Source organism: Scyliorhinus torazame, chromosome 4, assembly GCF_047496885.1.
Source record: "Scyliorhinus torazame isolate Kashiwa2021f chromosome 4, sScyTor2.1, whole genome shotgun sequence".
NCBI classification, from domain to species: domain Eukaryota; kingdom Metazoa; phylum Chordata; class Chondrichthyes; order Carcharhiniformes; family Scyliorhinidae; genus Scyliorhinus; species Scyliorhinus torazame.
This window is the reverse complement of record NC_092710.1, coordinates 241,771,691-242,060,048: the sequence shown is the minus strand read 5'-3', so window position 1 is coordinate 242,060,048 and position 288,358 is coordinate 241,771,691. Positions and strand designations below refer to the sequence as shown.

The 288,358-nt window shown below is 47.0% G+C and overlaps 6 protein-coding genes across 8 annotated transcripts; all 6 read left to right on the top strand.

Moving 5' to 3' along the window:
• Positions 1–48,266: 48,266 nt before the first annotated feature.
• LOC140410853 (4-galactosyl-N-acetylglucosaminide 3-alpha-L-fucosyltransferase 9-like) lies at positions 48,267–172,261 on the top strand. Its single transcript, XM_072499559.1, has 3 exons — positions 48,267–48,327; positions 119,244–119,318; positions 163,287–172,261. Exon 3 carries the CDS (start codon positions 163,295–163,297, stop codon positions 164,363–164,365), a length of 1,071 nt encoding a protein of 356 aa, XP_072355660.1. The 5' UTR covers positions 48,267–48,327; positions 119,244–119,318; positions 163,287–163,294; the 3' UTR covers positions 164,366–172,261.
• LOC140410852 (4-galactosyl-N-acetylglucosaminide 3-alpha-L-fucosyltransferase 9-like) lies at positions 48,271–282,571 on the top strand. Of its 3 annotated transcripts, none has more exons than XM_072499556.1 (3): positions 48,271–48,327; positions 119,244–119,318; positions 278,796–282,571. In XM_072499556.1, the coding sequence occupies exon 3, from the start codon at positions 278,804–278,806 to the stop codon at positions 279,881–279,883; it is 1,080 nt and encodes a 359-aa protein (XP_072355657.1). In that variant the 5' UTR covers positions 48,271–48,327; positions 119,244–119,318; positions 278,796–278,803; the 3' UTR covers positions 279,884–282,571. The 3 variants fall into 3 exon arrangements, with proteins under 3 accessions (XP_072355657.1, XP_072355658.1, XP_072355659.1); XM_072499557.1 differs by lacking the exon at positions 48,271–48,327 and adding an exon at positions 270,875–271,082; XM_072499558.1 differs by lacking the exons at positions 48,271–48,327; positions 119,244–119,318 and adding an exon at positions 218,951–219,017.
• Positions 172,535–187,645, top strand: LOC140410851 (4-galactosyl-N-acetylglucosaminide 3-alpha-L-fucosyltransferase 9-like). The gene is made up of 2 exons (XM_072499554.1): positions 172,535–172,857; positions 178,862–187,645. The coding sequence occupies exon 2, from the start codon at positions 178,870–178,872 to the stop codon at positions 179,938–179,940; it is 1,071 nt and encodes a 356-aa protein (XP_072355655.1). The 5' UTR covers positions 172,535–172,857; positions 178,862–178,869; the 3' UTR covers positions 179,941–187,645.
• Positions 194,058–203,220, top strand: LOC140410850 (4-galactosyl-N-acetylglucosaminide 3-alpha-L-fucosyltransferase 9-like). Its single transcript, XM_072499553.1, has one exon. The coding sequence runs from the start codon at positions 194,259–194,261 to the stop codon at positions 195,327–195,329; it is 1,071 nt and encodes a 356-aa protein (XP_072355654.1). The 5' UTR covers positions 194,058–194,258; the 3' UTR covers positions 195,330–203,220.
• On the top strand, positions 203,494–218,604 carry LOC140410854 (4-galactosyl-N-acetylglucosaminide 3-alpha-L-fucosyltransferase 9-like). The gene is made up of 2 exons (XM_072499560.1): positions 203,494–203,816; positions 209,821–218,604. Exon 2 carries the CDS (start codon positions 209,829–209,831, stop codon positions 210,897–210,899), a length of 1,071 nt encoding a protein of 356 aa, XP_072355661.1. The 5' UTR covers positions 203,494–203,816; positions 209,821–209,828; the 3' UTR covers positions 210,900–218,604.
• Positions 225,010–234,178, top strand: LOC140410849 (4-galactosyl-N-acetylglucosaminide 3-alpha-L-fucosyltransferase 9-like). Its single transcript, XM_072499552.1, has one exon. It carries the CDS (start codon positions 225,218–225,220, stop codon positions 226,286–226,288), a length of 1,071 nt encoding a protein of 356 aa, XP_072355653.1. The 5' UTR covers positions 225,010–225,217; the 3' UTR covers positions 226,289–234,178.
• Positions 282,572–288,358: the final 5,787 nt, after the last annotated feature.

Genomic DNA, 288,358 nt, shown 5'->3' with positions numbered 1-288,358 from the left:
AGCTGGTGGGGCACCAAAGGCCTTTCCCGCCAGCTGGCCGGGCTAAAATCAGTCCAGCGCGGGCCTAGCCCCTCAAGGTGAGGGCTCGGCCCCTCAAGATGAGAAGAATTCCGCACCTTTGTGGTGGCGTGATGCCAGACTGATTCACGCCGTTTTTGGCGCCGGTCGGCGGACATCGTGCCGATTGCGGAGAATCCCGCCCCTGGTTTCTTGCTGCCTGCTCGTGGCTGTAGTGACCTGGGAATAAAGGGTCCTGTGTGCTGTTTTGCTGTAATGATCTGGCACTCATGTGGGGTCCCTACGTATTGTAAATTGTCTACTAAAAAAGTGGGGTGCTTGGTGCATTTTGCAGAGATGTCCCTACCTTGCTGTAGTAGTGTCCAGCGTGCTGCTCTAACCTGGCTAACCGAACCATCTTTAAGTTTGCCGTCGAACAGAAGCTGAGTCGGGATGTGCTCAGTGAGGATTGTGACCGGGTTGAGTCCCGTAATGTATGCAAAGTATTGAACTGCCCAAAAGACTGCAAGCAGGTGTCGTTCACAACCAGAAAGTCCTTGTTCTACGAGGTCTAAAACTCTGGAAGCATATGCTACGGGTCTAATCTGTCACTGCGTTCTTGTAGGAGTACAGCTAAAAGGGTTTGATCAGTAGCTGCTACCTCTATGGCATACGGCAAGTCAGGGTCAGGAACTTGTAAAGCAGGGGCTGTCGCTAAGGTGTGCTTTAAATCGTTTACTGCGGCTGTGAAAACCAATTCCAGAGGGCCCTATTTTTCAGGAGCTCTGAGAGCGGGGTGGCTTTAGTGGCAAATCCATCAATGTGATTCCTGCAGCATCCTACCAACCATAAGAATGAACAGAGTGCACTTACATTATGGGGCAGGGGTTAATTTTACAATGGTGTCAATGCGCCATCCATCCAAGTTTACTGCTGACCTTGGAACGTAAAAGCAAATTTATATTGGCAAGTTCGGCCTAAAGGAATGGACCAGAAACCATTGGTAATATGTAGCATGGTGAAACATTTTGCTTGCATCCCCTGTTTAAGCATGGTCACGGGACCTGTGTCAACGGTGGGAGCTGTTAAAGGGGTTACTTTATTTAATTTGTGATAATCGATTGTGAGTCGCCATGAGGCATCTGGTTTCTTAACTGGCCAAATCGGAGCATTGTTGGTGGACGCTATGGGTTGAATGACACCTTGCTTTAATAAACTGATGACCGTCTTTGCAATTTCGCGCTCAGCCTGCTGGGGAAAGCCGTATTGTTTCTGTGGTTTAGGGTCTGTCCTGGTATCTGCCCACAATCATGCTTATGCATAGCAAAGACCTCTTTGTGTTTGGTTAGCACCTCCCTGATGGCCAGGTCAGTGCTTATCACTAAAGGATTAAACCAGTATTCTCCCACTGAACAAATCCGATTAACATAATTCCCACTGATAGTGTGATAGGAGCTCTGATTATGGTGGACATCTGCCATACACATCTATTTACGGGGTCAAATGAGAGGTTATTGGAGTTCATGAAATCCATTCCTAAAATGTGCTCTGCAGTGGGGGGTAGTTCGACCAAAACAACAGGATGATTAGTGGCTCTGGTTCCTACATGGACAGGTATTGGGGCTGTAATGTCGCTTGCTTCTTCCTCCGCTAAGTGTGATGGCGTCCGTGATCAGCCATGGGGTTTCGAGGTGCAGGGTGGATGAATTTAAAGTGGTCCAAGAGCACCCTGTGTCCCAAAGAAAACCAACAGAATGAGCCCGGACTTTGCCTGTGACTACCAGCCCCCTGACATTATCCTAGCGTGTATCACAGACTCACGTTGGAGAGGTCGGGCACCATCAATCGAGGGAGGTATATTCAAGATCATCTACGTGGGCCTTTACAGTATGTATGGGGCGAGCATTGCCTTCTAGCTGGCATGGTTGGCGGTCGTGATCAGGCCTATTGTTTCTTGGCGGGGGATTGGAGTGTCCCTGTGGTCTTTGGTATCGGTTATAAGGTGTCGGATTTTGTCTACATTCGCGGGCGAAGTGTCCCGTTTGTCCACAGCTATAACATGACCCTCAGGGCATGTGAGGTGGACCCGGCGGTCTGGTGTATTGCTCTCTGGAGTATTGTTCCCTTGGATATTGTTCCCTTGGATATTGTACCTCTCCTCTACCCTCATTAATCCATGCGGGTCCCTGATTAGTCTTAATGGGTGCATGGCACCTTCCAGGCCGTTCTGTTGTATTTGTTCCTGCAGTGACTGTTCCCAACCTCCAGATAAACTCCAGATAAATCTGAGTACCCATGCTTCATTATGTACTTGCTCTTCAGGGTCAAAGCCTTTCTACCTGCTTCTGTGGCATGGGAAACTAAAGTGCGGGCCCATTTGGTAGTGTCTTCATCATCTAAGTTAGCGCGATGTAAATCTCCAAATACTGCCTTGAAATGTATCCAGAGGCGACCGGCAAAGGCAGTCGGATGTTCCCCTTTCTTCTGTCTGCATTTATTCAAACTATCTTCAGGATCCCCTTTATTATAGTCGATGGCAGTAAAAATGTCTTCCTTCATGTAGTCTAGGATTCCCCCCTCCTTCATTTTGGGGTGCAGGTAGAGCTGATCGTATGGATTGGCCAACGCTCATAACTATTCATTTTACCTCTTCCCGTCATCTAAACCATACATAATTTTCTATTGGCGAACCTCTTCAAAGAAGCAATGCGGGTCCGCAGTAGGCTCAAATGTTGTGATTTTGTTACACGCGTCCCATAACTGGGTTACCGAGAGTGGGGTGGTGTAGGTAATAGGAGGACCTGCAGTATTCCCTATCCTTCTTTCCATAGTGACCGGGACAGTTTCACTACTCACTGGGATTGGTGTGATCTGTGCCACCGGGTCTGCTGGTGCAGCTGGTGCATTTATTACTGGGGTTGGTGGTGGTTGCTTTCGACTTTCAGTTCTTATTACATACATCTGAGCGCTTTCCTGGAACTCCTCCCAATCAGCCATCTCTTCTTCCTCTGTCCCTACTGCCCCGAAGGTACACTTAAATCCTCCTTAAACTGAAAGCAATGAATGGAGTCTCTCGATTTCTCACTGGCATTTGATATGGTCAGTGGTAGTTTGCCTTTGCTCCTTAGTGGACTGATGGAGCGCTCTGAAAGCTGCCTGTAAATTGGCACATTTATTCTCTAACTGGGTGACCTTCTGTTCGGCCTCTACTCTTGCCAAGACAGCATGTTGTGTGTCCTGGAGGCCTTGTCGTACTGGGTTTGGAATCTGCTGGACTGGTAGGCACGTTCAATATCCGCGATTTCCCTGTCCTTAGCGGCTAACTTCTCCAGGTGTCCCTCATCTTTTTTCCTCCTCCTTCTCTATTAACTGACCGCAGAGCATCTTCAAGACCTCCTCGTTGGCTTTTGGTCATTGGTTTTTATAACTTTGTTACATTCTTCTTGTAAATCTTGCATATATCATCCCACCAAGTTTGTCCTATCTTCCCTGGACCTGACTCGGTATTCGCACAGACATTTGCCCATAGGGGCCATCCTTTCCCCTTTAAGTATTTCCTCAGTACATCCTCCCATATGGGACACTTCTCAGACATGTCGACTACCTCTACTTAAGTTTGCTTTGGATTCATCCTCTTTTCTAACAGTTGCGCTGCCATTTCCTCACTATTTACTTTGGAACAAGGGAATAGGGAGCCGATCGAACAACAGTAAAGCTTATGGCTATGTTCCGGTTCAAAGTCCCTCTGAATTTGGGTGCAAATTTGCAGAGTTTACCCTATCCTTCCCTGTTAGTTTCGCAAGCGGTTAGTACACATTTCCGAAATCCGGTTATTTGGCCAATACGGAACTCGCACTTGTGGTTTGTTTTTCCTATTTACCAATTTAATCAAAGTTGTGGGATCTTTCAGAGTTACAAAGTCACTTCTAGTCGAAGTCCCACCAGAGTCGCCAATTTGTTGACTTCTATCTTTATTACTATTGATAACCACAATATGCGAGTGCGTTCCGTGTATTGGACAAATTACGACACAACCATTATTTTAGTATAATTATAGTTCATTATCAAACATAGGATTGGTTCTGTACTTAATAAATTACACGCTACTACACATTAGACTATATCTAGCAGTTTAAATGACCTTTATTTAACTTCCAAGTGACCAGCACTGTGTAGAAAGGCCTCTATCTGGTTCCCCACGCGCCACGCGTGGGGAAGTCGTCTGGTGGGTCTAAGCTGAGTGTCATCTTTCAAGTGGAGATCACGGATCCTTGAGCTTGGCTGGTTGATTTGCTGCAGTTGGTACACAGAAGCCGGCCCCAAAAGAAGCAGAATGTTGGTCGCGCAGTTCATCTTATCCTCCGATCTTTTGCGCTCTTTTAGGCGGTACCAGGGAGGGATCCAATGGATCGATAGGATTTCAATCACTCTGATCGATTCTGGCCCATTAGGGGCGGATAACTTGATAGCTGAGCAGGTACTAGTTGTTATTGTCCAAAGAACAAGAACAAAGAACAAAGAAATGTACAGCACAGGAACAAGCCCTTCGGCCCTCCAAGCCCCTGCCGACCATGCTGCCCGACTAAACTACAATCTTCTACACTTCCTGGGTCCGTATCCCTCTATTCCCATCCTATTCATGTATTTGTCAAGATGCCCCTTAAATGTCACTATCGTCCCTGCTTCCACCACCTCCTCCGGTAGCGAGTTCCAGGCACCCACTACCCTCTGCGTAAAAAACTTGCCTCGTACATCTACTCTAAACCTTACCCCTCTCACCTTAAACCTATGCCCCCTAGTAATTGACCCCTCTACCCTGGGGAAAAGCCGCTGACTATCCACTCTGTCTATGCCCCTCATAATTTTGTAGACCTCTATCAGGTCTCCCCTCAACCTCCTTCGTTCCAGTGAGAACAAACCGAGTTTATTCAACTGCTCCTCATAGCTAATGCCCTCCATACCAGGCAACATTCTGGTAAATCTCTTCTGCACCCTCTCTAAAGCCTCCACATCCTTCTGGTAGTGTGGCGACCAGAATTGAACACTATACTCCAAGTGTGGCCTAACTAAGGTTCTATACAGCTGCAACATGACTTGCCAATTCTTATACTCAATGCCCCGGCGAATGAAGGCAAGCATGCCATATGCCTTCTTGACTACCTTCTCCACCTGTGTTGCCCCTTTCAATGACCTGTGGACCTGTACTCCTAGATCTCTTTGACTTTCAATACTCTTGAGGGTTCTACCATTCACTGTATATTCCCTACCTGCATTAGACCTTCCAAAATGCATTACCTCACATTTGTCCGGATTAAACTCCATCTGCCATCTCTCCGCCCAAGTCTCCAAACAGTCTGAATCCTGCTGTATCCTCTGACAGTCCTCATCGCTATCCGCAATTCCACCAACCTTTGTGTCGTCTACAAACTTACTAATCAGACCAGTTACATTTTCCTCCAAATCATTTATGTATACTACAAAGAGCAAAGGTCCCAGCACTGATCCCTGTGGAACACCACTGGTCACAGCCCTCCAATTAGAAAAGCATCCTTCCATTGCTACTCTCTGCCTTCTATGACCTAGCCAGTTCTGTATCCACCTTGCCAGCTCACCCCTGATCCCGTGTGACTTCACCTTTTGTACTAGTCTACCATGAGGGACCTTGTCAAAGGCCTTACTGAAGTCCATATAGACAACATCCACTGCCCTACCTGCATCAATCATCTTAGTGACCTCCTCGAAAAACTCTATCAAGTTAGTGAGACATGACCTCCCCTTCACAAAACCATGCTGCCTCTCACTAATACGTCCATTTGCTTCCAAATGGGAGTAGATCCTGTCTCCAAGGCACGTAGGCACTCACAAATAAGGCAAATAGGCGTCCCATAGTCTGTTACTAATGTTAAGTTTCAATCTAAAACCCATTGTCCTGGGGAGACCTGTGAGTGGCCTCCAGTAGATGCAAGTTTCTGCATAAATCTGAGTTGTTGTTTGCAATCCACACAGGCTGTGCACTGTCTGTGTCCAAACCTGACCACAATTCCCACCATCCTTTGCAGGTGGCCATTTTAGATGGTCACAGTAGCGTAGACTGATAGGGTGGTAATTGGCTGGTTTGGATTTGTCCTGTTCCTTGTGTACAGGACATACCTGCCGCAACCTTCCACCTTGCCGGATAGGTGCCAATGTTGTAGCTGTACTGGAACAGATTGGCTCGGGGTGTGGCAAGTTCTGGACCACAAGTCTGCAGTAGTATTACCGGGCCATTGACCGGGCCAATAGCGTTTTCTTGATATCACGTGGAGTGAATCGTATTGGCTGAAGACTGACATCTGTGATGCTGGAGACCTCCGGAGGGGACCGAAATGTCTCATCCACTCAGTACGTCTGGCTGAAGATGGTTGCAAATGCCTCAGACTTGTCTTTCGCACATATGTGCTGAGCTCTTCCATCATTGAAGTTGGGGATATTTGTGGAGCCTCCTCCTCCAGTGAGTTGTTTAATTGTCCACCACCATTCATGGTTGGATGTGACAGGACTGCAGAATTTAGATCTGATGTGTTTGTTGTAGAATTGCTGAGCTCTGTCTATTACTTGCTGCTTATGCAGTTTGACGCACAAGTAGTGCTGTGTTGTAGCTTCAGCACGTTGACACCTTATTTTTAGCTATGCCTGATGTTACTACTGGCATGATCTCCTGCACTCTTCATTAAACCAGGGTTGATCCCCTGACTTAGTGGTAATGGTTGAATGGGGCATATGCCTGGCCATGGGGTTGCAGATTGTGGTTGAATAACATCTGCTACTGTTGATGGCCCACTAGATGCCCAGTCTTGAGTTGCTAGATCTGTTCGAAGTCTCTCCTGTTTGGCACCGTCGTGGTGACACACAACATGATGGTGGGTATCCTCTATATGAAGGCGGACCTTTGTTTCTACAAAGACTGTGCGGTAGCCACTTCTTTCGATTCTGTCTTGGACAGATGCATCTGCACCAGGCAGGTTGGTGAAGATGAGGTCACATATATTTTTCCCTCTTGTGCGTTCCCTCACCACCTGCTGCTGTCTCAGTCTAGCAGCTATGTCCTTTAGGATCCAGGCAGCTCAGTCTGTGGTGGTACGTCTGAACCACTCTTGGTGTTGGACATTGATGTCCCCCACCCAGAGTATATTCTGTACCCTTGCCACCCTCAGTGCTTCCTCCAGAGTGGTGTTCAACATGGAGGAGAACTGATTCATCAGCTAATGGTGGATGCTACGTGGTAATCAGCAAGGGCTTTCCTTGTACATGTTTTACCTGAAGCCGTGAGGCTTTCTGGGGTCCGGTCTCCCAGGGCAACTCCCTCGCGACTGTATACCATTGCGCCATCACCTCTGCTGGGTCTGTCCTGCCGGTGAGACAGAACATAGCCAGGAATAGTAATAGTGGTCACTATTATGACCACTATCACTATCATTGTCCATAACGTGTGATTCTGTGAGTATCACTAGGTCACGCTGTTACTTGACTAGTCTGGGAGACAGCTCTCCCAACTTTGACACAAGATCCCAAATGTTCGTGAGGAGGATTTGTAGGGTCGACAGGGCGGGATTTGTCGTTGTCGTTTCTGGTGCCTGGCTGGATGCTTGATGGTCTGCCCAGTTAAATTCCTTTTTCAAGTTTTTGTAGCGGTTGAATATGACTGAGTGGCCTGTTATGCCATTTCAGAGACCACATAAGAGTCAACCAGATTTCTGTGGGTCTAGATTCTATTCCCTTTGTCACCCATGCATATGATGACAGCCAAGGAGATATATTTGTTGCTCCCTGCTCTGTAGCGAAAAGACAATGTAGTCATTAGCTCTGGAAAAAAGATCATCAATGGCTTGATGGTTGCTCCCAATTATCATCCACTGGCTAATTAAGGGAATAGGTCCATATGTCATGTGGGTGTCCCTTTAAGAAAGAGTTTTGGCTTATTGCATGGATTCAGCGATGTCATTTTGTGGGTGGAGCTGAGCTGTGGCTGTGAGTTTTTCTTAGTTTCACTTAGTGGGCGGAGCTACAGAGTCGAGCGGTGAGTATTGAAACTAGCTGCTTCGTGGATTCGAGTCTTTTTGGCGGGAATTCAGCTGTTGGCGTGGGCGGAGCTACAGAGTCGAGCGGTGAGTATTTAAACTAGCTGCTTTGCGGATTCGAGTCTTTTCAGCGGGAATTCAGCTGTTGGCGTGGGCGGAGCTACAGAGTCGAGCGGTGAGTATTGAAACTAGCTGCTTCGTGGATTTGAGTCTTTTTGGCAGGAATTCAGCTGTTGGAGTGGGCGGAGCTACAGAGTCGAGCGGTGAGTATTTAAACTAGCTGCTTCGCTGCTTAAACAGCGGCCATAAGGTCTTTGGGGATAAATTTGAAGAGTGACATCACAGCAAAGTAATGACCTGATTGGCGGGTAAGGAAAGTGCTCCAATTAGCAGTAGCTGGGAGAAATTGGTGCATATAGGCACCAACGATATAGGTAAAAAACGGGATGAGATCCTACAATCAGAATTTAGGGAGTTAGGAGATAAGTTAAAAAGTAGGATCTCAAAGGTGGTAATCTCAGGATTGCTACCAGTGCCACGAGACAGTCAGAGTAGAAATTCAAGAATAGTCAGAATGAATACGTGGCTTGAGAGACGGTGCAGGAGGGAGGGGTTCAGATTTTTGGGACATTGGAACCGGTTCTGGGGTCAGTGGCACCATTACAAATCGGATGGTCTATACCTGGGCAGGACTGGAACCAATGTCCTAGGGCGTGCTTTTGCTAACACTGTTGGGGAGGTTTTAAACTAATGTGGCAGAGGGATGGGAACCAGATTAGGAAGTTAGAGGTCAGTAAAGAGGCCGCAAGTAAAGCCAGTAAGGTACTAGATAATAAACTCATTGTGACTAAGGGGAAGAGTAGACAGGGAAGAGATGATGAACGCAAAGTGACAGGCGGTCAGAGGTGCATTTGTTTCAATGCGAGAAGTGTAGCAGGTAAGGCAGATCAACTTAGGCCTTGGATTAGTACCTGGGAATATGATGTTATTGGTATTACTGAGACTTGGTTGAGGGAAGGGCAAGACTGGCAACTAAATATCCCAGGGTATAGATGCATCAGGAGGGATAGAGAGGGAGGTAAAAGGGGTGGAGGAGTTACATTACTGGTCAGAGATGATATCACAGCTTTGATTAAGGAGGGAACTATGGAGGATTCGAGCACTGAGGCAATATGGGTAGAGCTAAGAGACAGGAAGGGTGCAGAAACATTGTTGGGACTTTACTACAGGCCTCCCAAAAGCGAACGTGAAGTAGAGGTACAAATATGTAGACAGATTATAGAAAAATGTAGGAGCAATAGGGTGGTCGTGATGGGAGATTTTAACTTCCCCAACATTGAATGGGACTCATGTAGTGTTGGAGGCGTCGATGGAGCAGAATTTGTAAGGAGCATCCAGGAGAGTTTTTTATAGCAGTATGTAAATAGTCCAATTCGGGAAGGGGACATACTGGATCTGGTATTGGGGAATGATCCCGGCCAGGTGGTTGAAGTTTCAGTCGGTGATTACTTTGGGAATAGCGATCACAATTCCGATGGACAAAGACGAGAGTGGTCCTAAAGGAAGAGTGCTAAATTGGGGAAAGGCCAAGTATAACAAAATTTGGCAGGAGCTAGGGAATGTGGATTGGGAGCAGCTGTTTAAGGGTAAATCCCATTTGAAATGTGGGAGTCTTTTAAGGGAAAGTTGATTAGAGTGCAGGACAGACATGTCCCTGTGAAAATGAGGGATAGAAACGGCAAGATCAGGGAACCATGGATGACGGGTGGAATTATGAGACTAGCTAAGATGAAAAAGGAAGCATACATTAGGTCTAGGTGACTTAAATCTGATGAAGCTTTGGAGGAATATCGGGAAAGTAGGACAAATCTCAAACGCGCAACAAAGAGGGCTAAAAGGGGTCATGAAATATCTTTGGCTAACAGGGTTAAGGAAAATCCCAAAGCCTTTTATTCGTATATAAGGAGCAAGAGGGTAACTAGAGAAAGGATTGGCCCACTCAAAGACAAAAGAGGGAATTTATGCGTGGAGTCAAAGGAAATGGGTGAGATTCTTAATGAGTACTTTGCATCGGTATTCACCAAGGAGAGGGACATGACGGATGTTGAGGCTAGGGATGGATGTTTAAATACTCTTGGTCAAGTCGGCATAAGGAAGGGGGAAGTTTTGGGTATTCTAAAAGGCATTAAGGTAGACACGTCCCCAGGTCCGGATGGGATCTGTCCCAGGTTACTGAGGGAAGCGAGGGACGAAATAGTTGGGGCCTTAGCAGATATATTTGCAGCATCCTTGAGCACGGGTGAGGTCCCGGAGGACTGGAGAATTTCTAATGTTGTCCCTTTGTTGAAGAAGGGTAGCAACGATAATCCAGGGAATTATAGACATGTGAGCTTGATGTCAGTGGTGGGCAAACTGTTGGAGAAGATACTGAGGGATAGGATCTATTCGCATTTGGAAGAAAATAGACTTATCAGTGATAGGCAGCATGTTTTTTGCAGGGAAGGTCATGTCTTACAAACCTAATAGAATTCTTTGAGGAAGTGACAATGTTAATTGATGATGGAAGGGCTGTAGATGTCATATACATGGACTTCAGTAAGACGTTTGATAAGTTTCCCATGGCAGGTTGATAGAAAAAGTGAAGTCGCATGGGGTTCAGGTGTACTAGCTAGATGGATAAAGAAGTGGCTGGGCAACAGGAGACAGAGAGTAGTGGTGGGAGGGAGTGTCTCAAAATGGAGAAAGGTGACTAGTGTTGTTCCACAGGTATCCATGCTCGGACCACTGTTGTTTGGGATATACATAAATGATCCGGACGAAGGTATAGGTGGCCTGATTAGCAAGTTTCCAGATGATACTAAGATTGGTGGAGTTGCAGATCAGGAGGGGGACTGTCAGAGAATACAGCAAAATATAGATAGATAGGAGAGTTGGACAGCGAAATGGCAGATGGAGTTCAATCCAGGCAAATGCGAGTTGATGCATTTTGGAAGATCCAATTCAAGAGCGGTCTATACAGTCAATGGAAGAGTCCTGGGGAAAATTGATGTACAGAGAGATCTGGGAGTTCAGGTCCATTGTACCCTGAAGGTGGCAATGCAGGTCGATAGAGTGGTCAAGAAGGCATACAGCATGCTTGCCTTCATCTGACACGGGGTATTGAGTACAAGAGTCGGCAAGTCATGTTACAGTTGCATAGGACTTTGGTATGGCCACATTTGGAATACTGCGTGCAGTCCTGGTCGCCACATTACCAGAAGGATGTGGATGCTTTAGAGAGGGTGCAGAGGAGGTTCACCAGGATGTTGCCTGGTATGGGGGGTGCTAGCTATGAAGAAAGGTTGTGTAGATTAGGATTATTTTCGTTGGAAAGACGGAGGTTGAGGGGGGACATGATTGAGGTCTACAAAATTATGAGAGGTATGGACAAGGTGGATAGCAACACGCTTTTTCCAAGAGTGGGGGTGTCAATTACAAGGGGTCACGATTTCAAGGTGAAAGGGGAAAAGTTTAAGGGCGATGTGCGGGGAAAGTTTTTTACACAGAGGGTGGTGGGTGCCTGGAACGCTTTGCCAGCGGAGGGGTAGAGGCGGGCACGATAGCATCATTTAAGATGCGTCTGGACAGATATATGAACGGACGGGGAACAGAGGGAAGTAGATCCTTGGAAAATTGGCGATACGTTTAGATAAAGGATCTGGATCGGCGCAGGCTGGGATGGCCGAAGGGCCTGTTCCTGTGCTGTAATTTTCTTTGTTCTTTGTTTGTTCTTTGCTCAGATTTGACCACTTGGGGACAGGAGAAAGAAGTGTTTCAGTATTTTCTCCGATTTCCTTTGTTTTTATTTTTAAAAGCTGTTCCAGTAGAAGCACCTTGGTTGTGGGCAAGTGAGAATACAGTGTGCCTTTGAAAAAGGTTTTTTTGGTGTAGTGGATTTGTTTTGAATTGGAACAGTTAAGGAGGAATTCATTAAGTGTTATACATAGCTTACTGTAGCTGTGGCGTATGTTTGTCATTGATAAAAACATCTTGCTGTTTGTTAATATATAAATGTTAACTAAGTTCTTAGAACAAAGGTTATTTTGATTCAAGTGTCTAGGAAGACAACTGAATCACACCTCAAGTGAAAGCTCTTGTGCTCAACCTAGCCAGTTTCAACAAAACGTTATAGGTCAGGTGAACTCCATAATACATTTTGGAGTTTTTAAACCCTGGCCCATAACACACAGAACCGACGGACATTTCCAGTCCATGATAACCTTGGAGCGATTTGAAGGATTGTATTGCAAGAATCTGTCTGTGCAACTCAGGGGTAAAGCCTTTTCTTTGTTATGCCAGTAGCTCACTGCTTCAGTATGTCGAAAACTCATCTGTCACTACTGATAATTACAGGGAGAGTCATGAGCCATAGGGCCGTGTGGTGCAGGAAATCACCTAGTGAGAGTCTGCTGCATGCTCTGTTGTTTCAGAGAGACATGGCTCACTTCTGCCTCACCAGAATAATCTATACAACCTGACAGCTTCTCAATACAGATGGACCGTAATACATCCACGGGCAAGGTAAAGGGTGAGGGGTTTGCTTCCTCGTCAACTCCTCCTCATGTCAGACGTGGCGACCCTGAAGAACTACTGCTCCCCAGTCCTGGAATACCTGACTGTTAAGTACTGCCCATACTGCCTTCCATGGGAGTTCACTTCTGACATCATCACAGCGGTGTACATCCCACCCCAGGCAGAAGTAAAGAAGGCTCTTAATGAATTGTACACCACTATAAACAACAGTGGAACAGAATACCAAAGGCCTTGTCCATCGTGGCCAGGGAGTTCAACCAGGCCAACCTCAAGAGTGTACTGCCAAAATTCCACAGCTCCTGCACCACCAGGAGCCCCAACATCCTTGCTCACTGCTACACAAACATCAAATGCACCTACCGATCTATCCCTCGACCACATTACGGAAAATCAGACCACAAGATAGTGCTCCTTCTCCTGCCATATGGTGGGGCTGCACGGTGGCACAAAGGTTAGCACTGTTGCCTCACAGTACTAGGGTTCTGTGGTGTTCTTTGTGATACTTATTATCAGGATGGATGTCGTAGTGTTCATAAAGACCACAGAAGCTAAGTTCAATAACAAAGCTAACATTTATTACACTACTTATTAAAGTTCAACCACTTACTCCTATAGCAAGTGATAATCCAGTAATTTACAATCTCCACTCTACTAACACTAGGCTCTACACTCTGTCTATAACTGTACTCTGCACTCTCTAGACCTCTCCTCTGCACTTCCTCCAGCCCTCTCCCATAAGTCTGAGAGTCAGTGCTTTATATAGTTCGGCATCTAGCTCCATCTAGTGGCCAATTATGATATTACATGAACCCATTATATTCTAGACATTCTACATAATGACACTTCCCCATTTCTTTGAAAAAGAATGTTTGAAATACTTTCAAACATTTCATGCATCCATAAATGAGAATGCGATTATACATAACCTGCACAACGTCATATCAAAGATCATAATTACAATTACAGAGTGGCAGGTATCATTGTTTACAAGTTCAGATGATTAGGTTGTTTCTTTGTCTTTTTGGGCCTTCTTAATAAACTCGAATTGTCATTAGAATTGTCCCTTTTCTGTTCATTAGTTCTATTTGACAACAAAGCTGTCGGAAAGTCAATATTGCAAAGCATAGTGTCCGGTTGTGTTATAGTTGGTTCTGGAACCTGCACTGGATTCTTGACTTTTAAGAAAGCTCGTCGATTCCTCCGAAACATAACTCCAGATGCAATTTATACCACATACGAGCGTGGTGCAACCTCATTCAACAACCTTTGCATTTTCCGACCATCCACCATTTCAATTTCATATCCTTATGACATCTCTTTCTCAGGCGACAAACCTGACACCAAAGGAGTAGCTCTGTGGTTTAACAGTGCTAATGAAAAATCCTTTTGATCATCAAACGCCTTTTTGAACAGTTGTTTTACTATTCCGACTCTTTCCTCAGCTTTCCCATTCGATTGGGAGTATATCAGACTGGATCTGACGTGTTGGCAGCTGTATCCTTCTGAAAATGACAACCATTCCCAACTACTGAAACAGGGTCTATTATCCGTCATGACTTTTAGGGGTGTGACATGTTGAGCAAATGCAGACTTTGCAGATCTTATGACTGAGTGAGCAGTCAAATCTTCCAACGTTATGACTTCAGGATAATTGGAATAGTAATCTATGATCTATGGCATCAGACATTAAAGACAATGTTGAGGACTTCCGGTTGCGGCTATGCCTAAGTAGGTCGCACGTTCGGCTGCTCCCGCCGAGAACGGACTTTTGGGCTCTCTAGAGGGGCCCCAACGGCAATTGTTCGACGGCTTCCAGTGTGGGAAGGTGACAGCAAGGTCCCCCCCGGCAGTATATGGATTGGACCAGGAGTGCAGCAGTGAAAAAAGTGATCTTCGAGCAGCAAAAAGTGAGAGGGAGGAAAAACAAGATGGCGGCGGGTGGAGACCAAGCAGCATGGGCGCAGTGGTCACAGGTGCAGCAGGGGTTTCTTAGACGCTGCTTTGAGGAGCTGAAGACCAAAATGCTGGCGCCAATGAAGGCGGTGATTGAGAAGTTAGTGGAGACCCAGAAGGCCCAAGGGGCGGCGATTCGAGAGGTGCGGCTAAAAGCCTCGGAGAACGAGGACGAGATTTGGGGCCTGGCAGTGAAGGTGGAGGCGCACGAGGCGCTGCACAAGAGGTGGGCGGAAAAATCGAGGACCTGGAGAATAGGTCGAGGAGGAAGAATCTTCGGATTCTGGGTCTCCCTGAAGGAGTGGAGGGGCCCGATGCCGGGGCATATATGAGCAAGATGCTCAATTCGCTGATGGGCGCGGGAGCCTTCCCGAGGCCTCTGGAGCTAGATGGGGCTCACCGGGTCTTAGCAAGGAGACCTAAGGCCAACGAGCCGCCAAGGGCTGTAGTGGTGAGGTTTCACTGCTTTATGGACAGAGAGTGTGTCCTGAGATGGGCCAAGAAAGAGCGGAGCAGTCGGTGGGAGAATACGGAGTTCCGAATCTCCCAGGACTGGAGTGCAGAGGTGGCTAAGAAAAGAGCTGGTTTTAATCGGGCCAAGGCGGTGCTCCATCGAAAGGGGGTGAAGTTTGGTATGCTGCAGCCAGCGCGATTGTGGGTCACGTTCCAGGATCGACACCACTATTTCGAAACGCCTGATGAGACATGGGGCTTCATACGGACTGAAAAGTTGGACTCAGACTGAGGGTTTGTTGTGGGGGGCTGTTTGCTGTGTTTGCTACGTTTGGGGAATGTTCTTTTTGTTAGGGTGCTGGGTGGGGATGGGTGAAGGGACTTGATGGGGAGACTGTGGGAGAGTGTGTGCGTCGGTGCTGGAGGGGCAGACCCCCACGAGGGCAGAGGGGAGTGGAGGCCCGGGGAGGGGAATTGGGGAAAGGCCGCAAAAGGAGCTGCGCCAGAGGGGGCGGGGCCGGCTCAGGAAAGCGCGGGCTTTTTCCCGCGCTAGGGAAGGCCGGGGGGGGATGGGTGGTGCTGGAGGGGGGCGCACACTGACTGCCAGGGAGGGGGAGGGGGGATTCTCACACTGGAGGGGGTCGATGGAATGGCGGGAGAGGCCGAGGTCAGCAGACTTACGGGAGTGTTATGGGGGGAGTAAAAGGGCTAGATGTGGATCTAGCGGGGGGAGGAGAGGGGGGGTAAAGGGGGGGGGGAATAGGGTTGCTGCTGCATTGGCCAAAGGGGAGCTGGAAGTAGGAGAGGTGGTCGGTCGGGGTGGGTGTCCGCCGTCTGGGGGACTGGAGGGTGCGGGAGGCGCGGGCACGTGACTGGCCTAGAAAAGGAAATGGCTAGTCGGGGGGCGAGGGGGGGGGGGGGGGAGCGAGCAGCCCCCCAATCCGGCTGATAACTTGGAATGTGAGGGGCCTGAATGGGCCGGTCATGATGGCCCGGGTGTTCGCGCACTTAAAGGGACTGAAGGCAGACGTGGTTATGCTTCAGGAGATGAAGGTGGCAGATCAGGTTAGGCTGAGAAAGGGATGGGTAGGACAGGAGTTCCATTCGGGGCTGGATGCAAAGAACAGAGGGGTTGCAATACTAGTGGGGAAGCGGGTGTCATTTGAGGCAATGAATATTGTAGTGGATATTGGAGGTCGATATGTGATGGCGAGCGGTAGGCTGCAGGGGGTGCGGGTGGTACTGGTAAATGTATATGCTCCGAATTGGGATGATGCCGGATTTATGAAGCGCATGCTGGGTCGGATTCCGGACCTGGAGGTAGGAAGCTTGATAATGGGGGGGGGGGGGGATTTCAACACGGTGCTGGACCCAGCATTCGATCGCTCTAGGTCCAGGACGGGTAAGAGGCCGGCTGCGGCCAAGGTGCTCAGTGGATTTATGGACCAGATGGGAGGAGTGGACCCATGGAGGTTTGTCAGTCCCCAGGCCAGGGAATTTTCATTCTTTTCCCACGTCCATAGAGCCTACTCTCGGATAGATTTATTTGTTCTGAGCAGGGCGCAAATCCCAAAAGTGGAGGGAACGGAGTACTCGGTCATAGCCATCTCAGACCACGCCCCGCACTGGGTGGAGCTGGAGTTGGGGGAGGAGAGGGACCAGCGCCTGTTGTGGTGCCTGGATGTGGGACTGTTGGCGGATGAGGAGGTGTGTGGGCGGGTGCGGGGGTGCATTGAAAGGTATCTGGAGGCCAACGACAACGGGGAGGTGCAGGTGGGGGTAGTCTGGGAGGCGCTGAAGGCGGTGGTTAGGGGAGAGCTAATCTCCATTAGGGCCCATAGGGAGAAGAGGTAGGGGAGGGAGAGGGAGAGGTTGGTGGAGGAGGTTTTAAGGGTGGATAGGAGATATGCAGAGGCCCCCGAGGAGGGGCTACTCAGGGAGCGACGGAATCTCCAGGCGGAGTTCGACCTGTTGACCACAGTGAAAGCAGAGGCACACTGGAGGAAAGCGCAGGGGGCGATGTATGAGTATGGGGAGAAGGCGAGCCAGATGCTGGCACACCAGCTTCGTAAGAGGAAGGCAGCGAGGGAGATAGGCGGAATTAAGGATAGAGGGGGGAATACGGTGTGGAGTGCGGTGAGAATAAATTAGGTATTTAGGGACTTTTATGGGGATTTGTACAGATCTGAGCCCCCAGCGGGGGAGGAGGGGATGCGACGATTCTTGGATCAGCTGAGGTTCCCGAGGGTGGAGGAGGAGCAGGTGGCTGGTTCAGGGGCGCCAATAGGGTTGGAGGAGCTGGTTAAAGGATTGGGGAGCATGCAGGCGGGGAAGGCCCCGGGGCCGGATGGGTTCCCGGTCGAGTTTTATAGGAAGTACGCGGATCTGCTAGGCCCGTTGCGAGTGAGGACTTTCAATAAGGCTAGGGAGGGGGGGGACCTTGCCCCCGACAATATCCGGGGCGCTGATCTCTCTGATCCTGAAGCGGGACAAGGATCCACTGCAGTGTGGGTCGTATAGACCGATTTCGCTCCTTAATGTGGATGCTAAGTTGCTGGCAAAAGTGCTGGCTACGGGAATTGAGGACTGTGTCCCGGGGGTAATTCATGAGGACCAGACGGGGTTCGTCAAGGGAAGGCAGCTAAATACTAACGTGCAGAGTCTCCTCAATGTGATTATGATGCCCTCGGTGGCGGGAGAAGCGGAGGTAGTGGCAGCTATGGACCTGGCTTTCGACCGGGTGGAGTGGAAGTATCTTTGGGAAGTGTTGCGGAGGTTTGGGTTTGGGGGGGGGGGGGTTTATCGGCTGGGTCAGATTGTTATATAGAGCCCCGGTGGCAAGCGTGGCTATGAATCGGCGGAGGTCGGAGTACTTTCGGCTGTACCGAGGGACGAGGCAGGGGTGCCCCCTGTCCCCCTTGTTGTTTGCATTGGCAATTGAGCCCTTGTCCATGGCACTAAGGGAGTCCAGGAAATGGAGGGGACTGGTCCGTGGGGGAGAGGAACATCGGGCGTCGCTATATGCGGACGACCTGTTGCTGTATGTGGCAGACCCAGTGGAGGGGATGGTGGAGGTCATGCAGATCCTAAGGGAGTTTGGGGACTTCTCGGGGTATAAGTTGAATGTCGGGAAAAGTGAGCTCTTTGTGGTGCATCCAGGGGACCAGAGAAGGGGGATAGACGACCTGCCGCAGAAAATGGCGGAAAGGAGCTTTTGTTACTTAGGGATCCAGGTGGTTGGGAGTTGGGGGGCCCTGCACAAACTTGATTTGACGCGGTTGGTGGAGCAGATGGAGGAAGATTTCAAAAGATGGGATGTGCTGCCACTCCTCCTGGCGGGCAGGGTGCAGTCGGTTAAAATGGTGCTCCTCCCGAGGTTTCTATTTGTGTTCCAGTGCCTTCCCATTATGATTCCCATTAGATTTTCAAATGGGTAAGCAGGAGCATCATGGGTTTTGTGTGGGCAAATAAGACCCCGAGAGTAAAGAGCGTGTTTCTGGAGCGGGGTAGGGACAGGGAGGGGCTGGCTCTGCCGAATTTGTGCGGATACTATTGGGAAGCCAATGTGGCGATGATCCGTAAGTGGGTAATGGAGGGAGAGGGGGCGGCGTGGAAGAGGTTGGAGATGGCGTCCTGTGTGGGCACGAGCCTGAGGGCGCTGGTGGTGGCACCGCTGCCACTCTCGCCGACAAGGTACACCACGCGTCCGGTGGTGGCGACAACGCTGAAGATCTGGGAGCAGTGGTGGCGACACAGGGGCGAGGTGGGAGCCTCGGTTGGGTCCCTGATTCGGGAGAATCATCGGTTCGTCCCGGGAAGGCTGGATGGGGGATTTCGGAGCAGGCATCGGGCACGGATTAGGAGAATAGGGGACCTGTTCATAGATGGGACGTTTGTGAGCCTAGGGGCGCTGGAGGAGAAGTTTGGGTTACCCCCGGGGAATGCTTTTAGGCATATGCAAGTGAGGGCGTTTGTGAGATGGCAAGTGAGGGAATTCCCACTGCTCTCGGCACAGGGGACCCAGGACAGGGTGATTTCGGGTGTATGGGTTGGAGAGGGCAGGGTCTCAGCGATCTACCAGGAGCTGTAGGAAGAGGAGAGTCTGTGGGCTGATGCCCTGAGTGGGGTTAATTCTTCCTCCTCTTGCGCCAGGCTCAGCCTAATACAATTCAAGGTTGCTCACAGAGCGCATATGGCAGGGACGAGGATGAGTAGGTTCTTTGGGGTGGAGGACAGGTGTGGGAGGTGCTCGGGGAGTCCGGCAAATCACGTCCACATGTTCTGGTCGTGCCCGGCACTGGAGGGGTTTTGGAGGGGTCTTGCGAGGACTATGTCCAAGGTGGTGAAAGTCCAGGTCAAGCCGAGTTGGGGGTTGGCATTATTTGGTGTAATGGACGAGCTGGGAGTGCAGGAGGCGAAAGAGGCCGGTATCCTGGCCTTTGCGTCCCTAGTAGCCCGGCGGAGGATCTTGTTATTATGGAAGGACGCAAAGCCCCCCAGTGTGGAAGCATGGATAAATAACATGGCAGAGTTCATTAAGCTGGAGAGGATAAAGTTTGCCTTACGAGGGTCTGTGCAGGGGTTCTTCAGGCGGTGGCAACCGTTCCTAGACTATCTCGCGGAGCGTTAGGAGGAGGTCAGCAGCAGCAGCAACAGCAACCCTAGGGGTGGGGGGAGGGTTCTGTTGGGGGGGGAATGGGGGTGGGCGGGGGGGGGGAGGGGCTTCCCTACGAGTACCTTTAAATGCCATCTGGGGGGGGGCTATTGTACATGGGGAAACTAAAATGTAAATGTTTTGTACAATGTACAATGTTTAATTGTTGTGTTTGCGTTTCTTTTATCTTCTGTTATTGTGGGGGGGGGGGGGTGTTGTCAAACATTTTGTTGGAAAACTTGAATAAACATATTTAAAAAAAAAAAGACAATGTTGAGGGCGTATTGGCAAGATTATCCCGAGGATTGGGATAAAGGAATTCCATTCGTATTGTTTGCAATTAGGGATGCACCTAAAGAGTCTACCAAATTTAGTCCTTTTGAACTAATTTTTGGTCATGAGGTAAGAGGACCACTTAAATTGATTAAGGAAAAATTGGTGGGTGAGAAATTGGAAATTGCACTATTGGATTACCTGTCAAATTTTAGGGAACGATTAAATAGAGCAGGTGAATTGGCTAGACAACATTTGAAAGTTGCACAAAATGTGATGAAACGGGTAGCGGACAAGAAATCCAAAGTTCGTAGTTTTGCCATTGGGGATAAAGTTTTAGTATTGTTGCCAGTGGTAGGTGAGCCCTTAAACGCTAGGTTTTGTGGACCGTATCAGATTGAAAGGAAATTAAGTGAAGTGAATTATGTGGAAAAAACACCAGATAGAAGGAAGACTCACCGAGTGTGTCCTGTGAATATGCTTAAAAGGTACTTTGAAAGGGAAGGAGAGAAAAAGGAGGTTTTAATGATTCTAACACAAAATGATGAACCAAATCCAGATGACTGTGAATTTGACATACCTCAAATTAAGTTGTGAAATGAGGATGTTCTTAAAAATTGGGATGAATTGTTAAGTTACCTTCCAGAGGAAAAACGAACTGACCTGAAAGAGTTATTGATATCACATGGGCAAGTTTGTAAGAGATAAATTGGGAAGTACTAAAATGGCTATACATGATGTAGATGTGGGAAATGCTGTTCCTATCAAACAACATCCATATAGACTTAATCCTTTAAAATTGGCACAGGTTAACAGAGAGATTGAGAGTATGCTTAAAAATGGCATAATTGAAGTGGGTTGCAGCCAATGGAGCTCACCCATTGTGATGGTACCTAAACCAGACGGTACCCAACGGTTGTGTGTGGACTATAGAAAGGTGAATGCAGTTACAAGAACGGACTCTTATCCTATCCCACGTTTGAAGGATTGCATTGAGAAAGTGGGACAATCTGCTTTTATTGTCTACTTCCAGACATGGAAAGAACATTTTAAACATCGTATGGAGTTCTTCGATCGACTTCAGGAGGCGGGTTTGGTGATGAACCTAGCCGAAAGTGAATGTGGAGAAGCCCGAATCACTTTCCTTGCGGAGTTTCCAATACCCTCAAGACGAAGGGAAATAATGCGATTTCTTAGCATGAGTGGATTTGATCGAACATTTGTGCAAAGGTTTTGTGGCGTGATTACTCCACTGATGGACTTGCTAATGAAACGTCAAAAACTTCAATGGACAGCGGACTTTCAACAGCATTTGACTGCCTGAAAGCTGTGATCACCATTGTTCCTGTATTGGAGAATTGCAAGGGGCTTTGTAGTCAGATTGAACTAAAGTATCTGATTCTAAAGAGAATTGCCGAGGAGTAGAGGAATGGATGGATCGTGCAGAGACTTTTTTCAAAGAGACTGTCAATCGAGAAGGATTTTGGTTGGAGGAAGAGGAACAAAGACAAATGGACTATATTATTATACCTGTTTGCGTGTGTTGTTTTTTTAAAAACGAAAAGGTATATTTACTGTGTACATTTCTTCGTGGATGGTGCAAAAGTGAAAAATGAAACCATCTTGAAGTTGATGGTTTATTTTTTTTTCTTGGGGGGAGGTGTCATGTGAGAGTACCTTTAAGACATGGATGTTTAAGCAATGTACCTTTAAGAAAACAGTGATGTCAGAGAGTGGGTGGAGCTGGGCTTTAGATCAGCCATTTTGAAGTTTCAGTTTGAAAAAGCAGCTTGTGTGTGTCTGTGTGTTTCCAGAGAGCTGCAGTTTGGAGGCAAAGAGCTTAGGAGTGTCTGTGTTTGCAGTGAGCTGGATCTCTGCCATGAAAGTCTGTCTCTGGATCATTTGGGTGATTTAAACTCGTAATAGTAAAGCCTTTAACCTGATGTGATTCTGTTTAAAGGTATTAAGTCTCTTGGAAGTTTGAAGGAACATTTTGAGGAATTATTTACTGTTGCAATATTTTCGGAGTTATCTTTGAAGTAAGGGGTGTTAAGAGATCCAATGTTTATTTAAGATGTTAAGTTGAGTTCATGGAATAAACATTGTTTTGTGTTTAAAAACCCACGTGTCCATAATTGTAATCCCACTCCTAGGGAACAAGCCGTGTGCTAGGAAAAGCAACAAATATATGAAAGGGGGAGGTTGGTTGAACTCCATGATACATTTTGGGGTTCTGAAACTGCCTCGCCCATAACAGAGTTCACCTGACCCACAACCTTGAATCGATTTTGGTTATGGAGAGCACAAGGGCCCACTTTACAGGTGTGCTGGAACAGAGAAATACCAGTATTTTGAAACAAAAACAATGTTTATTCTATGAATCCAGTTAACATTTTATAAATACACAGTAAACAGTTTATCAACCACCAACCCTGATAACCCCAAAAGATACAGTACTCTATAGATAACCCTTAATAACGTTCCAAACATCCATAAGTCAAAAAACTCTTTTAACAAAGACAGTAGGCTTGCATTCCTTACAGAAACAGGTATTACTTTGAAATCATCAAGTGATCTGGAGATTCTTTAGATTGCAGAGAGAGAGATCAATACACACATCAGCTTGGTTTGAATGCAGCTCTCCAACTGAAAGCAAAGTGCGAGGTCTTGCACTTTGGAAAAAAGAATCGAGGCATGGACAATTTTCTAAACGGTGACAAAATTCATAATGCTGAAGTGCAAAGGGACTTGGGAGTCCGAGTCCAGGATTCTCTAAAGGTAAACTTGCAGGTTGAGTCCGTAATTAAGAAGGCAAATGCAATGTTGTCATTTATCTCAAGAGGCTTGGAATACAAAAGCAGGGATGTACTTCTGAAGCTTTATAAAACACTAGATAGGCCCCATTTAGACTACTGTGAGCAATTTTGGGCCCCATGCCTCAGGAAGGACATACTGGCACTGGAGCAGATCCAGCGGAGATTCACACGAATGATCCCAGGAATGGTAGGCCTAACATATTATGAACGTCGGAGGATCCTGGGATTATATTCATTGGAGTTTAGGAGGTTGAGGGGAAATCTAATAGAAACTTACAAGATAATGAATGGCTTAGATAGGGTGGACATAGGGAAGTTGTTTCCATTAGCAGGGGAGACTAGGACCCGGGGGCACAACCTTAGAATAAAAGGGAGTCACTTTAGAACAGGGATGAGGAGAAATTTCTTCAGCCAGAGAGTGGTGGGTCTGTGGAATTCATTGCCACAGAGGGCGGTGGAGGCCGGGATGTTGAGTGTCTTTAAGACAGAAGTTGATAAATTCTTGATTTCTCGAGGAATTAAGGGCTATGGAGAGAGAGCGGGTAAATGGAGTTGAAATCAGCCATGATTGAATGGTGGAGTGGACTTGATGGGCCGAATGGCCTTACTTCCGCTCCTATGTTTTATGGTCTTATGGTCTTAAAACTAAACACAGAACCAAAACAGCTTTCAGCACAAAACGAAAGTAAAAAACAAAGCAGAGCCCAGCTCCACCCACACAATGCCATCACTGCAGCTATTTGATAAAGCACACTTTTCTTAAAGGGACATTCACATGACAGTTGGCAGTCTGATTTCTTTGCACCAAATTTAATTGAATGCTTGCATCTACACCATTTAATGATGATTTTGTAGCATCAACAATTTAAAATTCTAATGGTTTGCAGATGTCACAGTTCTGTACTGTGAGGCAGCAGGAACCTTTTGCAATTGCAATCCCGTTGTGCTCCGTCAGATGACATTTGGATTTTTTAAATTCTTGGAAGCTTGTTTACTTGTTTCAGATCTGCCTCTGTAATCAGGTTTGCATGTGCCCCTGTATCGAGCTTGACTTGAACATCAGGTCCATTAACATTAAGTGTGACAATCCAATCTTTCATTAGATCTGAAGTTTTGTCTTTTCATCAGTGTCCAGTTTGTTAACTCTTGTATTCGCTTCTACATGAAGGTATCTTGCAGAGTATACTTAGAGGAATCGGAATTGGAAGTAAAACTAATTCCTTAATTTTTTACACTCTGTACATTTTTTATATCTATGGTGTGAGTCTTTTGCCAGTATCGCTGATGTAAAACGGCATCGGGGGGCAAAGTGATTGAGTTTACCGCATCATGAGCATTTTTTTCCTTATGCAGGACAATTTTTTCTACAATGGACCTGGCCACACCTTGTGCACGTCATCACGCTGCTTGCGTCACTTTCAAAATGGCCACCATCAGTGGCATGCTGTCTTCTACACTGCGTCACTGAATTAATGGCGTCAGGTACATTTTCCGAATTCACTAGCCTTACAGAGATTTATAGCCTCTTCAAACGGCAAAATCGGTCTTCTAAGGAAACGCTCTCGCAACCGCTCATCATATATACCAAACACGATCTGATCCTGAATTAATGAATCCACTATGGAGGAAAAGTTACAAGACTGAGCTCTGAGCGTTAGGTTAATTCTTCAATCAATTCTCTTTTTAGCTGCAGCCTTTTTTTAAACATGTAGCACTCATCTGTTTCATTCACTTGCGCTTTACAATGAACATCGAATTTGCTTATGACCCGCTCAGATTTATACTTATCCTCACTGTCTTCAACCTCAAAAAAATGATATAATTATATAAATGCCTGTGGTCCATATAAATTTCTGAGGAGCATGATTTTGTGATGATCAGGAGCTGATTCTAACGAGGTGGCTAGATAGAAAAATTACAAATTGCTGCTTGAAATTTTTCCAGTTTAGACTTAGTTTACTGGTCGTCCTGAAGTATTCTGGCATTTTCAGACTTTCCATCTTACAAAACTTGGTGCTGACTTCGAGATTCTGTTCAGTAGCGTGATTGTTCTTCTTTTATTCTTTGAAGCTAATCTGAGTTTCTAAACTTACTGCTATACATTTAGGATCACACTTCTGGTACCATGTGGTGTTTTTAAAAAATTCTTATTATCAGGATGGATGTCGTTGTGTTTACAAGGACCAGAGAAGCCAAGCTCAATAATAAAGCTAACCTTTATTACACTATTTATTAAAACTCGACCACTTGGGTGGAATGCTAGCTCAGTGGGTAGCACGGTTACTTCACAGCTCCAGGGACCCAGTTTCGATTCCTGGCTTGGGTCACTGACTGTGTGGAGTCTGAACGTTCACCCTGTGTCTGCGTGGGTTTCCTTCGGGTGGTCCGGTTTGTCCCACAAGTCCCGAAAGACGTGCTGTTAGGTGAATTGGATATTCTGAATTCTCCTTCTGTGTACCCGAACAGGCGCCGGAATGTGGTGACTCGGGGCTTTTCACAGCAACTTCATCGCAGTGTTAACGTAAGCCTACTTAGAACATCGAACATAGAATTTACAGTGCAGAAGGAGGCCATTCGGCCCATCGAGTCTGCACCAGCTCTTGGAAAGAGTACCCTACTTAAGCCCATTCCTCCACCCTATCCCCGTAACCCAGTAACCCCACCTAACCTTTTGGACACTAAGGGCAATTTACCATGGCCAATTCACCTAACCTACATATCTTTGGACTGTGGGGGGAAACCGGAGCACCCAGAGGATAACCACACAAACAGGGGGAGAATGTGCAAATTCCGCACAGACAGTGACTCAAGCCGGGAACGAACCTGGGACCCTTGAGCTGTGAAGCAACTGTGCTAACCACTGTGCTCCAGTTCTGCCCAGACAATAAAGATTGCTATTATTCCTTTAGCAAGCAATAATCGCAATAATCTAGCAATCTACAATCTACACTTTACTAACACTAGTCTCTGCACTTTATCTATAACTGTACTCTGCACTCTCTAGACTTCTCCTCTGCAGTCTCTCTAACCCTCTCCCTGTTCCCTGAGAGTCAGTGCTTTATATAGTTCTGCATCTAGCTCCATCTAGTAGCCAATTGTGATATTACATTAACCCTTTACATTCTAGACATTCTACATAATGACACTTCCCCATTTCTTTGAAAAAGAATGTTTGAAATACTTTCAAACATTTGATACATCCATATGAGAATGCGTCTATACCGGCCTCGGGTGATGGAGTGGAGTTTGCACTTTCTTCTTATGTCTGTGTGGGTTTCCTCCGGATGCTTCGGTTAATCCCACTGTCCAATTATATGCAGGTTAGGTGGATTAGTCATGCTAAATTGCCCCTTAGTGTCCAAAAGGTTAAGTGGTATTACTGGGTTACGGGGATAGGGTAGAGGCATGGGTTTAAGTAGGGTGCTCTTTCCATGGGTTCGATGGGCTGAATGGCCTCCTTCTGCACTGTAAATTCGATGATTCTATGATATAAGCAGAAATCTAAGCGCGAGAATCAATTAAGAAGGTCGTGCAATGCTGGTTCGATGTAACGGAAGAGCTCCTACACGACCTCTTGGAGTCAATGAACTGGTCCATATTCAAGAACTCAGAGCCACCTAAAAGAGTATGCCACCACCATCACAAACTTCATCAGTAAGTGTGTCGCCAAAGAAGGTAGTTTGTGTATTCACCACCCTAAATTATGGTTTAGCCGGGAGATTTACTCCCTACTGAAGGCCAGGTCTGAGGTGTCGAAGACAGGTGACCCTGACCTATACAGGAAATCTAGGTACGACCTCCAGAAAGCCATCAGGGATGCCAAGAGACAATACCACATTAAGCTAGAGACCCAGATAACGACAGACTTTTGTCGCCGTGACAAAACTGAAACAACATAGCGGGCTATAAAGCAAAGCTGAGTATAATCTCTGGCTACAGAGCACCCCTCCCCGATGAACTCAATACATTCTATGCTCGTTTTGTAAAAGAAGAGAACAAACCCTTGTCAACTGCCCCAACAGTCGAGCACACAACCAAATCTACTGTCACAGACTCAAAAGTCAGGTTGACCTTCTTAAAAGTGAACCCAGAGAAGGCAACGGGTCCTGATGGAGTCCCTGGTCGTGCACTCAGATCCTGCGCAGACCACCTGAGATCTTCAAGCTCTCCCTACTCCGTTCTGAGGTTCCCACCGGCTTCAAGATATCGCTATCATACTGGTGCCAAAGGTGAACCAGACAAAGTCCCTCAATGACAATCATCCAGTGGCCCTTACATCTATCATTATGAAGTTTGGTAATTTGGTGCAGTTAGGTAATTCGGTGAAGAGTGGGAGAAGCTGCTTTTTCCCGTCTGTTTTGTTCTCTCTCTTTCTTCGGGCCTAATTTCGGGAGCCGTTCGGAGGGGGAGGAGCAGTCTCTGTGAGTATAAAAACCTAACGGTAACTTCCTGTTTTCCAGTTTTTCCCCCCCAAAGTGACGTCAGAGAGCAGCTGTGATCTGATTGGTTGATCGCAAATCTGCCCCAAATTTTTTTAAAAACACAGCTAAACTCGTAAACTTCAATTAAACTAATTAATTAATTAGTGCTGGCTGGTCAGGTGATGTGCTTGAGCTGCTTGATGTGGGAGCTGGCAGATCCCATTGCGAGCTGCAGCAACCACATCTGCAGTAAGTGTTGGCTGCTCGAAGAGCTCCGGCTCAGAGTTGATGAGCTGGAGTCTGAGCTTCAAACACTGAGGCACATCCGGGAGGGGGAGACTTACCTGGACACTATGTTTCAGGAGGCAGTCACACCTGTCAGAGTAAGTAGTTTAAATCCTGCCAGTGGCCAGGGACAGCAGGCCATTCAAGGGGAGGCACGTTGTAGTTGTAGGGGATTCTATTATCAGGGGGATAGATAGTATCCTTCGTGAGCAGGATAAAGAGTCCCGCATGGTATGTTGCCTGCCCGGTGCTAGGGAGCGGGACATCTCTGACCGGCTTGAAAGGATACTGGAGAGGCAGGGGGAGGATCCAGTTGTTGTGGTCCATGTCGGTACCAACAACATAGGCAAGTCTAGAAAAGAGGACCTGTTTAGAGATGATAAAGAGCTAGGATTCAAATTGAAAAGCAGGTTCTCAAGGGTCATAATCTCCGGATTAATGCCCGAGCCACGTGCAAATTGGCATAGGGAGGCAAGAATAAGGGAAGTTAACACGTGGCTGAAAGAGTGGTGTGGGAAAGAGGGGTTCCTTTTCATGGGACACTGGCATCAGTTTTGGGACAGGGGGGACCTATACCGTTGGGATGGTCTGCACCTGAACCGAGCTGGGACCAGTGTTCTGGCGAAAAGAGTAAATAGGGTGGTCAATAGGACTTTAAACTAGAGATTGGGGGGGAAGGGAAATTCAGGGAACCAAGAGGTGAAGTAATCAGTGGGAAGCGTAGCTGCTTAGGAATACAAAAAAGCACGAAAAGACAGAACTCAGGAGAGGTTACGATACTCCCCATCCCACAAAATATGACACAGTGTATGGAAAGGCTCAGTAAACCAAGGTCCACCACACTAAGAAAACAAAAAGGGACGGTCAATGGAGAATTAAAGGTGCTATATTTAAATGCGCGCAGTGTACGGAACAAGGTAGATGAGCTTGTGGCCCAGATTGTGATTGGCAGGTATGATGTGGTAGGCATCACAGAGACGTGGTTGCAGGGGGTTCAGGACTGGCATTTAAACATCCAGGGATTCACAACCTACCGAAAAGACAGAGAGGTGGGCAGAGGGGGTTAGGAATAAAATTAAATCAATAGCACTAAACGACATAGGGTCAGATGATGTGGAATCTGTGTGGGTAGAGTTAAGGAACCACAAAGGCAAAAAAACCATAATGGGAGTGATGTACAGGCCTCCTAACAGTGGTCAGGACCAGGGGCACAAAATGCACCAGGAAATAGAAAGTGCATGTCAGAAAGGCAAGGTCACAGTGATCATGGGGGACTTCAATATGCAGGTGGACTGGGTAAATAATGCTGCCAGTGGACCCAAGGAAAGGGAATTCATTGAATGTTTACAGGAGGTTTTTTTGGAACAGCTTGTGATGGAGCCCACAAGGGAACAGGCCATTGTGGACTTAGTGTTATGTAATGAGCCAGACTTGATTAAAGATCTTAAAGTAAGGGAACACTTAGGAGGCAGTGATCATAATATGGTAGAATTCAATCTCCGATTTGAAAGAAAGAAGGTAGAATCAGATGTAAAGGTGTTACAGTTAAATAAAGGTAACTACAGGGGCATGAGGGAGGAACTGAAGAAAATCGACTGGGAGCAGAGCCTAGTGGGAAAGACAGTAGAACAGCAATGGCAGGAGTTTCTGGGAGTAATTGAGGACACAGTACAGAGGTTCATCCCAAAGAAAAGAAAGGTTATCAGAGGGGGGATTAGGCAGCCATGGCTGACACAGGAAGTTAGGGAATGCATCAAAGCAAAAGAGAAAGCCTATAATGTGGCAAAGGGTAGTGGGAAGTCAGAAGATTGGGAAGGCTACAAAAACAAACAGAGGATAACAAAGAGAGAAATAAGGAAAGAGAGGATCAAATATGAAGGTAGGCTAGCCAGTAACATTAGGAACGATAGTAAAAGTTTCTTTAAATACATTAAAAACAAACGGGAGGCAAAAGTAGACATTGGGCCGCTCCAAAATGACGCAGGTAATCTAGTGATGGGAGACAAGGAAATAGCTGAGGAACTAAATAAGTACTTTGAATTAGCATGGAATAAAAGCATTGCGCAAGCTGTACAAACCTTGTGCCAATAGTGACACGATATCTGCACAATGATCAAAAGGTCTCTTTATGATGAATGTAAACATCGTTCTATCTCTTAGAGAAATTAGAGCATCATGACTACTATTTTTAAAATTCACTTACGGAATGTGAGTGTTGCTGGTTAGGCAAGCATTGATTGCCCATCCCTAATTGTCCATCCGAAGGTGGTTAGATGCCTTCTTGAACCGTTGCAGTCCCTGAGGTATAGATACACCCACAGTGCTGTTAGTGAGCAAGTTCCTGGATGTTGACCCAGTGACAGTGAAGGAATGGCAATATATTTCCATGTTGGAGTGGTAAGTAGCTTAGAGCGGAACCTCCAGGTGGCGGGGTTCCCAGGTATCTGCTGCTCTTGTCCTTCTAGATGGTAGTGGTCGTGGATTTGAAAGGTGCTGCCTAAGGAACCTTAGTGAGTTCTTGCAGTGCATCTTGTAGATGGTAGACAAAGCTGCCACTGTTCATCGATGGTGGAGGGTGTTGTGTTCGATGGCTTCCCTGATCATGAAGGTACACCTAGAACATAAGATATTATTGCTACAAGTATTTGTTCTTGGCACACTGGATGGTAACCATGCAGTTCTATGTACAAAGAATTCTGCCTACGTTTCTGTGAAACTAAGGAGGGAGATGACTGTCCCCTGATTCATCCTACTACCAAGTGCCTGCGTCTCAACCATCTCCTGGTGTATATATGGGTGTCTAGTTCCAGCTGCTGGCGGGAGGCATAATTGTCCCTACGTGTATTGGTCAGTGGCTATGTAAACTGGTGCTGTTATATAAAAATATATATATTGGTACAACTATGTACAGTTGTACACAGGTTTGCCTTTGCGCATATCACCACAGAGGGATTGAATGTTTGTAGATGGGGTAGCGATCAAGCGGGCTGCTTTGTCCTGGATGGTGTCGAGCTTCTTGAGTGTTGTTGGAGTTGAACTCATCCAGGCAAGTGGAGAGTATTCCCTTGTACTCCTGACTTCTGCCTTGTAGATGGCGGACAAGCTTTGGGAGGTCAGGAGGTGAATTACCCTCCGTAGAATTTCTAGCTGGGGGAATGATTGACCCAGCCAGTCAAAATGACACTCCGATCTGTGAGGAACCTTTCAGCCCCCCAGCGGGAATTCCCTCTAAGTTCACCCTTGGCGGAGAGAATGCCCCGAGGCTAAAAAAATCCATAAAGTACTGTTGAATAGCAAGGTATTTCTAAGCACTATAGAATGGGCAATGCGATGGCAGCTGAAACATAATGTGGATTTGAAGTATAAGTGTGTGATTATTCAGTTTGGTTGTAAGAATAGAAAAGCAGAATATTTTTTGCAACATATGGGGCTGGATTCTCTGTCCCGTTGCACCAGTTTTCTAGTGCGGCATGCTCCAGGCGGCGGCGGGATTCCCGTCTCGCCAGCCGGCCAGTGGGGTGTCTCACTCTGGGCATCCCCACGCGATTGGGAAATCCACGGGCGTGGGTGCGCTGCTGGTGCACCGGGGAAACCCGCCAGTGGAGAATCCAGCTCATGAAACTTGGAAGTGTCGACTGTAGTGATCTCTCTGTATCAATATACATGATCAATATATGTAATGCTAGTACAGGCAATTGAACACTAGTGTCTCACTGTCAGCAACGATATTGACAGCTTTCCCGCTCTTTCTGAAGGAGTGTGTATCAGGAGTGCAGAGAGAACAGACATAGGAAAGCTAGAGAGGAGAAGTTATTAGTCATCAAAGCGATGTATTGTATAATTTAATTACTTATCTCTACACTTGTTTCTTTGTTTTACTAGTTGAGCATTAAGTAAAAATAACTCACAATATTTATTAATATTACTCAACAAATTAGTTTATCTTTACAAGAAGACTACGGTTCATTTCAACAACTCGGCTGGTTCAAAAGAATAATATATGTATAACACAAAGTGATTATTTCATGGTACCAGGAAAAATTAGGCTTTTAAGAAAGACTAGTAAAGAAAATTTAATCAAAAAAGAAGAAAAATCGAAATCAACTATTCGACTGGTGAAGTATTCGCAACTTCGGAATTAGCGACAAAAACAGAGTATCGATGGACCAAGTGCAAGCTCCCAGACATCTAAAGACCACTGGTAATCTGAATTTAAATTGGAAGTTGTTTAAACAACAATTCCAGCTCTATCTGAAAGCCAGTGGTTTAAAGGCCCCTAGCAGGGCAGCAAGCAATTGAAATATATAATTTGTTTAATTTTGCTGCTGATGTAGATAAGTCAAAGTTTGAACAAATTATCATGAAATTCAAATATAAATTATCACAAATTATCACTACCATTGCAAAATGCAAACTAATAAAATTTTAGAAATATTCAGGTTTGATAAGCGAGTCCAAAAAGTTGTGAACCAGTGAATAACTTCAATAGAGATCTCAAACTCTTAGCTCAAACCTGTAACTATGCTGATCTTCATGATTCTCTAGTAAGAGATCAATTTGTTTTTGGAATAATTGATGATACTGTATGAGAAGCTTTAATTTGGCAAAATGATTTAACGTTGAAAATTGCGACAGAGAAATGCATCTCCAGTGGACAGACCAAAAGTCAGTAATTAGAATTCTATCCCAAGGAAAAAGGTGCGAAAGTCTACCACGAGGAATAGAAAATAAAAATGGTGTCGCAGGCAGCACAGAAGACTGTTCGGAACAGCAGCTACCCAGCGCTCGCATTTTCCAGCTCAGGACATGCGCACTTCGCACAGAATTGCGTGACGTCGCAAAAGAGGTCTGCGCATGCGCGAACGTCACAAATACGTCATGGCGACAACGTGATGATGTGTCATAGATGTGGCAACGCCCACTTAAAGGGACACTGTCCTGCTTTTGGAAAAGGCTGTCTGAGATATTCAAAGCTAAATCATTATGCTTCTCGGTGTCAATCACTCGCAAGTTATCCTCCTCCTGCACAGAAAAATAACTACAATATGAGAGCTGTTGGCAAAGATGAACAAATCAACACTCAACAAGATTTCACACAAGATGATGAAATTTACTTGTTCGAAAACACTTTCTTTGTTGGAGTGGTTGACTCATCCACGAAGACTGCCTGCAAGCAAGCAAGAAGGATCTTCAATCAACACAAAGAGCGCTTCACGAAAATAAAATGGATCTTCAAGCAATCAAAGATCAAGAAGTCAACGTCGTCAGCAACGAATGGATGACTACTGTCCGTATTAATAATGTTCCAATCTCATTCAAATTAGGCACAGGTGCTTCAGTGAATCTTCTCAATTTCAAAGATTTGTCAATGATTAAAAATCACCATTGACATAATTCCTCCAGAGTGTTCTTTGAAAGATTATGATGGCAATCCAATTTTCTCACGTGGGTCGTGTTATTTGAGTGCCACCAATAGGGACATTCACAAACAAATCAGACTCGATATAGTGGATGACAAATGTTCTTCACTATTGGGTGCTCAAATTTGTCAGGATTTGCAGCTCATTCAAAGAATATTCCTCAATACTTGTGAATCAGCTACACTTAAAGAAGACATCCAGCAACTTTTACATGAATACCCTGATATATTTCAAGGCATGGAAATAATACCATATCAGCACAAGATACTTTTGAAAGAAGATGCCAAGCCTGTGATACATCTATCAAGACGTGTACCTGCTCCTCTCAGAGACAGATTGAAGGCTGAACTAACAAGATTGCAATCGCAAGGAATAATATCAAAGGTAACACAACCGACTGACTGGGTTAGCTCCCTAGTCTGTGTCAAAAAACCCAATGGGTGACATTAGAATCTGTATGGATCCTAAAGATCTCAATCATAATATTAGAAGAGAAAACCACCCAATACCAAAGAGAGAGGAAATCACATCACAAATGGCCAATGCCAGAATTTTTACCAAACTCGATGCCTCGCAAGGTTTTTGGCAGATGCAGCTTGATGACTCCAGCAAGCTCCTCTGTACCTTCAACACACCTTTCGGGAGGTATTGTTTCAACAGAATGCCCTTCGGAATTATTTCTGCATCAGAAATGTTTCATCGTACAATGGAACAAATGACAGAAAACATTGAAGGTGAAAATTAAAATCGCTTATTGTCACAAGTAGGCTTCAATGAAGTTACTGTGAAAAGCCCCTAGTCGCCACATTCCGTGCCTGTTCAGGGAGGTGTTCTTATTTGTGTAGATGACATAATCATCTGGTCTACATCACCAGAAGAACACATAAGTCATCTTAGAGAAGTGTTCAAGAGAATACACGACTACTGTTTAAAGCTGAACCAAGCTAAATGTATGTTGCCGCCTCTTCTTTGAAATTCCAGGAGAACAACTGCATTACGTCAGCTGATCAGGAAGAATGCTGATTTCAACTGGACACAGAGTCATACTAAAGAATGGACAGATCTGAAACAACAGTTGATCCAAGCTCCCAGCTTGTCCTTCTTTGGCCCACCAAAATTTCAACTGATGCTAGTCAGAATGGCAGAGGTGCAGTTCTACTTCAACAAGACCATTTCAATGAATGGGTTCCCATAACCTATGCATCCATGAGGTGAGGCGACGTTACTGTGAAAAGCCCCTAGTTGCACATTCCGGCGCCTGTTCGGCTATACAGAGGGAGAATTCAGAATGTCCAATTCACCTACCTTTCTTTCGGCATTTGTGGAAGGAAACGGGAGCCCCCGGAGGGAATTCACGCAGACACGGGAAGAACGTGCAGAAAGTGACCCAAGCTGGGAATCAAACCTGGAACCCTGGCGCTGTGAAGCAACTGTGCTAACACAATGCTACCGTGCTGCCTTGTATATAATAATGTACAAGACCTCCGACCATCAGGTGGCAGTGTAAACCTACCATGTGACTCTGTGCCTGGGGGAGTTGGGAGTAAGTTGTGTTGGTCAATACTTGTATTTTGCAGTAGCTCAGGAATCATTAGTATTAGTAGTTTGTCATATATTTTATTCCACTTATCTTTACCACGCATTTGTTTTATAATAAATTATATTAACTAGTCAAGAACTAGATGTTCTGTAGTGCATCATTCCTACCGGCCAGTGCACAACAACATTACATCTAGGATTGGCAGCGCCAGGTGGTGGGGATGCCTCCACTCGCATCCCTGTCCCATGGAGTAACCCGGGGGCCAACGGGCACCCCGAGGGAGGAGGTGATGGGGCCCATGCTGGTGACTCCCGCAGACGAGGTGCCGGGACACCGCAGCACCTCAGACAGCCCCTTCCCGTCCATGGCACATCTGGTGGGCAGCAGGCAGAACACTGCGGCGCCCGGTTGCCCCGAAGAGCCGCCAAAGGGGATCCAGGTCACAGGGCGGGAATCGCAGCAGGCTGCCTCCATTCCTGATGCACCACCTGGGGAACCACCTAGGCATTACGTTCGAGCCTGTGAGGCCAGAAAGTTAGACACCATTTAAGTTGGCATGGGTTCAGGGCACAGTATAGTAATAGGGGCTAGGATACGTATATGTACGTATATATTTGTTTACATCAAACACCTGTTCACACTGCTACGTCCGGCTTTGGTGCTCTGTCAGATGTGTGTGAGTGGTGGGCTGTTCTGGGCTGGACAGAGAGGGAGAGTGGGAGGGAGGGGGGATGGGCAGACATTGTGGGTGGGCTGGGCTCCCCACCGGCCCCCATCCAACCCACCACCACCACCCCAGTGATTCGATGGCACCGTGTGATGGAATGGACAGCTCGCATGCACGGTTCACCCAGGTGGACGGTGGGAAGTGCTACCGTGGGCAGGAGTCATATTTTGTCAAACGATGCAGAGCGGGTTGTCATCATCATCCACCTCATGGGCCAGACCCACTGTAATTGCCAACCCAGGGCCCACACCCCAGTAGTGCGGTAGGTATGTATCACAGAGGGACCTGAAGGTGGGGGGGGGGAGGGGGGCAGGTGGTATGGGGGTGAAATGAGGTGTCTGTGCTCCTGGCCAGTGCCTCCAACCACATAGTTGGTGGACCTGGAGACGTTCAGAGCGTCCCATGCGCGTTGGTCCTGGCGCACACATTGTGCGGCCTCCCATGCCTGCCTGGGCCCCATGTCTTGGCAATCCTCACCCGCCCCCACATCCTCCTTGCTGGAGGAGGCTTGGCGTCCATCTCCTCCAGCACATCGCCCATCTGCTGTGCGATGTTGTGATGGATGCAGCAAGCCACCACGATGTGGGCGACCCTCTCAGCGTCATACTGAAGGGCCCCTCCAGAGTGGTACAGGCACCTGAACCATATCTTCAGGATGCCGAAGCACTGCTCGATCACACCCTTGGTCGCTGCATGGGTGTCGCTGTAGCCGGTCTCCGCGTCGGTCTGTGGTTTTTCGGATAGGCGTCATCAGCCATGTCCGCAGCGGATAACCCCTGTCGCCCAGCAGCCAACTCCCCAGAAAGGGGATATCTCAAAGAGGCCAGGAATCATCGAGTGTGCCAGGATGAAGGCGTTGTGCACAATGCCTGGGTATCGGATGCAGATGTGCATGATGCACAGCTGATGGTCACACACCAGCTGCACGCTCATCGAGTGGAAGCCCTTTCACTTTGTGTAGACCAGCCTGTCATGTGCAGGTGCTCGTAGCGTGACATGCATCCCATTGATCACCCTCTGGACCCGGGGCATGTGGATGATGGTGGCGGACCCCACTGCCCGGGCATCCTGGTGGGCAGCACGGTAGCACAAGTGGCTAGCACTGTGGCTTCACAGCACCAGGGTCCCAGGTTCGATTCCCCGCTGGGTCACTGTCTGTGCGGAGTCTGCACGTTCTCCACGTGTCTGTGTGGGTTTCCTCAGGGGGCTCCGGTTTCCTCCACAGTCCAAAGACATGCAGGTTAGGTGGATTGGCCATGATAAATTGCCCTTTGTGTCTAACAAAAAAGTTAGGAGGGTTATTGGATTACGGGGATAGAGTTGTAGTGAGGCCTTAAGTGGGTCGGTGCAGACCTGCTGGGCCGAATGGCCTCCTTCTGCACTGTACGTTCTATGTTCTATAATAATGTTGGGTTGTGGGGGTGAAACCCACGCAGACACGAGGAGAATGTGCAAATTCCACACGGACATTGATCCAGGGCTGGGATTCGAACCCGGATCTTCAGCACTGGAGGCTGCAGTGCTAACCACTGTACCATGTGCCGCCCTTTTTGTAAGTTTTAGTGAGATCCTCCCTCATCCTTCTGAACGCCGTCAAGTACAGACCCAGAGTCCCCAATCGCTACTCATATGACAAGCCCTTCATTCCGGAGATCATTCTTGTGAACCTCCTCTGGACACCTTCCAAGGCCAGCACAGCCTTCCTGAGATACGGGGCCCAAAACTGCTCACAATATTCCAAATGGGGTCTGACCAGAATCTTGTACAGTCTCAGCAGTACTCTTGTATTCTAATCCTCTCCACTTTAAAAAGTTTCACTTCTCTTTTTAACTCTCAGATTGTGGCTCTGGAAATACTTCAGGGTAGCCTCCAAATTCTCCAAGTGTTCCTGTTTATTCTAACCAGTGATGAGCATGTCATCTAAATAACATCGCACTTCATTCAATCCACTTAGAAGTGGTTATTTTCAAAGGAAGCCTTCTGTAATAGACATTTGTGCTTCCCAATGGTAAGTAGTGGCTGTGATATTACAGTCACATTCACCTGTGGATATACCTATAAAAGATCAATTTTACTTAATGTCTGCGCTCCAGCAAACAAGTCTTCTATCAGTGACAGTGGATAATGATCTGCGCACAATGCTGGGTTAATAGTAGTTTTAAAATCTCCTCTAATCCTCATTGAGCTACCATGTTTCAATTCAGGAAATATGTGTGTTGTCCAGTCACTTGTAGAATTGGTTCAATGACTCCTGTTTTGACTCACCTTTCCAGTTTCCAGCTTTTGACCGTGTATGTTCACGTTCTAAATTGGAGGTATTTGGGTATGCTTGATTTTTAGGTGTATCTCAACTTTTAACAGAGATTAAGGAATCTTCAAACACCTTCTCATACTTCATCAGAAGTTGCAAGTTTCTATTGGAATCCATTAGTTGATTTATTCCTCCCCAGTTAAGCCCAATCTTTGCCAAGCATGGTGGAATAGTGGCACAGTGGTTCGCACTGCTACCACAGCGCCAGAGACCCATGTTCGATTCTGACCTTGGGTGACTGCCTGTGAGACGTTTGTACCTTCTTCCCGTGTCTGCATGGGTTTCCTCTGGGTGCTACGGTTTCCTCCCACAGTCCAAAGATGTGTAGGTTTGGTGGATTGGCCATGTTAAAGTTCCCCTAAGCGTCCAAAAGGATAGGTGGGGTTACGGGGATAGAGTGGGGATTGGGTTTAGGAAGGGTGGTCTTTTGCAGGGTTGGTGCAGACCCAACAGGCTGAATAGCTTCCTTATGCACTGTAGGGATTCTCTGACCATTCTCTGCAAAATTGAACTAGAAAATTTCCACAGTGAACATGAAGAGGCAACCTTGCCATCTGTCCATTTTCTTCTACTTTCACCATAATTAACCCTTCTAGTATCCATTCTTAGGATCACATTTGATGGTCAGATACTTCGGCTTTGTATAATAAATTGTCTCAGGTATTAACGATACTGCAGCGTGCACTTCCACTTCCATTTTCATTTCATGACCTTCAAGTGTTGGATATGCCCAGAAACATTCTTGATCTCCCTGCATTGACAAGACAGCCAGCTTCAGCTCTTGCAGTAGCTCGGTTACATTGTCTTTTGAGTTTCATCTACCTTGATAGATATGACGAGTCTGTTTAGATCAGTTTCTTTTCTTGCACATTCTTGGTGTAGGAGAAGTTTTCTTAACACAATGTGCCTTGGTGATATGACTGTTCTTGCCACAGTTCTTGCATGCATTTGTTTTACTCCAGCATTTACCCACTAAGTGTTCAACCTGTGTATATCGGTGACATGGTTGCACCTTTGCAAACTTGCTCCCATGGTGTCAATTTTGTGGATCTTCGGTCCAGCCTCTATCTGTGAAACTTCTTTTGTTGTTAGTTCCTTTGTTGTGACCACTTCCACGGCATATTTTAGCGTTAAATCACTTACAGTCAGCAGCTTCCTCTGAATAGATTCACTGCGGAATCCACCAACCAGCCTGTCACATAGAGTGTCATCAAATTCTCAATATTTCGCTAACTTTCTTAAAGTCACTATAAATGTAAAATGCTTTCCCTTCTTCCTGACTATGGTGGCGGAAACAAAACCTGTCTGTAATCAATAACGGTCTGGGAGAGAAATGTCCCTCTAAAGTTTTCATTAATTCAATTTAGGATTTATCTCCTGGTTTGCTGGGTGAAATAAATTTTGTAGAAGCATAAACATTTTACACACTACTGAGCATTTAGGCTCTCCTGTGTCTGATTCTCTATGAGATATAATTGGAATCTTTTCTCATATGAGTTTCAAGTCTCACAGTCTTCACCAAATGCATCCATGGCACGCATTTTTCTTGCCATTATGGATCCCAGGTCCTAGGATCTATCTTCAGCCAACTCCCTCCTTTCCAATTTTTTTCTGGAAAGTATGCATAAATTATCCCCTTTATTTTCGAGCAACTAGAATATTTTTTTCCATCTTGCTTGACTGTAGTCTGACTTTACCCCCGAGTAGTGGCCCGTGCAGAGTTGGCAAACTTTGAAATCCCCGTTCCATACAGCCTGTTTAGCTACGTCACGTGTGCTGGCCCTACAGCTCAGACCCTACTCATTTTGACGGCAAGCAAGTTTTCCCTGACTGTCGACCTTCTTACTTACAGTTGTAGTTTTTTTAAAATCTTCAACATCCTAGAAGCAACTATGAACCAGTAAATAGAAGGGAGGGAGGAACTCAGGAAAATTACAGTCACCAGAGAAGTGCTATTGAGTAAATTGTAGGAGCACAGGAACTAACCTGTGTGGTGTATAAAGGGGATCAGTGGATGTACTGTGTTTAAACATAGAACATACAGTGCAGAAGGAGGCCATTTAGCACATCGAGTCTGCACTGACCCACATTAAGCCCTCACTTCCACCCTATCCCCGCAACCCAATAACCCCTTCCTAACCTTTTTGGACACTAAGGGCAATTTAGCATGGCCAATCCACCTAATCCCACCTTTGGACTGTGGGAGGAAACCGGAGCACCCGGAGGCAACCCACGCAGACATGGGGAGAACGTGCAAACTTCGCACAGACACAGCGGGGAATCGAACCTGGGACCCTGGCGCTGTGAAGCCACAGTGCTATCCACTTGTGCTACCGTGCTGCCCTAAAGGCACCTGATAAGATGCCACATCTAAGGTTCTTGCAGAATCTGAACGCTCATGCTATAGGATGTAACATATTGACATGGATAGAAGATTGGCTGGCTAATAGGAAGGAGGTAATAGGCATAAATGGATCTTTTTCAGGTTGGCAATGAATGATCTGTCACAGGAATCAGTGCTGGGCCCCAATTGTTTACAATTTATATAAGTGACTGAATGTAGGGATTGAAGGAATGGTTGCTAAATTTACACAAAGATAGATCATAGAATTTATAGTGCTGAAGGAGGCAGTTCAGCCCATCGAGTCTGCGCAGGCCCTTGGTAAGAGCACCCTACTTAAGGTTTCTACCCTATCCCCGTAACCGAGCAACCCAACCTACTCTTTTGGACCCTAAGGGCAATCCCCGTAACCGAGCAACCCAACCTACTCTTTTGGACCCTAAAGGCAATTTAGCATGATCAATCCACCTACCTGCACATCTTTGGACTGTGGGAGAAAACTGGAGCACCCAGAGGAAACCAACAGACACGGGTAGAACATGCAAACTTCACACAGTCACCTGAGGCCGGAATTGAACTTGGGTCCCTGGAGCTAACCACTGTGCCTCCGTACCGCACCGTATCCATAGGGAGGAAAGTAATTTGCGAAGCGAACATAAGGAGGCTGCAAAATGATATAGATAGAATAAGTGAATGGGCAAAGATCTGGCAAATGGAGTATAGCACGGTAGCATAGTGGTTATCACTATGGCTTCACAGCACCAGGGTCCCAGGTTCGATTCCCAGCTTGGGTCACTGTCTGTGCGGAGATTGCACGTTCTCCTCGTGTCTGCGTGGGTTTCCTCCGGGTGCTCCGGTTTCCTCCCACAAGTCCCGAAAGACAGGCTGTTATGTCATTTGGACATTCTGAATTCTCCCTCGGTTTACCCAAACAGGCACCAGAATGTGGTGACTAGGAGCTTTTCACAGTAACTTAATTGCAGTGTTAATGTGAGCCTACTTGTGACAATAAAAATGATTAAGTGTGAGAATGTAAAATTGTCCATTTTAGCAGGAAGAATGAAAAAGTAGCATATTATCTAAATAGTGAGAAATTGGAGAGTTTTGGGGTGCAGACGGGTCTGGGTTTCTGAGTACATGAATCACAAAAGGCTATCATGCAGGTACAGCAAGTAGTTAGGAAAGCTAATCGAATGTTGTAATTTATTGCAAGGGAGGACAACACAGTAGTTAGCACTGCTGGCTCACTGCAGGTTTGATCCGGGCCTGGTTCACCATTCGTGTGGAGTTTGCACATTCTCCCGTGTCTGCATGGGTCTCACCTCACAACTCAAAGCTGTGCAGGGTAGGTGGATTGGTCACGCTAAATTACACTTTAATTAGAAAAAAAATGAATTGGGTACTTGAAATTTAAAAAAAAAGTAAAACATTTATTGCAAGGGGAAATGTACACAAAAGTAGGAAAATTGGATTGGATTGGATTTGTTTATTGTCACATGTACGAGGTACAGTGAAAAGTATTTTTCTGCAAGCAGCTCAACAGATCATTAAGTACATGGGAAGAAAAGGGAATAAAAGAAAATACATAATAGGGCAGAAAATACATAATAGGGCATAATTATAATTAAATAAATAATAGGGCATAAATACATAATTATACTTCAGTTGCACAAGGTACTAGTAAGATCACATTTGGAGCTCTGGAGGAAAGATGTAAATGTACTAGAAGCAGTTCAGAGTGGGTTTACTAACTAGATTAATACTTGGAATGGGTGAGTTGTCTTGAGGAAAGGTTGGACTGTCTAGGCTTGTATCTGCTGGAGTTTAGAAGAGTAAGAGGCAAGATGATTGAAACCTTAAGATCTTGAATGGTTTTGACAGGGTTGATGTGGAGAGGATGTTTCCTTTTCTGGGAGAATCTAGAACTAGGTCTCACAAATTATAAATAAGGGATCACCCATTTAAGTCAGCGATGGGGTAAAATCTTTTCACAGAGAGGGTCGTGAATCTTTGGAGCTGTCTTCCTGAAAAGGTTGGGGAAGCAGAATCTTTGAATATTTTTAAGGCAGAGGCAGGGGGTGATATATTATTGGGGGTAAGAGGGATGCAAACTTGAGGTTACTGTCTTATCAGACATGATCTTATTAAATGGTGGAGCAGACTCAAAGGGTTGCATAGCCTATTCCAGCTCCTTGTCATATTTCCTTCAATATCCATCACTGAACCTCTATTGACCTATCCCTTATCTAATGTGATGGTTCACTTTAGCTAGTTCTTTCAAATTACTGGCCAATACCTTATGATGCAGTTGTTCTGTGACTCATCCAGCACAAAGTGACACAACTGTCTGACAGACTCTTAGTTCTATCTGAGGATAATCGTATACATCTCCAAGAGATTTAAGTCCAAATAGCAATATGTAGTACAGGTACGAGGCACATGTATACAACATGCAATATGCTGAAGAGATTTGACAGGTTAGGCACTCAGAAATCATTTCCCTGCTGGAGAATATAGAACACAAGTGTACAGCTTCATAATAAGGGAATGATAATTTCCGACTGAGGTGAAATGAAATGAAATGAAAATCGCTTGTCACAAGTAGGCTTCAAATGAAGTTACTGTGAAAAGCCCCTAGTCGCCACATTCCGGCACCTGTTCGGGGAGGCTGGTACGGGAATTGAACCGTGCTGCTGGCCTGCCTTGGTCTGCTTTAAAAGCCAGCTATTTAGCCCAGTGTGCTAAACCAGCCCCTAGGTAAGGAGACGTTACTGTGAAAAGCCCCTAGTTGCCACATTCCGGTGTCTGTTCGGGTACTCAGAGAGAGAATTCAGAATGTCCAACTCAGCTAACTTTCTTTCGGGATTTGTGGGAGGAAACGGGAGCCCCCAGAGGAAATTCACGCAGACCCGGGAAGAACGTACAGACTCCACACAGACAGTGACCTAAGCCGGGAATCGAACCTGGGACCCTGGGAAGCAACTGTACAAATTTACAGTGCAGAAGGAGGCCATTAGGCCTATCGAGTCTGCACCGGCCCTTGGAAAGAGCACCCTATTTAGGTACGCACCACCACCCTTTCCCTATAACCCAGTAACCCCACCTAACCTCTGTTGGACATTAAGGGCAATTTAGCGTGTCCAATCCACCTAAACTGCACCTCTTTGGGCTGTGGGAGGAAACCAGAGCACCTGAAGGAAACCCAAGCTGGGAATCGAACCTGGGACCCTGGAGCTGAAGCAACAGTGCTAACTACTGTGCTACTGTGCCGCCCCATACAGGGTCTTTTTTTGAAACTGAGCTATAGGTATCACTATTTTGGTGGATATAAATTAGAATGGTTGGTAAGAATGGTGGTTAGCAGAGATACACAGCTGAAGAGCTAAAATTCAATAAGACACAAGAGTATTCCGGATTCAAAATCTGGCAATTGTATTTCTAAGTATTGACTGCACACTGATGTACCATCAATTACCACGAGACGAGAGTGATTGAAACAATTGAGGCTTTATTGCATAAGATGTTGTGCGTCCTGCAGCTGGAACCAGAATGGCAGCAGCGCAGGAGAGCATACACTTTTATACACTGTCTGCTGGGAGGAGCCAGCAGGCTGGGATTTACTGTTGTACCTGTAATATAGTAGCAGTACCGTAATACATGCAATGTGTTACTAGTGGTGTTTACCACATTCCCCCCTGTTTAAAAAAGAGTCCAGCGGGGTGAAGAAAAACATTACAGATTGAGTCTGTCGGGGGCTCTGACCCTCCTCCGCGATCGCCTCAGACCTGGTGGTGATGTGGGTGCCGGCTTGGTCACCTGCGACTCTGGGAGAGTTTTGTCCTCTTCTTCATCACCCCTTAGTGGATCCAGTGAGGGGACGGATCCTGCTGGGGTGGGGGCTGCGGTGAGGTTCGCTGGAGGGAGGGTGGGTGGCGCAGGGGTGAATGAGGCAACCGGGGGGGGGGGGGGAACGCTATCAGGTCGGGGATTGTGGGTAGGGACCCAGCGGGTGCCAGGTTCTGGAGGGAGACTGTGCCCTGTCTCCCGTCGGGGTGTGCCACGTAGGCGTACTGCGGGTTTGCATGGAGGAGGTGGACTTTCTCAACCAAGGGAGCTGATTCATGGCTCCACACATGCTTCCGGAGAAGGACGGGTCCAGGACGGGTCAGCCATGTTGGGAGCGAGACCCCGGAGGTGGACTTCCTAGGGAAGACAAACACAAACTTGTGAGGGGTCTCATAAGTAGCGGTGCACAGGAGTGACAGGATGGTGTTGGGCACGTTGGGGAGGACCTCCTGCCAGCGGGACATGGGAGATTTCTAGACCGAAGGGCCAGCAGGACGGCCTCCCAGACCGTCCCGTTCCCCGGGGGTTGTAGTTGGTCGTCCTGCTCGAGGCGATGTCCTTGCTGAGCAGGAACTGACGCAGCTCATCACTCATGAAGGAGGATCCCCGATCACTGTGGATGTAGGTGGGGAAACCGAACAGGGTGAAGATGCTATGCAGGGCTTTGATGACTGTGGCAGAAGTCATGTCGGGACATGGGATGGCGAAAGGGAACCGGGAGTACTAATCAATTACGTTGAGGAAGTACACGTTGCGGTCGGTGGAGGGGAGGGGCCCTTTGAAGTCCTTGCTGAGGCGCTCAAAGGGGCGGGAGGCCTTCACCAGGTGCGCTCCATCTGGCCGGTAGAAGTGCGGCTTGCACTCTGCGCAGACTTGGCATTCTCTGATTACGGTCCTGACCTCCTCAATGGAGTAAGGCAGGTTGCGGGCCTTGACAAATTGGAAGAACTGGATGACCCCCAAGTGGCAGAGGTCATAGTGGAGAGCCCAGAGTCGGTCCACTTGTGCGCTGGCACATGTACCGTGGGATAGGGCATCAGGGGGCTCATTGAGTTTCCCCGGGCAATACAAGATCTCATAGTTATAGGTGGAGAGCTCGATTCTCCACCTCAAGATCTTGTCATTTTTGATCTTGTCCTGCTGCGTATTGTTAAACATGAAGGCATCGACCGTTGGTCAGTGAGGAGAGTGAATCTCCTGTCGGCCAGGTAATTCCTCCAATCGCACAGCTTCCACAATGGCTTGGGCCTCCTTTTCGACAGAGGAGTGCCGAATTTCAGAGGCATGGAGGGTGTGGGAAAAGAAAGCCACGGGCCTGCCCGCCTGGTTGAGGGTGGCGGCCAGAGCTACGTCTGATGCATCGCTCTCCACCTGAAAGGGGAGGGTCTCATCGACTGCGTGCATCGTGGCCTTGGCGATGTCCACCTTGATGTGATTAAAGGCCTGGCGGGCCTCAGCCATCAGGGGGAAAACTGTGGACTTGTCCACATAGTTCGGGACCCACTGGGCGTAATACGAGAAAAACCCCAGGCATCGTTTCTGGGCCTTGGGGCAGTGGGGGAGAGTGAGCTCAGGGAGGGGGCGCATGCGGTCGGGGTCGGGCCCTAGGACTCCATTTTCCACTACGTAGCCAAGGATGGCAAGGCGATTGGTGGGGAACACGCATTTCTCCTTATTGTAGGTGAGGTTAAGGAGATTGGCGGTATGGAAGAATTTCTGGAGGTTTGCGTCGTGGTCCTGCTGATCGTGGCCGCAGATGGTGACATTATCTAGGTATGGGAAGGTGGCTCACAGCCCGAACTGATCAACCATTCAGTCCATCTCTCGCTGGAAGACCGAGACCCCATTGGTGACGCCGAAGGGAACTCTAAGGAAGTGATAGAGGCGGCCATCTGCTTCAAACGCAGTGTATTGGCAGTCCTCTGGGTGGATGGGGAGCTGGTGGTAGGCGGACTTCAAGTCAACTGCGGAGAAGACTCGATATTGCGCAATCTGATTGACCATGTCAGATATGTGTGGGAGGGGGTACGCGTCGAGCTGCGTGTACTGGTTGATGGTCTGGCTGTAGTCAATGACCATCCTGTGCTTCTCCCCAGTCTTCACTACCACCACTTGAGCTCTCCAGGGGCTGTTGCTGGCCTCAATGATCCTCTCCCGCAGAAGCCGTTGGACCTCCGACCTGATGAAGGTCCTGTCCTGGGCACTGTACCATCTGCTCCTAGTGGCAACGGGGTGAGGGTCGCAAACAGTGAAGGTGGATCGATCTTAAGGATCGTGAGGCCGCAGACGGTGAGGGGGAGCAGGGGTCCGCCGAATTTCAAAGTAAGGCTTTTGAGGTAGCATTGAAAATCAAGACCTAGTAACAGTGCAGCGCAGAGATGGGGGAGAACGTAGAGCCTGTAGTTGCTAAACTCTATGCCCTGAATGGTGAGGGTCACGACACAGTACCCCCGGATTTCCACGGAATGAGATCCAGAGGCCAGAGAGATTTTGTGGGTGACGGGGAGTACCGGGAAGGAGCAGCGCCTTAATGTAGCAGGGTGGATGAAACTCTATGTGCTCCCGGAGTCAAAGAGGCAGGTCGTCTTGTGCCTGTTGATCTTTACCGTCGTCGTAGCGGTCGAGAGATTGCGGGGTCGAGCCTGATTTAGGGTGATGGAGGCGAGCTGCGGAAGATGTTGGGAGTTGCTGGGTTGATCAGCGGTGGCGGAGGTATCAGCGGGCAGCGAACGGCCCGACGAGCAGGGGTCCTGAGGCGTGGTCCAAAATGGCGCTGAAGATGGCGGCGCCCACATGGCAGGCGGTGTCAAAGATGGCGGCGCCCACGGGCCGCACGTGGCTTGCGGAGGGGAAGATGGCAACGCCCCTGGATCACATGTGGGGGGTGTAGCAATGCCGGGCCTGGAAACAGCGGTGACCGACCGGGCCTGGCAAACGGAAATAAAGTGGCTCTTCTTCCCGCACCCATTGCAGGTCGCGTGCCGTGCCGGGCAGCGCTGCCTGGGATGTTTGCTCTGGCTGCAAAAATAATATTTGGGCCCTCCGGAGTTGGCTAGCTGCCCGCGGCGCAGGCTTGCGGTGTACTCGAGTCGGCAGCTGGTGGGGCCCACGATGGTGCCACGCGGTCGGAGGAGTAGGCCTCCAGATTACGGGAGGCCACTTCCAGGGAATTGGCAAGCTGCACAGTCTCTGCAAGATCGAGCTTACCCTTTTCCAGTAGCCGCTGACGAAAGTACGAAGACTTAATGCCTATGACATAAGCGCCTCTGATTAGTAGTTCGGTGTGTTGGGCTGCCAAAACTGCCTGGCAGTCACAGTTCCTACCGAGAATCTGTAGAACCCGCAAGAAATCGTCCAGAGTTTTGCCCGGGAGTTGCCGTCTCATCATCAGGAGGTGCCTGGCGTACACTTGGTTCACCGACTTACTGTACTGTCCCTTTAGTAGCGTCATCGCTTCTGTGTAGGTGGGCGCATCCCGGATGAGGGAAAAAATTTGATGGCTCACCCGTGAGTAGAAAACTTGGAGCTTCTGTGTGTCCGAGAGTTCTTCAGTGGCTGTTCTGAGGCAGCCTTCAAAGCAGGCTAGCCAGTGCTCGAAGGCGGATGTGGCGCTGGTTGCATGAGGGCTCAGTTCCAGGTGATCAGGCTTGAGCAGGAAGTCCATCTTTTAAAATCTAGTGCAATAAATTGATGTACCGTCAATTACCACGAGACGAGAATGGTGAAACAATGAGGCTTTATTGCACAAGATGTTGTGCCTCCTGCAGCTGGAACCAGAAATGGGAGCAGCCCAGGAGAGATACACTTTTATACGCCACCTGCTGGGAGGAACCAGCAGGCTGGGATTTACCTGTAATACAGTAGCAGTACCGTAATACATGCAATGTGTTACTAGTGGTGTAATTCAATAAGGCGCAAGAGTATTCCGGATTCAAAATCTCGCAATTGTATTTCTAAGTATTGACTGCACACCTATTATTGCACTTGACTGAAACATAGATTGCAGACAAACCGATAGAGGCAAGGTGAGAAAATGCTGACGGACTGTCATAATACCTGTTTGAACCTCTTCCTGATTAGCTGCAGAATCATTCGACCCCCACCTAACCCGCTCGCGCGTGCCAGCCGCGGCAGCAAATGCTGCAGCTTGAGATCAATGCAGTGCCAGCAGTGGTTGCCTTGACCATAATAGAAATGAAGCACCTTCGGCCGATTGAGGGAGATCGGCCGAGTCCAGGGCTGTGTGAATGTCAACAATTTCTCTCACCCGAATTAAATTGCAGCACAACTGCCGATGGCATTGCATGTTGCTGCTGTCCGTCAGTACGAGATAGACAATCGGTTGAATTGGAAACGGGGGTGTTGATAGTATAAAGTGGGTGAATGCAGGGTGAATAGAGCAGCAGAACCATGCATCCGCGATCTCAGCGCCACTTCGCCCAAACTGACGGGAAGACGCCACTTCCTGTCGGTCAGAAATATTACGGTGAGGAATAAAGAGTGCCCGACAAATATCTGCAGCACATCGCAGCGCCGCAGCATTCAGAGCACCCAGGGTGGCAGATGAAAGGACACGTTTGTCCTGTTCTTAGAAGGAGTCCCCTCTGAAAGATCTGCTAGATTCATTTTTCCACAATTGATGTGGATCCTATTCTGAGACAGTGAGTATCTGAGAATGTGATTTATTATCAAAACATCGTTATTTCCCCAATTGCACCTGGAGGTGATCCCCCCCCCCCCATCGCTGGGGCTGCAGCGTTTGTACGGGATTGGGGGGGGGGCAGAATATTGAGTGAGAAGAATGTGGTGGATGGACCGATAATGCATTATTTTTTATCCCTCAATGCGGTCTCAACACAATTGCCTTTTTCTCAAATAGCTTCGTTGTAAAGGTTTGCAGCAACAGAAATAATAATAAGTGAAGTGCCATCCGTGGAATTCAAAATAACCTGCGTGCAATTTTGCACAGCGATGGATTTATTCATCAAAACCAAAATCAGAGCAAAATCAGAATCGAAAAGTCAGCATTTCTGGCAACCTGACCAGGGGATGAGGAAGTGAGAGGCTGTTTTACCTTCAAACGCTCATCGACTATTTATGAGGTGTTTACATTTGTTAGACGGAGCCATGTACATCCAAGGAAAAGTTGTTGAAGAATATGGCTGTTTGATTATTAAAATACTCCGTTCTATTGAGGTGATGTGTTGTGAACTCGTGTGAACAGGCAAAAGATTAAGAGGCGGATCAATGTACAATTCGTCTTTCAAAACGGTCTATAACCCGCGTCAACTCCCGCATATCCTCTGGTCAAAATATTTATCTTAAAGCATCACATTAATTCTAACACAAATGTTCCCAATAAATAGATGCGGCCATGGTGTATTCTGGATTTCTGAGCCGAATTCTAACCAGTTGGCGTGCGTGTGTTTTAGTTTGTGAAAAAGGAGAGTTTATATGATAATTGCGGAACCCAGTTCAGCGATGATTGTGTGCAGTGCCACATTTGCAACAACACATCAAAGATGAAAAATCGTCCTCCAAAGCACCCCACTTTGACCAAAACATACTCCAGACTTTGTATTGAACCATTAGCACAGTTCTCTATGAGTTCGACTCTCCTGCTAATTTTGTTATAGTAACTCAGTCTAACTAACCAGTCTGCTCTAAGCCACGTGGTGGGTGTGATGCTTCTGATCTGCCCCTGTCCTTCACTCTAAGTGTCGCCTGTGGAAAGAGAAAGAGCATGTGTGCCCTGTCCTTTTATATATGGGTTTTGAAATGCCCCCTTGTGGTAGTGTCACCTCTAGGTGACTTGACTGCCCTTTGGTCGTGTCCTATTCTATGTATTCATTAGCTGTATGTCTGCATGTCATGACATCTCTGGCGCTCCCGCTAGTGTTTACTTAGTTGTAGTGTATTTACATTAATCCCTTGTGTATTTACAGTGATGCATATCACCACAATTCCAAATCTCTCATGCACAAGGGTGGCGAGCAAAGAAACAATGTAAACAAAATAATAGAGTATTTGCCAGCTATCCTCCAATTAGCAGTGAGCTCTATATACTTTTTTAAATTAAGTTTTTAAATATTAAGTACAAATACAAACAATATAAAGTATAACAATAAGTTGCATTCCATCCCTTTTTAATCGCAGACAACAAATCCCTCCCACCCGCCCCGTTCCCATTATTTTCCTTTGAGAAGTTTTACAGCACCAGGTTAAAGTTTCTGGAACCCACCTCTTCATTCACCTGAGGAAGGAGCAGTGATCCAAAAGCTAGTGATTCGAAACAAACTTGTTGGACTTTAACCTGGTTTTGTAAGACTTCTTACTGTGCTCACCCAGTCCAACGCCGACATCTCCACATCATTATTTTCCTTTAAAAGGTCACGGTGATCACGTACAAAATAAAAGGTTGTCATCTATGGCAAAATTGTCAATTGAACCCATTCTGGAATATTTAAATATAAAGGTTCCATAAGATCTCCAAGCCATAGTGAGGCAATAGGTAGAGAAGGTGATTTACATTCTGTTAAAATTCGCCTTTGAGCAATTAGCATCAGCTCTTGTCTTTGTCTGCAATCCTGGTTTTTCTGAATCCCCAGATATGGCTATTAAAGGACACAAATTTAGATTAATTTGTAGAGTGGCCGAAATGGTGCTGAAGAAGGAGACCTAAAATCCCCAAAGTTCAGGTCATGCCCAGAACATATGTAAATGATTAGCACTATTACATCTTTTACATTTATCTTCCACTTTTGTAGACATTTGACTCATTTTCAATTTAGTTAAATAGGCTCTTTGTACAATCTTTAATTGTATCAATCCTAATCTAGCACATGATGATGTGGAACTTATTCTTTGTAAAATCTCACACCAAAGGCTAGGTGGATTGGCCATGCTAAAAACGTTGCCCCAGATTGACCAAAGTTTGGGTGGGGTTACCAAAGCATCGGTGCAGACATGATGGGCGGAATGGCCTCCTTCTGCACTGTAGGGATTCTAAATCCGATATTCTAGTTCGGATCCGAGTTCTTCTTCCCATTTGGTTTTGATTCTAAGTAAGGATGTAATTTTTTCTGCAATAAGTCTTCTATAAATCCCATGTGTATTTCATGTTTCCTAATAACAATAGAATTCTTTCTAATAGCAAAGTAAGTGATATTACTGGAAAAGATGAAAACTTTTTAATGCAAATTCATGTATCTGTAAGTATTCAGATTTGTCTCTTTTGTGAGAGTCCAAATTTCATTACGAATTCTTCAAAATGTGTCAATCTGTTCTCCACAAACAAATCTTTCATTACAATAATACCTCTCCTTTCCTCCCAGTTTTGGAATTTATTGTTAGGTTTTATCAGTTTGAACATATGATTTGGATATATTGGCGTAAGATTTGATACCTCACCTCATTAAAAATGTTGGCAAAACTTCCTCCAAAACATCAATGAGGATATTACTACTGGATTTTTAGAATATTTATGAGGAGAAAAAGGTATGGCAATGGTGAACAATGCCCATAGTCCTGACCTTTTATAGGTGCCTGACTCCACCTGTACTTATATCTCCTTTGAATCTTCATATTATTTTAACACCTGTTCAGTGTTTGATGCACAATAATAATATTTTAAAAATTGCTAATGCTATGCCTCTTGACTGTCAACCTTTTAAGAGGTCAGGGGCGTCATTCTCTGACCCCCCAGCGGGTCGGAGAATGGCCGTTGGCCGCCGTGAATCGCGCCCCCCGCCGCCCGCCGAAGTCTCCGAAGGGAGAAAAGTCGGCGGGGCGTTAATGGTGCCGCAGACGTCGGAGAATGGCACGGGTGGGCGCAAGGCAGCCGATTTTGGGCCTGCCGATATTCTCCCGTCCGGATGGGCCAAAGTCCCGTCGACGTGATGACGGGTCATGTCGACGTAAATCAAACCTCCTTTTAATCGGCGTCAACCTGTGCTCCAGCATGGGGGGTTGGCCGCTGGGCAGGCGATGGCGTGGCCACAGTCTGAATGTGTGGGGAGAGGTGTGTGTAGGGTTGTGTGTGTGTGTGTGTGCGGCGGGGTGGGGGGGTGGTTAGAGTGGGCTGGGCTCCGGGGGAGTGCCGGAAGGGGGGGTCAGTGACGGGGAGGGGGATGGGGGTCCGTGCCGGGGAGGGCCGGGGAGGAGGATGGGGGGTCCGTGCCGGGGGGGAGGATGGGGGGTCCGTGCCGGGGAGGAGGATGGGGGGTCCATGCCGGGGAGGGCCGGGAAGGAGGATAGGGGGTCCGTGCCGGGGAGGAGGATGGGGGTCCGTGCCGGGGAGGAGGATGGGGTCCGTGCCGAGGAGGGGGATGGGGGGGTCCGTGTCGGGGAGGGGGGGTGCGAGGGCAAGTGAGTTGGTCCACCTGGCCAGGTGCCAGCCTCCAACAGTTTGACCCATGCAGTCCATGCCACCTGGCTGGGGGGAAGAGGGGGTATGGGCAATGATGACATGTCGTCGTTCCCCCCCCCCCCCCACCAGGCCGTCATGTTTTCCGATCAGCCAGCGATGTTGGCCGCCGTGGCGGCAGCCGCTAATGTCTATGTAGCCCTGGATGAGGAGGAGGAGGAGGAGCGTGCCAGAGAGGCGGTGCAGGCTGCCGCAGAGGGGCAGGCGGCAGCCGCCCAGGCTGGAGGGACACCTGACCGACAGGACGAGGAGGGGGAGGAGGACGTCGCGGCCCCATGGCAACGGAGGCACCCGAGGGCGCCCCGTGTGTACCGGCCCCGGCAGTCATACCAGGACCTCACGGACCGGGAATGCAGGAGGAGACTCCGGATGAGGCGGGAAACCGTGGGACACATCTGCCACCTGCTGGCACACCTGTCACCGCATGGCACTGGCGGGGGACACCCGCTCCCCGTGTCCATCAAGGTTACGGTGGCCCTGAACTTTTATGCAACGGGGTCATTCCAGGCACCGAGTGGGGACCTGTCCGGCATATCGCAGACATCGGTGCACCGGTGCATCCAGGCAGTGACAGACGCCCTATATGCCATGGCGCACCGCTACATCCGCTTCCCTGTGGACCGTGGCAGCCAAGATGCCCGGGCCATGGGCTTCTCTGCCGTGGCCGGGTTCCCCATGGTCCAGGGCGCAAATGATGGGATGCACGTCGCCGTGCGGCCACCTGCAGATAACAGGGCCGTGTTCACCAATAGGAAGGGGACCTATTCGATGAACATACAGGTGGTCTGCGACCACCGCATGATGATCCTGCACGTCTGCGCCCATTACCCGGGCAGTGTACACGATTCATACGTGTTGTAGCGGTCATCCATCACCGGCATGTACGAGGGACGCCATCCCCAGCTGAGGGGCTGGTTGCTGGGCGACAGGGGCTACCCATTGCGATCGTGGCTGATGACGCCTGTACGGAGGCCACGCAATGAGGCGGAGAACCGCTACAATGATGCCCATGTAGCGACAAGGGGAGTGATAGAGAGGTGCTTTGGCGTGCTGAAGATGCGTTTCAGGTGCCTGGACCTCTCTGGGGGCGCCCTCCAGTATCGGTCAGATAGGGTCGGCCGCATCATTGTGGTGTGCTGCGTGCTGCACAATATAGCCCAGCAGAGGGGCGATGTGCCGCAGGCAGAGGAGGGCGGAGTGGAGGAGCAGCAGGAAGAGGCGCCGTCCTCCCCAGATGAGGGGGATGGGGGCAATGGTCAGGGCAGACGGGCTAGACACAGGCGGGTGGCTGTCCACCGTTACCGGCTGGCCCAGCGGGCACGGGACAGGCTGATAGACGCCCGCTTCACTGACTAGATGGGAATCGGGTAGTATGGCCACAGACCGCACACCATGGCAACAGCCGACCACCCACACCCCCCACCCATCCACCCACCCAGCACCCTCACCCACCTCCCCAACCCCACCCACCCGACCCGCATGCACACCACCCCCCCCCATTGCCGATCCACCTGCGGCACAACGGCCGGGCTCACACAGTAGCCGGTGGACGCGTGTCTATCGCAAGCCATGGAGAATGCTGGCAACCCGCCCTGCGATGAGCTCCTGGCTCCACATCGTTGGACTATGTCTGACCCATGGCCACAGTACCACCATCCACCCGGACCATCCCTGCATGCGGCTGTGACACTGCAGCGCACGGTCCCGTCCTCTGCCCGGGGGGATGTTGATGGCGGCCCAGGGGGAAGGGGGCAGACTCACCTGGGGCTGAGGTAAGACCACCCCTCACACACACACACTTGCGCTCAACGTACATGACACCCCCGCACGCTTTGGACAGAGCACAAAGGCAGCTTCTGTAGGTGTAACATTGACTTTAATAACCAAAGGAGTTCATGCACGTGCCCTAGCCCCTAAAACTCATCTGTGCCCGGCACCCGTGCCAACTTACTCAGTGTCTAATTGTTTGGCCTTACGGGCCCTTTGACTACGTCTACGTGGTTCCCCAGGCGGTACAGCAGAACTGGAGGTGGACTCCTGTGATTCCTGCCCTCTGACACGGGATCCCTTTGGCGGCCGTTTCCTGGGGCGTCCTGGCCTAGATGGGCCAGGCTGCGGCCCGGGCGACTGGGATGGCAAGCTGCCAGCCTGTCCTGCCCGTTGCCCACCCGATGCACCTGGGACGGAAGGTGGGGAGTCCGAGGTGTCGCGGTGTTCCGGGACCTCCCCTACAGGGGGACCCGGGACGGACCACAGCACCTCCTCCACCCTCGGGGTGCCCGATGGCCCCCAGGCCTCGACATAGGTGGGGATGCGAACGGACTGGCCATCCGATGCCCCCCCGACATCTGGCGCTGCCAGTCCTGGAGGCCCGTGCTGGTATCGACAGGGGTCTGCAGGTTTGCAGCCATGGAGCTCAGGGGATTGGCAAACCCTGTCTGTGACTGTGCAACGCCGGCTCGCACGTGGCCAATGGCGCCGATGCCCTCAGCGATGACCTGCAGAGACTGGGCCATGGCCTGCTGAGACTGGGCCATGGCCTGCAGAGACTGGGCTATGGACTGCTGAGACTGGGCTATGGCGTTGAGCGCCTCTGCCATCTGGCGCTGGCACTGGCTCATGGCCTCCTGTGAGAGGGCAGCCATGTCCTTGGCCACAGATGCCGCCTGCACGGAAAGCCCCAGGCCTCGCAAACCGTTCCCCATGTCTGACACCGTCGCACCCATTGCCTCCACCGCAGACGCCACCCGTGCGGTGTCGGCCTGGGTAGCACGCATGACCGGCACCACTCCCAGCTCCTGGACGCGGGTGGACTCCTCCACCTGCGACTGCAGCCGCCGCAAGCCGGCCGTCACCCTCTTCGCTCGTCTCCGGTTTGGTGGTTGCATCGGATCTATGGGTGGGTGTGGTAACTCCAGGAACCCGGGATCCATCTGGGCGGCAGATGTTCGCTTGGGCTGGGCTGCCCTCCGACTGCCCGGCCCCTCTGCTGCTCCTACCTCCACCTGCTGTACCGGGACGGCTGTGTTGTGCGCACCAGTGAGTGTACCAGACGCCTCATCACTAAAGTGCCCAACCGAGGTGAGTGTTTCTGCGATGGTGGAGGGTGTTGGTGACAGCAGTGGCGTTGTGTCATGCTCTTCGTCCCACTCTGAGTCCATGGCACTTTGGGGTGGGGGTTCGTCTCCACCCATCCACTCTGTGTCACTGTCCGGTATTTCGTTTTCCTGGGTAGTGCTGTCCCGGGTAGAGGTGTCCTGGGTAGTGGTGTCCTGGGTAGTGGTGTCCTGGGTAGTGGTGTCCTGGCTCGGCTGTGACGGGGGCCTATGGCTGCCCCTCTCGTCGCTGGGTGGCACACGCCTGCGTCGTCGCACCCACAGGAGACGGGGCGTCGTCTCCCTGTTGCTCCAGGTCTCTCCGTCTCCCGTGGTCTCCAAGGGACATCCTGCGGGCGTTGCATGCCGGAGGGTCCGGGTCTCTCCGTCTCCCGTGGTGTGCGAGGGGCATCCTGCGGGCGTCGCATGCCGGAGGGTCCGGGTCTCTCCGTCTCCCGTGGCCTCCGAGGGGCATCCTGCGGGTGGTCTGCATCTGCGGGGATGGGTACCTTGACGTTTGCTCCTGCGATACACAATGACGCATGCATGGTTAGACACGCAGGCAGTGATGAGGTGATATGGGGGAGGGGGATATAGGGGAAGGGGGATATGGGGACGGGCTGTCGGTGGCTCACTTGGTAGTACGCTCCCGACCTCAGCATCAGCAACCTCCCGGTCCTCAGGTCCGCCCATCAACGGGGCCGCCTCCAGTCCTCACATGCTCCCTATTGTTTGTGTGTGAGCTTCTCCTGTGGGGGGTGGTGGCAGGGGTAAAAGGCAACAGTGTTGGACAGGTATATGAATGCACGCCATCGGTTGCGCGTGTATTGCAGAGGTTAAGGTTAGGGCTGGATTCACTTGGGGATATGGGGGAGGGGGGATATGGGGGAGGGGGGGATATGGGGGATATGGGGGAGGGGGGATATGGGGGAGGGGGGATATGGGGGAGGGGGGATATAGGGGAGGAGGATATGGGGGAGGGGGGATATGGGGGAGGGGGGATATGGGGGAGGGGGTGATATGGGGATATGGGGAGGGGGTATATGGGGGAGGGGGGATATGGGGGATATGGGGAGGGGGATATGGGGGATATGGGGAGGGGGGATATGGGGAGGGGGGCTATGGGGGAGGGGGGATATGGGGGAGGGGGATATGGGGGAGGGGGGATATGGGGGAGGAGGATATGGGGAGGGGGGATATGGGGGAGGGGGATATGGGGGAGGGGGATATGGGGGAGGGGGGATATGGGGGATATGTGGGAGGGGGGATATGGGGGAGGGGGATATGGGGGCTATGGATATCGGGCGGGGGGGGAGGCTCACCCTGGCTGCTCTGACGAGGTCGTTCACCTTGTGGCACTGGGTGCCTGTCCGTGGTGTCAGGGCCACAGCGGTGACGGCCTCTGCCACGTCCCTCCACAGACGCCGGCTGTGGCGTGGGGCAACTCTGCGGCCGTGCCCAGGATACAGGGCCTCCCTCCTCTGCTCCACTGCGTCCAGGAGCGCCTCCACATCCCGTGACTGGAACCTCGGGGCTGAGCGGCGGCCGGCCATCCGGTCGGGTGTTCCGGTCGGGTGTTCCGGTTGGGTGGGGGGGAGCAGCGCGTCCTTATGAGCCGTCACGCCGTGCGGCGTGTATGACGCTGCACGGCGTGAACCACGTGAACAAGCGTGGATCCCGTTACGTCGCTGCTAGCCCATTTCGGGCCGGAGACTTCGCGACGTTTTTGGCGGCGTGATGCAGGTCGGATTTGCGCCGTTTTTTGCGCCGATCGGCGGACTTTGCGGCGATAACAGAGAATTTCGCCCCTGTTGTTTGTACTTGATGCACGACCAATGACCACCAAATCGAGGTTGTAGTCCAACTGAAGGCTTTAATAAGATAGATGTTTGCCCTAGAAGCTCAGGTACAGAATGAAGGCTGCTGGGGCGGCATGGGCTCTAATACCCCACCCAGCAGGGCGGAGCTACCATACATCGTAACCAATAGAAAGCATACAGTTTCCACCAATGGTGCCGTAATACCTCTAATACCACATTCACCTCCTGTTAAAAGAAAGTCCGGCAGGGGTGGTGGCCTGGTACTACAAACATGGCAAAGTGGTAGAATTAGTTATAGAGGTACCGTAATACCTCCGACAGCATTTCATAACTATTTACAATTCTGATAGCTATTTACAATTGGTGATTTAAATTCACAGTTTACAGTTTAAAATGAAGCAACCAGTCGATCGGGAACCCTGGTCGTCCTCTGTGATCGTCGGAGCTGCGGTGGTGACTCCGGTGGAGGCTCGGGTGTCTGTGACTCCGGGACCGTGGCTTCGATCTCCATGGCAGCTTCGGCACCCCTAGACGGCGCTGGTGGGGAAAACGGTTGACTTGGGGATGGAGCGTCTGCGGGGTGCATCGGTGGGTGGGGGGCTTAGATGGGGCCGGCGGGAGGACCGATCCTCCTGTAAGGTGCACTGGTGGGAGGGAGGGTGGGACTAGTGGTTCGGTTGTGCGTGAGGCTCCGGCGGGCGCCAGGTCTCATAGGGAGACCGTATCTTGTCGGCCGTCGGGGTACGCCAGGCATACTTGGGGTTAGCATGGAGCAGATGGACCCTCTCGACCAACGGGTCCGACTTGTGCGCCCGCACGTGTTTTTGGAGCAGGATGGGTCCGGGTGCTGCCAGCTAGGTCGGGAGCGAGGTCCCAGAGGAGTACTTCCTGGGAAAGACAAGGAGACGTTCGTGAGGTATCTGGTTGGTGGTGGTACACAGCAGTGACCGGATGGAGTGGAGGGCATCCAGGAGGACTTCCTGCCAGCGGGAGACTGGGAGGTTCCTGGACCGTAGGGCCAGTAGGACGGTCTTCCAGACCGTTCCGTTCTCCCTCTCTACCTGTCCGTTACCCCGGGGGTTGTAACTGGTCGTCCTGCTCGAGGTGATGCCCTTGCTGAGCAGGAATTGACACAGTTCGTCACTCATAAAGGAGGACCCCCCTATCATTATGTATGTAAGCGGGGAACCCGAACAGTGCAAAGATGCTATGGAGGGCCTTGATGACAGTGGTTGCAGTCATGTCGGAGCAGGGGATGGCGAATGGGAACCGGGAGTACTCATCAATCACGTTCAGGAAGTACGTGTTGCGGTCGGTGGAGGGGAGGGGGCCTTCGAAGTCCATGCTGAGGCATTCAAAGGGACGGGAAGCCTTTATCAGGTGCGCTTTCTCTGGCCGGTAGCCAAAAACTAGCTTATTAAATTGATGCACGGTCAATGACCACTAAAGCGAGGTTGTCGTCCAACTGAAGGCTTTAATAAGCTAGATGTTTCCCCCAGCAGCACAGGTACAGAATGAAGGCTGCTGGGGCGGCACGGGCTCTTATACCCCGCCCAGCAGGGCGGAGCTACCATACACCCTAACCAATAGAAAGCCTACAGTTTCCACCAATGGTGCTCCAGCCTATCAGGTACCATAATACCTCTAATACCACTCTTGCTATTTTTCCAGCCTAAATGAATGTTGAAATGAGACCATCTGTTCCCAGAGAAAAGAATTTAGGTTATAATATTGGTAAGCACTGAAATGGAAAATGAGGGAGGACATTTATTTTTATCAATTGGATTCGGCCAGCTATAGATAGAGGGAGATAGTTCCATCTTTGTGAATTAACTCTAACCTTATTTCCCAAACTTGTGAAATTTGGTTTTCGAAGCTGATCACAATCACGTGCTATCTGAATCTTTTAGTATTGAAAGTGCAAAATTGTCAGACAAAAAGGTAACACATCTAAGTTGACTCCTATCTTTGATTGATTGATAGGGAAACATTCACTTTTTTCAAAATTTATTTTCTATCCTGAGGAAGTCCCAAATCGTTTCAGAAGGGTCTGGCTGGATATTATTTATTGTGAGAATAGGATCTGTTACATATAAAAGAAGATCATTAGCAGAGAGGGATAATTTATGTTCTATTCCTCCTCTGACTATTCCTTTCCATCCACTCAGTGAGCTCAAGGCAATGGCTAATGGTCCAATTGTTAATGCAAATAAAAGGGGGAAGAGGACATCCTTGTATGATTCCCCTTTGTAATTGAAACTATTTTGAGTTAATATTGTTAGTGAGAATGCTAGCTTTAGGTGCTTTATATAGTAATTGAATACTTTCGGAGTGGTAGCACAGTGGGGATGGCACGGTAGCACAGCGGTTAGCACTGTTGCTTCACAGCTCCAGGGTACCAAGTTAAATTCCTGGCTTGGGTCACTGTCTGTGTGGAGTCTGCCCGTTCTCCTCATGGCTGCGTGGGTTTCCTCCGGGTGCTCCGGTTTTCTCCCACAGCCCAAAAATGTGCAGGTTAGGTGGATTGGCCATGCTAAATTGCCCTTAGTGTGCAAAAAAGGTTAGGAGGGGTTGCTGGGTTACGGGGATGAAGTGGAGGTGTGGACTTGGATGGGGTGCTCTTTCCAAGGGCCAGTGCAGACTTGATGGGCCAATTAGCCTCCTTCTGCACTGTAAATTCTATGATTCTATGATGACAAATTTAGGTCTTATTCCAAACTGTTGCAATACTGTCCATTCTACTCTGTCTTAGGCATTTTCAGCATCTAGTGATACAGTAATCTTTTGTTCTTTTCCTTCTGTAAAGAATATTATATTTAATCATTAGATGATAAATTTCTACATTTTACAAAACCCATTCGTCTTCATTAATGATCAGTGGGAGATATATTTCTAATCTAAGTGTAAGAATCTTTGCCAAGATCTTGGCATCTACATTTCCCTTTCCCACATATCCCCCATCCCCCATATCCCCCTTCTCCCGTATCCCCCATATCCACCCTTCCGCCATATCCCCCATATCCCCTTCCCCATATCACCCCTTCCCCCATATCCCCATTCCCTCATATCCCCCTTCCCCATATCCTCCCTTCCCCCACATCCCGATTTGACCAATGAAAGACCTGGGGGCAGCCTGTCTGATGACAACAGCTGGGGCTGACCAGCTTCCCTCAGGCAACTGGACGCGAACAACATCTTCTGGAGCCAGTGCAGGCTGATCCGTAGCATGAGCATCATACGTGATCTTCTGCTGGTCCCTGGATTGCTGCACTTTCTGCAGCACCGTGAGGTGGTCAAGGTCTGGAACATGGATGGCTGGAACAGTCGTCCTCAGGTTGTGGTTCATGAGCAGGTGCGCCGGAGACAAACCAGTCGACAGAGGGGTTGCCCTGTATGCCAAGAACGCCAGGTTGAAATACGAGGCTGAATCTGCATCCTTGCACAGCAACCGCTTGACAATATGGACCCCTTTTTTAGCCTTCCCGTTTGATTGCGGGTAATGGGGACTGGATGTGATATGCCTGAAGTGGTAGGACCGTGCAAAGTCGGACCACTTGGCTGTAGAAACATGGACCGTTGTCACTCATTACTGTGAGTGGTATCCCGTGCCTGGCAAACGTCTCTTTGCAGGCTTTGATGACTGACTTGGATGTGAGCTCCGACAGTTTCACCACTTACGGGTAGCTGGAGAAGTAGTCGACCAAGAGCACATAATCACGCCCATTTGAAAGAGGTCTATCCCCACCTTGGACCACGGAGATGTCATGATCTCGTGCTGTTGCAGTGTTTCCTTGGGCTGAGCTGGTTGAAACTTCTGACATGTTGTGCAGTTGAGGACCGTGTTGGCAATGTCAGTAAACTGCCTGCCGAGCTCTGCGTTGACATTTCTCGACCCCAAGGTGACCCTCATGGTCTGAGCACCATGGTTTGCATGCTTTGGGGAATGACGATTCTATCTAGTTTAAGAAGGATCCCCTCAACAACCGTTAACTCGTCCTCAACGTTGAAGAACTGGGGGCACTGCCCCTTTTGCCAGCCATGGGTGAGGTGTGGCATCACGCGCTGCAGTAGAGGATTTTTGGCAGTTTCTTCTTATATTTGGACAACTCGTTCATCAGTGGCTGGGAGGTTGCTGGCACACAACTGCACCTGTGCCTCGATGTGGCGAATGAAGTCACACGGCGTGGTGATGGATTGGGATAGGGCATCCGCGATGATCAGCTCCTTACCAGGTATGTAGACGAGTTCGAAGTCATATCGGCGGAGACGAAGAACAATTGGCTGCAGCCGAGGTGTCATGTCATTTAAATCCTTCTGGATTATGTGGACTAAAGGCCTGTGGTCTGTTTCCACTGTGAACTTCGGCAGACCGTATACGTAGTCATGAAACTTGACTATTCCTGTCAGGAGACCCAAGCACTCCATTTCGATCTGGGCATACCGTTGTTCGGTCGGAGTCATGGCCCTGGATGCATATGCCACTGGAGCCCAGGACGAGGAGTCGTCTCGCTGGAGGAGCACTGTCCCAGTGCCGTCCTGGCTTGCGTCTGTGGATATCTTGGTATCCTTGGTTGGGTCAAAGAACGCCAGTACTAGGGCTGTGGTGAGCTTCGCCTTCAGCTCAAGCCACTCCGCTTGATGTGTGGGAAGCCACTGGAACACTGTCGACTTTTTAACGAGATGCCGGAGGGCCGTGGGATGCAATGTTGGGAATGAATTTTCCGAGAAAATTTACCATCCCAAGGAAACGGAGGACCGCCTTTTTGTCCTCTGGTGTCTTCACGGCATTGATTGCCAGCACCTTGTCAGCGTCAGGTTGCACACCCTGCTGGGAAATATGGTCACCCAGAAACTTGATAGTGGACCGACCAAATGAGCATTTGGCCCTGTTGAGCTGGAGGCCATGTTCATGAATCCTCTGGAAAACCTGTTTGAGGCGAGCGATGTGATCCTCGGGCGCTGTGGGCCAGATGACTACATCGTACACATAGACTTGCACCCCCTCGATGCCCTCCATCATTTGCTCCATTATGCGATGAAATACTTCGGAAGCTGAGAGAATACCAAAAGGCAGGCGGTTGTAGCAATACCTGCCGAACGGAGTATTAAACGTGTACAGCTTCCGACTGGACTCGTCCAGCTGAATCTGCCAGAAACCGCGGGAGGCGTCCTGTTTGGTATAGAATTTGGCATGAGCCATCTCGCAGGTTAATTCTTCACGCTTCGGGATTGGGTAGTGCTCTCGCATTATGTTGCGATTCAGCTCTTTGGGATCAAAGCAAATGTGGAGTTTACCAGAGGGTTTCTTGACGCTGACCATGGAGCTGACCCAGTCTGTTTGTTCCGTGACCTTTGAGATGATGCCCTGGTCTTGGAGCTCTCGTAGCTGCATTTTCAGACGATCCTTGAGGGGAGCCGGCACCCGGCGTGGTGCATGGATGACTGGGGTGGCATTCGGCTTGAGCAATATCTTGTAGTGATATGGGAGCGTGCCCATCCCATCAAACACATTGTGGTATTGCGTGAGAATGTCGTCTATCTCAGCCTGGAGATCCGCATTGGGCGAGGCAGTGGCCGGTGTCGAGGACATGGCATGGACTCGCTGAACCAGATTTAGGAGTTTGCATGCGCGAGCACCGAGCAGGGATGCCTTGTCAGGCCGGACGATCTCGAATCTTAACGTCGCCTTGATTGCCTTGTGAGATACACCTAGCTGACACGACCCACTGGCAGTCTGGTGGAAGAATGCTAGGTTGGTCTCGGATGCTGTCGAGGTCCGACTGTGATATGAGGTTTGCAGACGCGCCAGTGTCCAATTTAAATCGGATGCGAGACTGGCTGACCGTGATGACGGCACACCACTTGTCGTCAGGATCCACACTCAGGATTGAAAGGCGGTTTGCAGGCGCGGTGGAGACCAGCTCGCGTGTGGTGATGATGCCCACCCGATATGGAGACGCGAGGCAGTCAGCATCGGGGGTCCGTTGGGCTGTCTGGATCAGTATCCTGCATGCCTTGTTATACGCAGCGGACACGTCTGCGCTGCAGCTGGGATCGCTGGCTGTTGCTCAGTGGAGCGGACCTGCAGAGGGCCGCATAATGCCCAGGCTTTCCACACTGTAGACATCGCCTTCCTTTGGCTGGACATTGCCGCTTTAAATGGGCGGAGCCACAATTTGAACACGTCATGACGTTGACGTCAGCGTGTTCTGTGCGCCATCACGCGTGAGCAGTGCGGTCGGCCGACGTTCGCACATATGCATTAGGGTCTTCGGCCTCATCGTCCACCCGGTCGTGGCGTGCATGCGCAGGGATCCGGGAAAAGCTCGCAAAACAGCCACTCTCCGCGATGCTCAGGCCTTGCATTTTGGCGACGGCCTGCACCCTTTCTGCCTCGTGGGAGGCCAGTTTTGCAGTTTCTGCCGTCCTGATGAGGGAGTAACGATTTCTGGCATGCTCATGGACACCGCTCGTTTCGATGGTGACGGAGAGGGTCAATTGTTTGATTTTGTGTAGCTGCTCCCGCAGGGAGTCGGACTGGACCCCGAAAACGATCTGATCCCGGATCATGGAATCAGCCGTCGAGTTATAATTACATGATGCGGAGATGGGTCAAGAAGGACTCAAAAGGTTCATCCTTACCCTGAAGCCTCTGTTGGAAGATGTACCGTTCAAAGCTCTCATTCACCTCAATTTTGCAATGGCTGTCGGATTTCAGCAGAACTGTCTTGAACTTTGCCATCGGCAAACGGAAGCGAGTTATAGATGTGGATGGCTTGATCCCCCGCAGTCGACAGGAACCAGTGCAATCTTTCTGGCATCCGATGCTGCCTCGAGGTCGGAGGCCTCGATATACAGGAGAAACTTCTGTTTGAAGACTTTCCAGTTGGCGCCGAGGTTGCCGGAGATCCGGAGTTGCGAAGGAGGCTGGATGTTTTCCATGCCGCTCGATGGCTACTTGCTGGTCGTTGCAGATTCCCTCGAGGTAGGTTCGTTAGAATTAATAGCTCCCTGGTACCATGATGTCTTAAGTGAGTTGGTTCAATATTGACTGCAACTGGATGCAGTGAAACTAGAAACAGGGTTCCGACACAGGAGATGGTCCAACACTGTTTTATTGAACTTGCTGATTGCTGTACATAATCTGCTGTGGGTTGACACTATTAATCTAACTGATAACCTCCTACTGGTTTGACCAGACTAGCTCTCTACCACATGGAGATTGTGCTCACTGACTTGTGCACTCGAACTATCTCAGTAGCTGTGTCCTGTGAGAGAGAGTCTTAATGCCCTGTGGGCTTTATCGTGGTGGTGCCCTGTCTGGTGATTGGTTGTTCTGTGTCGTGCGTGTTCATTGGTTATCCTGTGTGTCAATCACTGCCTGTCTGCATCTCATTATATACATGAGTGGATATTATGACAGGAAGAAGGCAGGAGAATGGGGTTGAGAAAAATATCGCCTACTGCGCTAATATTGTTGGCGTATTCACCTATTGTGAGCGTTGCAGGGGCTCTTGCAGATTTTGCCATTTTCCAGACACATTGGTTTACCAAATCAAATGAAAGGTGGTGGGAGTTCATGAAGTCTATGCCCAAAATGTGTTCTGCTGTGTGGGGTAGATTGACTAAAACTATGGGGTGCTTGGTGGTGATGTTGCCGATTTGAATGGGTACAGGGGCTGTGATGTGTCCCTGCTGTGAGTGGCCTGTAAAGCCACTGAGGGTGATAGTGGCTGTAGTGGGCCACGTGTCCTTTTGAAACATGGTGGAGGAATTTATTGTGGTGCGGGACCCTCCTGTGTCCCAAAGAAACTCGATGGGCTGTCCCCGTATTTTCGCTGCAACTACCGGTCGTCCGGACCTATCCCAAAGGGTGTCGCAGACCCAACTGGGGGAGCCCGAACACCGTCAGTCCGTTCCGGTCAAGTCCGTCTGATCTGAACTGGTGCTCACACAAGTATGTGCTCTGTCTTATTCTTACTCAGGGTGCCTGCTTACTGGGCTCTCTGTGGCTTTTGTAGGGCATTGCACTCTCTTGCAAAGTGTCTCAAATGGCCACAGTTGTAACACTCCTGTGACTTTTGCGGGGGGCTGTTCTTGCCTTCATTTACTCATGCGGGATTCTGGTGTGCTTTAACTGCTTGTATGCCTGCTTCTGCCTGCTTTTCTTCGGGATTTTTAACTGCGGGTTTGTTTTGTACAGACTGCTCCCAGGCGCAGTCTGGGTCTTTTTATGACCCATTTCTCATTATGAGCCTCCTCTGAGGGATCATAATTCACGCAAGCTTTTTGTCCTGTTTCTGTGGCATGGGAGATAAGGGTGCGGGTCCATTTGGCCATGTTGTCTGGGGACAAATGGGCGCGGTCTAAGTCTCCAAAAACTGCTGCAAAGTGGATCCACAGGCGTCCAGCAAACGCTGTGGGGTGCTCGCTTTTCTTTTGCCTGCACTTATTGAGGCCATCTACGAGGTCACCCCGGTTATACCCGATCGCCTCTAGGATCGCGGTATGCATTTCTGCAAGGGTGCCTCCTCCTACATTCTATGGGTCGGGAAGGGCTGCTACGACCGAAGGGTCTAAACTCAAAACTGTGAGCTTTACGTGCTCACGCTCGTCCAGGCCGTACATGGTCGCCTGCTGCTTTACTCTGGCAAAGAAGTGGTGGGGGTCTGAGGTGGGGAGGAATGGTTTGATTTTCTCGCACGCGTCCCGTAATTGGGTCACTGTTAAGGGGGTGGTGTACAGAAATTCCGTGTCGTCCGATGTGGCTGTGCGGTGGGTGGTGACTGGGTTCATTGGAGCCTGAACTATCTGCTCTGTGGGGGGTTGGGGCGCTTTTCTCTTTTGGGGCTTTCCCTGCGCACATATTCCCTGAACATGCTGTCTCATTTAATTCTTCCCAATCAGGGCCGTCTTCCTCATCTAACTTTGATCCAAAGGTTTCCTGGAATCCTTTTTGAACTGAAAGCAGAGATTGCAGCTCTGCAATCTGCTTCTGGTACTTTGCGTGGTCGAGTGAGCTTTGTCTTTGCTCCGTGGTGGCAGCATGGAGTGCTCTTAACGCTGCCTTCAGGTCACTACACTGCTTCTGCAATGCTTCTACCTGCTTCTCGGTTTCTCCTCGTACGAGGACTGCACGTTGCGTGTCCTGATAGGCCTTTTCATACTGGGACTGGAAGCTGCTTAAGTGCGCCAGACAAGACTGGTGTGCCCACTTGGCATCATCCACCTCTCCGTCCTTTGCTGCCAACTTCTTCCTTAACTCTAAGTTCTCTCTTTCTACCTCACTTACATCGACCTTGCTCATTCGATGTATGCCTTCTACCTCTTTCCGGAGAGTCCTAACGACCTCCTCTGTGCCTCGCAATTGTGCCAAGCAGGACACGATTACCATCGGCTTGCGAGCTTTCCCTAAGCTCTTCTTGTGAATCTCGCTCAGGTTCTCCCACCAAGTATGTCCTATACTCCCAGGACCTGTTTCCTCATTGTTACAGAATTTGCTTCAAAGGGGCCATCCTTTCCCTTTGAGCTACTTCCTGATTTCTTCTTCCCATACAGGACAGTGTCCTACTCTACTGCTGCTGGTCGCTGCGACTGCAAATTCTTCTGGGTTCATGAGGCGTTGCATTGCCTGCATTGCCATCTTTCTTATCTGAATGCTTTTTTAAAATTTGGAACAGGGGTACTAAGGCGGTGCTGTAATTACGGGTACGGCTTTCGCTAATTTCCGAAATACAAACTCCCAACAGTTTTGTCGCAACAAAAAGATCTAGCAATATTACCTGATAGCTCTGTTAGTTACGCATGCATTTAACACACTTCCGAATTATGAGGATTGATCAGAACTGCTTGAACACTTGTGGTTTTCTGTTCCCAATTGGATCTCTAATTCAAATTTTTGGGTTCTCCCGGAGTGGTGAAGCCACTTCTCGTTCGGGTCCCATCAGATGTCGACAGTAATATGTTGCTAACTTTTGGTTGGTTCAATTGGCTCTGTTTTATAACCTTTGCTCGCGAGTCGCCAGGTATCTTTATAATACTGCCACGAGGTTCAAGTTCAAGCAATGATCAATGACTCAATACACCAATTAGTAAGATTCAAATCAAAGCACATTTATTATACACAGCAAATCGCTACCCATGCATAAATTCTACTTCTGAGCTACTTCTACAACTAACAGGCCTATACTTAGCTTCGGACTGGCCCACCAGGTCAGCGGAACAAATGGCCTTTCGTTCGGGTTCTGAGTCTGCGGGATTCGAAGTTGGTACGGACTGGTAGCTAGGAGCACCTATCTCGTAGCGAGCGTTGACTTAAGACTTACAGTCTTTTCGCGGTAGCTGAACCGGTCACTGTCAAGGGTTGGTTCGCGTTGCTGAGTGACCCGGTCAAATAGAACGATTTGAACTTGGGGGCTTAACTTTATAGTCCCCAGGGGCTTCCCGCCTTTCGGGGCGAACCCTGTACCTGGTTCCAAGTGATTGGACTTCGTTCCAATTGCTTGGTTCGATTTCTCCAATACTGAAGCGGTTCCCGGATCGATGGGCGGTCTTGAGGTGTCTGTTAACCTCTTTTGTGTTGGCTCCTGCTGGCGCCGGGAGTCTGGCTTGGCTTTGTTTATCCCAAATGTTTTGATTGTACCTGGGGATCGCTCATTAGTATGTACATTATTATGCAGATGGCTGCTTGTATCGATGCTGTCTGGGCTTTTGCAGAGTTTAATACACAGTAAACTTGCACCTGCTAGTTTCTGCCTGTGTTGGCTGAATTTCCCTGCAGCCTTTGCTGTTCTCCATTTTACGTCGGGAGTTGGCCAACCCAGGTGGCTACAACACTACGACTTCTAGTTGCTCCCCTTCCCCCTTAAGAATCCTGTAGACTCGATCCGTGACATCCCTGGCCCTGGCATCCGGGAGGCAACATACCTTCCAGGAGTCTCATTCGCGAGCACAGAATCTCCTATCCATTCCCCTAACCATTGAGTCTCCTGTCACTATTGCTTTTCTATTCTTCCCCCTTCCCCTCTGAGCCACAGAGCCAGGCTCAGTGCCAGAGACCTGGCCGCTAGGGTGTTCCCACGGTAGGTCATCCCCCAACAGCATCCAAAACGGTATACATGTTTTGAAGGGGAACGGTCATGAGGGATCACTGCACTGTCTGCCCCTTTGCTTTACTTCCCCTGACTGTAACTCAGCTACTCTTTCCCTATACCTTGGGTGTGTCTACCTCCCTGTAACTCTTCTTTATCACCCCCCCTGCCTCCCGGATGATCCAAAGTTCATCCAGCTCCAGCTCCAGTTCCCTACCGCGGTCTCTGAGGAGCTGGAGTTGGGTGCACTTCCCATAGGTGTAGTCAGTGGAGACAGCGGTGGTATCCCTCACCACCCACATCCTACAGGAGGAGCATACAACTGCCCTAGCCTCCATCCCCTCTGATCTTACAGAATGTAGCTGCGCTGTGAACCAACTGGAACTCCACCCTCCGACTCTGCTCCCAGTCAGCTGCACTCTCTTTAAACCCCTGGATCCCTTCATGCTCTTTGAGGAAGTGTAGGAAACTAAATGAAAGGTGCATCTTGCTTCCTCTTCATCGAACTCCCTCAGTCACTAAACTCTCACTATAGCACTCAAATTCAGCACTCCCTCAGTCACCAAACTCTCACTAGAGCACTCAAATGCACCCAAATTCAGCACTCAGTGCAAACAAAGTCTGCACTGTAAGATGGCTCACTTTTATACTGTGACTCTAGCCTCTGAAAACTGGCCTAATCCAATTAACTAATTAACTAATTAACAAGCTGTAGCTGCTTTGTTTAAAGCTGATTGAAAATTCACCTTCTTCTAAACCAAAGAGCAACTTTTAAGTTAATTAAGTTAATTAACTAAATAAAAGAAAGACTAGACTTTAGATAAAAACGAACCCTTAATATCTCTCAGTCACCAAACCCTCACTATAGCACTCAAATGCACCCAAATTCAGCACTCAGTGCAAACAATATAGAGGGATATGAGCCAAATGCGGGCGAGTGGGACTAGCTTAGTAAAGAAACTGGGCAGCAGGGACAAGCTGGGCTGAAGTGCCTGTTTCCATGCTGTAAACATCTATGACATCTATGATACATTGCTGTGAGTCTGAAGTCATATTAGGCCAGACCAGGTAACAACTGGAGATTTCCTTCTCTATAGAACATTAGTGAACCAGATCGCTTTTTACGACAATCGATAATGGTTTCATGGTCACCATTAGACTTTTAATTCCAGATTTCTATTGAATTCAAATTTCACCATCTGCTATGGCAGGATTCAAACCTGGGTCCTGACAGCATTATGGTGGGTGTCTGGATTACAAATCCAGTGACAATAGCATTTTGCCACCCGCCTCCCCAATTCAGCGAATTTGGCGATCTAGAACTCTGATACTTGTGACCTCAGAAGTCGCCTCATTACGTTTTTGTCGATGTTAGTTCTGGAGTACTTATTTAAGTATCTGTCACTATAGGCATTGAAAGTTCTCAAAAACAGAATCTGAACTCATCAGTGTCTCTGGTCTCTGTTCCGTAGTATAGCTCTCCAAATCTTCTGAAGGTAGAACCTCTTGAGATGTTTCTGTAAACTCACTTTGTACAGCAAGTAACTGATCAACATAACGTCACCAAACCCTTTCATCATCCTTTTGCATGGGGTATGATATTGGACTTGTCTTTGCTAGGATGAGAACTTCTACACATTTCTCATTGGAGGTGTAAATTCACCAGCACTCTCTCTCCCTGGTTAAATACTCATCTTTTGGAGATTTTCCCCCTCTTAACAATTTGTGCTTGTTGTTGTTTGACAATCTCTGAAGTATCAGGTGGAGTTAAATTAAACAGTGTTTGTAGTTTCCTCTTAAACAACAGCATTACCAGTGAACTCTGCATTGTAGCTTGTACAGTGTGTAAAGTTCTTGTCGGATGGCCTGATTTATAGTACAAGAAATTTTGCAGTTAAAGTGATAAACAACTTAACGATTTATTAACATTAACCGTGGGTCAAATATACACAAAACAATAGAGGAATAACAGTATGAACATGCACAGTCACTATATCTCGCCCAGCTCCCGAGTCAGTCGGAGGTCACCTGATTCTAACATTCACTTATGTACTAATGAGACTCCTAGTGGTCAGTCAGTGAATTACAACACACCCATGATATCACTACATCCCCTTTTCTTTGAAGGAATAATTTAATACATTATCATCAGTATATTTACATGTGATGTCATTCGCCTGTGAGTCTAACAGTATTTTTTAAAAAAATTTTAAAACTGCTTTAACAAATATATATGTACATATACAAGAACAGCAAGCATAGTATGTACAAAGAGTCCGAATCTACAAATTGAGTCGATCAGGTTTTTTTCTGACTCTGGTTGATCTTCTCAAAGTTTGACCTTGCTGCTCAGAGCTTGTAGATTCAATGTTCTCCATGACATTCTCATGCTCAGGAACTGCTGAACTGTCTGACACTGCAGTTGATGTTGATTCTGACGTAGATTCGTCATCCATCACGTTGTTGTGAAAGTCTTCTTTGCTTTTCAAGACCAAGCAATGATTTCTTCTTAAAACCAACCCATCCTCTATCTCTACATTGTAGGAATGAGGTGCTACTTCCTCAAGTACATTGGCTTTTTCCGACCAATTGCCTGAACCTTCTACACTCACAATGTCATCACTACCCAGAGATGGTAAAGTTCTAGACACTATCATAGAATTGCCTTTTTTTGCTTTAATTTCTTGCATTTCCTGCAGTACCACTGCACTCTCCTCCGTCTTTTCCAAGTATGGAAGTGTGGTACGCAACCTTCTTTTCATGAGTAACTCTGCTGGCGATCTACCATGTGACAATGGTGACGCTCTGTAACTCAATAGTGCAAGATATGGATCAGATTGGCTATCCGTTGCCTTCTTCGACAATTGTACCACATGTACACCTTTTTCAGCTTTGCTATTGGCTTGTGGGTACAACGGACATGATTATCAGAGGATACAGCAAGATATAAACTGGTTGGAGTCTTGGGCGGAGAAATGGCAGATGAAGTTTAATCCAGAAAAGTGTGAGGCATTGCATTTTTGGAAGGTCCGATGCATGTAGAAATTACACAGTAAATGGTAGAACTCTTGCAAGCATTGACAGGCAGAGAGATCTGGGCGTGCATGTCTACCGATTACTGAAAGTGGCAATGCATGTGGATAAGGTGGTCAAGAAGGTATAGAGCATGCTGGCCTTCATCGGTCGAGGCATTGAATATAAAAATTGGCTAATCATGTTGCAACTGTACAGAACCTTAGTTAGGCCTCATTTGGAATATTGTGTGCAATTCTGGTTGCCACACTACCAGAAGGATGTGGATCCTTTGGAGAGGGTACAGAAGCGGTTTACGAGGATGTTGCCTGGTATGGAGGGCATTAGCTATGAGGAGAGGTTAGATAAACTCGGTCTGTTCTCACTGGAACAACAGAGGTTGAGAGGTCGACAAGATTATGAGTGGCATGCACAGAATGGATAGTCAGATGCTCTTTCCCAGGGTAGGAGAGTCAAGTACCAGGGGACATAGGTTTAAAGTGCGTGGGAATACTTTAGAACAGATGTGTGAGGCAAGTCTTTTACACAGTGGGTGGTAAATATATGGAACATGCTGCCTGGGGAGATGGTGGGAGCAGGTACGATAGCAGCATTTAAGGGACATCTAAACAACTATAGGAATAGGGTGGGAATGGAAGGATACGGACTCCGTAAGTGCATACGGTACCATGGTCGGCACAGGTTTGGAGGCCTAAGGGCCTGTTCCTGTGCTGTATTGTTCTTTGTTCTTTAATACATGACTGCACAGTGTTGCCACCCTTTACAGCTAAAACAAGGACCATTGTCACTCACGACGACTTGCAGAATTCCATGTCTAGCAAAAATTGACTTGGTATGCAGGATTACACTCCTTGCTGTTGTGCTTGACAGTAGAGCCATTTCGGGATAGTTTGAAAAATAGTCTATGATCATTAAATAATTTTTCCCTCGTAGGTGGAAGAAATCCATAGCTACTTTCTGCCATGGTGCCATAGGTAAATCAGATATTTGCATGGGTTCTCTTGTTTGCTTACAACAACTGATCATCCTGTCAATATCCTGGTTTATATCTGTCCAGTAAACAATCACCAGCTCTCGGTGTACACTTATCAATCCCAAGATGTCCTTCATGTATCCTCTTTGGTATATCCTTGCGAAGAGTTTGAGGTATAACTATAACAAAGAACAAAGAACAAAGAAATGTACAGCACAGGAACAGGCCATTCGGCCCTCCAAGCCCGTGCCGACCATACTGCCCGACTAAACTACAATCTTCTACACTTCCTGGGTCCGTATCCTTCTATTCCCATCCTATTCATATATTTGTCAAGATGCCCCTTAAATGTCCCTATCGTCCCTGCTTCCACTACCTCCTCCGGTAGCGAGTTCCAGGTACCCACTACCCTCTGCGTAAAAAACTTGCCTCGTACATCTACTCTAAACCTTGCCCCTCTCACCTTAAACCTATGCCCCCTAGTAATTGACCCCTCTACCCTGGGGAAAAGCCTCTGACTATCCACTCTGTCTATGCCCCTCATAATTTTGTATACCTCTATCAGGTCGCCCCTCAACCTCCTTCGTTCCAGTGAAAACAAACCGAGTTTATTCAATCGCTCCTCATAGCTTATGCCCTCCATACCAGGCAACATTCTGGTAAATCTCTTCTGCACCCTCTCTAAAGCCTCCACATCCTTCTGGTAGTGTGGCGACCAGAATTGAACACTATACTCCAAGTGTGGCCTAACTAAGGTTCTATACAGCTGCAACATGACTTGCCAATTCTTATACTCAATGCCCCGGCCAATGAAGGCAAGCATGCCGTATGCCTTCTTGACTACCTTCTCCACCTGTGTTGCCCCTTTCAATGACCTGTGGACCTGTACTCCTAGATCTCTTTGACTTTCAATACTCTTGAGGGTTCTACCATTCACTGTATATTCCCTACCTGCATTAGACCTTCCAAAATGCATTACCTCACATTTGTCCGGATTAAACTCCATCTGCCATCTCTCCGCCCAAGTCTCCAGACAATCTAAATCCTGCTGTATCCTCTGACAGTCCTCATCGCTATCCGCAATTCCACCAACCTTTGTGTCATCTGCAAACTTACTAATCAGACCAGTTACATTTTCCTCCAAATCATTTATATATACTACAAAGAGCAAAGGTCCCAGCACTGATCCCTGTGGAACACCACTGGTCACAGCCCTCCAATTAGAAAAGCATCCCTCCATTGCTACCCTCTGCCTTCTATGGCCTAGCCAGTTCTGTATCCACCTTGCCAGTTCACCCCTGATCCCGTGTGACTTCACCTTTTGTACTAGTCTACCATGAGGGACCTTGTCAAAGGCCTTACTGAAGTCCATATAGACAACATCTACTGCCCTACCTGCATCAATCATCTTAGTGACCTCCTCGAAAAACTCTATCAAGTTAGTGAGACACGACCTCCCCTTCACAAAACCGTGCTGCCTCTCACTAATACGTCCATTTGCTTCCAAATGGGAGTAGATTCTGTCTCGAAGAATTCTCTCCAGTAATTTCCCTACCACTGAAGTAAGGCTCACCGGCCTGTAGTTCCCGGGATTATCCTTGCTACCCTTCTTAAACAGAGGAACAACATTGGCTATTCTCCAGTCCTCCGGGACATCCCCTGAAGACAGCGAGGATCCAAAGATTTCTGTCAAGGCCTCAGCAATTTCCTCTCCAGCCTCCTTCAGTATTCTGGGGTAGATCCCATCAGGCCCTGGGGACTTATCTACCTTAATATTTTTTAAGACACCCAACACCTCGTCTTTTTGGATCACAATGTGACCCAGGCTATCTACACCCCCTTCTCCAGACTCAACATCTACCAATTCCTTCTCTTTGGTGAATACTGATGCAAAGTATTCATTTAGTACCTCGCCCATTTCCTCTGGCTCCACACATAGATTCCCTTGCCTATCCTTCAGTGGGCCAACCCTTTCCCTGGCTACCCTCTTGCTTTTTATGTACGTGTAAAAAGCCTTGGGATTTTCCTTAACCCTATTTGCTAATGACTTTTCGTGACCCCTTCTAGCCCTCCTGACTCCTTGCTTAAGTTCCTTCCTACTTTCCTTATATGCCACACAGGCTTCGTCTGTTCCCAGCCTCTTAGCCCTGACAAATGCCTCCTTTTTCTTTTTGACGAGGCCTACAATATCACTCGTCATCCAAGGTTCCCGAAAATTGCCGTATTTATCTTTCTTCCTCACAGGAACATGCCGGTCCTGTATTCCTTTCAACTGACACTTGAAAGCCTCCCACATGTCAGATGTTGATTTGCCCTCAAACATCCGCCCCCAATCTATGTTCTTCAGTTCCCGCCTAATATTGTTATAATTAGCCTTCCCCCAATTTAGCACATTCATCCTCGGACCACTCTTATCCTTGTCCACCAGTTCTTTAAAACTTACTGAATTGTGGTCACTGTTACCGAAATGCTCCCCTACTGAAACATCTACCACCTGGCCGGGCTCATTCCCCAGTACCAGGTCCAGTACCACCCCTTCCCTAGTTGGACTGTTTACATATTGTTTTAAGAAGCCCTCCTGGATGCTCCTTACAAACTCCGCCCCGTCTAAGCCCCTGGCACTAAGTGAGTCCCAATCAATATTGGGGAAGTTGAAGTCTCCCATCACCACAACCCTGTTGTTTTTACTCTTTTCCAAAATCTGTCTACCTCTCTGCTCCTCTATCTCCCGCTGGCTGTTGGGAGGCCTGTAGTATACCCCCAACATTGTGACTGCACCCTTCTTATTCCTGATCTCTACCCATATAGCCTCACTGCCCTCTGAGGTGTCCTCTCGCAGTATAGCTGTGATATTCTCCCGAACAAGTAGCGCAACTCCACCTCCCCTTTTACATCCCCCTCTATCCCGCCTGAAACATCTAAATCCTGGAACGTTTAGCTGCCAATCCTGCCCTTCCCTCAACCAGGTCTCTGTAATGGCAACAACATCATAGTTCCAAGTAGTAATCCAAGCTCTAAGTTCATCTGCCTTACCCGTAATGCTCCTTGCATTAAAACATATGCACTTCAGGCCACCAGACCCGCTGTGTTCAGCAACTTCTCCCTGTCTGCTCTGCCTCAGAGCCACACTGTCCCTATTCCCTAGTTCTCCCTCAATGCTCTCACCTTCTGACCTATTGCTCCCGTGCCCACCCCCCTGCCATACTAGTTTAAACCCTCCCGTGTGACACTAGCAAACCTCGCGGCCAGGATATTTATGCCTCTCCGGTTTAGATGCAACCCGTCCTTCTTATACAGGTCACACCTGCCCCGGAAGAGCTCCCAGTGGTCCAGATAATGGAAACCCTCCCTCCTACACCAGCTGTTTAGCCACGTGTTTATCTGCTCTATCTTCCTATTTCTAGCCTCACTGGCATGTGGCACAGGGAGTAATCCCGAGATTACAACCCTCGAGGTCCTGTCTTTTAACTTTCTGCCTAGCTCCCTGAACTCCTGCTGCAGGACCTCATGCCCCTTCCTGCCTATGTTGCTAGTACCAATATGTACAACGACCTCTGCCTGTTTGCCCTCCCCTTTCAGGATTCCCTCTACCCGTTCGGAGACATCCTGGACCCTGGCACCAGGGAGGCAACATACCATCCTGGAGTCTCTTTCACGTCCACAGAAGCGCCTATCTGTGCCCCTGACTATAGAGTCCCCTATTACTATTACTCTTCTGTGCTTTGACCCTCCCTTCTGAACATCAGAGCCAGCCGTGGTGCCACTGCTCTGGCTGCTGCTGTTTTCCCCTGATAGTCTATCCCCCCCGACAGTATCCAAAGGGGTTTATCTGTTCGAGAGGGGGACAACCACAGGGGATTCCTGCACTGACTGCCTGCCCTTTCTGGTGGTCACCCATTTCTCTGCCTGCACCTTGGGTGTGACCACATTTACATAACTGCGATCTATGACGCTTTCCGCCACCTGCATGCTCCTAAGTGCATCCAATTGCTGCTCCAACCGAACCATGCGGTGTGTGAGGAGATCCAGTTGGGTGCACTTTCTGCAGATGAAGCCATCCGGGACGCTGGAAGCCTCCCGGACCTGCCACATCTCACAGTCAGAGCACAGCACCCCTCTAACTGACATTGCGTCAATTAATTAAAATTTGTCTTTTTTTTTTAATACTTTTTTTAAAATTTCAAAGTTACTGTCAACTATCTGTTTCCTAGCACTAGATTTCTAATAGAAATGCGATAGCTAACTATAATACTCTCCGATCTCTGGCTTAGATATCCTCTAAATTATAATTAAGTTATTATGTTTAATTAGTTCCCAGATACTCAAATTTTTTTTAAAATTTAGGTTAGAATCCCAACCAGCCACTCTGGCTACAGCTTTTCTGTGATGTCACTTTAGTTTCCCCCCGACACACACAATTTGAAAAAAGGTATAAAAGTAAAAATAACTTACTTACCTTCTGAGTGTCTTAGATGTTCTCAGGTTCTCTCGCTGACAGAGACTGCTCCTCCACCTCCGAACCTTGACCTGCACAATGCTAATAATATAATAATAATATAATATGGCACTTACCTTACACCAATGGGTCTTATTAATAGGTTAGAGGAGGAGTGCGGGTGGGGACACTACACGTGTAGTGTCTCGGGTTTCCTCTCCACCAGAATTTATTGGTTGGGGGGGGGGGGACTTGCCAGAGGTCCGCGGGTCGAACTTCCGGTTCCCGCCTTATATAAAAACAAATAAAACAGAAAAGAAGAACAGACACGGGACCAGGCAAGGCTTTTAAAAGTAAGTACTCACCTCCCAGAAGGCCCCTGCGCACCGCTTCAACTGAAGTACCACTCCTTTAATGATACAGAGTTCAGATCTTATTTGTAGAACTACATACATTGACCTCTGGGCCAGTGTGAGTTGATGTTCTTCATAACCATGAATTGAAGATCTAAAGTGAAGAAGTTAGGAAACGGTATTACCAAAACAAAAATCTACTAATCGACGAAGAGCATCAACAGAACACATCTCAACGCTCAACTGGTCACTGAAGAAAAAGATGGCTAGCTTGAAAACACCACAAAGTCTTTGTGTAACTGGGAAGGTAGATGCAAATTGGGGTGCTTTTAATCAGCAGTTTACCTTGTACATAGTGGCTCGAGGTTTTCAAGCACAGCCTGATGAGCGGAAAATAACATTCTGCTCACTGTAGCAGGTCCTCAGGTGATCAAAATATTTAACCCATTTGTATTTAAGCGAGAGGCAGATAGTGAGAACTTTGATGCCATTGTTATAAAGTTTGATGAGCATTGTACCCCAAAGAAGAATAAAACTGTTGAAAGGTACATTTTCAGAACGCACACGCAATAGACAGGCGAGTCATTCGACAGTTTCTCATGGATCTAAAATTAAAGGCTCAGACTTGTAATTTTGCCACATTAGAATTACCAGTGATCAGGGATCAAATCGTATTTGACAGAAAAAGCATTAATGTATTTTGAGGGAGAGTGAGCTCCAGCTCAAAGATGCAAAAAAATTTCCATGCCAGCAAATTAGCTGTGCAGCAAATCACCAAGTTAAACATGAGAAGTTTAGGCGTGAAAATCGGGAATGAAGACGATACTGTCATGATATTCAAACACACACATCATGATAGACACACCAACAGACAAATCAGAACACACAACACCACAACCAATGACAGAAAGATATAAAAGCACAGACACAACCCCTGGTGGTCAGTAAGAGCGGCAGAGGAGAACCAGGACACAGCTATAGCCGGGGACACTCAGGGAGACAGCACGTGCAGAGTATCCAGAACGAACTGTATTATAAGAGTTATAATAAAATAGAGTTGTACCACACACAACTGTGTTGGCTCATCTGTGCACCAGAGCACCCAACACCACATGGTACAGGAGTGGATCGATACCTGCCGGCATACATCCAGTGTACAGAGACAACCAGCAGTGCCCAGGCATAATGCAAGAGCTCCCGGTTCCGCAGGCGCTCCAGTGCGACGGTGACCTCCACGAAAACTGGCGGCGATTCCGGCAAATGTTCGAGTTGTTCCTGGCGGCAGCTGAACTCCAAGACCTGGATGATAAGGAAAAAATTGAATTTCTCCTCATCGTCGCCGGTGCAAGGGCAAGAGCAATGTTCAGAAGGTTCAGGTTCTTCAGGAGGCAGCAAAGGCACGATTACCAGGCAGTCATGGGCAAATTCGCCAAGTACTGTGAAGAATACGCAATCCAATGGGGACTTAAAGGTAAGACAAGCTGCAGTACTCACCTCGTGGCTGGGATCCCGGAGCCCGAAATCCAGGGCCTGAGAAAAGGCTGGGTCGAGGTCGGCGGCCATCTTGCTAAAGGTATAACGCTAGCACAGTAGCGCGAGAAGTGCGCAGAACCGGAAGTTTCGTTTGCGCATGCGCAATATGGTGCGCATGCGCAGTCAAGAAAACGGCCATCGGTAAAGGAACAGCGATCTGAGCATGCGCAGTCGCTTCCTACGTGCTACATACCGAGCGTCAGGATGTCAGAGGCCCAAGACTGGATCAATTTAAAAAGGAAATGTCCCAAATCCAATTTAAAAGGGAAACGTCCCAAATCAAAAACACAAAAATCTGTTAAAGCTGTAAAACAACCTTCCTTCACCTGGAATGACAGCACAGTGCCGCAAATTGACCCAGGAGATGAATTTAACCTCCGAAGAACCCTCCGACAAGCAGTTACATACGCACAAGCCGATGATTCCGACCTTGAATACTTCGATGACGATTTTTACAGTGTTTCCGGACCTCGCGAGCCCAATGATAGCTCCGTGGTCCTATATGACTATGACTCGGACGAACCTTTCGTGTTGCACATTGGCGGCCCCCACATTGAATCCGACGCAGATGCGGATTCATTTTTCGGATTTGAGGATCTTCAACCCAGCAGATATGACGTTCCAACTCATCAGTACCGGATGATGCTGCAGCCTGACATTACCAGACAGGGAGCGGTGCAAGCACACGGAGAGTGCCCTGCTGCCACACAGAGCGTGGTCCACGTCCCGCTCAACGTTCCCGACTCTATGAAAGAAGACATGCAAGACTCCAGAGTGCAGTCCTCGCATGAACCAGAAGTGACTCCAGTGTCACAAGCTTCCACAGCAAGCTCGTGGACAGCCTCCACGATAGAAGCAACGCAAGACTCCAGAGCGCAGTCCTTGCACGAACAAGAAGTGACTCCAATGTCACAAGCCTCCACAGAGAGCTCGTGGACGGACTCCACGATGGAAGGAACGCAAGACTCCAGAGCGCAGTCCTTGCAGGAACAAGACCATGAGGGTCTAGCAACCTCCCCTGACCAACCAGCGGCAGACGATGCAAGTCTGCCATGCTCCCGTGAACAGCAAGAAGGCTATAACAGCCTACCATGCTCCACTACACAGCAGCATGACCATGACGGTCTCTCACGCTACAATAAAGGGCACAGCGCTGAAGACTGTTCAAGCCCAACTGAAGACAAGCCAAAGGAATCGCCTCGTCCAAGCCCGAAGAAAAAAGGTTTATGCGCTGACCTTCAGGATCATTGTAGCCGAACAGAGATTAATAATGCAGCACGGCCACAGAAGGATGCTGAGGATTTGCTAACGAAATTAATTGTATGTTTAACTTGCAAGGAGCAGACTGAGAATTGCCAGTGTTTTAGTACGGATCGAAAAAATGGACAAGACATTGATCCTCAGGTAATGGAAATAACACAACCTGAATCATATCTACAGCAGGGACAAATGTCTCCCTTCAACACAATACCGCAAAATCCCAACTTCGGAGACCAGCAGTTAGTCAGTAATGACTCTTCAAACCTGGAGGGGAACATTAATTGCATTGAACCTATACACACTCCACTGATTATTGAGCAGAACATTGGAGCAAGAATCCTGAGGACACCGACATCGAGTAGCCAGATAACGAATTTAACACCCACAGCAGTTTCAAGTGAACCAAGTGTGCTTTCCACTAATGATGAAGATGCAGATAAGGTCGACCCGATTATCCATTGTACCACACTAACCCCAGTGCTTAAGCAGTTATGTATGGGGAGTATAATGTGGGCAATTGAGAACAGTAAAAAAGAGACTGTGACCATGCCAGTCCCAGCAAAATCAGACCCAGAGACCATGAAGGCATGTACATCAAACAAAGTTACATATGAGGTACCTGAGAAGAAAAGTGAAACGGAATGTTCTTTGGAAAATGGTACAATGTCGATAGAAACAGTGGATACTATATTCGAGACCATACATATGGGAGAATTTGGGGGTAATAAACAAGGTTGTGCAATGTCTGGGGGAAGATTTAAAGTTCCAAAGAAGAAAAGCCCAAATGAAGGACAATGGCAAGACAATGACAGTCCACCGACATGGTGTGCACCACCAGATGAAAACTCTGACAATTTACCCAACCCTAGTGAACAGCAAGCTGCTAATGACGATCTATCCACGGGATGTGAGACGAGTGACGACAGCATCCCACTTCCCATGCAAAAGGTGCAAGGTGACAGACCTCGCCTAGTGCGTACCAAGGCACTCAACGATCACGGTGGGACCACTGACGACTGCGGTGGCGGCGCACCGCTTCCACCCTCGATGGCTCGAGCCTCTCCACTGGTTGGTGCATTCCTGCATGTTCCGACTCCAGAAGTGCAGCTTCAGGGAATCTCGGCTGCCTCCAGTGAACCTGTTGGGACTCCGGACGGGGGGCATCGACGGAAGGCAGACCGGACTCCAGATGGGGAGCAGCCAAGCGCCGACTCTGATCTGCGCACGCCAGACCTTGCTCCGGACGGGCGGTGTCGCGGCCTCGGTGATGGCACGCTCAGGGTGACGGCAGATGCCACGGCGACAGGGAATGGATCGCGTGGCAGTCCCACTGGGTCGGCAGTGGCAACCAGCACCGGCGGTCCAAGATGGACACACCAACTCGCGCCATCGCCAGACGTTGATGCGAGCAACAATTCTCTATCCAAGGCGACATGCTTCGACGTTTCTCTGCGGAGTCGCCCTTCCGGCACAGCAGGTGGCCGGAACCAGCGTACACGGTCTTGGCCAACTTCCACATCTGGCACAGTCATCGCCTTGCATGATATTAGTGATGGTGCTACTTCGATGGCAACGACCCATCGGCTACAAGATGCCGTCCACCACAAACATAAAAAGAAAACAGACTCCACCTTGTTCCTGGCATGCAGGGCGGATGGATTGGTGCGTAGGCGCAATCAGCGGGCTCTGTGCCGCCTTCCACGCTCGCAACTGCACCGTACGCACACGCCGGATCCTCCACTGGTTCCCAAGGATGACTTCGTGGAGATGCCACGGATCATGCCCCTTCCATCGCCACCAGAACCAAACCACAGCCAGGGCACCACTAACAAAGATGTTGAATGTTATATTTGCAAGAATGAAAAAAACCAAGCACTGCATGAAGTACAACAAATGGTAAAGTAGAGACTTCGGCAACAGCATCACCTCCAACAGTCCAAGGTGAACCAGTGTGACCCCAAATCTCCACAGCTGAACCGGCTTGAGGACCAGCCCATTCTTGAGGCGGTCACCCATTAGACTGGACTTATAACGCTGTTAATACGTTCAAAAAAAGTCAAACACTTCTGTATTATAACCTGTTGTTGTTTATTGTTCCAGATATCGTCTGACCGGACCAATGTTCAAGTTTTTTTTTTTCTCTCGCATCCAAGTTTTGTTATGGTACAACCTTGTTAGTGTGACGCACCCGACATCGCCCCATGTAAATAGTTACGTCATAAACACACGCTGTACACAACACAAACGCACACTCTTAGATGCACTCACGAAACAATTGTATTTATAACCACGTAGGCACTTGTCTTTGTAAAAAAGGGGGATGTCATGATATTCAAACACACACATCATGATAGACACACCAACAGACAAATCAGAACACACAACACCACAACCAATGACAGAAAGATATAAAAGCACAGACACAACCCCTGGTGGTCAGTAAGAGCGGCAGAGGAGAACCAGGACACAGCTATAGCCGGGGACACTCAGGGAGACAGCACATGCAGAGTATCCAGAACGAACTGTATTATAAGAGTTATAATAAAATAGAGTTGTACCACACACAACTGTGTTGGCTCATCTGTGCACCAGAGCACCCAACACCACAGATACCATAAATGTATAAATGTTGTGACGTATCCGGAAGTAAAACGTGGTCTCAACAGCGATAGCCATTTTAAGCGATTGGCAGACGCCACCATTTTGTGTAAGGGCAGCACGGTAGCACAGTGCTGCCCTTCCACAATTCCTGGATTGGGTCACTGTCTGTGCGGAGTCTGCACATTCTCCCCGTGTCTGCATGGGTTTCCTCCGGGTGTTCAGTTACATGATTATAAGGTAGAGTGATCTGTACTGACAGTGCACAAATCAATGGTAAGAACAGTTCTGGCGTGCAGTTCAGTCACGCCAGACTCCCTGGGCTCCGTGCTGACAGCTACTGGCCGGCCACGGGCCAGGGTTCACACTTTCCCGGATAAGTCACATGGGCCACCAAGCCTACCCCCTTAAAGGGACTGCACTACTACAGCTAGTATATCTTTTAAAACACAAACTTGTTGTGATCAGTCAAGGAGAAGGAAAAGAGGGGGGCTATTCGACCTCTCCTTACCTAATTGTAACTGTGTGGATGAGGGTTATGTGTCCAAGCTAGTTAGTTTTAACAATAAGCATGAGATTGGAGGAGGTAATCACAAAACCTCAAACAAGGTTATATTTTGAAAAAAAGAAATCACCTTTTCCATTATATGAAAACAATGTAGAAGAAACTTTTAGACAATTGTTTTGAATCCAGATGGTATGCACTATTGGTTAAGATTAGATTGAGCTGTTAGAAAACATTCATAGTGATTTTCAGAGGAAAAGGGGAAGAAAATAATTTTTACTTGAAGATGATCCACAGGTAATGTTGAGGGAGTGGAATGCAGTCCATAATGATCATGAAAAGCAAGATCTTAATGGGTTTCTCTTTGCAAACTATCTTATGTTCTTTTGTAGAATTGAAAAAGCTTTGAACATTTGTAATAATTTAAAAATATTCTGATATTTCAGATTAATAATTTAATTGGTCAGAAATTGTTACCCCAAAGAGAATATAAATAATTCAGATTTTAATGTTTCAGTACAACCATATATCTGCGTGAATGGAGAACTGTGCACAGAAATTCAATTCACCCTCATCCTAAAGAAATTCTATTCACTGAATTTAAATAAGTTAAAGTTTAATAAATAAAACAAGCTGTGCTAGAAAATATAGATTATGCCTGAAACATAATCAGAAATTATCCGAAGCAATACAGCTACCAGGTATTTTTTCATCATGTTGGATAGGAGGGGAGGGTTAATTCTGTTCTAATTCAGTGAGTGCCATGACAAAACTGTTTCTTTTATGATTTCTGAAGCAAGGCTGTGTATAAAGTAAGAGTCCCATCACTGGGAAGCTGGCATTCATCCAAGATAACAAAAGCTGCAGACATAGGGGGCCGGGAGCTTTTCAGAAATAGCTGCTGAACAACCAAGAATCTGAGAAAAAAACTACAACTTATTGGAACGACTGCCAATGAAAAGAACCTAATCCAACATCGCGACTCCAGCTTTTGTATTTGTGTTAATTTACAGTGTACTCCGTGTTTTATTTCCATTGAGTTCCAATAAATTCGAGAATTATTTATTTGAAAGACACTGATCTATTAAATGGAACTACCTCTGTAGCTTATCTCTTTTATAGAGACTCAACAATTTGACAAACAAATACCCCAGAATATTTGGTATTCAAATAGCCCTGGTCCACAATGAACGTTGTTAAATAAACCAAGAAGGAAGCTTTGCTGTTCAGTGTGGTGGTGGGGGTGGGGGTGGGGTTGGGGGCGGTTAGGTGGCATAATTCATTAGTTAAAGTCCATCTCTGCAACAGACTCTGAAGTTAAGGTGCTCCTATTATAGCTTACAGCTACATTTTCTGCGCAGTCATATTAACATTTTCATAGCAACGTGCACATAAAATTCATTTGTAACTACATAGAAGTGCAATAATGCAATTCGAGAGCAAGTGCAGCACACCAAATCAATAATTTGTGATAGCCTCATTCCACTCCACTTCTGCTTCACATTGGGTGTAGTATATCCCTCGCCTGCAGTAAAGCTAGGTTTAAATGACTTAAAACCACACCAATGCTTTTTTAAAATATACCCACAGTTCACAAAATATCCTCAGTGCTTCACTGAGACATTATAAACAAAAATGACAGAAACTACTTAAGAAGGTATTAGGCACATAGTCAAAAGCTTGGTCGTAGAGAGAGGTTTCAAGGAATGTCTTAAAGAAGGAAAACAAGGTTGAGGGAGAGAATTCCTGAGTTCAAGGCTTGGCATGACCAGCAGTGATGGAGTGATTGAGATCTCAATTCAGATCATTCAGCTTAATTAGTTTTTGCAGTAGGAATGAAGGTGATGCTATCAGCACTCATCACTATTGAGGTGCAAATTGAACATTGGACCATAAGACCATAAGGCACAGGAGCAGAATTAGGCCACTCGACCCGTGGGGTCTGCTCTGCCATTCAATCATGGCTGATATTTTTCTCATCCCCATTCTCCTGCCTTCTCCCCATAACCCCTGATCCCCTTATTAATCAAGAACCTATCTATCTCTGTCTTAAAGACACTCAGTGATTTGGCCTCCACAGCCTTCTGCGGCAAAGAGTTCCACAGATTCACCACCCTATGGCTGAAGAAATTCCTAGTTTGGGCATCTGTGCATGAGCAGCAAAATACAGTAATCCAGAATTTGATGAATGGTTTACTTTGCTGTTCCATCAGCTCTTCTACACCAGCACCTCATTGACAAACCCAGCATTGATACACCTATAAGGGCAGGAGGTTATGCCGCAGGAATGCCAAATTTCACAAATGGGCACAATGCAGGAGAAAAGGGTGATGATCGGTTGGCAAGTTGACTCTCTCTGAGGCGTTGCCTTGGAGAAAGTAACACAAAACTAATGTCTTTCAAGCTTCTGGGTAAATCAACAAAGGTGCAAGGCTTGAACACATTCCTTTTGTTTGCAATGAACAGGTTCATCTGAAAGAATGTGTGTTGCTTTTAGCAGGAGTTAATGAGCCATGTAATGGGCTTGACTGATTAATTACATTGGTCATTAGCGTCGTTCTTACATTTGTCCTGATGAATGCACAACCAAGAGCTCCAGCAACATGTTACACTTCTCAGAAGAATCATAGAATGGGTGCGGTGTGGAAGGAGGCCTGCACCAGCTCTTCGAACGAGCATTCTGACTTAGTGCCATGCCCCTCATGATTTTGAACATCTCTATCAAATCTCCCCTTAGCCTTCTTCTCTCCAATTTGAACAGTCCTAACATCTCCAATCTATTCTCATAATTGAAGGCTAAGAACCGAAGAATTAGGAGCAGGAAAAATCTATACCGCTCACTGAGCCTGCTCGAACTTTCAATATAATCATGGCTGATCTTGGGTTTCAACACCACATTCCCACCCGCTCTCCTTAGCCCTTGATTACCCGAGAGACCAAAGGCCTGTCCACCTCTGCCATAAGCATATTCAATGAACTAGGGCGGCACGGTAGCACTGTGGTTAGCACTGTTCCGTCACAACTCCAGGGACCCAGGTTCGATTCCCGGCTTGGGTCACTCTCTGTGCAGAGTCTGCACATTCTTCCCGTGTCTGCGTGGGATTCCTCCGGGTGCTCCAGTTTCCTCCCACAGTCCAAAAATGTGCAGGTTAGGTGGATTGGCCACGCTAAATTGCCTTTAGTGTCCAAAAAAGGTTAGGTGGGGTTACTGGGTTACGGGGGTAGGGTGGAGATGTGGGCTTAAGTAGGGTGCTCTTTCCAAGCGCCTGTGCAGATTTAAGGGGCCGAATGGCCTCCTTCTGCACTGTCCATGTTATGGTTATGAGGATGGCATAGCCACAGTCCTTTGGAGTAGAGAATTCCAAAGATTCAGTCCTAAATGACCATCCCCTTGTCCTAAAACTGCCCTAGGGGAAAGAAACATCACAGAAGCAATGGCTGTTAGATTGAAGTAACCTGGGGTTACCCCATCTCTGGATCTGTAAAGATTTAATCACCTGCTAATGCTCGCATTCCTAGCATTGTTTGGCATCTTTGAATTTGTCTATATATGTGTTTCTGGAACAGACCTCTGCATTCACCTGAGGAAGGAGCAGCGCTCCGAAAGCTAGTGACATCGAAACAAACCTGTTGGACTTTAACCTGGTGTTGTAAGACTTTGTACTGTGCTCACCCCAGTCCAACGCCGGCATCTCCACATCATGTTAGATTGAAGACATTGTTTTCACTCCTTTGATCATATTTCTGGTGTCCTTTAATGTCTGAATGCTCTGTCCCTTCCTGTCTCACACTCTGGTTACCACTATCTGTATTGCTACCCTACACAAATGCCTTGTCCTTTCCCTTTAACTTTCTAAACCAACCATCATGTGAATCCCACAGCCCCATCCATTATTTAGTTTAAAACCCTGTCTGAAATCCTCATTATATGAATCGCTAGGACACTGGTCCCAGCATGGTTCAGGTGAAGATTGTCCCAATAGTACAGTTCTCACTCCAATTCTAGCGCCAGTGTCAAGGGAATCAAAATCTGTTTCACCTTCACCAATTTTTGAGGCAAGCATTCAACTCTCTGATCGTATGACAATTTGCTCCTGGCTCAGATGGAAATCCACAGATTATTAATTTTGTGGTTCTGCTTATTAATTTAACCCGTAGTTGCTTATATGTCCTCAGAGAAACTTTCGTCTTTGTTCTACCTATGTCATTGGTGGACTACGGCAACTAGATCTTTACCACCACCCACCTCCCCAATTGCCCCCCCACTCCCCACTTCTACTCCAGCCCTGAACCCTGGCACCAGGCAGGCAATACAATTTCTGGGACTCATGCTTTCAGCTGCGGCGAATGGAATCTATCCCCTTAATTGTGTTGTCCCCTATGACAGCCATTCTGTTTTTACTCCCTCCCACTTAAATGGCCTTCAGTCATTGCGCACCAATTCTATAAAACTAACACAACTTGAATGAAGTTACACCTTTATTAAACCATTAATCAATAGCACATACTCACAACAATACCAGTTGCTTAGTTTCCCTGTGTGTGCCAAGGGCTGTCTCAGTGGCCATTCCAATGACAAAATCCTCTGTTTGCCTCCCCTGAGCAACTTGCAAAATTGTTCCAACCACTTCAGCCTTGATGATTCACTGGACTCTTTCCTTACACCTTATGCTAAAGATCACGCCTGCGTTTCAGTTCATTTAATTGGTTTTCAATTACATCCCTCAATGCCAGCAAAACTAAAGAGCTGGTCATTGATTGCAGAAAGCAAAGTACCACACACAGCCCTGTCAGCATCAATGGGGCTGAGGTGGAGATGGTTAACAGCTTCAAATTCCTAGGGGTGCACATCACCAATAATCTATCCTGGTCCACCCACGTTGATGCTACCACCAAGAAAGCACAATAGCGCCTATACTTCCTCAGGAAAATAAGGAAATCCGGCATGTCCACATTAACTCTTACCAATGTTTTACAGATGAACCATAGAAAGCATCCTATTTGGCTGCATCACAGCCTGGTATGGCAATTGCTCAGCCCAAGACCGCAAGAAACTTCAGAGAGTCGTGAACACAGCCCAGTCCATCACATGAACCTGCCTCCCATCCATTGACTCTGTCTACACCTCCCGCTGCCTGGGGAAAGTGGGCAGCATAATCAAAGACCCCACCAACCCGTCTTACTCACTCTTCCAACTTCTTCCATCGGGCAGGAGATACAAAAGTCTGAGAACACCCACAAATAGATTCAAAAACAGCTTCTTCCCCGCTGTTACAGACTCATAAGTGACCCTCTTATGAACTGACCTGATTAATACTACCCTCCTGTATGCTTTACCCAAGGCCGATGTCTATGTCTTTTCATTGTGTACCTTGTGTTGCACTATTATATATTTTCTTTTTCTTTTCTTTTCATGTACTTAATGATCTGTTTGAGCTGCTCGCCGAAAAACATTTTTCACTGTACCTCGGTACACGTGACAATAAATAAATCTAAATCCAAATCAGTGTTCGTTTTCATGCCTTCGCAGCTGTCGCCTTTCGGGCCCACCCAAAGGTCACACTTGAAGTCAGCTTGGTTCTGCTTTGTTATCTAACATTATTAACAATCTCAAAGTTGGGAGAAAGCAGCCCATTTATTGCCCTTAATGAGGCTCTGTCAGCTTGTTTCCCCCGGTATAAGTCCAGGTACAGTTTAAGTAAGTTTTTAGAGATTTGCTGATGCTTTCAAAATTTTGATTTGACTAAATTGACCATCATGCTTTGTGTCTTGAGCCCACAGTGCAGTCAGTATGGAAGAGTCTCTTGATAGACTATGAGCTGGATTCTTCACTATCGGGATTCTCCGTTGCGCCGCAGTGCACCCAATCTCGCGGATTTCCCGACAGCGTGGGGCTGTCCACAATGGGAAAACCCATTAGCCGGCTGGCGGGACGGAAAATCCCGCTGCCGGCGGGGTTGCGCTGCACCAGCAAAATGGTGCGGCCGAACGGAAAATCTCGGCCTATATTTGGAACTATGCATAGTTGAAGCCTTCTAAAAGAAATGTTGTATTAAGTGCAAGCCTCAAGATCTCATCATTGAACAATCACTGCATTGATTTGCAAATGTTTCCCGTGTGTGTATAATGTTTATGTAGAATTTGGGTTGAGTAGCTTCATTTTGAAGATAGTATAAAAAGTTAAAGAGGAAGATGTGTAGTGGATTGTGGTGTCTGTCTCTTTAAGACAGTGCAGCAAAGGGTGGGGGAGGTCATCTGGTTCTGGGGGACCAATAGGAACCAAGAACAGGTGATCATCCAAGAGGGTTGAGTCCCCTCTTAGGCAGAATTCACCAGGGGGCCATGTAGTAACATGTAAGAACTGGAGCCCGGAGATACTGCACTAAGGCAGCTCAGGCCAGTGGCCTCTGTACCATTTTCCCTTGTTATAAATAAACTCCGTTCAGTTACACAAACAGTTACACACCTTGTTACTGCCAGGCATTTTACAGTTCTTTACCTATTTTCAGACTTTAGCTCGATGTTTCATGTTATCACTGTGAGTCAGATTAACACACACACACACCCTCATAAGGTTAACACAGCTGGTCTACAATGATTAATAGAAAAAACATAAGGAAATGATTACATAGTCAAAAAGTGATTTTACATTCAAGGTCCCACACCGCAGACTGACAAAGGTGGTATAAGCTCATGGGATCCAGGATAATATGACAAGTTAGATCCAAAACTGGTTTAGTGGTAGGAGACAGAGGGTTGTGGGAGAATGCTGTTTGTGTGACTGGAGGCCGGTATCCAGTGCCGTATCACAGGGATCAGTGCTGGTTCCCTTATTGTTTGTGGCATATATGAACAGTACAGATAAGGATGTGAGGGGGATGATAAGTAAGTTTGTGGATAACATGAAGGTTGGCAGGGTGGTTAATAGTGAGTCTTAGGTTGCAGGAAAATATAAATGGGTGGTCAGATGGGTAGATTAGTGGCAGATGGGATTTATCCCCGAAAAGTGCGGTGATTACATTGGAAGGAGTAACAAGATAAGAGAGTGCCCAATGAGTGGCAGGACACTAGGAAATTCAGAGGAACAGAGGGATCTTGGGTGCAGTCCACAGATCTCTGAAAGCAATAAGGCAGGCAGCAGAGAGCACCGGACCTGCGAGGAATACTCTGCTGGGAGCGCAAGATAAAAGGAACACAAGGCTCGGGGCCCTCAATCACCTTCAGGCAGCAGGGAGCACCGGGACAGTTGTCGCGGGGCTCAGGAGTTGTTCAAGCAGCGCGCTGTTTGAAGAAAAAATCAACTGTAACTGATATTAGAGACTGTGTCTAAATAGCTGTAACTTAATTAACTGAAAATGATGACAGTTAGGGATCGAAGCTTGGAGGATTAAGGAGAAGTGAATTTGAAAGCGGAATCAGGAAATCAAAAGAGCTAATTGGGTGAGTACGATAGTGACATTTAAGGGGCATCTTGACAAATACATGAATAGGATGGGAATAGAGGGATACGGACCTAGGAAGTGTAGAAGATTGTAGTTTAGTCGGGCAGCATGGTCGGCACGGGTTTGGAGGGCCGAAGGGCCTGTTCCTGTGCTGTACATTTCTTTGGTCTTTGTTTGTTCTTTGAGTACATTTATATATTCTATGATAACAGGGAGCAGAGAAGAAGGGCCCTAGTTAATATTAGTTAATACTAGTTAATATTATTTGATATTAAAAGGATAAATTTAATTTAAAGGTTAAAACATGTCAGCAGAGCTCCAAGCCGTGGTCTGCTCTTCTTGCCCCATATGGGAGACCAGGAATGTTTCCAATTCCCAGGACCACCATGTGTGCAGGAATTGTCTCCAGCTGCAGCTCCTGGAAGCCCGAGTTTCAGAGCGGTGGTTGAGGACACTTTGGAGCATCCATGGTGGAGAGTGTTATGAATAGATCGTAAAGAGATTTGGTCACACCGGAGGCTCAGACTCCACAGGCAGGGAGGGAAAGGGTGACCCACCAGGCAGAGCAAGAGAGCTAGGCAGGTTGTGCAGGAATCTCTTGTGGCCATTCCCTTGTAAAACAGATATACCGCTTTGGATAATGTTGATGGGAATGACCACTCGAGGGAAAACAGCAGCATCAACAGCCAAACTTGTTGCACAATGGTTGATTTTGCTGCAGAGGGGAGGAGTAAAAAGTGTGGGAATGCAATAGTCATTGGGGATGCAATTGTAAGGGGAATAGATAGGCCTTTCTGTGGTTGCAAACAAGACTCCAGAATGGCGTGTTGCCTACCTGGTGCTAGGGTAAAGGATGTCTCGGAACGTTTACAGGACATTCTGGAGGGGGAGGGTGAATAACCAGTGGCCGTGGTACATGTTGGTACAAACGACATAGGTAACAAAAGGGATGAGGTCCTAAAAGCAGAATATAGGGAGATAGGAAGAAAGTTGGGAAGTCAGACCTCAAAGGTAGTGATCTCAGGATTACCACCAGTGCCACGTACTAGTCAGAGCAGAAAAAGCAGGATATATCAGATGAATACGTGGCTGAAAAGATGGTGTGAGGGGGAGGGTTTCAGATTCCTGGGGCAATGGGACCAGTTCTAGGGGAGGTGGGACCTGTTCAAATTGGATGGGTTACATCTGGGCAGGACTGGGACTAATGTCCTCGGTGGGGGGACTTGCTACAGCAGTTGGGGAAGGTTCAAACTAATATGGCAGGGGTATGAAAACCTATGCAAGGAGTCAGAGGAGGAGGAAATAAGGACAAAAACAAAAGACAGAAAGGGGAATAAGAAAGGGAATAAGAAAGGTGATCAGAGAGATTAAGGGCTTCAATCAGATAATAACACTGTAAAACATAGTAGGTAAGGGACAGGATACGTTAAAATGACTAACCTTAAGGTGTTGTGCCTGAACACGTGAAGCAGTCAAAATAAAATGCTTGAATTAATTGGTCAGAAAAATGTCAAGGGGTTTGATATAGTTAGGATTATGGAGACATGGCTCCAAAGTGACCAAGGACAGAAACTAAATATTGAGGGCTATTCAGTTTTTAGGTAGGAAAGACAGAAATGAAAAGACAGTGGAGTTGCATTGTGGATTATAGAAAATATTGATACAATATTGAGGAAAGATATTAGCACAGAGGATGTGAAATCTGTATGGGTTGAGTTAAGTAACACCACAAGGCAAAAAAAAACATTCATGGGGTGGTATGCAGACCACTAAACTGCAGTGGTAATGTTGGGAATAGAATTGGATAGGAAATCAGAGATGCATGTGTTAACGGAACATCTGTGATTATGAGTGACTTTAGATATAGATTGGGTGAGTCAAATTAGTCACAGTACAATAGAGGAGGAATTTCTAGAGAGTGTATAGGATGGTTTTCTGGATGAATACGTTGAGGAACCAACAAAGTAACAGGCCAGCTTGGACTGGGTGTTGCCCAATCAGAAAGGATTAGTTAGTGGCCTAATTATGAGAGAACCCTTGGGGATGAATGACCATAATATGATAGAATTCTTTATCTTAGCAGATAGTGAGGTAGTTGAAAGGAATGTTGCTAACTTTCTCCTTGGTTCAATTGCTCTGTTTTATTACCTTTGCTCTCGAGTCGCCAGGTATCTTTATGATACCGCCACGAGGTTCAAGTCCGAGTAATGATCAATAATCCAATACACCGATTAGTAAGATTCAAATCAAAGCACATTTATTATACACAGTAATCGCTACCCATGCACAGATTCTACGTCTAAGCTACTTCTACAACTAACATCCCTATACTTAACTTTGGACTGGCCCACCAGGTCAGGGGAACAAATGGCCTTTCGTTCGGGTTCTGAGTCTGCGGGATTCGAAGTTGGTACGGATTGGTAGCTAGGAACGCCTATCTCGTAGGAACGTTGAATTAAGACTTACTTCGTTTGGTGGTCACTGCACCGGTCACGGCCAATGTTGGTTTGTGTTGCTGGGTGACCCGGGCAGGACGAAGAGGTGAAGAGAGCGATTTGAACTTGGGGCTTAACTCTTAAAGTCCCCAGGGGCTTCCTGCCTTTCGGGGTGGGCCCTGTACCTGGTCCCAAGTGATTGGACTTTGTCCCAGTCGCTTGGTTCGATTTCTCCAATACTGGAGTGGTTCCCTGATCGATGGGCGGTCTTGAGGTGCTCCTTTGTGTTGGCTCCTGCTGGCGCCAGGGAGTCTGACTTTGCTTTGTGTGTCCCAAATGTTACTTATTGTTCCCGGGGATTGCTCATCAGTATGCACATGGCTGCTACATTGTCATGGTGATGGTCACTGGTATCAATGTTGTCTGGCCTTTTGCAGAGTTTTAATACACAGCAAACCTGCACCTGCTGGTTTCTGTCTTGTTGGCTGACTTTCCCATCAGCCTTTGCCATTCGCCATTTTAAATCGGTAGTTGGCCAATTTAGGTGGCTACACTCCCTCCTTGTGATCCTAACGCGAAGTGTGAAGGATCACATAACTACGTTGCTTTCTATTCCCTGACCTGGTGAGCACTTCTTTCATGGCCTCTACACTGACCATAACTATGCAAAAAATTTTTAACTGACAATTCTAAGGGGCGCTAAGTGAAACTGGGACATGCATTCCAAAACAATTTTTAAAATGGGAACCTCTAACTATCCTTAATACACTACTGTCACTCAAACTTTTCATCACTCTAACTTCCTCAACCATACAAACAAAATCATAGCAGTTTATACACATTTTTCCTGGCTTGGCAGTCAAACTCAGGATCGTACAATTGCTCGTGAACATTTCTTTATTTACAACAGAAACGCAAACGAATGCTCTTTATTATAGATCGCGGGGTTCGGGGGTCTGGACATATCCGAAAATAGGGGATCTGATCCTATATACCGGGGTGCGAGCGCGGTAGGCTCTCCATCTCCATTTTCTTAGACGCATAGTCTGCACGATGCAGCAGAGTATCGCCAATACCAACAAGGATTCTATTACGTAGGACAGGGAGTACCAGGTTATAAACCTGTCACACCAAGATGGTGCGGTGTCGCTGGTGACTGGGCTCTGGGTACTGTGGGGAAGTGAATCATTAACGGCTGGGGGGATTGAGGTCATGGGGTTCGCGTTCACGCGCAACCAAATGTCCATTATCACGATGCACAATCCGGAGGATGTCCTCATGGTGCGTCTTCTTTCACGTCTCTTCTCTTCTCTTCTCTTCTCTCTTCTCCGGTCCTGGAGCTTCTGGAGTTCTGTGGAATCAAGCATAGTGTCTGTAACTATCTTGGTTTAACATCTCATACGATACTCTGTCTGTCCTTTAGTGCCAATTACTCCCTTTATAATTGGTCACTATGTGTGACTCACTCATTTTTCTTTTTCAAAAAACGAATTTTAGGACAAGACACACTTTCAAATAATGAACCAGTGCGAGCCGCCTCGCAGACTGTGTGGTTTACCATCCAAATGTTTCAGGATGTAAATAGCATATGGTTGGTAACCTAAGGGTTACCTGAAACGAAACAAAACTTTTTGAACGAAAATTTCCAAAATGAGGTGCGTATGGGCCGCGACGGGTAAGAGTTGGATGGAGTCCCCAGGCAGGGCGGGTCCCAAGCCGTTTCTCCACTGCCTGAGCAACCGACAAGAACGGGCAAGAAATGTAGTCATTGTGGGGGGCTGCCGTAGTGGTTCTTCCCTCGAACCAGAAGGGCAGTTACGAACGGGCGTCTGTCGACAGACGAGTTCCGCTGAACTGGCGTCGGGGACCTCAACAAGTCTCTGTGGGCAAGTCCTTAGAGGTTTCGGCCGAAAAGGCGTGGGGCCGTTGGGAAAAAAAATTCCGGTCTGACATACAACATTTAACAAAACAGTACAAACAATGTAAAACATGCTGCAGGTTCCATCAGAAAGGACACCGTTTTCTCACAAGCGGTTCCTTTTAAAACATCATCTGGACACCTCAGTTATCGGGTGCGAACAGGGTCGCAAAGGGGTTCTCGTTTTGGGAGTCAGACTCAAGGTCGTCATCTTCTCCCGGATGCCAAACTCTTGAATGTATTAAAGTTGATAGGGCTGCATGGTGTGATTTGGGGTCGGTCTTGTCGTTTCAGACGAGTCTGTATGAGTTGTCTCTGTGCCAATAGGTGGTGTCTAGTTGTGTGGGGACGGAATTGGGGTTGTCATGGTAGGTCGGTGGTCGGTGGTGGGGTTTGTTTCGTAAAGTGATCATGAAGGGATCACTCGACTCGTAGTCGGATTCGCTGGGTGTGGGTCCTGTTGCATGGGATAGTAGGGAGGCGTGCTGTGGCTATCGTCCGAGTCACAGTCGGTGGCCGTTCCGGGGCGGAGTGTATATTTCGGGGGTGGAGTCGAGGTCGAGTCCGTGGCTGGGCTGGACGTGGTGGGGGTTGGTAGGGTTACGTTGGCTGTGGGCGGGGTGTGGTGTGCTGCGTCGAGCATGACGTGGTGTGAGTGGTTAGACTGTGTTCCATATGCCTTCAGCTGGTTGATATGGAACCACGCAGTCTTTCCGTTGGGATACTTTATCTTGTATACGGAAGGGCTTACTTTGTCCGCAATGGAGTACGGACGCGAGTACTTTGGTGACAGGAATGTGCTGGGGTTGTATACAGAGAGCATGACTTGCTGTCCTACACTGTACTCAGTCGCATGCACTGTCTTGCCGAAACAAGCCTTGCTCTGTTTCTTCCTTGTGCCCAATTTCACTGCGGCTGCTAGCTGAGCCGTTTTAACATTATTCACTAACTGCTCGACTGCTTTCTCGTGTGTGAGGGCCGTCACCTTGGGGCTGGTCAAGTCTAAACCTAATAAATATTCTGTGCCTTTCATGGGGCGTCCGGTCATGAGGGTGTGTGGGGTGTAACCTGTGGAAGTTGAAATTGTATTATGCAAAAACATCAGCGCAAAAGGGAGGACTGAGTCCCAAGTGGTGTTGTTTTGCTGGACCATTTTTCTGAGGGTGGATTTTAGGGTCCAATTCATGCGCTCCACGATACCACTCGATTGTGGTTGGTATGCTATGTGGAATTTTTGGGTGATGCCAAATATCGTGAGGACGTTCTGCATGACACGTCCCGTAAAATGGGAACCTTAGTCGGATTCAATGCTGCGGGGGTGTCCCGATCTTGTAAAGATGTGGTGGGTCAAAATCTTGGCTGTGGTCTTTGCAGTGTTTGTTCTGGCTGGGAATGCTTCCACCCATTTCGTAAACGTGTCTATCACTACGCTTACATATTCATAATCATTCCTGCAAGGGGGCAATGATCCTATAAAATCGATCTGGAGGTTAGTCCAGGGGCCATTAACGGGTCGGGTGTGGCTGAGTTGAGCCTTTTTGGCATATCTGTCCGGATTATTCTAGGCACAGATAAGACAATTCTCGATGTAGTGATTAACATCGTCCTTTAAATTCGGCCACCAACAGAGCTGCCTGAGGTGGGCTGTAGTGGGATCGATTCCCTGATGTCCATGACCGTCATGGAGTAAACAAATCAGTTGATTCCTGTCCTGTTCAGGAACCACATAAAGGGTGTCTTTTAACACCACACCGTCATGTCTGGTCAGAGCATTTTTACACCTCTCATAGGGTGCTGGATTGTTTCCTTTTACAATCTCCCTGAGATTGCTGTCCTGCTTCTGGGCCTCCACTAGATCCTCGATCTTAGTCTGTGAGACCTGAACTGCATTCACTGGTGCACTTTTGGGGGGGTGTCCAAAAGTATCCGTGCCTGGAACCTGCCTTAGCCAGTGCATCGGCTTTTACATTTCCAGTGGGGGAAGAACGATGGTGACTTCGAACTTTAACTATCCCAAAAGTCCGGTTCTGTGCTCTCTCTAAGATGTGACGGAGCAATGGGGCTGAGGGGAGGGGTTTTCCGTCTGCGGAAACAAATCCTCTTGCTTTCCACAGGGGCAGGAATTCCGTAAGGCTGTTGCTGACATAGAGGCTGTCCGAGTATATGTCTGCTGGGCTGGGGAAGGAATCTGGGTGTTCCACTAAATATGCGATGGCCGCAAGCTCTGCTGCCTGCGCGCCTAAGTGGCCTGGAAGTTTTAATGATATTTCCCCTAGAGCGCGTTCCTGCGCGTCCTCGACATAAATACCGCAACCTGTTATGCGCTTCCCATCCAATACTGTGGAAGATCCATCCACATAGATCTTTATGGGCTCGCACGTGTCTGTGTGCTGGGGGCTCTGAGTTGAACTACCTATCTTTCTGGGTGGTGTTTTAACAATAAAGGGGCCTGTGTTGTGGTGTGGAGAGATAATTTTGCATTCATGGGGGGTTCCGGGGTACTGTAAGTTGTCGGCTAAAAAGGTGTGCGTCTTTGTCCGTTTAACAGTGATGTCCCATCCCTGCAAGAGAAGGGTACATCTAGCTGCTCTAATCTGGCTTACTGTACCGTCCTTGAGTCGTCCATCCAGCAAACGTTGGGTGGAGGTGTGCTCGGTGAGAATTGTGATGGAGTTCAGTCCGGTCATATACGAAAAATACTGAACTTCCCAAAATACTGCGAGCAGGTGCCTCTCACAGGCTGAAAATCCCTGCTCCACAGCATCTAAAATTCTGGAGGCGCCAGCTATGGGCCTTAACTGGTCGTGCCGTTCCTGGAGGAGCACGGCCGAAAGGGTGCGGTCTGTGGTTGCTACCTCTATAGCGTAAGGGGAAAGTGGGTCTGGAACTTGTAGTGCAGGGGCTGCTATGAGTCCCTGTTTTAAAGAGTCCACAGCATCCGTGTGCTGCGGAAGCCATTCCCAGGGGACTCCTTTCCTTAGGAGGTCTGAGAGGGGTGCTGCCTTGCTGGCGAAACCGTCAATGTGGTTTCGGCAGTAGCCAACCAGTCCTAAAAACGACCGGAGGGCTGAAACGTTCTGGGGAAGAGGCAATTTAGCAATCGAGTCAATCCTTTTATGCTCGATCTCGCATTTACCATGTGTGATAATTGTTCCCAAATATATCACCTTATCTTCCAAAATCTGGGCCTTTTTGGGGTTGACTTTACAACTGATTGAGTGTAAGAGTTCCAAGAGTTCGGACAGAAGCTCAATGTGCTCTTCCTTGGTGTCTGTCTGCAGTTGTAGATCGTCTACATACTGCACCAGACATTCGGTGCGAGAGAATTTGGCTGGACCATTTGCCAGCTGTCGGTGGAAAATGGAGGGGGAGTTGTGGAAGCCTTGTGGCAGGCATGTCCACGTGTACTGCTGATTTTTAAAGGTGAAGGCAAATTTGTACTGGCACGCCTTTGCCAATGGAATGGACCAGAATCCATTACTGACATCCCAAACCGTAAAGAATCGGGAATTGAGTCCCTGCTTGAGCATGGTCTCGGGACTTGTTGCTACTGTGGGGGCTGCTGCGGGGGTGATTTTGTTGAGTTCCTGGTAATCGATGGTCAGTCGCCATGATCCATCGGGCTTTCTCACTGGCCAAATCGGGGCATTATAAGTGGAGGCTACTGATCTAAGTACGCCCTGCTCTAATAAGCTGTCTATTACCTTTGAGATTTCTCCCTCTGCCTCTTGGGGAAATCCATATTGTTTTTGGGGTCTAGGGTCAGGTCCTGTGATCTGTACGGAGCCAGTCATCCGTCCACAGTCATGCTTGTGGGTCGTGAATGCTGCCCTGTTCTTTTGCAGAACTGCCCTAACCTGCTTGTCCGTGCTACGTGTGGTCGGGTTGAACCAAAATTTGCCTACTGCGCTAATTTTGTTCGCGTGTTCACCTATGTTGAGCGTTGCGGGGGCTCTTGCAGACTTCGCCATTTTCCAGACACACTGGTTGACGGGATCAAATGAAAGATTGTGGGAATTCATGAAATCGATTCCCAGAATGTGTTCTGCTGTGTGGGGCAGGTCAACTAAAACTACGGGGTGCTTGGTGGTGATGGTACCGATTTGAATGGGCACATGGGCTGTGATGTGTCCCTGCTGTGAGTGGCCTGTAAAGCCGCTGAGGGTGATGGTGGCTGTAGTGGGCCACGTGTCCTTTTGGAACATGGTGGAGGAATTTATTGTGGTGCGGGACCCTCCTGTGTCCCAGAGAAATTCGATGGGCTGTCCCCGAATTTTCACTGCAACTACCGGTCGTCCGGACCTATTCCAAAGGGTGTCGCAGACCCAACTGGGGGAGCCCGAACAGCGTCAGTCCGTTCCGGTCAGGTCCGTCTGATCTGAACTGGTGCTAACACTATGAATGGGCTCTGTCTTCTTCTTACTCAGAGTGCCCGTCTGCTGGGCTCTCTGTGGCTTTCTAGGGGCATTGAACTCTCTTGCGAAGTGTCCCAACTGTCCACAGTTGTAACACTCCTGTGACTTGGGTGGGGGGCTGTTCTTTCCTTCATTTACCCATGTGGTGTCCTGGTGTGTTGTAACTGTCTGTATATCTGCATCGGCCTGCTTTTCTTCAGGAATTTTAACTGAGGGTTTGCTTTGCACAGATTGCTCCCAGGTGCGGGACAATCTTTTTACTACCCATTTTTCGTTATGGGCCTCCTCTGAGAGATCATAACTCGCGCAAGCTTTCTGTCCTGTTTCTGTGGCATGGGAGATGAGGGTGAGGGTCCATTTGGCCATGTTGTCTGGGGACAAATGGGCACGGTCTACGTCTCCAAAGACTGCTGCCAAGTGGATCCACAGGCGTCCAGCAAACGCTGTGGGGTGCTCGGATTTCTTTTGCCTGCATTTGTTGAGGCCATCTCCGGGGTCACCCCGGTTATACCCGATCGCATCCAGGATCGCGGTATGCATTTCTGCAAGTTGCCTCCTCCTACAGTGTTGGGTGGGGTTACTGGGTTATGAGGATAGGGTGGAGGCGTTGACCTTGGATAGGGTGCTCTTTCCAAGAGCCGGTGCAGACTCGATGGGCCGAATGGCCTCCTTCTGCACTGTAAATTCTATGATAATCTATGATACATTCTGTGGGGCGGGAAGGGCTGCTGCTACTAAAGGGTCTAAACTTAAAACTGCGAGCTTTACATGCTCTCGCTCATCCAGGCTGTACATGGTCGCCTGATGCTTGACTGTGGCAAAGAAATGGTGGGGGTCTGAGGTGGGGAGGAACGGTGTGATCTTATTGCATGCGTCTCGTAATTGGGTCACTGTTAAGGGGGTGTAGTATAGAAATTCCGTATCGTCCACTATGGCTGTGCGGCGGGTGGTTACTGGGTTCATTGGAGCCTGAACTATCTGCTGTGTGGGGGGCTGGGGCGCTTTCCTCTTTTGTGGCTTTCGCTGCGCACATGTTCCCTGAACATATCTCTGTGCTGGCTCATTCAATTCTTCCCAATCAGGGCTGTCTTCCTCATCTAACTTTGCTCCAAAGGTTTCCTGGAATCCTTTCTGAACTGAAAGCAGCGATTGCAGCTCTGCAATCTGCTTCCGGCACTTTGCGTGATCTAGCGTGCTTTGTCTTTGCTCTGTGGTGGCAGCATGGAGTGCTCTTAATGCTGCCTTTAGGTCGCTGCACTGCCTCTGCAATGCTTCTACCTGCTTTTCTGTTTCTTCACGTACCAGGACTGCATGTTGCGTGTCCTTATAGGCCTTTTCATATTGAGACTGGAAGCTGCTTAAGTGCGCCAGACAAGACTAGTGAGCCCTTTTGGCATCCTCCACCTCTCCATCTTTTGCTGCCAATTTCCTCCTCAATTCTAAGTTCTCTCTTTCTACCTCGCTTACATCGACCTTACTCATTCGATGTATGCCCTCTCCTTCTTTCTGGAGCATCCTAACGACCTCCTCTGTGCCTCGCAATTGTGCCAAGCAGGACACGATTGCCATCGGTTTGCGAACTTTCCCTAAGATCTTTTTGTGGATCTCGCTCAGGGTCTCCCACCAAGTATGTCCTATACTCCCGGGGCCTGATTCCTTGTTGTCACAGAATTCACTCCAAAGGGGCCATCCCATCCCTTTGAGATATTTCCTGACTTCTTCCTCCCAAATGGGACACTGTCCCACTCGACTGCTGCTGGTCGCTGCGACCGCAAATTCCTCTGGGTTCATGAGGCGTTGCATTGCCATCTTTCCTATCCGAATGCTGCTCTTCAAATTTGGGACAGGGGTATTAAGGCGGTGCTGTAAATATGGGTACAGCTTTCGCTACTTTCCGAAATACAAACACCCGACAGTTTTGGCGCAACAAAACTCTATCAGTTTTACCTTATCGCCCTGTTAGTTACGCATGCATACACACACTTCCGAATTATGAGTATTGATCAGAACTGCTTGAACACTTGTGGTTTTCTGTTCCCAATTGGCTCTCTAATTCAAATTCTTGGGTTCTGCCGGAGTGGTTATGCCACTTCTAGATCGGGTCCCGTCAGGATGTCGCCAAATAATGTTGCTAACTTTCTCCTTGGTTCAATTGCTCTGTTTTATTACCTTTGCTCTCGAGTCGCCAGGTATCTTTATGATACCGCCACGAGGTTCAAGTCCGAGTAATGATCAATAACCCAATACACCGATTAGTAAGATTCAAATCAAAGCACATTTATTATACACAGTAATCACTACTCTTGCACAAATTCTACGTCTAAGCTACTTCTACAACTAACAGGCCTATACTTAACTTTGGACTGGCCCACCAGGTCAGGGGAACAAATGGCCTTTTGTTCGGGTTCTGAGCCTGTGGGATTCGAAGTTGGTACGGATTGGTAGCTAGGAGCGCCTATCTCGTAGGTGCGTTGAATTAAGACTTACTTTGTTCGGTGGTCACTGCACAGGTCACGGTCAATGTTAGTTCATGTTGCTGGGTGACCCGGGCAGGACGAAGAGGTGAAGAGAGCGATTTGAACTTGGGGCTTAACTCTTAAAGTCCCCAGGGGCTTCCCGCCTTTCGGGCGGACCCTGTGCCTGGTCCCAAGTGATTGGACTTTGTCCCAATCGCTTGGTTCGATTTCTCCAATACTGGAGCGGTTCCCTGATCGATGTGCGGTCTTGAGGTGCTCGTTCATCTCCTTTGTGTTGGCTCCTGCTGGTGCCGGGGAGTCTGGCTTTGCTTTGTGTGTCCCAAATGTTACTTATTGTTCCTGGGGATTGCTCATCAGTATGCAGATGGCTGCTACATTGTTATGGTGATGGTCGCTGGTATCGATGTTGTCTGGCCTTTTGCAGAGTTTTAATACACAGCAAACCTGCACCTGCCGGTTTCTGTCTTGTTGGCTGACTTTCCCATCAGTCTTTGCCGTTCGCCATTTTAAATCGGAAGTTGGCCAATTTAGGTGGCTACAGGAAACTGTGGTCAAACCATGGTTTCCAAGGGAAAATAGAGATAGTGTTAGATTCAAAGAGGAGGCATACAAATTAGCAAGAAAAATCAATAGACCCGAGGATTGGGAACAATTTAAAATTCAGCAAAGGTGAAACAAAGGATTGATTGAGAACTGGTAAGCTAGCGGGGAACATAAAAACTGACTGTAAAGTTTTCTATAGGTATGTAAAGAGAAAAAGATTGATAAAAACGAATGTAGGTTCCTCACAGTCAGAAACAGGGAATTCATAACAGGGAACAAAGAAATGGCTGAGGAACTAAATTCATTCTTTGCTTCTGTCTTCACAAAGGAAGACACAAATAATATACAAGAGGTTCTGAGAAACACAAGTTTTGGTGAGGAGCTGAAGGAAATTAGCATAAAGAGAAATGGTTTTAGGGAAATTGATGGGATTGAAGGTGGATAAATCTCCAGGGCCTGATAATCCTCATCCTCGAATACTTAAGGAAGTGGCCCTAGAAATAGTCGATCCATTGGCAGTCATTTTCCAGAATTCTTTGGATTCTGGCATTGTTCGAACATAGCCCCGCCATTCAAAATGGAGGCAGCACGGTAGCACAAATGGTTAGCACTGTGGCTTCACAGCGCCAGAGTCCCAGGTTCGATTCCCCGCTGGGTACTGTCTGTGCGGAGTCTGCACGTTCTCCCCATCTCTGCGTGGGTTTCCTCCGGGTGCTCCGGTTTCCTCCCACAGTCCAAAGACGTGCAGGTTCGGTGGATTGGCCATAATAAATTTCCCTTCGTGACCAAAAAGATTAGGACAGGTTATTGGGTTACAGGGATAGGGTGGAAGTGAGGGCTTAATGTGGGTCAGTGCAGACTTGATGGGCCGAATGGCCTCCTTCTGTACTGTATGTTCTATGTTCTAGAGCGAAAACAGGAAATCATAGACCAGTGAGCCTTATGTCGGTGGTAGGAAAGTTGCTTGAGTCCAATACCATAGATTTCATAGCACAGCATTTGGAAAAAAAGTGGTATAATCAATCAAATTCAGCATAGATTTATGAAAGGGAAATCATACTTGACAAATCCATTGGAATTATTTGAACATGTAACCAGTAGAGTTGGCCAGGGAGACCCGGCTGATGTTGTTTATTTAAACTTTAACAAGGCTTTCAACAAGGTATCACATAGCAGATTAATATGTAAAATTAAAGAGCATGGGATTGTGAGCAATGTCTTGAGATCAATAGAAAGCTGGTTAGCAGACAGGAAGCAAAAACGTTTGAATAAATGGGTCTTTTTCTGATTGACAGGCAGTGACTATGGGGTACCGCAGGGATTTGTGTTGCTCGGAGCCCAACTATTCACATTTTCTATTAATGATTTGGATAGGTGAACTAAATGTAGTATTTCCAAATTTGCAGATGATACAAAGTTGGGTGGGAGGGTGAGCTTTGAGGACGGTGGAGAGATGCTTCTGCGGGATTTGGACAGGCTGAGTGAATGGGCATATGCATGGCAGATGCAATATAACGTGAATAAATGTGAGGATTGGTTAGGATTATATTCATAGAATTTACAGTGAAGAAGGTGGCCACTCGGCCCATCGAGTCTGCACTGGCACATGGAAAGAGCACCCCACCCAAGCTATACCTCACAACCCAGAAACCCCACCCAACCTCTTTTTTGGATACTATGGGTAAGTTAGCATGGCCAATCCACTTAATCTGTACATCTTTGGACTGTGGGAGGAAACCGCAGCACCCAGAGGAAACCCACGCAGACACGGGGAGAACGTGCAGACTCCGCACAGACAGTCACCCAAGCCGGGAATCGAACCTGGGACCCTGGAGCTGTGAAGCATCTGTGCTAACTACTGTGCTACCGTGCTGCCCCAGTTTCATTGGAGTTTAGAAGAGTGTGTGTTTGTGGGGGGGAAGAGGGGGGGTGATCTCATAGAAACTTACAAAATTCTAACAGGATTAGACAGGGTAGATTCAGAAAGAATGTTCCCGATGGTGGGGGAGCCAGAACTAGGGGTCATAGTTTGAGGATAAAGGGTAAACCTTTCAGGACTGAGGTGAGGAGAAATTTCTTCACTCAGAGAGCGGTGAATCTGTGGAATTCACTACCACAGAAAGTAGTTGAGGCGAAAACATTGTGTAATTTCAAGTAGGAATTAGATGTAGCTCTTGTGTTTAAAGGGATCAAGGGATGGGGGTGAAGGCAGGATCAGGGATATTGAACTTGATGATCAGCCATGATCATTATAAAATGGTGGAGCAGGCTCGAAGGGTAGAATGGCCTTCTGCTCCTATTTTCCATGTATGTCTACGTAATAGGGTAATTAAGAAGGCTTTATTTAAAAAGAAATGAAACCGGTTGGACCACCTGGCATCGACATTGACAAACGCAGCCCTGTCGACTCAGTAAAGTCTTCCTTACTATCATATGGGGGCTTGCGCCAAAGTTTGGAGAGCTGTCTCACAGACTAGTCAAGAAACAGCCTGACATAGTCATACTCATAGAATTATACCTTACAGACAGTGTCCCAGACACCACTATCTCCTGGGTATGTCCTGCTTCACCGGCAGGACAGAACCAGCAGAGGTGGCGGCACAGTGGTATACAGTCGGGAGGGAGTTGCCCTGGGAGTGCTCAACATCGACTCTGGACCCCATAAGATCTCATGGCTTCAGGTTAAAATTGGGCAAGGAAACATCCTGTTGATTACCACATGCTGGTCACCATCAGCTGATTAATCAGTACTCCTCCATGTTGAATACCACTTGGAGGAAGGACTGAAGGTGGCAAGGGCACAGAATATGCTCTGGGTGCAGGACTTCAATATCCACCACCAAGAGTGACATTGCAGTACCACCACAGACCAAGCTGACCAGGTCCTAAAGGACATAGCTGCTAGACTGGGTCTGCAGCAGGCGGTGAGGGAACCAACAAGAGGGAAAAACATACAACCTCACCCTCACCAACCTGCCTGCTGGAGATATATCTGTCCATGACAGTATCGGTAGAAGTGATCACGGCACTGTCCTTGTGGAGACAAAGTGCCGGCTTCATATTGAGGATTGGAGTGAGGTGAGAGTAACTGTCCTTGACATCAAGGCAGCATTTGACTGACTATGGCATCAAGGAGCCCGAGCTAAACTGGAGTTAATGGAAATCAGGGGGAGAACTCTCCACTGGTTGGAGTCATACCTGGCACAAAAGAAGATGGTTGTGGTGGTTGGAGATCAATCATCTCAGCTCCAGGACATCTCTGCAGGAGTTCCTCAGGCTAGTGTCCTAGACCCAAACATCTTCAGCTGCTTCATCAATGACCTCCCTAAATTTTTCCAGTCAACCTGAGACGGGGAGCGGCAGAGCTGGAGGGTCTACCATTTAAAATAGTCCAAAGCAAATTCCGCTACCTGGCCCATGACTGGACATGGATCCACAAATGGAACCTGACCAGTCTAGTGGAGGAAGTAAAAAAGGACTTGCAGAGATGGGATGCACTCCCGCTTTCCCTGGTGTGGAGGGTGCAGACTACCACGATGAACGTACTGCCCAGGTTCCTCTTCCTGTTCATTTCCATTCTGATCTACCTCACCAAGGCCCTTTTCTAGGCAATAGACAAATTATTGTGGTGTTTTTGTGGGGGAGGGAAGAATCCAAGAATCCCCAAAACAATATTACAAAAGAGAAGACCTGGCCCTCCAGAACTTGCAATATTACCCCTGTGAAGCCATGGCCGAAAGAGTGAGAGGATGGGTGAAGGAACCAAACACGGATGGGTGAGGATGGAGGAACCCATCTGCACAGGGATGACCCTCTGGGCCCTTGCAAGGCAGCACTCCCGTCCCCGCCAACAAAACACTTAGCAAGCCCAGTGGTGTTCGCAACCCTGAGACCCTAGAACCAGATAAGGCAGCACTTCGGTCTGACCGAGGTCTCCACCATGGCCCCATCTGCGGCAACCCCAGATACCCACTGGCCACCCATAACGCCGCCTTTAATAGTTGGAGACAGGACGGCGGGAACACTGACGGTTAGGGACTTTTACATAGGAGACAAACTAGCGAACATAGAGGAGCTGACGGAGAGGCTGGAACTACCGAATGGGAACAAACTCCGAAACCTGCAGGTCAAAAACTTCCTCCGCAAGAAGACGGCAATATACCCAAGGGCCCCGAGAAAAACAATGTTTAAGCAGTTACTGGATGCGGACAATCCTGGGAAGGGGAACTGCAGGTCCTGTATGGATGACCTTTAGAGACACGCTCCCCACTGGACGAAACAAGGGGAAAATGGAAGGAAGAGCTAGGGATGGAAATAGAGTGGGGACCCTGGAGCAAAATAGGGTTTGGACTCCTGTACAAGGCTTAGCCTCATGCAGCTTACTGTGGTGCACAGAGCACACCTGACAAGAACCCGAATGAGCAGGTTCTTCCCAGAGGTGAGGGATAAATGTGAACTGTGCCAGGGAGGCCCGGACAACCACACCCACATGTTCTGGGCTTACCGGAAACCGAAAAAGAACAACTTGTAAATTGTAACTGTTGCATCTATCTTTAACGAGTGTACAGTGTATAAAATGTACAACGTGAATAAAAATACGTTAAAAAAAAATCAATGACCTCCCTTCGATCATAAGGTCAGAAGTCGGGATGTTTGTGGATGACTGCAGAATGTTTAGCACCATTCATAGATCATATATCATAGAATTTACAGTGCAGAAGGAGTCCATTCGCCATTGAGTCTGCACCAGCCCTTGGAAAGAGCACCCTCCTTAAGCCCTCACCTCCACTCTATCCCCGTAACCCCACCTAACCTTTTTGGACACTAAGGGCAATTTAGCAGGGCCAATCCACCTATCCTGCACATCTTTGGACCTGTGGGAGGAAACCGGAGGAAACCTACGCAGACACGGCGAGAACATGCAGACTCCGCACAGACAGTGACCTAAGCCAGAAACTGAACCTGGGACCCTGGAGCTGTGAAGCAACAGTACTAACCACTGTGCGACCATGCTGCCCTATTCATGACTCCTCAGATAATGAAGCAGTCCATGTCCAAATGCAGCAAGATTTGTACAATATCCAGGCTTCGGTTAACAAGTGGCAAGTTGCATTCGCACCACGCAAGTGCCAGGCAATGACCATCTCCTTTCTACAAGAGAGGATCTAACTATTACCCCTTGACACTCAATGGCATTGCCATCGCTAAATCCCCCACAATGACCATCCTGGGGGTTAATCAGAAACTGAGGACTAGCCATATTATACTGTGGCTACTAGGGCAGGTCAAAGGCTTGGAATCCTATGGTGAGTAACTCACCTCCTGACACCCCAAAGCCTATCTACCATCTAAATGGCCCAAGTCAGGTATGTGATGGAATACTCTCCACTTGCCTGGATGAGCGCAGCTCCAACAACACTCAAGAAGCTCAACACCATCCTGGCAAAGCAGCCCGTTTGATTGCTCCCTTTCTATAAACATTCAAACCCTCCACCACCGACGAACAATGGCAGCTGTGTGTACTATCTACAAGATGCACTGCAGTAACTCGCCTTAGACAGCACCTTCCAAATTCACGACCACTACCATCTAGGACAAGAGCAGCATATAACTGAGAATCCCACCACCTGGAAGTTCCCCTCCAAGTCACTCACCACCCTGACTTGGAAATATATCGCCATTCTTTCACTGTCGCTGGGGCAAAATCCTGGAACTCCTTCCCTAACAGCACAGTGGGTGTACCTAAACCTACACTGCAGCGGTTCAAGAAGGCTACTCACCACCACCTTCTGAAGGGCAATAAATGCTGACCTGACCAGCGATCCCCACATCCCACAAATATATTATAAAGAGATTATAAGAGCAGGGAGCCTATATTGGAACTACAATATTTTGGTTCGGCCACAGCTGGAATACTTTGTGCAGGCTGATCATGTCATGATAATCAAGATGTGATTGCACGTTAGAGGGTGCAGAGGAGATTCACCAGGATAGTGCCTGGGATGGAGCATTTGAGCAATGGAGAGAGGCTAGATAGGCACAACTTATTTTCTTTAGAGCAGAGAAGGCTGAGGGGGACCTGATTGAGGTGTATAAGATTATGAGGGGCATGGACATGGTGGATAGGAAGCAGCTGTTCCCCTTAGTTGAACGGTAAATAATGATGGGAATAATTTTAATGTGAAGCACAAGAGGTATAGAGGGGATATGAGGAAAGCTTTTTCACCCAGAGTGTGGTGGTAGTCTGGAATGCAGTGCCTGAAAGGGTAGTAGATTACATGGGGACATAGGTTTAAGGTGCGAGGGGGAGAGTTTAGAAGAGATGTGCGAGGGAAGTTTGTTTACACCGAAGGTGATGAGCGAGCTGTTGGAGGAGGTGGTGGAAGCAGATACGGTAGCGAGGTTTAAGAGGCATCTTGAAGAATGCATGAATAGGATGGAAATAGAGGGAAAAGGACCCCAGAAATGTAGAAGGTTTTAGTTTAGACAGTCATCATGATCGGCGTAGACTTGGAGGGCTGAAAGGTCTGTCGCTGTGCTGTACTTTGTTCTTTGTTCTTATCTCTCTGAACTTGGAACCCACACTGGTGATCATTAATGGAAGAGTAAAGTGCTGGAGCAGATTAATCTACATCTGAATCATAGCAAGGTGTAATTTAAATGTTGCAATTCTTGCCAGCTATAAAGGAATAAATATTATACAAGGAACAAGCATGCTTTTGAAGTTGTGTAATTTGAGATAGGTAAACAGGAGTAAGTTGATCACAAGACCTCATAAAATAGTAGAGACAGATGGCTTTTCTGGAAGTAGGAGAATCTACAAAGTTGAAATGTAGGCTGGAAATTCATATGGGTGATAGGGATCTTGCCCACCACTTGGTTGGAGAACTGGTGCAAATCTTGAATTGGTTCTGTGGAGGAGGCCCAACTAAATTAAGTGTCCGTCAGGTACTTTTCTGGCCAGCATCGAACTTAGAACCCTGAGAGGACACATTCCACTCCCTGGGAGCTGCCAGCCAATCAGAGGCTTGTAGCTTTGCATTATCACCAGCACCACCAGGATGGATCGTTATTGTCGAGAGTGCTCTGAAGACTTTACCAGGGATCATAAGCGCCACACAGTTGTGTGGGAAAGATTGAGGGTTGTGGGAAGGATGTTAGAGGAGATGGTGGAGGATGGGAGGGGTGGTAGTGGTGGAGTGGAGACAGGAGGGTCCAAGGAATGAGCCCCAACCCACCGCCCCCCCCCCCCCCCCCCCCCGCCGTCGCCGACCCCTCATTCCGGGTCCATCAATCAGGCACTGAGTGCCTCTGAACAAGTGACCCACCCTCCACGAGGCCATAGCTGAACCCGACATGGTTTGGCAAACAGTCTTCAGGAGGAACGGGAGATTTACATGATACCTGTATTTTCTCTGAGACACCACTAAATACTGGTGGGCAGTGGGATGATTGCTGTCAAGTGGCTTATTAATGAGCCTGACTGACATCCCGCTGCAGGTGGGCAGGTTGCGCACATTGGCCCCTTCCCGCATCTGACTTAATAAATCACTGACGGTTTTTCTGCCACAGGCAGACTGACGCTTGGCCTCCTGTGTGCGTTAGTGGGTTTGTTGGAATGGACTTGGTTATGTTTTACCCATAGGACCTGGAAGAGAACAACTGCAGCAACATTCTGTGCAAGCAAAGTTTTGTCACATGTGTCGTGTTGGGTGTTCTGATGCACAAATGATCCAACACGGCTGTAGATGGTACAACTCTGTATTATTGTCTCATCAATGGTAGTAACTAACTGATGGATTGGGTACGTGATTCACCAGCTAACCTGTGGACCCAGCCCTATCACTATCTTAGTGAGGCACTCAGCACATGGTCTATGTCTGAGTGGCACGCTGTGAGCTCTGTGCCCTGAGCTATCTCCTGGTAGAATGAGCGGGAACTGTGGTGTTCCCTGTTTTATAGTGCGTGTGCTCTCACTGGTGATTGGCTGTGATGTTATGTGTGTGCTGGTTGGTCCAACTGCCTGTCCATCAGTGTGTGTGTGATTGCACCATGATGTGCTGATGTGGAGATCATGACATCCCCCCCTTTCGCAAGGATATGTGCCTACATGCTAATAAATAGAAATGTGTACTGAGTGCATCTGAGTATGTGTATGCAATATTTACAACATGTACATGAGGCTAAACTATATACAGAGGAAGGTGTCAGGTGCAACAGAACAACGAGGTTGTACCAATAACAGAACAAATGCAATCAACAAACGACGAGAGAAAACTTCTGGAACAATGAATGACAAGAAAAGAAACTCGTTAACAGTACTGTGAAACAATTCAGTGAGTCCAATGTGCTAACAGGCTCATAAGTCAAGTCTCTCAGGTGGGCGACGAATTCGGGTTGACCGCCTCAAGGGTGGGTCAGGATCCACCGGCTGAGGAATGGGCCTGGCCACGGGCGAGAGAGGAATAGGCAGAGTGACAGGAAGCTCAAAAAGTCGACATGAGGGACAACAGGAAGGCGTGGCACCGGTGCATGATCTCGTAGCGAGTGCGGAACCAGACGAAGGGCCCACCGATTACGGCGGCGAATGGAGCCATCAGGCATACGAACCAGGAATGAGCGGGGAGCCACGTGGCGGAGAACCTCAGCGGTTACTGACCAACCACCCTCCGGTAGGTGTATGCGGACGTTGTCTCCAGGCGCCAGGGCAGGAAGATCAGTCGCCCGAGCATCATTTGCCCCCTTCTGCTGAGCACGCTGCTGTTGCATCCTTCACAATACTGGAGCATGGTCGAGGTCAGGAACATGAATGGACGGCACAGTGGTCCTGAGGGTGCGACCCATCAACAGCTGGGCTGGCGAGAGGCCCATGGACAGTGTGGCCGAGCGATAGGCCAGCAGGGCTAAACAGAAGTCAGATCCGGCATCAGCAGCCTTGCAGAGGAGCCGCTTCACAATGTGGACGCCCTTTTCCGCCTTGCCATTCGACTGAGGATGCAAGGGACTGGACATCACGTGTGTGAAGTTGTATGAAGTGGCAAAGGAAGACCATTCTTGACTTGCAAAGCAAGGCCCGTTGTCAGACATGACGGTGAGCGGAATTCCATGGCGAGCAAATGCATGCCCGGATGACAGCTGATGATGTCATGTCGTGCAGGCGTATGACCTCCGGATAACTTGAGAAGTAGTCAATAAGAATAATGTAGTCCCTGCCGAGCGCATGAAAGAGGTCCACACCCACCTTCGCCCAGGGGGATGTGACCACCTCATGGGGCTGAAGGGTCTTAGGGGGTTGCGCCGGCTGAAACCTTTGGCAGATGGGGCAGTTGAGCACCATGTTGGCGATGTCGTCGCTGATGCCCGGCCAGTACACAGCTTCTCGGGCCCTCCACCTGCACTTTTCAACTCCGAGATGGCCTTCGTGCAGTTGTTCGAGGACAAGACGGTGCGTGCTGTGTGGGATCACAATCCGGTCCAACTTCAAGAGGACATCATCAATGACGGCCAAGTCGTCCCGGACGTTGTAGAATTGTGGGCACTGCCCGTTGAGCCACCCTTCCATCATGTGGTGCATCACACGCTGTAGAAGGGGGTCAGCCGCAGTCTCACGGCGAATGTGGGCCAGATGTGCATCAGTGGCCGGCAGATTGGCCGATGTGAAGGCTACCTGTGCGTCAACCTGACAAACGAACCCCTCCGAGTCCGGCGGTGTGTTGACCTCCCTGGACTGAGCATCTGCGATGATGAGATCCTTCCCCGGGGTGTAGACAAGTTGGAAGTTGTACCTCCGGAGCTTGAGCAGAATGCGCTGGTCTGCATACTATCTGGATGTGACTCAGTGTAGGGGAGCTGAATCCCCCGCACGTCCCTGCGAGGCTGGCAAAATTGTTGGGAGTTGGCAGGTTGAGCTGCTCGACAGCAGGCAGCATAGTGGCCCATCCTGCCACAGCGGAGGCATTATCGCGCTTTGGCCGGACATTGCCGCTTTAAGTGGGCGGAGCCACAGTTGCCGCACACGGTGACGTCATGGAGTTTGTTGTGTTCGTTGCGCCACCGCGCATGCGTGGTGCTGTCCTGCGTAGAGCGCACCTGCGCATCACGTCCCTCTGCGTCAACGTCCCCTCTTTTGGCGCGTACAAGCGCGGGAGGCCTCGGAAAGTGCGCGAAATGGCCGCCCTCGTCCGGGCCGCGGGCGGGGAAGAACTCGATTGACTGGACCCGCTCCGCCTCGTAGGACCCGTGCCGTGCCGTTTCGGGCGCCTGGATTTGGGAGTACCCGCTGGTCGCGTTCTCATGGAGGACGCAGGTCTCGATGGCAGCCGCTAGGGTGAGGCGCTTTATTTTAAGGACCTGCTGGCGTAGGGTGTCCGAGATGACCCCAAAATCTATCTGATCCCGTATCATGGAGTCGGAGGTGGCCTCATAGCCGCAGGACTGCGCGAGGATTCGGAGGTGTGTCAAGTAAGATTGGAAAGGCTCATCCCTACCCTGCAGGCGCTGCTGGAATAGGTACCTCTCGAAGCTCTCATTGACTTCCACGCTGAAGTGTTCCTCGAGCTTCAGAAGCACCGTCTTATATTTTGTCTTGTCCTCGCCTTCTGTGAATGCCAGGGAGTTATAGATGTGGATGGCCTGTTGCCCCGCCGTGGAGAGGAGGAGGGCGATCTTCCTGGTGTCCGATGCATTCTCCCTGTCTGTGGCTTCTAGGAAGAACTAGAAGCGCTGTTTAAACAGCTTCCAGTTTACGCCAAGATTACCAGCGATTCGGAGCGGCTGCAGCGGGCTGATGTTTTCCATGGAGCAGGATGGCGAATTTCTGAAAGGGTGCAGGTAGGTCTCACAGTCGCTGGTTAGCGTCCACTACTGGTATCATGTCGTGTTGGGTATTCTGATGCACAAATGATCCAACACGGCTGTAGATGGTACAACTCTGTTTTATTGTCTAAACAACGGTAGCAACTAACTGCTGGCTTGGGTACATGCTTCACCAGCTAACCTGTGGACCCAGCCCTATCGCTATCTTAGTGAGGCACTCAGCACATGGTCTATTTCTGAGTGGCACGCTGTGAGCTCTGTGCTCTGAGCTATCTCCTGGTAGAATGAGCGGGAACTGTGGTGTTCTCTGTTTTATAGTGCGTGTGCTCTCACTGGTGATTGGCTGCGATGTTATGTGTGTGCTGGTTGGTCCAACTGCCTGTCCATCAGTGTGTGTGTGATTGCACCATGATATGCTGATGTGGATATCATGACAACATGGTGAAAACAAAGTATTAACAGCAGTTACCAAGGAAAAGGAGAAACAAAGTCATTGTTAGTTTAGATTAACTGTAACCACTGATAACCACTAACCAAATATGATTGTATATTCACATAATTAAGCTCAACTATGTTCAACCGCACCCTAGAATTTAACCTTTAGTCAGTTATAACAGGATTGGAATGTTGAATTGGATGTTATAAATAGTTTAAGAGTTTCTGAATTGTTAGCAATATATCGTGGGTGGTGGAAGGAAGAGTGGGCAGAACAACTACAACCACTGCACTGCAATAATGGATAGAGTTCGGCAGGTATCTTAGGTGGTCCCCCAGGCTCCCCAGCTTTCACCACAATGGGCAGGATTCTCCATCAGCAGGGTCCTCCGCTTCACCAGCAGTGCATATGCACCCACTGATTTCCCGACGACATCTGGGTGACCGCAATGGGAAACCCCATTGGCTGGCTACTGGGACGGAGGATCCCGCTGCCAGAATGGAGGATCCTGCTGCTGGCGGGGGTGCGCCGCACCACAAAACGGGTGCGGCGGGACGGAGACTCCCACCCATATCTAATTCCATTCTCTGCCACTGACTCAGGCTGCAGTAGGGTGGTTGAAAACTCAGTATTTTTTAAATTGGCCATGGAGCTGGGTTGCCTCTTAGCCTTTGCATCACAGTGACCACTTACGTCCGTCCATAACAAGACTAACCAACAATCATGCTCCACTCCATCTGCTGCTAATTCTCTCAGTCATGCTTTTATCACCTCCAGACTGAATGTTCTGATCCTGATAGTCATTCACCGCCTTCCATAGGCTTTAGCTTATCCAGAGCTCTCCTGTCGCACACCCATCACCCCAGTGCTTGTTCACTTTTATGGGCTCCCAGTCCCTAATACTTGAAATTGTCGCCCTTGTCTTTAAATCCATCCATGTCCCCATCCAAGAACTATCCATTGCTCCAACTCTGACCCTGAGCATTCCTCACTCTTTGTTCCCAATTTTGCATCCATGCTTTCTGCTAACTAGGTTTTGGAATTTTGTCCATCTGCTTCTTTAACTCTCCCACTTCTTTGACCAAGCTTTCAGTCTTCTGCCAATATCTTATTTTGGCTCAGCATTGATCATTGTCTAATTACACTTCTGTGAAGTGCCTTGATAGTTTTTCCTACATAAAGTGCTGTATAAATGTAAGTTCACGCTGGCTCTCACTGATAACCGTCTGTCTCACAGCAGCACTTGGTTTTCCAGACTATACCCGATTCTCCATTTTCATAGAATCACAGAATTTACAGTGCAGAAGGAGGCCATTCGGCCCATCGAGTCTGCACCAGCCCTTGGAAAGAGCACCTTACTTAAGCCCACACCTCTACCCTAGCCCAGTAACCCAGCAACCTGACCTAACCTTTTGGATACTAAGGGGCAATTTAGCATGGCCAATCCATCTAACCCGCACATTTTTGGACTGTGGGAGGTAACCAGAGCACCCGGAGGAAACCCACGCAGATATGGGGAGAATATGCAAACTTCACACAGTCAGCTGAGGCCGGAATTGAACATGGGTCCCTGGAGATGTGAGGCAGCAGTGCCAACCACTGTGTCACGGTATCGCCCAACTGATTTTGGACTAGATGTTTCTAGTCTACTTATACAGAATCATATCTCAACTGAGTAAAATTGATCTTTCTCCCAAGAAAAATTTTACTCTTGTTCTATCTTTACCTTTTTTGTGAATTTGCTATATCAAACTGAATTTTGATCACTGCCAATCAAATAGCCTACCACAGATACACCTTCCACCTTCCCAGCTTAATTTCCTAAACAAAGACTGGGGCCAAGATTCTCCATTCCATAGTCTCAGTGAGTCCACCAGCAGAGAATCAGGACTGGTCCCCGCTGGCACTACTTCCATTTCATGGCACCTGGAACTTGGAAATCGGGTTTTCAATGTCATTCGATGCCATTCCGGGATTTGTGTTGCAACTGAGAGGGTGAGACCTAATCACCCCTCTCTGAGATCGGAGTGCCATTTTTTAAGGGTGCTCCGATCTCCATTAGCTGCTGCAGCCCCCACACCCTGATTGCAGCAGGGCAATCACCCGTGCCGGGGGGTGGGTGGGGGGGGGGGGGGGGGTGGGGGGATAGCGGAATCCAGACTGGGCTGTCAGGAGACCCACAAAGACCAGTCTGATGCCCAGCCGGGTGTGGATTTGGAGATGGGGGAGGGCAGAGGGAGACATGCGGGGCCAGGGTCTGCAGTGCTGTCCAGGGACACTGTGTAGCCTGGTGGGGCAGGGGGTGCCATGTCTGACCTGCACCACCTGCAGGCAATGTACTTCAGACTTCAACCAGGAATGGTGGTCTTCATCCTAGTCGCTGCAGCCCTGGGGAATGCACTGAGGCTGTACGAGCTGGAGCTGCTCGGGGAGGACTCAGCAGCGGCGGAGTTTGCCCCAGAGGAACAGGAGCCAGCTGATGAGGATGGGGAGCCTGCCGCTCAACAGGCCGAAGAGGAGGAGTGCGAAGGAGGCACTACATGAGGCCTTTTGTGTCCTAGCAGTGCCTGTCATTCGAGGACCTGCCGGACTGGCATGCCGTTGAAGATTCTGGCTGAGCAGGGGAGAGTCTGACATATCTGCCAGATCATGGTACACCTGGAGTATGGGGGAGGACACATGTTACCGGTGGCCGTCAAGGTGACAGTCGCCCTGAACCCTTACAACACCAAGTCCTTGCAGGTGCCGAGTGGGGTCCTGTCAGGGATCTTACAGACCTAGGAGCATAGGTGCACCACTGCCGTCACAGAGGTCCTACGTGCCCGATGGCCACAATACATCAAATTCAATGTGGACCGAGCCCACCGGGATGTATGGGCAGTAGGATTTGCCATCATCGCCGAGATGCCCCAGATCCAGGGGGTGATCGATGTTATGCATGTCACCCTACGAGCACTGGCCCATGACAGGTCAGTCTTCACAAACCAAAAGGGGTCCCGCTCTATGAATGTGCAGCTGGCGTGTTACCATGAACTATGCATCATTCATGTCTGCGCTTGTTACCTGGGCAGTATGCATGACGCCTTCATCCTGGTGCACCCGATGGTTCCTGGCCTCTTTGAGGTGCACCCCAAGCTGAGGGATTGGCTCCTGGACGACAGGAGTTATCCACTGTGGCCATGGCTGATGGCGTCCATCTGGAGGCCACAGACCCGCTACAATGGTGCTCATGCAGTGATCGAGCGGTGCTTCGGCATCCTGAAGATACAGTTCACATGGAGGTTGGGCAGGACATGGGGCCCGGGCAGGCATGAGAGGCTGCACCATGTGTGAGCCTGGGCCAGCGTGCACGGGATGCTCTAATCACCTTATGGTTCACCGAATAGGGAACCTGGCCAGCAGCATGGACATCCCATTGCATATTCCATTCCACCCCCCCCCCCCCCCCCCCCAGGTCGACCATCCCCTCCCATGAACACTCTCCATGAACACCCCCGCGCACTAGCCCAAGGCGTCATAACATGATGGCTCCATGTATATGCTGTTCTTGTCATTCTAAGTGGCAGAGGTCATGTGTTTGGAAGGTGGTGTCTAAGCAGCCTTTGTAAGTTTCTGCAGTGCATCTTGTAGATGGTACACACTGCTCCTAATATATGTCTGTTGTGGAGGGAGTGAATATCTGCGGATGGGGTGCCAATCAAACGGGCTGCTTCTTCCTGGATGGTGTCAAGCTTCTTGAGTGTTATTGGAACTTCTCTCACCCACGTATAAGGGGAGTGTATTCCATCACATTCCTCACGCACGTTCTCCCTGAGTCTGTGTGGGTTTCCTCCGGGTGCTTCGTTTTCCTCCCACAAGTCCCCAAAGACGTGCTGTTAGGTAATTTGGACATTCTGAATTCTCCCTCTGTGTGCACAAACAGGCACCGGGTGAATGTGGCCACGAGTAACTTCATTGCAGTGTTAATGTAAGCCTACTTGTGACAATAAAGATGATTAACTTGTGCCTTGTAGGATGTGGAAAGGCTTTGTGTTAGGAGGTACGTTATTTGCCACAGAATTCCTAGCCTCTGACCTGCTCTTGTAGCTGCAGTACTTACATTGCTAGTTCAGGTCAATTTTTGGTCAATGGTAACTCTCAGGATGTTGATAGATGGGGATTCAGTGATGGTGACACCATTAAATGTCAAGGGGTGATGGTTAGAGTCTCTATTTTAGGAGAATGTCATTGCCTGGCACTCATGTAGAGTATGTGCTACTTGCCAATTGTCAGTCTGAGCCTTGATATTATCCAGGTCTTGATGAATTTGGACATGGACTGCTTCAGTATCTGGGGAGTCAGGAATGGTGCTGCGTGTTTTTTGACTGTTTGAAATGTGGAATTCTTGTGTTTGTCCTGATTATCTCAAGGTGAAAAGTTTCAGCAACATGCCTTTCTTTCCAGCAATATTCAAGTTCTGTGCTACCAAGTGACTGTTTCTACCTTTCAGTGAAAACTCGTCTTTACTGCTGAGTTTCAGCCCAGGGAAGAGTTTGCAGGTGCTGGTGTTGAGCTAAGTATAGGATGATGTACCCTGTGAGAAATGCCCCTAACATCGTGATTGCTGCCCATTTTGCAATCTCTTGCTTTAGTTCAGGTCAATTTATGCCACCTGGTTTTGAGCTGTGAAATACAAATACACATCTGACTGAGGCTTCCAGTTCTGAACTATCACCATCACATAATTCTTGAGTCCAAACCTGAGTCCAAGGAGATGAAGAGAGATATGCAATAATATTTGCAAAATCACATGGTCAGCCATCCTCTGGTCTAAACCTCCTGGAATACTTCCCAACCGGAGTTGGCAAGCTGAGATGAAGCGTCTTGGGATGTTTCATGACATGAAAGGCTTCTGAGAACTATATGTTGTATGTAACATAGCTGTCAGGGATAATCATCTGTGTTGTTCAGACTTTCAAATTCCTGCCATCTTATTGCAACTATTTAGCAAAGTATGCATATCTTAAGCTTTATCTCTTGAATCATATTTATTGTCCGAATCTATTTGAATTAATAAACATTATTAGCAAAGGCCTGCAATTGCTGATTTATCTAGATATTGAAACAAATGAATTGGACTGCAAGTTTTGTATATTCAATGTAGAAATTGGCATTAATCTAACAAATGCTTTGGTAGGTAGTCTAAATGAGCTGTTTACTTGACACCATTTTTAGAGGTGTAAGAATTTGGTGATGGCACAGTGGTTAGCTCTGCTACCTCTCAGCACCAGGGACTCGGGTTGGATTCAGACCTGACTGTGTGGAGTTTGCACGATCTCCACGTGTCTGTGTGGGTTTCCTCCGGGTGCTCTGGTTTCCTCCCACAGTCCAAAGATGTGCAGGTTAGATGAATTGGTCATGAAAAAGTGTCCCTTAATGTCGAAAGGGTTAGATGGGGTTATGGGGATAAGGTGGGGTTGTGGCCTGAGAAGGGTGCTCTTTTGGAGGGGCGGTGCAGATTTGATGGGCTAAATGGCCTCCTTCTGCACTATAGGGATTCTATGATTCTAAGAGGATTGGTGTAGCAGTTAGAAGCCTGGCCCGACCCACATTAAGAAAATCCAATAATTTAAAACATAATGCTCAATTGTAAGAGCGGAAAGGGTATTTTTCTCAGAACGGTTTCCAGAAACACGCTTGAAATTAGAGTACAGCTACACCATCTATCCTTGTTGCTCAATTGGTTATTGATCATGGTTTAATAACCCTATATCATTATAGCCCTGGGCACTCTGGAAAAATAACAAGGTGGTTCGTTTATTGAGTGTGGCTAAGTTACTGTTTTTACTCAAGCACACACAACGCAGTGTGCATTAAGATTGTAAATCACCCCAAAAACTCATTAACAATGGGGATTATTTTAACTGCAGAGATTTGAGATTTTGCTTTGAAAACAACTCCACAGTATTTCAAAATAATTTCTTTCGTTTTCACTAGGGATCAAAGCAAAGCTTCTTAGAAAGTGTGTTCGAAAAGAGTAAAGACTCAGAGATTGGAACTTGCTGTGAGAAGGTCAGTAATTCTTCATGCTCTCTCTGATCTCCCTTCTGAGAGCACATTATTCTCATTGACTGAGTTTACCCCTATCACTTTCACAAAATTTATGTCTATCTGTCACACACTTGTTATATAGCTATTTCTAATTTAAAAGATGCTTGACAAGTGTGCCTGTATTATATTGATTAGCAAGCAAGAAAGAAAATATTGATTAACAGAACAATTTTAACTGTAACTAATGTGTTATGGGTTATTTTTGCATTAACTCAGACACACAGCTCCCCAGAGTAAAGCCTTTTGGAGATTGCCAGAATGTGGAATGATTCTCCTGGGCACTGCTGCTTGCAATTTTCAGGCACCTTGGGTGGGATTCTCCGCAATCGGCGCGATGTCCGCCGACCGGCGCCAAAAACGGCGTGAATCAGTCCGGCATCGCGCCGCCCCCAAGGTGCGGAATTCTCCGCAACTTGAGGGGCCGAGCCCTCACCTTGAGGGGCTAGGCCGCGCCGGACTGAGTTCCGTCCCGCCAGCTGGCGGGAAAGGCCTTTGGTGCCTCGCCAGCTGGCGCGGAAATGACTTTGCCGCGCGGCGCATGCGCGGGAGCGTCAGCGGCCGCTCACGGCATCCCCACACATGCGCAGTGGAGGGGGTCTCTTCCGCCTCCGCCATAGTGGAGACCATGGCAAAGGTGGAAGGAAAAGAGTGCCCCCACGGCACAGGCCCGCCCGCGGATCGGTGGGCCCTGATCGCGGGCCAGGCCACCGTGGGGGCATCCCTCGGGGCCAGATCGCCCCCCCCCCAGGACTCCCGTGCCCGCCCGCGCTGCCTTGTCCCGCCAGTAAGAGAGGTGGTTTGATTCTCGCCGGCGGGACAGGCATTCCAGCAGCGGGACTTTGGCCCATCGCGGGCTGGAGAATCGCCGGGGGGGGGCCCGCCAACTGGCGCGGCGCGGTTCCCACCCCCACCGAATATCCGGTGCCGTAGAATTCGGCAACCGGCGGGGGCGGGATTCACGCCAGCCCCCGGCGATTCTCCAACCCGGCAGGGGCTCGGAGAATCCCGCCCCTTGTTCTTTAGATTGCCTGCTGCAGCAGTACCCCACTAAATGCCATGATGTGACCAACAGCCACCAGGGTTGCGAGGTAGGATCATAAAGAAAGAGGAGTTTTGGAATTCGATGACGAGTTCAAGGGAAGAGAGTGGTTGTTAAATAGGATCAGGGAATGGATGAGAGGTGGAGTTAGGAATTGGAGCTGGGAGAAGATTGTGACTTCAAAGCAGCTGTATAAACAATGCATTTGTAAAACCACGAAGAAGTTCGACTGCAGCCAAGGACCCATAAAACTCCCCAAGGAAACAAACTGACCTCAGAACTGCTATTTTAACAAATGTCAAGACTGAATATAAAGTCACTGGGCAAAGATTGAACATTTACACTTGGTTAGCATACAAGGTTATTATTTCCATAGTGTTAAATACATTTCCTTAGATGATTTCTTTTCAATTAATCTGGATATTTTTCGACATTTATGATGTTGATCTTCAATGTGAGAGCTTGCCAGATGACAGAAGTAACAATTTGACACACATTGCCCAGGTCTTTTAGTCATATCCTAGAGGTACCCTGGAAGATTCATGGAGGCCCCTCAGAAGTCTCAATGCAAGGACTTAGAGGGAATTGCCTCAGAAGTCTAAGCTTCCAATGGGCAACTCCCCTGAATCTGGCACCCTTCAATCCTTTGACTTAGAGTTGAAGACTTTAGACGGTTCCAACTCATTTACCAGAATAGTTACCCAGGGAAGACTGGAAGGATTAAAACCAGTTCTAACTCCTACGTAATATACTACTAATCACCTGACTACACCACCCCCACCACATGACTACTCTCTCAACCCCCTGACTGCCCCAACTACCCTACTACACTCTGATCCCCTGACTACACTCTGATCTGATTCCATCCTGACCAGCTAACTATGCCCCAACACATTGTCTACCCTCCTGATCTCCCTGACCCACGCTACTCACTCATACACCCAATGACACCCTACCCCCTCACTCACTTATCTTACATATTTAGCTGCTCTCAGTGGTTTTGGGTCATTTAGACTCATTGGAATATGGCAACAATTTGGTTTCCCCCCCGACAACCTGTACCACAAAGGAGGACATCTGTGCTTTGCATTTTCGAGAAGGATGAGTTCAGATGTCTGGGTGATAAATGCGTGCTCTGGTGCAAGCTTCGTAAAGAGGAGTGGAGTGGCACTCTGACGGTGGTTGCCACTCCTTGGAGGATTTGGCTTTGTTTAAAGGGTGGCCGCATCTTTCAATCACAGTACAGTACAAACATTACTAAACACAGATACAACTTATGCTATGCCATTTAATGATGAACTGCGAAGGAGGCAAAGTTATTTTAGTTATGTTTTAAACTCTTCAGGCAGCTGGTAACGTCCAGCTACCTGCATAAAAATTTAAAAACTTACCTGGTTTGGAGTTGCAATGAGCCCATATTGCTGTTAGTTGTCTCTTTCAGAGGAAGCAACTGGTTCTGGGGCCTGCTCCTTCCCCTGCTCTCATGAAAATGCTTGAGGTTGAAATAGAAACAGAAATTCTGGCTGCCCTACTCGTGGCCATGCTTTTCCCCCTGCCTAATTTTGGTCTCAACTGGGACCATGAAAATCCAGCTCCAGGTTGTTATATTGATTTTCTCACAGCTTTAGTGGAAGTGGGTGAATGCAGGCTCCAAATACCTATTGTTACGGAAAAGAGAAGGTTTAATTCATCAAGTCCTTATTTCTCCTCTTCCAACTTGCTGGTAAACAGGAAGGTGTTTTGATTTTGATTTCCCCCTTTGTAAGCCATGGCTTATTACCCATTCCCTCTGTTTTGGTGTGATCCAATTTCCATTAACAACTCCACAGCAAACCTGAGATAGGGTAAACTCAGAGAGATATTTTATTCACAGACACACACACACACACACACACACACACACACACAAGAATAGGGTGTCAAGGTATGCTCCTTTTTCTCTCGTACATTAAAAGGGGCAATAGAGAAATAAATGGGGATACAGGGCAAAACCCTGAGGATAAACAATTATTGTTTTGTACAAATGCATAATCAATGCTCCATAGCATATTCTTTCACACTGTAGGTAGGTTGAAGACTGACCCTGGATCTATGCGGCACCCACCGGCCTCCCCAGCGAGGCCACAGCTGGAGTACTGTGTCCAATTCTGGTTGCTACGTTATTGGAAGAATGTGATTGCACTGGAGGGGGTGCAGAGCAGATTCACCAGGATGTTGTCTGGGCTAATTATGAAGAGAGGTTGGATAGGCTCGAGTTGTTTTCGCTAGAGCAGAGAAGACTGAGAGGCGCCTGATCGAGGTGTACAAGGTTATGAGGGCAGGGTGAATAGGGATCAGCTGTTCCCCTTAATTGAAGGGTCAGTTTTGAGGGCACACAAGGTCAAGGTCAGGGCAGGAGGTTTAGGGGGGATTTCAGGGAAAAATATTTTAATCCAGAAGGTGGCGATGGTCTGGAATGCACTGCCCGGGAGGGTAGTAAAGGCAGGTTGCCTCACATCTTTTAAAAATTACCTGGGTGAGCACTTGGGCCATCATAATATTCAAGGCTATGGGCCAAGGGCTGGCAAATGGAATTAGGTTGGGAGGTAAGGTGTTTTTCATGCATCGGTGCAGACTCGATGGGCCGAAGGGCCTCTTCTGTGATGTATTATTCTGTGATTCTGAGACCCAAGCCGGGTGCCGATTGGTACTGGTCCACACAAAGGTCGGCCAAGTGGAACAGCACCCTGGGGGTCTCCCAGGCCATCGGAGGCCCCTGGGTTGTCAGGGACCACGCAGGGTGGCAGCCTGCCTCTCCCAAGGCACACGGATAACTTGATACTGGCAGGCTGGCAACTTGGCACTGCCATCCTGGCACTGCCAAACTGGCAGGAAAACTGCCAGGTTGTGAGGGTGGCAGTGTCAGGGTAGCATTGCCAAGGGTCAGGGTCTGAGGGGGGCCAGGCCCATGAAAGGAGGGTGGAGGGAGTATGAAGGGTAGAGGGGGGCAAGAGGGTACAAAGGGGCCTCCAGACAATGCCTGCAGGAGGAGAGTGTGGTGACCCTCAGGCACATTTAGAGATTGGGGAACCCTTTCAAAATGGTGGCCCTATCTCTGAGGAGCCAGTCTGGTTAGTGAATGCAACTTCCCAGTGATTCTGCGCGATTTCACTAAATGGGAACAAAATCCCATAGCGAGCGTGTTTAGAACATAGAACATAGAACATTACAGCGCAGTACAGGCCCTTCGGCCCTCGATGTTGCGCCGACCTGTGAAACTACTCTAAAGCCCATCTACACTATTCCCTTATCGTCCATATGTCTATCCAATGACCATTTGAATACCCTTAGTGTTGGCGAGCCAACTACTGTTGCAGGCAGGGCATTCCACACCCTTACTACTCTCTGAGTAAAGAACCTACCTCTGACATCTGTCTTATATCTATCACCCCTCAATTTAAAGCTATGTCCCTCGTGCTAGATATCACCATCCGAGGAAAAAGACTCTCACTGTCCACCCTATCCAATCCTCTAATCATCTTGTATGGCTCAATTAAGTCACCTCTTAATCTTCTTCTCTCTAATGAAAATAGCCTCAAGTCCCTCAGCCTTTCCTCATAAGCTCTTCCCTCCATACCAGGCAACATTCTGGTAAATCTCCTCTGCACCCTTTCCAATGCTTCCACATCCTTCCTGTAATGCGGCGACCAGAATTGTATGCAATACTCCAAATGAGGCCGCACCAGAGTTTTGTACAGCTGCAACATGACCTCATGGCTCTGAAACTCAATCCCTCGACCAATAAAAGCTAACACACCGTACGCCTTCTTAACAACCCTCTCAAGCTGAGTGGCAACTTTCAGGGATCTATGTACATGGACACCGAGATCTCTCTGCTCATCCACACTGCCAAGAATCTTACCATTAGCCCAGTACTCTGTCTTCCTGTTATTCCTTCCAAAATGAATCACCTCACACTTTTCTGCATTAAACTCCATTTGCCACCTCTCAGCACAGCACTGCAGCTTATCTATGTCTCTCTGTAACTTGTAACATCCTTCCGCACTGTCCACAACTCCACCGACTTTAGTGTCATCTGCAAATTTACTGCAAACTGCTAAATCACCCTGAATCCCATGCCTCCGTATTTTCTGCTGTAGCTTACCAAGGGGAACCTTATCAAACACTTTACTGAAATCCATATACACCACATCAACTGCTTTACCCTCATCCACCTGTTTGGTCACCTTCTCAAAGAACTCAATAAGGTTTGTGAGGCACGACCTACCCTTCACAAAACCGTGTTGACTATGTCTAATCAAATTATTCCTTTCCAGATGATTATACACCTTATCTCTTATAAACCTTTCCAAGATTTTGCCCACAACAGAAGTAAGGCTCACTGGTCTATAGTTACCATTTAGTCGCGTGTTTCCCAGCACTCATAGTGCCGAGAAATACAATGGTATTTAGCATGCTCCCAGTTAGATGGGGGCCTCACATAACCCTATTTTCTTCACTGAGGAGCTCACCTTGCTGGAACTTCTCGGTGTACCGAGAGATTTGGATGCCAATTTTAAATGACGTCCTGATTTCTGGAGCTCCTGACGCTTCCCCCAAAGCTTCAGCACCTCCCCCCCCCAACCCTGGCCTGATCACCACAGCACGGAAAATGCCAGTTTGGCACCAAGGCAGTGTCATCCTAATACCCTGCAGTGCTCCTGCCAGCTGGCAGTTTCACATGGGCTCCTTGGCAGTGCCAGGCTGGCACCCAGGTGAGAGACCCTCATGAGTGCCGTTCTGTTTGTGGAGACAAGTACTGAACGGTGTTCGGCCGATGTGTCTGAGGTGAAGAGGATATATCCCAATGCCTCGGATGGCTCAGAAAACTGCATATTACAGTGACACTAGCTATCTTGCCCTAATATGCAGATTTGCCAAAAAGTTAACCCACCCACAATGGGTGGGTTTGACAACACAACATCGCACGAGATCGCATGAGATTTTCGAGCGTTGCAAGCCAGGTAGATCCGGGAGTGGGGTCTCCCGGCTTATAACGGTCACGTTGCGCCACGAAGTGCTGCCTTTCCGGCGCAAAGTGGCTGACCGATAGCATCCATTAAGTGTAGATTTGATCAGGGAGAAACTCCACAGGGCCCCAAAAAATGACTGTGTGGTTGGATAGCAGTGGGGAACTCACCAACAGAGCCGGAGAGAAACTCCCAGCCAAAACCGCCACAAATGAAACTTTTCCATTTGATCGCACCCTAAGTGTGAGTGTATACCGGTATGGAACTGACCCAAAAAGCTACGGGAAACATCCCACCAAAGTCACCCAAACTGACAATTTTCAATGTTTTGTTTAAAATCCGCCCCATAACTCCTTTAGATTCAAGATTGTCTCAGAAAAGGACAAGGATAGGACTGAAATCAAATTTCTCAACTGGGAGAAGGCCAATTTTAATAAGATCAGATATGATTTGGCCAGATATGATTTCCCTCAGCAAATCCATGCTGACTGTTCTTGATTAATCGCTGATTCTCCTTGGACTGGGAGCAGAAACCTGTCGTTAAATCTGTGACAGAACAGTGTCATGTGAAAGTACCTTTAAGAACTGGGTATTTAAGAAATGTCCCTTTACGAAATGGGTGTTTATCGGTAATGACAGAGTGTTGGTGGAGCTTGTCAGCTTTTTACTTTCGTTTTCGGCTGTTTGCTGCAGGGTGTATTTTTTCAGTGTTGGAGCTGAAGCCAGACAAAGCAGGTGTACTGTTGATCTCTCTGCCATGAAAAGACTATCTCTTGATCATTTGGTGAATTCATTATTATAAATGTTCTCAGTAATAAATGTAAACCTGATGTGCTTCTGTTAAAAGGTGTTTCTTTTGTCTTCTGGATGTTGTTTGGGAAGTTATGAAGGATTACTTAGTGTTGTATTCTTTGGGGGTTGTATTTGAATTGATGGTTGCTAAGATGTTCACTGTATGTTTTTAAAAGGTTAACTTGAGTTCATAAAATAAACATTGTTTTGCTTTAAAGAATACTTTTCCATTTCTGCAGTACCACACCTGTAGAGTGGGCCGTGTGCTCCCCATACCACAATCTATTAAAAGTTGTGGGTCAGGTGAACTCCATGATACACTTTGGGGTTCTCTAAACCCTGGCCCATAACAACAGTGGGACAAATTCAAGAAGGAAATAGGGAGAGTATAGGGCCAACATGTTCCAATCAAGAAAAGGGTGGGACCAACAAATCCAGTGAACCCTGGATATCGAGGGATATGCAACATTGGATAAAGGAAAAAAGGAGGCTTAAGGAAGATATCGAGGGTTCAAAACAGCAGAAGTCACAGAGGTGTATAAAATGTGCAAGAGGGAACTTAAAAAGGAAATTAAGAGAACAAAAAGGGGGCATTAAAGGATACTGGCAGGTAACATAAAGGAAAGTCCGAAGTTATTTTACAAGTACATTTAGAGTAAAAGGATAACTAGGGAAAGAGTAAGGCCCATTAAGGACCACAATGGTAATTTATATGTGGAGCCGGAGCACTTAGGTAGTTCTCCAAATGAATACTCTGTGTCGGTATTCATTAGTGAGAGGGACAGGGTAGGTATAGAAATCTGGGTGATGGACTGATAAAATTGAAGAAATTAGCATAGACAGGAGGTTCTGAGTGGTTTGGTAGGAAAAAGATAAATATCCAAGGCCAGATTAAATGTAGCCAAGGCTGTTGAGTGAGGCAAGAGAGGAAATAGCAGGGGCACTGGCAATAATTTTCAATTCCTCTCTGGCCACAGGAGAGATGCCGGAGGACTGGAGGCTAGCCATTGTTGTACCATTATTCAAGAATGGAGGAAGAGATAAACCAGGAAACTACAGATGGCCAGTATAACCTTAGAGCTGGGGAAACTATTGGAAGCAATTCTGAGAGACAATATTAATCTGCATTTGGAGAGGCAGTGATTAATCAAGAACAGTCAGCATGGATTTGCTGAGGGAAGGTCATGTATCACCAACTTGATTGAATTTTTTGAAGAGGTAGCCAAATGTGTAGTTGAGGGCAATGTATATGACGTAGTCTGCTTGGACTTCAGCAAGGCTTTTGATCAGGTAGCGCATGGGAGACTGATATCAAAGGTAAGACCACATGGATCCAAGGAAATTTGGCAAATTGGAGGCAGAATCTGCTGACCAGTAGGAAGCAGAGGGTGATGGTTAAGGGGTGTCCCAGAAATTTAAACACCTCCCTCATGCGCCATCTCTCCAGCCATGCATTCATCTGGACTAACCTCCTATTTCTATACTCCTAACATGTGACACTGGAACTAATCCAGAGATTACTACCTTCTGGGTCCTGTTTATAATCTACTTCCTAGATCCCTAAATTCTGCTTGCAGGTCCTCATTCCTTTTTCGGTCTGCATTGTTGGTACCAGTATGTACTGCAATATCTGTCTGTTGTTATGGGCCATGGTTTAGAGAACCACAAAGTGTATCATGGAGTTCACCTGACCCACAACTTTTAATAGATTGTGGTTATGGGGAGCATACAGGTCCACTTTACAGGTGTGGTGCAACAGAGGTAAAGTACTTTTAAATTAAAACACTGTTTTTTTATGAAACCAGTTAACACTTTATAAGCCCACAGTAAGTATCTTAACAACCATCAACACCAATCATCCCAACAGATACAATATTCTATAAGTAAACCTTAATCTTTCCTTGCATCATCCATAAGACAAGAGACCCTTTTTAACACAGAGATCAGGTTTAACTTCTCTACTGGGAGCAGTTATCACTTTGAAATCACCCAAATGATCTGGAGACAGTATTTAGATTGCCAAGGGATCCTTATACAGCTGCTTGCTTTTCCTGCAGCTATCCAGCTCTCAAAACAAAACTAAAACACACCCTGTAGCTTCCTGCTCAAAAACGAAAGTGAAAGACAGCCCAGCTCCACTCACACTCTGACATCGCTGCAGCCATCCGATAAACACTCACTTCGTAAAGGTACACCCACTACAGCTATCTGATAAACACCCATTTCTTAAAGGTACTCTCACATTACACTATCTGCCCTCCACCTTTAGAATGCCCTGTAACCGTTCTGTGACATCCTTGACCCTGACGCCCGGGAAGCAACACACCATCCTGGAGTCTCTTTTTCAGCCAAACAAATGCCTGTCTATTCTGCTTACACTTGAATTCCCTACCACTATACACCTGCTGCTCTTCCTCCTCGCATCTTATGCATTATATATGTTGAGTGCGGTCTTAGCCCCGACACAATCTAGAATAATTGTCTGTAATCAGTGCTTGAATGCTAAACGTCCACTTGTCAGTTTCCTTTCAAACAGGTATTTTTTATTACTGCAACACCCATTTAGCACTTGTTTTCAATGTTTGACCAGAATTGCACCCAGAAAGTCTTCCAAATCCTATCTTATTTACTTTTTTGATGTTCGTCAGCATTAGGAAATACTTTATGACTCAGCTCAGTGGTTCTTTTGTCTACTTTGTATTATGTACCTATGTCCTCCAGTGTGTAAACCTGAGAACTTCTGGGTGTGTACCTTTCCATTGGGTAAATAATATGAACATAAATTAAATTTGTCTTTTGCTTGGATCGGTGAGGTGAGAAGGGAATCAAATAGCTTCCCTTTTTTCCATATTCTTGTTTGACTGTCATCGGTTTCATTGGTTGAAATGGATGTACTTGCTAGCTGTTTATATGCTGTGATCATAAAAGAATGAATAGTGCTGCAGTTTAGCAAAGAAAGAGGGTAGCTTTATCATACTCTGACTTTCATGCAGATACTTGCATGTCCACATAAGAACAGATTGCAGAGTGGAGAAGAATAGATTGGTCAAATTAGAGTCCATAAAATTTAATAGGAATTCACAGTGTATAGTTTGGTGATCCGGTTGGTGTTCCCAATTCGGCACCAATAATGTTGCTCTTTTTAACTGGATACTGATAGTTCTTAATGATAATATTGCTTTTCAGATTCGCCAGGTATCAAATGATACCACCACAAGTTTTTACCGGATATCGATCGAAGCCCAAACAACCAGTTAGTTTGTTCAAGTTCAATGATAGTTTATTTACACACAAGAATTACTTTGACATGCAACATAAAACACTACAAGCTAAATTACACCTAACACCACTGTCATAATATCCACTCATGTATATAATGAGATGCAGACAGGCAGTGATTGACACACAGGATGACCAGTAAGCATACAACACAGCTCAGCCAATCACCAGACAGGACACTACCACTATAAAGCCAGAGGGCACTGGGTTTGCCGCTCTCTCGGGACCCAGCCACTGAGGCAGTCAGAGTCCACGAGCTAACACAGTGCAAACATCATGCGGTAGCTAGTAAGTCTGGTCAGGCTACTACAAGGTCTCCAGTCAGTTCAGTATCGTGTCCACCCACAGCTGAATGTGTATATCAGTTCTGTCATTGAATAAAACAGTGCTGGATCTTCTCCAGTGTTAGTCGTCTGTTTCTAGCTACCCTGCATCGAGTGCAGTCCACATCAAACCTACCTGCCTAACACATCAACTACAACAACCTGTACTTAATTTCAGGCACCCGGCTTTTATGCAGAGGAACAAAGCCTTTGTTCGGATCTTGCGTGGCTGGGTCTGAAGAAGTGACTTTGTTTCTGTTGGGCTCATCGGTCTGATAGCGATCATTGGTCTTGAACTTGCTTCTGGTCGTGATGCTGCAATTGGTTTTAGGCGTAAGCCGGGGCCAAGTGAGTGCCGGTGCGCCGGGGCCAAAAGAGACTGAACACATGGCAGTGTCTCTTTTTATCCTTTGGGGGTTTCGCACTCTTTTGGGCTGTTATTAGCTTTGGACCCAATAACTCGGCAGGCTTCGATGACTGCCTTCGATTTTAGCCAATAAAGGGGCGGGTGCCTTGAGGGCGTGTCCTGACCTTGGATGTTTGGGCTTCCTGGGTGAAGGGAGTGGCGCCGGTAAGTCTGTATCTGTATCTGATAACTGAGTACAAGTCTTTTGTTCTTGGGAAATGGGCCATTAGAATGCAAATTGGCTGGGGGTTTCGATAGTGTCTGGTTATCGAGTGGCCAATATACACTTAAACTCTGAGTTCGTCTGGATCCTGCATTGGCCATATTTCCCATGATTCTTTGCAAGTGGCAATACTTCCCTTTGTAAGTGGTCATGTTTCCCTTTGTAAGTGGCCATCCCAGATGGCTACACTGGCTTCAGCCTCAATCCGGTAGTCTTGCTCCTTTCAGTCAGTGGTCTGCTTTCTGCGTCGAGGTGGTTTAAAACTGTAGATGGATGATCCATCTGCTCTTCGGGAGAAACAGCTGTGAAATTGAGTTATTTCTTTTGATTCGCTGTCTACTGCACATATAGGGTAGAATTTATCAGCTGTTCACGCCGGCAGTATTTTCCTGTCCCACTGACAACGCACCCCCGCCTCGGGTTACCTGGCAACGAGGAGTGCATTCATCAGGAAATCCCGTTGACAACAGTGGGACAAGAAGATCCCGCTGTCGCGCTGCCTCCACTGCCGAAAAATGTGGCAGGTTGTGCAGCAAATCCCACCAATAGAATCAAACAATAGCAGTCGCTGCCCCAAAACCTGCAAGTTGGGTGGAGTGAAAGAGAGCGAGGGAGTAGCTTTAAACACTGTAAAGATGTACTCCCGGAGGCTTCTTTAGCAGAACAAAATAACTTGATTTGCTACTCCGCTTCAATAGTTACATGCTTCTAGATAGTCCATTGGACATTTCACAAGAAAACCCCTCCCCTGGAGAGATTCCCTACTCTGGTTGATTGTTCAGACTGCGTGACCCTTGCTCAAATCGCAATTCTCCGTCGCCTCGATAGCGGCATCAATGCATTCTGGAACGCATGTACAGTAAATAGCGTTTGCATACCATTGGCGGACTCGACCCAGTATTCCCCCGGGCCTCTGCGATTCTCCCCCTCCGATGGGACAAATTCCCGACGGCGCGTTCATTTGTGTTTTTAAAAACCATAAAACCGGCATTGTGGCTGCTGAGGAGATAGTGGGTATGGAAAGTGTCCAACATTGCCATAGTTTACTGACAGTTGTGCCGCTGGCTGGAGGGAGCTTCTGCCAGGGCCGGGGGGAGTAGCGGGGGATGGCAGGAGGTGGGCTGTGAGGTCGGGGTGAACAGGAATAGAACACCATTGCCACGGCTGCGCATGCCGCTGATTGCCCACTGTGAACTTAGGGCAACAGGTCGTATGTGTGTCCCCCCCCAGCGCATCCCCCTTGGTGCCCTCTGGCCCCAGCCAACACATCTGCGGTATGGGCGTACTCCAGCGCAACCAGTGCCATCGTCTTGGCTGGGATGAGTGTGTGGGAATTGCAATGTGTATTTACGGCTGAAGGTTGTCAGCCTCTCGGGTGCCAATCACGGACCTGGCGAATCCAACACCATTTCTCATTGAAATCGCATGTGTTTCACGTGGCACCGGTGCTAGCCCCTCCACATTCGCTGAATAGGTCCAGGTTCGGTGCCAGCTTTGCTGTCGTGGTAGTCCTCGAATCCTATCCCGGCATCACCACTTCGGGCTGGATTCTCTGTTTTGCGGCTATGTGCCGACGCCGGCATGTGAACTGTAGCTTTTTACGATGCCAAAATCGGTGCCGAACCCTCACCGATACCGGAACCAGTGAGGGGTGAGCAGCCACGTTGGGTAAAACTCCGTGGCCATGCATGTGCATGACGGCAACCACTACTGTCGCCCACCGAGGTGTGTGTCTCTGCGCTGGTGGAAGATTGGATTAACAACTGTGCCGCACCAGGGAGGCAACATACTAGCCTGGCAACATACTATTCATTTGCAGTCACAGAAACTCATATCTATTCCCCTTACTATTGAATCCCCTATAACTATTGCATTCTCACATTTTTTATTCTTTCCCTAATATGGCAGGGGGATGGGAACCTTTGCAAGGAGCCATATCATCACTCATCCAATGGACTGGCTGAATGGGGCGTCCAGACTTTCAGGACTGGTTTAAAGAAACAACCAGTAATACAGGATCTACAGGCATTTAAACAGGCAATTGTGACATAGATTACAAAAGCAAGGAAGTTATGTTGGAGTTATATAGAACATTGGTGAGGCTACAGCTGGAGTTCTGTGTGCAGTTCTGGTCGCCACATTATAGGAAGGATGTGATTGCACTGGAGGGGGTGCAGAGGAGATTCACCAGGATGTTGCCTGGGATGGAACATTTAAGTTTTAAAGAGATGTTTGGGTTGTTTTCTGTGGAGCAAAGAAGACTGAGGGGCGACCTGATAGAGGTGAAACAAGGTTATGAGGGGCATGGACAGGGTGGATAGGGAACAGCTGTTCCTCTGAGTTGAAGGATCAGTTACGAGGGGACACAAATTCAAGGTGAGGGGTAGGAAGTTAGGGGGGATTTGCGGAAAACCTTTTTCCCCCAGAGTGTAGTGATGGTCTGGAACACACTGCCTAGGAGGGTGGCAGAGTATACCTCACGTCCATTAAAAAGTACCCAGATGAGCACTTGGCATGTCTTAACATTCAAGGTTATGAGCCAAGTGCTGGAAAATGGGATTCAGAATGGCAGATCAGGTGCCTTTCATGCGAGGGTGCAGATTCGATGGGCTGAAGGGCCTTTTCTGCACTGTATTTTTCTGTGATTTTTGTGATTCTATAAGATTATGAGGGGTTTGGACAGGGTAAATAGGAAGCAGCTGTTTCCCTTGGTTGAAGGGTCAATCACAAGAGGGCAGAGTTTTAGAGTGAGGGGCAGGAAATTCCCAGGGGATTTGAGAAAAACATTTTTCACTCAGAGGGTGGTGAGAATCTGGAATGCACGGTCTGGGAAGGTAGTGGAAGCTGGAAACCTCACAACGTTCAAAAAGCACTTAGATGAGCACTTTTATGCCTTGTGGTCCTTCCATGTGCCAAGTGGGGACCTGTCCAGGATATCACCCAGCTGGTGCACAGGTGCATCCATCACAGAAGCCATATCAAAGAATCATAGACTTTACAGTGCTGAAGGATGCCATTCGGCCCATCGAGTCTGCACCAGTCCTTGGAAAGAACTTAAACCCACACCTACACTTTATCCCCGTAACCCATTAACCCACCTAAACTTTTTGGACACTAAGGGCAATTTCGGGGCAGCATGGAGATGCAGTGGTTAGCACTGCTGCCTCGCTGTCGAACAACCCGCCTGTCTGCTGTGTGCGCATCTGAAAATGTACCTTTCAAAAGTTTCATTCTTCATCAGGGTACAGTGTTCATTGAACTTCATAATGATGGCATCCAGGGCAGCACGGTGGTGCAGTGGTTAGCATTGCTGCCTCACGACGCCGAGGTCATAGGTTTGATTCCGGCTCTGAGTCACTGTCCGTGTGGAGTTTTCACGTTCTCCCCGTGTTTGAGTGGGTTTCGTTCCCGCAACCCAAAGATGTGCAGGCTAGGTGGATTGGCCACGCTAAATTGCCCCTTAATTTGAAAAATGAATTGAGTACTCTAAATTTCAAAAAAACTAAGGGAAATTTAGCATGGCCAATCCACTTAACCTGCATATCTTTGGACTATGGGAGGAACCAGAGCCCCCGGAGGAAACACTCGCAGACAGTGTCCCAAGCCAGGAATCGAACCTGGGGCCCTGGAGCTGTGAAGCAACAGTGCTAACCACTGTGCTACCATATATATGCCCAATCGGCACAATACATCCATTTCACTGTGGACTGAGCCCACCAGGGTGCCCAGATAGTGGGGTTCGCCGACGGGTCCGGTGTTGATTGACGGGATGCATGCCACCCTACGAGCACCTGCAGATGACAGGCTGCTCTACATAAACTGAACGTTCCAATCAATGAACGTGCACTGGTGTGTGACCATCAGATGTGCATCATGTAGATCTGCACCCGATATCCGGACAGTGTGCACAACACCTTCATCCTGGCACACTCGATAATTCACGGCCTTCCCAAGCCGCAACCCGGTGATCCCTGCATGTAAGCTGGTGATTCAATCACATGGTCCCATAAATTCCCTGGGATGGCTGAGGTGGGGACGTTGGGGGTGAGGGGCGAGTGGGTGGGATGGGGTGGAGCATTGAAGCAGTGGGCTCTGAATGAACCGCAGTCCCCAAGACACATCCACCCATTCCCCCCATCCGGAATGATGGCATCCAGCCAGAACAGCCCAACCTTCACACCCTTCTGACAGAGCACCGAGGCAGGTTGTAGCTTTGTGCACAGGTGTTTAATGTGAGAACATATATACAGCCACATGCCCTAGCCCCATCGCTAAGCTCAGCCCTGCACCCATTCTAACTTAACTAGTATCTAGTATTTTGGCCTTATGGGCATTAATGCTACACTTAGGTTGATCCCCAGACATTACATCTGGAATGGAGGTGCCCTGCAACCTGTGTCCTCTTTGTCAGGCATCGTCTGGGAATCCGAAGTGCCACCGCCTACTTAGATTGTCCCAGGTCTTGGACTTGCTGGTCGTCCCCCAAGGCTTCCAATGCAGACGCCACCCATGGCATGCATGGCTGGCACCACTTCATGCTCCTGCACACAGTTGGACTCCTTCACCTGCATCTGCAGGTGCTGGATGCTCGCTGATATACCCTCATGTAGTCCCTAGCTCTGCAGCTGCATCTCCACGATCGATGGGACTGACCGTTCCACAAGCCCGAAACCCATCTGGATGGCAGCTAGTCCCTGGGGCCGGCCAGCCCTCCAACCGTCTGCCCCCTCGGGGGTTCCTACTTCCACCTGCTGCACCAGAGCACATGTGGTGTGATCCAGATAGTGTCTCAGGAGCAGAATCTTCCATTTCATGACCAAATTGTGTTTGGTGTGAATGAAAATAATCTGAGGGAATGGTTGCTGAGGGAATCAGAGTTGTCTTTGGAACAGACAGTTAAGATTTGTCAGGCTCATGAGCTGGCAGCACAGCATTCTAATATGTTTCTCAGTAATGGAGGCGTCTTCTTGGAGGAAAGCACTCCGGTTGCCGCCCTTTTTCCTAAAAGGCGGGAAACTTTGAAAAAAGGCAGGAAAGTTCCTGCAGCTCCTCACACACCATCAAACAGGTTAAAGATCAGGACAAAGCATTTCTGTGTAAACGATGTAGCCAAAAACACAAATTAAGGCAGTGTCCAGCGTTTAGCAAGTTTTGTTCCAAATGCAAAGGAAAAAAATCACTTTGCTCAGAATTGTTACTCTAAACTCAACTGCAGATCAGTCAGCACAGTAGAAGATACAGTCTCCAGTGATGAAACATCATTGTTCGTTGGAGTAATAACAGAAAAGAATAATTTCTTGGAGACATCAAATAATTCTCCAGCACTTAAAAAAATGCAAACTGATACATGATTTAAAATAAATGCGGTTGATGAGGACAAATGGTTGCTACTACTTTACATGAACAGTACAGTAGTCCAATTGAAGTCAGACACTGGTGCCAAAGCCAATTTAATCAGCATGACTAATTTAAAAATTAAGAAATTCAGCCAATTAGAAGAAATCACAAAATATCCTTGAAAGATTATAATGGTTCAAACATTAAATATTATGATGCTTGTGACCTGAGTGTGGTGGTGAAGAACACAGTTTATTCTGTCGCATTTTAGATTGTATCCGAGGGCTTGGATTCATTATTAGGTGATCAGTCCTGTGAAGAATTAGATCTAGTGCAGTTGATATATAGCATCCACAGTGGATTCAATCAACAAATAATTCTGAGACATTATCAGCAAATTCAGTGATGTGTTCACACGTTTTGGTACGCTTTCATTCACGTACAAGATACAAATCAAAGGGGATGCAAAACCTGTGACACAGTCACCAAGATGAATACCTGCTTCTCTTCGGGATCGCCACAAAAAGGAGCTAGACAGAATGACATGATTAAAAGTAATCCGAAAGCTAGAAGATTGTACCGACTGGGTAAACTCTATGGTTTGTGTAAAGAAAAAGAATGGTGATATTCACATATGCATGGATTCTAAAGACCTTAACGAGGATATCAAAAAAGAACATTTCCAAATACCAAAGCATGAAGAAATCACATCTGAGATGGCTGGTGCACAATTCTTTATGAAACTTGACGCATCTCAGGGTTTCCGGCAACTAAAGCTAAATGAACAAAGTACAAAATACTGCACTTTTAACACACCATTTGGACAGTACTGCTTTCTGAGAATGCCGTTTGGCATAATTTCGGCATCAGAAATTTTTCACCGTGCCATGGAGCACATAATCAAAGGTGTACGTATGTATGTGGATAATATCGTTTGGGGCTCAACCATAAAAGAGCACAATCTGAGGTTACTTAAAGGTCTAATGACCGTCAGGAGAAATGGGCTTAAACTCAACAAGGAAAAGTGCCAATGTGGAGTAACTGAGGTAGCATTCCTAGGTGTCATGTGAGAGTACCTTTAAGAAATGGGTAATTAAGAAATGTATCTTTAAGAAATGGGTGTTTATCAGTGATGTCAGAGCGTGGGTGGAGCTGGGCTGTTTGTCAGCTTTCGTTTTAGGCTGTTTGCTGCAGGGTGTGTTTTAGTTCCGTTTTCAGTGTTGGAGCTGAAGCCAGACAGAGCAGGTGTACTATTGATCTCTCTGCCATGAAAAGACTATCTCTTGATCATTTATTAAATTCAGAATTATAAATGTTCTCAGTAGTGAATGTAAACCTAATGTGCTTCTGTTGAAAGGTGTTTCTTTTGCCTCTGGATGTTGTTTGGGAAGTTATTAAGGATTACTTAGTGTTGTATTCTTTGGGGGTTATATTTGAATTGATGGTTGCTAAGATGTTCACTGTATGTTTTAACAAGGTTAACTTGAGTTCATAGAATAAACATTGTTTTGCTTTAAAAAATACTTTTCCATTACTGCTGTACCACACCTGTAGAGTGGGCCGTGTGCTCCCCATACCACAATCTATTAAAAGTTGTGGGTCAGGTGAACTCCATGATAGACTTTGGGGTTCTCTAAAACCTGGCCCATAACATAGGTGACAAGCTCTCATTGCATGCCGTTGAACCTTACAAGGACATAATCCAAGCAATTCTCAACATGCCAAAACCATACAACTAGAAAGCCATCTTAAGAGTGATGAGTATGCTCAATTTCATAGGGAAATTCATTCCAAACCTGTCACCGAAAACAGTACATCTACATGAACTCCTGCACATGACAACACATTTCACTTGGACTGAGCAACCTGAGGAAGAGTGGAAGAGGCTCAAGACTTCACCAACCACCAAGCCAGTTCTCATATTTTTTGACCCATCTAAGCAGATTAAAGTCAGCAGATGCATCCAAAGGTGGTCTGGGAGCAGTTGTTATGCAACTTGAGCATGATAACTGGAAATCAGTCATGTATGCATCACAATCCATGATGACAACAGAGCAGAGGTACACTCAAATAGAAAAAGAATGTCTGGGTTTAGTTGTAGGTTTGCAGAAATTCCATGACTATGTCTATGGGCTTCCAACTTTCACAGTTGAAACAGATCATCGTCCTTTGGTTAACATCATCAAAAAAAATCTCAACCAGATGCCTCTGCGCATTCAGAGGTTGATGATGAAGTTACAGTGCTATGACTTAAATCTCATCTACACGCCAGCCAAATATTTGTTCTTAGCCGATGCATTATTGAGACCACTGGTACAAAGTATTAGTAGTGAAATTGCTGAAGATAGACATCTGCATGTCAATCTTATTTCCACACTACTACCAGTATCAGATACGTAACTATGTGAGATCCAAGAAGAGACCAGGAAGGATCAAGCTCCTCAAGAGGTGATGACGAACATCAAATGACAATAGCCCAGAGGTTAATGTATGGAGTTCTACAATATAAGATCTGAACTCAGTATCAATAATGGAGTGGGACTTTGTTTGAACATTATAGTTATACCTCAATCTCTTCACAAGGATGTACTAAAGAGGATACACGAAGGACATCTCGGGATTGAAAAGTGTAAATGGAGAGCTCGTGACTCTGTTTACTGGCCAAGTATAAGCCAGGATGTTGACAGGATGGTCAGTTGTTGTGACACGTCAGATGCATCGTTGCAAGCAATCAAGAGAACCTATGCAAATATCTGATTTACCATGGCAGTAAGTAGCTATTGATCTATTTATCTACCAGGGAATGATTATTTAATGATCGTAGACTATTTTTCAAACTATCTCGAAATGGCTCAACTGTCAAACATAACGGCAAGCAGTGTAATACTGCATACAAGTTAATTTTGCGAGACACAGAATTACGCAAGTCGTTGTGAGTGACAACAGGTCTTGTTTTAGCTGTAAAAAGTGGCAACACTGCATAGTCACATATGATTTCAATCACGTTACGTCAAGTCCATTGTACCCTCAGACAATGGAAAGGCCGAAAAAGATATATATATTGTTAAGCATTTGTTGAAGAAAGCAATGGACAGCCAATCTGATCCATATCTCGCACTAGTGAGTTACAGAGAGTCACCATTGTCACATGGTAGTTCACCAGCAGAGTTACTCATGAATAGAAGGTTGTGTATCACACTTCCATACTTGGCACAGAAGGAGGAGAATGCAGTGGTACTGCAGGAAATGCAAATCATTAAAAAAAAACAAAAGCAGTTATATGATAAAGTGTCTAGAAATTTACCTCCTCTGAGTAGTGATGACATTATGCGAATAGAAGATTCAGGCAATTGGTCGAGAAAAGCCATTGTACTTGAAGAAGTAGCACTTTCTTCCTACAATTTGCAGGCAGAGGATGGGTTGGTTTTAAGAAGAAATCATTACACGCTCTTGAAAGCCAGAGAAGACTTTCACAACAACCTGATGGATCAGAATCAACATTAGCTGCAGTGACAGGTAGTTCAGCAGTTCCTGAGTGCGAGAATGTCATGGAGAACATTGAATCGACAAGTTCTGGGCAGCAAGGTCAAACTTTGAGATGATCAACCAGAGTCAGAAGAAAACTTGGTCAACTCGATTTATAGATTTGGACTATTTGTACATACTATGCTTGCTGTTCTTGCATATTTGTAAACCAGTTTTAAAATTTAAAAAAAATTCATACTGTTAGAGTCATAGGCTCATGATATCACATGTAAATATACTGATGATAATGTATTAATTTATTCCTTCAAAGGAAAGGGGATGTTGTGATATTATGCTTGTGTTGTAATTCACTGACTGACCACTGGTGAATGTTAAAGTCAGGTGACGCCCTCAGATTGGCTGGAGGAAGCTGGAAATGGATTGCTTGTGCTTGATCTTACTGTAATTCATCTGTTGTTTTGTATTTAGTTTACCCGCAGTTCATGCTAATAAATCATTTATAGCTTTAGCTACAAGTGTTCTTGGAAAATAAATCAGGCCATCAGACAAGAACATTACACCCTGGATGGTGTTGCTCACGCTGCTGTCAGCCTCTTCCACCTGTGCACAAGCTCTACCAACGATGGTGGCTGGCAGCCTACGTCCCGGACCGGTGTACAGTGTCGCCGGCCTCTCCTCCACAGTGTCAAGCAGGGTCCAAGCTCGGCTTCTGTAAAACGGTGTGCGCTCTCCTGGATGACAACCAATTGGCTGGGATGGTATGTGTGGAGAGTGAAGTGTGCATATGTGGCTGCAGCTTTTCAGCCTCCTGAGAGCCAATTGCGAAACCGCGAAACCCACACCGTTTCTCATTGGAATAGATTGTTCCAAAGGGCGCCGGTGCTAGCCCCTTAACTGTCATTGAAGTTGTCCAGGTGCAGCGCCAGTTTTGCTACTGTAGAACTCCGCGTATTCTTACCTGACGTCAACACTTAGTCTCAGGAACAGAGAATTCCGCCACCTACTTCTTACTCTGACAACTAATGAGTGACTGGTGGATAAAGGGTTGAGTAGTAGTGCAGTTAATTAATCACCTCTGAGATCAGGCCGTACGCAGGGTGCAATTACATCCAGAGCGGGAAGACATGCAGACAGCCTCCCAACCCGGTTCCATAATTGAGGCTTATCAGTGGGAAATTAATGCCCACTTAAGAGCCTCATTCCACCAGAGCTGATGTTCACCTGGCAGTGGAGGGGGTACTAAACATGCAAGAAGCCAGAAAGCAAACGCTGTCAGATTTGTTCAGTTTCCAGGGTGAGATGCTGGGAGGGGAAGATTACTTCACTGTCAACCACTCAATGCCTAATCAAGTAACTCAGCTCTAGGAATTGGGAGAGAACCTGTTGTTCCATTTAATTGGATACTGATAATTATTAATGATAATATTGCTTTTCAGAGTCGCCAGGTATCAAATGATATCACCACAAGGCTTTATCGGATATCGATTAACGACCAAACAACCAGTTAGTTAGTTCAAGTTCAATGATAGTTTATTTACACACAAGAATTACTTCGACATGCAACATAAAACACTACAAGCTAAATTACACCTAACATTACAACAACCTGTACTTAACTTCAGGCACCTGGCTTTATGCAGAGGAACAAGGCCTTTGTTCGAATCTTGCGTGGCTGGGTCTGGAGAAGTGACTTTGTTTCTGCTGGGCTCATCCGTCTGGTAGCGATTGTTGGTCTTCAACTTGCTTCTGGTCATCATGCTGCAATTGGTTTTGGCGCAAGCCGGGGCCAAGAGAATTGCCGGTGCGCCGGGGCCAAAAAAGACTGAACACATGGCAGTGTCTCTTTTTAACCTTCGGGGGTTTTGGGTGATCCTTAGCTTTGGACCCAATAATTCGGCAGGTTTCGATTACTGCCTTCGGCTTCAGCCAATAAAGGGGCGGGTGCCTTGGTGGCTGTGCGTGTCCTGAGCGGTCATTGACCTTGGCTGTTTGGGCTTCCTGGGTGAAGGGAGTGGCGCCGATGAATCTGTATTTGTATCTGATACCTGAGTACAAGTCTTTTGTTCTGGGGAAGTGGGCCATTAGAATGCAAATCGGCTGGGGGTTTCGATCATGTCTGGTTATCTAGTGGCAAATATATACTTAAGCTCTGAGTTCGTCTGGATCCTGAATTGGCCATATTTCCCATGATTCTTTGTAAGTGGCCATACTTCCCATTGTAAGTGGCCATGTTTCCCTTTGTAAGTGGCCATCCCAGATGGCTACATCCCGTCCTTTTGATCCTGAACGCGAAGCGTGGTGGATCACACTATTGATCCCTCATCCGTCTTTGGTGTGCCGATCACCCTTGGTCAAGGACAGGTTCTACACTACTCTGTTCTATGTTTTTGGAGCATTTATCTCAGTTTTTAATACATCACACATTCATAAATTCTAAGGGGCCACTATAAACATTTAATCATACATTTAACTTATTTACACAAGGGAACTTCTAACTGTCATTACCTAAGCTACACTCATGCTGCTGGCAAATATCAAACGGAACTTATAATACAGTACAAAAATTTTAAACAACAGTAGCATCACATTTCTACTTAAGTCATTACACTCATAGAAAAATACAACCTTTATTTTGTCAGTAAAAAGGTCTAAAAGGTTTGTGAGGTTTGGTGGATTCCAAGGAAAGGGGCTCGGAGTGTATATATCGGGGAGCGGGAGGCTTTCCTTCACTATTTGTGGAGTCTAAGTGTCTGAACGACACTGCAGAGTATTGTTATTACCAAAAGGGCTTCTACTGTGGAGAGGGAAGACCACTTTACACTGTTTTCGCACCATGTGGGGGTATCAGTGTGTATCTCTATGTGTGGTGTCCGGGCTAGGGGTCTCATATTGTATGGTCATGTCCGGGGCCGGTGCCGTGTAGGGTGCAAAGGCTGTCAACACGCGCAACTGTAGGGATCCAATGATGATCATAATGGAGGTCATCAGTTCTGTCTTGATCGTGTCTTTTTGTTCTTCGTTCTTCGTATATTCCTGGGGGTGCAAGAGTAATATCTGTTAATACCCTTGGTAATATCTTGTTTTGTTTGTCTGTCTCTTCTGAACTTCAATTACCTATTAGAATCGTCACCATGTGTGACTCCCTCATTTTTTTTTAAAATAACCATTTTGGAGATAAGACATGCGGAAAAAAAAAAATTCTGTAAAAGTGCAAGGAATCTCGCAGCTTGTGGTCGATGCGTATACCAGCAAATTTTGTTACAATCAAGTGTGTTGAACATGTAAATAGCAGCTGGGGTAGCGACCAAAGAGTCGCTGAAAGTGAAGAGTTGAGTGCAGAGACTATGACAAAAAGCATTCTTTAAACCACACGCAAAAAGAGGGGAAACAAAGACCTGCCAAGGTAATGAGTGTGAAGAACATTTCCAAATTACTCGCAATCGCAGGGTAAGAATGGGTGGACTTCCTCGGGCAGGGCGGTGATCAGTGCTGTTGCTCCACTACCCGAGCTTGGCTGACCGAATACATAGGGGGTCCTCAGGCAGGGCGGGGATTAGTGCCGTTACTCCACTGCCTGGCCTAACTAAGGTTCTATACAAGCGGAAAGAATTTGTAACATATCATAGAATCATAGATTTTACAGTGCAGAAGGAGGCCATTCGGCCCATCGAGTCTGCACCGGCTCTTGGAAAGAGCACCCTACCCAAGGCCAACACCGCCACCCTATCCCCATAACCCAGTAACCCCAACCAACACTAAGGGCAATTTTGGACACTAAGGGCAATTTATCATGGCCAATCCACCTAACCTGCACATCTTTGGACTGTGGGAGGAAACCGGAGCACCCGGAGGAAACTCATGCACACACGGGGAGGATGTGCAGACTCCGCACAGACAGTGACCCAAGCTGGAATCGAACCTGGGACCCTGGAGCTGTGAAGCAATTGTGCTATCCACAAGGCTACCGTGCTGCCCCTATGGACTCCAACAATGTGCAGAAGAGTAATCATGACTGCATCAAGAAATTTAGCAAATGGGCGACATTAATTAAAACATGTGAGACCGGAAGAATAAACTATATCAAGAAATGCCATGTCGAAGTGACATTAGCTGAAACCATGTAAGATCAGAAAGAAAGCAAGCCGGCAGGCTCCATCAGAAAATAGGACACCGTAAATCTCAGTCGGTTCCTTTTTCTCATCATTTGGACACCTCAGGGTTCAGTATGAAAAAGCGTCATGAAAGGATTACCGTAACGGGAATCAGACTCTGAGTCATCACCGTCTCCCGGTTGCCAAACTCGTGTCTGCCATTTTAGTGCCGTGTCCGCGTAGGCCGTTGTGGGATCCGAATCATCGTTCCATATCAATCGATACGAGTTATCGCGGTGCCAATGTGGAATTCTTTGGTCATGAGGGGCGGTAGCTGCAAAGGGCAAATTTCTCCCGTTGGGCGGTGGCAGTGTCTCTGGCTGTGGCAATGAAAGTGGGTATAGGGGGCCAAAAATGTCTTGGTCGTGGTTTTCCAATAAGTCTGGAGTGCTGTCGCTAGTGTCTGAATCACGTTCAAGGTGGAAAGTCGTTCCTATGGGCAACAACACGGTCAGGTCTGTGGATGTGCTGTCCTGGCTGGGGGAGGGTCAGTCTAGGTTGTCAGTAGGCGGGGCGTACGTGTCTGCCATTGCCAGGGAGGCATGGTGTGAGTGGCTGCATTGGATTCCATAAACTTTAAGCTGGTTGATATGGAACCAACCTGATTTTCTATTAGGGTACGTTATTTTGTAGAAAGAGGGGCTCACTTTATCTGAAATGCAGTAGGGTCCTACAAATTTAGGGGCGAGGAACGAACTTGGGTTGTACAGGGAAATCATCACTTGCTGACCGACTGTATACTCTACTGGGTGGACTGTTTTATCAAAGCAGGCCTTACTCTGCTTTTTCCTGCCGCCTAGTTGGACAGCTGCAGTGAGCTGGGCTGCTTTAATATTTTCCGTGACTTGTTGGACTGCTTTTTCGTGGGTGAGGGCAGTGACTGTGGGGCTGGCCAAATCAAGTCCTGATAAATATTCAGTTCCTTTCTTGGGTCGTCCGGTCATGAGGGTGTGGGGGGTGAATCCTGTGGAACTTGTGTGTTCCTAATAAACATAGGGTGAATGGGATAACCTTGTCCCATGTGGTGTTGTGCTCTTGCACCATTTTCCTAATAGTAGCTTTCAGGGTCCGATTCATACGTTCCTCAATACCGCTGGATTGGGGGTGATAAGCAATATGGAACTTCTGTTTTATACCGAAAATTGTCAGGACGTTCTGCATAACTCTGCCTGTAAAATGAGACTCTTGGTCTGATTCAATGCTGTGGGGAAGTCCCCAGCATGTAAATATCTGCTGCGTTAAAATCTTGGTTGTTGCCGTAGCCGTGTTTCTCCTGGAGGGAAATGCTTCCACACATCTTGTGAAGGTGTCGATCACTACCAACACATATTTAAAACCATTTCTGCAGGGGGGGGGGGGGGAGCGGGGGGACCAATATAACTATGTAATTGAGCTGTAAATTCGTTCATGGGACATTAACAGGTCGGGTGTGTCTTAATTGTCCTTTCCTGGAGTACCTTTCTGGATTATTCTGTGCGCAGGTTAAACAACTATCAACATAATGCCTGACATCTGCCTTTAAATCGGGCCACCAGCACAAAGGTCTTAAGTGGGCAATGGTGGTTTTTATCTCCTGATGTCCGTGTCCACCATGAAATTGACGAATTATCTGGTTTCTGTCCTGGGTGGGGACCACGTAAATTCCATTCTTTAAAATTATTCCGTCCTGTACCGTCAGTGTGTCCTTGAATTTGTTGTAGGGGGCTGGGAAGGTACCATCTAAAATTTGTCGAAGAGTGTGGTCTGACTTTTGGGCCTGGGCTAAATCTTCGATATTTGTCTGTGAGACCTGGACTGTGTGTATCGGCTCACTCTCAAAGGTTGCCAAAAGTGACAGTGTCGTGATCCTGCCTTTGCTACGGCATCTGCCTTTACGTTACCAGGTGGGGACAAACGATGATGGCTTCTGACTTTTATTATGCCATATGTGCGGTCTTTTGCTGTCTCAAGAATGTGCTTCAATAATGGGGCTGAGGGTAGGGGTTTACCGTCAGTGGATATAAATCCTCTAGATTCCCACAGGGGCAGGAATTCTGTCAAACTGTTGCAGACATATAAACTGTCCGAATATATATCTGCGGGGGTCGGGAAAGAATCTGGGTGTTGCATTACATATGCAATTGCTGCCAATTCAGCTGCCTGCGATCCTAAGTGACCTGGCAATTTTAGCGATATCTCCTCTAATGCGCGTCCCTGCGCATCTTCCACATAAATACCGTATCCTGTTATTCTTTTTCCATTATCAATGGTGGAGGAACCATCCGCATACATTTTTAATGAGTTATCCATGGTCGGGGGATTCTGAGCTTTACTACCTACTCAATGGGTGTAGCGATTTTGGAATAAAGGGTCCTGTGTGGTGTTTGGCTGCAATGATCTAGCACTCATGTGGGATCCCTTCATACTGTAAATTGTCCGCTAAAAATGTATGGGTCTTTGTCCATTTAAATGTGATTGCCCTTCCTTGTAGGAGCAGGGCCCAGCGAGCTTCTCTGATCTGGCTAACTGAACCATCCTTTAATCTACCATCTAACAGTAGCTGCGTTGGTTTGTGCTCGGTTAAAATCGTTACGGGGTTGAGGCCGGTGACATATGCAAAGTATTGAACTGCCCAAAAAACTGCGAGCAAGTACTGTTCGCAGGCTGAAAATCCTTGCTCCACTGGATCCAAAACTCGTGAGGCATAGGCTACAGGTCCTAAGCGGTCATGTCTTTCCCGTAGTAGTACGGCCAATAGGGTTCGGTCGGTGGTCGCTATTTCTATGGCGTGTGGAGAGTATTGGTCTGGTACCTGCAAAGCGGGGGCTGTTCCTAGGGCACGTTTTAATGCATCACTGGCGTCCGAGTGCTGTGGAAGCCATTTCCATGGGGCGTACTTTTTAAGGAGCTCGGAAAGTGGGGCAGCCTTCGTGGCAAAACCATCTGTATGGTTCCTACAATACCCAACTAATCCTAAAAATGACTGGAGTGCTGTGACATTGTGGGACAAGGGCAATTTAACTATCGATTCAAGCCGTTTCTATTCTATCTCTCTTTTTCCATGTGTGATAATGGTGCCTTAGTAAAGGACCGTTTCTTTTAGGGTCTGGGCTTTTTTTGGATGAACTTTACATCTAATTGAGTGTAGGAGACCTAGTAATTCGGAAAGAAGCTTAATGTGCTCTTCCCTTGTGTCAGTTTGTAGGAGCAAGTCGCCAACATACTGTATGAGGCATTCAGGTCGGGAAAATTTGGATAGTTCGTTTGCCAATTGTCGGTGAAAAATGGAGGGGGAGTTGTGGAAATCTTGCAGAAGGCATGTCCATGTATATTGCTGCCATTGGAACATGAAGGTGAATTTGTATTGGCAATTCTTATCTAAAGGAATGGACCAAAAGCCATTGCTAATGTCCAGCACAGTAAAGTACATCACATGTACTCCCTGCTTGAGCATGGTTTTGGGACTCGTGGCAAAGGTGGGGGCTGCTAATGGGGTTACTTTATTGAGTTCTCTGTAATCAATGGTTAATCTCCATGAACTGTCTGGTTTTCGTACGGGCCAAATTGGGGCATTGTTTGTTGAGGCTACGGGCCGAATTATGCCTTGATCTAGCAAGCTCTGTATTACTTCTGCAATCTCGCCCTCGGCTTGCTGTGGCAAACCGTATTGCTTCTGGGGCTTGGGTTCGGGACCTATAATGGTGACTGTTCCTGGAATTTTTCCACAATCATGCTTGTGCTGGGCGAATGATGCTTTATGATTTCTATGCTTTATGACCTCTCTAATCGTCTTATCTGTGGTAATCGCTTGTGGGTCAAACCAATAATCTCACACTGAGCAAATTCTGTGTTCGTAGTCTCCTACTGTGAGCATGGCGGGGGCTCTTGCTGTTCTGGCCATTTTCCAAATACACTTATTCACGGGGTCAAAAGAAAGGTTGTGTGAGCTCATGAAGTCGATTCCTAAAATGTGCTCTGCTGTTTGGGGCAAATCCACTAAAACAACAGGGTGCTTGGTATTTATGTTTCCGAGTTGAATATCTACGGGGGCTGTAATGTATCCCTGCTGTACATGTCCCGTAAATCCACTAAGAGTGATGGTGTCTATGGTGGGCCATTTGTCACGCTGAAACATTGTGGAGGAGTTTAAAGTGCCCAAAGGAACTCTACTGGATGTCCCCGGACTGTGCCTGTGACTACTGGTCTGCCTGATTTGTCCCAGAGTGTGTTGCAGATCCATGTTGGGGAGTCCGAACACCGTCAATCTGTGCAATTGGTCGAATTATTACCTGATCGGGCGTTAATGCTATGTATGGGCCTAACATTGTTCCTCGGTGGGGTGTTCGATTGCTTGTTCCATTGATGGTTCGGGGGGGCATTGCATTCACGGGCGTAATGCCCCTGCTGTCCACAATTATAGCATCCTCATGGTGCATGTGCTCTGGGGTGCTGTCCTTCATTTCTACCCACATTTACCCATGCGGAGTGCTGATGTGTCCTGACTGGGTTCATATTCGCTTCTGCCTTCTCCTTATCTGCCTTTCTATGTAGGGATTGTTCCCAAGCTCTGGAAAGTCTCCTTAAATCCACACTTCATTATGTGTGGCATCTGCGGGGTTGTAATTCACACAGGCTTTTTGACCTGCTTCTGTGGCGTGGGAGACTAAACTGCGGGTCCATTTGGTTGTGTTGCTATCTAAGTGTGTGCGGACTAACTCCCCAAAGACCGCTTTAAAGTGTATCCAAAGGCATCCTGCGTATGCAGTCGGATGCTCCCCCTTTTGTCTACAATGGTTTAGACCTTCTACGGGGTCTCCTCTGTTGTAACCAATTGCGTCTAAAATAGCTGTCTTCATGTCCTGGAGGCTTCCTCCTCCTACATTCTGTGGGTCTGGTAATGCTGAGCCAACGGACTGGTCAAGGCTCATCACTATCAGCTTCACGTCCTCCGGTTCATCCAGACCGTACATAACTGTCTGTTGTCTTACTCGCTCAAAGAAATAATGAGGGTCTGCTGTGGGTTGGAATGGTTCTATTTTGTTGCACGCATCTCTCAATTGTGTGATGGTTACTGGGGTGGTGTGCACGAAATCGGCTCATCGTCAATCAGTGACTTGCGCTGCGTGGTGACTGGATTCATGGGGTTGTGTGCTGCCTGTGCAGTCGGTGGTGCGGGTGCTTTCCTTTTCAGGGCCTGGGTGGCTCTATTCTGATTCTCAGAGTCTTCTACAGATCTATGGGCAGTTTCATTGAGTTCCTGCCAATCGGGGGCATTTTCCTGATCAAAATTCGGCCCAAAGGTGTCTCTGAATCTGTTTTGCACTGAGAGCAGCGACTGCAACTTCTCTATTTGTCTTCTACATTTGGCGTGATCCACTGAATTGTGCCTTTGTTCTGTTGTGGAACTATGGAGTGCTCATAAAGCTGCCTTCAAATCTGTGCATTGTTTCTTTAACTGTTCTACCTGTTGTTCTGTCTCTTCTCTTACCAAAACTGTGCATTGTGTATCTTGGTAGGCCTTATCGCACTGTGTCTGAAAGCTGCTTAGCTGAACGAGACAAGATTGGTGTGCCCATTTGACATTAGCCATCTCCTTGTCTTTAGCTGCTAGCTGCTCTCGGAGTTGCTCATGAATTTTCTTACATTCATTAAAATTTCCCTCCCTCTTCTCCTCTTTCTCTACAAGCTGCCTGCGGAGCGTCCTCACGACCTCCTCTGTGCCTCGCAATTGTGCCAGACAGGACACGATTGGCAACGGCTTACAAACATTTCCTACATTCTTCTTATGTATTTCGGTTAGGTTATCCCACCAGGTTTGTTCTATGCTTCCTGCACTGGATTCTTCATTTGAACAAAACTCGGACCAAAGGGGCCATCCTTTCCCCTTTAAATACTTCCTCAACTCGTCTTCCCATATGGGGCACTGCTCTGCTCTACTGGACGCTGCGACTTTGGTTCTTGCAGGTTCATTAGGCGTTTTATTGCCTTTGCTGCCATTGTTACTAGTATCGCTTATCCTCCCATAATCTCTGTTTCTCTACCGTAAATGTGGGACAGCGGAAGTAAGGCGGCGATTCGAACAGCGGGTATGGCCTAAGCTATTTACCGGTTCACAATACTCCCGATAGTTTTACGCAAGAAAATCTAACGAGCTTACCTTATATCCCTGTTAGTACGCATGCAAGTTAATACACACTTCCGAATCTTGGAGATTTGGCCTTACACTTGTGGTTTCTTTCACTTTTCCCAATTGGATTTCTAATTCAACGTTTTGTGGGTTCTGTCGGAGTGCCAAAATCACTTCTGGGTCGAGTCCCGTCAGTGTCGCCAATAGTGTTGTTCCTTTTAACTGGATACTGATAGTTATTGATGATAATATTGCTTTTCAGAGTCGCCAGGTATCAAATGATACCACCACAAGGCTTTACCGGATATCGATCGAAGACCAAAAAACCAGTTAGTTAGTTCAAGTTCAATGATAGTTTATTTACACACAAGAATTAGTTCGACATGCAACATAAAACACTACAAGCCAAATTACACCTAACACTACAACAACCTGTACTTAACTTCAGGCACCCGGCTTTATGCAGAAGAACAAGGCCTTTGTTTGGATCTTGCGTGGCTGGGTCTGGAGAAGTGACTTTGTTTCTGCTGGGCTCATCCATCTGGTAGCAATTGTTGGTCTTGAACTTGCTTCTGGCCATCATGCTACAATTGGTTTTGGACGCAAGCCGGGGCCAAGAGAATTGCTGGTGTGCTGGGGCCAAAAAAGACTGAACACATGGCAGTGTCTCTTTTTATCCTTCGGCGGTTTTGTGCTCTTTTGAGCAGTCCTTAGCTTTGGACCTAATAATTCGGCAGGCTTCGATTACTGCCTTCGATTTCAGGCAATAAAGGGACGGGTGCCTTGATGGCTGGGCATGTCCTAAGCGGTCATTGTCCTTGGCTGTTTGGGCTTCTTGGGTGAAGGGAGTGACGCCGATGAGTCTGTATCTGTATCTGATACCTGAGTACAAGACCTTTGTTCTGGGGAAATGGGCCATTAGAATGTAAATTGGCTGGGGGTTTCGATCGAGTCTGGTTATCTAGTGGGAAATATACACTTAAGCTCTGAGTTCGCCTGGATCCCGCATTGGCCATATTTCCCGTGATTCTTTGCAAGTGGCCATACTTCCCTTTATAAGTGGCCATGTTTCCCTTTGTAAGTGGCCATCCCAGATGGCTACAACCCTACTATAGCTAATTCCCATATCCTTGCTGCTGCCCATACTCCCTTGTTGAGGGTTGGTTTAGATCAGTTGGCTGGACAGCTGGGTCTTGATGCAGAGCGATGCCAACATACCATTGTACCGGCTGAGGTTATTCATGACCTTGCCCCTCGCCTGAGGTATGGTGATCCTCAGGTTAAATCATCACTAGTCAGCCTCCCCTTCAAAGGGAAAACAGCATTTGGTCATCTCGGACTATTGTGACTTTACTTGTTCTCCCTTGCAACCTTTACCCTTGGGGTTTCACCCCCCTCCCCAATACTATTCAACTGTGGCCTGGATCACTCACTTTCCCTGGTGCTCAAGTGGGTGAATTGTTAGTCGCAAAGACATAAGAATGTGGAACAGGAATTGACCATTTGGCCTCTTGAGCCTGCTCTACCATTTGTTAAGAAAATGGCTGATCTCATGGCAGCATCTACCTTCCTGTCTATCCTTAAAACCTTTGAGTCCCTTCTCAGTCACAAATCTGACTCTGCCTTAAAAGTATTCGCCGTTGTCGTTGCTGGGAGACCCATGCTCCGACGTGGGATTGGAATTTTCCATCGGTTTGAACAGCCAGTAAATCCTGCCCAAGATGGCCAAAACTGTATACAATACCCCAGGTGTGGTCTCACCAATGCCCTGCACAACTACGGCAAAACATCTCAGCTTTTATATTTTATTCCCTTCACAATAAAATATAATATTTAATTTGCCTTCCTAATCACGTGCTGTACCTGCATAATTACCTTTTGTGAAGCATGCTACAACACAGGACTACTCGCATACCATTTACATTATATTGTGCTTTTCCATTCTTTTTGCCAAAGTGGACAAGTTCCACATCTTTCCACATTGTACTCCATCTGCCGAATTTTTGCCCATACACTTTACCTATATCTATGTCCCTTTTCAGACTTCTTATGTCCTCTTCACAACTTGCTCTTCTACCTACCTTTGTGTCATCACCAAAATTTGTAACCATGGATTTGGCCTCTTCATCCAAGTGATTAGTATAGATTGTAAATTATTGAGGCCCCAGCACTGATACCTGTGGCACAACACTTGTAGCATGTTGCCATCGCAATCATTATCCATGTATCCCTACTCTCTGTTTTCTGTTTACCAACCAATCCTCTATCCATGCTAATATTTTACCTCTTGTGGCAATCTTATTTTGTGGCAACCTTTGATGTGGAACTTTGTCAAATGCCTCCAGAAATCCATGTACACTATATCCACGGTTTCTGCTATATCCATGTTGCATATTATTTCCTCAGAGAACTCAAATAAATTAGTAAATCATAATTTCCCATTCACAAAACCACATTGATTCTTCCTGACTGGACTAAGATTTTCAAACTGGCTTATGATAATGTAAAGATGCATTTTCACTGACTTAGTGAACACAAAAGATATTTATTAATAGGAATTATACAGCAGCTTCATGGTTGTAGCCAACTCCCAAAATGGTGAGGAACCTTTCTCACCATGGGGTGATTCGACACTCTGGGTCCCGATTGGTCACCCAAGCCATGTGACCTTTACTCTGCTGTGTTGCCCTTAAAGGGACAATCACCATATCCTTTCCCCTTTAATTCCTTTATACAATCTTTTACTCAGCCCTAAATATTAACTAAACATTATGTACATGAGTTGGACAATTCCAAATCAAGTCTTTGAGGAGGTTTTCTGTATCTTGTCGAGTGGCATATTTCTGTCATCTGAGATGCTTCCACAGGATCGACATTTACAGGAACTGCAATAACAGACATCTCTTCTGGCACAGGCGATTCATCACTATTTGCTTCCATGGAGACATCAGTTATGTCGATAACATGTCAATCAGGCACTTGGTGTTTATGGTGTTTTTGAAAGCAGTGATCAAGGATTTTGGCGCCTCTGAGGGACAGGAGCTTTGTTGGTGTAATTTTGGCAGTACACTCTTGAGATTGGCCTGGTTAAAGTCCCCGGTATAATGAATTAGACCAGGCATTTGAGATTGTCCAATTGGTATACGAGTTCCCTGATTAGTGAGCTAATCAGGGAACCTCTTCTCTGTATATAACAGGTAGTGTCAGATCCTCGGCACTCCCAGTGTAGATCGCAAGCGGAATGCATCTTGTTGTACTGTTGTTGGTTTTGTTAATAAAAGGGATTCTGGTGAAGGGACTTCTGCCTCCATGGATCTATTTCACCTGACCTCGATGAACAAGGCCTCCGGCATTCTGTTTCTTTGTTATTTTCAGTGGTGTACAATTCATCAAGTGCCTTCTTCAGTTCCACCTAGGGTGGGATGTAGACCGCCGTGATGACGGCAGAACTGAACTCCCATGGAAGGTAATGGGGCGACATTTCACAGTCAGGTATTCCAGTTCCAAGGAACAGTAGTTCACCAGGGTCGCCATGTCCGAGCACCAGTGGGAGTTGACGAGGAGGCAAACGCCTCCATCCTTCGCTTTGCTGTGCCGTCCATCCGGAGTCTGGTGAGGCAGGGGGGAGCCATGTCTCCGTAAAACAGAGCACATAGCAGCCTCTTACTTCCCTCTGAGAGGTAAGTCTAGAGTTAAGCTCGTCCAGCTTGTTTTCAATCACTTGGACATTTGCCAGCACTATGCTGGGGAGAGGAGTCTTCAATCAGCATCGTTTTCGTCTCACCTACAGACTGCCGCGTTCCCCTCGCTTCCTCGGTCAGGTGGCTGCTTCTGGATGGTGGGAGACATCTGGCCTTATGGTAGGGTGGTTGCAATTTCAGGGTCGTATCTGGCAGGGTCCCGGGCACTAGGTGTGATTTCGGGGTCGCCGGAGGAGATGTTTGCTATCCGGTCTGGCCCCGGGTTCTGTAAGGATGGGTCTACTTTTCAGCACATTCGGGTCCTCGCATGGGGTCTTCGCTGTTTTGGGGGTGTTTAGTCTGGGTTTGGGTCGCAGGCAGGGTCTTCCTGCATCAGGTTGTCCTGTGTCACGTGTTCGGTTCCAGCGTTGGTGGTCAGGTCGGGCGTTCCTGAAATCGGGCCTTCACGTGGATTCGCCCCCTTTTCTCCATCTGCCGGTAAGTTGGGATGCCAGATGGGTCTCTCCGAATCGGGTCGGGTCATGTCTCTTGGTCGGGGGCCGGGTCGGGCATTCCGGTGAAGATTTGAACGTCAGCCCTTGTGAATACGGTTCCATTGTCTGATACCATGACTTCAGGTACCCCAGGAGTTGATAAACATTGACGGGATTATTCAATGGTAGTGTGCGATGCAGGTGACTTTACCTCAAACGTGCCCATCCAGTTTGAGTGTGCATCAGTCATGAGCAAAACATTGTGCCCAGGAATAGACCAACATAATTATTATGGATTCATACCCAAGGATGCCCGTGGGGCTGTAGCAGGCAGCCATTGCAGTTGGCACTGTTGACAGTGCTTAACTAGCTTCTTGATACCAGCATCAATACCAGGCAACCACACATAACTCCTGGCAAACGTCTTCATCCTAGAGATACCAGGATGAGTGCTGTGTAATTCAGATAGGAGCAGCCTAACTAGAGCTGCCTAGAATGACAACACTCACTCCCCAAAGGTATGATGCCATAGGGGCTGTTTAGCACAGGGCTAAATCGCTGGCTTTGAAAGTAGACCTAGGCAGGCCAGCAGAACGGTTCAATTCCCGTAACAGCCTCCACGAACAGGCGCCGGAATGTGGCGACTAGGGGCTTTTCACAGTAACTTCATTTGAAGCCTACTTGTGACAATAAGCAATTTTCATTTCATTTTCATTTCCTGACAATTCAATTCATTCTTGCGGGTAAAGAATTGTTTCATTTCCTCGAAAACTGGCTCATTGACCTATCCGATAAGTACTCATTTAACTGGGGGACTTTGGAAAGAAGTGGATCTCATTTAGTCCAGTTTTAGATCTGCTTCGCCGAGACTGGCAATGTGTCTAAAAAGTATAAGGCCATGATGATATCTTGTGGTATTGGTGTATAGGTGGTACTTTCTTGCAAGGGTAGGATGCTAAGAGCATCCGTATTTGGAATGTGTGTTCCAGCTCTGTGCTTGAAAGTATTTAAAGGCAGACAGAATTAATGCCCATCAATGAATTCTCGCTGAGACGATCGTCAGGATAACCTTGTCCTCTTCGAAGAGACCCAAGGGCGGTTTGTGGTCATAAATAGTGGAAAACTGTCTACTGTGCTGTTGGAATTTCTTGATGCCAAAGTCCTTTCTTCGTGATTGTTGAGTCGCCTTTTTTGGCCTCTGAAAGAGTTCCATACACATACCCTATTGCCTTTCAGAGCCCTAGTCCATTTCATGGCACAATAGCGCACCGACACCATATGGAGAGGTGTTACAGGTCAATATCAGTTCTTTGCTGGGTCAAATTATACTAACAGGTTTGAGGGATGGAGCACTTTCTTTACTCTGTTGAAAACCTCCTCCTCAAGAGCCTTTCAGGACCTATGATGGTGCTTCTTTTGCAAAATATACAAGGGGGCTAATACCATTGATAAGTTTGATTTGAGTTCAGTTGCGTGTGTGAGGGCAGGTACCTCCTTTGTCGCCTTGATCATGTTTTCCACAGGGTGTGATCTTTGTGCACCTACACAGGGCTCCAGGTAGGTTACCTCAATGGCTTGAATGGTGCCCTTCGATTTCTTGAAGCAAACTCCAGCCTCCTGAAATCTCTTTACACTAGATGCTCAATGTCTGTCGATCCAGTGATAAGGACATTGTCAAGGTATACTGCAATTCGTGGTAGCCCCTGTAGGAGACTCTTCAATGTCCTTTGGAATATTGCAGATGCTGAAGGCATAACAAAAGGCAGGCATGTGTACTGGAATAGGCTTTTGTGTGTGTTTATCGCATCATCTAATTCGAATTGCTGGTTCGCGTGACTCATATACAACTTTGTGAAGGACTGATCTCCTGCCAGCTTTGCATATGTAGTGATCTCTGTATATGTTAATACATGATTAGTTAATGTGCAGTCATTACAATCAGATGATCAATAGATGGCAATACTAACCCGCTCTTTCTGTGGGTTAGTGTGTGCGTAGTGCAGCTAGAGTAAAGACATGACCAGATCAGAGTGTAGTGTATTATCATAGTTGTTAGTTTAATATAATCTCAGTTAATTATCTTACTAGTTAAAGTATTAAAGTAAAAGAACTCACAAGTATATTATTTTGTTACTCAATAAATAATTTGTCATCAACTGGAAGACTTTGACTGTTTATCACCAGGTTAAATACAACTCAGCAAGACAAATGAATAATATTTATACTACATCTCTGTAATATAACAGCATACAGGTCTTCAATACTCGGGATTGGATATTTATCCAGCTTGGCAGCCTGATAATGTGTCAGCTTGTAATTGCCGTAAATGTGGATGGTCTTGTCCAGTTTCAATATGCGGACCATGGGTGCTGCCCATTCTCAGAACTGAACTGAATTGGTGAGTACCAGGGCTAAATCGCTGGCTTTTAAAGCAGACCAAGGCAGGCCAGCAGCACGGTTCAATTCTCGTACCAGCCTCCCGGAACAGGCGCCGGAATGTAGCGACTAGGGGCTTTTCACAGTAACTTCATTTGAAGCCTACTTGTGACAATAAGCAATTTTCATTTCATTTTCATTTCATTTCATTTCATTTCTTCCAACTTTTTAAACTCAGTATCCATTTAATCTTATAGACATATGGGGCTGGATTATCCATTCTGGAGACTACGTGTTGACGCTGTCATGCAAATGGTGGATTTTCACGATGACGTTATCAGGTCCACAGCTGCAGCGTGGACGTATCGGGAACCACAACATGCTGTTAATGGACCGACGGCCGATTCGCCGGTTCCGTGATTGACGCAACGCCGCGGCTGCACATAATGCATTCTCCCCCTCAAACAAGCGTGGCAGCCAACATGCCCGCAAGGAGGGCAGCACTGCGCTTCCGGGACGTCGAACTGGAGACCCTCCTTGACACCATGGAGGAGAGGAGGCTGATACTATACCCCGGGCTGAGACAGAGTTCAGCAGAAGCCATTGTTCGCCATGCCTCGGCGGAGGTGTGAGTCGCCATCAGCGAGGTGGCCCGGACTGGAGGCCAGTGCAGGAAGAAACTGCACAACCATCTCAGGGCGGCCAGGGTGATTACCCAGCGCTGTGCCCCTGGCACCAAGCACCCTACCCTCGACATACATGTGACCCACCAACCCCACCCTGACTCACATGACTGCACCCATGCCAGCCGCATGGCCGGGTCCCCTGGCCACTAATGCCATCAGATATCCGACCCCTAGGGTGTATGTGTTGGGCCATCTAACACTGTTACTGGCTGGTTGCTTGGTTCCCCTGCCTGGTGCAGGTCTCCATGCATGGTTGTGGGTCCCTTCCCACCCCAATCCCCACACCCCAACCCCCCTCACCCCACAGCCCGCACCCCAACCTCTCTCACCCCACACTCCAACACCCCACATTCCATACCCCCCTCACCCCAGCCCTCACCACCTCACGCCTCACCCCCGTCTGGCTGTCTAACCATAAATGCCGTCTTTTGCCTTACAGGACCAGCCGGGGATGGTCTCAGCCCATCCGTGGCCACCCACCCCCAGTGAGGGCCAGAGCATGTGCCCTCCAGACAGTCAAGCATCGACCGAGGGAGCAATTGGAAAACCAGCTTTCTGCCCGAGGCGACCCAGGACACCACAACCCAGGACACCGCGACCCAAGAGATCCCGGAGTTCGGGTCGGAGGAGAACACTGACTTTCCATCACAGCTATCTTCAACGCCCTCCACCATCTCTGAGACTATCGGAGTTGAATTTGTAGGGCAGCATGGTAGCATAGTGGTTAGCACAGCCACTTCACAACTCCAAGGTCTCAGGTTCAATTCCCAGCTGGGTCACTGTCTGTGCAGAGTCTGCATGTTCTCCCTGTGTCTGCGTGGGTTTCCTCCGGGTGATCCGGTTTCCTCCCACAGTCCAAAGATGTGCGGGTTATGTGGATTGGCTATGCTAAATTGCCCTCAGTGTCCAAAACATGTTAAGTGGGGGTTACTGGGTTACGGGGATACGGGAGATATGTGGGCTTCAGTAGGGTGCTCTTTGTAAGGGCCGGTGCAGACTCGATGGGCCGAATGTCCTCCTTCTGCACTGTAAATTCTATGATTCCATGACCTCGGTTGAGCAAATTAGTGAAGAGGCTTCTGGGACACTGTCTGGTGCGCACCACACAGTCGTTCCGGTGCAGCAGGAGGTAGGAGGAGCCGAGGGGCCGGACGGTTGGAGGGTAGGCCGGAACCAGCAACCAGCTGCCGCCCAGACGGGTCCCGGGTTCTTGGAATATCCAGTCCCACCTGTAGTGTTGGTGCAGGCAGAGACCCAGGGACTAGAGGAGGGGATGACGGCTGGCTTCCAGCACCTGCAGATGCAGGTGGAGGAGTCCATCCGCGTGCAGCAGCAGGAGGTGGTGCCGGCAATGCGTGCTACCCAGGCCGAAACCTTATGGGTGGCGTCCGCGGTGGAGGCATTGGGGGCAACGGTGTCAAACATGGGTCAACGTGTGTGGGGCACTCTGTGCAGGCGGGAGCCGTGGCCCAGGACAGGGCTGCCCTCTCACTGGCAATCATGTACAGAGCCACCTGGAGATTGCAGCAGTGCTCCTCAGCGTCGTCGACTCACAGCAGGCCATTCCTGACAGAATTGGCGGCATAGCCCAAGTGCTGGCCCAGTCACAGCAGGCTATTGATGAGAGCTGCGGCGGCATTGCCCAGGTGCTCGCACAGACACAGAGGGAGGTGGCCCAATGACTCGCTGATGTGGCACAGACATTCAGGGTGGTGGCACAGTCGCAGACAGAGATGGCCCACTCCCTGTGCTCCATGGCCACGAACGTTCAGACCCATGTCGATACCTGAGCGGGCCTCCAGGACTGGCAGTGCCAGGTGGCGAGGGACCACGGGGGATGGCTCCGCCCGCACCCCCATCCCATGGAGAGGCCCGGGGGCCATCGGGCACCAGAGGGTGGAGGAGGAGAGGTATCCCCCCTTATGGACGTTTTCTCTGCGTCCTCCTAGGGACGGGGGTGGGTGGCAGCAAGCTGGCTGCCGTAATGGCTCTCCGTGCATGGGCACCGTCCCTGTCCTGTCGGGGGCTCCACGGCTGCTCGGCCTGTCTTCCCCACCCTTCCCCACCCCTGCAGAAAGCACAGCCAGTGTCCGAAACGGGAGGCCGCAGTGCTCCCCACACCAACTCCTACCTCCTCTCGCAGTTGCCTCAGCCAGCACGGCGGCTTCACAATTTTGTACAGCTCATTAGAAACACGCTGTCGGAAAATCAGCCCATCTGGGGCGCAGAATCGCTGAGGCCCCGGAGAATCGGTCGTCAGGGCTGATAATGAGATGTGTACTGTATTTCTGGATCCGATTTTGGCATCGGAGCCGATTCTCCAGCCGATCGCGTTTCGCGATTTCGGCATGATGTCACAGAGAATCCAGCCCAGGTACCGGTCTTACTCTAAATAATTGGTCTGTCGCCCCTGAATCCACATAAACTTTAGCTTGTAGCCCTTATCACAGAAGACGTTCCCGTATTTTCTTTTCGGTTTGGGCAGTCCCCCTTCCCACACTTGAAAACTCTCAGCCCAATTCAACTTGATTTTTTTGAACCGATCGCGGCTGAGAAGGCTTGGTCCTTCACCCATCACTGTTGTCACGGGGAGTTGGGTAGACTGTTGTCCATAGCTTACAAGTACCATTGTAATGCCTTTTATTTTTATTGCTTCTCCCATATAAGTCTCTAAGTGCTCTTGAAGTTCAATGGTTGGACTCCTTCACTTAGGTACTGAAATGAATTCTCATCCATCATAGTGACTAATGGCCCGGATCCACTTCCATCTTAATAATAATAATAATAATTGCTTATTGTCACAAGTAGGCTTCAATGGCAGCACGGTGGCGCAGTGGGTTAGCCCTGCAGCCTCACAGCGCCGAGGTCCCAGGTTCGATCCCGACTCTGGGTCACTGTCCGTGTGGAATTTGCACATTCTCCCCGTGTTTGCATGAGTTTCGCCCCGACAACCCAAAGATGTGCAGGCTAGGTGGATTGGCCATGCAAAATTGTCCCTTAATTGGAAAAAATTAATTGGGTACTCTAAATTTATTTTTTAAAAAGTAGGCTTCAATGAAGTTACTGTGAAAAGCCCCTAGTCACCATATTCCAGCCCCTGTTCAGGGAGTCCGGTATGGGAATTGAACCCGTGCTGCTGGCCTTGTTCTGCATTACAAGCCAGCTATTTAGGCCTCCCATTTACCCAGAGCATTACAGCAATAGGACCTATCTTGCCTGCCTTTAGATTAAACAGAGAGTGAATAGCAGAATCACTGGTGCTAAGCTCTTTCACAATGTATTTTTGTAACATCATGATTGATCAATTAGTTGCTGACCTTGACTGCATTCCTCTTGTGACAATAAAAACATTGGGCGTCATTCTCCGACCCCCCCGCCGGGTCGGAGAATGGCCGTTGGCCGCCGTGAATCCCGCCCCCGCCCCCGCCGAAGTCTCCGGTACCGGAGATTGGGCGGGGGCGGGAATCGGGCCGCGCCGGTTGGCGGGACCCCCGCTCAATTCTCCGGCCCGGATGGGCTGAAGTCCCGCCCAGAAATTGCCTGTCCCGCCGGCGTAAATTAAACCTGGTATTTACCGGCGGGACCAGGCGGCGTGGGCGGGCTCCGGAGTCCTGGGGGAGGGCGTGAGGCGATCTGACCCCGGGGGGGTGCCCCCACGGTGGCCTGGCCCGCGATCGGGGCCCACCGATCCGCGGGCAGGCCTGTGCCGTGGGGGCACTCTTTCCCTTCCGCCTCCGCCACGGCCTCCACCATGGCGGAGGAGGAAGTGACTCTCCCCACTGCGCATGCGTGGGAAACTGTTGGCGCCCGCTGATGCTCCCGCGCATGCGCCGGGAAACTGTCAGCGGCCGCTGATGCTCCCGCGCATGCGCCGCATTTCCGCGGCAGCTGGCGGGGCAACAAACGCCATTTCCGCCAGCTGGCGGGGCGGAAATCCCTCCGGCGTCGGCCTAGCCCCTCAATGTTGGGGTTTGGCCCCCAAAGATGCGGAGCATTCTGCACCTTTGGGACGGCGCGATGCCCATCTGATTGGCGCCGTTTTTGGCGCCAGTCGGCGGACAACGCGCCGTTGGGGGAGAATTTCGCCGATTGTCTCCTTAAACTCACATGATTCAGGAGTGTGGTTAACTCATTATTGTTAATATTCCATTTTAAGCATTACAGATTGATTGCCTATTCTGTAGTTTGTAGCTGAGATTGTTTCCTGCTTCACAGCGATTTCAGTGGTTTTGGTGCCATGGTGTCCTATAGGTTCCTTCCCTAACTGGTGAACAACACCATTTAATGCGCTCTGCAGGTCTTATGCACCTTTTTCAGCACTTTCCACGGCCATCACTATCTCCATTGCTCGTTTCAAATTTGCCTTGGCCTCTGGAAGCAATCTGTGTTGAATGATGTTGTTCATGCCACAGATGAACCTGTCCCATAACATGTTGTTTAGGTTGGCTCCAAAATCACAATACTCCATGATTGCTTCAGTCTAACAATGTAAGTTGTGATCAAGTCACTTGCGGCTCCCGCCCTCAAATTCAATTTGAATCTCTGGAGTATGATTGATGGTTGAGGGTGCAATTGAACATTTATTAAATCCATGAGCTCACTAAATTATCTGGAGTCGGTCTCACTTGGGGCTGTAAGACTGCAAATAAGGTTTTAGGTCTGAGTTCCACAAGGAGAATTACTTTGTGTTTCATCTCCTCTCCACTTTGTTTGCTTGGAAATCATATCCAAGGCGCTCAACTTATTGTGTCCAGTCCTCCATGGAGGTGTCAAATAGGTTTATTCTGGTGAGTACTTTATTTTCTTAGACTTCGATTGAAACATATTACTCACAGGTGTTGGGTCAGAGGTAGTGTCAGGATAATTTATCCTCGTCACCAGATGTAAAGGTGCACTTTCACAGATGTCATTTGTGAACACAAAATGTGTTTATAAATGAGAATTGGACAGCAGTCTCATGGCTATAGCAAGCTCCCAAAATGTTGCTTTGCCGAAGAACCTTTCTCACCATGGATTCCAAACACTAAGTCCCGATTGGTCACACAGGCCATGTGACCCTTACTCTGCTGTGTTGCCCTTGAAGGGACAATCACCATAGATAAGCTCCTAAATAATGGATTCTAGCATTTTCCCTCTGGCCGATGTTCGACTAATTGGCCTGTAATTTCCTCTTTCTGTCTCCCTTCTTTCTTGAATAATAGATTTACATTTGCAAACTTCCAAGCAGATGGGAGATTTTTATAATCTAGGGAATTTTGGAAAAATTACTATCTCTGCAACCACTTATTTTAAGACCCTAGGTTGAAGTCTATCAGAACCAGGGACTTGTCAGCTTTGCTTTTAACATTTTTCTCAGTACCCTTTTCCTGATACGAATTGATTTCAATTCCTCCCTTTTTCAACTTCTTGCTTTACAATTATTTCTGGGATGTTATTTGTGTCTTCTACAAAGAAGACAGACACAAAACATCTATCCAGTGCTTCTTCCATTTCCATATTTCTCATTACTAATCACCAGACTCGCCCACCCCCCAGAGGACAAACACCCACCTTAGCGACCATTTTTCTTTTCAAATATCTGTAGGAACTCTGTATGCTTATTTTAATATTTCTAGCTTGCTTACTCTCTTATTACTTTTCCAGTCATTCTTTGTTTTACTTATATCTGTCCAATCCTCTGACTTGCCACTAATCTTAGCAAAATTGTATGCGTTTTCTTTCAATTCCCTGCTATCTTTAACTTCCTCACTTCCATGGATGACGCATCCTTCTCCTCAAATAATTCTTTTGAACTGGAATGCATCTTTGTTGAGTGTTATGATATATCTCCTTAAATATCTGCCACTGCATCTCAACTCATCTATCGCTCAACCAAACGTTCCCAGTTCACGTTGCCCAGCTCTGTCTTCGTACCCTTTATTTAAATTTAAAACACCAGTCTTAGATCTACACCTTGCTTAGTCAAAATGAGTGCAAAATTCAGTCATGTATGATGACTGAAAATTATGAGCCCATTAATTAATCCTGCTTCATTGCACATTAGCTGGGGGCCCTGCCAAGCAAACTCAGCTGATCGCCTCTGATTGGCCAAGAGCATTAAAGGAGGCAGAATTTCTGCCCCAGTTTCCTTGATCACAGGGAAGGCCGTTGTCCAGTTGATGTGCAGTAACCCTATCATCTACCTTCAATTCTATCCTATGGCTCTATGAAAGGTGCAATATAAATGCAAATCTTTCTTTCCATTTATTCCACAGTGCATTGTAATGTTGACAACATTATCATGCTCATTGTTGTCTGTGTTTGATTAGATCCTCTTACTATCATTTTTCTTCATTCTTTTTGTTCACTTCTTTCCTAAATTGAACTCTCATTTTAAGCTTTCTCCTCTTCCACTCTCTTTACCTTCTCTCTTATATCTCCAAGCTAAATCTTCCTCATTCCATTCAGAAAGCTGTGTTCAAACATTCTGGATCTTGATGCAGTTAATTGGAAGAGAAGCTGTGCTTCCAGGATCCTAATAGTCTTAATCTTTCCCTTCACAGGAGACATTATGACATCAATTGGTAATACAGGGATTTTTCGCATCCTGTTAATATCCACCATCTGTTTGGGCTGTTTTTTAGCCATGTTGTTGCTGTATGTCCAACCAACAACCAACTGGATTTATACTCCATTGGAATCTGCCAAATCGATACTCGGTGTGAAAAAGCCCCTTGTGAAAGTTATTGAAAAGAATGAAACTATTGTACTCATTTGGCTTTGGCCTTTTGGTGGAAAATTTGAGCTCAATTCTTGTGGATCTGAGTTCAACTGCCGTTTAACTGCAGATAGAAACCTCTATAACAAATCTCATGCTGTCCTTTTCCATCACCGAGACATGAGTGGAGACTTGTCCAATCTGCCCAAACAGCCTCGGCCAACATTTCAGAAATGGGTTTGGATGAACCTGGAGTCACCTACCCACTCTCCAAAAAAGACTGGACTCGACCATTTCTTCAACCTGACCTTGACATATCGTCATGATTCAGATATCAAAGCGCCTTATGGGTCTCTGATAATAAACAGAGTGCCATTAGATTTTAAACTGCCTAAGAAAAGCAATCTGGTGTGTTGGGTTGTAAGCCATTGGAACACTAATCATGCCAGAGTGAAGTTCTACAATGAATTCCGCAAATACATTAATATCAACACTTACGGTCAAGCCTTCGGGAAACGTCTGGACAATCACAAATTGATGCCTACCATATCTAGTTCTAAATTCTACCTTGCCTTTGAGAATTCAGTACATGAAGATTACATAACTGAAAAGCTCTACAATGCTTTGCGTGCTGGCACCGTGCCTGTGGTCCTGGGGACATCTAGAAAAAACTATGAAAATTACATTCCAGCCGATTCTTTCATTCATGTGGATGATTTCCACTCAGCTAAAGAACTTGCGGGTTACCTGCACAAACTGGACGGGAATGAAGATTTGTACATGACCTACTTCAAATGGAGGAAACACTACTCAGTGAGGAATCAGTTTTCCTGGTGTGAACACGCATGCCACGTGTGTGAGAATGTAAAACGGTATCAAGAATATAGATCATGTTCCAATTTGGAGAAATGGTTTTGGGACTGAACTCAAAATCACATGTTATGGGCGAGGCGTTTTCAGAACCCCAAAATGTATCATGGAGTTCAACCAACCTCTCCCTTCAATGGATTTGTTGCTTTTCCTAGCACATGGCTTTTTCCCTAGGTGTGGTATTACAATTATGGACAGGTGGGTTTTCAAACATAAAACACTGTTTATTCCATGAACTCAACTTAACATCTCAACTAAACATTGGATCTCTCATTGAGCTCCACCCACTCTATGGCATCACTGTTTTCTTAAAGGTACATTGCTTAAACAACCAGTTCTTAAAGGTACTCTCGCATGACACATCCCCCCAAGAAAAAAACCCCATCAACTTCAAGATGGTTTCATTTTTCACTTTTGCACCATCCACTAAGAAATGCACACATTAAATATACATTTTTATTTAAAGAAAACAACACACGCAAACAGGTATAATAATATAGTCCATTTTTCTTTGTTCTTCTTCCTCCAACTAAAATGGTTGATAGTCTTTTTCAACAAAGTCTCTGCACGATCCATCCATTCCTCTACTCCTCGGCATTTCTCTTTAGAATCAGATACTTTCGTTCAATCTGACCACAGAGTCCCTTGCAATTCTCCAATACACGAGCATTGGTGATCACAGCTTTCAGGCAGTCAAATGCCTGTTGAAAGTCCGCTGTCCATTGAAATTTTTTAGGTTTCTTTAGCAACTCCATCAGTGGAGTAATCACGCCACAAAACTTTTGCACAAAGGTTCGATCAAATTCATTCATGGTAAGAGATCGCATTGCCTCCCTTTGTCATGAGGGTATCGGAAACTCCTCAAGAAAAGTGATTTGGGCTTCTCCAAATTCACTTTCGGCTAGGTTCATCACCAAACCCGCCACCTGAAGTTGATCGAAGAACTCCATACGATGTTTTAAATGTTCTTTCCATGCCTGGAAAGTGGAAATAAAAGCAGATTGTCCCACTTTCTCCATGCAATCCTTCAATGGTGGGATAGAATAAGAGTCCATTCTTGTAACTGCATTCACCTTTTGATAGTCCAAACACAACCATTGGGTACTGTTTGGTTTAGGTACCATCACTATGGGTGAGCTCCATTGGCTGCAACCCACTTCAATTATGCCATTTTTAAGCATACTCTCAATCTCTTTGTTAACCTGTGCCAATTTTAAAGGATTAAGTCTATATGGATGTTGTTTGATAGGAACAGCATTTCCCACATTTACATCATGTATAGCCATTTTAGTACTTCCCAATTTATCTCTACAAACTTGCCCATGTGATATCAATAACTCTTTCAAGTCAGTTTGTTTTTCCTCTGGAAGGTAACTTTACAATTTATCCCAATTTTTAAGAACATTCTCATTTTCCAATTTAATTTGAGGTATGTCAAATTCACAGTCATCTGGATTTGGTTCGTCACTTTGAGTTAGAATCATTAAAACCTCCATTTTCTCTCCTTCCCTTTCAAAGTACCTTTTAAGCATATTCACATGACACACTCGGTGAGCCTTCTATCTGGTGTTTTTTCCACATAATTCAGCTCACTTAATTTCCTTTCAATCTGAAACAGTTCACAAAACCTAGCTTTTAAAGTCTCCCCTACCACTGGTATCAACACTAAAACTTTATCCCCACTGGCAAAACTATGAACTTTGGATTTCTTGTCCGCTACCCGTTTCATCACATTTTGTGCAATTTTCAAATGTTGTCTAGCCAATTCACCTGCTCTATTTAATCGTTCCCTAAAATTTGACACGTAATCCAATAGTGGAATTTCCGATTTCTCACCCACCAATTTTTCCTTCATCAATTTAAGTGGTCCTCTTACCTCATGACCAAAAATTAGTTCAAAAGGACTAAATTTGGTAGACTCATTAGGTGCATCCCTAATTGCAAACAATACAAATGGGATTACTTTATCCCAATCCTCTGGATAATCTTGACAATAGGCCCTCAATATTGTCTTTAATGTCTGATGCCACATTTCTAACGCTCCCTGCGATTCTGGATGGTACGCAGTTGATTTAAATTGTTTTATTCCGAAGCTATCCATAACTTTGAATAACTTTGAAGTAAAATTTGTTCCTTGATCCGATTGAATGTCTGTGGGTAGTCCATATCTAGTAAAGAATTCAAGCAACTCCTCCACAATCCTTTTAGCTGTAATATTACGTACTGGAATGGCCTCTGGAAACCTAGTAGACACATCCATTATAGTCAAAAGATATTGATTCCCACTTTTTGTTTTAGATTTTGTAATCCTACACAATCGATTAGGACCCTTGTAAAAGGTTCCTTAAATGCTGGAATGGGTATTAAGAGCGTTGATTTTATCACTGCTTGAGGTTTCCCTATCACTTGACATGTGTGACATGATTGACAACATTGAACTACATCTTTCTGTAGTCCAGGCCAATAAAAATGTTTCTGGATTTTAGCTTGAGTTTTCCTTATTCCCAAATGACCTCCCACTGGTACCTCATGTGCAACTCGCAACACCTCCTTTCTATACCCTACCGGCAATACTACTTGATGAACTTCTGCCCAGTTTTCATCCACCTGCATATGAACAGGTCTCCATTTTCTCATCAAGACATCATTTTTACGGTAATAACACTCTGGTATACTCTCAGATTCCTCTTCCGTATATGCTTTCTAATATATCCGTTTTATTTCTACATCTTTCTGTTGTAACTCTGCCAATGTTCCTGAACTAAAAATATTCACCTCACCCTCCACCTGTTCTTGTTCTTTTTCAACCATCTGGTCAAAAATCGTTTCTGTTAATTGCACTTTAGCTTCATCTTCACTCTTTGATTTCTCCTCTTGTCTTAACCTGTGACTTTGCGACCTTGTTACTCGACAATCCAGAAAAATCCCAGGATATTCGTCCTTCAACCCTTCAGTTGACTGATTTTCCAATGGCTTATCAACCACAGTAGGCATCACTCCCACCTGCGATCCAGCTATATCATCACCCAAAATAAACTATCTTGTCCAGGAATACAGTTTATCTATTACTCCTACTACCACTTCACCACTCTTCACTGGACTTTCCAACATTATCTTATGTAATGGAACACTACTCCTCTCACCCTGAATTCCACATGTCACCACCTTTTCTGGCACCATTCTTCGCAAACTACATAATTCCTCATCACTTACCATTAAAGATTGACTAGCCCATGTATCTCTTAAAATTGTGACTTCTTTACCTGCTCCTCCTGATACACATGAGTAAATTTTACCCACACAATTAAATTCTTTAAAGACATCTGGCACCTTCTTAACAATTACTTCTTGAACAGGCTGTACAATCGTTTGCACCTCTTCGCTTCCCTTGGGCTTTCCTTTCCCACTCTAACAAACCCCACCGTCTTATCCTGTTTTACCACATTAGCCTTCCCAGTGCTTTTCTTCAACCACCAACACTGTGACTTTACATGGCCTAGTTTATTACAATGAAAACATTTGAAATTTTTCATTTCTTTTCCACCATCCTGGATTTCTTTTTTAATCTGAAGTACACCCTCTTTATTGTCTCCCATCAGATCACCTTTACCTTTACCACTTGAGTATTTCTCATGTCCCCAGTTTCTATCCCTCACCGGCTGAAACTGATGTCGGAAACCAATCTTTGATTTATGAACTAATTCATAATCATCTGCCATTTCCGCCGCTAATCTCGCAGTTTTAACCCTCTGTTCTTTCACATGAGTTCTCACTACATCAGGAATTTAATTTTTAAACTTCTCTAAAAGTATAATTTCTCTGAGAGCTTCATATGTTTGGTCTATTTTCAAAGCCCTTATCCACCTATCAAAATTACTCTGTTTGAGCCTTTCAAACTCCATTTATGTTTGACCAAATTCTTCCCTTAAATTTCTAAACCTTTGTCTGTAAGCTTCAGGCACTCGCTCATATGCACTTCAGATGGATTTCTTCACCTCCTCATACTTTCCAGATACTTCCTCCCATAGTGATGCAAACACTTCACTAGCTCTACCTACCAGCTTTGTTTGAATCAGTAACACCCACATGTCCAGTGGCCATTTCATGTGCTTAGCTACCTTCTCAAATGAAATGAAAAAGGCTTCCACTTCCTTCTCGTCAAACCTTGGCAATGCTTGGACATATTTAAATAGATTCCCACCAAGCCTTCGACTATGACACTCTTTTTCACTATCCTCATCACTATCATCCAACTGTACGTTTCCCTTTACGTCTGCCAATTTTTACTGATTGTTATGTTTCATGGCCATTTTCTGAAGTTCAAACTCCCTCTCTTTATCTTTTTCCCTGATCTGTATCTCCCTTTCTTTTTCTTTTTGTTTTGCTAGGGCTATTCTTTCTTTTATCCTTTCTTCTCTCTCCTTTTCTTTGTCCTCTCTTCTCTTTCTTTTTCCTCTCTCTCAATCTCGTATGCCAGCCACTTTAATTCTTTCTCATGTTCCATTTGTTTAATTTGCAACTGAATTTTTGCCATTTTCAATTAGTCAAACTCTATCTCAGGCAACTTTAAATGCTTAACCACCGCCATAATTACCTCATCTTTTGCAGTTAACATTACCTGACAAAATGCGAATATTCTTGCCAAATCTAACAGTCTGTTTTTCATTTCTGTCCGTAAGGTAACGTGTAACATTCACCACCCCCAAAAATGTCTGAGCCTCTGAAAGAGCCATTGTTCACAACACTCTCCCCATTTAAACTAAAATACCACACCGGAAAAGCAACAATCCTTCACTGTCTTTAAGTTCACAAAAGCCAATCCAATAGATAGACTTTTATTCCCCTCGAGCCCCCAATTGTTATGGGCGAGGCTTTTTCAGAACCACAAATGTATCATGGAGTTCAACCAACCTCTCCCTTTAATGGATTTGTTGCTTTTCCTAGCACACGGCTTGTTCCCTAGGTGTGGTATTACAATTATGGACAGGTGGGTTTTCAAACACAAAACACTGTTTATTCCATGAACTCAACTTAATATCTTAAATAAACATTGGATCTCTTAACTCCCCTTACTTCAAAGATAACTCAGAAAATATTGCAACAGTAAATAATTCCTTAAAATGTTCCTTCAAACTTCCAAGAGACTTAACACCTTTAAACAAAATCACATCAGGTTAAAGGCTTTACTTTAAATCACCCAAATGATCCAGGCATAGTCTTTCATGGCAGAAATCCAGCTCACTGCAAAACACAGACACACACCCAGCTCTTTTCCAAACCAGAACTTCTCAAGCTGCTGTCTCAAACTGGCTTTTTCCTTTTAATCAGCTCACAGCAAAACCAGCCAGGCACTTTTCAAAACTGAAACCAAACTGCAAAATCAAACTGCAAAATGGCTGACCTGAGCTCTACCCACTCTATGACATCACTGTTTTCTTAAAGGTACATTGCTTAAACATCCAGTTCTTAAAGGCACTCTCGGATGACTCACATCACTGGTAAATATCACGGATCATGAGCAATTTCTATCAAATTCAATTGACTTCTTTCTCCAAAAGAAAATATTTTTGATTAATTCATTTGTTTAAGCAATAGTAACTCGACAACCTTACATCTTCCCTGGTGATGTGAGAATTCATGATGCTTCTGAAACTGCAGTAGTTGGATTCCGAGCATCAATTTCTCGTCTTAAATTGACCTGTGCTGGAAAATAATGGCTTTCCAAGGTGAATGATTTTATTTAGGAAAAAAATCACACTGTCTTTCCCCTGCTATTGCCACTTTTAGAAACATTTTAGAAAAAGATAAACTGTATTAGAAATTATCGAGAAAGTGTCCTGAAACAGATTTTATAGCTGATCAGATATATTAAAGTTATAGTGCCCTATTCGAGACAATCTTTCACTTGGAATTATCTATGAAGGTGGTCTGAAACACATATTGCCATTCTGTGTGGCGTCTCTATGAACCCATGCAATATCACCTCAAGAAACCCCAAAGGGTTTACCTTAGACCCCCTCCTTCTCCTCAACTACATCTTCTCCTTTTGGAATATGAATGGAGATGCAGCAGAATTTCCTCCCTGATATGTGAGCAGAAATGCTGGTAGGCATTTGCATAATTTTGTGCCACCAGCCAGTGCCCTGGTTTGTGGACATCATGCCCAATTTCAGGGTCTCCCCTCCACAATGACATTCCAACAGCTGTGACTGTTTATTTCAGATTTTGTAAAGTTGCTGCGAGGGAGCCTCAAAATGGAGGCGCACTCTCCCTCTCTCTTTCCTTCGTCGGTGTGATGACTGGACGATTGTAAGAAATTGGGTTATGAATATAGTGGACAATTTAAGGGTTAAACACTGGCAGAGGAGGTCAGTGATGGGAGGAGCTAAGAGAGCTCAGGGACATTTTTTAACAGCTGTGGGGGGAGAGGCACTGAGCGATATTGTGAGAAGCTGTGAAGAGAGACAGTGGCTGGAGAAAGGCTTTTGGAAGTGAGGTCTGGGGCTGGATTCTCTGATTTTCAAGCTATGTCTTGATGCTGGCGTGAGAACGGTGGCGTTTTACGACCAAAAATTTGACGTAAACAGCCACCGATTCTCCATCTGGCTGGGGGCTAGCAGGAAGGCAGCGCAGACCACCCGGACCTAACTGCCGATACGGCACGGATAATTGCCGGATCCATGGCCACGCATGCGCACGGTGGCGGTCTACAGTGGCCGCGCCGAGAAACAGAGCGCCGGCCGCGCGTGGTCCCGGCCTGTAAAATAGTGCCTTCCCATTTGGCCGGCTCGCGAGCCCCGGACCACCCCCCAACAGTGCCCCCAGCCCCTGCCAAAGTCCTCCCTGCCCGCGGATTGGCCCTTCCCCGACTGTGACGGGCTGGACTGAGTCCACAGCCGCCAGGCCGAGTTCCCGACAAATGATAGCACACGTGACCGACGCCATCGGGAACTCGGCCGGTTGGGTGGGGCGGAGCTTTATGGGGAGGGCCTCAGGCAACATCCTGAAACTGTCGATACGGCACGCGGCTGATGTGTTAGGCAGGTCAGTTTGGTGTGGACTACAGTTGATGCAGCGATGCAAGTAACAGACCTCTACACTGTAGAAGATCCAACACGGTTTTATTGACCGATAGAACTAACATACATATTTAACTGTGGGTCAACACTATACTGAACTGACTGGAGACCTTGTACTAGCCTGACCAGACTCACTAGCTACCGCATGGTGTTTGCACTGTGCTAGCTCGTGGACTCGGACTGTCTCAGCGGCTGGGTCCAGAGAGAGCGGGAAACCTAGTGCCCTCTGGCTTTATAGTGGTGGTGTCCTGTCTGGTGATTGGCTGCACTGTGCTGTGTGCTTACTGGTCATCCTGTGTGTCAATCACTGCCTGTCCGCACTTCATTATATACATGCGTGGATATTATGACAGCAGCGTACTCCTAGAGTATGCCGCTTAGCGGCGCCATTCCCGATTTCATCGGTAACATTGATTCTCCAGCCGATCGTCCCTGATCTCTGATCTGGCAACTCTTGCTTTTTTTGGGACCACAGGTTGAGGCAGAAACGCAATGAGTTTGAGAAAAGAGAAATTGAGTTCCCATATGCTTGACTCCGAGCCCATACTCCTTTTCCAAGTAAGATACTACTTTAAAAACAGAGCAGCCTTCTCCGGAGACAAGGGAAAGACTGAAACAAATCAAGTGAAGCAGCCATTTGAAGACCTTCAGATAGAGTAAGAAAAGATTCTCAGAATGTGCACTGTGAGACATGTATCACTTTAAGGCCTGCATGTTTAAGCTATATTTAGAGCTGCATGTGTATGATCTTGTTTTTTGATGGGAAATTGAATCGTAATTTTAAGGTGTACGGGTGTGGCTGTTCTTTTCGGGTTTGAAGTTAAACAGGTTTAATATTGTTATTCACAATAAAGTTTTGTTTTAAAAATGACTAACCTGATTTCTTCATGGAATCATGCCTGGAGTGAATCGATCTTTTCACAGTCTTTTTTCTTTAAATATTTTATTGGAAGCATTTTCAAATATATACATAAGAAAGAAGAAAAACCAAAACCAACCGCGGCAACAGCAAACAGCCACAACATCCTTACACCCCTCTCAAAAATGTCCCCTACTCTCCCGGCTGCCACTCCGGTGCCTCCCCCCCATTTTTTAACTGTTTAACAGCTTCCTTACCTTGCAGGTCAGCTGTTAGTTTCGGGAGTTCAGTTCCGGGAGCAGGCCTATTGGCTGAGTGTAAATCAGGAAGGATACAAAAGGTGTGGCTGACGAGCCTTTAGAAACGGAGTGCTGGAAGCAAACAGAGTGTATCTGAGTTTGGGTAAGGCTGAGTTCGGGTAAGAGGTGAGTGAGGGCTGTGTTTTTTGGAGTTTGGTGTTTGGAGTTGAGTTTCCAAAAAAAAAAAAAAAATCCAATTAATTAAGTAAATTAATTAACTAGTTAAGGGAATTTGGTGCTCATCTTAAGGAGGTGCAGAGAAGCAGACCTGTGAGGGAGTCTCGGGAGCAATTACATCACAGACAGCAGGTAAGCGATTGGCTTGTGACTGGTAAGTGATTTTTCTCTCTTTGACTTTCTCTTAGCTGTGTAGTGTAGTTCAAATTTAACTTCAGGTTTAAGTCATGGCAGGAGAGCTCAGACCCGTGTCATGCTCCTCTTGTGAGATGTGGCAAGTCAAGGAACCTTCTGGTGTCCCTGACTCCTTCATCTGCAAGAAGTGTGTCCAACTGCAGCTCCTGTTAGACCGCTTGACGGCTCTGGAGCTGCGGATGGATTCACTTTGGAGCATCCGCGATGCTGAGGAAGTTGTGGATAGCACATTCAGTGAGTTGGTCACACCGCAGATTAAAATTACTGAGGCAGATAGGCAATGGGTGACCAACAGACAGAGGAAGAGTAGGAAGGCAGTGCAGGGATCCCCTGCGGTCATCTCCCTCCAAAGCAGATTTACCGTTTTGGAAACTGTTGGGGGAGATGGCTCACCAGGGGAAGGTGGCAGCAGCCAGGTTCATGGCACCGTGGCTGGCTCTGCTGCACAGAAGGGCGGGAAAAAGAGTGGCAGAGCTATAGTGATAGGGGATTCAATTGTAAGGGGAATAGACAGGCATTTCTGCGGACGCAAACGAGAATCCAGGTTGGTATGTTGCCTCCCTGGTGCAAGGGTCAAGGATGTCTCGGAGCGGCTGCAGGGCATTCTGGAGGGGGAGGGTGAACAGCCAGCTGTCGTGGTGCATATAGGCAGCAACGATATAGGTAGAAAACGGGATGAGGTCCTACAAGCTGAATTTAGGGAGTTAGGAGTTAAACTAAAAAGTAGGACCTCAAAGGTAGTAATCTCAGGATTGCTACCAGTGCCACGTGATAGTCAGAGTAGGAATGACAGGATAGCTAGGATGAATACGTGGCTTGAGAGATGGTGCAAGAGGGAGGGTTTCAAATTCCTGGGACATTGGGACCAGTTCTGGGGGAGGTGGGACCTGTACAAATCGGACGGTCTGCATCTGGGTGGGACCGGAACCAATGTTCTCGGGGGTGTGTTTGCTAGTGCAGTTGGGGAGGGTTTAAACTAATGTGGCAGGGGGATGGGAACCGATGTAGGAAGTCAGTGGGGACGGAAACAAAAGGCAGGAAGGGAGAGTGTGTAAAGCATGACCAGAGAAAGCAGGGCAGAGAGCAAGGAAAGTCTACATTAAACTGCATTTATTTCAATGCAAGGGGCCTGACGGGCAAAGCGGATGAACTCAGGGCATGGATGGGCACATGGGACTGGGATATTATAGCTATGACTGAAACATGGCTAAGGGAGGGGCAGGACTGGCAGCTCAATGTTCTGGGGTACAGATGCTATAGAGAGGATAGAACAGGAGGTAAGAGAGGAGGGGGAGTGGCGTTTTTGTTTAGGGAGAACATCACGGCAGTACTTAGAGGGGATGTATCCGAGGGTTCGCCCACTGAGTCTATATGGGTGGAACTGAAAAATAAGGGAGAGATCACCTTGATAGGACTGTACTACAGGCCCCCAAATAGTCAGCGGGAAATTGAGGAGCAAATACCCCTGCAGAAAGCACAGCCAGTGTCCGAAACGGGAGGCCGCAGTGCTCCCCACACCAACTCCTACCTCCTCTCGCAGTTGCCTCAGCCAGCACGGCGGCTTCACAATTTTGTACAGCTCATTAGAAACACGCTGTCGGGAAATCAGCCCATCTGGGGCGCAGAATCGCTGAGGCCCCAGAGAATCGGTCGTCAGGGCTGATAATGAGATGTGTACTGTATTTCTGGATCCGATTTTGGCATCGGAGCCGATTCTCCAGCCGATCGCGTTTCGCGATTTCGGCATGATGTCACAGAGAATCCAGCCCAGGTACCGGTCTTACCCTAAATAATTGATCTGTCGCCCCTGAATCCACATAAACTTTAGCTTGTAGCCCTTATCACAGAAGACGTTCCCGTATTTTCTTTTCGGTTTGGGCAGTCCCCCTTCCCACACTTGAAAACGCTCAGCCCAATTCAACTTGATTTCTTTGAGCCGATCGCGGCTGAGAAGGCTTGGTCCTTCACCCATCACTGTTATCACTGGGAGTTGGGTAGACTGTTGTCCATAGCTTACAAGTACCATTGTAATGCCTTTTATTTTTATTGCTTCTCCCATATAAGTCTCTAAGTGCTCTTGAAGTTCAATGGTTGGACTCCTTCACTTAGGTACTGAAATGAATTCTCATCCATCATAGTGACTAATGGCCCGGATCCACTTCCATCTTAATAATAATAATAATAATTGCTTATTGTCACAAGTAGGCTTCAATGGCAGCACGGTGGCGCAGTGGGTTAGCCCTGCAGCCTCACAGCGCCGAGGTCCCAGGTTCGATCCCGACTCTGGGTCACTGTCCGTGTGGAATTTGCACATTCTCCCCGTGTTTGCATGAGTTTCGCCCCGACAACCCAAAGATGTGCAGGCTAGGTGGATTGGCCATGCAAAATTGTCCCTTAATTGGAAAAAATTAATTGGGTACTCTAAATTTATTTTTAAAAAAGTAGGCTTCAATGAAGTTACTGTGAAAAGCCCCTAGTCACCACATTCCAGCCCCTGTTCAGGGAGTCCGGTATGGGAATTGAACCCGTGCTGCTGGCCTTGTTCTGCATTACAAGCCAGCTGTTTAGGCCTCCCATTTACCCAGAGCATTACAGCAATAGGACCTATCTTGCCTGCCTTTAGATTAAACAGAGAGTGAATAGCAGAATCACTGGTGCTAAGCTCTTTCACAATGTATTTTGGTAACATCATGATTGATCAATTAGTTGCTGACCTTGACTGCATTCCTCTTGTGACAATAAAAACATTGGGCGTCATTCTCCGACCCCCCGCCGGGACGGAGAATGGCCGTTGGCCGCCGTGAATCCCGCCCCCGCCCCCGCCGAAGTCTCCGGTACCGGAGATTGGGCGGGGGCGGGAATCGGGCCGCGCCGGTTGGCGGGACCCCCGCTCAATTCTCCGGCCCGGATGGGCCGAAGTCCCGCCCAGAAATTGCCTGTCCCGCCGGCGTAAATTAAACCTGGTATTTACCGGCGGGACCAGGCGGCGTGGGCGGGCTCCGGGGTCCTGGGGGGGGGGCGTGAGGTGATCTGACCCCGGGGGGGGGGTGCCCCCACGGTGGCCTGGCTGCGATCGGGGCCCACCGATCCGCGGGCAGGCCTGTGCCGTGGGGGCACTCTTTCCCTTCCGCCTCCGCCACGGCCTCCACCATGGCGGAGGAGGAAGTGACTCACCCCACTACGCATGCGTGGGAAACTGTCGGCGCCCGCTGATGCTCCCGCGCATGCGCCGGGAAACTGTCAGCGGCCGCTGACGCTCCCGCGCATGCGCCGCATTTCCGCGGCAGCTGGCGGGGCAACAAACGCCATTTCCGCCAGCTGGCGGGGCGGAAATCCCTCCGGCGCCGGCCTAGCCCCTCAATGTTGGGGTTTGGCCCCCAAAGATGCGGAGCATTCTGCACCTTTGGGCCGGCGCGATGCCCATCTGATTGGCACCGTTTTTGGCGCCAGTCGGCGGACATCGCGCCGTTTGGGGAGAATTTCGCCGATTGTCTCCTTAAACTCACATGATTCAGGAGTGTGGTTAACTCCTTATTGTTAATATTCCATTTTAAGCATTACAGATTGATTGCCTATTCTGTAGTTTGTAGCTGAGATTGTTTCCTGCTTCACAGCGATTTCAGTGGTTTTGGTGCCATGGTGTCCTATAGGTTCCTTCCCTAACTGGTGAACAACACCATTTAATGCGCTCTGCAGGTCTTATGCACCTTTTTCAGCACTTTCCACGGCCATCACTATCTCCATTGCTCGTTTCAAATTTACCTTGGCCTCTGGAAGCAATCTGTGTTGAATGATGTTGTTCATGCCACAGATGAACCTGTCCCATAACATGTTGTTTAGGTTGGCTCCAAAATCACAATACTCCATGATTGCTTCAGTCTAACAATGTAAGTTGTGATCAAGTCACTTGCGGCTCCCGCCCTCAAGTTCAATTTGAATCTCTGGAGTATGATTGATGGTTGAGGGTGCAATTGAACATTTATTGAATCCATGAGCTCACTAAATTATCTGGAGTCGGTCTCACTTGGGGCTGTAAGACTGCAAATAAGGTTTTAGGCCTGAGTTCCACAAGGAGAATTACTTTGTGTTTCATCTCCTCTCCACTTTGTTTGCTTGGAAATCATATCCAAGGCGCTCAACTTATTGTGTCCAGTCCTCCATGGAGGTGTCAAATAGGTTTATTCTGGTGAGTACTTTATTTTCTTAGACTTCGATTGAAACATATTACTCACAGGTGTTGGGTCAGAGGTAGTGTCAGGATAATTTATCCTCGTCACCAGATGTAAAGGTGCACTTTCACAGATGTCATTTGTGAACACAAAAGGTGTTTATAAATGAGAATTGGACAGCAGTCTCATGGCTATAGCAAGCTCCCAAAATGTTGCTTTGCCGAAGAACCTTTCTCACCATGGATTCCAAACACTAAGTCCCGATTGGTCACACAGGCCATGTGACCCTTACTCTGCTGTGTTGCCCTTGAAGGGACAATCACCATAGATAAGCTCCTAAATAATGGATTCTAGCATTTTCCCTCTGGCCGATGTTCGACTAATTGGCCTGTAATTTCCTCTTTCTGTCTCCCTTCTTTCTTGAATAATAGACTTACATTTGCAAACTTCCAAGCAGATGGGAGATTTTTATAATCTAGGGAATTTTGGAAAAATTACTATCTCTGCAACCACTTATTTTAAGACCCTAGGTTGAAGTCTATCAGAACCAGGGACTTGTCAGCTTTGCTTTTAACATTTTTCTCAGTACCCTTTTCCTGATACGAATTGATTTCAATTCCTCCCTTTTTCAACTTCTTGCTTTACAATTATTTCTGGGATGTTATTTGTGTCTTCTACAAAGAAGACAGACACAAAACATCTATCCAGTGCTTCTTCCATTTCCATATTTCTCATTACTAATCACCAGACTCGCCCACCCCCCAGAGGACAAACACCCACCTTAGCGACCATTTTTCTTTTCAAATATCTGTAGGAACTCTGTATGCTTATTTTAATATTTCTAGCTTGCTTACTCTCTTATTACTTTTCCAGTCATTCTTTGTTTTACTTATATCTGTCCAATCCTCTGACTTGCCACTAATCTTAGCAAAATTATATGCGTTTTCTTTCAATTCCCTGCTATCTTTAACTTCCTCACTTCCATGGATGACGCATCCTTCTCCTCAAATAATTCTTTTGAACTGGAATGCATCTTTGTTGAGTGTTATGATATATCTCCTTAAATATCTGCCACTGCATCTCAACTCATCTATCGCTCAACCAAACGTTCCCAGTTCACGTTGCCCAGCTCTGTCTTCGTACCCTTTATTTAAATTTAAAACACCAGTCTTAGATCTACACCTTGCTTATTCAAAATGAGTGCAAAATTCAGTCATGTATGATGACTGAAAATTATGAGCCCATTAATTAATCCTGCCTCATTGCACATTAGCTGGGGGCCCTGCCAAGCAAACTCAGCTGATCGCCTCTGATTGGCCAAGAGCATTAAAGGAGGCAGAATTTCTGCCCCAGTTTCCTTGATCACAGGGAAGGCCGTTGTCCAGTTGATGTGCAGTAACCCCATCATCTCCCTTCAATTCTATCCTATGGCTCTATGAAAGGTGCAATATAAATGCAAATCTTTCTTTCCTTTTATTCCACAGTGCATTGTAATGTTGACAACATTATCATGCTCATTGTTGTCTGTGTTTGATTAGATCCTCTTACTATCATTTTTCTTCATTCTTTTTGTTCACTTCTTTCCTAAATTGAACTCTCATTTTAAGCTTTCTCCTCTTCCACTCTCTTTACCTTCTCTCTTATATCTCCAAGCTAAATCTTCCTCATTCCATTCAGAAAGCTGTGTTCAAACATTCTGGATCTTGATGCAGTTAATTGGAAGAGAAGCTGTGCTTCCAGGATCCTAATAGTCTTAATCTTTCCCTTCACAGGAGACATTATGACATCAATTGGTAATACAGGGATTTTTCGCATCCTGTTAATATCCACCATCTGTTTGGGCTGTTTTTTAGCCATGTTGTTGCTGTATGTCCAACCAACAACCAACTGGATTTATACTCCATTGGAATCTGCCAAATCGATACTCGGTGTGAAAAAGCCCCTTGTGAAAGTTATTGAAAAGAATGAAACTATTGTACTCATTTGGCTTTGGCCTTTTGGTGGAAAATTTGAGCTCAATTCTTGTGGATCTGAGTTCAACTGCCGTTTAACTGCAGATAGAAACCTCTATAACAAATCTCATGCTGTCCTTTTCCATCACCGAGACATGAGTGGAGACTTGTCCAATCTGCCCAAACAGCCTCGGCCAACATTTCAGAAATGGGTTTGGATGAACCTGGAGTCACCTACCCACTCTCCAAAAAAGACTGGACTCGACCATTTCTTCAACCTGACCTTGACATATCGTCATGATTCAGATATCAAAGCGCCTTATGGGTCTCTGATAATAAACAGAGTGCCATTAGATTTTAAACTGCCTAAGAAAAGCAATCTGGTGTGTTGGGTTGTAAGCCATTGGAACACTAATCATGCCAGAGTGAAGTTCTACAATGAATTCCGCAAATACATTAATATCAACACTTACGGTCAAGCCTTCGGGAAACGTCTGGACAATCACAAATTGATGCCTACCATATCTAGTTCTAAATTCTACCTTGCCTTTGAGAATTCAGTACATGAAGATTACATAACTGAAAAGCTCTACAATGCTTTGCGTGCTGGCACCGTGCCTGTGGTCCTGGGGACATCTAGAAAAAACTATGAAAATTACATTCCAGCCGATTCTTTCATTCATGTGGATGATTTCCACTCAGCTAAAGAACTTGCGGGTTACCTGCACAAACTGGACGGGAATGAAGATTTGTACATGACCTACTTCAAATGGAGGAAACACTACTCAGTGAGGAATCAGTTTTCCTGGTGTGAACACGCATGCCACGTGTGTGAGAATGTAAAACGGTATCAAGAATATAGATCATGTTCCAATTTGGAGAAATGGTTTTGGGACTGAACTCAAAATCACATGTTATGGGCGAGGCGTTTTCAGAACCCCAAAATGTATCATGGAGTTCAACCAACCTCTCCCTTCAATGGATTTGTTGCTTTTCCTAGCACATGGCTTTTTCCCTAGGTGTGGTATTACAATTATGGACAGGTGGGTTTTCAAACATAAAACACTGTTTATTCCATGAACTCAACTTAACATCTCAACTAAACATTGGATCTCTCATTGAGCTCCACCCACTCTATGGCATCACTGTTTTCTTAAAGGTACATTGCTTAAACAACCAGTTCTTAAAGGTACTCTCGCATGACACATCCCCCCAAGAAAAAAAACCCCATCAACTTCAAGATGGTTTCATTTTTCACTTTTGCACCATCCACTAAGAAATGCACACATTAAATATACATTTTTATTTAAAGAAAACAACACACGCAAACAGGTATAATAATATAGTCCATTTTTCTTTGTTCTTCTTCCTCCAACTAAAATGGTTGATAGTCTTTTTCAACAAAGTCTCTGCACGATCCATCCATTCCTCTACTCCTCGGCATTTCTCTTTAGAATCAGATACTTTCGTTCAATCTGACCACAGAGTCCCTTGCAATTCTCCAATACACGAGCATTGGTGATCACAGCTTTCAGGCAGTCAAATGCCTGTTGAAAGTCCGCTGTCCATTGAAATTTTTTAGGTTTCTTTAGCAACTCCATCAGTGGAGTAATCACGCCACAAAACTTTTGCACAAAGGTTCGATCAAATTCATTCATGGTAAGAGATCGCATTGCCTCCCTTTGTCATGAGGGTATCGGAAACTCCTCAAGAAAAGTGATTTGGGCTTCTCCAAATTCACTTTCGGCTAGGTTCATCACCAAACCCGCCACCTGAAGTTGATCGAAGAACTCCATACGATGTTTTAAATGTTCTTTCCATGTCTGGAAAGTGGAAATAAAAGCAGATTGTCCCACTTTCTCCATGCAATCCTTCAATGGTGGGATAGAATAAGAGTCCATTCTTGTAACTGCATTCACCTTTTGATAGTCCAAACACAACCATTGGGTACTGTTTGGTTTAGGTACCATCACTATGGGTGAGCTCCATTGGCTGCAACCCACTTCAATTATGCCATTTTTAAGCATACTCTCAATCTCTTTGTTAACCTGTGCCAATTTTAAAGGATTAAGTCTATATGGATGTTGTTTGATAGGAACAGCATTTCCCACATTTACATCATGTATAGCCATTTTAGTACTTCCCAATTTATCTCTACAAACTTGCCCATGTGATATCAATAACTCTTTCAAGTCAGTTTGTTTTTCCTCTGGAAGGTAACTTAATTTACCCCAATTTTTAAGAACATTCTCATTTTCCAATTTAATTTGAGGTATGTCAAAATCACAGTCATCTGGATTTGGTTCGTCACTTTGAGTTAGAATCATTAAAACCTCCTTTTCCTCTCCTTCCCTTTCAAAGTACCTTTTAAGCATATTCACATGACACACTCGGTGAGCCTTCTATCTGGTGTTTTTTCCACATAATTCAGCTCACTTAATTTCCTTTCAATCTGAAACAGTTCACAAAACCTAGCTTTTAAAGTCTCCCCTACCACTGGTATCAACACTAAAACTTTATCCCCACTGGCAAAACTACGAACTTTGGATTTCTTGTCCGCTACCCGTTTCATCACATTTTGTGCAATTTTCAAATGTTGTCTAGCCAATTCACCTGCTCTATTTAATCGTTCCCTAAAATTTGACACGTAATCCAATAGTGGAATTTCCGATTTCTCACCCACCAATTTTTCCTTCATCAATTTAAGTGGTCCTCTTACCTCATGACCAAAAATTAGTTCAAAAGGACTAAATTTGGTAGACTCATTAGGTGCATCCCTAATTGCAAACAATACAAATGGGATTACTTTATCCCAATCCTCTGGATAATCTTGACAATAGGCCCTCAATATTGTCTTTAATGTCTGATGCCACCTTTCTAACGCTCCCTGCGATTCTGGATGGTACGCAGTTGATTTAAATTGTTTTATTCCTAAGCTATCCATAACTTTGAATAACTTTGAAGTAAAATTAGTTCCTTGATCCGATTGAATGTCTGTGGGTAGTCCATATCTAGTAAAGAATTCAAGCAACTCCTCCACAATCCTTTTAGCTGTAATATTACGTACTGGAATGGCCTCTGGAAACCTAGTAGACACATCCATTATAGTCAAAAGATATTGATTCCCACTTTTTGTTTTAGGAAGCGGTCCTACACAATCGATTAGGACCCTTGTAAAAGGTTCCTTAAATGCTGGAATGGGTATTAAGAGCGCTGATTTTATCACTGCTTGAGGTTTCCCTATCACTTGACATGTGTGACATGATTGACAACATTGAACTACATCTTTCTGTAGTCCAGGCCAATAAAAATGTTTCTGGATTTTAGCTTGAGTTTTCCTTATTCCCAAATGACCTCCCACTGGTACCTCATGTGCAACTCGCAACACCTCCTTTCTATACCCTACCGGCAATACTACTTGATGAACTTCTGCCCAGTTTTCATCCGCCTGCATATGAACAGGTCTCCATTTTCTCATCAAGACATCATTTTTACGGTAATAACACTCTGGTATACTCTCAGATTCCTCTTCCGTATATGCTTTCTAATATATCCGTTTTATTTCTACATCTTTCTGTTGTAACTCTGCCAATGTTCCTGAACTAAAAATATTCACCTCACCCTCCACCTGTTCTTGTTCTTTTTCAACCATCTGGTCAAAAATCGTTTCTGTTAATTGCACTTTAGCTTCATCTTCACTCTTTGATTTCTCCTCTTGTCTTAACCTGTGACTTTGCGAACTTGTTACTCGACAATCCAGAAAAATCCCAGGATATTCGTCCTTCAACCCTTCAGTTGACTGATTTTCCAATGGCTTATCAACCACAGTAGGCATCACTCCCACCTGCGATCCAGCTATATCATCACCCAAAATAAACTATCTTGTCCAGGAATACAGTTTATCTATTACTCCTACTATCACTTCACCACTCTTCACTGGACTTTCCAACATTATCTTATATAATGGAACACTACTCCTCTCACCCTGAATTCCACATGTCACCACCTTTTCTGGCACCATTCTTCGCAAACTACATAATTCCTCATCACTTACCATTAAAGATTGACTAGCCCATGTATCTCTTAAAATTGTGACTTCTTTACCTGCTCCTCCTGATACACATGAGTAAATTTTACCCACACAATTAAATTCTTTAAAGACATCTGGCACCTTCTTAACAATTACTTCTTGAACAGGCTGTACAATCGTTTGCACCTCTTCGCTTCCCTTGGGCTTTACTTTCCCACTCTAACAAACCCCACCGTCTTATCCTGTTTTACCACATTAGCCTTCCCAGTGCTTTTCTTCAACCACCAACACTGTGACTTTACATGGCCTAGTTTATTACAATGAAAACATTTGAAATTTTTCATTTCTTTTCCACCATCCTGGATTTCTTTTTTAATCTGAAGTACACCCTCTTTATTGTCTCCCATCAGATCACCTTTACCTTTACCACTTGAGTATTTCTCATGTCCCCAGTTTCTATCCCTCACCGGCTGAAACTGATGTCGGAAACCAATCTTTGATTTATGAACTAATTCATAATCATCTGCCATTTCCGCCGCTAATCTCGCAGTTTTAACCCTCTGTTCTTTCACATGAGTTCTCACTACATCAGGAATTTAATTTTTAAACTTCTCTAAAAGTATAATTTCTCTGAGAGCTTCATACGTTTGGTCTATTTTCAAAGCCCTTATCCACCTATCAAAATTACTCTTTGAGCCTTTCAAACTCCATTTATGTTTGACCAAATTCTTCCCTTAAATTTCTAAACCTTTGTCTGTAAGCTTCAGGCACTCGCTCATATGCACTTAAGATGGATTTCTTCACCTCCTCATACTTTCCAGATACTTCCTCCCATAGTGATGCAAACACTTCACTAGCTCTACCTACCAGCTTTGTTTGAATCAGTAACACCCACATGTCCAGTGGCCATTTCATGTGCTTAGCTACCTTCTCAAATGAAATGAAAAAGGCTTCCACTTCCTTCTCGTCAAACCTTGGCAATGCTTGGACATATTTAAATAGATTCCCACCAAGCCTTCGACTATGACACTCTTTTTCACTATCCTCATCACTATCATCCAACTGTACGTTTCCCTTTACGTCTGCCAATTTTTACTGATTGTTATGTTTCATGGCCATTTTCTGAAGTTCAAACTCCCTCTCTTTATCTTTTTCCCTGATCTGTATCTCCCTTTCTTTTTCTTTTTGTTTTGCTAGGGCTATTCTTTCTTTTATCCTTTCTTCTCTCTCCTTTTCTTTGTCCTCTCTTCTCTTTCTTTTTCCTCTCTCTCAATCTCGTATGCCAGCCACTTTAATTCTTTCTCATGTTCCATTTGTTTAATTTGCAACTGAATTTTTGCCATTTTCAATTAGTCAAACTCTATCTCAGGCAACTTTAAATGCTTAACCACCGCCATAATTACCTCATCTTTTGCAGTTAACATTACCTGACAAAATGCGAATATTCTTGCCAAATCTAACAGTCTGTTTTTCATTTCTGTCCGTAAGGTAACGTGTAACATTCACCACCCCCAAAAATGTCTGAGCCTCTGAAAGAGCCATTGTTCACAACACTCTCCCCATTTAAACTAAAATACCACACCGGAAAAGCAACAATCCTTCACTGTCTTTAAGTTCACAAAAGCCAATCCAATAGATAGACTTTTATTCCCCTCGAGCCCCCAATTGTTATGGGCGAGGCTTTTTCAGAACCACAAATGTATCATGGAGTTCAACCAACCTCTCCCTTTAATGGATTTGTTGCTTTTCCTAGCACACGGCTTGTTCCCTAGGTGTGGTATTACAATTATGGACAGGTGGGTTTTCAAACACAAAACACTGTTTATTCCATGAACTCAACTTAATATCTTAAATAAACATTGGATCTCTTAACTCCCCTTACTTCAAAGATAACTCAGAAAATATTGCAACAGTAAATAATTCCTTAAAATGTTCCTTCAAACTTCCAAGAGACTTAACACCTTTAAACAAAATCACATCAGGTTAAAGGCTTTACTTTAAATCACCCAAATGATCCAGGCATAGTCTTTCATGGCAGAAATCCAGCTCACTGCAAAACACAGACACACACCCAGCTCTTTTCCAAACCAGAACTTCTCAAGCTGCTGTCTCAAACTGGCTTTCTCCTTTTAATCAGCTCACAGCAAAACCAGCCAGGCACTTTTCAAAACTGAAACCAAACTGCAAAATCAAACTGCAAAATGGCTGACCTGAGCTCTACCCACTCTATGACATCACTGTTTTCTTAAAGGTACATTGCTTAAACATCCAGTTCTTAAAGGCACTCTCGGATGACTCACATCACTGGTAAATATCACGGATCATGAGCAATTTCTATCAAATTCAATTGACTTCTTTCTCCAAAAGAAAATATTTTTGATTAATTCATTTGTTTAAGCAATAGTAACTCGACAACCTTACATCTTCCCTGGTGATGTGAGAATTCATGATGCTTCTGAAACTGCAGTAGTTGGATTCCGAGCATCAATTTCTCGTCTTAAATTGACCTGTGCTGGAAAATAATGGCTTTCCAAGGTGAATGATTTTATTTAGGAAAAAAATCACACTGTCTTTCCCCTGCTAATGCCACTTTTAGAAACATTTTAGAAAAAGATAAACTGTATTAGAAATTATCGAGAAAGTGTCCTGAAACAGATTTTATAGCTAATCAGATATATTAAAGTTATAGTGCCCTATTCGAGACAATCTTTCACTTGGAATTATCTATGAAGGTGGTCTGAAACACATATTGCCATTCTGTGTGGCGTCTCTATGAACCCATGCAATATCACCTCAAGAAACCCCAAAGGGTTTACCTTAGACCCCCTCCTTCTCCTCAACTACATCTTCTCCTTTTGGAATATGAATGGAGATGCAGCAGAATTTCCTCCCTGATATGTGAGCAGAAATGCTGGTAGGCATTTGCATAATTTTGTGCCACCAGCCAGTGCCCTGGTTTGTGGACATCATGCCCAATTTCAGGGTCTCCCCTCCACAATGACATTCCAACAGCTGTGACTGTTTATTTCAGATTTTGTAAAGTTGCTGCGAGGGAGCCTCAAAATGGAGGCGCACTCTCCCTCTCTCTTTCCTTCGTCGGTGTGATGACTGGACGATTGTAAGAAATTGGGTTATGAATATAGTGGACAATTTAAGGGTTAAACACTGGCAGAGGAGGTCAGTGATGGGAGGAGCTAAGAGAGCTCAGGGACATTTTTTAACAGCTGTGGGGGGAGAGGCACTGAGCGATATTGTGAGAAGCTGTGAAGAGAGACAGTGGCTGGAGAAAGGCTTTTGGAAGTGAGGTCTGGGGCTGGATTCTCTGATTTTCAAGCTATGTCTTGATGCTGGCGTGAGAACGGTGGCGTTTTACGACCAAAAATTTGACGTAAACAGCCACCGATTCTCCATCTGGCTGGGGGCTAGCAGGAAGGCAGCGCAGACCACCCGGACCTAACAGTCCTCCCTGCCCGCGGATTGGCCCTTCCCCGACTGTGACGGGCTGGACTGAGTCCACAGCCGCCAGGCCGAGTTCCCGACAAATGATAGCACACGTGACCGACGCCATCGGGAACTCGGCCGGTTGGGGGGGGGCGGAGCTTTATGGGGAGGGCCTCAGGCAACATCCTGAAACTGTCGATACGGCACGCGGCTGATGTGTTAGGCAGGTCAGTTCGGTGTGGACTACAGTTGATGCAGCGATGCAAGTAACAGACCTCTACACTGTAGAAGATCCAACACGGTTTTATTGACCGATAGAACTAACATACATATTTAACTGTGGGTCAACACTATACTGAACTGACTGGAGACCTTGTACTAGCCTGACCAGACTCACTAGCTACCGCATGGTGTTTGCACTGTGCTAGCTCATGGACTCGGACTGTCTCAGCGGCTGGGTCCAGAGAGAGCGGGAAACCTAGTGCCCTCTGGCTTTATAGTGGTGGTGTCCTGTCTGGTGATTGGCTGCACTGTGCTGTGTGCTTACTGGTCATCCTGTGTGTCAATCACTGCCTGTCCGCACTTCATTATATACATGCGTGGATATTATGACAGCAGCGTACTCCAAGAGTATGCCGCTTAGCGGCGCCACTCCCGATTTCATCGGTAACATTGATTCTCCAGCCGATCGTCCCTGATCTCTGATCTGGCAACTCTTGCTTTTTTTGGGACCACAGGTTGAGGCAGAAACGCAATGAGTTTGAGAAAAGAGAAATTGAGTTCCCATATGCTTGACTCCGAGTCCATACTCCTTTTCCAAGTAAGATACTACTTTAAAAACAGAGCAGCCTTCTCCGGAGACAAGGGAAAGACTGAAACAAATCAAGTGAAGCAGCCATTTGAAGACCTTCAGATAGAGTAAGAAGAGATTCTCAGAATGTGCACTGTGAGACATGTATCACTTTAAGGCCTGCATGTTTAAGCTATATTTAGAGCTGCATGTGTATGATCTTGTTTTTTGATGGGAAATTGAATCGTAATTTTAAGGTGTACGTGTGTGGCTGTTCTTTTCGGGTTTGAAGTTAAACAGGTTTAATATTGTTATTCACAATAAAGTTTTGTTTTAAAAATGACTAACCTGATTTCTTCATGGAATCATGCCTGGAGTGAATCGATCTTTTCACAGTCTTTTTTCTTTAAATATTTTATTGGAAGCATTTTCAAATATATACATAAGAAAGAAGAAAAACCAAAACCAACCGCGGCAACAGCAAACAGCCACAACATCCTTACACCCCTCTCAAAAATGTCCCCTACTCTCCCGGCTGCCACTCCGGTGCCTCCCCCCCATTTTTTAACTGTTTAACAGCTTCCTTACCTTGCAGGTCAGCTGTTAGTTTCGGGAGTTCAGTTCCGGGAGCAGGTCTCTTGGCTGAGTGTAAATCAGGAAGGATACAAAAGGTGTGGCTGACGAGCCTTTAGAAACGGAGTGCTGGAAGCAAACAGAGTGTATCTGAGTTTGGGTAAGGCTGAGTTTGGGTAAGAGGTGAGTGAGGGCTGTGTTTTTTGGAGTTTGGTGTTTGGAGTTGAGTTTCCAAAAAAAATAAAAAAATAAAAAAATCCAATTAATTAAGTAAATTAATTAACTAGTTAAGGGAATTTGGTGCTCATCTTAAGGAGGTGCAGAGAAGCAGACCTGTGAGGGAGTCTCGGGAGCAATTACATCACAGCCAGCAGGTAAGCGATTGGCTTGTGACTGGTAAGTGATTTTTCTCTCTTTGACTTTCTCTTAGCTGTGTAGTGTAGTTCAAATTTAACTTCAGGTTTAAGTCATGGCAGGAGAGCTCAGACCCGTGTCATGCTCCTCTTGTGAGATGTGGCAAGTCAGGGAACCTTCTGGTGTCCCTGACTCCTTCATCTGCAAGAAGTGTGTCCAACTGCAGCTCCTGTTAGACCGCTTGACGGCTCTGGAGCTGCGGATGGATTCACTTTGGAGCATCCGCGATGCTGAGGAAGTTGTGGATAGCACATTCAGTGAGTTGGTCACACCGCAGATTAAAATTACTGAGGCAGATAGGGAATGGGTGACCAACAGACAGAGGAAGAGTAGGAAGGCAGTGCAGGGATCCCCTGCGGTCATCTCCCTCCAAAGCAGATTTACCGTTTTGGAAACTGTTGGGGGAGATGGCTCACCAGGGGAAGGTGGCAGCAGCCAGGTTCATGGCACCGTGGCTGGCTCTGCTGCACAGAAGGGCGGGAAAAAGAGTGGCAGAGCTATAGTGATAGGGGATTCAATTGTAAGGGGAATAGACAGGCATTTCTGCGGACGCAAACGAGAATCCAGGTTGGTATGTTGCCTCCCTGGTGCAAGGGTCAAGGATGTCTCGGAGCGGCTGCAGGGCATTCTGGAGGGGGAGGGTGAACAGCCAGCTGTCGTGGTGCATATAGGCAGCAACGATATAGGTAGAAAACGGGATGAGGTCCTACAAGCTGAATTTAGGGAGTTAGGAGTTAAACTAAAAAGTAGGACCTCAAAGGTAGTAATCTCAGGATTGCTACCAGTGCCACGTGATAGTCAGAGTAGGAATGACAGGATAGCTAGGATGAATACGTGGCTTGAGAGATGGTGCAAGAGGGAGGGTTTCAAATTCCTGGGACATTGGGACCAGTTCTGGGGGAGGTGGGACCTGTACAAATCGGACGGTCTGCATCTGGGTGGGACCGGAACCAATGTTCTCGGGGGTGTGTTTGCTAGTGCAGTTGGGGAGGGTTTAAACTAATGTGGCAGGGGGATGGGAACCGATGTAGGAAGTCAGTGGGGACGGAAACAAAAGGCAGGAAGGGAGAGTGTGTAAAGCATGACCAGAGAAAGCAGGGCAGAGAGCAAGGAAAGTCTACATTAAACTGCATTTATTTCAATGCAAGGGGCCTGACGGGCAAAGCGGATGAACTCAGGGCATGGATGGGCACATGGGACTGGGATATTATAGCTATGACTGAAACATGGCTAAGGGAGGGGCAGGACTGGCAGCTCAATGTTCTGGGGTACAGATGCTATAGAGAGGATAGAACAGGAGGTAAGAGAGGAGGGGGAGTGGCGTTTTTGTTTAGGGAGAACATCACGGCAGTACTTAGAAGGGATGTATCCGAGGGTTCGCCCACTGAGTCTATATGGGTGGAACTGAAAAATAAGGGAGAGATCACCTTGATAGGACTGTACTACAGGCCCCCAAATAGTCAGCGGGAAATTGAGGAGCAAATACCCCTGCAGAAAGCACAGCCAGTGTCCGAAACGGGAGGCCGCAGTGCTCCCCACACCAACTCCTACCTCCTCTCGCAGTTGCCTCAGCCAGCACGGCGGCTTCACAATTTTGTACAGCTCATTAGAAACACGCTGTCGGGAAATCAGCCCATCTGGGGCGCAGAATTGCTGAGGCCCCGGAGAATCGGTCGTCAGGGCTGATAATGAGATGTGTACTGTATTTCTGGATCCGATTTTGGCATCGGAGCCGATTCTCCAGCCGATCGCGTTTCGCGATTTCGGCATGATGTCACAGAGAATCCAGCCCAGGTACCGGTCTTACCCTAAATAATTGATCTGTCGCCCCTGAATCCACATAAACTTTAGCTTGTAGCCCTTATCACAGAAGACGTTCCCGTATTTTCTTTTCGGTTTGGGCAGTCCCCCTTCCCACACTTGAAAACTCTCAGCCCAATTCAACTTGATTTCTTTGAGCCGATCGCGGCTGAGAAGGCTTGGTCCTTCACCCATCACTGTTATCACTGGGAGTTGGGTAGACTGTTGTCCATAGCTTACAAGTACCATTGTAATGCCTTTTATTTTTATTGCTTCTCCCATATAAGTCTCTAAGTGCTCTTGAAGTTCAATGGTTGGACTCCTTCACTTAGGTACTGAAATGAATTCTCATCCATCATAGTGACTAATGGCCCGGATCCACTTCCATCTTAATAATAATAATAATAATTGCTTATTGTCACAAGTAGGCTTCAATGGCAGCACGGTGGCGCAGTGGGTTAGCCCTGCAGCCTCACAGCGCCGAGGTCCCAGGTTCGATCCCGACTCTGGGTCACTGTCCGTGTGGAATTTGCACATTCTCCCCGTGTTTGCATGAGTTTCGCCCCGACAACGCAAAGATGTGCAGGCTAGGTGTATTGGCCATGCAAAATTGTCCCTTAATTGGAAAAAATTAATTGGGTACTCTAAATTTATTTTTAAAAAAGTAGGCTTCAATGAAGTTACTGTGAAAAGCCCCTAGTCACCACATTCCAGCCCCTGTTCAGGGAGTCCGGTATGGGAATTGAACCCGTGCTGCTGGCCTTGTTCTGCATTACAAGCCAGCTGTTTAGGCCTCCCATTTACCCAGAGCATTACAGCAATAGGACCTATCTTGCCTGCCTTTAGATTAAACAGAGAGTGAATAGCAGAATCACTGGTGCTAAGCTCTTTCACAATGTATTTTTGTAACATCATGATTGATCAATTAGTTGCTGACCTTGACTGCATTCCTCTTGTGACAATAAAAACATTGGGCGTCATTCTCCGACCCCCCGCCGGGACGGAGAATGGCCGTTGGCCGCCGTGAATCCCGCCCCCGCCCCCGCCGAAGTCTCCGGTACCGGAGATTGGGTGGGGGCGGGAATCGGGCCGCGCCGGTTGGCGGGACCCCCGCTCAATTCTCCGGCCCGGATGGGCCGAAGTCCCGCCCAGAAATTGCCTGTCCCGCCGGCGTAAATTAAACCTGGTATTTACCGGCGGGACCAGGCGGCGTGGGCGGGCTCCGGGGTCCTGGGGGGGGGCGTGTGGTGATCTGACCCCGGGGGGGGTGCCCCCACGGTGGCCTGGCTGCGATCGGGGCCCACCGATCCGCGGGCAGGCCTGTGCCGTGGGGGCACTCTTTCCCTTCCGCCTCCGCCACGGCCTCCACCATGGCGGAGGAGGAAGTGACTCACCCCACTGCGCATGCGTGGGAAACTGTCGGCGCCCGCTGATGCTCCCGCGCATGCGCCGGGAAACTGTCAGCGGCCGCTGACGCTCCCGCGCATGCGCCGCATTTCCGCGGCAGCTGGCGGGGCAACAAACGCCATTTCCGCCAGCTGGCGGGGCGGAAATCCCTCCGGCGCCGGCCTAGCCCCTCAATGTTGGGGTTTGGCCCCCAAAGATGCGGAGCATTCTGCACCTTTGGGCCGGCGCGATGCCCATCTGATTGGCGCCGTTTTTGGCGCCAGTCGGCGGACATCGCGCCGTTTGGGGAGAATTTCGCCGATTGTCTCCTTAAACTCACATGATTCAGGAGTGTGGTTAACTCATTATTGTTAATATTCCATTTTAAGCATTACAGATTGATTGCCTATTCTGTAGCTTGTAGCTGAGATTGTTTCCTGCTTCACAGCGATTTCAGTGGTTTTGGTGCCATGGTGTCCTATAGGTTCCTTCCCTAACTGGTGAACAACACCATTTAATGCGCTCTGCAGGTCTTATGCACCTTTTTCAGCACTTTCCACGGCCATCACTATCTCCATTGCTCGTTTCAAATTTGCCTTGGCCTCTGGAAGCAATCTGTGTTGAATGATGTTGTTCATGCCACAGATGAACCTGTCCCATAACATGTTGTTTAGGTTGGCTCCAAAATCACAATACTCCATGATTGCTTCAGTCTAACAATGTAAGTTGTGATCAAGTCACTTGCGGCTCCCGCCCTCAAATTCAATTTGAATCTCTGGAGTATGATTGATGGTTGAGGGTGCAATTGAACATTTATTAAATCCATGAGCTCACTAAATTATCTGGAGTCGGTCTCACTTGGGGCTGTAAGACTGCAAATAAGGTTTTAGGCCTGAGTTCCACAAGGAGAATTACTTTGTGTTTCATCTCCTCTCCACTTTGTTTGCTTGGAAATCATATCCAAGGCGCTCAACTTATTGTGTCCAGTCCTCCATGGAGGTGTCAAATAGGTTTATTCTGGTGAGTACTTTATTTTCTTAGACTTCGATTGAAACATATTACTCACAGGTGTTGGGTCAGAGGTAGTGTCAGGATAATTTATCCTCGTCACCAGATGTAAAGGTGCACTTTCACAGATGTCATTTGTGAACACAAAAGGTGTTTATAAATGAGAATTGGACAGCAGTCTCATGGCTATAGCAAGCTCCCAAAATGTTGCTTTGCCGAAGAACCTTTCTCACCATGGATTCCAAACACTAAGTCCCGATTGGTCACACAGGCCATGTGACCCTTACTCTGCTGTGTTGCCCTTGAAGGGACAATCACCATAGATAAGCTCCTAAATAATGGATTCTAGCATTTTCCCTCTGGCCGATGTTCGACTAATTGGCCTGTAATTTCCTCTTTCTGTCTCCCTTCTTTCTTGAATAATAGATTTACATTTGCAAACTTCCAAGCAGATGGGAGATTTTTATAATCTAGGGAATTTTGGAAAAATTACTATCTCTGCAACCACTTATTTTAAGACCCTAGGTTGAAGTCTATCAGAACCAGGGACTTGTCAGCTTTGCTTTTAACATTTTTCTCAGTACCCTTTTCCTGATACGAATTGATTTCAATTCCTCCCTTTTTCAACTTCTTGCTTTACAATTATTTCTGGGATGTTATTTGTGTCTTCTACAAAGAAGACAGACACAAAACATCTATCCAGTGCTTCTTCCATTTCCATATTTCTCATTACTAATCACCAGACTCGCCCACCCCCCAGAGGACAAACACCCACCTTAGCGACCATTTTTCTTTTCAAATATCTGTAGGAACTCTGTATGCTTATTTTAATATTTCTAGCTTGCTTACTCTCTTATTACTTTTCCAGTCATTCTTTGTTTTACTTATATCTGTCCAATCCTCTGACTTGCCACTAATCTTAGCAAAATTGTATGCGTTTTCTTTCAATTCCCTGCTATCTTTAACTTCCTCACTTCCATGGATGACACATCCTTCTCCTCAAATAATTCTTTTGAACTGGAATGCATCTTTGTTGAGTGTTATGATATATCTCCTTAAATATCTGCCACTGCATCTCAACTCATCTATCGCTCAACCAAACGTTCCCAGTTCACGTTGCCCAGCTCTGTCTTCGTACCCTTTATTTAAATTTAAAACACCAGTCTTAGATCTACACCTTGCTTAGTCAAAATGAGTGCAAAATTCAGTCATGTATGATGACTGAAAATTATGAGCCCATTAATTAATCCTGCTTCATTGCACATTAGCTGGGGGCCCTGCCAAGCAAACTCAGCTGATCGCCTCTGATTGGCCAAGAGCATTAAAGGAGGCAGAATTTCTGCCCCAGTTTCCTTGATCACAGGGAAGGCCGTTGTCCAGTTGATGTGCAGTAACCCTATCATCTACCTTCAATTCTATCCTATGGCTCTATGAAAGGTGCAATATAAATGCAAATCTTTCTTTCCATTTATTCCACAGTGCATTGTAATGTTGACAACATTATCATGCTCATTGTTGTCTGTGTTTGATTAGATCCTCTTACTATCATTTTTCTTCATTCTTTTTGTTCACTTCTTTCCTAAATTGAACTCTCATTTTAAGCTTTCTCCTCTTCCACTCTCTTTACCTTCTCTCTTATATCTCCAAGCTAAATCTTCCTCATTCCATTCAGAAAGCTGTGTTCAAACATTCTGGATCTTGATGCAGTTAATTGGAAGAGAAGCTGTGCTTCCAGGATCCTAATAGTCTTAATCTTTCCCTTCACAGGAGACATTATGACATCAATTGGTAATACAGGGATTTTTCGCATCCTGTTAATATCCACCATCTGTTTGGGCTGTTTTTTAGCCATGTTGTTGCTGTATGTCCAACCAACAACCAACTGGATTTATACTCCATTGGAATCTGCCAAATCGATACTCGGTGTGAAAAAGCCCCTTGTGAAAGTTATTGAAAAGAATGAAACTATTGTACTCATTTGGCTTTGGCCTTTTGGTGGAAAATTTGAGCTCAATTCTTGTGGATCTGAGTTCAACTGCCGTTTAACTGCAGATAGAAACCTCTATAACAAATCTCATGCTGTCCTTTTCCATCACCGAGACATGAGTGGAGACTTGTCCAATCTGCCCAAACAGCCTCGGCCAACATTTCAGAAATGGGTTTGGATGAACCTGGAGTCACCTACCCACTCTCCAAAAAAGACTGGACTCGACCATTTCTTCAACCTGACCTTGACATATCGTCATGATTCAGATATCAAAGCGCCTTATGGGTCTCTGATAATAAACAGAGTGCCATTAGATTTTAAACTGCCTAAGAAAAGCAATCTGGTGTGTTGGGTTGTAAGCCATTGGAACACTAATCATGCCAGAGTGAAGTTCTACAATGAATTCCGCAAATACATTAATATCAACACTTACGGTCAAGCCTTCGGGAAACGTCTGGACAATCACAAATTGATGCCTACCATATCTAGTTCTAAATTCTACCTTGCCTTTGAGAATTCAGTACATGAAGATTACATAACTGAAAAGCTCTACAATGCTTTGCGTGCTGGCACCGTGCCTGTGGTCCTGGGGACATCTAGAAAAAACTATGAAAATTACATTCCAGCCGATTCTTTCATTCATGTGGATGATTTCCACTCAGCTAAAGAACTTGCGGGTTACCTGCACAAACTGGACGGGAATGAAGATTTGTACATGACCTACTTCAAATGGAGGAAACACTACTCAGTGAGGAATCAGTTTTCCTGGTGTGAACACGCATGCCACGTGTGTGAGAATGTAAAACGGTATCAAGAATATAGATCATGTTCCAATTTGGAGAAATGGTTTTGGGACTGAACTCAAAATCACATGTTATGGGCGAGGCGTTTTCAGAACCCCAAAATGTATCATGGAGTTCAACCAACCTCTCCCTTCAATGGATTTGTTGCTTTTCCTAGCACATGGCTTTTTCCCTAGGTGTGGTATTACAATTATGGACAGGTGGGTTTTCAAACATAAAACACTGTTTATTCCATGAACTCAACTTAACATCTCAACTAAACATTGGATCTCTCATTGAGCTCCACCCACTCTATGGCATCACTGTTTTCTTAAAGGTACATTGCTTAAACAACCAGTTCTTAAAGGTACTCTCGCATGACACATCCCCCCAAGAAAAAAAACCCCATCAACTTCAAGATGGTTTCATTTTTCACTTTTGCACCATCCACTAAGAAATGCACACATTAAATATACATTTTTATTTAAAGAAAACAACACACGCAAACAGGTATAATAATATAGTCCATTTTTCTTTGTTCTTCTTCCTCCAACTAAAATGGTTGATAGTCTTTTTCAACAAAGTCTCTGCACGATCCATCCATTCCTCTACTCCTCGGCATTTCTCTTTAGAATCAGATACTTTCGTTCAATCTGACCACAGAGTCCCTTGCAATTCTCCAATACACGAGCATTGGTGATCACAGCTTTCAGGCAGTCAAATGCCTGTTGAAAGTCCGCTGTCCATTGAAATTTTTTAGGTTTCTTTAGCAACTCCATCAGTGGAGTAATCACGCCACAAAACTTTTGCACAAAGGTTCGATCAAATTCATTCATGGTAAGAGATCGCATTGCCTCCCTTTGTCATGAGGGTATCGGAAACTCCTCAAGAAAAGTGATTTGGGCTTCTCCAAATTCACTTTCGGCTAGGTTCATCACCAAACCCGCCACCTGAAGTTGATCGAAGAACTCCATACGATGTTTTAAATGTTCTTTCCATGTCTGGAAAGTGGAAATAAAAGCAGATTGTCCCACTTTCTCCATGCAATCCTTCAATGGTGGGATAGAATAAGAGTCCATTCTTGTAACTGCATTCACCTTTTGATAGTCCAAACACAACCATTGGGTACTGTTTGGTTTAGGTACCATCACTATGGGTGAGCTCCATTGGCTGCAACCCACTTCAATTATGCCATTTTTAAGCATACTCTCAATCTCTTTGTTAACCTGTGCCAATTTTAAAGGATTAAGTCTATATGGATGTTGTTTGATAGGAACAGCATTTCCCACATTTACATCATGTATAGCCATTTTAGTACTTCCCAATTTATCTCTACAAACTTGCCCATGTGATATCAATAACTCTTTCAAGTCAGTTTGTTTTTCCTCTGGAAGGTAACTTAATTTACCCCAATTTTTAAGAACATTCTCATTTTCCAATTTAATTTGAGGTATGTCAAAATCACAGTCATCTGGATTTGGTTCGTCACTTTGAGTTAGAATCATTAAAACCTCCTTTTCCTCTCCTTCCCTTTCAAAGTACCTTTTAAGCATATTCACATGACACACTCGGTGAGCCTTCTATCTGGTGTTTTTTCCACATAATTCAGCTCACTTAATTTCCTTTCAATCTGAAACAGTTCACAAAACCTAGCTTTTAAAGTCTCCCCTACCACTGGTATCAACACTAAAACTTTATCCCCACTGGCAAAACTACGAACTTTGGATTTCTTGTCCGCTACCCGTTTCATCACATTTTGTGCAATTTTCAAATGTTGTCTAGCCAATTCACCTGCTCTATTTAATCGTTCCCTAAAATTTGACACGTAATCCAATAGTGGAATTTCCGATTTCTCACCCACCAATTTTTCCTTCATCAATTTAAGTGGTCCTCTTACCTCATGACCAAAAATTAGTTCAAAAGGACTAAATTTGGTAGACTCATTAGGTGCATCCCTAATTGCAAACAATACAAATGGGATTACTTTATCCCAATCCTCTGGATAATCTTGACAATAGGCCCTCAATATTGTCTTTAATGTCTGATGCCACCTTTCTAACGCTCCCTGCGATTCTGGATGGTACGCAGTTGATTTAAATTGTTTTATTCCTAAGCTATCCATAACTTTGAATAACTTTGAAGTAAAATTAGTTCCTTGATCCGATTGAATGTCTGTGGGTAGTCCATATCTAGTAAAGAATTCAAGCAACTCCTCCACAATCCTTTTAGCTGTAATATTACGTACTGGAATGGCCTCTGGAAACCTAGTAGACACATCCATTATAGTCAAAAGATATTGATTCCCACTTTTTGTTTTAGGAAGCGGTCCTACACAATCGATTAGGACCCTTGTAAAAGGTTCCTTAAATGCTGGAATGGGTATTAAGAGCGCTGATTTTATCACTGCTTGAGGTTTCCCTATCACTTGACATGTGTGACATGATTGACAACATTGAACTACATCTTTCTGTAGTCCAGGCCAATAAAAATGTTTCTGGATTTTAGCTTGAGTTTTCCTTATTCCCAAATGACCTCCCACTGGTACCTCATGTGCAACTCGCAACACCTCCTTTCTATACCCTACCGGCAATACTACTTGATGAACTTCTGCCCAGTTTTCATCCGCCTGCATATGAACAGGTCTCCATTTTCTCATCAAGACATCATTTTTACGGTAATAACACTCTGGTATACTCTCAGATTCCTCTTCCGTATATGCTTTCTAATATATCCGTTTTATTTCTACATCTTTCTGTTGTAACTCTGCCAATGTTCCTGAACTAAAAATATTCACCTCACCCTCCACCTGTTCTTGTTCTTTTTCAACCATCTGGTCAAAAATCGTTTCTGTTAATTGCACTTTAGCTTCATCTTCACTCTTTGATTTCTCCTCTTGTCTTAACCTGTGACTTTGCGAACTTGTTACTCGACAATCCAGAAAAATCCCAGGATATTCGTCCTTCAACCCTTCAGTTGACTGATTTTCCAATGGCTTATCAACCACAGTAGGCATCACTCCCACCTGCGATCCAGCTATATCATCACCCAAAATAAACTATCTTGTCCAGGAATACAGTTTATCTATTACTCCTACTACCACTTCACCACTCTTCACTGGACTTTCCAACATTATCTTATATAATGGAACACTACTCCTCTCACCCTGAATTCCACATGTCACCACCTTTTCTGGCACCATTCTTCGCAAACTACATAATTCCTCATCACTTACCATTAAAGATTGACTAGCCCATGTATCTCTTAAAATTGTGACTTCTTTACCTGCTCCTCCTGATACACATGAGTAAATTTTACCCACACAATTAAATTCTTTAAAGACATCTGGCACCTTCTTAACAATTACTTCTTGAACAGGCTGTACAATCGTTTGCACCTCTTCGCTTCCCTTGGGCTTTCCTTTCCCACTCTAACAAACCCCACCGTCTTATCCTGTTTTACCACATTAGCCTTCCCAGTGCTTTTCTTCAACCACCAACACTGTGACTTTACATGGCCTAGTTTATTACAATGAAAACATTTGAAATTTTTCATTTCTTTTCCACCATCCTGGATTTCTTTTTTAATCTGAAGTACACCCTCTTTATTGTCTCCCATCAGATCACCTTTACCTTTACCACTTGAGTATTTCTCATGTCCCCAGTTTCTATCCCTCACCGGCTGAAACTGATGTCGGAAACCAATCTTTGATTTATGAACTAATTCATAATCATCTGCCATTTCCGCCGCTAATCTCGCAGTTTTAACCCTCTGTTCTTTCACATGAGTTCTCACTACATCAGGAATTTAATTTTTAAACTTCTCTAAAAGTATAATTTCTCTGAGAGCTTCATACGTTTGGTCTATTTTCAAAGCCCTTATCCACCTATCAAAATTACTCTTTGAGCCTTTCAAACTCCATTTATGTTTGACCAAATTCTTCCCTTAAATTTCTAAACCTTTGTCTGTAAGCTTCAGGCACTCGCTCATATGCACTTAAGATGGATTTCTTCACCTCCTCATACTTTCCAGATACTTCCTCCCATAGTGATGCAAACACTTCACTAGCTCTACCTACCAGCTTTGTTTGAATCAGTAACACCCACATGTCCAGTGGCCATTTCATGTGCTTAGCTACCTTCTCAAATGAAATGAAAAAGGCTTCCACTTCCTTCTCGTCAAACCTTGGCAATGCTTGGACATATTTAAATAGATTCCCACCAAGCCTTCGACTATGACACTCTTTTTCACTATCCTCATCACTATCATCCAACTGTACGTTTCCCTTTACGTCTGCCAATTTTTACTGATTGTTATGTTTCATGGCCATTTTCTGAAGTTCAAACTCCCTCTCTTTATCTTTTTCCCTGATCTGTATCTCCCTTTCTTTTTCTTTTTGTTTTGCTAGGGCTATTCTTTCTTTTATCCTTTCTTCTCTCTCCTTTTCTTTGTCCTCTCTTCTCTTTCTTTTTCCTCTCTCTCAATCTCGTATGCCAGCCACTTTAATTCTTTCTCATGTTCCATTTGTTTAATTTGCAACTGAATTTTTGCCATTTTCAATTAGTCAAACTCTATCTCAGGCAACTTTAAATGCTTAACCACCGCCATAATTACCTCATCTTTTGCAGTTAACATTACCTGACAAAATGCGAATATTCTTGCCAAATCTAACAGTCTGTTTTTCATTTCTGTCCGTAAGGTAACGTGTAACATTCACCACCCCCAAAAATGTCTGAGCCTCTGAAAGAGCCATTGTTCACAACACTCTCCCCATTTAAACTAAAATACCACACCGGAAAAGCAACAATCCTTCACTGTCTTTAAGTTCACAAAAGCCAATCCAATAGATAGACTTTTATTCCCCTCGAGCCCCCAATTGTTATGGGCGAGGCTTTTTCAGAACCACAAATGTATCATGGAGTTCAACCAACCTCTCCCTTTAATGGATTTGTTGCTTTTCCTAGCACACGGCTTGTTCCCTAGGTGTGGTATTACAATTATGGACAGGTGGGTTTTCAAACACAAAACACTGTTTATTCCATGAACTCAACTTAATATCTTAAATAAACATTGGATCTCTTAACTCCCCTTACTTCAAAGATAACTCAGAAAATATTGCAACAGTAAATAATTCCTTAAAATGTTCCTTCAAACTTCCAAGAGACTTAACACCTTTAAACAAAATCACATCAGGTTAAAGGCTTTACTTTAAATCACCCAAATGATCCAGGCATAGTCTTTCATGGCAGAAATCCAGCTCACTGCAAAACACAGACACACACCCAGCTCTTTTCCAAACCAGAACTTCTCAAGCTGCTGTCTCAAACTGGCTTTCTCCTTTTAATCAGCTCACAGCAAAACCAGCCAGGCACTTTTCAAAACTGAAACCAAACTGCAAAATCAAACTGCAAAATGGCTGACCTGAGCTCTACCCACTCTATGACATCACTGTTTTCTTAAAGGTACATTGCTTAAACATCCAGTTCTTAAAGGCACTCTCGGATGACTCACATCACTGGTAAATATCACGGATCATGAGCAATTTCTATCAAATTCAATTGACTTCTTTCTCCAAAAGAAAATATTTTTGATTAATTCATTTGTTTAAGCAATAGTAACTCGACAACCTTACATCTTCCCTGGTGATGTGAGAATTCATGATGCTTCTGAAACTGCAGTAGTTGGATTCCGAGCATCAATTTCTCGTCTTAAATTGACCTGTGCTGGAAAATAATGGCTTTCCAAGGTGAATGATTTTATTTAGGAAAAAAATCACACTGTCTTTCCCCTGCTAATGCCACTTTTAGAAACATTTTAGAAAAAGATAAACTGTATTAGAAATTATCGAGAAAGTGTCCTGAAACAGATTTTATAGCTGATCAGATATATTAAAGTTATAGTGCCCTATTCGAGACAATCTTTCACTTGGAATTATCTATGAAGGTGGTCTGAAACACATATTGCCATTCTGTGTGGCGTCTCTATGAACCCATGCAATATCACCTCAAGAAACCCCAAAGGGTTTACCTTAGACCCCCTCCTTCTCCTCAACTACATCTTCTCCTTTTGGAATATGAATGGAGATGCAGCAGAATTTTCTCCCTGATATGTGAGCAGAAATGCTGGTAGGCATTTGCATAATTTTGTGCCACCAGCCAGTGCCCTGGTTTGTGGACATCATGCCCAATTTCAGGGTCTCCCCTCCACAATGACATTCCAACAGCTGTGACTGTTTATTTCAGATTTTGTAAAGTTGCTGCGAGGGAACCTCAAAATGGAGGCGCACTCTCCCTCTCTCTTTCCTTCGTCGGTGTGATGACTGGACGATTGTAAGAAATTGGGTTATGAATATAGTGGACAATTTAAGGGTTAAACACTGGCAGAGGAGGTCAGTGATGGGAGGAGCTAAGAGAGCTCAGGGACATTTTTTAACAGCTGTGGGGGGAGAGGCACTGAGCGATATTGTGAGAAGCTGTGAAGAGAGACAGTGGCTGGAGAAAGGCTTTTGGAAGTGAGGTCTGGGGCTGGATTCTCTGATTTTCAAGCTATGTCTTGATGCTGGCGTGAGAACGGTGGCGTTTTACGACCAAAAATTTGACGTAAACAGCCACCGATTCTCCATCTGGCTGGGGGCTAGCAGGAAGGCAGCGCAGACCACCCGGACCTAACTGCCGATACGGCACGGATAATTGCCGGATCCATGGCCACGCATGCGCACGGTGGCGGTCTACAGTGGCCGCGCCGAGAAACAGAGCGCCGGCCGCGCGTGGTCCCGGCCTGTAAAATAGTGCCTTCCCATTTGGCCGGCTCGCGAGCCCCGGACCACCCCCCAACAGTGCCCCCAGCCCCTGCCAAAGTCCTCCCTGCCCGCGGATTGGCCCTTCCCCGACTGTGACGGGCTGGACTGAGTCCACAGCCGCCAGGCCGAGTTCCCGACAAATGATAGCACACGTGACCGACGCCATCGGGAACTCGGCCGGTTGGGGGGGGGCGGAGCTTTATGGGGAGGGCCTCAGGCAACATCCTGAAACTGTCGATACGGCACGCGGCTGATGTGTTAGGCAGGTCAGTTTGGTGTGGACTACAGTTGATGCAGCGATGCAAGTAACAGACCTCTACACTGTAGAAGATCCAACACGGTTTTATTGACCGATAGAACTAACATACATATTTAACTGTGGGTCAACACTATACTGAACTGACTGGAGACCTTGTACTAGCCTGACCAGACTCACTAGCTACCGCATGGTGTTTGCACTGTGCTAGCTCGTGGACTCGGACTGTCTCAGCGGCTGGGTCCAGAGAGAGCGGGAAACCTAGTGCCCTCTGGCTTTATAGTGGTGGTGTCCTGTCTGGTGATTGGCTGCACTGTGCTGTGTGCTTACTGGTCATCCTGTGTGTCAATCACTGCCTGTCCGCACTTCATTATATACATGCGTGGATATTATGACAGCAGCGTACTCCTAGAGTATGCCGCTTAGCGGCGCCACTCCCGATTTCATCGGTAACATTGATTCTCCAGCCGATCGTCCCTGATCTCTGATCTGGCAACTCTTGCTTTTTTTGGGACCACAGGTTGAGGCAGAAACGCAATGAGTTTGAGAAAAGAGAAATTGAGTTCCCATATGCTTGACTCCGAGTCCATACTCCTTTTCCAAGTAAGATACTATTTTAAAAACAGAGCAGCCTTCTCCGGAGACAAGGGAAAGACTGAAACAAATCAAGTGAAGCAGCCATTTGAAGACCTTCAGATAGAGTAAGAAGAGATTCTCAGAATGTGCACTGTGAGACATGTATCACTTTAAGGCCTGCATGTTTAAGCTATATTTAGAGCTGCATGTGTATGATCTTGTTTTTTGATGGGAAATTGAATCGTAATTTTAAGGTGTACGTGTGTGGCTGTTCTTTTCGGGTTTGAAGTTAAACAGGTTTAATATTGTTATTCACAATAAAGTTTTGTTTTAAAAATGACTAACCTGATTTCTTCATGGAATCATGCCTGGAGTGAATCGATCTTTTCACAGTCTTTTTTCTTTAAATATTTTATTGGAAGCATTTTCAAATATATACATAAGAAAGAAGAAAAACCAAAACCAACCGCGGCAACAGCAAACAGCCACAACATCCTTACACCCCTCTCAAAAATGTCCCCTACTCTCCCGGCTGCCACTCCGGTGCCTCCCCCCCATTTTTTAACTGTTTAACAGCTTCCTTACCTTGCAGGTCAGCTGTTAGTTTCGGGAGTTCAGTTCCGGGAGCAGGCCTATTGGCTGAGTGTAAATCAGGAAGGATACAAAAGGTGTGGCTGACGAGCCTTTAGAAACGGAGTGCTGGAAGCAAACAGAGTGTATCTGAGTTTGGGTAAGGCTGAGTTCGGGTAAGAGGTGAGTGAGGGCTGTGTTTTTTGGAGTTTGGTGTTTGGAGTTGAGTTTCCAAAAAAAAAAAAAAAATCCAATTAATTAAGTAAATTAATTAACTAGTTAAGGGAATTTGGTGCTCATCTTAAGGAGGTGCAGAGAAGCAGACCTGTGAGGGAGTCTCGGGAGCAATTACATCACAGACAGCAGGTAAGCGATTGGCTTGTGACTGGTAAGTGATTTTTCTCTCTTTGACTTTCTCTTAGCTGTGTAGTGTAGTTCAAATTTAACTTCAGGTTTAAGTCATGGCAGGAGAGCTCAGACCCGTGTCATGCTCCTCTTGTGAGATGTGGCAAGTCAAGGAACCTTCTGGTGTCCCTGACTCCTTCATCTGCAAGAAGTGTGTCCAACTGCAGCTCCTGTTAGACCGCTTGACGGCTCTGGAGCTGCGGATGGATTCACTTTGGAGCATCCGCGATGCTGAGGAAGTTGTGGATAGCACATTCAGTGAGTTGGTCACACCGCAGATTAAAATTACTGAGGCAGATAGGCAATGGGTGACCAACAGACAGAGGAAGAGTAGGAAGGCAGTGCAGGGATCCCCTGCGGTCATCTCCCTCCAAAGCAGATTTACCGTTTTGGAAACTGTTGGGGGAGATGGCTCACCAGGGGAAGGTGGCAGCAGCCAGGTTCATGGCACCGTGGCTGGCTCTGCTGCACAGAAGGGCGGGAAAAAGAGTGGCAGAGCTATAGTGATAGGGGATTCAATTGTAAGGGGAATAGACAGGCATTTCTGCGGACGCAAACGAGAATCCAGGTTGGTATGTTGCCTCCCTGGTGCAAGGGTCAAGGATGTCTCGGAGCGGCTGCAGGGCATTCTGGAGGGGGAGGGTGAACAGCCAGCTGTCGTGGTGCATATAGGCAGCAACGATATAGGTAGAAAACGGGATGAGGTCCTACAAGCTGAATTTAGGGAGTTAGGAGTTAAACTAAAAAGTAGGACCTCAAAGGTAGTAATCTCAGGATTGCTACCAGTGCCACGTGATAGTCAGAGTAGGAATGACAGGATAGCTAGGATGAATACGTGGCTTGAGAGATGGTGCAAGAGGGAGGGTTTCAAATTCCTGGGACATTGGGACCAGTTCTGGGGGAGGTGGGACCTGTACAAATCGGACGGTCTGCATCTGGGTGGGACCGGAACCAATGTTCTCGGGGGTGTGTTTGCTAGTGCAGTTGGGGAGGGTTTAAACTAATGTGGCAGGGGGATGGGAACCGATGTAGGAAGTCAGTGGGGACGGAAACAAAAGGCAGGAAGGGAGAGTGTGTAAAGCATGACCAGAGAAAGCAGGGCAGAGAGCAAGGAAAGTCTACATTAAACTGCATTTATTTCAATGCAAGGGGCCTGACGGGCAAAGCGGATGAACTCAGGGCATGGATGGGCACATGGGACTGGGATATTATAGCTATGACTGAAACATGGCTAAGGGAGGGGCAGGACTGGCAGCTCAATGTTCTGGGGTACAGATGCTATAGAGAGGATAGAACAGGAGGTAAGAGAGGAGGGGGAGTGGCGTTTTTGTTTAGGGAGAACATCACGGCAGTACTTAGAGGGGATGTATCCGAGGGTTCGCCCACTGAGTCTATATGGGTGGAACTGAAAAATAAGGGAGAGATCACCTTGATAGGACTGTACTACAGGCCCCCAAATAGTCAGCGGGAAATTGAGGAGCAAATACCCCTGCAGAAAGCACAGCCAGTGTCCGAAACGGGAGGCCGCAGTGCTCCCCACACCAACTCCTACCTCCTCTCGCAGTTGCCTCAGCCAGCACGGCGGCTTCACAATTTTGTACAGCTCATTAGAAACACGCTGTCGGGAAATCAGCCCATCTGGGGCGCAGAATCGCTGAGGCCCCAGAGAATCGGTCGTCAGGGCTGATAATGAGATGTGTACTGTATTTCTGGATCCGATTTTGGCATCGGAGCCGATTCTCCAGCCGATCGCGTTTCGCGATTTCGGCATGATGTCACAGAGAATCCAGCCCAGGTACCGGTCTTACCCTAAATAATTGATCTGTCGCCCCTGAATCCACATAAACTTTAGCTTGTAGCCCTTATCACAGAAGACGTTCCCGTATTTTCTTTTCGGTTTGGGCAGTCCCCCTTCCCACACTTGAAAACGCTCAGCCCAATTCAACTTGATTTCTTTGAGCCGATCGCGGCTGAGAAGGCTTGGTCCTTCACCCATCACTGTTATCACTGGGAGTTGGGTAGACTGTTGTCCATAGCTTACAAGTACCATTGTAATGCCTTTTATTTTTATTGCTTCTCCCATATAAGTCTCTAAGTGCTCTTGAAGTTCAATGGTTGGACTCCTTCACTTGGGTACTGGAATGAATTCTCATCCATCATAGTGACTAATGGCCCGGATCCACTTCCATCTTAATAATAATAATAATAATTGCTTATTGTCACAAGTAGGCTTCAATGGCAGCACGGTGGCGCAGTGGGTTAGCCCTGCAGCCTCACAGCGCCGAGGTCCCAGGTTCGATCCCGACTCTGGGTCACTGTCCGTGTGGAATTTGCACATTCTCCCCGTGTTTGCATGAGTTTCGCCCCGACAACCCAAAGATGTGCAGGCTAGGTGGATTGGCCATGCAAAATTGTCCCTTAATTGGAAAAAATTAATTGGGTACTCTAAATTTATTTTTAAAAAAGTAGGCTTCAATGAAGTTACTGTGAAAAGCCCCTAGTCACCACATTCCAGCCCCTGTTCAGGGAGTCCGGTATGGGAATTGAACCCGTGCTGCTGGCCTTGTTCTGCATTACAAGCCAGCTGTTTAGGCCTCCCATTTACCCAGAGCATTACAGCAATAGGACCTATCTTGCCTGCCTTTAGATTAAACAGAGAGTGAATAGCAGAATCACTGGTGCTAAGCTCTTTCACAATGTATTTTTGTAACATCATGATTGATCAATTAGTTGCTGACCTTGACTGCATTCCTCTTGTGACAATAAAAACATTGGGCGTCATTCTCCGACCCCCCGCCGGGACGGAGAATGGCCGTTGGCCGCCGTGAATCCCGCCCCCGCCCCCGCCGAAGTCTCCGGTACCGGAGATTGGGCGGGGGCGGGAATCGGGCCGCGCCGGTTGGCGGGACCCCCGCTCAATTCTCCGGCCCGGATGGGCCGAAGTCCCGCCCAGAAATTGCCTGTCCCGCCGGCGTAAATTAAACCTGGTATTTACCGGCGGGACCAGGCGGCGTGGGCGGGCTCCGGGGTCCTGGGGGGGGGGCGTGAGGTGATCTGACCCCGGGGGGGGGGTGCCCCCACGGTGGCCTGGCTGCGATCGGGGCCCACCGATCCGCGGGCAGGCCTGTGCCGTGGGGGCACTCTTTCCCTTCCGCCTCCGCCACGGCCTCCACCATGGCGGAGGAGGAAGTGACTCACCCCACTACGCATGCGTGGGAAACTGTCGGCGCCCGCTGATGCTCCCGCGCATGCGCCGGGAAACTGTCAGCGGCCGCTGACGCTCCCGCGCATGCGCCGCATTTCCGCGGCAGCTGGCGGGGCAACAAACGCCATTTCCGCCAGCTGGCGGGGCGGAAATCCCTCCGGCGCCGGCCTAGCCCCTCAATGTTGGGGTTTGGCCCCCAAAGATGCGGAGCATTCTGCACCTTTGGGCCGGCGCGATGCCCATCTGATTGGCACCGTTTTTGGCGCCAGTCGGCGGACATCGCGCCGTTTGGGGAGAATTTCGCCGATTGTCTCCTTAAACTCACATGATTCAGGAGTGTGGTTAACTCCTTATTGTTAATATTCCATTTTAAGCATTACAGATTGATTGCCTATTCTGTAGTTTGTAGCTGAGATTGTTTCCTGCTTCACAGCGATTTCAGTGGTTTTGGTGCCATGGTGTCCTATAGGTTCCTTCCCTAACTGGTGAACAACACCATTTAATGCGCTCTGCAGGTCTTATGCACCTTTTTCAGCACTTTCCACGGCCATCACTATCTCCATTGCTCGTTTCAAATTTACCTTGGCCTCTGGAAGCAATCTGTGTTGAATGATGTTGTTCATGCCACAGATGAACCTGTCCCATAACATGTTGTTTAGGTTGGCTCCAAAATCACAATACTCCATGATTGCTTCAGTCTAACAATGTAAGTTGTGATCAAGTCACTTGCGGCTCCCGCCCTCAAGTTCAATTTGAATCTCTGGAGTATGATTGATGGTTGAGGGTGCAATTGAACATTTATTGAATCCATGAGCTCACTAAATTATCTGGAGTCGGTCTCACTTGGGGCTGTAAGACTGCAAATAAGGTTTTAGGCCTGAGTTCCACAAGGAGAATTACTTTGTGTTTCATCTCCTCTCCACTTTGTTTGCTTGGAAATCATATCCAAGGCGCTCAACTTATTGTGTCCAGTCCTCCATGGAGGTGTCAAATAGGTTTATTCTGGTGAGTACTTTATTTTCTTAGACTTCGATTGAAACATATTACTCACAGGTGTTGGGTCAGAGGTAGTGTCAGGATAATTTATCCTCGTCACCAGATGTAAAGGTGCACTTTCACAGATGTCATTTGTGAACACAAAAGGTGTTTATAAATGAGAATTGGACAGCAGTCTCATGGCTATAGCAAGCTCCCAAAATGTTGCTTTGCCGAAGAACCTTTCTCACCATGGATTCCAAACACTAAGTCCCGATTGGTCACACAGGCCATGTGACCCTTACTCTGCTGTGTTGCCCTTGAAGGGACAATCACCATAGATAAGCTCCTAAATAATGGATTCTAGCATTTTCCCTCTGGCCGATGTTCGACTAATTGGCCTGTAATTTCCTCTTTCTGTCTCCCTTCTTTCTTGAATAATAGACTTACATTTGCAAACTTCCAAGCAGATGGGAGATTTTTATAATCTAGGGAATTTTGGAAAAATTACTATCTCTGCAACCACTTATTTTAAGACCCTAGGTTGAAGTCTATCAGAACCAGGGACTTGTCAGCTTTGCTTTTAACATTTTTCTCAGTACCCTTTTCCTGATACGAATTGATTTCAATTCCTCCCTTTTTCAACTTCTTGCTTTACAATTATTTCTGGGATGTTATTTGTGTCTTCTACAAAGAAGACAGACACAAAACATCTATCCAGTGCTTCTTCCATTTCCATATTTCTCATTACTAATCACCAGACTCGCCCACCCCCCAGAGGATAAACACCCACCTTAGCGACCATTTTTCTTTTCAAATATCTGTAGGAACTCTGTATGCTTATTTTAATATTTCTAGCTTGCTTACTCTCTTATTACTTTTCCAGTCATTCTTTGTTTTACTTATATCTGTCCAATCCTCTGACTTGCCACTAATCTTAGCAAAATTATATGCGTTTTCTTTCAATTCCCTGCTATCTTTAACTTCCTCACTTCCATGGATGACGCATCCTTCTCCTCAAATAATTCTTTTGAACTGGAATGCATCTTTGTTGAGTGTTATGATATATCTCCTTAAATATCTGCCACTGCATCTCAACTCATCTATCGCTCAACCAAACGTTCCCAGTTCACGTTGCCCAGCTCTGTCTTCGTACCCTTTATTTAAATTTAAAACACCAGTCTTAGATCTACACCTTGCTTATTCAAAATGAGTGCAAAATTCAGTCATGTATGATGACTGAAAATTATGAGCCCATTAATTAATCCTGCCTCATTGCACATTAGCTGGGGGCCCTGCCAAGCAAACTCAGCTGATCGCCTCTGATTGGCCAAGAGCATTAAAGGAGGCAGAATTTCTGCCCCAGTTTCCTTGATCACAGGGAAGGCCGTTGTCCAGTTGATGTGCAGTAACCCCATCATCTCCCTTCAATTCTATCCTATGGCTCTATGAAAGGTGCAATATAAATGCAAATCTTTCTTTCCTTTTATTCCACAGTGCATTGTAATGTTGACAACATTATCATGCTCATTGTTGTCTGTGTTTGATTAGATCCTCTTACTATCATTTTTCTTCATTCTTTTTGTTCACTTCTTTCCTAAATTGAACTCTCATTTTAAGCTTTCTCCTCTTCCACTCTCTTTACCTTCTCTCTTATATCTCCAAGCTAAATCTTCCTCATTCCATTCAGAAAGCTGTGTTCAAACATTCTGGATCTTGATGCAGTTAATTGGAAGAGAAGCTGTGCTTCCAGGATCCTAATAGTCTTAATCTTTCCCTTCACAGGAGACATTATGACATCAATTGGTAATACAGGGATTTTTCGCATCCTGTTAATATCCACCATCTGTTTGGGCTGTTTTTTAGCCATGTTGTTGCTGTATGTCCAACCAACAACCAACTGGATTTATACTCCATTGGAATCTGCCAAATCGATACTCGGTGTGAAAAAGCCCCTTGTGAAAGTTATTGAAAAGAATGAAACTATTGTACTCATTTGGCTTTGGCCTTTTGGTGGAAAATTTGAGCTCAATTCTTGTGGATCTGAGTTCAACTGCCGTTTAACTGCAGATAGAAACCTCTATAACAAATCTCATGCTGTCCTTTTCCATCACCGAGACATGAGTGGAGACTTGTCCAATCTGCCCAAACAGCCTCGGCCAACATTTCAGAAATGGGTTTGGATGAACCTGGAGTCACCTACCCACTCTCCAAAAAAGACTGGACTCGACCATTTCTTCAACCTGACCTTGACATATCGTCATGATTCAGATATCAAAGCGCCTTATGGGTCTCTGATAATAAACAGAGTGCCATTAGATTTTAAACTGCCTAAGAAAAGCAATCTGGTGTGTTGGGTTGTAAGCCATTGGAACACTAATCATGCCAGAGTGAAGTTCTACAATGAATTCCGCAAATACATTAATATCAACACTTACGGTCAAGCCTTCGGGAAACGTCTGGACAATCACAAATTGATGCCTACCATATCTAGTTCTAAATTCTACCTTGCCTTTGAGAATTCAGTACATGAAGATTACATAACTGAAAAGCTCTACAATGCTTTGCGTGCTGGCACCGTGCCTGTGGTCCTGGGGACATCTAGAAAAAACTATGAAAATTACATTCCAGCCGATTCTTTCATTCATGTGGATGATTTCCACTCAGCTAAAGAACTTGCGGGTTACCTGCACAAACTGGACGGGAATGAAGATTTGTACATGACCTACTTCAAATGGAGGAAACACTACTCAGTGAGGAATCAGTTTTCCTGGTGTGAACACGCATGCCACGTGTGTGAGAATGTAAAACGGTATCAAGAATATAGATCATGTTCCAATTTGGAGAAATGGTTTTGGGACTGAACTCAAAATCACATGTTATGGGCGAGGCGTTTTCAGAACCCCAAAATGTATCATGGAGTTCAACCAACCTCTCCCTTCAATGGATTTGTTGCTTTTCCTAGCACATGGCTTTTTCCCTAGGTGTGGTATTACAATTATGGACAGGTGGGTTTTCAAACATAAAACACTGTTTATTCCATGAACTCAACTTAACATCTCAACTAAACATTGGATCTCTCATTGAGCTCCACCCACTCTATGGCATCACTGTTTTCTTAAAGGTACATTGCTTAAACAACCAGTTCTTAAAGGTACTCTCGCATGACACATCCCCCCAAGAAAAAAAACCCCATCAACTTCAAGATGGTTTCATTTTTCACTTTTGCACCATCCACTAAGAAATGCACACATTAAATATACATTTTTATTTAAAGAAAACAACACACGCAAACAGGTATAATAATATAGTCCATTTTTCTTTGTTCTTCTTCCTCCAACTAAAATGGTTGATAGTCTTTTTCAACAAAGTCTCTGCACGATCCATCCATTCCTCTACTCCTCGGCATTTCTCTTTAGAATCAGATACTTTCGTTCAATCTGACCACAGAGTCCCTTGCAATTCTCCAATACACGAGCATTGGTGATCACAGCTTTCAGGCAGTCAAATGCCTGTTGAAAGTCCGCTGTCCATTGAAATTTTTTAGGTTTCTTTAGCAACTCCATCAGTGGAGTAATCACGCCACAAAACTTTTGCACAAAGGTTCGATCAAATTCATTCATGGTAAGAGATCGCATTGCCTCCCTTTGTCATGAGGGTATCGGAAACTCCTCAAGAAAAGTGATTTGGGCTTCTCCAAATTCACTTTCGGCTAGGTTCATCACCAAACCCGCCACCTGAAGTTGATCGAAGAACTCCATACGATGTTTTAAATGTTCTTTCCATGTCTGGAAAGTGGAAATAAAAGCAGATTGTCCCACTTTCTCCATGCAATCCTTCAATGGTGGGATAGAATAAGAGTCCATTCTTGTAACTGCATTCACCTTTTGATAGTCCAAACACAACCATTGGGTACTGTTTGGTTTAGGTACCATCACTATGGGTGAGCTCCATTGGCTGCAACCCACTTCAATTATGCCATTTTTAAGCATACTCTCAATCTCTTTGTTAACCTGTGCCAATTTTAAAGGATTAAGTCTATATGGATGTTGTTTGATAGGAACAGCATTTCCCACATTTACATCATGTATAGCCATTTTAGTACTTCCCAATTTATCTCTACAAACTTGCCCATGTGATATCAATAACTCTTTCAAGTCAGTTTGTTTTTCCTCTGGAAGGTAACTTAATTTACCCCAATTTTTAAGAACATTCTCATTTTCCAATTTAATTTGAGGTATGTCAAAATCACAGTCATCTGGATTTGGTTCGTCACTTTGAGTTAGAATCATTAAAACCTCCTTTTCCTCTCCTTCCCTTTCAAAGTACCTTTTAAGCATATTCACATGACACACTCGGTGAGCCTTCTATCTGGTGTTTTTTCCACATAATTCAGCTCACTTAATTTCCTTTCAATCTGAAACAGTTCACAAAACCTAGCTTTTAAAGTCTCCCCTACCACTGGTATCAACACTAAAACTTTATCCCCACTGGCAAAACTACGAACTTTGGATTTCTTGTCCGCTACCCGTTTCATCACATTTTGTGCAATTTTCAAATGTTGTCTAGCCAATTCACCTGCTCTATTTAATCGTTCCCTAAAATTTGACACGTAATCCAATAGTGGAATTTCCGATTTCTCACCCACCAATTTTTCCTTCATCAATTTAAGTGGTCCTCTTACCTCATGACCAAAAATTAGTTCAAAAGGACTAAATTTGGTAGACTCATTAGGTGCATCCCTAATTGCAAACAATACAAATGGGATTACTTTATCCCAATCCTCTGGATAATCTTGACAATAGGCCCTCAATATTGTCTTTAATGTCTGATGCCACCTTTCTAACGCTCCCTGCGATTCTGGATGGTACGCAGTTGATTTAAATTGTTTTATTCCTAAGCTATCCATAACTTTGAATAACTTTGAAGTAAAATTAGTTCCTTGATCCGATTGAATGTCTGTGGGTAGTCCATATCTAGTAAAGAATTCAAGCAACTCCTCCACAATCCTTTTAGCTGTAATATTACGTACTGGAATGGCCTCTGGAAACCTAGTAGACACATCCATTATAGTCAAAAGATATTGATTCCCACTTTTTGTTTTAGGAAGCGGTCCTACACAATCGATTAGGACCCTTGTAAAAGGTTCCTTAAATGCTGGAATGGGTATTAAGAGCGCTGATTTTATCACTGCTTGAGGTTTCCCTATCACTTGACATGTGTGACATGATTGACAACATTGAACTACATCTTTCTGTAGTCCAGGCCAATAAAAATGTTTCTGGATTTTAGCTTGAGTTTTCCTTATTCCCAAATGACCTCCCACTGGTACCTCATGTGCAACTCGCAACACCTCCTTTCTATACCCTACCGGCAATACTACTTGATGAACTTCTGCCCAGTTTTCATCCGCCTGCATATGAACAGGTCTCCATTTTCTCATCAAGACATCATTTTTACGGTAATAACACTCTGGTATACTCTCAGATTCCTCTTCCGTATATGCTTTCTAATATATCCGTTTTATTTCTACATCTTTCTGTTGTAACTCTGCCAATGTTCCTGAACTAAAAATATTCACCTCACCCTCCACCTGTTCTTGTTCTTTTTCAACCATCTGGTCAAAAATCGTTTCTGTTAATTGCACTTTAGCTTCATCTTCACTCTTTGATTTCTCCTCTTGTCTTAACCTGTGACTTTGCGAACTTGTTACTCGACAATCCAGAAAAATCCCAGGATATTCGTCCTTCAACCCTTCAGTTGACTGATTTTCCAATGGCTTATCAACCACAGTAGGCATCACTCCCACCTGCGATCCAGCTATATCATCACCCAAAATAAACTATCTTGTCCAGGAATACAGTTTATCTATTACTCCTACTACCACTTCACCACTCTTCACTGGACTTTCCAACATTATCTTATATAATGGAACACTACTCCTCTCACCCTGAATTCCACATGTCACCACCTTTTCTGGCACCATTCTTCGCAAACTACATAATTCCTCATCACTTACCATTAAAGATTGACTAGCCCATGTATCTCTTAAAATTGTGACTTCTTTACCTGCTCCTCCTGATACACATGAGTAAATTTTACCCACACAATTAAATTCTTTAAAGACATCTGGCACCTTCTTAACAATTACTTCTTGAACAGGCTGTACAATCGTTTGCACCTCTTCGCTTCCCTTGGGCTTTCCTTTCCCACTCTAACAAACCCCACCGTCTTATCCTGTTTTACCACATTAGCCTTCCCAGTGCTTTTCTTCAACCACCAACACTGTGACTTTACATGGCCTAGTTTATTACAATGAAAACATTTGAAATTTTTCATTTCTTTTCCACCATCCTGGATTTCTTTTTTAATCTGAAGTACACCCTCTTTATTGTCTCCCATCAGATCACCTTTACCTTTACCACTTGAGTATTTCTCATGTCCCCAGTTTCTATCCCTCACCGGCTGAAACTGATGTCGGAAACCAATCTTTGATTTATGAACTAATTCATAATCATCTGCCATTTCCGCCGCTAATCTCGCAGTTTTAACCCTCTGTTCTTTCACATGAGTTCTCACTACATCAGGAATTTAATTTTTAAACTTCTCTAAAAGTATAATTTCTCTGAGAGCTTCATACGTTTGGTCTATTTTCAAAGCCCTTATCCACCTATCAAAATTACTCTTTGAGCCTTTCAAACTCCATTTATGTTTGACCAAATTCTTCCCTTAAATTTCTAAACCTTTGTCTGTAAGCTTCAGGCACTCGCTCATATGCACTTAAGATGGATTTCTTCACCTCCTCATACTTTCCAGATACTTCCTCCCATAGTGATGCAAACACTTCACTAGCTCTACCTACCAGCTTTGTTTGAATCAGTAACACCCACATGTCCAGTGGCCATTTCATGTGCTTAGCTACCTTCTCAAATGAAATGAAAAAGGCTTCCACTTCCTTCTCGTCAAACCTTGGCAATGCTTGGACATATTTAAATAGATTCCCACCAAGCCTTCGACTATGACACTCTTTTTCACTATCCTCATCACTATCATCCAACTGTACGTTTCCCTTTACGTCTGCCAATTTTTACTGATTGTTATGTTTCATGGCCATTTTCTGAAGTTCAAACTCCCTCTCTTTATCTTTTTCCCTGATCTGTATCTCCCTTTCTTTTTCTTTTTGTTTTGCTAGGGCTATTCTTTCTTTTATCCTTTCTTCTCTCTCCTTTTCTTTGTCCTCTCTTCTCTTTCTTTTTCCTCTCTCTCAATCTCGTATGCCAGCCACTTTAATTCTTTCTCATGTTCCATTTGTTTAATTTGCAACTGAATTTTTGCCATTTTCAATTAGTCAAACTCTATCTCAGGCAACTTTAAATGCTTAACCACCGCCATAATTACCTCATCTTTTGCAGTTAACATTACCTGACAAAATGCGAATATTCTTGCCAAATCTAACAGTCTGTTTTTCATTTCTGTCCGTAAGGTAACGTGTAACATTCACCACCCCCAAAAATGTCTGAGCCTCTGAAAGAGCCATTGTTCACAACACTCTCCCCATTTAAACTAAAATACCACACCGGAAAAGCAACAATCCTTCACTGTCTTTAAGTTCACAAAAGCCAATCCAATAGATAGACTTTTATTCCCCTCGAGCCCCCAATTGTTATGGGCGAGGCTTTTTCAGAACCACAAATGTATCATGGAGTTCAACCAACCTCTCCCTTTAATGGATTTGTTGCTTTTCCTAGCACACGGCTTGTTCCCTAGGTGTGGTATTACAATTATGGACAGGTGGGTTTTCAAACACAAAACACTGTTTATTCCATGAACTCAACTTAATATCTTAAATAAACATTGGATCTCTTAACTCCCCTTACTTCAAAGATAACTCAGAAAATATTGCAACAGTAAATAATTCCTTAAAATGTTCCTTCAAACTTCCAAGAGACTTAACACCTTTAAACAAAATCACATCAGGTTAAAGGCTTTACTTTAAATCACCCAAATGATCCAGGCATAGTCTTTCATGGCAGAAATCCAGCTCACTGCAAAACACAGACACACACCCAGCTCTTTTCCAAACCAGAACTTCTCAAGCTGCTGTCTCAAACTGGCTTTCTCCTTTTAATCAGCTCACAGCAAAACCAGCCAGGCACTTTTCAAAACTGAAACCAAACTGCAAAATCAAACTGCAAAATGGCTGACCTGAGCTCTACCCACTCTATGACATCACTGTTTTCTTAAAGGTACATTGCTTAAACATCCAGTTCTTAAAGGCACTCTCGGATGACTCACATCACTGGTAAATATCACGGATCATGAGCAATTTCTATCAAATTCAATTGACTTCTTTCTCCAAAAGAAAATATTTTTGATTAATTCATTTGTTTAAGCAATAGTAACTCGACAACCTTACATCTTCCCTGGTGATGTGAGAATTCATGATGCTTCTGAAACTGCAGTAGTTGGATTCCGAGCATCAATTTCTCGTCTTAAATTGACCTGTGCTGGAAAATAATGGCTTTCCAAGGTGAATGATTTTATTTAGGAAAAAAATCACACTGTCTTTCCCCTGCTAATGCCACTTTTAGAAACATTTTAGAAAAAGATAAACTGTATTAGAAATTATCGAGAAAGTGTCCTGAAACAGATTTTATAGCTAATCAGATATATTAAAGTTATAGTGCCCTATTCGAGACAATCTTTCACTTGGAATTATCTATGAAGGTGGTCTGAAACACATATTGCCATTCTGTGTGGCGTCTCTATGAACCCATGCAATATCACCTCAAGAAACCCCAAAGGGTTTACCTTAGACCCCCTCCTTCTCCTCAACTACATCTTCTCCTTTTGGAATATGAATGGAGATGCAGCAGAATTTCCTCCCTGATATGTGAGCAGAAATGCTGGTAGGCATTTGCATAATTTTGTGCCACCAGCCAGTGCCCTGGTTTGTGGACATCATGCCCAATTTCAGGGTCTCCCCTCCACAATGACATTCCAACAGCTGTGACTGTTTATTTCAGATTTTGTAAAGTTGCTGCGAGGGAGCCTCAAAATGGAGGCGCACTCTCCCTCTCTCTTTCCTTCGTCGGTGTGATGACTGGACGATTGTAAGAAATTGGGTTATGAATATAGTGGACAATTTAAGGGTTAAACACTGGCAGAGGAGGTCAGTGATGGGAGGAGCTAAGAGAGCTCAGGGACATTTTTTAACAGCTGTGGGGGGAGAGGCACTGAGCGATATTGTGAGAAGCTGTGAAGAGAGACAGTGGCTGGAGAAAGGCTTTTGGAAGTGAGGTCTGGGGCTGGATTCTCTGATTTTCAAGCTATGTCTTGATGCTGGCGTGAGAACGGTGGCGTTTTACGACCAAAAATTTGACGTAAACAGCCACCGATTCTCCATCTGGCTGGGGGCTAGCAGGAAGGCAGCGCAGACCACCCGGACCTAACAGTCCTCCCTGCCCGCGGATTGGCCCTTCCCCGACTGTGACGGGCTGGACTGAGTCCACAGCCGCCAGGCCGAGTTCCCGACAAATGATAGCACACGTGACCGACGCCATCGGGAACTCGGCCGGTTGGGGGGGGGCGGAGCTTTATGGGGAGGGCCTCAGGCAACATCCTGAAACTGTCGATACGGCACGCGGCTGATGTGTTAGGCAGGTCAGTTCGGTGTGGACTACAGTTGATGCAGCGATGCAAGTAACAGACCTCTACACTGTAGAAGATCCAACACGGTTTTATTGACCGATAGAACTAACATACATATTTAACTGTGGGTCAACACTATACTGAACTGACTGGAGACCTTGTACTAGCCTGACCAGACTCACTAGCTACCGCATGGTGTTTGCACTGTGCTAGCTCATGGACTCGGACTGTCTCAGCGGCTGGGTCCAGAGAGAGCGGGAAACCTAGTGCCCTCTGGCTTTATAGTGGTGGTGTCCTGTCTGGTGATTGGCTGCACTGTGCTGTGTGCTTACTGGTCATCCTGTGTGTCAATCACTGCCTGTCCGCACTTCATTATATACATGCGTGGATATTATGACAGCAGCGTACTCCTAGAGTATGCCGCTTAGCGGCGCCACTCCCGATTTCATCGGTAACATTGATTCTCCAGCCGATCGTCCCTGATCTCTGATCTGGCAACTCTTGCTTTTTTTGGGACCACAGGTTGAGGCAGAAACGCAATGAGTTTGAGAAAAGAGAAATTGAGTTCCCATATGCTTGACTCCGAGTCCATACTCCTTTTCCAAGTAAGATACTACTTTAAAAACAGAGCAGCCTTCTCCGGAGACAAGGGAAAGACTGAAACAAATCAAGTGAAGCAGCCATTTGAAGACCTTCAGATAGAGTAAGAAGAGATTCTCAGAATGTGCACTGTGAGACATGTATCACTTTAAGGCCTGCATGTTTAAGCTATATTTAGAGCTGCATGTGTATGATCTTGTTTTTTGATGGGAAATTGAATCGTAATTTTAAGGTGTACGTGTGTGGCTGTTCTTTTCGGGTTTGAAGTTAAACAGGTTTAATATTGTTATTCACAATAAAGTTTTGTTTTAAAAATGACTAACCTGATTTCTTCATGGAATCATGCCTGGAGTGAATCGATCTTTTCACAGTCTTTTTTCTTTAAATATTTTATTGGAAGCATTTTCAAATATATACATAAGAAAGAAGAAAAACCAAAACCAACCGCGGCAACAGCAAACAGCCACAACATCCTTACACCCCTCTCAAAAATGTCCCCTACTCTCCCGGCTGCCACTCCGGTGCCTCCCCCCCATTTTTTAACTGTTTAACAGCTTCCTTACCTTGCAGGTCAGCTGTTAGTTTCGGGAGTTCAGTTCCGGGAGCAGGTCTCTTGGCTGAGTGTAAATCAGGAAGGATACAAAAGGTGTGGCTGACGAGCCTTTAGAAACGGAGTGCTGGAAGCAAACAGAGTGTATCTGAGTTTGGGTAAGGCTGAGTTTGGGTAAGAGGTGAGTGAGGGCTGTGTTTTTTGGAGTTTGGTGTTTGGAGTTGAGTTTCCAAAAAAAATAAAAAAATAAAAAAATCCAATTAATTAAGTAAATTAATTAACTAGTTAAGGGAATTTGGTGCTCATCTTAAGGAGGTGCAGAGAAGCAGACCTGTGAGGGAGTCTCGGGAGCAATTACATCACAGCCAGCAGGTAAGCGATTGGCTTGTGACTGGTAAGTGATTTTTCTCTCTTTGACTTTCTCTTAGCTGTGTAGTGTAGTTCAAATTTAACTTCAGGTTTAAGTCATGGCAGGAGAGCTCAGACCCGTGTCATGCTCCTCTTGTGAGATGTGGCAAGTCAGGGAACCTTCTGGTGTCCCTGACTCCTTCATCTGCAAGAAGTGTGTCCAACTGCAGCTCCTGTTAGACCGCTTGACGGCTCTGGAGCTGCGGATGGATTCACTTTGGAGCATCCGCGATGCTGAGGAAGTTGTGGATAGCACATTCAGTGAGTTGGTCACACCGCAGATTAAAATTACTGAGGCAGATAGGGAATGGGTGACCAACAGACAGAGGAAGAGTAGGAAGGCAGTGCAGGGATCCCCTGCGGTCATCTCCCTCCAAAGCAGATTTACCGTTTTGGAAACTGTTGGGGGAGATGGCTCACCAGGGGAAGGTGGCAGCAGCCAGGTTCATGGCACCGTGGCTGGCTCTGCTGCACAGAAGGGCGGGAAAAAGAGTGGCAGAGCTATAGTGATAGGGGATTCAATTGTAAGGGGAATAGACAGGCATTTCTGCGGACGCAAACGAGAATCCAGGTTGGTATGTTGCCTCCCTGGTGCAAGGGTCAAGGATGTCTCGGAGCGGCTGCAGGGCATTCTGGAGGGGGAGGGTGAACAGCCAGCTGTCGTGGTGCATATAGGCAGCAACGATATAGGTAGAAAACGGGATGAGGTCCTACAAGCTGAATTTAGGGAGTTAGGAGTTAAACTAAAAAGTAGGACCTCAAAGGTAGTAATCTCAGGATTGCTACCAGTGCCACGTGATAGTCAGAGTAGGAATGACAGGATAGCTAGGATGAATACGTGGCTTGAGAGATGGTGCAAGAGGGAGGGTTTCAAATTCCTGGGACATTGGGACCAGTTCTGGGGGAGGTGGGACCTGTACAAATCGGACGGTCTGCATCTGGGTGGGACCGGAACCAATGTTCTCGGGGGTGTGTTTGCTAGTGCAGTTGGGGAGGGTTTAAACTAATGTGGCAGGGGGATGGGAACCGATGTAGGAAGTCAGTGGGGACGGAAACAAAAGGCAGGAAGGGAGAGTGTGTAAAGCATGACCAGAGAAAGCAGGGCAGAGAGCAAGGAAAGTCTACATTAAACTGCATTTATTTCAATGCAAGGGGCCTGACGGGCAAAGCGGATGAACTCAGGGCATGGATGGGCACATGGGACTGGGATATTATAGCTATGACTGAAACATGGCTAAGGGAGGGGCAGGACTGGCAGCTCAATGTTCTGGGGTACAGATGCTATAGAGAGGATAGAACAGGAGGTAAGAGAGGAGGGGGAGTGGCGTTTTTGTTTAGGGAGAACATCACGGCAGTACTTAGAAGGGATGTATCCGAGGGTTCGCCCACTGAGTCTATATGGGTGGAACTGAAAAATAAGGGAGAGATCACCTTGATAGGACTGTACTACAGGCCCCCAAATAGTCAGCGGGAAATTGAGGAGCAAATACCCCTGCAGAAAGCACAGCCAGTGTCCGAAACGGGAGGCCGCAGTGCTCCCCACACCAACTCCTACCTCCTCTCGCAGTTGCCTCAGCCAGCACGGCGGCTTCACAATTTTGTACAGCTCATTAGAAACACGCTGTCGGGAAATCAGCCCATCTGGGGCGCAGAATTGCTGAGGCCCCGGAGAATCGGTCGTCAGGGCTGATAATGAGATGTGTACTGTATTTCTGGATCCGATTTTGGCATCGGAGCCGATTCTCCAGCCGATCGCGTTTCGCGATTTCGGCATGATGTCACAGAGAATCCAGCCCAGGTACCGGTCTTACCCTAAATAATTGATCTGTCGCCCCTGAATCCACATAAACTTTAGCTTGTAGCCCTTATCACAGAAGACGTTCCCGTATTTTCTTTTCGGTTTGGGCAGTCCCCCTTCCCACACTTGAAAACTCTCAGCCCAATTCAACTTGATTTCTTTGAGCCGATCGCGGCTGAGAAGGCTTGGTCCTTCACCCATCACTGTTATCACTGGGAGTTGGGTAGACTGTTGTCCATAGCTTACAAGTACCATTGTAATGCCTTTTATTTTTATTGCTTCTCCCATATAAGTCTCTAAGTGCTCTTGAAGTTCAATGGTTGGACTCCTTCACTTAGGTACTGAAATGAATTCTCATCCATCATAGTGACTAATGGCCCGGATCCACTTCCATCTTAATAATAATAATAATAATTGCTTATTGTCACAAGTAGGCTTCAATGGCAGCACGGTGGCGCAGTGGGTTAGCCCTGCAGCCTCACAGCGCCGAGGTCCCAGGTTCGATCCCGACTCTGGGTCACTGTCCGTGTGGAATTTGCACATTCTCCCCGTGTTTGCATGAGTTTCGCCCCGACAACCCAAAGATGTGCAGGCTAGGTGGATTGGCCATGCAAAATTGTCCCTTAATTGGAAAAAATTAATTGGGTACTCTAAATTTATTTTTAAAAAAGTAGGCTTCAATGAAGTTACTGTGAAAAGCCCCTAGTCACCACATTCCAGCCCCTGTTCAGGGAGTCCGGTATGGGAATTGAACCCGTGCTGCTGGCCTTGTTCTGCATTACAAGCCAGCTGTTTAGGCCTCCCATTTACCCAGAGCATTACAGCAATAGGACCTATCTTGCCTGCCTTTAGATTAAACAGAGAGTGAATAGCAGAATCACTGGTGCTAAGCTCTTTCACAATGTATTTTTGTAACATCATGATTGATCAATTAGTTGCTGACCTTGACTGCATTCCTCTTGTGACAATAAAAACATTGGGCGTCATTCTCCGACCCCCCGCCGGGACGGAGAATGGCCGTTGGCCGCCGTGAATCCCGCCCCCGCCCCCGCCGAAGTCTCCGGTACCGGAGATTGGGTGGGGGCGGGAATCGGGCCGCGCCGGTTGGCGGGACCCCCGCTCAATTCTCCGGCCCGGATGGGCCGAAGTCCCGCCCAGAAATTGCCTGTCCCGCCGGCGTAAATTAAACCTGGTATTTACCGGCGGGACCAGGCGGCGTGGGCGGGCTCCGGGGTCCTGGGGGGGGGCGTGTGGTGATCTGACCCCGGGGGGGGTGCCCCCACGGTGGCCTGGCTGCGATCGGGGCCCACCGATCCGCGGGCAGGCCTGTGCCGTGGGGGCACTCTTTCCCTTCCGCCTCCGCCACGGCCTCCACCATGGCGGAGGAGGAAGTGACTCACCCCACTGCGCATGCGTGGGAAACTGTCGGCGCCCGCTGATGCTCCCGCGCATGCGCCGGGAAACTGTCAGCGGCCGCTGACGCTCCCGCGCATGCGCCGCATTTCCGCGGCAGCTGGCGGGGCAACAAACGCCATTTCCGCCAGCTGGCGGGGCGGAAATCCCTCCGGCGCCGGCCTAGCCCCTCAATGTTGGGGTTTGGCCCCCAAAGATGCGGAGCATTCTGCACCTTTGGGCCGGCGCGATGCCCATCTGATTGGCGCCGTTTTTGGCGCCAGTCGGCGGACATCGCGCCGTTTGGGGAGAATTTCGCCGATTGTCTCCTTAAACTCACATGATTCAGGAGTGTGGTTAACTCATTATTGTTAATATTCCATTTTAAGCATTACAGATTGATTGCCTATTCTGTAGCTTGTAGCTGAGATTGTTTCCTGCTTCACAGCGATTTCAGTGGTTTTGGTGCCATGGTGTCCTATAGGTTCCTTCCCTAACTGGTGAACAACACCATTTAATGCGCTCTGCAGGTCTTATGCACCTTTTTCAGCACTTTCCACGGCCATCACTATCTCCATTGCTCGTTTCAAATTTGCCTTGGCCTCTGGAAGCAATCTGTGTTGAATGATGTTGTTCATGCCACAGATGAACCTGTCCCATAACATGTTGTTTAGGTTGGCTCCAAAATCACAATACTCCATGATTGCTTCAGTCTAACAATGTAAGTTGTGATCAAGTCACTTGCGGCTCCCGCCCTCAAATTCAATTTGAATCTCTGGAGTATGATTGATGGTTGAGGGTGCAATTGAACATTTATTAAATCCATGAGCTCACTAAATTATCTGGAGTCGGTCTCACTTGGGGCTGTAAGACTGCAAATAAGGTTTTAGGCCTGAGTTCCACAAGGAGAATTACTTTGTGTTTCATCTCCTCTCCACTTTGTTTGCTTGGAAATCATATCCAAGGCGCTCAACTTATTGTGTCCAGTCCTCCATGGAGGTGTCAAATAGGTTTATTCTGGTGAGTACTTTATTTTCTTAGACTTCGATTGAAACATATTACTCACAGGTGTTGGGTCAGAGGTAGTGTCAGGATAATTTATCCTCGTCACCAGATGTAAAGGTGCACTTTCACAGATGTCATTTGTGAACACAAAAGGTGTTTATAAATGAGAATTGGACAGCAGTCTCATGGCTATAGCAAGCTCCCAAAATGTTGCTTTGCCGAAGAACCTTTCTCACCATGGATTCCAAACACTAAGTCCCGATTGGTCACACAGGCCATGTGACCCTTACTCTGCTGTGTTGCCCTTGAAGGGACAATCACCATAGATAAGCTCCTAAATAATGGATTCTAGCATTTTCCCTCTGGCCGATGTTCGACTAATTGGCCTGTAATTTCCTCTTTCTGTCTCCCTTCTTTCTTGAATAATAGATTTACATTTGCAAACTTCCAAGCAGATGGGAGATTTTTATAATCTAGGGAATTTTGGAAAAATTACTATCTCTGCAACCACTTATTTTAAGACCCTAGGTTGAAGTCTATCAGAACCAGGGACTTGTCAGCTTTGCTTTTAACATTTTTCTCAGTACCCTTTTCCTGATACGAATTGATTTCAATTCCTCCCTTTTTCAACTTCTTGCTTTACAATTATTTCTGGGATGTTATTTGTGTCTTCTACAAAGAAGACAGACACAAAACATCTATCCAGTGCTTCTTCCATTTCCATATTTCTCATTACTAATCACCAGACTCGCCCACCCCCCAGAGGACAAACACCCACCTTAGCAACCATTTTTCTTTTCAAATATCTGTAGGAACTCTGTATGCTTATTTTAATATTTCTAGCTTGCTTACTCTCTTATTACTTTTCCAGTCATTCTTTGTTTTACTTATATCTGTCCAATCCTCTGACTTGCCACTAATCTTAGCAAAATTATATGCGTTTTCTTTCAATTCCCTGCTATCTTTAACTTCCTCACTTCCATGGATGACGCATCCTTCTCCTCAAATAATTCTTTTGAACTGGAATGCATCTTTGTTGAGTGTTATGATATATCTCCTTAAATATCTGCCACTGCATCTCAACTCATCTATCGCTCAACCAAACGTTCCCAGTTCACGTTGCCCAGCTCTGTCTTCGTACCCTTTATTTAAATTTAAAACACCAGTCTTAGATCTACACCTTGCTTATTCAAAATGAGTGCAAAATTCAGTCATGTATGATGACTGAAAATTATGAGCCCATTAATTAATCCTGCCTCATTGCACATTAGCTGGGGGCCCTGCCAAGCAAACTCAGCTGATCGCCTCTGATTGGCCAAGAGCATTAAAGGAGGCAGAATTTCTGCCCCAGTTTCCTTGATCACAGGGAAGGCCGTTGTCCAGTTGATGTGCAGTAACCCCATCATCTACCTTCAATTCTATCCTATGGCTCTATGAAAGGTGCAATATAAATGCAAATCTTTCTTTCCTTTTATTCCACAGTGCATTGTAATGTTGACAACATTATCATGCTCATTGTTGTCTGTGTTTGATTAGATCCTCTTACTATCATTTTTCTTCATTCTTTTTGTTCACTTCTTTCCTAAATTGAACTCTCATTTTAAGCTTTCTCCTCTTCCACTCTCTTTACCTTCTCTCTTATATCTCCAAGCTAAATCTTCCTCATTCCATTCAGAAAGCTGTGTTCAAACATTCTGGATCTTGATGCAGTTAATTGGAAGAGAAGCTGTGCTTCCAGGATCCTAATAGTCTTAATCTTTCCCTTCACAGGAGACATTATGACATCAATTGGTAATACAGGGATTTTTCGCATCCTGTTAATATCCACCATCTGTTTGGGCTGTTTTTTAGCCATGTTGTTGCTGTATGTCCAACCAACAACCAACTGGATTTATACTCCATTGGAATCTGCCAAATCGATACTCGGTGTGAAAAAGCCCCTTGTGAAAGTTATTGAAAAGAATGAAACTATTGTACTCATTTGGCTTTGGCCTTTTGGTGGAAAATTTGAGCTCAATTCTTGTGGATCTGAGTTCAACTGCCGTTTAACTGCAGATAGAAACCTCTATAACAAATCTCATGCTGTCCTTTTCCATCACCGAGACATGAGTGGAGACTTGTCCAATCTGCCCAAACAGCCTCGGCCAACATTTCAGAAATGGGTTTGGATGAACCTGGAGTCACCTACCCACTCTCCAAAAAAGACTGGACTCGACCATTTCTTCAACCTGACCTTGACATATCGTCATGATTCAGATATCAAAGCGCCTTATGGGTCTCTGATAATAAACAGAGTGCCATTAGATTTTAAACTGCCTAAGAAAAGCAATCTGGTGTGTTGGGTTGTAAGCCATTGGAACACTAATCATGCCAGAGTGAAGTTCTACAATGAATTCCGCAAATACATTAATATCAACACTTACGGTCAAGCCTTCGGGAAACGTCTGGACAATCACAAATTGATGCCTACCATATCTAGTTCTAAATTCTACCTTGCCTTTGAGAATTCAGTACATGAAGATTACATAACTGAAAAGCTCTACAATGCTTTGCGTGCTGGCACCGTGCCTGTGGTCCTGGGGACATCTAGAAAAAACTATGAAAATTACATTCCAGCCGATTCTTTCATTCATGTGGATGATTTCCACTCAGCTAAAGAACTTGCGGGTTACCTGCACAAACTGGACGGGAATGAAGATTTGTACATGACCTACTTCAAATGGAGGAAACACTACTCAGTGAGGAATCAGTTTTCCTGGTGTGAACACGCATGCCACGTGTGTGAGAATGTAAAACGGTATCAAGAATATAGATCATGTTCCAATTTGGAGAAATGGTTTTGGGACTGAACTCAAAATCACATGTTATGGGCGAGGCGTTTTCAGAACCCCAAAATGTATCATGGAGTTCAACCAACCTCTCCCTTCAATGGATTTGTTGCTTTTCCTAGCACATGGCTTTTTCCCTAGGTGTGGTATTACAATTATGGACAGGTGGGTTTTCAAACATAAAACACTGTTTATTCCATGAACTCAACTTAACATCTCAACTAAACATTGGATCTCTCATTGAGCTCCACCCACTCTATGGCATCACTGTTTTCTTAAAGGTACATTGCTTAAACAACCAGTTCTTAAAGGTACTCTCGCATGACACATCCCCCCAAGAAAAAAAACCCCATCAACTTCAAGATGGTTTCATTTTTCACTTTTGCACCATCCACTAAGAAATGCACACATTAAATATACATTTTTATTTAAAGAAAACAACACACGCAAACAGGTATAATAATATAGTCCATTTTTCTTTGTTCTTCTTCCTCCAACTAAAATGGTTGATAGTCTTTTTCAACAAAGTCTCTGCACGATCCATCCATTCCTCTACTCCTCGGCATTTCTCTTTAGAATCAGATACTTTCGTTCAATCTGACCACAGAGTCCCTTGCAATTCTCCAATACACGAGCATTGGTGATCACAGCTTTCAGGCAGTCAAATGCCTGTTGAAAGTCCGCTGTCCATTGAAATTTTTTAGGTTTCTTTAGCAACTCCATCAGTGGAGTAATCACGCCACAAAACTTTTGCACAAAGGTTCGATCAAATTCATTCATGGTAAGAGATCGCATTGCCTCCCTTTGTCATGAGGGTATCGGAAACTCCTCAAGAAAAGTGATTTGGGCTTCTCCAAATTCACTTTCGGCTAGGTTCATCACCAAACCCGCCACCTGAAGTTGATCGAAGAACTCCATACGATGTTTTAAATGTTCTTTCCATGTCTGGAAAGTGGAAATAAAAGCAGATTGTCCCACTTTCTCCATGCAATCCTTCAATGGTGGGATAGAATAAGAGTCCATTCTTGTAACTGCATTCACCTTTTGATAGTCCAAACACAACCATTGGGTACTGTTTGGTTTAGGTACCATCACTATGGGTGAGCTCCATTGGCTGCAACCCACTTCAATTATGCCATTTTTAAGCATACTCTCAATCTCTTTGTTAACCTGTGCCAATTTTAAAGGATTAAGTCTATATGGATGTTGTTTGATAGGAACAGCATTTCCCACATTTACATCATGTATAGCCATTTTAGTACTTCCCAATTTATCTCTACAAACTTGCCCATGTGATATCAATAACTCTTTCAAGTCAGTTTGTTTTTCCTCTGGAAGGTAACTTAATTTACCCCAATTTTTAAGAACATTCTCATTTTCCAATTTAATTTGAGGTATGTCAAAATCACAGTCATCTGGATTTGGTTCGTCACTTTGAGTTAGAATCATTAAAACCTCCTTTTCCTCTCCTTCCCTTTCAAAGTACCTTTTAAGCATATTCACATGACACACTCGGTGAGCCTTCTATCTGGTGTTTTTTCCACATAATTCAGCTCACTTAATTTCCTTTCAATCTGAAACAGTTCACAAAACCTAGCTTTTAAAGTCTCCCCTACCACTGGTATCAACACTAAAACTTTATCCCCACTGGCAAAACTACGAACTTTGGATTTCTTGTCCGCTACCCGTTTCATCACATTTTGTGCAATTTTCAAATGTTGTCTAGCCAATTCACCTGCTCTATTTAATCGTTCCCTAAAATTTGACACGTAATCCAATAGTGGAATTTCCGATTTCTCACCCACCAATTTTTCCTTCATCAATTTAAGTGGTCCTCTTACCTCATGACCAAAAATTAGTTCAAAAGGACTAAATTTGGTAGACTCATTAGGTGCATCCCTAATTGCAAACAATACAAATGGGATTACTTTATCCCAATCCTCTGGATAATCTTGACAATAGGCCCTCAATATTGTCTTTAATGTCTGATGCCACCTTTCTAACGCTCCCTGCGATTCTGGATGGTACGCAGTTGATTTAAATTGTTTTATTCCTAAGCTATCCATAACTTTGAATAACTTTGAAGTAAAATTAGTTCCTTGATCCGATTGAATGTCTGTGGGTAGTCCATATCTAGTAAAGAATTCAAGCAACTCCTCCACAATCCTTTTAGCTGTAATATTACGTACTGGAATGGCCTCTGGAAACCTAGTAGACACATCCATTATAGTCAAAAGATATTGATTCCCACTTTTTGTTTTAGGAAGCGGTCCTACACAATCGATTAGGACCCTTGTAAAAGGTTCCTTAAATGCTGGAATGGGTATTAAGAGCGCTGATTTTATCACTGCTTGAGGTTTCCCTATCACTTGACATGTGTGACATGATTGACAACATTGAACTACATCTTTCTGTAGTCCAGGCCAATAAAAATGTTTCTGGATTTTAGCTTGAGTTTTCCTTATTCCCAAATGACCTCCCACTGGTACCTCATGTGCAACTCGCAACACCTCCTTTCTATACCCTACCGGCAATACTACTTGATGAACTTCTGCCCAGTTTTCATCCGCCTGCATATGAACAGGTCTCCATTTTCTCATCAAGACATCATTTTTACGGTAATAACACTCTGGTATACTCTCAGATTCCTCTTCCGTATATGCTTTCTAATATATCCGTTTTATTTCTACATCTTTCTGTTGTAACTCTGCCAATGTTCCTGAACTAAAAATATTCACCTCACCCTCCACCTGTTCTTGTTCTTTTTCAACCATCTGGTCAAAAATCGTTTCTGTTAATTGCACTTTAGCTTCATCTTCACTCTTTGATTTCTCCTCTTGTCTTAACCTGTGACTTTGCGAACTTGTTACTCGACAATCCAGAAAAATCCCAGGATATTCGTCCTTCAACCCTTCAGTTGACTGATTTTCCAATGGCTTATCAACCACAGTAGGCATCACTCCCACCTGCGATCCAGCTATATCATCACCCAAAATAAACTATCTTGTCCAGGAATACAGTTTATCTATTACTCCTACTACCACTTCACCACTCTTCACTGGACTTTCCAACATTATCTTATATAATGGAACACTACTCCTCTCACCCTGAATTCCACATGTCACCACCTTTTCTGGCACCATTCTTCGCAAACTACATAATTCCTCATCACTTACCATTAAAGATTGACTAGCCCATGTATCTCTTAAAATTGTGACTTCTTTACCTGCTCCTCCTGATACACATGAGTAAATTTTACCCACACAATTAAATTCTTTAAAGACATCTGGCACCTTCTTAACAATTACTTCTTGAACAGGCTGTACAATCGTTTGCACCTCTTCGCTTCCCTTGGGCTTTCCTTTCCCACTCTAACAAACCCCACCGTCTTATCCTGTTTTACCACATTAGCCTTCCCAGTGCTTTTCTTCAACCACCAACACTGTGACTTTACATGGCCTAGTTTATTACAATGAAAACATTTGAAATTTTTCATTTCTTTTCCACCATCCTGGATTTCTTTTTTAATCTGAAGTACACCCTCTTTATTGTCTCCCATCAGATCACCTTTACCTTTACCACTTGAGTATTTCTCATGTCCCCAGTTTCTATCCCTCACCGGCTGAAACTGATGTCGGAAACCAATCTTTGATTTATGAACTAATTCATAATCATCTGCCATTTCCGCCGCTAATCTCGCAGTTTTAACCCTCTGTTCTTTCACATGAGTTCTCACTACATCAGGAATTTAATTTTTAAACTTCTCTAAAAGTATAATTTCTCTGAGAGCTTCATACGTTTGGTCTATTTTCAAAGCCCTTATCCACCTATCAAAATTACTCTTTGAGCCTTTCAAACTCCATTTATGTTTGACCAAATTCTTCCCTTAAATTTCTAAACCTTTGTCTGTAAGCTTCAGGCACTCGCTCATATGCACTTAAGATGGATTTCTTCACCTCCTCATACTTTCCAGATACTTCCTCCCATAGTGATGCAAACACTTCACTAGCTCTACCTACCAGCTTTGTTTGAATCAGTAACACCCACATGTCCAGTGGCCATTTCATGTGCTTAGCTACCTTCTCAAATGAAATGAAAAAGGCTTCCACTTCCTTCTCGTCAAACCTTGGCAATGCTTGGACATATTTAAATAGATTCCCACCAAGCCTTCGACTATGACACTCTTTTTCACTATCCTCATCACTATCATCCAACTGTACGTTTCCCTTTACGTCTGCCAATTTTTACTGATTGTTATGTTTCATGGCCATTTTCTGAAGTTCAAACTCCCTCTCTTTATCTTTTTCCCTGATCTGTATCTCCCTTTCTTTTTCTTTTTGTTTTGCTAGGGCTATTCTTTCTTTTATCCTTTCTTCTCTCTCCTTTTCTTTGTCCTCTCTTCTCTTTCTTTTTCCTCTCTCTCAATCTCGTATGCCAGCCACTTTAATTCTTTCTCATGTTCCATTTGTTTAATTTGCAACTGAATTTTTGCCATTTTCAATTAGTCAAACTCTATCTCAGGCAACTTTAAATGCTTAACCACCGCCATAATTACCTCATCTTTTGCAGTTAACATTACCTGACAAAATGCGAATATTCTTGCCAAATCTAACAGTCTGTTTTTCATTTCTGTCCGTAAGGTAACGTGTAACATTCACCACCCCCAAAAATGTCTGAGCCTCTGAAAGAGCCATTGTTCACAACACTCTCCCCATTTAAACTAAAATACCACACCGGAAAAGCAACAATCCTTCACTGTCTTTAAGTTCACAAAAGCCAATCCAATAGATAGACTTTTATTCCCCTCGAGCCCCCAATTGTTATGGGCGAGGCTTTTTAGAACCACAAATGTATCATGGAGTTCAACCAACCTCTCCCTTTAATGGATTTGTTGCTTTTCCTAGCACACGGCTTGTTCCCTAGGTGTGGTATTACAATTATGGACAGGTGGGTTTTCAAACACAAAACACTGTTTATTCCATGAACTCAACTTAATATCTTAAATAAACATTGGATCTCTTAACTCCCCTTACTTCAAAGATAACTCAGAAAATATTGCAACAGTAAATAATTCCTTAAAATGTTCCTTCAAACTTCCAAGAGACTTAACACCTTTAAACAAAATCACATCAGGTTAAAGGCTTTACTTTAAATCACCCAAATGATCCAGGCATAGTCTTTCATGGCAGAAATCCAGCTCACTGCAAAACACAGACACACACCCAGCTCTTTTCCAAACCAGAACTTCTCAAGCTGCTGTCTCAAACTGGCTTTCTCCTTTTAATCAGCTCACAGCAAAACCAGCCAGGCACTTTTCAAAACTGAAACCAAACTGCAAAATCAAACTGCAAAATGGCTGACCTGAGCTCTACCCACTCTATGACATCACTGTTTTCTTAAAGGTACATTGCTTAAACATCCAGTTCTTAAAGGCACTCTCGGATGACTCACATCACTGGTAAATATCACGGATCATGAGCAATTTCTATCAAATTCAATTGACTTCTTTCTCCAAAAGAAAATATTTTTGATTAATTCATTTGTTTAAGCAATAGTAACTCGACAACCTTACATCTTCCCTGGTGATGTGAGAATTCATGATGCTTCTGAAACTGCAGTAGTTGGATTCCGAGCATCAATTTCTCGTCTTAAATTGACCTGTGCTGGAAAATAATGGCTTTCCAAGGTGAATGATTTTATTTAGGAAAAAAATCACACTGTCTTTCCCCTGCTAATGCCACTTTTAGAAACATTTTAGAAAAAGATAAACTGTATTAGAAATTATCGAGAAAGTGTCCTGAAACAGATTTTATAGCTGATCAGATATATTAAAGTTATAGTGCCCTATTCGAGACAATCTTTCACTTGGAATTATCTATGAAGGTGGTCTGAAACACATATTGCCATTCTGTGTGGCGTCTCTATGAACCCATGCAATATCACCTCAAGAAACCCCAAAGGGTTTACCTTAGACCCCCTCCTTCTCCTCAACTACATCTTCTCCTTTTGGAATATGAATGGAGATGCAGCAGAATTTTCTCCCTGATATGTGAGCAGAAATGCTGGTAGGCATTTGCATAATTTTGTGCCACCAGCCAGTGCCCTGGTTTGTGGACATCATGCCCAATTTCAGGGTCTCCCCTCCACAATGACATTCCAACAGCTGTGACTGTTTATTTCAGATTTTGTAAAGTTGCTGCGAGGGAACCTCAAAATGGAGGCGCACTCTCCCTCTCTCTTTCCTTCGTCGGTGTGATGACTGGACGATTGTAAGAAATTGGGTTATGAATATAGTGGACAATTTAAGGGTTAAACACTGGCAGAGGAGGTCAGTGATGGGAGGAGCTAAGAGAGCTCAGGGACATTTTTTAACAGCTGTGGGGGGAGAGGCACTGAGCGATATTGTGAGAAGCTGTGAAGAGAGACAGTGGCTGGAGAAAGGCTTTTGGAAGTGAGGTCTGGGGCTGGATTCTCTGATTTTCAAGCTATGTCTTGATGCTGGCGTGAGAACGGTGGCGTTTTACGACCAAAAATTTGACGTAAACAGCCACCGATTCTCCATCTGGCTGGGGGCTAGCAGGAAGGCAGCGCAGACCACCCGGACCTAACTGCCGATACGGCACGGATAATTGCCGGATCCATGGCCACGCATGCGCACGGTGGCGGTCTACAGTGGCCGCGCCGAGAAACAGAGCGCCGGCCGCGCGTGGTCCCGGCCTGTAAAATAGTGCCTTCCCATTTGGCCGGCTCGCGAGCCCCGGACCACCCCCCAACAGTGCCCCCAGCCCCTGCCAAAGTCCTCCCTGCCCGCGGATTGGCCCTTCCCCGACTGTGACGGGCTGGACTGAGTCCACAGCCGCCAGGCCGAGTTCCCGACAAATGATAGCACACGTGACCGACGCCATCGGGAACTCGGCCGGTTGGGGGGGGGCGGAGCTTTATGGGGAGGGCCTCAGGCAACATCCTGAAACTGTCGATACGGCACGCGGCTGATGTGTTAGGCAGGTCAGTTTGGTGTGGACTACAGTTGATGCAGCGATGCAAGTAACAGACCTCTACACTGTAGAAGATCCAACACGGTTTTATTGACCGATAGAACTAACATACATATTTAACTGTGGGTCAACACTATACTGAACTGACTGGAGACCTTGTACTAGCCTGACCAGACTCACTAGCTACCGCATGGTGTTTGCACTGTGCTAGCTCGTGGACTCGGACTGTCTCAGCGGCTGGGTCCAGAGAGAGCGGGAAACCTAGTGCCCTCTGGCTTTATAGTGGTGGTGTCCTGTCTGGTGATTGGCTGCACTGTGCTGTGTGCTTACTGGTCATCCTGTGTGTCAATCACTGCCTGTCCGCACTTCATTATATACATGCGTGGATATTATGACAGCAGCGTACTCCTAGAGTATGCCGCTTAGCGGCGCCACTCCCGATTTCATCGGTAACATTGATTCTCCAGCCGATCGTCCCTGATCTCTGATCTGGCAACTCTTGCTTTTTTTGGGACCACAGGTTGAGGCAGAAACGCAATGAGTTTGAGAAAAGAGAAATTGAGTTCCCATATGCTTGACTCCGAGTCCATACTCCTTTTCCAAGTAAGATACTATTTTAAAAACAGAGCAGCCTTCTCCGGAGACAAGGGAAAGACTGAAACAAATCAAGTGAAGCAGCCATTTGAAGACCTTCAGATAGAGTAAGAAGAGATTCTCAGAATGTGCACTGTGAGACATGTATCACTTTAAGGCCTGCATGTTTAAGCTATATTTAGAGCTGCATGTGTATGATCTTGTTTTTTGATGGGAAATTGAATCGTAATTTTAAGGTGTACGGGTGTGGCTGTTCTTTTCGGGTTTGAAGTTAAACAGGTTTAATATTGTTATTCACAATAAAGTTTTGTTTGAAAGATGACTAACCTGATTTCTTCATGGAATCATGCCTGGAGTGAATTGATCTTTTCACAGTCTTTTTTCTTTAAATATTTTATTGGAAGCATTTTCAAATATATACATAAGAAAGAAGAAAAACCAAAACCAACCGCGGCAACAGCAAACAGCCACAACATCCTTACACCCCTCTCAAAAATCTCCCCTACTCTCCCGGCTGCCACTCCGGTGCCTCCCCCCCATTTTTTAACTGTTTAACAGCTTCCTTACCTTGCAGGTCAGCTGTTAGTTTCGGGAGTTCAGTTCCGGGAGCAGGCCTCTTGGCTGAGTGTAAATCAGGAAGGATACAAAAGGTGTGGCTGACGAGCCTTTAGAAACGGAGTGCTGGAAGCAAACAGAGTGTATCTGAGTTTGGGTAAGGCTGAGTTCGGGTAAGAGGTGAGTGAGGGCTGTGTTTTTTGGAGTTTGGTGTTTGGAGTTGAGTTTCCAAAAAAAATAAAAAATAAAAAAAATCCAATTAATTAAGTAAATTAATTAACTAGTGAAGGGAATTTGGTGCTCATCTTAAGGAGGTGCAGAGAAGCAGACCTGTGAGGGAGTCTCGGGAGCAATTACATCACAGCCAGCAGGTAAGCGATTGGCTTGTGACTGGTAAGTGATTTTTCTCTCTTTGACTTTCTCTTAGCTGTGTAGTGTAGTTCAAATTTAACTTCAGGTTTAAGTCATGGCAGGAGAGCTCAGACCCGTGTCATGCTCCTCTTGTGAGATGTGGCAAGTCAGGGAACCTTCTGGTGTCCCTGACTCCTTCATCTGCAAGAAGTGTGTCCAACTGCAGCTCCTGTTAGACCGCTTGACGGCTCTGGAGCTGCGGATGGATTCACTTTGGAGCATCCGCGATGCTGAGGAAGTTGTGGATAGCACATTCAGTGAGTTGGTCACACCGCAGATTAAAATTACTGAGGCAGATAGGCAATGGGTGACCAACAGACAGAGGAAGAGTAGGAAGGCAGTGCAGGGATCCCCTGCGGTCATCTCCCTCCAAAGCAGATTGACCGTTTTGGAAACTGTTGGGGGAGATGGCTCACCAGGGGAAGGTGGCAGCAGCCAGGTTCATGGCAACGTGGCTGGCTCTGCTGCACAGAAGGGCGGGAAAAAGAGTGGCAGAGCTATAGTGATAGGGGATTCAATTGTAAGGGGAATAGACAGGCATTTCTGCGGACACAAACGAGAATCCAGGTTGGTATGTTGCCTCCCTGGTGCAAGGGTCAAGGATGTCTCGGAGCGGCTGCAGGGCATTCTGGAGGGGGAGGGTGAACAGCCAGCTGTCGTGGTGCATATAGGCAGCAACGATATAGGTAGAAAACGGGATGAGGTCCTACAAGCTGAATTTAGGGAGTTAGGAGTTAAACTAAAAAGTAGGACCTCAAAGGTAGTAATCTCAGGATTGCTACCAGTGCCACGTGATAGTCAGAGTAGGAATGACAGGATAGCTAGGATGAATACGTGGCTTGAGAGATGGTGCAAGAGGGAGGGTTTCAAATTCCTGGGACATTGGGACCAGTTCTGGGGAGGTGGGACCTGTACAAATCGGACGGTCTGCATCTGGGTGGGACCGGAACCAATGTTCTCGGGGGTGTATTTGCTAGTGCAGTTGGGGAGGGTTTAAACTAATGTGGCAGGGGGATGGGAACCGATGTAGGAAGTCAGTGGGGACGGAAACAAAAGGCAGGAAGGGAGAGTGTGTAAAGCATGACCAGAGAAAGCAGGGCAGAGAGCAAGGAAAGTCTACATTAAACTGCATTTATTTCAATGCAAGGGGCTGACGGGCAAAGCGGATGAACTCAGGGCATGGATGGGCACATGGGACTGGGATATTATAGCTATGACTGAAACATGGCTAAGGGAGGGGCAGGACTGGCAGCTCAATGTTCCGGGGTACAGATGCTATAGAAAGGATAGAACAGGAGGTAAGAGAGGACGGGGAGTGGCGTTTTTGATTCGGGAGAACATCACGGCAGTACTTAGAGGGGATATATCCGAGGGTTCGCCCACTGAGTCTATATGGGTGGAACTGAAAAATAAGAAGGGAGAGATCACCTTGATAGGACTGTACTACAGGCCCCCAAATAGTCAGCGGGAAATTGAGGAGCAAATATGTAAGGAGATTACAGATAGCTGCAAGAAAAATAGGGTGGTAATAGTAGGGGACTTTAACTTTCCCAACATTGACTGGGACAGCCATAGCATTAGGGGCTTGGATGGAGGGGAATTTGTTGAGTGTATTCAGGAGAAATTTCTCATTCAGTCTGTGGATGGACCGACCAGAGAGGCGGCAAAACTTGACCTCGTCTTGGGAAATAAGGAAGGGCAAGTGACAGAAATGTTAGTGAGGGATCACTTTGGGACAAGTGACCATAACTCCATTAGTTTTAAGATAGCTATGGAGAATGATAGGTCTTGCCCAAGAGTTAAAATTCTTAATTGGGGCAAGGCCAATTTTGATGGTATCCGACAGGAACTTTCAGAGGTAGATTGGGGGAGACTGTTGGCAGGCAAAGGGATGGCTGGTAAATGGGAGGCTTTTAAAAATGTGTTAACCAGGGTTCAGGGTAAGCACATTCCCTTTAGAGTGAAGGGCAAGGCTGGTAGAAGTAGGGAACTCTGGATGACTCGAGATATTGAGATTCTGGTCAAAAAGAAGAAGGAGGCATATGACGTACATAAATAACTGGGATCAAGTGGATCCCTTGAAGAGTATAGAGATTGTCGAAATAGAGTTAAGAGGGAAATCAGGAGGGCAAAAAGGCGACATGAAATTGCTTTGGCAAATAATGCAAAGGAGCTTCTACAGATACATAAAGGGAAAAAGAGTAACTAGGGACAGAGTAGGGCCTCTTAAGGATCAACAAGGACATCTATGTGCAGAGCCACAAGAGTTGGGTGAGATCCTGAATGAATATTTCTCATCGGTATTCACAGTGGAGAAAGGCATGGATGTTAGGAAACTAAGGGAAATAAATAGTGATGTCTTGAGAAGTGTGCATATTACAGAGGAGGAGGTGCTGGAAGTCTTAAAGCGCATCAAGGTAGATAAATCCCCGGGACCTGATGAAATGTATCCCAGGATGTTGTGGGAGGCTAGGGAGGAAATTGCGGGTCCCCTAACAGAGATATTTGAATCATCGGCAGCCACAGGTGAGGTGCCTGAAGATTGGAGAGAGGCGAATGTTGTGCCCTTGTTTAAGAAGGGCAACAGGGAAAAGCCTGGGAACTACAAACCGGTGAGCCTAACGTCTGTAGTAGGTAAGTTGCTAGAAGGTATTCTGAGAGACAGGATCTACAAGCATTTAGAGAGGCAAGGACTGATTCGGGGCAGTCAGCATGGCTTTGTGCGTGGAAAATCATGTCTCACAAATTTGATTGAGTTTTTTGAGGGGGTGACCAAGAAGGTAGATGAGGGCAGTGCAGTAGACGTTGTCTACATGGACTTTAGCAAAGCCTTTGACAAGGTACCGCATGGTAGGTTGTTGCAGAAGGTTAAAGCTCACGGGATCCAGGGTGAAAATTGGCTGGACGACAGAAGACAGAGGGTGGTTGTAGAGGGTTGTGTTTCAAACTGGAGGCCTGTGACCAGTGGTGTGCCTCAGGGATCGGTGCTGGGTTCTCTGTTATTTGTGATTTATATTAATGATTTGGATGAGAATTTAGGCGGCATGGTTAGTAAGTTTGCAGATGACACCAAGATTGGTGGCACAGTGGATAGTGAAGAAGGTTATCTAGGATTGCAACGGGATCTTGATCAATTAGGCCAGTGGGCCGACGAATGGCAGATGGAGTTTAATTTAGATAAATGTGAGGTGATGCATTTTGGCAGATCGAATCAGGCCAGGACCTACTCAGTTAATGGTATGGCGTTGGGGAGAGTTATAGAACAAAGAGATCTAGGAGTACAGGTTCATAGCTCCTTGAAGGTGGAGTCACAGGTGGACAGGGTGGTGAAGAAGGCATTCGGCATGCTTGGTTTCATTGGTCAGAACATTGAATACAGGAGTTGGTACGTCTTGTTGAAGTTGTACAAGACATTGGTACGGCCACACTTGGAATACTGTGTGCAGTTCTGGTCACCCTATTATAGAAAGGATATTATTAAACTAGAAAGAGTGCAGAAAAGATTTACTAGGATGTTACCGGGACTTGATGGTTCGAGTTATAAGGAGAGGCTGGATAGACTGGGACTTTTTTCCCTGGAGTGTAGGAGGCTTAGGGGTGATCTTATAGAGGTCTATAAAATAATGAGGGGCATAGATAAGGTAGATAGTCAACATCTTTTCCCAAAGGTAGGGGAGCCTAAAACTAGGGGGCATAGGTTTAAGGTGAGAGGGGAGAGATTCAGAAGGGCCCAGAGGGGCAATTTCTTCACTCAGAGGGTAGTGAGTGTCTGGAATGGGCTGCCAGTGGTAGTAGTAGAGGTGGGTACAATTGGGTCTTTTAAAAAGCATTTAAATAGTTACATGGGTAAGATGGGTATAGAGGGTTATGGGCCAAGTGCGGGCAACTGGGACTAGCGAAGGGCCTGTTTACATGCTGTAAAATTCTATGATTCTATGAACCCAGGCCCCTGGCCCCAACAAACTGAAACCACCATCCCCACTGACGACTCAATACTCTTTAAAGGAGTCGATGAACGGGCGGCATGTGGCACGATGGTTAGCACTGGGATTGCGGCGCTGAGGACTCGGGTTCGAATCCCAGCCCTGGGTCACTGTCCGTGTGGAGTTTGCACCTTCTCCCCATGTCTGCGTGGGTTTCACCCCAACAACCCAAAGATGTGCAGGTTAGGTGGATTGACCATGCTAAATTTCCCCTTAATTGGAAAAACAAATTGGGGTCTCTAAATTTTTTTTAAAAAGAAGTCGATGAATAGCTTCTACCTCGAGGTGAATCCCTCCTCTGCACCTCTGATGGCGAACTTGATTTTCTCTAAGTCTAAGAACTTTGCCAAATTGCTAACCCACACCCCTGCACTCGGCAGCTCCAGGTCCCACCAGCTCAACAAAATCCGTCTCCGGGCTATCAGGGAGGCAAAGGCCAACACATTGACCCCTCTCCCCACCTGCACTTCTGGATCCTCTGACACTCCAAATATTGCCACCTCTGAACTCAGAGCTACTGTTACCCTCAATATCTTCGACATCTGCGAATCCTTTCCAAACCCAGCCCTCCTCTCCCCCCCCCCGCCCCCAACCTAAAATGTGTCCAAAACATGTGAACATGGTTCACCGGCCTCCCTGCACACCGCCCACACCTACCCTTTACCCCTGGAAAGAACCGACTCATCCTGGACACAGTCATGTGCGCCCTCTTTGCCACTTTGAACTGGGCGAGACTTAGTCTTGCGCACAATGAGGATGCATTAACGCTCCACAAACCATTACTCCATACTCCAGCCCCCAAAGCGCCACTCAGCTCTTCCTCCCACTTACACCTAGCCTCCTCCACCGGGGCACTCTCTCTCTTCAACAGCTTCCCATATATATCCAAGACCTTGACCTCTCCTATTTCCTCCTTGGACAGGGGTTTGTCCTCCAGCGCCAGGGGTGGTAGTGCTGGAAACGAGGCCACCTTCTTCCTCATAAAGTCCCAACTTGCAGATACCTGGACCCAATCCCTTTTGGCAACTGATGTGTCTGCTCCAACCCCTCCAAATCTGCAAACTTCCCTCCAACAAAAATCTACCCCTGTTGCTATATTTACTCGCTATAAATATGGCATTCAATGAGGTTGCCCTTCTTTTGTCTAGATATTGATATTATATTGCTTTCAAAGTCGCCAGGTATCAAATGATACCACCACAAGGTTCAACCGGATATCAATCAAAGACTCAACAACCAGTTAGTTAGTTCAAGTTCAATAATACTTTATTTACACACAAGATTAACTTATACATGCAACATAAACACTATGAGCTAAATTACACCTAACACTATGACAACCTGTACTTAACTTCAGGCACCCGGCTTAGGTCAGAGGAACAGTGGCCTTTGTTCGAATCTGGCTCTGCTGGGTCTGGCGAAGTAACTGCGGTTCAGCTGGGCTCATCCGTCTGGCAGCGAGCGTTGAACTTGGACTTGCTTGTGGTCGTGGTGCTGCAGTTGGAGATGGACGTTGCTGGAGCGCCAGGTCCAAAAGAGATCGAACACATGGCAGTGTCTCTCTTTATCCTGGGGGGGGGGGTTTCACGCTCTTTTGGGTGGTCCTTAGGATTGGACCCAATAATTCAGCAGACTTTGATCACTGCCTTCGATCTGAGCCAATAAAGGGGCGGGTGCCTTGATGGCTGGGCGTGTCCTAATCGGTCATTGACCTTGCTGTTTATGCTTCCAGAGTAAAGGGAGTGGTGCCGATGTCTCTGGAATTGTATCGGATACCTGCGTTCCAGTCCTTTGAGGGAAATGGGCCATTAGAATGCAAATCGGCTGGGGGTTTCGATACTGTCTGGTTCTCTGCTAACCTGCCTGAATCTTGTATTGGCCATATTTCCCTTGAGTCTTTGCAAATGTCCATTTTTCTTTGTAAGTGGCCATCCCAGATGGCTACACCCCTCCTGCTGTCACCCCCAAACTTCGCATCCAACCCCACTGGGATAAACCTACGATTGTTGCAAATTGGCGCCCACATGCTTATGCCTTCCATTCTAAAATACTGTCGGCACTGGTTCCACACCCTCAACACTGATACCACAACTAGGCTTGTGGAGTATTTGGCCGGCAAGAACGGAAGGAGCGCAGCAATTGTGCCCTCAAACTGGTCCCTTTACATGAGGCCTCTCCATCCGCCCCCACACCGACCGCTCCTCCACTGCCCATTTCCTAACCATTGCAATGTTTGCTGCCCAATAATAGTTCTGCAAGTTTGGCACCTCAGCTTCCACCGCTTCCTCTCCAAGAGGAGGACATGTCTGACAAATCTGTTAGAGTTCTTTGAGGAGGTAACAAGGAAATTAGACAAATGGAACCAGTGGACGTGATTTACTTAGATTTTCAGAAGGCCTTTGACAAGATGCCGCATAGGAGACTGTTAAATTAGTTAAGAGCTCATGGTGTTCAGGGTAAGATCCTGGCATGGATAGCAGATTGGCTGACTGGCAGAAGGCAAAGAGTGGGGATAAAGGGGTATTTTTCAGGATGGCAGCCAGTGACTAGTGGTGTACCTCAGGGGCTGCCGCTGGGACCACAACTTTTCACAATGCATATTAATGATCTGAAAGAAGGAATTGAAGGCACTGTTTGCAGATGATACAAAGATCTGTAGAGGGACAGGTAGTATTGATGAAGCAAGGGGGCTGCAGAAGGACTTGGACATGCTAGGAGAGTGGGCAAAGGAGTGGCAGAGGGAATACAATGTGGAAAAATGTGAAGTTATGCACCTTGGAAGGAGAAATGGAGGCATAGACTATTTTCTAACTGGGAAGATGCTTAGGAAATCAGAAGCACAAAGGGACTTGGCAGTCCTTATTCCCAATTCTCTTCAGGTTTATGTGCAGGTTCAGTCAGCAGTTAAGAAGGCAAATGCAATGTTAGCATTCATGTCAAGAGGGCTAGAATACAAGACCAGGGATGTACTTCTGAGGCTGTATAAGGCTCTGGTCAGGCCCCATTTGGAGTACAGTGAGCAGTTTTGGGCCCCGTATCCAAGGAACGATGTGCTGGCCTTGGAACGGGTCCAGAGGAGATTCACAAGAATGATCCCTGGAATGAAGAGCTTGTCGTATGAGGAACGGTTGAGGACTCTGGATCTATACTCATTGGAGTTTAGAAGGATGAGGGGGAATCTTATTGAAACTTACAGGATACTGCAAGGCCTGGATAGAATGGAGAGGACGTTTCCATTTGTGGAAGCATTGGAACCAGAGGGCTCAATCTCAGACTAAAGGGACGATCCTTTGTGCTCATTGCACAATGTAATTTAGTCTTTGTACCAGGGGAATAAACATGCCACTCTCCCTCCAAATGAGTAATTTGAATAAATGATTTAAATTTTGTAAAGAATACGAAGGGATAGATATAAATATATGTGTATCGATTACAAATAAAATGTTCAGGAGCTGTCCAATTTGGTGACATGGTCCCAAATTAAATTCATAAATCATAAATCAACCGCGCCAGGCCACAAGCCATTCGCGATGCAACCGGCCCGCTCCCGTAGGCGAAATCGGGATCCCGCCATAGCATGGCGAGAAACCAATAATCACCACTTAAGCCCAATTTCCATATAATTAACGGGAGCCTCCCCATATCCAACAGCCGCCCGTGATCTAATCGCCTCCCAGCAAGTGGTCACACTGGTGCCAGTTAGTCCTCCTTTTGAAAAACGTGAACCTGGCGGAGAGGATGCTGCGGGAAGCCGAGGAGGTGAGGAACCACCTTTGCTCACTGGCAAAGAGCAAGGGGCACTGGGCTTGCTGCCCCTATGATCAGAGAGGGGTGGGACGGGGTGGGACGCGGATCCGACCTCGGTCAGGGTGGGCCTCCATGGGATAGGGGGGTATCGGAGTTGGGCTCAATCCTTGGCTAATGAAGAGGTCTTCTGAATCTTGATGAAGAAGACGCAAACTCATCCAGTAGTAAAAATAGGTTTATTGAGTAACTATAACAATAGTTGCATGAGTTCTTTACTTTAACTTTGATACTAGTGACAAGGTTAACAAGATCTAACTACAGTAACTACACTAGCCATCTGAACTACTCTACTATTGCCCTGGTCACAGTGCACCCCCGAGAGAGCCCGAGACCCAATGTGGTTGCTTTTTATACCCCTGTTGGTCCGGCCCTCTAGTGATCATGTGGTGCTACTGATTACACATTAACCCCTTGTGTATATGCACATATAGAGATCACTACAGGCTATGAAAATTGGTAATTGGCAATCGTAGTTAAGTGAGCACTTCACACATCCAAAGTGGATTCCTGTGGGTGGGCGTGCAATGTAGCATGTGGGACTTATTGTTTAGCACCTCAATCAGACCGTGATGCCTGGACACTGCCTGAGCACTGTGGGAGGCAACACCACACACGCAACAGCCAACATCCGAACACCCAGGGGATGAGCCCCAGCCCTGGGGACACTTCCGCGGCCGGTGAGTGCCGGCTCCCGGTCCAGGTAATGTTATGTGCGGGCTCTGGGGTGCAGGGTGTGGGGGCCGGTGTGCAAGGGCCCCCCCTCTGGCTGGGGATGTGTGGGCAGGGTGTGCCAGGTGGGGGGGGGGGGGGGGTGCGTGGAGGGCAATGGGGGTATGGAGGCCCCCGGCGTGGAAGACATTGCAGTTTGTCAGTCTCACCCCCTCTCTGATTTCCTTATTTTTAAAAAAAGATATGTACATTGAAGTTTGTGTTTGTTTATTGTACGATCTAAAGAAAAAAGGTTTTTGTCTTACGTTACCTTATTTACAGATTGCTGCCATCTAGTTCAGCGTATGAAAATGAAATGAAATGAAAATCGCTTATTGTCACAAGCAGGCTTCAAATGAAGTTACTGTAAAAAGCCCCTAGTCGCTACATTCCTCCCCCCAGCCCCCCTTTCCCTCACCCCTGCTCGACTCCCTTGCCCACCCCCTTGCAATGCTCCCTGGACAATCAGAGGGTGTGCTGTCCCTTCTCCTTGTTCCCCTCCTTTCCCACCTCCCTTTCTCTTCTTTCTTTGTCGGTGTGGTAGTCACCACTGATTGTATAATAGTTGATATTAGAGGTAATACGGTAAGGCTCCTGTACTACAGGTACGGGGGTAGATCCCTGCCTGCTGGCTCCGCCCAGTAGGCGGAGTATAAATGTGTGTGCACACCATGCTGCTCCCATTCTGGCAGCAGCTGCAGGAGGCCACACATCTCTGCTTAATAAAGCCTCGATTACTCTCTACTCTTGTCTCATCGTAATTTACAGTGCATCAATTTATTAAGCAGAGATTTTACAGCGATGGAACTACGCATCAAGCCAGATCGCCTACAGCTGCACTCCCAAGCAGCCGACGCCACGTCGGCCTTCGACCACTGGCACACTTGCTTTAAAAGCTACCTCGGATTAGCGACTGAACAACCCTCGGAAGCACAGAAGCCTGTACTCACGGGTGAGCTCCGAGATTTTTCCTCTTATCATGGATGCGCCCACTTACCCTGAAGCTAGGGAGCTTCTAAAAGGACACTATATCCGGCCGATCAACAAACTCTATGCCAGGCACCTCCTGTCCACGAGGCAACAACTCCCCGGTGAGTCATTGGAAGATTTCTGGCGTGCACATCCTCCCAAACCTCTGTGCTGCCCTGTTATTCAGCCTGGACTTCCAGTGCAACTTCCAAAGTCTAACTTTAAAATTCGACAGACCCCTACCACCCCTCACTGTATGCGGCCTCACGACCCTTAAGGATGATCCACCTTCCCTGTTTGCAAACCTCACCCCGGTTTGCAAACCTGTCGCCACCAGGAGCAGACGGTACAATGCCCAGGATAGGACCTTCATCAGGTCAGAGATCCAGCGGCTGCTGCGGGAAGGCATCATTGAGGCCAGCAACAGCCCCTGGAGAGCCCAAGTGGTAGTACTAAAGACTAGGGAGAAACACAGGATGGTCATTGACTACAGTCAGACCATCAATCGGTACACGCAGCTCGACGTGTACCCCCTCCCACGCATATCTGATATGGTCAATCAGATTGCACAGTAGCGGGTCTTCTCCACGGTGGACCTGAAATCTGCCTACTACCAGCTCCCCATCCGCAAGGCGGACCGCCAATACACTGCGTTCGAAGCAGATGGCCGCCTTTACCACTTCCTTAGGGTTCCTTTCGGCGTCACTAACGGGGTCTCGTCTTCCAATGTGAGATGGACCGAATGGTTGACCGGTACTGTCTGCGGGCCACCTTCCCGTACCTAGATAACGTCACCATCTGCGGCCATGAGCAGCAGGACCACGACGCTAACCTCTTCAAATTTCTCCACACCGCTAAACTCCTTAACCTCACGTACAATAAGGAGAAGTGTGTGTTCCGCACCAACCGCTTAGCCATCCTTAGCTATGTTGTGGAAAATGGAGTTCTAGGGCCCGACCCCGACCGCATGCGCCCCCTCATGGAACTCCCCATTCCCCACTGCCCCAAGGCCCTGAAACGATGCCTGGGGTTTTTCTCCTATTATGCCCAGTGGGTCCCTAACTATGCGGACAAGGCCCGCCCATTCATCCACTCCACAGTTTTCCCCCTGACGGCTGAGGCCTGCCAGGCCTACAACCGTATCAAGGCAGACATCGCCAAGGCCACGATGTACGTGGTCGACGGGTCCCTCCCTTTTCAGGTCGAGAGCGATGTATCGGACGTAGCTCTGGCTGCCACCCTCAACCAGGCGGGCAGACCCATGGCATTCTTTTCCCGCACCCTCCATGCCTCCGGAATTCGGCATTCCTCTTTCGAAAAGGAGGCCCAAGCCATCGTGGAAGCTGTGCGGCATTGGAGGCATTACCTGGCCGGCAGGAGATTCACTCTCCTCACTGTCCAACGGTCGGTTGCCTTCATGTTTAATAATACACAGCGGGGCAAGATCAAAAATGATAAAATCTTAAGGTGGAGGATCGAGCTCTCCACCTACAATTGCGAGATTTTGTATCGCCCCGGTAAGCTCAACGAGCCCCCAGATGCCCTATCCCGAGGTACATGTGCCAGTGCACAAGTGGACCGATTCCGGGCCCTACACGATGGTCTCTGTCACCCAGGGGTCACCCGGTTCTTCCATTTCATCAAGGCCCGCAACCTGCCCTATTCCATTGCGGAGATCAGGGCTGTCACCAGAGACTGCCAGGTCTGCACGGAGTGCAAGCCGCACTTCTACCGGCCAGACCGAGCACAACTGGTGAAGGCCTCCCGCCCCTTTGAACGCCTCAGCATGGGCTTCAAAGTGCCCCTCCCCTCCACTGACCGAAACACATACTTCCTGAACATGGTCGATGAATACTCCCGAATCCCCTTCGCCATCCCATGCCCCGATATGACGTCTGCCACAGTCATTAAAACCCACAACAGCATCTTCGCCCTGTTCAGTTTCCCTGCTTACGTCCACAGCGACCGGGGATCCACTTTTATGAGTGATGAGCTGTGTCAGTTCCTGCTCAACAAGGGCATTGCCTCGAGCAGGACGACCAGCTACAACCCCCGTAAAACGGGCAGGTGGACAGGGAGAATGGGACAGCCTGAAAAGCCGTCCTGCTGGCCCTGCGGCCTAAAGATCTCACGGTCTCCCGCTGGCAGGAGGTCCTCCCCGATGCGCTCCACTCCATTCGATCGCTAATCTGCACTGCAACTAATGAAACTCCCCATGAACGTCTCCTTGCCTTCCCTAGGAAGTCCACCTCGGGGGTTCGTTCCCAACGTCCTCCTCCGCAAACACGTGCGGATCCACAAGGCGGACCCGTTGGTCGAACGGGTACAACTACACGCAACACGCAAACCCGCAGCATGGCGTACCCCGATAGGCGCCAGGGCACAGTCTCCCTCAGGGACCTGGCACCGGCTGGATCCCCACCCATGGCCCACCACCCGAACCCCCCCCTCCGATTGCCCCGGAGCCACCCACCCTCCCCCCAGCGCACCTCACGAGATCCCCCGCTCCAGGACGATCTGTCCTCCCACTGGTTCCACCCGGAAATGAAGATGAGGATAACACGCTCCCGGAGTCCCAGGCGACCAAGTCGGCGCCTGTATCACTACCGGGACTGAGGCGCTCACAGCGGAGGATCAAGGCACCCAACCGGCTGAATTTGTAAATTTTCACCAGACTGTAAATTTCCACAAACCTGTAAATTTGTTCCCCCCACCCCCCCGCAGGACTCTTTTTCTAACAGGGGGTGAATGTGGGAGTCACCACTGATTGTATAATAGCTGAAATTAGAGGTAATACGGTGAGGCTCCTGTACTACAGGTACGGGGGTAGATCCCTACCTGCTGGTTCCGCCCAGTAGGCGGAGTATAAATGTGTGTGCACACCAAGCTGCTCCCATTCTGGTAGCAGCTGCAGGAGGTCACACATCTCTGCTTAATAAAGCCTCGATTACTCTCTCCTCTCGTCTCGTAATTGATAATGCATCAATCGGCTTCAGCCATGTTCTTTTTGTGGAGGAGAGGGTGTAGCGTTTGCTTCCCCCCCCCCCCCCCCCCTGTTGTCCCTCTTTGTCCGTCTCAGACTCTGCCTTCTTTCCCCCCACTCTCCCCTGGGTTGTGCATCCTTGTCTTTTGTTTTTTCCTTTTCTAATTCTTCCAGTTCGCCCTCTACTGGCTGTTGTTGGCCTCAAACAGGTTTTGGAACAGACCGACAAATTGCCCCCATGCAGTAAGGAAGCCTCCTGATGCGCAATCAATTACTCTCGAGACAAGGTGAGTCATAACTAATAAGCTTTAATCTGCTAGAACTGTTCCCCAGCAGCTTCGATACAGAAAGTGAAGGCTGCTGGGGTGGCATCGGTTCTTATACTCCGCCTCTCAGGGCGGAGCTATGTACATCAGCCAATGGTAGACTCCTGGATCTAGCCAATGGTCATCCACCTCTCAGGTACCACAATACCTGGTATTACCACATTCACCCCCTGATAAAAAGAACCCGACGGGGTGATGGCCAGCGTTAATGTCCCCTTTCGCATGGTAGGACCAGGTATAGAGGTGCCGTGATGTCGAGGGTAATAGCAAAGTGTTCATGGTGCAGCAATCAGTCGATCGGGTGGCCTGGTCATACTTCTGGAGCGTCTGGGCTTCGGCGGTGATCCTGATGGGGGCCCCGGTGGTTGCGACTCTGGGAACATGGTGTCGTCCTCCCTGGCAGCTTCGTCACCCCTAAGCGGCGCTGTTGGGATGAAAAGTGGGCAGGGGGAGGGGCGCCTGTAGGGGGCGTTGGTGCTTGTTCGGGCCTAGGTAGGGGTGGCGGGAGTACTGACCCTCCGGTCAGGTGCTGCAGTGAGGGTGGGGGTGGGGGCAATGGTGCGCGTGCGCGTGGGGCTCCGGCGGGCGCCAGGTCCCGAAGGGAGACTGTGTCTTGGCTGCCGTCAGGGAACACTACATAGGCATACTGGGGGTGGGCGTGCAGCAGGTGGACCCTCTCGACCAACGGGTCCGACTTGTGCGCCTTCACATGTCTCTGAAGCAGGATGGGTCCGGGTGTCGCTAGCCAGGTTGGGAGCGAGGTCGTGGAGGAGGACTTCCTGGGGAAAACAAGGAGACGTTCATGAGGTGTCTGATTTGTGGTAGTACAGAGCAGCAACAGAATGGAGTGAAGGGCCACCGGGAGACTGGGAGATTCCTAGACCATAGGGCCAGCAGGACGGTCTTCCAGACCGTGCCGTTCTCCCTCTCAACCTGCCCGTTTCCCCAGGGGTTGTAACTGGTCGTCCTGCTCGAGGCGATGCCTTTGCTGAGCAGGAATTGACGCAGTTCGTCACTCATAAAGGAGGACCCCCTATCACTGTGAATGTATGTGGGGAAACCGAACAGTGTAAAGATACCCTGGAGGGCCTTGATGACGGTGGTTGTGGTCATGTCTGGGCAGGGGATGGCGAATGGGAACCGGGAGTATTCGGCAATCACGTTTAGGAAGTACGTGTTGCGGTCGGTGGAGGGGAGGGGGACTTTGAAATCCATGCTGAGGCGTTCAAAGGGACGGGAAGCCTTTATCAGGTGCGCCCTCTCTGGGCGGTAGAAGTGCGGTTTGCACTCCGCGCAGATTTGGCAGTCCCTGATGACTGTCCTGACCTCCTCGATGGAGTAGGGCAGGTTGCGGGTCTTGATAAAATGAAATTAACGAGTGACCCCCGGGTGGCAGAGGTCCTCGTGGAGGGATCAGAGGCGGTCCACTTGTGCAGTGGCACAAGTGCCGCGGGACAGGGCATCAGGAGGCTCGTTCAGCTTCCCGGGACGTTACAAGATCTCGTAATTGTAGGTGGAGAGTTCTATCCTCCACCGCAAGATCTTGTCGTTCTTAATCTTGCCCCGCTCGAACATGAAGGCAACCGACCGTTGGTCCGTGAGGAGAGTGAATCTCCTGCCGGCCAGGTAATGCCTCCAGTGTCGCACCGCTTCTCCAGAGCTACGTCGGACGCATCGCCCTCGACCTGGAAAGGGAGGGACTCGTCGATGGCGCGCATCGTGGCTTTTACAATGTCTGCTTTGATGCGGCAGAAGGCCTGGTGGGCCTCCGTCGACAGGGGGAAGGTTGTGGACTGGATCAGGGGTCGAGCCTTGTCTGCGTAATTGGGGACCCACTGTGCATAACAGCTGAAGAAGCTGTCATGATATTCAAACACACATCACAACACACACATCATGATAGACAGACCAACAGACCAATTAGCACACACAACACGACAGCCAATCACAGACAAGAGCAGACACAGTATAAGACAAGAAACATGACACCTGCTGGCCAGTCCATCTGGAGACAGGACAAGGCCAGGACCTCATTAACAAGACACTGATACAGTCACCACGTGCTGAGTACCAAGTCAGATGTGTAAATAACTAGTTGGAATAAAACTGCGTTGTACCAATCGCAACTGTGTTGGTTCGTCTGTACCTCAGAGCACCCAACACCACAGAAGCCGAGGCAGCGCTTTAGGGCCTTGGGGCAGTGAGGGAGGAGGAATTCCATGAGGGGGGCGCATGCGCTCAGGGTCGGGGCCTATGACTCCACTTCGCACTACGTAGCCTAGAATGGCTAGGCGGTCAGTGCTAAACACGCATTTATCCTTATTGTAAGTCAGATTAAGGATATTCGCGGTCTGGAGAAATTTTCGGAGGTTGGTGTCGTGGTCCTGCTGGTCATGGCCGCAGATGGTGACGTTATCAAGATACGGGAACGTTGCACGTAAGCCGTACCGGTCAACCATTCGGTCCATCTCACGTTGGAAGACCGAGACCCCGTTCGTGACACCGAAGGGAACCCTTAAAAATTGATAGAGCCGCCCATCTGCTTCGAAGGCAGTGTACTGGCAGTCACTATTACGGATGGGTAGCTGGTGGTAGGCAGACTTGAGATCCACCGTGGTGAAAACCTTGTATTGTGCAATCCTGTTCACCAGGTCGGCTATACGGGGGAGAGCGTACGCATCCAGCTGCGTAAACCTGTTGATGGTCTGGCTGTAGTCAATAACCATCCTATGTTTCTCCCCGGTCTTTACCACCACTACTTGTGCCCTCAGGGGGCTGTTGCTCGCTTCGATGACCCCTTCCTTCAGCAGCCTTTGGACCTCCGACCTGATAAAGGTTCGGTCCTGGACACTGTACCGTCTGCTCCTGGTGGCGACGGGTTTGCAATCCGGCGTGAGGTTCTCAAACAGGGAAGGCGGGTCGACCTTAAGGGTCGCGAGGCTTTGCAGATGGCACTGGATATCCAACCCAAGGAGGGTGGCTGCGCAGCGGTGCGGCAGGACGTACAGGTGGAAATTGCGGAATTCCCTGCCTTGGACAGTGAGGTTCACTAGGCAGAACCCCTTTATCTCCATCGCGTGTGACCTGGAGGCCAGGGAGTTCCTTTGGTTTACGGGATGGGTGACAAGAGAACAGCGCCTTACCGTGTCGGGGTGAACAAAGCTTTCTGTGCTCCCAGAGTCGATCAAGCACGACGTCACGTGGCCGTTGATGGAGATCGTCATTGTAGCTTTCGCAAGCGTCCTGGGCCGACTCTGGTCCAGAGTCACCGAGGCCAGGTGCAGTAATGGAGAGTTCTGGTCGGGCAGCGTGTAGTCGGCTGTGCTGGGGGCCTGGGGCCCCTTCCAAGATGGCGTCAGCCATGGATCGCACATGTAGTCCGGGGATGAAGAAGATGGCGGCGGCGAGGGACAAAATGGCGGCGCCCACCCATCCAGCGTGGTGACCGGGGGACAAAATGGCCGTGGCCGTGGGTCGCACGCGGCCTGAGGATAGGGTGGTGGCGGTGGGCGCTGGATGGCCGGGGCCTGAAAAGAGGGCTGCCGATAGTCGCTGGAGACCGCGGTCACGGCGCGGGCCTGGCAGACCCCAACATAGTGGCCCTTCTTGCCGCACCCTTTGCAGGTGGAGGTGCGGGCCGGGCAGCGCGGGCGGGGATGATTCGCCTGCCCGCAGAAGAAACAGCGTTGTCCGACGACGGTAGCGGGCCGTCTCACCGCGCAGGCTTGCGGGGTCAGGGGGAAGGTCTGAGGGGCTGCCGCAACGGGGTGCTATGCAGCCCAGGGGGCGGCCGCGCGTCCTGGAGCAAAAGCCAGCGCTTTGTTATACGCAACGTCCATGGACCCCGCCAGGGCCCGTGCCTCAGTAAGTCCCAGTGTGTCCATTTCTAGGAGCCTTCGGCAGATATCGGGGGAAGTCATACCTGCCACGAAAGCAACCATGATCAAAAGTTCCGTGTGCTCATCCCCGAAACTGGCGGGCAGCCACAGTTTCGGCCCAGCACCAGCAGCGCCCGATAGAAGTCTTCCAGCGTTTGTTCGGGGCTTTGCCTCCCACTCGCCAGCAGGTGACGGGCATAGACCTGGTTCACAGGGCGGATATAATGTGCTTCTTGCAGCTCGATAGCGGCAGCATAATTCTCCGCCTCCTCGATCAGAGGGTAGATCCCAGGGCTGACCCGCGAGCGTAGAAGGTGCATCTTTTGTCTTTCCGTGGGGGTGTTGGCGGCCGTGTCGAGGTAGCCCTTAAAACACGCCAGCCAATGTTTGAAGATAACAGCAGAGTTGTCCGCGTGGGGGCTGAGCTGAAGGCACTCCAGTTTGATATGGAGATCCATCCTTTCAACTGAAGTTGTAGCAGATTAAATTGATGCGCAATCAATTACTCTCGAGACAAGGTGAGTCATAACTAATAGGCTTTAATCTGCTAGAACTGTTACCCAGCAGCTTCGATACAGAAAGTGAAGGCTGCTGGGACAGCATCGGTTCTTATACTCCGCCTCTCAGGGCGGACCTATGTACATCAGCCAATGGTAGACTCCTGGGTCTAGCCAATGGTCATCCACCTCTCAGGTACCGCAATACCTGGTATTACCACATCTCCAATGGCATATTTGAACTTCTCCAGTTGGAGAAATTCCGAGAGGTCAGCGAGCCAGTCTGCAGCTGTGGGTGGTGCTGCTGATCGCCAGAAAAGCAGGATTTTCCGGCGTGCGATTAGGGAAGCGAAAGCTAGGGCGTTGGCCCCTTCCCCATGTATCGCTCTGGCTGCTCTGATCGTCCGAAGATTGCCACATTTGGGCATAGTTTCACCCTCATGCCCACAACCTTGGACATTGCCTCGGAGAAGGCTGTTCAGAACCCAGCAAGCTTGGGGAAAGACCAGAACATGTGGGTGTGGTTGGACGGGGCTCTCTTGCACCGCTCACATTTGTCCTCCACCTCCGGGAAGAACCTGCTCATTCGGGTTCTGGTCAGGTGTGCTCTGTGCACCACTTTTAACTGCATTAGGCTTAGCCTTGTGCAGGAGGAGGTGGAGTTCACCCTGCTCAGTGCTTCGCTCCAGAGTCCCCACCCCACTTCTGTCTGCCGTTCTTCCTCCCATTTCCGTCTGGTCTTGTCCAGTGTGTTCGGGCTTTGACCAGTAGCTGTCCATATATTTTCCCACAGAGTCCCCCCTCCTTACTGTCAGTGGTCATCAGGTCCTCTAATAGTTTGGTCTCTGGGGCCCACGGGTATCCTACAGTTTCTTTGCAGAGGAAATATTTTATTTGTAAGTGTCTCATTTCCTGTCCTGTCGACAATTCCCATTCCTCCGTCAGTTCGTTCAGCATTATTAGTCTGTGCCCTACGTCGAAGTTGTCAGCGTTACCCCGTCCAGACTCCATATTTTAAACGTTGCATCTAGCATGGCTGGCGGGAATCTGTGGTTACCGCAGTTGGGGGCCATGGGTGACATTTTGGTCAGCCTGAAGTGCTGCCTTAGCTGGCCTCACATTTTCAGTGTGGCCATTAACACTGAGCTCGATATGTCTTTCGCCGAGGGGGATGGGAATGCTGCCGTGGCCAGGGCCTGGAAGGTTGCTCCCTTGCAGGAGGCCTCCTCCATCTGTACCCACTCCGAGTTGGGTTCTTGCACCCATCCCCTCACTCTTTCCACTGTTTCTGCCCAGTGGTAATATTGCAGGTTTGGCAGTGCCAGGCCTCCCTTACTTTCCTCCTTTGCAGTGTTGCTTTGAAAACTCTTTGATTCTTGTCCCCCCCACACAAATGCCATAATTATTTATCTCGGTTCTGGAAGAAGGCCTTGGGGATGAACATCGATATGGACCTAAACAGGAAGAGGAACCTCGGTAACCCATTCATTTTGATCGTCCCACCTTTGTAGGTCCTTTTTAACTTCCTCCACTAGGTTGGTCAGATTCTATTTGTGGATCTGTGTCCAGTCCCAGGCTATTTGGATCCCCAGGTATCGGAATCTGTTTTGGGCTATTTTGAGTCCCTCCAGCTCTGTCCCGCCCCGGTTTGGGCTCACTGGGAGTGCCTCACTTTTGCCAAGTTGAGTTTGTAACCCGAGAAGGTTCCGAACTCTTTTAGGATCCACATGATTGCTTTCAGTCCTTCTTGTGGCTTTGAGATGTACAGGAGCAGGTCATCTGCATATAGTGAGACTCTGTGCTCTGGTCTCCTCTTTGGATGCCCTTCCAGCTTTTCGTGCCCCGTAGGGCTATCGCCACGGGTTCAATTGTGAATGCAAACAAGAGCGGGGACATGGGCATCCTTGCCCTGTGCCCCTTTGTAGCTGGAAGTATTCAGAGCTGTTGATGTTAGTTTGAACGCTTGCGTTGGGAGCGTTGTACACGAGTCTCACCCAGGCGGCGAATCCTGCTCCTAGCTCAAACCGTTCCAATACCTTGAGGAGGTCCTTCCATTCGACTCTTTCTAAGGTCTTTTCTGCGTCCAGGGAGACAGTCACCTCTGGTGTTCTCTCCCGGTGTCGGAGGGTGGGGGGGGAGGGGTGGGGGGGGGGGGCGTCGTTATTACATTTAGCCTGATGTTACAGTGAGCTGCCTACCCTTGACAAAGCCCATTTGGTCTTCAGCGACCACCTCTGGTGCGGCGATCTCCAGCCTTTTAGCATGGACCTTTGCGAGTATTTTTGCATCCGCATTCAGCAGCGGAATGGGTCTATATGACCCACATTCCATTGTATCTTTGTCTTTTTTGGGTATCAATGAGATTGTGGTCTGCGCTAGCGTAAGAGGCAAAGTGCCCCTTGCCAGCAAGTCTGCGAACATGTCCCTTAAATGTGGGGCCAGGGCCAGTGTGAATTTTTTGTATAAGTCCGCCGGGAACCCGTCTGGTCCCGGCGCCTTCCCTGCCTGCATGGAGCTAATGCTCTCATGATTTCTCCCAGGTCTGGTGCTTCCAGCTTCCCCCGTCTGTCCTCCCCCACAACCAATATTTCCAGTCCGGCGAGGAACTGTTTCATCCGCGCGTCCCCGCCGGGGCTTTGAAGGTGTACAGTCCTCGGTGGAAGGTCTCAAATGCTTGATTGACCGTTTTTGGTCCCGCTATCAGTCTGCCTCTGTTGTCCCTCACCTGCACTATTTCCCTCGTGGCTGCCTGCTTTCTCAGCAGGTGAACCAGTAGGCAGCCAGCCATTTCTCCGTGTTCGTAAAATGTCCCCTCTGTCTGCCAGAGTTGGTACACTGCTTTCCTAGTGGGTAGCAGGTTAAAGGCCATCTGTAGTTTTTTCTTCTCCACCAGAAGCTTTACGGTCGGGGCCTCGGAGTATTTTCTATCGGCCACGAAGATGGAGTCGATCAGCTGTTGCCTGGCCTCCAACTGTTCCCTATCTCTATGTGCCTTGTAGGCTAGAATTTCCCCTCTGATCACAGCCTTCAGTGCCTTCCAGAAAGTGGAAGGTGAGACTTCCATGTTCCGGTTGTTAGTCACGTAGTCGCCTACGGCCTGCGATGTTTTCGGGCAGAAGGCCTTGTCGGCCAGGAGGTCCGTGTCCAGCCTCCATGTGGACTGCGGGGCATGGCCCGCCTCCAAAGTCACATCCACGTAGTGCAGAGCGTGGTCGGAGATGACGATCGCGGAATACTCCACTCCTATAATTCCAGAAAGCACCGATTTCCCCACTGCAAAGAAGTCGATTGGGGTATATACCATGTGCACTTGTGAAAAAAATGAGAATTCTTTTTCTCCCGGGTGTAGGAACCTCCACGGGTCCACCCCATCTGCTCCATAAATGCTCCCAGTTCCTTGGCCATGCCTGTCCTTTTCCCCGTTCTGCGGCTCGGTCGGTCAGTAAGCATGTCCTGCATTTAACCCCCGGTCCTGCGGGACCATCCACACTTACCAGGTGGACTACCCCCACCAGGATAGTCACCTGGAACGTGAGGGGACTTAACGGCCGGTGAAAAGATTCAGAGTCTTCGCCCACCTGAGAAGCCTGAAGGCGGACATAATCTACCTGCAGGAGACACACCTGAGGGATTTCCCTTTTTGTTCCATGCCTCTGCTATTTCTTCATTCTCCACAATAATTGTCACAGTAACTTCATTGCAGTATTAATGTAGGCCTACTTGTGACAATAAAGATTATTAATTAAAATTATTATTATTAATTATTCACTGGTGTGCAAATTTGTTAAACTCTGTCCCTTCCTGGCCCACTCTGCTTTTTTTACACCATACTTTCTCACTGATTCATTCTTTCTCATTGGATTTCTAAATCACCCTTCACCCTCCCTTTTCCTCCCCTCTCCCCACTCTGTTTATTGAAAGCTCTGCCCACAACCCTAGTTCTGTAATTGGCCAAGGCACAGATCCCATCTCAGCTCAAGTGGAGCCCATTCCAGTGGAATAGCTCCCTATTCCCTGAGTACTGACACAAAATGCCTCAGGAATCAAAATCCTGGGCGGGATTCTCTGATCCTGAGGGTAAGTATTGACGCCGTCGTAAACGCCGTTGCGTTTCTCGATGGCGTCAACATGGCCTCAGGATCAGCACTTCTGGCCCCTACAGGGGGCCAGCACGGCACTGGAGCGACCCTCGCAGCTCCAGCTGCAGATCCTGGCATCAACTGGACGCCGCAGGGTCTGCGCATGCGCAGTGGCTCCCTTCTCCGCGCCGGCCCCAACGCAACATGGCATAGGGCTAAAGGGGCCGGCGCGGAAGCAAGGGGGCCCCCAGCCCGAGAGGCCGGCCCGCCGATTGGTGGGCCCCGATTGTGGGCCAGGCCACAACGGAGGGCCCCCCCCCCATGGTCGAAACCTCCCTCCCCCCCACAGGCCGCCCCCGGACCCTTCCATGCCGCGGTCCCGCCGGCTAAGAGCAGGTTAGATCAGCGCCGGCAGGACTCGGGTTTTCTGTTACGGCCGCTCGGCCCATCCCAGGCGGAGAATCGCAGGGGGGCCCCATATAGCGGTCCCCAGCCAGCGGCGCGCCGACCGCGCCTGCACCAATGGCGCCGATTCTCCACGCTGCGGACAATCGCGTCCTAGCGTCGGGGCGGCGTGCCACAATTCGTGCCGGTCACAGCAATTCTCTGACCCGGCCCCGGGCTGAGAGAATCCCGCCCCCTTTCTTGCTACACCACTCTTTGAGCCCTGCTTATAACTCTAAAATCTGCTCAACCCTATGCCAATCAGCACGTGGCATGGGTAGCAATCCAGAGATGATTACTTTTGATTTTCTGCATTTAAATTTGGTCCCCAGCTTCTCAATTCTCTTAGCAAAACACCATTCCTGGTTCTTCCTTTGTCGTTAGTTCCCATGCGGACTATAATTTATTTGTTCATTTATTGCCCAACCCTAATTGCCCTTGAGGGGGGCAGTTAAGAGTCAACACTGTGGGCCTGGAGTCACATGTAGGCCAGATCAGGTAAGGATGGCAAATTTCCTTCCCTAAAGGACATTAGTGAACCAGATGGGGTTTTACGACAATCGACAATAGTTTCATGGTCATTATTAGAGATTTAATGCCAGATTTTTATTGAACACAATTTCCGTTATATGCTGCGATGGGATTCAAACCTGGCTCCCCAGAGCTTTTCCCCCAGGTCCCTGGATTACTGGTCAACTACAATACCACTCCACCACTGCCATGATAATTGGACACCCCACCTTCCACACCACGTTCCTTCCAGCTGTGAGGTGTCCTTAATCCTGGCACTGGGTAGGCAACTCAACTTTCTGAGCTCCGGGCCATGGCTGCTATCCTATCTCCTATCATTACCTCATTCCTCTGCATTACCCATAGTGCCATGGACAGTCCGCGCGCCTCCACCTTGCAGTCCTTCTCCTCATCCATTCAGGAGGAAAGTACTTTGTACCTGTTGAGCAAGGTTGGGTGGGTGAGGCTCCTCCATAGCTACATGTTGGGTCTCCTTACCCACCTAACTGCAGTCACACACTCCTGCCCCTGACCATTGACCAACTCTAAAGTTCTTCCTAACTTCAGGGGTGTTCCTGCCTCCTGCAACAAATTGTCCAGATAAAATTCACAGTTCCTGATCCCCCACAATATCCGTAACTCAAAAAAATACATCTACTTTACACAGTAATTTTTAGTTAAATACAAAATTCAAACAAAATCAGAATAAGATTCCTTCACTCTCCAAACTCCCAACTGCTTACTCTGTAAATTTTCATTTAGTTTTTTTTGCTGCCATTGACCTCAGTTAATTTGTGTTGCGGGAGGGATCCAACGCCCCTTAGGTAGACAATCTGAGGTTACTAGATCACTTTTGTGTGACCTTTGACCAAGATCTTCCTGCTTGATTTACCAGACCCTTTTGACATAAACTGTCTTCTTTCTGTGGCCCAGAGTAGTTTATAATCATGGGCGAAATTCTCCGGAAACGGCGCGATGTCCGCCGACTTGCGCCCAAAACGGCGCCAATCAGACGGGCATCGCGCCGCCCCAAAGGTGCGGAATGCTCCGCGTCTTTGGGGGCCGAGCCCCAACATTGAGGGGCTAGGCCGACGCCGGAGGAATTTCCGCCCCGCCAGCTGGCGGAAACAGCCTTTGTTGCCCCGCCAGCTGGCGCGGAAATGACATCCCCGGGCGGCGCATGCGCGGGAGCGTCAGCGGCCGCTGACAGTTTCCCACGCATGCGCAGTGGAGGGAGTCTCTTCCGCCTCCGCCATGGTGGAGGCGGAAGGGAAAGAGTGCCCCCACGGCACAGGCCCGATCACGGGCCAGGCCGGGGCAACCCCCGGGGTCAGATCGCCCCACGCCCCCCCCAGGACCCCGGAGCCCGCCCACGCCGCTTTGTCCCGCCGGTAAGGTAGGTGATTTAATTTATGCCGGCGGGACAGGCAATTTATCGGCGGGACTTCGGCCAATCCGGGCCGGAGAATCGAGCGGGGCGGCCCGCCAACCGGCGCGGCGCGATTCCCGCCCCCGCCGAATATCCGGTGGTGGAGACTTCGGCAACCGGCGGGATTCACGCCAGCCCCCGGCGATTCTCCGACCCGGCGGGGGGTCGGAGAATGTCGCCCAATAATCTTTATTAGTGTCACAAGTAGGCTTATATTACCACACTGCAATGAAGTTACTGTGAAAAGCCCCTAGTCGCCACACTACGGTGCCTGTTCGGGTACATTGAGTGAGAATTCAGAATGTCCAATTCACCTAACAAGCACACCTTACGGGACTTGTGGGAGGTAACCACAGCACCCGGAGGAAACCCATGCAGAGGTGGGGAGAACGTACAGGCTCCTCGCAGACAGTGATCCAAGCTGGGAATGGAACGTGGGTCCCTGGCGCTGTGAAGCAACAATGCTAATCACTGTGATACGGTACGGCCCTCAGTATAAGGTAGAAAGAACCTGTTATGGGAATTGTCTGTGAAGGTGAAACACATATTGTCACCCTGTCTGGCTTCGCTATCCACTACCGCAGTGTCACCTCAAGACCACTAAAGAATCCATCCAAGACCCCCTCCTTTTCCTTATCAACATTTGCCCTTTTGGAGCATAAGTGGAAGAGATTTAGCAGGATTGTCACTCTTATGTTGGAGCAAAAACACAGGTTTGAGAGTGCATAGTCTTGCAGCACCAGATGGCCTGCCAATTTGTGGACACCATGCCCAGCTGTTGTGAACATTTTTTTAAATCTCAGAATTTTTAAAGTTGCTGAAACAACAGCAGAACTTTAATAGCATTATCTTAAATATCACCATACATGCCTCCTAATTTATTGAGTGCTGCCCTTCTTTCTTGGACCCTTCTATTCATCTGATTCCTGTCATGAAGTATTTACTCCACCATTTTAACCATGTGTTCAGTCTTTTGATTTAACTCCCTGGAATTCCTCCCCTAAACTCCATCCCTTTCTCCACTGCACCGACATTTGCTTTTTTATCATTCTCTAAAAACTACACGCAGATACTCTGAGACTGCATGAGCTGAAGCTGTTTAGGGAGGACCCTGCAGAACAGGAGCCTGCCCGAGTGGAGGAGACAGCTGGTGATGATGGAGAACCAGCTGTCCAACAGGCCGAGGGGCAGGTGAGAAGGAGACATCGTATCAGTCCTTGTGTACCGGCAGCGCCCGTCAGACCAGGCGTGTTGCCGATGACTGCGGCTGAGCAGAGAGACCATGCGGCATCTCTGCTGGATCATGGCACACCTGGAATTGCTGGGGTAGGGGGGAGGACACCCGTTCCCGGTGGCCCTCAAGGAGACAATTGCCCTCATCTTTTATGCTACGGGGTCCTTTCAGGCGCCGAGTGGGGTCCTGTCCAGAATCTTCCAGACCTCTATGCACGGTGCATCCATGCCGTAACGGATGCCCTATATGCCCGGGTGGCACAATATACCATCTTTGACGTGAACCGTGCCCACCAGGTTTCCCAGGCAGCGGGATTCGCCGCCATCGCCCGTGTCATGATATGCAGACATGCAGATGATGATATACAGACAGGCACAGACAGGCAGCTAATGAACACAGAGAACAGGACACGGCCAATGAGCAGGCAGGACACTCAGGGGTGGTATCTCGCTATAAAAGGCATGAGGCACTCACACTCCGCCTCGTTCCACTGATGAACACCTACAGAGTGAGTCAGGGTGTATGTACAGTATCAGCCCTCCAGCACGTGGCTAAGAGCTAATCTGGTTCAGTCAGACAGAGTAACCACACTTAGGTTAGCAGAGAGTCAAACTCATAGGGAACTGCGCTAACGGTTCAATAAATCAGATTGAACTAACTTCAAGGTCTGGAGTATCTTTTGGTTAAAGCTGCATCCAGTTGCAGCCTGTGTTATCCCAGAGTACATAACATGATAGCCCGCATGCCCCAGATCCAGGGAGTGACCAATGGGACGCATGCTCCCCTGCTGGCCCTGGTGCATGGAGTGGTGCCATTCATCAATTGGAAGGGATTACATGCCCTGAATACGTAGTTGGTGTGTGACCACCGACTGCATATGGTGCACATCTGCGCCCGTTATCCAGACAGTCTGCACAACACCTTTATCCTGGCACACTTGTTGGTGTTAGACAGCTTTGAGGCGCACCGCCAGGTGAGAGGCTGACTCTTGGTGACAGGGGTTATCTGCTGCGGTCATGGCTGATGGTGCCTATCCAGAAGCCTCAGACCGACGTGGAGAACTGCTACAATGACATCCTTGCAATGACCAGGGGTGTCATCAAGCAGTGCATCTGCATGCTGGAGGCTTGGTTCAGATGCCTGGACTGCTCTGGAGGGGCCCTCCAGTATAGCCTTGGGAAGGTTTCCCGCTTTCTGCTGGCCTGTTGCGTCCTCCACGACATCGTGCTGCAGAGGTGGACATGCTGGAGGGGGAGGTGGAGGAATACCATACCTTATCCAACAAGGAGGATGCGGAGAAGGGCTAGGATAGGCAGGACATGGCTCATACAGCACAGGAGGCCGCACAACATGCATGTGACAACGTGATCACCTCCAGGTTCACTAAATACAGGGGGCCTGACCACCGGAGACTCAACCATCCCATCACACCCGACAACTCCCCCCTGCACCTCCACCTCCCTCCAAGCCTCCAGGAGCTTCACCACAGGATGTTGGCTCTGGGTCGGCAGCATCAGCAGGTCTGGTCCATGGGCAGAGGATGACCTGCTCTATTATGCTACCTGGTGCTCCGCACAGCGTGCGCCAGGCCTTGGTCATCCTGACCCATGGCCAATACCTACACACCTAAGTCCTCCACTGCGGATACCACCCAATGTGGTGTTGGCCTAGGTAGCACGCATTATCGGCACCAGCTCCTGCTCCTCCAGGTAGTTGGATCAGCAAGTGGTGGATGGTTGCTGACACCGCCTCATATCATCTCCGGCTCTGCCCCTGCATCTCTAGCATTGATGGTACTGCCCTTTCAAGAAGCGCAAGACCTGTCTGGACGGTGGTTAGTCCCTGGGGTCGGACCATTCTCCCCCTTGGGAGTTCCTACCTCTACCTGATGTACCGCTGCATGTGTGTGATGCACACCAGTTATTGCCCCAGGAATCTCTTCACTAAATAGCCAACCGAGGAGAGTGTCTCTGGGATAGTAGAGGATGCCCCGACAGCAGTGACGAGAAGTCGGTGTCGTCCCCGGACATGTGCTCCGGGGTGTCGTGGGTTACAACTGGGGGAAGAGGGACCCCGAGCGGTCCCACCTTGTCGCCAAGTGGGTCGTGAGTTTGTGGCTGCTGGCGGGGGACACCGGCCGGTCCCGCATCGTCTGGTGGTGACCCTGCAAGACACAATACAAGACGCATGGCGAGATCGCGGATAGGTGTGGTTTGGGGGGGTGGGGGGGGGGTGTTGATTCACGTGCAATATTGGGAGTTCATTTGGTTGTCCCATGGTTGCCTCTGCCGGCAACCCACATTGCCACACCGCCTGCCAGGTTCAACACCCTCGACTCCATGATGATGAGGGGCTGCAGGTCCAACAGGCACCCTCCGGCCTTCTCCTGCTCCCAGCGTTCTCCTCGGGAACAGATAATGCACAGTGTGAGACACTCGGATGCAACAGTACAGAGGTTCTGCAGCTAGTGGTCTGTGTTTGCATGTTACCTGGCCATGGCGGGCGGTATAGCTATTGGCATGTGGTGAAGGGTGAGGTGCGAGGGGGATGCCGGTTGGGGGGGTTCATTCACTCTCTGAAGGGGAATAGGTTACAGGGGATGTGGGACGGGAACGATGCCAGATGTGCAGGGGTGGTGGTTCATCATGGTTGGCCTGGGGAATTGCTCATCTTTCCCCAGCACTGCCTACCAGTCTGCCTGGTGGGACTGCATGGGAGTTGGGGAGGGGGGGGAGGGGGGGATGGGGGGGCTGTAGAACGAGGGTGTGCCAGTGACTCACCCGTGGTGCCCTGAGGAGGTCGTGCAGCTTCTTCTTGCACTGCTCGACGATCCTCATGGTGGGACCCAAGATGCTCACTGCCTCTGCCACCTGCTCCCACGCCTCGATGATGTTGTGCGTCTGGGGGGGGTTGCAGCCTCCTTTCCACCCTGGAAACAGAGTACCCCACCTTTCTTCCATGCCATCCAGCAATATCTCTAGCTCTGCATCTGCAAACCTCGGGGCATCTCTCTGTGGTAATAGGCAGATCCCAGTGGCCCCTGTAATGAGGGAAACGCCCCCAGGGACACCTGAAATAGCCAATCCCCCGACAAGGACCCCTGGGGGTGCAGGTTGAATCACACGCCTACTTTGGGATAGGTGGGGCACCCAGGTAATCCGGGGGTGGGGGGGCGCTGCTGTGAAATGGGGGGTGGTTTGGGGCTGGTTTGTGGGCGGGTGGGTGTGGCCGACCAGGGGCCTCAGCTATTGGGCCTCCAGCTCAAGATGGTGGCTCGATATCAGGATTCTCCTGAGAATTCCTGAGACTTTACTCCGTGCATAAATGTGCATGGCGTGTAACGCTGAATTGCATCCTGCTTTATGGCCGTAAGGGGATTGTAATATTGGTACAATTCAGCTGTGGTGGGAGATTATACGGCTGAATTCTCCGCTATCAGGAATCACCGTTGTGCTGGCAGCCCAGGGGTTTCCCTACAATGGGAAACCCCATTGGCCAGCCGGCAAGACGGAGAATCCTGATGGTGCACCGTGTCATGATATTCAAACACACACATCATGATGGACACACCAACAGACAAATCAGAGCACACAACACCACAACCAATCACACACAAGGACAGCAACCACATAAAAGCACGAGCACGACACCTAGTGGACAGTAGGTCTGGGGACAAAGACACGGACAAGACCTGTTACAAGATCACAAACAGGGAATCCCCACGTGCAGAGTATCAAGATAAAACTGTACATAGAAAGTTTAAATAAAATAGCGTTGTACCATATACAACCGTGTTGGCTCATCTGTGTGTCAGAACGCCCAACACCACATGGTACAGGAGTGGATCGATACCTGCCAACTAACCTGCCATTCTGGACATGGACCGCACCGACAAACCGCAGCCGTTGCAAGTCGCGGGGAACCTAGGTACCAATTGGAAGCTCTTCAGGCAGCGATTTGACCTGTACATCCGAGCCAACGAAAAACAGAGTGCCTCGGATGAAACGAAGATTGCAATGCTCCTCTTCTACGCAGGTCAGCACGCCCTCGACGTCTTCAACTCACTGGTGTTCGAAGAAGGCGAAAACCAATCCAAGTATGACACGGTCATCCTCAAACTGGACCAGCACTTTAAGGTTGAAGTGAATGAAAGTTTTGAAAGATACCTCTTTCAGCAACGCCTGCAAGGTAAGGAGGAGCTTTTTCAACCCTTTTTGACACACCTCCGAATTCTAGCGCAGTCCTGCGGTTACGGCAGCACCACAGAGTCCATGATCAGGGACCAGATTGTTTTTGGCGTTGCCTCTAGTGGCCTACGCCAGCAGCTTCTTAAAATAAAAAGCCTCACCTTAGCGTCTGCTGTGGAAGTCTGTGTCCTCCGCGAGAATGCAACCTGCCGTTTTGCCCGATTTCAGGCGTCCGAGTTGGCACGGAGGGGGTCCCCAGCCGTCGAATCGGCAAGCCAGGCCGCCCACGACGTCGAACGCATCCAGGCCGTCGATTACTTCCCGACCCACGGCCCGGACGACAGCGGCCGCTTCCCGCGCTTTTCGCGGTCTCCCGCGCTGGTGCGCGCCAAAAATAACGGCCACATCGAGGGACGCACTGCGCAGGCGCGCCCACCGCAAGATTGCACTGCGCATGCGCAGTGGCGCAACGAACGCCGTGACGTCATGACGTGCGGCAATTGTGGAGCTGTACACTTAAAAGGACAATGTCCTGCTAAAAACCGACAGTGCCTCAGATGTGGCAAGATGGGCCACTATGCTGCCCACTGTCGTTCGGCTCAACCCATGGATCCTGCATATCCCCGACAATCTCGCAGACAAGTCAGGACCGTCCAGCCCACGCATCAAGACTTCCAGTTAAGAGATGCAGATGACCAGGATGCCTTCCGCATTTCCGTCATCGATGTCAACAAGGTCAATGCCATCAATCCAGCCGATGAGTGGTGTGTCACCCTGATGGTCAACCGATCGCGTGTCACCTTCTGTCTGGACACCGGCGCATCCGCCAACCTGATTGCATATTCTGCATTCCAGGCCATGAAGGTCAAACCACCCATCACGCCATCCCGGCTCAAGATGGTTGATTATAACGGGAACGTCATCCCGTCCATAGGATCTTGCCAGCTACAGATAACTCACAAGATGCACTCGGCCACACTCCCCTTTGAAGTTGTCGGCTCATCAAAAGACTCGTTACTGGGCGCACAGGTGTGTAAGGTCCTTCACCTGGTACAGCGCATTATGTCTCTCTCCAGATGAGATATCCGACTTCCCGGATGCTGAGTTCCACGCAAATCTCCATTCCCTCCTTGCTCACAACCAGGAGGTTTTTGAAGGCATGGGGACATTGCCATACACGTACAAGATTCGACTCAAACCGGACGCCATCACTGTCGTTCACACATCTCGCAGGGTTCCTGCGCCACTCAAAGACCGCCTCAAGTTGCAGCTGCAGGCTCTTCAAGACCAAGGGGTCCTATCCAGGGTCACGGAGCCCACGCCATGGGTCAGCTCCATGGTCTGAGTAAAGAAGCCCTCTGGCGAGCTCCGCATATGTATAGATCCTAAAGATCTGAATAACAACATCATGCGGGAACACTATCCCATCCCGAAACGAGAGGACCTCACCAGCGAAATGGCGCAAGCCAAAATATTTACCAAATTGGATGCGTCCAAAGGATTTTGGCAGATCCAATTGGACCCGGCCAACCGAAGGCTATGCACGTTCAACACCCCTTTTGGCAGATTCTGCTACAACCGGATGCCATTCGGCATCATTTCAGCATCTGAAGTTTTCCACCGCATTATGGAGCAGATGATGGAAGGCATCGAAGGGGTACGTGTATATGTGGACGATATCATCATTTGGTCCACCACTCCGCAGGAACACATGCATCGTCTACGACGTGTCTTCACCCGCATACGACAAAATGGCCTGCGTCTCAACCGCGCCAAGTGTGCCTTCGGCCAGATGGAGCTGAAATTCCTCGGGGACCACATCTCACGATCAGGGGTCCGTCCCGATGCAGACAAAGTTAGCGCCATCACAGCCATGCCACGGCCGGCTGACAAGAAGGCTGTCCTAAGATTCCTGGGCATGGTCAACTTCCTTGGGAAGTTCATTCCCAACCTGGCTTCTCATACAACGAATATGCGCCATCTCGTAAAAAAATCAACAGAATTCCACTGGCAGCAATCGCATCAGCTGGAATGGGAGGAGCTCAAGCACAAACTGGTCACGGCACCAGTGCTGGCGTTCTTTGACATGACTCGCCCTACAAAGATCTCAACAGACGCCAGCCAATCTGGTATTGGAGCGGTACTCCTGCAAAAAGACAGCACGTCGTCATGGGCCCCGGTTGCATATGCCTCACGAGCCATGACCTCTACCGAACAGCGCTACGCGCAAATAGAAAAAGAATGCCTGGGCTTGTTAACTGGACTGGACAAGTTCCACGACTATGTGTATGGCCTGCCACGATTTACGGTTGAAACTGACCACCGCCCTCTGGTCAACATCATTAACAAAGACCTGAACGACATGACCCCTCGCCTTCAGCGCACCTTACTTAAACTCAGGAGGTATGATTTAGAACTGATCTACACTCCGGGGAAGGATCTCATCGTGGCGGACACGCTCTCCCGAGCAGTGAGCACACCACCAGATGCGGAGGGGTTCGTGCGTCAAATTGAGGCACACGTGACTCTGACAGCAGCAAATCTGCCAGCTGATGATCCAAGTCTGGCCCACATACTCGCAGAGACGGCGACTGACCCCCTTCTGCAGCGAGTGATGCCCCACATGACGGAAGGGTGGCTCAAAGGGCAGTGCCTCCAGTTTTATAATGTGCGAGATGACCTTACCAACATAGACGGGGTCCTTATGAAATTAGACAGAATCGTTATTCCGCACAGCATGCGCCAGATGATTCTTACTCAACTACATGAAGGCCACTTGAGTGGCCTCTCCGGGAAGAAGGGTCAATTACTAGGGGGCATGTTCCTGTGAGGAAGAAGGATAAATACGGCAATTTTCGGGAACCATGGATGACGAGAGATATTGTAGGCCTCGTCAAAAAGAAAAAGGAGGCATTTGTCAGAGCTAAAAGGCTGGGAACAGACGAAGCCTGCGTGGAATATAAGGAAAGTAGGAAGGAACTTAAGCAAGGCGTCAGGAGGGCTAGAAGGGGTCACGAAAAGTAATTGGCAAATAGGGTTAAGGAAAATCCCAAGGCTTTTTACACGTACATAAAAAGCAAGAGGGTAGCCAGGGAAAGGGTTGGCCCACTGAAGGATAGGCAAGGGAATCTATGTGTGGAGCCAGAGGAAATGGGCGAGGTACTAAATGAATACTTTGCATCAGTATTCACCAAAGAGAAGAAATTGGTAGATGTTGAGTCTGGAGAAGGGTGTGTAGATAGCCTGGGTCACATTGAGATCCAAAAAGACGAGGTGTTGGGTGTCTTAAAAAATATTAAGGTAGATAAGTCCCCAGGGCCTGATGGAATCTACCCCAGAATACTGAAGGAGGCTGGAGAGGAAATTGCTGAGGCCTTGACAGAAATCTTTGGATCCTCGCTGTCTTCAGGGGATGCCCCGGAGGACTGGAGAATAGCCAATGTTGTTCCTCTGTTTAAGAAGGGTAGCAAGGATAATCCCGGGAACTACAGGCCGGTGAGCCTTACTTCAGTGGTGGGGAAATTACTGGAGAGAATTCTTCGAGACAGGATCTACTCCCATTTGGAAGCAAATGGACGTATTAGTGAGAGGCAGCACGGTTTTGTGAAGGGGAGGTCGTGTCTCACTAACTTGATAGAGTTTTTCGAGGAGGTCACTAAGATGATTGATGCATGTAGGGCAATAGATGTTGTCTATATGGACTTCAGTAAGGCCTTTGACAAGGTCCCTCATGGTAGACTAGTACAAAAGGTGAAGTCACACGGGATCAGGGGTGAGCTGGCCAGGTGGATACAGAACTGGCTAGGCCATAGAAGGCAGAGAGTAGTAATGGAGGGATGCTTTTCTAATTGGAGGCTGTGACCAGTGGTGTTCCACAGGGATCAGTGCTGGGACCGTTGCTGTTTGTAGTATATATAAATGATTTGGAGGAAAATGTAACTGGTCTGATTAGTAAGTTTGCAGACGACACAAAGGTTGGTGGAATTGCGGATAGCGATGAGGACTGTCGGAGGATACAGCAGGATTTAGATTGTCTGGAGACTTGGGCGGAGAGATGGCAGATGGAGTTTAATCCGGACAAATGTGAGGTAATGCATTTTGGAAGGTCTAATGCAGGTAGGGAATATACAGTGAATGGTAGAACCCTCAAGAGTATTGAAAGTCAAAGAGATCTAGGGGTACAGGTCCACAGGTCATTGAAAGGGGCAACACAGGTGGAGAAGGTAGTCAAGAAGGCATACGGCATGCTTGCCTTCATTGGCCGGGGCATTGAGTATAAGAATTGGCAAGTCATGTTGCAGCTGTATAGAACCTTAGTTAGGCCACACTTGGAGTATAGTGTTCAATTCTGGTCGCCACACTACCAGAAGGATGTGGAGGCTTTAGAGAGGGTGCAGAAGAGATTTACCAGAATGTTGCCTGGTATGGAGGGCATTAGCTATGAGGAGCGGTTGAATAAACTCGGTTTGTTCTCACTGGAACGAAGGAGGTTGAGGGGAGACCTGATAGAGGTATACAAAATTATGAGGGGCATAGACAGAGTGGATAGCCAGAGGCTTTTCCCCAGGGTAGAGGGGTCAATTACTAGGGGGCATAGGTTTAAGGTGAGACGGGCAAGGTTTAGAGTAGATGTACGAGGCAAGTTTTTTACGCAGAGGCTAGTGGGTGCCTGGAACTCGCTACCGGAGGAGGTAGTGGAAGCAGGGACGATAGGGACATTTAAGGGGCATCTTGACAAATATATGAATAGGATGGGAATAGAAGGATACGGACCCAGGAAGTGTAGAAGATTGTAGTTTAGTCGGGCAGCATGGTCGGCATGGTCTTGGAGGGCCGAAGGGCCTGTTCCTGTGCTGTACATTTCTTTGTTCTTTGTTCTTTGTTTGTTCTTTAGAGGACATTAAAGAGTCAACCACGATGCTGTGCGTCTAGAGTCACATGTTGGTCAGACCAGTCAAGGATGGCACATTTCCTCCCCTGAAGCACATCAGTGAACCAGATGGATTTTTACGACAATCAGCAATAGTTTCATGTTCATCATTGAACTTTTAATTCTAGATAATATATTCAGTTTAAATTCCACCATCTGCCATGTTGGGATTCGAATCTGGGTCCACAGATCTTTACCCTGAGTCTCTGGATTCCAAGTCCAGACCTTAAACTGAATCAGGCTCAGACAAGCACATGAAGACATGGAGTTGACCTTGAAAGCCCTCACTCCACATCTCACCAATGAGAATGAAACCCAATTCCCCCTCACATCATTCAACGGAGCAGAATCCGATGAAAGGATCTGACCAGTTAAGTCCAAAATAGAACTCCATCAGGCCTAGCCAGAGACAGAATCTTCTTCAGGGAATAAGGTGACACCAAAAAAAAAAGAAGGAAAAGCTTTACGTGGAAAATCTGGAATTGGGTAGCTGGAATTGATCATCTAATTCCTGAAACTGGCTAACCTCCCCTCCACAACAGGTTCCCAAACTGCTCCAGACCACTCACCTCCCAAGATTCAAATGTCGAGTCCAAACCACCAGGTAGGAAAAGGTGATTATCGCAAATAGGAACTAGTGAAGACAGGGAAAGGAGCTTGAAGTGCTGTCTAAACTGCCTCCAAATCCTATGGGAAGAGACCACCATTGGTTTGGAGGAAAATTCAGCAGGGGAAAAGGAAAACAGTGCAGCAGAACGAGCTTCCATTTGTTCCCAAATAAACCAGGGATCGCTGAAACACAATATTTTTTGAATGCTAGCTGCCCAGTCAAAGTACAATAAGCTGGGGAGGGCAAAACCCCGACTGTCTGTCCCTTTGGAGAAGAACACTACGGATTCTAGGAGTCTTACCTGCCCAAATAAAAGAGGATATCAGTTTGTTGACCTTGGTAAAAAGGGATTTGGGGAGAAAAACCTCGGGAGCAGGTTCATTTTAATAGTTTGAACCCTACCAGCCAAGGATAGGGGGCGGTTGTTCCGCCTCTACAAAAGTGCTTAGATACTGTTAACCAGACTCGTGTAATTTAACTTATGAAGTGGGGCCCAGTAATAATATTAATAATAATAATAATAATGGCTTGTCACGAGTAGGCTTCAATGAAGTTACTGTGAAAAGCCCCTAGTCGCCACATTCCAGCGCCTGTTCGGGAGGCCGGTACGGGAATTGAACCCGCGCTGCTGGCATTGATCTGCATTACAAGAATGGGCCACCTGGGCACCCAGATAGAAAGCTTGTCTTAACAAAGCGAAAAGGCAATACCGCCAGTTGGGCTCGCTTCCCAGAGGGGTTAACTGGGAAACATTCACTCTTGCCCATGTTCAATTTTAACCCAGAGAAGGAGCAAGAGGTGATAGAACATAGAGCATACAGTGCAGAAGGAGGCCATTCGGCCCATTGAGTCTGCACCGACCCAATTAGCCCTCACTTCCACCCTATCCCCGCAACCCAATAACCCCTCCTAACCGTTTTGGTCACTAAGGGCAATTTATCATGGCCAATCCACCTAACCTACACATCTTTGGACTGTGGGAGGAAACCGGATCACCCGGAGGAAAGCCACGCAGACACGGGGAGAACGTGCAGACTCCGCACAGACAGTGACCCAGCGGGGAATTGAACCTGGGACCCTGGTGCTCTGAAGCCACAGTGCTAGGCACTGATAAGCAACTTCATTATATTGTCTAGAGGAGACTAGATCTGTAATATAAAGAAGTCGGTCATCCTCGTAAAGGGACACTTGATGTTCCACCCCTCCCCGACCAATCCCCCTCCACTTACTAGAGGACCTCAATGCTAGAAAGCATCGCTATTGCCAAAACAAACAGGAGTGGGGAAAGTGAGCAACCCTGCCTAGTGCCCCTATTCAAAGGAAAATAATCAGAGTTCAAAGCTCCCATATAAACATTGGCAGTAGAGGCATTATACAACAGACAAAATCAAGAAATACATTTATGGTAAAATCCAAACCCCCCCCCCCAAGAATCTCAAATAAATATTCTCATTCCATTTTTTCAAATAACTTTTCAGCATCAAGAGATACCATCACCTCAGGTTCAGGCACTGAGGAGGGGGAAACGACAACATTTAACAGACAATATATATTGGTCAACAATTGTTGGCCCTTCATAAAGCCTGTTTGATTCTCCAAGATTATATTTTGAAGGCAAGGCTCCAGCCGGGTTGCCTGCACCTGAGCGAGTAGCTTGACGTCCACATTCAGAAGCAAAATAGAACGGTAGGAACTGCACTCTGTCGGGACTTTATCCTGCTTAAGAAGTAGGGAAATAGAGGCGTGAGTGAGGGTCAGGGACAACGTCCCCCGACATCAGGAATCATTGAACATGTCCAAAATTAAAGGCACCAGCTTCTCCGAGAAAGTTTTGTAGTTTTCAGTCAGAAAGCTATCCAGTCCAGGGGTTTGCCAGATTGCATCAACCCAATGCATTTTACAATTTTGTCAGGGTGTAAAGGGAATTTCAATTCACTGCTCCTATCCACCTCCATAGTTGGGATAAGTAGCCCATCCAGAAAGTCAAACATAACTGACCCAACCACAGGAGACTCCGATTTATAAACATTGCGGTAAGAAGATATAAAAGATTACGGGGTCGAGTGATATTGTTACTGGACGAGCAATCCAGTGACAGAAGACAAAGTTCTGGGGACGCGGGTTCAAATCGCGTCACAGCAGATGATGAAATTTGAATTCAATAAAAATCTGGAATTAAATGTCTGACAATGACCATGAAACCATTGTTGATCGTTTTAAAAACCCACCTGGTTCACTAATGTCCTTTAAGGTCCACATTTAGTCTGGTCCACACGTGACTCCAGACCCACAGCAATGTGGTTGACTCTTAACTGCCCCTTCAAGGGCAATTAGGGATGGGCAATTTCGATCTGGGTCAGCTGCCAGTGCCCACACACCATGAACGAATAAAATAAAACTGCATCAACCTGAGGAGGAGGTTGCCACCCGTATTGAATATCTGTGTGATCTCCTGGGAGGTCCCTTGCCATTTGGGCTGATGAGCTAAAAGGTGACAGGCCTTCTCCGTACTCATAAAAAGTGCCCCAGGAGCATTGTAAATGACGTACCACCATGCCAGTCGACAATAGTTCGAACTGGGTCTGTAGCTTTTTTTCCCTATTTGCCAGTAGTTCCGAAGTAGGATCAAGGAGTATTGGTGATCCACCTCTAGAATGGAATCCACCAGTCTTTGCTGCTCCAACCTCAACAAATGTAGGAGATAATTTCCCCCCTGAGGGCTGCCTTAAGAGGTCCCCCACAATGTGGAGGGTGAGATTGAATCAGATTTGTTAGATTTTATATAGTCCTCAATGGCAGAGGACATACACTCACAAAATTCTTTATTCACTAACAATGCTGGATCTAATCTCCAGGGTGCGGCCAGACTCGAGCGACAAATCAATGAAGTGCGGGACATGATCAAAAGTAACAATTGCTGAGTACTCAAATGCCACCACCAAAGGGTGGAGAACCCTATCCAAAAAATCAATACGTGAATATGCTTGGTGGACACGAGAAACAAAATCTTTATTGCTTGCTTTATTTCAAGAAATGCCAAGGATCTACCTTCCCCCCTCTCCCCCCTCCCCATCTGCATCAGGAAAGAGGACAAAGCCCTGACCATATCCGATGGAGCAAGAGATTTAGGCTTGAAACAATCCAATCCAGGGTCATACAATCATAGAATTTACAGTGCAGAAGGAGGCCATTTGGCCCATCGAGTCTGCATTGGTCCTTGGAAAGAGCACCCCACTCAAGCCCACACCTCCACCCTATCCCAGTATCCCCACCTAACCGTTTTTGTGGACACTAAGGGCAATTGATCATACCAATCTACCTAACCTGCACATCTTTGGACTGTGGGAGGAAACAGGAGGACCCAGAGGAAAGCCATGCAGACACGTGGAGAACCTGCAGACTCCACACAGACTGTGACCCAAGCCAGGAATTGAACCTGGGACCCTGGAGCTGTGAAGCAACAGTGCTAACCACTGTGCTATCGGGCTGTCCAAGACACAATTCAGGTTCCCTCCTAAAATAAGCTGACATGAGTCTAGATTGGGAAGGGAGATCTGCAGGGTATTAATAAAATTCTTTTCATACTCCGTTGGAGGGCGTAAATGTCAATCATGAAAACTGGGGTGCTCACTAGGGAGCACAGCCAACATATCGACCGTTGGGATCAGCTATAATCTTAAAAGTGGAATGCTGAACTCTTTTATTAATTAGAGTCACCATACCCCTGGCCCTACCTTCAAAACCAGAAAAAACTGCCTTACCCACGCCTTGCGCAGCCTAGTTTGATCTCGGACCCACAAATGAGTCTCTTGCAAAAACATTACATCGGAGTTTAAACTCTTGAGCTGAGTGTGATGTTCCTTGTATAGTTCTCCAAGATGGTTAAAAGTCGTAGTGTTGACAAAGAACATCAAGCTATGTATTTGAAACAAAGCTAGTTTATTTTACACTGCTCCCAATGGTTTGCACACTTCACTAAGTAATAATATAACAATAATAATAATAATAATCACTTATTGTCACAAATAGGCTTCAATGAAGTTACTGTGAAAAGCCCCTAGTCGCCACATTCTGGCGCTAAGCCGCACTGTCATGTGAGAGTAGCTTTAAGGAATGGGTGTTTATAAATGGGTGTGTATATAAATGTCTGTAGTAAGAGTACCTTTAAGAAATGGGTGTTTACTACTGCAGTGATATCAAGGAGTGGGTGGAGCTGGGCTGTCTGCCAGCTTTTTACTTTCATTTTAGGCTGCTTGCTGCAGGGTGTGTTTTAGTTTTGTTTTCAGAGCTGGATAGCTGCAGTCACAGCCAGAAGGTGTATTAGAGTCTCTCTCTGTAATCTAAAGACTGTAAATCGATCCTGGTGATTTAAAACTATTAACAGTCGTGACTTTAACCTGATGTGTTTCTGGTAAAAGGTGTTTTAAGCCTTATGGATGTTAAAAGGAAAGCTTAAAGAATTACTTAGTGTTGTATTCTTTGGGGGTTGTATTTGAATTGATGGTTGCTAAGATATTCTTTGATTTTTTCAAAAAGGTTAACTTGAGTTCATAGAATAAACATTGTTTTGCTTTAAAAAATACTTTTCCATTTCTGCTCTACCACACCTGTAGAGTGGGCCGTGTGCTCCCCATACCACAATCTATTAAAAGTTGTGGGTCAGGTGAACTCCATGATACACTTTGGGGTTCTCTAAAATCTGGCCCATAACAGCACCCACTAACTAACTCTCTGGAGGGAGACTTCCAACTGGAGAAAGACAAAAATAGATCTAAATAACAAAATACCAAAACCCCATTTAAAGGAAGCAAAACAATGTATTGCCACATTGTTGTTAATAAAACACAAGTTGGGCGCGTTGTAATTTGTTGATTTGGCCCTGGCAATGAGCCATGTTGTTGGGGGTTCATGTTTATTCTTGTTTTCTCTGTTCTTGTTGGGGTTGGAGTTCTTATAGTTCTGGATTAGGAGTTTTATACAGAGAACGGAACCCCACATAGTATAAAACTCCTAATCAAAAAGTACAAGAACTCAACCCCAACAAGAACAGAGAAAACAAGAATAAACATGAAACCCCAACAACGTGGCTCATCGACAGAGCCAAAAAAACAAATTACAACGTGCCCAATTTGTGTTTTTTTAACAAAAGAGTCCACCTCTCCCAGCACGTCGAAGAAATTGTCTTTTTCTTCAAATGTTACTCTGAGACGAGCCGGGTAGACCAAACCAAAGCACACTCCACTATTGTACAGGGCAGGACCGTCTCGGTAGGACCGTCATCTTAACCGTCTGCACCCTCCCAGCCAGCGACAGCGGTAGCGCATCCCATCTCCGAAACTCGCCCCTCATCTGCTCAACCAACCGGGGCAAGCTCAACTTGTGTAACCGGCCCCAGTCGCGTGCCACTCATATCCCTAGGTACCTAAAACTGTCCCCCACTACATAAAACTGTCCCCCACTAACCTAAACGGTAACTCCCCCCCCCCCCCCCCCCCCCCCCCCCCCCCCCCGCCGACCCTCCTGTTTCCTTGCCTGGACTACAAACATCTCGCTCTTTGTCATATTCAGTTTATATCCTGAAAACCAGCCAAATTCCCCCAAAGTCGCCATGATTTCAACCATCCCTGCCCCTGGATCCGTTACATATAAGAGCAGGTCATCCACGTACAGCGAGACCCTATGTTCCACCACCCCCCGAACCAGCCCCTTGAAGCTCTCAGAGCAATTGCCAGCGGCTCTATAGCTAACGCAAACAGCAGTGGGGAGAGGGGGCATCCCTGCCTTGTCCCCCGGTACAGTCTAAAATAGTCCGAGGTCGCCCTATTCGTCCTTACAGTAGCCTCCGGGGCCTGGTACAACAGCATAACCCAGTCGATAAAGCCCCTGCCGAACCCAAATCGTCCCAACACCTCCCATAGATAGTCCCACTCCACCCGGTCGAACGTCTTCTCCACATCCATGGCCACAACTACTTCAACCTCCCTACTCTCCAGGGGCATCATAATCACGTTGAGCAGCCTTCTTATATTGGCCACCAACTACCTGCCCTTGACAAACCTGGTTTGATCCTCCATAATCACATCCGGCACACAATCTTCAATCTTGGAGGCCAAAACTTTGGCCAGCAGCTTGGCGTCCACATTAAGCAGTGAGATCGGCCTCTATGACCCCCATAGCTCCAGGTTCTTGTCCCGCTTCAATATTAACAAAATAGTGGCCTGTGACATCGTCGGGGGCAGCACCCTTCTATCCCTCGCCTCATTAAAAACCTTGACCAGCAACGGCCCTAATATCCCCGAGAATTTCTTGTACAATTCCACCGGATACCCATCCGGCCCCAGGGCTTTACCCGACTGCATTGCCTTCAAGCCCTCGACTATTTCTTCGGCCCTAATCGGGGTCCCCAGCACATCCACCAACTCCCTGCCCACCCTTGGGAAGGTCAGTCCATCCAAAAAGCGTCTCATCCCCTCGGGCCCCATGGGGGGTTCCGAGCGATAGAGTCTATTGTAAAAGTCCCTGATTGCCCTGTTTAGCCCAGCCGACTCCCCTACCAAATTCCCATCCCCATCAACTACCCTCTCTGTTTCCCTGGCTGCCTCACTCTTCCTAAGCTGCTGTGCCAGCATTCTGCTGGCCTTCTCCCCATGTTCGTAAACTGCACCCCTCGCCTTTCTAAGCTGCTCCACTGCCTTGCCTGTGGACAACACCCCGAACTCAGCCTGCAGCCTCCGACGTTCCCTTAACAGCTCCACCCCCGGGGTCGCCACACCCCTCCTATCTATCTGTAGGATCTCCTTAACCAGTCGATCCGTCTCTGCCCTACCCATCCTGTTCCTATGAGCCCGGATCAAAATCAGCTCCCCTCTCACCACTGCTTCCAGCGCCTCCCAGACCACCGCTGCTGAGACTTCCGCTGTGTCATTGATCTGCAGGTAGTTCTGCATGCACTTCCCCAGCCTCTCGCACACCGCCTCGTCTACCAATAAGCCCACGTCCAATCTCCATTGCGGACACTGGAAGCTCTCCTCATTAACCTGCAGTTCCACTCAGTGTTGGGCATGATCCGAAATAGTGATGGCCGCCGAATACCTCATGTCCACCACCCCCGCCAGCAAATCTCTGCTCAAAATGAAAAAATCAATCCGGGAATAAACCTTATGCACATGCGAATAAAAAGAAAATTCCCTCCCCGTCGGCTGCCTAAACCTCCATGGGTCAACCCCCCCCCCATCTGCTCCATGAACCCTAACAGTTTCTTCGCCATTGCTGGTACCCTCCCCGTTTTTGAACACGACCGGTCCAGGCCAGGGTCGATGACCGTATTAAAATCCCCTCCCATCACCAGCTTGTGCGAGTCCAGGTCAGGTATCTTCCCCAGTACCCTCTTTATGAATTCTACGTCATCCCAGTTTGGCGCATACACGTTAACCATGGCTACCTTCCTTCCTCCAGCTTGCCGCTCACCATGCCATAATGGCCCCCCCCATCTGAGACTATACTGCCCACCTGAAATTGCGCCCGCTTATTGATTAAAATCACCTCCCCTCTAGTCTTGGTGTCCAGCCCTGAATGAAAGACCTGACTGACCCAACCCTTCCTTAGCCTGACTTGATCTGCCACTTTCAGGTGTGTCTCCTGAAATCACCACGTCCGGCTTCAGAGCCCTCAGATGCGCGAACACATGTGCCCTCTTGACCGGCCCATTCAACCCTCCAACATTCCAGGTGATCAGCCTAGTTGGGGGGCACTGCACCCCCCCCCCCCCCACCCCCGTCTGCCGGTCAGCCATCCCCTTTCCTGGGCCCACCTCCAGCCCATGTGCCAGGCCTCCACAGGCCTGTCTCCTGGCAGCCCCCACCCCCAACCTCCTCTCTGTCCCAAAACCTAAGTCCCTCCCTCGTCAGCAGAGTAACTCCCCCCCACCAGCAACACCACTTTGTAACCTAACCCGTGCCATATATTGAACATATACACAGCCCCCACTGTGCTTCCATAGACTCGTTCACCCAGCTAGCCTGGTGGCCCTCGCCTCCGGCGCCAATAAGTCTCCCACCTATTGTTCCCTACTCCCCTCCCCCTCCCCCCCCGCCCATCGAAACCACTTCTCTCATCAAACCAACCCCAAACAATCTCCCAATTACTACAGAAGACAACCCAAAACGAAAAACCCACAAAGAACCCCCCCCAATAGTGCAAATCAAAGTAATAAAAAGTAAAAAGCCCCCACCAACACACCGAAAACCCATAGAACCGAATAACTTATACTTCCCCCATCTTCACCCAAACTTAAAAGCAGAAGAAAAACGACAATCAAAACATATAAACGTCGACAAAAGCAGAGTTAAGTGAGTTTTTAAAATCAACTTAACTCTGCGAGCCTGGGTCCCACCTCTTGTGGACGTGATTCAGGTGGTGACGCCTTAAGAGATCTCGTTCGATCTTGTGAGGCGTAACGACTGACCGGAATCCTAAAAGAGGCCACTCCCGGGATCTACCGGCCGCATCCCTTTCCGATTTTGGTGGGATGCAGCTGGTAAATCACGCCCATTGTGTGCAGCTTAGGGAGATTAGGAAGTCAGTGGGAGGAGCCAGGGGTTAAAGCAGTCAGTTCAGTTTTAGTTTTTGGCTGGAAGGTGAGCTAAGAAGGTTTTCTGAAGAAATACAGCCAGAGATTCTGCATTATTCTGGCAGGGGGGCGGTCAGGTCTCTTTATTTAAAGCAGTCTTCAAAGATCTCTCTTTCTCAAAGTGGAGTATTAAAGACATCTCTGTCCATCAAGTATTCCTGAGTGTTAACTGTATTTAAAAGTGGATTGGGTTCTGAGATTGTTCTGTTGTTTGAGTGGAAGTAAAGTTAGCAGTTAAGGGTTATTGTGTCGCTGCATTGTTTAGCATTGCTTAAAGGGTAATTGTAAAGCATTTTCTTGTGTGATGTTCAAGATACTTCAATTGTGTATTAGGAATTAAGTTTGTTTATCCCTATTTTGCATGAAATCACTCCTGGAATGAAGTATCCTTGCCTCGCAGTCTTAAAAAATTAAAATAAGTATTGGGGTGTCTGTTCAGTATCCTAGCTATTGTTGGGATCTGGTCTGGGATAATAATAACTACTAAGTATATTTTAATTCTAACAATATTACCATGTTCTTTGTTGTCTATATTTGATTATGACTTACTTTTCTTAATTCTGTTTCATTTCTTTTTTTGCTAAATTTAAATCTAATTTTGATGTTATCCCTCACCCGCTCCTTTTACCCTCTCTCCTATATTTCCAAGGTAAATCTTCCTCATTCCATTAGTTAAGTTCTGTTCAAATGTTTTGGATTTAGATAGAGTTTAAATGGAATAGGAGCTGTGCTCCCAGGATTCTAATAATCTTCATCTTTTTTCTTTACAGGAGTCAGTATGACATCTGTGTCCAGTGTAGGGATTTGCCGCACCCTGTTAATTTCCCTAATCATTTTGGGCTGTTTTTTAGCCATGGTGTTGCTGTATGTCAAACCGTCTAACAGCTGGATTTATGCTCCATTAGAATCTGCCACATTAAAACTAGGTGTGAAAAACCCCTTTGTGACAAGTGCTGAAGAGAATGAAACTATTGTGCTCATTTGGTTTTGGCCTTTTGGTCAGCTATTTGAACTCAATTCTTGTGCATCTGAGTTTAACATCCATAAATGCCACTTAACTGCGGATAGAAACCTCTATGACAAATCCGATGCTGTCCTTTTCCATCACCGAGACATGAGTGGAGACTTGTCCAATCTGCCCAAACAGCCTCGGCCAACATTTCAGAAATGGGTTTGGATGAACCTGGAGTCACCTACCCACTCTCCAAAAAAAACTGGACTCGACCATTTCTTCAACCTGACCTTGACTTATCGACAAGGTTCAGATATCGTAGTGCCTTATGGGTCTCTGATAATAAACAAAGTTCCATTAGATTTTAAACTGCCTAAGAAAAGCAATCTGGTGTGTTGGGTTGTAAGCCATTGGAACACTAATCATGCCAGAGTGAAGTTCTACAATGAATTCCGCAACTATATTAATATCAACACTTACGGTCAAGCCTTTGGGGAACGCCTAAGCGATAACAACTTGATGCCTACCATATCTAGTTGTAAGTTCTACCTTTCCTTTGAGAATTCAGTACATGAAGATTACATAACTGAAAAGCTCTACAATGCTTTGCTTGCTGGTACCGTGCCTGTGGTCCTGGGGACATCCAGAAAAAACTATGAAAATTACATTCCAGCCGATTCTTTCATTCATGTGGATGATTTCCACTCAGCTGAAGAGCTTGCGGGTTACCTGCACAAACTGGACGGGAATGAAGATTTGTACATGACCTACTTCAAATGGAGGAAACACTACTCAGTACGGTCAGTTCGTTTCTGGGATGAACACGCATGTAGCGTGTGTGAGAACATAAAACGGTATCAAAAATATAGATCATGTTCCAATTTGGAGAAATGGTTTTGGGGCTGAACTCTAAAACAAATCTCTGTTGAATATCATGGATCATCAGCAAAATCTATTGAATTCAATTGACTTCTTGCTCCAAAACAAAATATTTTCACTTCCTCTTTTAAGCTTTGTTTAACCAAAAAGAACTCAACAGCTCTTTCCTGCTGATGTGAGAATTCGTCATGCTCTGAAACTGCAGCAGTGGAATTCTGGGCATCAAATTCTCATTTTAAATTGAATTGCGCTGGAAAATGTGATTGCATTCCAATGTGAATTATTTTATTTGAAAGAAATTTCAAGTTGCCTTCCCCCTTTCATTGATCATCGCCATGAGCAGAAAAAAATATCAGAGAAAAAGAAATCACCTTTACTAGGAATTATGGAGAACATATCCTGAAACAGATGGTATAGACATTCTGTATATTTTAACTGGAGAAAGATTGTTCGTCTTATATGGTAGTTTCAAGAAAATAACTTTGAATAATTTATAAACACTGTATATTCCATCCATATTGAGTAAAGTGCCAATGATTTTTTTCAGAATTTATAATCTTACATGAGACTGGAGCTCAAACCTTGGCTATTATCATTACTTTATATACAAAGTGGATGAGGTGACCTGGGATCCAACACAGTTATTCTGTGATTTGACAGGTAGTAAGAAAATTGACAGGCAGCTGAAAATTAACAAATTGTCTATCATTTATTGCAGGCACTTTGACTTCATATCTGTTTATCGAATAGCCAGCAGAGGTGTAATGGGCTCAAATTTAATAACTGCCATCATGTCCAAGCAGCAGTTAGAATGGAGACTTTTAATACCTTACCCACCACAAGTTTGCTGACAGAAGCTTGAAATTTCAGACTATCATCTTTAGAAATGCAGACCAGGTTCTGAAGACATTACAGGGGCTCACACAAACTGCCATTTTAAACTGAGGCCCGAACAAGGCCGCATTGGTGGCCTCTATACCTGTCAAAACCTGTCATGAACCACTGTCAGAGCCAATAGAGGACCAAAGTATATTTGTTCTAAAGATTTTTTAGTTTACACGTAAGTCAAGAGGAGCAGCAATGCTCTTCTGGCCCCCATACAGAAACCCCAGGGCATCACAATAGCACAGTGGGTAGCACTGCTGCTTCACAGCACCAGGGTCACAGGTTCGATTCCCAACTTGGGTCACTGTCTGTGTGGAAACTGCATGTTCTCCTTGTGTCTGAGTGGGTTTCCTCTGGGTGCTCCAGTTTCCTCCCACTAGTCCCGAAAGACGTGCTGCTAGGTGAATTGGATATTCTGAATTCTCCCTCTGTGTACCCAAACAGGCGCTGGAATGTGGTGACTAGGGACTTTTCACAGTAACTTCAATGCAGTGTTAATGTGAGCCTACTTGTGACAATAAAGATTATTAGATTATTAGAAAATGCTCCAGATAATCTCCCTACTCTCCTGTTAAGCATTCCCTTCAGTTTGGGCAAGGAGGTGATGTGTTAGTTTTTCTCACATTTTTTCACCTCATAGGTGGCTGCAACAACTTGGGGTTTAGAGGGAGCACTTTAAACAATTTTAGGGTTGTGAATTTCAGTAATAAACACAAAATTTAAATTCAATGAAAGGGTAATGTTTATTCACACAACACCCCAAAATGTAAGTGCAACAAAATACACTCACCCCCTCGTGCAGACAGACATGTACACAAAATGGATAATAGAGATAAAGCATGCACTTAGGTTATTAGCAACAGTAAATCACATGTCCAAGTTTGAATCCATTAAAAATGCAATGCCGAATTTTCTGGCTGGCGGGGGCCATTTGAAGTGTCGGTGGGGAATGCTTTACCACCCACTCCAGCAGATCCGACTCCAGCAAATCATGCTCCAATAAGCATTAATTGGCAGAAGGTTTGCACTGAGTGCTGAATTTGGTGCTTTTTGAGTGCGATAGTGAGAGTTTGGTGACCGAGGGAGTATAAGGCTTCATTTTTATCTAAAGTTTAGTCTTTCTTTTATTTAGTTAATTAACTTAAAAGTTGCTGTTTGGTTTAGAAGAAGGTGAATTTTCAATCAGCTTTAAACAGGCTTCTACTTCTAGGCACTTGCAGCTGGAGCTTGTTAATTAGTTAATTGCATTAGGTCAGTTTTCAGAGGCTAGATTCACAGTATAAAAGTGATCCCCTACAGTGCAGAGTTTGTTTGCTCTGAGTTCTGAATTTGGTGCATTTTGAGTTCTATAGTAAGAGTTTGGTGACCGAGGGAGTGCTGAATTTGGTGCTTTTTGAGTGCGATAGTGAGAGTTTGGTGACCGAGGGAGTTGGGTGAGGAGGGAGTAAGGTGCTCCTTTCATTTTGTTTCCGACATTTCCGCAAAGAGTGCGAAGAGAGCCAGGAGTTTACAGGAAGTGTAGCTGACTGGGAGCAGAGTCGGAGGGCGGAGATCTAGTTAGTCCACACAGCAGATATATTCTGTAAGGTAAGAGGGGATGGAGGCTAGGCCAGTTACATGCTCCTCCTGTAGGATGTGGGTGGTGAGGGATACCACCGGTGTCCCCGCTGACTATACCTGTGGGAAGTGCACCCAACTCCAGCTCCTCAAAGACCGTGTTAGGGAACTGGAGCTGAAGCTGGATGAACTTCGGATCATCCGGGAGGCAGAGGGGGTGATTGAGAAGAGTTACAGGGAGGTAACCACACCCAAGGTACAGGACAAGAATAGCTGGGTTACAGTCAGGGGGAAAAAAACAAACAGGCAGACAGTGCAGGGATCCCTCGTGGCCGTTCCCCTTCAAAACAAGTATACCGTTTTGGATGCTGTTGGAGGGGATGACCTACCGGGGGAAGGCCCTAGCGGCCAGGTCTCTGGCACTGAGTCTGGCTCTGGGGCTCAGAAGGGAAGGGGGGAGAATAGAAAAGCAATAGTTGTAGGAGATTCAATGGTTAGGGGAATAGATAGGAGATTCTGTGGTCGCGAGCGAGACTCCCGGAAGGTATGTTGCCTCCCGGGTGCCAGGGCCAGGGATGTCTCGGATCGTGTCTTCAGGATCCTTAAGGGGGAGGGGGAGCAGCCAGAAGTCGTGGTGCACATTGGTACCAACGACATAGGTAGGAAAAGGGGTGTGGAGGTAATAAACAAGTTTAGGGAGTTAGGCTGGAAGTTGAAAGCCAGGACAGACAGAGTTGTCATCTCTGGTTTGTTGCCGGTGCCACGTGATAGCGAGGCTAGGAATAGGGAGAGAGTGCAGTTGAACACGTGGCTGCAGGAATGGTGTAGGAGGGAGGGCTTCAGGTATTTGGATAATTGGAGCGCATTCTGGGGAAGGTGGGACCTGTACAAGCAGGACGGGTTGCATCTGAACCAGAGGGGCACCAATATCCTGGGAGGGAGGTTTGCTAGTACTCTTCGGGAGGGTTTAAACTAATTTGGCAGGGGAATGGGAACCGGATTTGTAGTCCAGCAACTAAGGTAGTCGATATTCAGGACGCCAAAGCATGTAATGAGGCAGTGGGGAAGGGAACACTGACAAAGGAGAGTATTTGCAGGCACGGAGATGGGTTGAAGTGTGTATACTTCAACGCAAGAAGCATCAGGAATAAGGTGGGTGAACTTAAGGCATGGATCGGTACTTGGGACTACGATGTGGTGGCCATCACGGAAACTTGGATAGAAGAGGGGCAGAAATGGTTGTTGGAGGTCCCTGGTTATAGATGTTTCAATAAGATTAGGGAGGGTGGTAAAAGAGGTGGGGGGGGTGGCATTATTAATTAGAGATAGTATAACAGCTGCAGAAAGGCAGTTCGAGGAGTATCAGCCTATTGAGGTAGTATGGGTTGAAGTCAGAAATAGGAAAGGAGCAGTCACCTTGTTAGGAGTTTTCTATCGGCCCCCCAATAGTAGCAGAGATGTGGAGGAACAGATTGGGAAACAGATTTTGGAAAGGTGCAGAAGTCATAGGGTAGTAGTCATGGGCGACTTTAACTTCCCAAATATTGAGTGGAAACTCTTTAGATCAAATAGTTTGGATGGGGTGGTGTTTGTGCAGTGTGTCCAGGAAGCTTTTCTAACACAGTATGTAGATTGTCCAACCAGAGGAGGGGCAATATTGGATTTAGTACTGGGTAATGAACCAGGGCAAGTGATAGATTTGTTAGTGGGGGAGCATTTTGGAGATAGTGACCACAATTCTGTGACTTTCACTTTAGTAATGGAGAGGGATAGGTACGTGCAACAGGGCAAGGTTTACAATTGGGGGAAGGGTAAATACGATGTTGTCAGACAAGAATTGAAGTGCATAAGTTGGGAACATAGGCTGGCAGGGAAGGACACAAGTGAAATGTGGAACTTGTTCAAGGAACAGGTGCTACGTGTCCTTGATATGTATGTCCCTGTCAGGCAGGGAAGAGATGGTCGAGTGAGGGAACCATGGTTGACAAGAGAGGTTGAATGTCTTGTTAAGAGGAAAAAGGTGACTTATGTAAGGCTGAGGAAACAAGGTTCAGACAGGGCATTGGAGGGATACAAGATAGCCAGGAGGGAACTGAAGAAAGGGATTAGGAGAGCTAAGAGAGGGCATGAACAATCTTTGGCGGGTAGGATCAAGGAAAACCCCAAGGCCTTTTACACATATGTGAGAAATATGAGAATGACTAGAGCGAGGGTAGGTCCGATCAAGGACAGTAGCGGGAGATTGTGTATTGAGTCTGAAGAGATAGGCGAGGTCTTGAATGAGTACTTTTCTTCTGTATTTACAAATGAGAGGGGCGATATTGTTGGAGAGGACAGTGTGAAACAGATTGGTAAGCTCGAGGAAATACTTGTTAGGAAGGAAGATGTGTTGGGCATTTTGAAAAACTTGAGGATAGACAAGTCCCCCGGGCCTGACGGGATATATCCAAGGATTCTATGGGAAGCAAGAGATGAAATTGCAGAGCCGTTGGCAATGATCTTTTCGTCCTCACTGTCAACAGGGGTGGTACCAGGGGATTGGAGAGTGGCGAATGTCGTGCCCCTGTTCAAAAAAGGAACTAGGGATAACCCTGGGAATTACAGGCCAGTTAGTCTTACTTCGGTGGTAGGCAAAGTAATGGAAAGGGTACTGAAGGATAGGATTTCTGAGCATCTGGAAAGACACTGCTTGATTAGGGATAGTCAGCACGGATTTGTGAGGGGTAGGTCTTGCCTTACAAATCTTATTGAATTCTTTGAGGAGGTGACCAAGCATGTGGATGAAGGTAAAGCAGTGGATGTAGTGTACATGGATTTTAGTAAGGCATTTGATAAAGTTCCCCATGGTAGGCTTCTGCACAAAGTAAGGAGGCATGGGATAGTGGGAAATTTGGCCAGTTGGATAACGAACTGGCTAACCGATAGAAGTCAGAGAGTGGTGGTGGATGGCAAATATTCAGCCTGGATCCCAGTTACCAGTGGTGTACCGCAGGGATCAGTTCTGGGTCCTCTGCTGTTTGTGATTTTCATTAATGACTTGGATGAGGGAGTTGAAGGGTGGGTCAGTAAATTTGCAGACGATACGAAGATTGGTGGAGTTGTGGATAGTAAGGAGGGCTGTTGTCGGCTGCAAAGAGACATAGATAGGATGCAGAGCTGGGCTGAGAAGTGGCAGATGGAGTTTAACCCTGAAAAGTGTGAGGTTGTCCATTTTGGAAGGACAAATATGAATGCGGAATACAGGGTTAACGGTAGAGTTCTTGGCATTGTGGAGGAGCAGAGAGACCTTGGGGTCTATGTTCATACATCTTTGAAAGTTGCCACTCAAGTGGATAGAGCTGTGAAGAAGGCCTATGGTGTGCTCGCGTTCATTAACAGAGGGATTGAATTTAAGAGCCGTGAGGTGATGATGCAGCTGTACAAAACTTTGGTAAGGCCACATTTGGAGTACTGTGTACAGTTCTGGTCGCCTCATTTTAGGAAGGATGTGGAAGCTCTGGAAAAGGTGCAAAGAAGATTTACCAGGATGTTGCCTGGAATGGAGAGTAGGTCTTACGAGGAAAGGTTGAGGGTGCTAGGCCTTTTCTCATTAGAGCGGAGAAGGATGAGGGGCGACTTGATAGAGGTTTATAAGATGATCAGGAGAATAGATAGAGTAGACAGTCAGAGACTTTTTCCCCAGGTGGAACACACCATTACAAGGGGACATAAATTTAAGGTGAAAGGTGGAAGATATAGGAGGGATATCAGAGGTAGGTTCTTTACCCAGAGAGTAGTGGGGGCATGGAATGCACTGCCTGTGGAAGTAGTTGAGTCGGAAACATTAGTGACCTTCAAGCAGCTGTTGGATAGGTACATGGATTACGGGAAAATGATATAGTGTAGATTTATTTGTTCTTAAGGGCAGCACGGTAACATTGTGGATAGCACAATTGCTTCACAGATCCATGGTCCCAGGTTCGATTTCGGCCTGGGTCATTGTCTGTGCGGAGTCTGCACGTTCTCCCCGTGTCTGCGTGGGTTTCCTCCGGGTGCTCCGGTTTCCTCCCACAGTCCAAAGATGTGCGGGTTAGGTGAATTGGCCAATGATAAATTGCCCTTAATGTCCAAATTGCCCTTGGTGTTGGGTGGAGGTGTTGAGTTTGGGTAGGGTGCTCTTTCCAAGAGCTGGTGCAGACTCAGGGGGCCGAATGGCCTCCTTCTGCACTGTAGATTCAATGATAATCTATGATTAATCTAGGACAAAGGTTCGGCACAACATCGTGGGCCGAAGGGCCTGTTCTGTGCTGTATTTTCTATGTTCTATGTTCTAAGGTGGGATCTCCACCCATTCGTGGGAGGAAGTTCCACTTTGGATTTATGCCAGCCACTTAGAGGTTCAGCTGCCTGGAATCCCTTCCATAAACTCCTCTCACGTTGCCACTGCATCTTTCTTTTCTTTAAGACCATCCTTAAAATCACCACTTTCACCATGGTTTTGTCACTCAGCTTAGTATAACATCCTGATTCAGGAATTTTTTTTTCTGTTTATTTGAAGAACCTTGGGATTTTTTTGACACTTCAGACACTATTTCCCACCGACCTTTAAATGGTCCACCATCATGTCCGTCCCTCCTGCAACGATTGCCACTTTGGGCGGGACTGGAAATTTACCCCTACATAAATGCAAGCTGTTGTTCTTCTTGTCAAACAAATGACTCTGATGACCTATCATTCCTCTTCAACAAAAAATATCTCCTATTTTTTGGGCCAGAGATACTGTTCAGCTGCTGTTTACTAGCTGTGGCATAGCAATTGGAGGTAAGGCCTACAGTTGTCATGAGAAGTGCTCCCTTGAAATGATTTTTGTGAATTACAAATGCCTTTGCACTTCAAGCCCATAGCTTGTTCTGAAATGGATTAATGTAATGTGTTTTCTACAACATTGACATAAAATTGCACTGGAACTGCTGGACTGCAGGCTAAACCGAGTTTGAACCCTTTGAAACTGAAAATGGGCTTATTCTATAGCATTTTGCAGTCTGTCCTCTGTGCTTTATTTAGCAAGATAGCGGCAAGCATTGACTTAATGTAATAAGAGGATTAAATTAAATATATTTTATTTTATTTTAATCAGTTTCTGTCCACATTTGAAATGTTCATGAATCTTGCGCGTTTGGCAGGAATTCTGTTGCTCCTGGTGACTAGCAAAGGTTTTCACCTCAGTGGCGTGTTGTCATCTTCACTCACCTTTGTACTATTATTGGATATATATATTTTTACATTTATGATCATTTTAAGCACTGGGTTTCTAAACAATCGCACTGAAATAATCAGCTACTCAAAATTAAATCTCTGTATTTTTAAAAAATGTGATCACAACACAATGGAATTTATTCTCGCTAAATGTTCTGGGGGAGTAAAAGCTGTATTTTCCCTAAAAGTGATTAATATGATCAAACAATTTAACTTTTTGTAATACATAAAAAGAGATATAAATATTTGTATGTTGGCTACTGAATAAAGGTTCAGCTATTGTACACTTGGGTGACAAGATCAATTATTAAATCTATGAATGGTATTTACTCCATCCACTGTTTTGTAAGTCTCAAACACTTTCTTGATGCTGTAAGAAATAATACTGGATTTTACAGTAATTATTTTATTTAGGTAATGACTTTATATTATTTTGTTTCTATGTGGCTGTATTTCTTTTTTTTGATTATTTCTGCTGTTTTTCTCCATGGGTACTGTTGAAGGTATTTGTTTTATTTTACTAAACTGAAATTTTAACTAACAAATAAAGAGCATTTCCTTCAATTGTACACAGTGGAATATCTACCCCATTGTCATAAATTACATCTACGTCATGCAAGGGGCGGAATTCTCTGGCCTTGTTACACTCTCGTTCGAGCAAAACGAGGCCAGTGAATATCAGGAGAGGGAGAAATTGAGAACCGCGCCAGCGGCAAACAGTTTGCGATGCAACCGGCCCGCTCCAGTAGGCGAAATCAGGATCTCGCCGTAGCGTGTCAAGAAAACAATTATCGCCACTTATACACTATTTCAATTCAATAAACG

Coding starts and splice junctions, on each gene's coding strand:
- LOC140410850 (XM_072499553.1), top strand. CDS start 194,259: ATGACATCAATTGGTAATACAGGGATTTTTCGCATCCTGTTAATATCC.
- LOC140410852 (XM_072499556.1), top strand. CDS start 278,804: ATGACATCTGTGTCCAGTGTAGGGATTTGCCGCACCCTGTTAATTTCC.
- LOC140410853 (XM_072499559.1), top strand. CDS start 163,295: ATGACATCAATTGGTAATACAGGGATTTTTCGCATCCTGTTAATATCC.
- LOC140410854 (XM_072499560.1), top strand. CDS start 209,829: ATGACATCAATTGGTAATACAGGGATTTTTCGCATCCTGTTAATATCC.
- LOC140410849 (XM_072499552.1), top strand. CDS start 225,218: ATGACATCAATTGGTAATACAGGGATTTTTCGCATCCTGTTAATATCC.
- LOC140410851 (XM_072499554.1), top strand. CDS start 178,870: ATGACATCAATTGGTAATACAGGGATTTTTCGCATCCTGTTAATATCC.